The sequence below is a fragment of the Aethalodelphis obliquidens genome, unplaced genomic scaffold, assembly GCF_003676395.1.
Source record: "Aethalodelphis obliquidens isolate GAN/ISIS:26980383/991018 unplaced genomic scaffold, ASM367639v1 scaffold1, whole genome shotgun sequence".
NCBI lineage: Eukaryota > Metazoa > Chordata > Mammalia > Artiodactyla > Delphinidae > Aethalodelphis > Aethalodelphis obliquidens.
In genome coordinates this window covers 95,739,877-96,023,353 of record NW_020837945.1, presented here as the reverse complement: position 1 = coordinate 96,023,353, position 283,477 = coordinate 95,739,877, and the positions used below count along the sequence as shown (strand labels likewise).

Here is a 283,477-nt window from a genome sequence, read left to right as displayed (position 1 = left end):
TTGCCCTCTTGGACCATCAGGTAGTGTGAAAAGTGCTATGGTAGGGATTTGCCAAATGTGCTGGATATCTCTGCCTTTCCAGTTCCACTCTGCTCTCTGCCCTCAAGAGACTTATGAGTGGACCACAGCAGTGGGCTGCCTCGCCTCCTGGCTTCTGGGTGGGTGTGGCTAAGGAGTGTCCTAGCTGGAGATCTGAGGATGGTCAGGGTAACCTCTTCTCTCTGCTCTCCCACTATGGGCTCCCTCAATAGTCAAAGGTTACCACTTCCTCTAAACTTCTCTTCACTCCTTTCCTTCAAGTTGCCACTTCCTGTTCTCTTCCCTTCTGGCCAAGGGGTGATGTCAGCTCTGCTGATACTGGCCTGGAGTTGTTGAAGCTATTGTGCCTCCTCTTGTGGCTCCCCTACACCCCACATCTTTGTTAGTATCTCCTCAAAGTATCTTAATTTAAGAATCATCTGCTTCCTATTGGGAACCAAGACCAAGTAAACCAGAGAAATTCCTAGAGAACAATTCTGATGAAGAGTTTACCTCTTTGACGGGTCCTTGTCCCCAAACATTATTAGAAAGTATCTCACAACCTTACAGAGCATGCCCTAAGAGTTTCGTTTTGTTTTTATTTTTGTTTTCTGGGGAGGTTTTTTTGAATTTTATTTATTTCTTATACAACAGGTTCTCATTAGTTATCTATTTTATACATATTAGTATATATATGTCAATCCCAATCTCCCAATTCATCCCACTCCCCCTTTCCCCCCCTTGGTGTCCATGTGTTTGTTCTCTACATCTGTATCTCTATTTCTGCCTTGCAAACAGGTTCATCTGTACCATTTTTCTAGATTCCACATATATGCATTAACATGTGATATTTGTTTTTCTCTTTCTGACTTACTTCACTCTGTATGACAGTCTCTAGGTCCATCCACGTCTCTACAAATGACCCAATTTCGTTCCTTTTTATGGCTGAGTAATATTCCATTGTATATATGTGCCACATCTTCTTTATCCATTCATCTGTCGATGGGCATTTAGGTTGCTTCCATGACCTGGCTATTGTAAACAGTGCTGCAATGAACATTGGGGTGCATGTGTCTTTTTGAATTATTGTTTTCTCTGGGTAAATGCCCAGGAGTGGGATTGCTGGGTCATATGGTAATTCTATTTTTAGTTTTTTAAGGAACCTCCATACTGTTCTCCATAGTGGCTGTATCAATTTACATTCCCACCAACAGTGCAAGAGGGTTCCCTTTTCTCCACACGCTTTCCAGCATTTGTTGTTTGTAGATTTTCTGCCCGAAGAGTTTTGATAACCAAAATCCTATTCTGGTAGATACCTATGCAAATAACCACACAAAGAAACAAATTTGTCTTCTTTAGCAAACTCCTAAGCCAATGTTTGCAGCATTTAGTTATAAGTTTTTGAGTAGGTCCAAATGCATTTACTCCACTCTTCTAACCTAGCCCAGAGACCCTCTGAAACTAAAGTAAATCACACATAGATAGGTCTGTAGTTTTTGGATTGTCCAAAGGCTCGTCATCTCTATTTCAGCATGGCATTAGAAAGAGTAGAGTGGGCTAAGGTTCTCTGGAGTCAAATCATCACACTTTGGTCTCATCTTGTTTTAAGTGAATACCTAGATCACTTCAGCGTTTTGTGCCATGGATCCTTTCTCAGAATAATGTTTTTAAATGCAGAAAATAAAATGCATAGCGTTACAAAACCAATTATGTTGAAGTGTAAGTTATCAAAATATGTACGTATGTGATACAGTAATATATGTTCATTTAATAACCAGATCTAGCAGAGAGTTTAATAACTGCTATGACATTGAAGTAGCATGAACAATATATTGAGATCTCTGCAACTGTAATGTGATATGAAAAGACCTGATTTCTGTTAGTGACGAAGTCACGTTACTGCCTAAAACGGCTCTGCATTGTTGTATGCATTTATAATCAAAGGAAATACTAAATTTCCGTTACAGTCTATTGAAAAAAAAGTAATTTTTTTCCCATCCAAGTTCACATATCCTCTGAATTCTATCAAATCCCTTAGAGGTCTGTGGACTCCAAGGTAAGACCCCTTTACCTAGCTAATCAGATACACCAATATCAAGTGAAACTATAACATTATATTCAAAGGCTAGTGATACTTAATTTAGCATAATTTAGTATTTAATGTGATTCACAGCTCATGTCTACTTCATTAACACATATTTAGCAAGTTCCATGGTGGGACAGCCTACGGGACCAGCCAGATGCTGTGCTGTTGCCATGATCATACCTGTGCACTGCTTCACGTGTAGCAAGATCGCCAGCAACAAGTGGGAGGGGTGCCTGGGGCTACTGCAAGCTGAGTACACCTAGAAGGACTCCCTGCAGCACTGCATGCCGCTGGCCCACATGGACCTGACCGAGAAGCTGCTCAATTATGCACCCCTGCAGAAGTGATGCTTCTGGAGCCCAGTCATGGTTTGCCTAAAATATCTTCCTTTGGGGAACATTCCTTCCTCTTCTGTAGTCTCCTCATTCCATTCTAGGGTGACTGGCCCTATGGAAGAGCACATGACCCAACCCAGACCAATCCAAGTCCTCTCTTCAGGATCTAGAGTTCTAAGGACCAAGTGGGCCTGGAGACACCAATGGCTGTGTTTCCTTCAGGTGGACCAAGCCTGCCTAGAAATAAAACCAACGTGAAAAAAGCAGAACCAGGAAAGACAAGAAATAATGCCATCTTGGAACTCCTAGATCTAGCCCTGCCTGGATTTTTCAGTTACATGAGTGAACGGATTCCTTATTTTTGCTTAAGCTATTTTGTGAGGCTTCTGTCCCTTGGAACTGAAAGGTGACCGACTTACACGGGATAATGATGAACAGTGACACTGAAGTACCTTTGGAGGGAATTAACTCAAAGTGGGGAAGTGCCACAATCAAATTTGCGTCTTAGACTATACTAACCACATGGAAATGGGCTCATGAGGGGCAAGTCTAGAGGGAAGGAGAAGATGTGGCTCTTGGAGCGACCATCAGATTCTCTGAATATTTCTAACAGTTCTTAAATTTACGTGTTCTAACCAAAACTTCCCTCTTGTTTTAAAATAGAGATTATTTTCTTATTACAGAAAATACTAAGAAAATACTTAAAAGCAAAAATAAGGAAACAGAAAACCCCCAAATCTACCCTGCAGGGACAACCACTGTTAAAACTTAATGTTTATACTTCTAAACACTTAGCTGTGTAACTGTGTTCACTGAGGTGGGAAAATGTATTAAATAAGTGCAAGTACCTTGCACTTAGAATATGCAAAAATTGCTGATCTGGAAAAAGAACATGTGCGAAACTACAGACTTAACATTTTTTCCAGAAGAACAAATCATTGACCAGCTTATGATTTTAAATTGTATTTCTGTTCATCAACTTCAAGCTTCAAATTGTGAACTTAATGTTAACCTGAGACAAAGTATATGCCAAATGCATGTTACAAAGATTTCACATTAGGATGTGTTTGATGATCAACATAAGAGGGATTTAGATAAGGAAGATTTAATGGTTAACTTACCCATATCTTTACCTCTTACAATTTTAGCAGTTTGTACTGCAAAGAAAAAGTAAAGATTATTAACAAATTAGTCTACAACTGAAGAAAGTAGCAATGAGTATGTAGAAACTGGTCTGCATTTATTGAATATATAGTCTATACGATATGTCAGACTTCACGACTAGAAAGAGCTGTTAGATGCTACACAAGTAAGAGATCACATCTCCATCCCTGCTCTCTAGTTGCATATACTCTGCAAGGTTTACAAGATTGAAACTCTTATTCTTAATAACTTTGTTCTCACTGTTTAATAGAACCCTCAGAGTTCTCCACTTCTCAAACTCCTATACATTTGCTTCTACCTCACCTTCCAGCCTGCCTCCAATTCAGTCTCTTTCCTAAGGACAGATTGTAAATTTTATTTCTTAAAAACAGCATATGCAAGGACTCTGAAGATGTCTAGTGATTCCCTCAGGCTCCAACCAAAGTGACTTATTAAATAACAGTACTGGAAGGCAGCATGGAATGTTTGTTTTAAAGTTTCCATCAATGCCAAGGCACAATTATAAACAGTTTCCCTATAGCAAGGGGACCAATTCCTGGGAAATAAGCTCAAATTTTCAGCCCCATTGCCTACTCACATTGTTTTTTTTTTTTTTCTGGCCATGCCGCATGGCTTGCGAGATCTTAGTTCCCCTACCAGGCAATGAAAGTGCTGAGTCCTAACCACTGGACCGCCAGGGAATTCCCCCAACTCACAGTCTTTATTCCACCCTATACAGATTAAGAGGAGTGTGGTGACCAGTAGGGACAGAAGGAATGCCATTCAGACTCCCAATATAGACCATAGACTGCTTTTCCACGAGGCAATTACAGTTTTCTGCAGCACTCAGGAAGTTGGTCATCTGGAGAATCTTGAAACTGGGAGACCCGATCCACCTTCCCTTCTTTCCTTCGTTCGGCCAACTGAGCCCCTACTATGTACCAAACAAGGAAGATACAACAGGAGGAACCTGTAGTCCCTGCCCCCAAGCAGCTCACAGTCCAGGGAAGGAGCATGCAGCAAGCCTCTGCCCATACAAGAGCAAACACGGTGCAGAAGGAGATCCATCCTCTACCCTAAGAGCACAGTCTCTGCCACCTGAAAGTTTCCAGCCTTGTAGGGGAAGATAATGCAAATGCAGAGTCAAACCCTATGTGCCATAGAGACAAAACATTGGTGCTGCGGGGCTTAGATCATGAAGGAAAGACTGGGGAGGCAAAAAAGGAAGATGGTTGGGGTAGCGCTTCTGTGACAAACAAGGGTTTTACCGCTGCAATCACTCATTCCCCGTGCTTCCTTTTTACCATCAACAGATGTTTTCCAGAATTGGGAATATTGCCCTCCAGGAGTTTACAAATCCAAGTGAAAAATAACCGCGAACTGTTGGAGTAGAAAGGAAAGGAACAAAAGAATAACTCCTTGGGCCTCTGTGATGGGGGCTTCCAGTACACAGCCTTAACATCTGGGACAATGTCAAACAAGCATTCCACTTACTTCTTAAGTATCTTGTGCTTATCATAGTTAAACCTGCTTAAAATAAAATCCACCAGGATGCTCATTTTGTTTACCTTATGCTGCACTACAAAGAGGAAGCAACCCAAGACATTGTTCTGTGCTGCTGAGAACAATTCCATTTCCTTCCTGATGGCTGATTTTATTTTTCTTGATACAACATGTAATTATGGGAATTCTTTTCAAACAGATTTGTACTATAAAATTCAGTCTCTTGGGCGTCCCTGGTGGCGCAGTGGTTGAGAGTCCGCCTGCTGATGCAGGGGACACGGGTTTGTGCCCCGGTCCGGGAAGATCCCACATGCCGCGGAGCGGCTGGGCCCGTGAGCCATGGCCGCTGAGCCTGCGTGTCCGGAGCCTGTGCTCCGCAACGGGAGAGGCCACAGCAGTGAGAGGCCCGCGTACCGCAAAAAAAAAAAAAAAAAAAAAATCTCTCTCTTAACTTTGCATCTGTCCAGTTTCTCCTCCCACTCCACCCCCTCCCCTATAAATATCCTTCCAGAGTTTCTTTATGCATATATAATAAAGTATGAATAAAAGTTCTTATTTTCACTCCCTCCCACCCTTTGTTTCTACCCTAAAGGCACATACTATATCCTTTCTTCTGTATCTTACTTTTTGCCACTTAACAAACATGTGCTGGTAAAACTTTGCATATCATTGGTTAGTAAAGAGCTGCCTTATATTTTTAATTTTTATTTTATGTAGGAGTATAGTTGATTTACAACGTTATATTAGCTTCAGGTATACAGCAAAGTGATTCAGTTATACATGTATCTATTCTTTTTCAGATTCTTTTCCCATATAGGTTATTACAGAGTATTGAGCAGAGTTCCCTGTGCTATACTGTAGGTCCTGGTTGGTCTTTTACATACAGTAGTGTGTATGTGTGAATCCCAATCTCCCATTTTATCCCTCCCCCAACCTTTCCCCTTTGGTAACCGTAAGCTTGTTTTCTAAGTCTGTGAGTCTGTTTCTGTTTTGTAAATAAGTTTGTTTGTATCAATTTTTTAGATTCCCCATATAAGTGATATCATATATTTATCTTTCTCTGTCTGAATTACTTCACTTAGTATGATAATCTCCAGGTCCATCCATGTTGCTACAAATTGCATTATTTCATTCTTTTTAATGGCTAATATTCCATTGTATATACATACCACATCTTTATCCATTCATCTGTCAGTGGACATTTAGGTTGTTTCCATGTCTTGGCTATTGTAAACAGTGCTGCAGTGAACATTGGGGTGCATGTATCTTTAATGAATTTATTTATTTATTTATGGCTGTGTTGGGTCTTCGTTGCTGCAGGTGGGCTTTCTCTAGTTGTGGTGAGCAGGGGCTACTCTTCGTTGTGGTGCGCAGGCTTCTCATTGCGGTGGCTTCTCGTGGAGCACGGGATCTAGGCACGCGGGCTTCAGTTGTTGCAGCATGTGGGCTCAGTAGTTGTGGCTCGTGGGCTCTAGAGCTCAGGCTCAGGAGTTGTGGCACACAGGCTTAGTTGCTCCGCGGCATGTGGGATCTTCCCAGACCAGGGCTCGAGCCCATGCCCCCTGCACTGGGAGACGTATTCTTAACCACTGCGCCACCAGGGAAGTCCCATGCATGTATCTTTTTGAATTATGGTTTTCTCCGGATATATGCCCAGGAGTGGGATTGCTGGATCATATGGTAAGAGAGTTGCCTTATTTTAAGAGTATTTTCCTAACGTGCTGGTGTCATAAATGCCTGAAAAGTTTATTATATGTGTCTTTTCATTCAGTCTGGTTGAATTGCCCATCAACCATAATATTTAGGCACTACATTTTTTTAATTGAAGTACAGTTGATTTACAATGTTGTGTTAATTTCTGCTCTACAGCAAAGTGATTCAGTTATTTATATATATATATTTATTTATATATACACATTCTTTCTTATATTCTTTTCCATTATGCTTTATCACAGGATATTGAATATAGTTTCCTGTACTATACAGTAGGACCTTGTTGTTTATCCATTCTATATATAATAGTTTGCATCTGCTAACCCCAAATTCCCAGTCCATCCCTCCCCCACCCCCCCTTCCCCTTGGCAACCACAAGTCTGTTCTCTGTCTGTGAGTCTGTTTCTGTTTTGTAGATAAGTTCATTTGTGAGTACTTCAGATTCCACATACAGGTGATATCATATGGTATTTGTCTTTGTCTGACTTACTTCACTTAGTATGACAGTCTCTAGGTCCATCCATGTTGCTGCAGAGGGCATCATTTCATTTTTTTTATGGCTGAGTAATGTTTCATTGTATAATATATATGTGCCACATCTTCTTTATCCATTCATCTGTCAATGGACATTTAGGTTGTTTCCATGTCTTGGCTATTGTGAATAGTGCTGCTATGAACATAGGGGTTCATGTATCTTTTTGAATTATAGCTTTGTCCAGGTATATGCACAGGAGTGGGACCACTGGATCATATTGGCAACTCTATTTTTAGTTTTTTGAGGAACCTCTATACTGTCTTCCATAGTGCCTGTACCAATTTACATTCCCACCAACAAGTAGGAGGGTTACTTTTTCTCCACACCCTCTCCAGCATTTGTTATTTGTAGACTTTTTAATGATGGCCATTCTGACTGGTGTGAGGTGATACCTCGTTGTAATTTTGATTTGCATTTCTCTAATAATTAGTGATATTGAGCATCTTTTCATGTGCCTGTTGTCCATCTGTATGTCATCTTTGGGGAAATGTTTATTTAGGTCTTCTGCCCATTTTCCTATTGGTTGTTTGTTTTTTTATTGTTGAGTTGTATGAGCTATTTGTATATTTTGGAAATTAAGCCCTTGTCGGTTGCATCCTTTGCAAATATTTTCTCCCATTCTGTAAGTTGTCTTTTCATTTTGTTTATGGTTTCCTTTGCTGTATAAAAGCTTGTAAGTTTGATTAGGTCCCATTTGTTTATTTTTGCTTTTATTTCTATTGCCTTTGGAGACTGACCTAAGAAAACATTGGTATGATTTATGTCAGAGAATGTTTTGCCTATGTTCTCTTCTAGGAGTTTTATGGTGTCATGTCTTACGTTTAAGTCTTTAAGCCATTTTGAGTTTATTTTTGCACATGGTGTGAGGGTGTGTTCTAACCTCATTGATTTACTGCAGCTGTCCAACTTTCCCAGCACCTCTTGCTGAAGAGATGTCTTTTCTCCATTGTATATTCTTTAGGTGCTTCGTTTTTTGAGTACAGCAGGTTTGAGAGCAATTTGCTAGAAATATTAACCAGTTCTCACCTTTTCTCTATTCTAAATCAGCTATAAGAATAACTGAAATTTAAACACACATCAAAGATTATTACTCCACATGAGAAAACAGGATGCTGCCACTTTTCAGAATAAATGCCTGCTGGGGGTAGAGTGGCAAAAGTGTAGAAAAATCTGTTTGGGGGTTAACAGCAGGAAATCAGCAGACCTACAGAACTGATAGTGGTCAGAAACTTGGGAGTTTGGAGGACTGGGATGGAATGGCTGATTCAGGTGTAGCAAAAGGAAAATGTCACCATTGGCTAAAGGCAAATGCAAAGGTGGATCTGGTGTCCTCCAGAAGTGCAGAGCTGAGCTCTAGACATTAACTCTCACTTCCTAGACTGATGATTTGAAGTGATTGACTTGAAATATAATAAGCAAACTACAAATAGAAGAAAAATTTCTACATCTGATAAAGAGTACCTACAAAAATCTATTACAAACATCACATTTAAAGATGAATTACTGAAAACTTTGCCACTAAGACTGGGAATGAAACAAGAGGGCCTCCTATTCAATATCATACTAGAAGTACCAGCTGATGCAATAAGGAAAGAAAAAGGAATAAAGGGCATAAGAATTGGAAATAAAGAAATTGTATGACATGATTATATACAAAGAAAATACAAAAGAATTTATAGACAAGCCACTGGAACTAGGAAAGCTACTGGATAAAGGTTAACATAGATGAAAAACTCAATGGAATTTCTATATACAAACAACAAACAAGTAGAAATTGATTTAAATGATACCATTTACAATAGCATCAAAAAATGTAAATTACCTAGAATTAAATCTAACAAAATGTGCACAGAATGTTATTGTGCTGAAGTAACACTTCTCTACCCTGAAAACTGAAAATATTAAGATGAACTAAGACATATTAAGAAGACACAAATAAATGGATTAATATATAACATGTTCCTGAATTATGACAATACTATAAAGATTTCAGTTCTCCTCAAATTGATTTATGTGTTAAATTAAGTTCTAATCAGTATCCCAACAGGGATTTTTTAAATAGAAATTGATAGGCTGATTCTAAAATGTAGATGGAAATATAAGGGCCAAAAATAGCCAAGACATCCTTGAAAAAGATTAATACTCACATGTTTATATTCACTTGATTTCCAATAAAGATGATACTTCAGTCTGGTGGGGAGTGAATGTGAGTCAACTGGATATCTATATAGAAAAAAATATATTGACCCCCTACATCATGTCATACACAAAAATGAATTCCAGATGACTAAAGGTCTAAATATGAAAAGTAGAATAATAAAGGTTTATGAAGAAAGGAGAGGAGTATATCTTCATGACCTTGGGTATGTAAAAATTTCTTAAACAGGTCACCAAAAGCATACAGACCATAAAGGGAAAAAAATAAATAAATTTAACTACAGTAAAAGTAAAAACTTCTATTTATCAAAAAATACTATTAAGAAGGTGAAAAAATAAGACACAGAGTAAGTGAAGATATATATAGTACTTATATCTGACTTGTATCCAGAAGATATAAGGAACTCTTATGAATCAGTAAGAAAAAAGCAGATAACCCAAATAAAAAGTAAGCAAAAGATTTGAGCAAGCATTTCTCAAGTAAGCACCTGAAATGTTTCTCAAATAAACATGTGCAAACATCCTCAATATCAGTAGTCATCAAATTAAAACCACAGTGTGACACCACTACATAGCCACTAGAATGGCTAAAATAAAAGATAGAAAATTCGAGTGTTGGTGAAGATGTGAAGCAAATGGAATTTTCATGCCTTGTCAGCAGGAGAATAAATAGATACAATAATTTCAGAAAGCTGTTTGGCAATATCTTCTAAAGCTGAACACATGCCAACTCTATGACCTAACCATTCCAGTCCTGGGAATATACCAAACAGAAATGCATCAAAAGATGTTTACAAATTCTTTTTTAAGATGAATCCAAGCAACATTATTTGTGATAGCTAAAAACTGGAACCAATACAAATGCCCATCAACAGTGGATTGGATATACATATTGTGAGATATTCACACAATGGAATACTGTGCAGCAGTGAGAATGAATGAACTAAAAGTACAGGCAACAATATGGATAAATCTCATGAACATAATGGTTGAGCAAAAGAAACCAGACACAAAAGGATACATATTATACAATTCCATTCATAAGTATCCAAAACCAGCAACACTAAGGTACACTGTTAGAGGTCAGAATAGTGGTACCCTTGATGAGGGGACAGTGACTGAAAGGGCGGGGGGCTCAAGGAGGTCTTCGTTGGTGCTGATGGTGTTCTGTTTTTCAATCTGTGTGCTGGTTACCCTAGTGTAATCAGTTTCTGAAAATTCATTGAGCTGTACATTTATGATATGTGCACTTTTCTATATGCAGATTATACTTCAATAAAAAGTAAAGCAAAAACACAAATTGTGGAGTGTTAGAGAATATGAGAAAAGAAGTCTTTTTTTTAATTGAAGTGTAGTTGATTTACAATGTTATGTTAGTTTATGCTGTACAGCAAAGTGATTGAGTTTTATATATATATATATATATATATATATATATATATACATATAAATTCTTTTTTATATTCTTTTCCATTATGGTTTATCATAGGATACTAAATATGTTTCTCTGTGTTATGCAGTAGGATCTTGTTGTTTATCCATCTCTAGCTGCATCCATGTTGCTACAAATGGCATTATTTTGTTCTTTTTTATGTCTGAGTAGTATTCCATTGTATATATGTACCACATCTTCTTTATCCATTCATCTGTTGATGGACATTTAGGTTTTTTTCACGTCTTGGCTATTGTGAATAGTGCTGCAGTGAACATAGGGGTGCATGTATCTGAGAAAAGAAGTCTTTAGTCAAAGGTACTATGGGCTATTTACTTTGATATCTTTTATGTACTTTGAGATAATTGAGAAAAGAATGGACTGTTCCTTCCTTGAAGGTACTGGGCTCTAGACCATGCATCAGGCACTGGTAGAAGAAGACATATTCCTCCTTATCCTTAAAGATACTCTTGCCTATGGCTTAGACCAGTGTGCTACTCAAAGTGTGGTCTGAGGAGTGGTGCTGGGCTGTGACGGTTTTATTACTAGACCACAAAAACAAAGAAAGCTTGTGTAAGAATGTAGTCAACATACTGCTTATTTCATCAAGAAAGTCTTGATCTGAAAAAAAGTCAGGTACTAAACAATGTGCTTAGTGATACAGTTGATTTATATTCTGTTGCAAACCTCATCTGATTGCAGACCAATAGCAGCAAGAACAAAAAAGCCATAATATTATTTGAAAGTACACTGTGTTAAGATCTATAAGATCTATATTGTAAACTTTAGGGCATCCACCAAAAAAAATTTTTAATGCATGATTAGTAAGTCTAGTGAAGATTAAATAAAAACATAATAAATACTCAATTGATCAAATTAAAAGGCAGGGAAAGAAGGGGAAATGAATTAAGAACAGATCAGATGAACAGAAAGCAACTAGAAAGACGGTAGGTTTAAGGCTAACACTAAGAGTAAGTGGTCTAAGTACCCCCACCAAGTAAAAGGCAGAGGTTGCCAGCTTGGATAAAAATAAAGGTATAGATAGGCTAAAAAGAAAAGGATGGAAAAAGATATACCATGCGAATGAAAATCAAAAGAAAGCTGTAGTGGCTTTATTATAACAGTGGACAACAAGAAAGAGGGACATTACATGATGATAAAGGCATTAATTCATCAAGAAAACGTAATCCCAAATAGGTATGCACCTAAGAACACCGTTTCAAAATACAAGAAGCAAAAACTATTAGAACTGATAGGAGAATTGTGTTCTACACAATTGTGTTCTACAAACACAATTAGAGACTTTAACACTATTGTCTCAGGACAAGTAGACAGAAAAATCAAAAAGGATATAAAACTGAATTACACTATCAACATTTTTGACCTAATTTCCATTTATAGAACGTGCTACCCAATCACATCAGAGTACATATTCTTTTCAAGTGCACATGAAACATTCATCAAGATACACCATATCCCAGGCCATAAAAAATGTTTTAAAGTATTGAAATTGTACAAAATTTTCTTATCACAACAATTAAAACATAAATATAAAATAGAAGGTATCTGATAAATCCCCAAATGTTTGGAAATTAAACAACATGCTTCTAAATAACCCATGGGCCTAAGAGGATGTCAAATAGACAATCAGAAAATATTTTGAATCAAATGAAAATAAAGACAAAACATATGGGAATTTTGGGCATATAGCCAAAGCAGTGCTTAGAGAGAAATTTATAGCCCTAAATGTTTACATTAGAAAAAGAGAAGGTTTTCAAATTAAGAACCTAAGCTTCTACCTTAAGAAACTAGAAACAAATAAACTAAGTCCAAATCAAGCAGAAAGAAACCATAAATAGAAAAAGTGATATCAATGAAAAGGACAGAGCAAAATCAATGAAACCAAAGTTCTCTGAAAATATTTTAAAAGGGTATACTTCTAGCCAGACTCATCAAGAAACAGAAAAAAGACACAAATTACAAATATGAGAGCCTACAGACATTAAACAAATAGTAATTTTTTAATTGTTTTATATAATAAATTGGATAAATTAGATGAAATGGACAGATTCCTTGAAAGAATCAAATGATCAAAGCCCACTCAAAAAGAAATAGATAGGGAGGAGTCAAGAAGGTGGTGTGGGAAGACGTGGAGTTAGCATCTCCCCACAGCTAGGGTACCTGCCGCCTGCTGGTGGGGAACTCTGACCACCAAGGATCAGTGCCCCTGAGGGAGGAGAGATCAGGAGAGCAGGTGGGAGCGACTCTCTGGGAAGAGCAGGAAAGGAGTGGAGGGTGATCGCCTGGCCCACTTGGGCCGGGGAGCCTGCTGAGCTCCCAAGCTGGTCCCCTGCCCTCCAAGGTGCCCCCTCCCACCCCACCCCACCCCCGGGGGCATAGGAGGGAGGCCAGGGAGATCAGGAGAGGGAGAAGGGAGGGACCCTCCCAGACCCCAGGCCCGAGGAGCAGGAGAGGAGGGTGTTTGCCCCACCCACTCAAGCCCAGGAAGCCTGCTGGGCTCCCAGGTGAGGTCCCCTGCCCTCTGAAACCAGGGGTGGGGGGCACGCCTGGGCTCCTTCTGTTCCTTGAGCCTAAGCCCCAGCCCCCACAGCCCCCAGGGCCTTTTCCACCCTGTGGGTCCTGAGCACTGGCCCAGCCCGCCGCCCAAACCTTGCCCTTGCTTAGGCCCCGCTCTCCACAGCCAAGGCCTTCCCTCCCACCCCATTTGTTTTTCCTTCCTCTTTTTTACTACTGTGGCACCAATGTAACTTCCAGTTGTTGATTCACCTATATTTTTATATTTACATTCTTTCTAACATATCTGTTAGTTTCCTAGTCTAATTTTATTTTTTATTTTGTTTTTTTTTGCCACCTCATGTGGCTTGTGGGATCTTGATTTGCAATCTCAGGGTCACGTGGAAGCTCCTGCAGTGGGAGCTCTGAATCTGAACAACTGGACTAACAGAGAACCTCAGACCCCAGGGAATATTCATCAGAGTGAGGTCTCACAGAGTTCCTCATCTCAGCACCAAGATCCAGCTCTACCCAATAGTCTACAAACTCCAGTGTTGGAAGCCTCAGGCGAAACAAGCAGTAAAACAGGAACACATTCCCATTCATAAAAAAAAAAAAATGAGACAGCAAAAAATATGTCACAGATGAAGGAGCAAGGTAAAAACCTACAAGACCAAATAAATGAAGAGGAAATAGGCAATCTTCCTGAAAAAGAATTCAGAGTAATGATAGCAAAGATGATCCAGAATCTCACAAATAGAATGGAGGCACAGGCTGAGGAAATAAAAGAAATGTTTAACAAAGATCTAGAAGAACTAAAGAACAAACAAACAGAAGTGAACAACTTAATAACTGAAATGAAAAATACACTAGAAGGAATCAATAATAGAATAATGGAGGCAGAAGAACGAATAAGTGAGCTGGAAGACAAAATGGCGGAAATAACTGCCGAGAAGCAGAATAAAAAAAAAAGAATGAAAAGAAGACAATCTCAGAGACCTCTGGGACAACACTAAATGCACCAACATTCAAATTATAGGGGTCCCAGAAGAAGAAGAGAACAAGAAAGGGTCTGAGAAAATATTTGAAGAGATTATGGTGGCAAACTTCCCTAACATGGAAAAGGAAATTGTCACCCACGTCCAGGAAGCACAGAGTCCCATACAGGATAAACCCTAGGAAAAATACACCAAGACACATATTAATCAAACTAACAAAAATTAAAATCAAAGAAAAAATATTAAAAGCAGCAAGGGAAAAACAAAAAATAACATACAAAGGAATCCCCATAAGGTTATCAGCTGATTTTTCAGTGGAAACTCTGCAGGCCAGAAGGCAGTGGCAGTATATACTTAAAGTGATGAAAGAGAAAAACCTACAACCAAGATTACCCAGCAAGGATCTCATTCAGATTCAATGGAGAAGACAAAAGCTTTTCAGACAAACAAAAGCTAAGAGAATTCAGCACCACCAAACCAGCTTTAAAACAGATGCTAAAGAAACTTCTCTAAGCGGGGAAACACAAGAGAAGAAAAAGACACACAATCACAAACCCAAAACAATTAAGACGATGGTAATAGGAACATACATATCGATAATAACCTTGAATGTAAATGGATTAAATGCCCCAACCAAAAGGCACAGACTGGCTAAATGGATACAAAAACAAGGCCCATATATATGCTGTCTACAAGAGACCCACTTCAGACCTAGGGACACATACAGACTGAAAGGGAAGGGATGGAAAAAGATATTCCATGCAAATGGAAATCAAAAGAAAGCTGGAGTAGCAATACTCATATCAGATAAAATAGACTTTAAAATAAGGACTGTTTCAAGAGATAAGGAGGGACACTACATAATGATCAAAGAATCAATCCAAGAAGAAGATATAACAATTATAAATGTTTATGCACCCAGCATAGGAGCACCTCAATACATAAGGCAAATACTAACAACCATGAAAGGTGAAATCGACAGTAACACAATAATAGTAGGGGACTTTAAAACACCCCTCTTACACCAATGGGCAGATCATCCAAACAGAAAATAAATAAGGAAACACAAGCTTTAAATGACACAATAGGTCAGATAGATCTAATTGATATTTATAGAACATTCCACCCAAAAGTGGCAGAATACACTTTCTTCTCAAGTGCACATGGAACATTCTCCAGGATAGATCACATCTTGGGTCACAAATCAAGCCTCTGAAAACTTAAGAAAATTGAAATAATATCAAGCATCTTTTCTGACCACAACGCTATGAGGTTGGAAATCAATTACAGGAAAAAAACTGTAAAACCCAAAAATGTATGGAGGCTAAACAGTGCACTACTAAATAACCAAGAGATCACTGAAGAAATCAAAAGAGAAATTTAAAAATGCATAGAAACAAATGACAATGAAAATATGATGACCCAAAACCTATGGGATGCAGCAAAAGCAGTTCTAAGAGGGAAGTTTATAACAATTCAATCTCACCTCAAGAAACAAGAAAAATCTCAAATAAACAATCTAACCCAACACTTAAAACAACTAGAAAAGAAGAACAAAACCCAAAGTCAGTAGAAGGAAAGAAATCATAAAGATCAGAGCAGAAATAAATGAAATAGAAACAAAGAAAACAATAGCAAAGATCAATAAAACTAAAAGGTGGTTCTTTGAGAAGATAAACAAAATTGATAAACACTTAGCCAGACTCATCAAGAAAAAAGGAGAGGATGCAAATCAATAAAATTAGAAATGAAAAAGGAGAAATAACAACTGACCCTGCAGAAATACAAAGGATTATAAGAGACTAGTACAAACAACTATATGACAATAAAATGGACAACCACGAAGAAATGAACAAATTCTTGGAAAGGTACAATTTTCCGAGACTGAACCAGGAAGAAGTAGAAAATATAAACAGACCTATCACAAGTAATGAAATTGACACCATATTTTAAAATCTTCCAATAATCAAAAGTCTAGGACTAGACAGCTTCACAGGCGAATTCTATCAAACATTTAGAGAAGAGCTAACACCGATCCTTCTCAAACTCTTCCAAAAAATTGCAGAGGGAGAAACACTCCCAAATTCATTCTACATAGCAACCATCACCCTGATACCAAAACCAGAAAAAGATATCACAAAAAAATTTATAGACCAGTATCACTGATGAACATAGATGCAAAAATCCTCAACAAAATACTAGCAAACAGGGCTTCCCTGGTGGCTCAGTGGTTGAGAGTCCACCTGCCAATGCAGGGGACACAGGTTCATGCCCCAGTCTGGGAAGATCCCACATGCCACGGAGTGGCTGGGCCCATGAGCCATGGCCGCTGAGCCTGCGTGTCCGGAGCCTGTGCTCCGCAATGGGAGAGGCCACAACAGTGAGAGGCCCACGTACTGCAAAAAAAAAAGCAAAAAACTAGCAAACAGAATCCAACAGCACATTAAAAGGATCATACACCATGATCAAGTGGGATTTATCCCAGGGATGCGAACATTCTTCAGTATACACAAATCAATAAATGTGATACACCACATTAACAAATCAAGGAATAAAAACCATACGATCATCTCAATAGATGCAGAAAAAGCTTTTGACAAAATTCAACACAAATTTATGATAAAAACTCTACAGAAAATGGGCATAGAGGGAACCTACCTCAACATAATAAAGGCCATATATGACAAACCCACAGCAAGCATCATACTCAATGGTGAAAAACTGAAATCATTTCCACTAGGATCAGGAACAAGACAAGGATGTCCACCCTCACCATTCTTATTCAACATAGTTTTGGAAGTTTAAGCCACAGCAATCAGAGAAGAAAAAGGAATGAAAGGAATACAAATTGGAAAAGAAGTAAAGCTGTCACTATTTGCCAATGACATGATACTATACATAGAAAATCCTAAAGATGCCACCATAAAACTACTAGAAGTAATCAATGAATTTCGTTAGGTTGCAGGATTCAAAATTAATGCACAGAAATCTCTGGCATGCCTATACACCAACAACGAAAAATCAGAAAAAGAAATTAAGGAAACACTCCCATTTACCATTGCAACAAAAAGAATAAAATACTTAGGAATTAACCTGCCTAAGGAGGCGAAAGACTTGTACTCAGAGAACTATAAAACACTGATGAAAGAAATCAAAGATGACATAAACAGATGGAGAAATATACCATGTTCTTGGATTGGAAATATCAATATTGTGAAAAATGACTACACTACAATAGCCAGGACATGGAAACAACCTAAGTGTCCATCAACAGATGAATGGATAAAGAAGATGTGGCACATATATACAATGGAATATTATTCAGCCATAAAAAGAAATGAAATTAAGTTATTTGTAGTGAGGTGGATGGACCTAGAATCTGTCATACAAAGTGAAGTAAGTCAGAAAGAGAAAAACAAATACCGTATGCTAACGTATATATATGGAATGTAACAACAACAAAAAAATGGTATTGATGAACCTAGTTGCAGGGCAGGAATAAAGAGGTAGGCACAGAGAATGGACATGATGACATGGGGTGGGAGGGCAAAGCTGGGGCGAAGTGAGAGTAGCATTGACATATATACACTACCCAATGTGAAATAGTTGGCTGGTGGGAAGCAGCAGCACAGCACAGGGAGATCGGCTCGGTGCTTTGCGATGACCTAGAGGGATGGGATAGGGAGGATGGGAGGGAGGCTCAAGAAGGAGGGGTATGGGGACATGTGTATGCATATGGCTGATTCACTTTGTTGTGCAGCAGAAACTAAATGGTATTTTGAAGCAATTATACTGCAATAAAGATCTATTTTTAAAAAAAGAAGAAATAGATAACCTGAGTACTGTTATATCCATTTTTAAAAACTAAATTTGTATTTTAAAACCTTCTCACAAAGAAAATTCCAGGTTCAGATGGTTTCGCTGGTAAATTTGAAAATGTTATCTACATAATGATTCCATTTATGTGATATTCTCAAAATGCAAAACTACAGAAATGGAGAATGGTTTAATGGTTACCAGGAGACAGGGATGGTGGTTGAATATAAAAGGGTAGCACAAGGGAGTTCTTTTGTGGTGATGAAACAGTTTTACATCTTTATTGTGGTGGTGGTTACATGAATCTATGCATAAGATAAAATACATAGAACTATACACACAAACACAAATGATTGTATGTTAAAAATGGTGAAAACGGGGCTTCCCTGGTGGCGCAGTGGTCGAGAGTCCGCCTGCCGATGCAGGGGACACGGGTTCGTGCCCTGGTCCAGGAAGATCCCACATTCCGCGGAGCGGCTGGGCCCGTGAGCCGTGGCCGCTGAGCCTGCGCGCCCGGAGCCTGTGCTCCACAACGGGAGAGGCCACAACAGTGAGAGGCCCGCGTACCGCAAAAAAAAAAAAAAAAAAAAAAAAGGTGAAAACGAAACCTTATCTGTATTTTAACAGATACAGATAATTGGTAAATTAACAGAATTGTACCAATGTTACTTTCTGGGATTTGATACTGCTCTACAGTTATACCAGTGGGAGAAACTGGAAGAAGAGTACAAGGAACTCTATGTATGTTTTTGCAACTTCCCATGAGACTATACTTATTTTAAAATAATTTTTTAAAAAAGAACTGAGCACTAGCAAGCTGTGGAACAACCTCAACTTTTAAGATGCTAAGTGAGTAGATCTTAAAAGTTCTTATCACAAGAAAAAAAGTGTGGCTATGTATGATGATGGACATTAACTAGACTTATTTTAGTGATCATTTCACAATATATACAAATATCAAATCATTATTTTGTACACCTGAAACTAATGTAATGATACGTGTCAAATATACCTTAATTAAAAAAAAGAGGGGCTTCCCTGGTGGCGCAGTGGTTGAGAGTCCGCCTGCCGATGCAGGGGACACGGGTTTGTGCCCAGGTGTGGGAAGATCCCACATGCCACAGAACGGCTTGGTCCGTGAGCCATGGCCGCTGAGCCTGCGTGTCCAGAGCCTGTGCTCCGCAATGGGAGAGGCCACAACGGTGAGAGGCCCGCGTTACCAAAAAAAAAAAAAAAAGAAACAATGCTAATGAAAAGACAGTAGGGCAACATCTTTAAAATACTGAATTAAAACACTGTCAACTTAGAATTGTACTACCCCAGTGAAAATATTTTTCAAAAACTAAGACAAAGTACACTTTTTCAAATATACAAAAAGTTGAAAGGATTCATGACCAATAAACCCACATTGCAAGAAATGTAAAAGGAAGTTATTATTCACATGGGATGAAAAGATGCCAGGTGGAAGTATGGATCTACACAAAGGAATGATGAGCTCCAAAAATGGCAGCGGTTCTCAACGTATGGTCCAGGGGAGCTCCTGGTTGTCCCCTTCCAGGAGATCTGCAAAGTCAAATTATTTTCATAATAATGCTAAGTAAGAAGTTATTGCCTTTTCATGCCCGTTCTCTCACAGTGTATAGTGGAGTTTTCCAGTGTGATATGGCAACAGAATAAATGCAGAGGCAGATATAAGATCCAAGCTTTCTTCTATTAACCCAGACATTCAAGAGGTTTGTTTAAAATGTAAAATAGTCACTCCTCACAAGTTTTTTGAAAAATATATTTTTCATGATAACATTTTATTGTAATCTGTAATCTCTTTACTGTAATCTCTTTCATCGTTATTTTTAAATTAATAACTATTTTAAAAATTTTTGTTTTTTAAATTTATAATGCAGTAAAATATCGACAGAAATAATCCACAAAAAAAGCTTTTTAGCATCCTCAATATTGTGAAAAGAGTATTTAAGGACTCTAGAGACCAATAGGTATGAGAGCTGCTGTTCCAGTGCAGCTTAGCCTTTAAAGGCCTTGGAGAAACATGACTGAAAACAAAGAGGGTTTGATGACACACAGCATCATGTGGGTTTAAAAAAAAAAAAAGGATGAAGGAAGGGCTTTAGAAATGGAGGCAGACAGAATAGGACTAGAAAATCCAAGCTGGAGGTTTACACCAAATGGAGGAGGGTCAAAAGCCCTGAGGACATTGTCTCTGGGGTGTAAATCATTTACCTGCTCAGGATGGACCAGTTGCAGCCAGCAAACAAAGGCACCTTCAGCAATTAGTTGTTTGAGACACATGTATGAGTGCAGATTGTGGCTGCATTTAATAACAATGCCATTTAAATTGCATCTGGCACATAGGGACACTGCCCAAGTCCCGGTGGCATCATTATTCACGGCTACCTTTCTGCCATCATCAGTCCTTTTACTGATGAAGAAATTGCAAACTTGCAGAAGGAAGAATGAGGGACTTTGGATCCAGGGAGCCCTGGACTCAAAATCCTGTCTAATCCCGCCTTCATCTAGAAATTGCTGTGTGATCTTAACCATTTCAAGCTTGACCTGCTGAAAGTGTGCGCCTTGGAAACAAAGCAAAATTCCGTGACTCTGGCCCTGGCTCTGACGCGTGGCTTCTCTGGCTGCAGCTCGGTGCTTGAGCCTTGTCCTCCAGCTTTTCCAGTAAGTCTCACAGCCACTCAGACTTTAACAATCACTTCATCTTCTTTTGTAAATGAGGGTTCCAACCTTCCATGACCTCCTTAACACTTGTTGCTGTCCATCTGTTGTTACTGCTGTATAGCCATCCTAGCCTGGGTTGGTTTCCATTGTTTGCAGCTAAAACGACTGTGGATAATCTCAAAATGAATTAAATCGTAAATACTTCATGGAAAGCCCTCACTACATAACACTTCATCTTCCAAGTTGAGGGACTACTTTTGACTTGTGTGAGGACAGAGCAGGAAGAAGTCAGGACTGTATAACCCTGGAAGGCAAGTAGCATTGGCCCATGAGCCCATAGGGAACTCTCCACACTTTCGGAATGGATAGTTCCTAAAAATATTTAGGCCCAACTTCCATAGTGGCAACTCTTGCACCGGCTCTCTCTGGCTCCTGGAGTCCACATATGAATCAGGCCACAAGTTCCAAGGAGTTAAATACATCCCAGGAGCAGACTTCAACCAATGACTGCTGGGAGCGGGTAGATAAATATTCCAGCTCCCTCCTCCCTCAGGCAGGACAGTATTTTTAAAGATCTTATCTCTCATTTTTTTTAATCAAGATATAAATTACACATCATAAAACTAATACTTCTTTTAAATATTTATTTATTTATTTATTTTTGCCTGCGTTGGGTCTTTGTTGCTGAGCGCGGGCTTTTCTCTAGTTGTGGCGAGCGGGGGCTACTCTTTGTTGCGATGCGCAGGCTTCTCATTGCGGTGGCTTCTCTTATTGCGGAGCTCGGGCTCTAGGCGCACGGGTTTCAGTATTGTGGCGCGCAGGCTCAGTAGTTGTGGCTCGCCGTCTTAGTTGCTCTGTGGCATGTGGGATTTTCAGGGACCAGGGCTCTAACCTGTGTCTCCTGCATTGGCAGGCAGATTCTTAACCACTGTGCCACCAGGGAAGTCCCAAAACTCATATTTTAAAGTGTACAATTTAGTAGTTTTTAGTATAATCATACAGTTGTGCAACCATTACTCCTATTTAATTCCAGAACATTTTCATCACTCCAAAAAGAAACTCAGTACCCGGTAGCACTCACTCCTAATCCCATCCTCTCTCCAGCCCCTAGCAATCACTAATCTACTTTTGGTCTCTATGGATTTGTCTTTTGGGGAATTTCATATAAATGGAATCATACAGTACGAAGCCTTTTGCGCCTGGCTTCTTTCACTTAACGTTTTTTCAAGATTCATTCATGTTGAGCACATACTAGTATTTCATTCTTTTTATTGCTCAATAATATTCCATTTTATGAATAAACCACATTTTGTTTATCCATTTATCAATTGATGGACATTTGGGTTGTTTTCACTTTGGCTATTATGAATAATGCTGCTATAAGCATTCGTGCTTTTGTGTGGACATATATTTTTGATTCTCTTGGGTAAATACCTAGGAGTGGAATGGCTGGGTCATATGATAACTCTGTTTAACTTTTTGAGAAACTGGTAAACTGTTTTCCAAAGCAGCTGCACTAAAATTTTCACCAGCAATGTATGAGGATTCCAATTTCTCTATATCCTAACACTTGTTATTGCCATATTTTTTTTTTAAGAATAAATTTTTGGGGCTTCCCTGGTGGCGCAGTGGTTGAGAGTCCACCTGCCGATGCAGGGGACACGGGTTCGTGCCCCGGTCCGGGAGGATCCCACATGCAGTGGAACGGCTGGGCCTGTGAGCCATGGTCGCTGAGCCTGCACGTCCGGAGCCTATGCTCCGCAACGGGAGAGGGCACAACAGTGAAAGGCCTGCATACCAAAAAAAAAAAAAAGAATAAACTTTTTAAAAAATAAATTTTATTTATGGCTGTGTTGGGTCTTCGTTGCTGCGTGCAGGCTTTCTCTAGTTGCGGCGAGCAGGGACTACTCTTCATTGTGATGCACAGGCTTCTCATTGTGGTGGCTTCTCTTGTTGCAGAGCACGAGCTCTATCTAGGCGCGCGGGCTTCAGTAGTTGTGGCACGCAGGCTCAGTAGTTGTGGCTCATGGGCTCTAAAGCACAGGCTCAGTAGTTGTGGCACACGGGTTTAGTTGCTCCATGGCATGTGGGATCTTCCCGGACTAGGGCTTGAACCTGTGTCCCCTGCATTGGCAGGCAGATTCTTTTTTTTTTTTTTTAATTTTTATTTATTTATTTATTTATTGCTGCATTGGGTCTTGGTTGCTGCATGCGGGCTTTCTCTAGTTGTGGTGAGCGGGGGTTACTCTTCGTTGCGATGCACGGACTCCTCATTGCGGTGGCTTCTCTTGTTGAAGAGCACAGGCTCTAGGCGCACGGGCTTCAGTAGTTGTGGTTCGCGGGCCCTAGAGCACAGAGCTCAGTAGTTGTGGCTCATGGGCTTAGTTGCTCCGAGGCATGTGAGATCTTCCCGGACCAGGGATCGAACCTGTGTCCCCTGCATTGGCAGGCAGATTCTTATCCACTGCGCCACCAGGGAAGCCCTGGCAGGCGAATTCTTAACCACTGTGCCACCAGGGAAGTCCTTGCCATGTTTTTTATCATTAGCCATCCTAGTGGGTGTGAAGTGGTATCTCGTTGCTGTTTTGATTTGCATTTCCTTAATGACTAATGATGTTGCTATGGACTGAATGTTTGTGTTCCCCAGAATCCATATATTGAAGCCTTAATATGATCGTATTTGGAGGTGGGGACTTTGGGAGGTAATTAGCTCATGAAGGTGGGGTCCCATGATGGGATTAATGTCCTTATTAGAAGAGGAAGAGAGCTAACCCCCTCTCTCTCCTCCATATGAGATACAAGAAGACAGTCATCTGTAAACCAGGAAGAGGGTCCTCTCCAAGAACCTGATCATGCTGGTACCCTGATCTTGGGCTTCTAGCCTCTAGACCTGTGAAAAATAAATATCTGTTATTTAAGCCACCCAGTCTATAGTATTCTGTCATAGCAGCTGGAACAGACTAAGACAGATGTTAAACATCTTTTCTTGTACTTTACTGGCCATCTGCATGTATTTTTTGGAGAAATATCTATCCTTGCCCATTTTTAAATTGGGTTGTCCTTTTATTGTTGAGTTGTATCTGGCAGGATAATTTTGAATTCTACACTGTCTGCAGAGTCCTTTCTCCATTTGGTCACACTGGTAACTTGCCTGATAACACATCCTTTATTGACACCTTCCCTTTTGTATTAGTCTGCTAGGACTGCCATAATAAAGTTCCACAGACTGGGTGGATTAAACAACAGAAATGTATTGTCTCACAGTCTGGAGGCTAGAAGTCCAAGATCAAAATGTCAGCAGTGTTGGTTCCTTCTGAAGGCTGTAAGAAAAAAAAAAATCAGTTCCATCCCTTTAACCTATTATCTGGTGGTTTGCATGAAATCTTTGGTGTTCCCTGGCTTGTAGAAGCATCAGCCCAGTCTCTGCTTTCATGTTCACATGGTGTTCTACCTGTGTGCCTGTCTACGTCCAAATTTCGCCTTTTGATAACGACATCAGTTATATTGGATCAGGGTCCACTCTACCTCATATGACCTCATCCTAACTTAACTAATTACATGTACAATATCCTATTTCCAAATAAGGTCGCATTTTGAGGTATGGGGGTGGGGTTTAGGACTTCAACATACGAATTTTGGGGAAATACAATTCAACTCATAGCACCTTCCTTGTCTTTCCTACTCCCCAGCTGGTGTTTCCTGAGATCACTGCCCAATGAACTACATACACTCAAGTCCTTATCTCAAGGCCTGCTTCCAGGGGAACCAAAGCCAAGACAGAAAACCAATCAGGGCTTTAGTAGGTTTAAAGGCAAATATCACTCCCAGGTCCAACAGCGTGGAAACTTCCAATGACACTCTCCCTTTCAAAAAGGACCAAGGGTTTGGACTGGAAATGTGAATTCATTGCCTACTTTTCCTAAAAACTTAATATAACTTGTTAACCCTGGGGGTGGCAGTCTTTTTCAGTCAAGCTTCTGTAGTTTATTTGGTGACATTTTCAACTCATAAAAATAATTCAAGTGATGTAGGTAGATTAGAAGGAAAGGAATGGGGTACGGATGCTGCCTAAAATTCTGGGTAAAACTTGGGCACGTCACTGTTCACTTCCCCTAAGGCCCACCACACATGCTTCTGACGAACTGGAGTTTTGGATTTCCCTAAACACACCAAGCTTTCATACAGTCTTCTGCCTTTGCCTGGACTGTTTCCTCTGTCCCACCAATGACTCATAAGTTCTCACAGTTCATTTAAGTTCCAGCTCAAATGTCACTTCTTATTTTAAGTCATTCCCAACTTAGTCTAACCAGAGTGAATTCCAGGACCTGTGTGGCAGCTATTAGTGCAGATCGGCTGAGGCTGGAGCTCCTGGCACCATCTTGCCAACATATGGAGCCTGAAAATGATGCCAGCATGGAGAGGAGCAGACAAGAGAGATAGAGAGAAGCCAAGTCCTGGGGACATCACTGAATTCCTGGATCAAAGTATGCCAGACCCTGCCAATCCTTTGACATTTCAGTGTCATGTGCCAAAGTTTTTCACCTTCTTGCTTAACTCAAATTGAGTTGGTTATTGATTTTTTTTTTTTTTTTTTGCGTTACGCAGGCCTCTCACTGTTGTGGCTTCTCCCGTTGCGGAGCACAGGCTCCGGACGCGCAGACTCAGCGGCCATGGCTCACGGGCCTAGCCTAGCTGCTCTGCGGCATGTGGGATCTTCCCGGACCAGGGCACGAACCTGTGTCCCCTGCATCGGCAGGCAGACTCTCAACCACTGCGCCACCAGGGAAGCCCAGATTTGTTGTTTTCAAGTCACCCTCTCCTCCAAGCAATAGGAGATCACAACCCCCCTGCTTAAACAGTCCTAGCTCACAAAACTACAGGGACCACCCACGCTCTATACCCATCCCTTCCTTGCTATGCAGCTGTCACCCTTCCTGCCATAGTTCCTGCCCCTGTCGTCACCCTCCTGATGTCACGTTGTCTTGCCCTGGCTGCCCTTCTGCTTGGCTCCAGCTGTCACTGCACCACCCCTTGGAGCCTCCTCCGCTCCGGTTCAGTCAACTGTCACCAACAGACTCTGTTTCATAAGCCCTCTCCTTCTTTTTACAGGAAGGGGACACCAGGCACCTGGTCGGTTGGACTGGAAGGTGAGGTGAGCGGCACTGGCAGGGACGCATCCAACACTCTACCAGTGTCCACCCAGGTACTGTGTGCATGATGAATTCCTTGCTCATCAGGTACCCTCAAAAGGCTACCCAGTCACATGAGGATCTTAATCTCTGGTCCACCTTCAGCCCTACTAGCCAATCATCTATCCATCCATCCATCCATCCATCCATCTGTCCATTGTTCAGTAAATATAGATCGCTGATAAATACAAATGAGACAGGCAATTCCAAGAACTGTGGGTACAGCGAGTATAAGACAGACAAGGCTCCCAGGCCCTTAGAAGCCTATTTTTCGATGAGGTGAAATAGACAGTAAACAAGCATACAAACAATAATTTTAGAGAGCAATGTGTGCTTGAAGAAATTAAGAGAGCAGGAGGAGGGTGAGGCCAGAACTTCAGATCAGGCTTCCGGAAGGTCCCTTGGAGGAAGTGACATTTAAATAGACACCTGATCGGGTCCAGTCATGCAAAGATCCTGGGAAATGGCTCCAGACAGGGGACCAGCGGTGCCAAGGCCTGCAGGCAGGAAGGAACCCTGCTCAGAATGCGGCACTGTGAGGGAGGTGAGCATGGTATGGGTGAGGCCAGGTGCAGACGAGTCTGTGCGCTGGTGGCAAGCCCTCATCCTCACCCCAGCAGCTCTGTGGACAGTGGACTGCCGTCAGGAGGCTGTAGCACAGGAGAGGAGGGTGGTGTGCGTTAGGGGGCAGCGTGGGGACGGGAAACGGGGCAGATTCAGAATATGTTTTTAATGTAAAGACAACAGGATTGCCTTAGGAACATATTCTAAACAGGTCAGAGTTCTGGAGGTCGGAAGTCTGACATGGGGGCTAAAATCAAGGGGTCAGCAGGGCTGTTTTCTGGAGGTTCTGGGGGAGCATCTGTTTCCTTGTCTTTTCCAGCTTCCAGAGGCTGCCTGTCTCCTCCATCTTCAAAGCCAGTACTCACCTCACTCCAACTTCTGCTTCCGTTGTCACGTCTCCTCTGACCCTCTTGCCTTCTTCTTTCCTTTTAAGGACCCTGGTGATTACATGGGGCCCACCCAGATAATCCAAGATAATCTCCCCACCTTGAGATCCTTAACCTTTCACGTCTACACAGTCCCTCTTGCTGAATAAGGCAACGTATTCCCAGGTTCTGGGGATTGGAATGTGGACACCTTTGAGGGGGCCGTGATTCTGCCTACCACACTCTCCATAGATTTTCTTTCTTTTTCCTTGCTGCTTGGTTTATTGTCACCTTTAGCCACTTCTAAAACTTCGGCATTCTTTCAGTTAGTTGTTCAGGCCTTCCTTCCTCCCTTCCTTTATTGGACAACCATTTTCTGCGCATTTACTATGTGCTAAACAGTCTGCCAGGTATTATGCGGAGAAAACTGTGTATCCAGACTCTACCCTCAGGGAGTTTACAGTCGGCTTTCCTGGAGAGCCTTATTACTGGTCCCATTAAAGCGAGCTGGCCATACTGCAAGGACAATGCAGATGAGACAGGTACTTCAAAAGGCAGTCACTGAATTGCCACCTCTGCTGAGTTTCTCCCATGGGGGTCATTAAAACACTAACTAAGACTCAGGAAGAAACATCAGTAAATTCACCAAACATGGAGAGAGCTAACAATGAAGAGTGGAGGCCGAGAGCTGAAGAACTGACTCTCCCTGAGTGGGCCCTGGTGCTTCCCTGGCTGCTCCCACATTCACCCAAAGCCTCCCTGCCCACCAGCCATCTCCTCTGACCTCGCTCCCCACCTCTCCCAGTGCAGCTTTCTGGAAAACATCTGAGCCCGTTCTTGGCAAATGTTCCCACAAACCAGTCTCAGGAAATGCTCGACAAAACAGTCAGCCCCCAAAGAGTTCTTATCTCTTAAAGGTACATACTGAATCATCTACAGATGAAATGATACCAAGTCAGGGATTTGCTTCTGAACAAGCATGTGGGAGGAAGTGGGTGGGTACAGATGAAACAAGCGTGGCTGTGAGTTAATCATTGTTGAAGCTGGGTGCCGGGAACATGGGGGTTCATTATAATCTTCTATTTTTTGGCCTGCTTAAAACTTTCCATAATAAAAAAAGTTAAGAGGAAAAAAGCCCCCACATTTTGCCTTATGTCACTGAAACAAACTTAACTTTTGCATATATTTTACTGCCTAAATAATTGCCTAGACTTAAAAAATAAATAAGTGCAGGCATAGGAACATTTGACAAACATTTTGTACAGTCTCTGAAGTCACAGCAGGGAAGAGAAAGTACTAGATATCTTGCCTGCTGCTCATCTTGAAACAATAATGGTCCCGTCCCCCAGGGAAGAAACACATAAAACTCTGGAACATTATTCCAGGAATTGGATTCAAAGGGCTAAAGATATCATCTGGGAAAAGATAGTTGAACTTGATTAAGAGATCACTGTGGATTCTTTATGATGGAGGTGATGAACTGGTTTGATCTATCTCAGAATTTTCACACACTAATTTCCAGACAGCATATTAGCATTCTAATCCCTTTGAATCATGAAACTGTACAAGTCTGAGAAAAACAACTGTGATGTGGATAGAATTGTCTTTGGAACGTCTCCACCTGCCTTTTCAACACTCCCATGAGGCAGTGTTATGTAGTGGAAAGACCGCAGACTTTGGAGCCAAAAAAGTTGACTTAACTTCCATCTCACTCCTGCTGCGAACTTGGGCAAGTTATATAAGCTCTCCAGACCTCAGTTTCCTCATCTGTACAATGGGCCTAATAATATCTGCTTTGCAGGGATGCTGTGAGGATTATGGGATACGTGTGTAAAATGCCTCTCTCATCACAGATACTCAGTTAATGGTAGCTTATTGTTTTTATAATTGCATATTCCTCTTTGCCCCACTCCACACCCCCCAGTATAGTGCCTAACACGTGGAATGCAGCAAATATTTGTTGAATTACATTAAACCTTGAGGAGGTAGACGGAGTTAATGGGAGGAAATATTAAGACTCTACCAGAATCTGCCCTTCGCAGGCCACTCATCCTCAGGAGAGCTTCTCTACCTAATTGCTCAGAGCAGAAAACAAGGACCCATTCATGATAGCTCCCACTCTCCCTCCCTCACATCTAATCAATTACCAAACTCCATCTATTACAGTTCTCGATTATCACTAGGATCTATTCACTTCCCTCAAATCCTACTGCTACCACCTTAGTTCAAGACTGTCTTCTTTTTCACCTGGTCTATAGCAAAGTCAGGTCTCCTCACATCTGTTCTTTTTTTTTTTTTTTTTTACATCTTTATTAGAGTATAATTGCTTTACAATGGTGTGTTAGTTTCTGCTTTATAACAAAGTGAGTCAGTTATACATATACATATGTTCCCATACCTCTTCCCTCTTGTGTCTCCCTCCCTCTTACCCTCCCTATCCCACCCCTCTAGGGGGTCACAAAGCACTGAGCTGATCTGCCTGTGCTATGCGGCTGCTTCCCACTAGCTATCTATTTTACGTTTGGTAGTGTATATATGTCCATGCCACTCTCTCACTTAGTCACAGCTTACCCTTCCCCCTACCCATATCCTCAAGTCCATTCTCTAGTAGGTCTGTGTCTTTATTCCTATCTTACCCCTAGGTTCTTCATGACATTTTTTTCTTAAATTGCATATATATATGTTAGCATACGGTATTTGTCTTTCTCCTTCTGACTTACTTCACTCTGTATGACAGACTCTAGGTCTATCCACCTCATTACAAATAGCTCAATTTTGTTTCTTTTTATGGCTGAGTAATATTCCATTGTATATATGTGCCACATCTTCTTTATCCATTCATCCAATGATGGACACTTAGGTTGTTTCCATCTCCTGGCTATTGTAAATAGAGCTGCAATGAACATTTTGGTACATGACTCTTTTTGAATTATGGTTTTCTCAGGGTATATGCCCAGGAGTGGGACTGCTGGGTCATATGGTAGTCCTATTTGTAGTTTTTTAAGGAACCTCCATACTGTCCTCCATAGTGGCTGTACCAATTCACATTCCCACCAGCAGTGCAAGAGTGTTCCCTTTTCTGCACACCCTCTCCAGCATTTATTGTTTCTAGATTTTTTGATGATGTCCATTCTGACTGGTGTGAGATGATATCTCATTGTAGTTTTGATTTGCATTTCTCTAATGATTAATGATGTTGAGCATTCTTTCATGTGTTTGTTGGCAGTCTGTATATCTTCTTTGGAGAAATGTCTATGTAGGTCTTCTGCCCATTTTTGGATTGGGTTCTTTGTTTTTTTGTAATTGAGCTGCATGAGATACTTGTTAATTTTGGAGATTAATCCTTTGTCAGTTGCTTCATTTGCAAATATTTTCTCCCATTCTGAGGGTTGTCTTTTGGTCTTGTTTATGGTTTCCTTTGCTGTGCAAAAGCTTTGAAGTTTCATTAGGTCCCATTTGTTTATTTTTGTTTTTATTTCCATTTCTCTAGGAGGTGAGTCAAAAAGGATCTTGCTGTGATTTATGTCATAGAGTGTTCTGCCTATGTTTTCCTCTAAGAGTTTGATAGTTTCTGGCCTTACATTTAGATCTTTAATCCATTTTGAGCTTATTTTTGTGTATGGTGTTAGGGACTGATCTAATCTCATACTTTTACATGTACCTGTCCAGTTTTCACAGCACCAATTACTGAAGAAGCTGTCCTTTCTCCACTGTACACTCCTGCCTCCTTTATCAAAGATAAGGTGACCATATGTGTGTGGGTTTATCTCTGGGCTTTCTATCCTGTTCCATTGATCTATATTTCTGTTTTTGTGCCAGTACCATACTGTCTTGATTACTGTAGCTTTGTAGTATAGTCTGAATTCAGGAAGCCTGATTCCTCCAGCTCTGTTTTTTGTTCTCAAGATTGCTTTTGCTATTCGGGATCTTTTGTGTTTCCATACAAATTGTGAAATTTTTTGTTCTAGTTCTGTGAAAAATTACAGTGGTAGTTTGATAGGGATTGCATTGAAGCTGTAGATTGCTTTGGGCAGTAGAGTCATTTTCACAATGTTGATTCTTCCAATCCAAGAACATGGTATATCTCTCCATCTATTTGTATCATCTTTCATTTCTTTCATCAGTGTCTTATAATTTTCTGCATACAGGTCTTTTGTCTCCTTAGGTAGGTTTATTCCTAGATATTTTATTCTTTTTGTTGCAATGGTAAATGGGAGTGTTTTCTTGTTTTCACTTTCAGATTTTTCATCATTAGTGTATAGGAATGCCAGAGATTTCTGAGCATTAATTTTGTATCCTGCTACTTTACCATTGATTAGCTCTAGTTGTTTTCTGGTAGCATCTTTAGGATTCTCTATGTATAGTATCATGTCATCTGCAAAGAGTGACAGCTTTACTTCTTCTTTTCCGATTTGGATTCCTTTTATTTCCTTTTCTTCTCTGATTGCTGTGGCTAAAACTTCCAAAACTATGTTGAATAAGAGTGGTGAGAGTGGGCAACCTTGTCTTGTTCCTGATCTTAGTGGAAATGCTTTCAGTTTTTCACCATTGAGGATGATGTTGGCTGTGGGTTTGTCATATATGGTCTTTATTACGTTGAGGAAATTCCCTTTATGTCTACTTTCTGCAGGGTTTTTATCATAAATGGGTGTTGAATTTTGTCGAAAGCTTTCTCTGCATCTATTGAGATGACCATATGGTTTTTCTCCTTCAACTTGTTAATATGGTGTATCACATTGATTGATTTGCATATATTGAAGAATGCTTGCATTCCTGGAATAAACCCCACTTGATCATGGTGTATGATCCTTTTAATGTGCTGTTGGATTCTGTTTGCTAGTATTTTGTTGAGGATTTTTGCATCTATGTTCATCAGTGATATTGACCTGTAATTTTCTTTCTTTGTGACATCCTTGTCTGGTTTTGGTATCAGGATGATGGTGGCCTCGTAGAATGAATTTGGGAGTGTTCCTTCCTCTGCTATATTTTGGAAGAGTTTGAGAAGGGTATGTGTTAGCTCTTCTCTAAATTGATAGAATTCGCCGGTGAAGCCATCTGGTCCTGGGCTTTTGTTTGTTGGAAGATTTTTAATCACAGTTTCAATTTCAGTGCTTGTGATTGGTCTGTTCATATTTTCTATTTCTTCCTGATTCAGTCTTGGCAGGTTGTGCCTTTCTAAGAATTTGTCCATTTCTTCCAGGTTGTCCATTTTATTGGCATAGAGTTGCTTGTAGTAATCTCTCATGATCTTTTGTATTTCTGCAGTGTCAGTTGTTACTTCTCCTTTTTCATTTCTAATTCTATTGATTTGAGTCCTCTCCCTCTTTTTCTTGATGAGTCTGGCTAATGGTTTATCAATTTTGTTTATCTTCTCAAAGAACCAACTTTTAGTTTTATTGATCTTTGTTATTTTTTCCTTCATTTCTTTTTCATTTATTTCTGATCTGATTTTTAAGATTTCTTTCCTTCTGCTAACTTTGGGGTGTTTTTGTTCTTGTTTCTCTAATTGCTTTAGGTGCAAGGTTAGGTTGTTTATTTGAGATGTTTCCTGTTTCTTAAGGTAGGATTGTATTGCTATAACCTTCCCTCTTAGAACTGCTTTTGCTGCATCCCATAGGTTTTGGGTCGTCGTGTCTCCATTGTCATTTGTTTCTAGGTATTTTTAATTTCCTCTTTGATTTCTTCAATGATCACCTCGTTATTAAGTATTGTATTGTTTAGCCTCCATGTATTTTATTTTTTACCTATCTTTTCCTGTAATTGATATCTAGTCTCATAGCATGTGGTCAGAAAAGATACTTGATACAGTTTCAGTTTTCTTAAATTTACCAAGGCTTGATTTGTGACCCAAGATATGATCTATCCCGGAGAATGTTCCATGAGCACTTGAGAAAAATGTGTATTCTGTTGTTTTTGGATGGAATGTCCTATAAATATCAATTAAGTCCATCTTGTTTAATGTATCATTTAAAGCTTGTGTTTCCTTATTTATTTTCATTTTGGATGATCTGTCCATTGGTGAAAGTGGGGTGTTAAAGTCCCCTACTATGAATGTGTTACTGTCGATTTCCCCTTTTATGGCTGTTAGTATTTGCCTTATGTATTGAGGTGCTCCTATGTTGGGTGCATAAATATTTACAATTGTTATATCTTCTTCTTGGATCGATCCCTTGATCATTATGTAGTGTCCTTCTTTGTCTCTTCTAATAGTCTTTATTTTAAAGTCTATTTTGTCTGATATGAGAATTGCTACTCTAGCTTTCTTTTGGTTTCCATTTGCATGGAATATCTTTTTCCATCCCCTCACTTTCAGTCTGTATGTGTCTCTAGGTCTGAAGTGGGTCTCTTGTAGACAGCATATATATGGGTCTTGTTTTGGTATCCATTCAGCCAGTCTGTGTCTTTTGGTGGGAGCATTTAATCCATTTACATTTAAGGTAGTTATCGATATGTATGTTCCTATTCCCATTTTCTTAATTGTTTTGTGTTTGTTATTATAGGTCTTTTCCTTCTCTTGTGTTTCTTGCCTAGAGAAGATCCTTTAGCATTTGTTGTAAAGCTGGTTTGGTGGTGCTGAACTCTCTCAGCTTTTGCTTGTCTGTAAAGGTTTTAATTTCTCCAACAAATCTGAATGAGATCCTTGCTGGGTAGAGTAATCTTGGTTGTAGGTTTTTCTCCTTCATCACTTTAAATATGTCCTGCCAGTCCCTTCTGGCTTGCAGAGTTTCTGTTGAAAGATCAGCTGTTAACCTTATGGGGATTCCCTTGTGTGTTATTTTTCCCTTGCTGCTTTTAATATGTTTTCGTTGTAATTAATTTTTGACAGTTTGATTAATATGTGTCTTGGCATGTTTCTCCTTGGATTTATCCTGTATGGGACTCTCTGTGCTTCCTGGACTTGATTAACTATTTCATTTCCCATATTAGGGAAGTTTTCAACTATAATCTCTTTAAATCTTTTCTCAGTCCCTTTCTTTTTCTCTTCTTCTTCTGGAACCCCTATAATTTGAACGTTGGTGCATTTAATGTTGTCCGACAGGTCTCTGAGACTTTCCTCAGTTCTTGTCATTCTTTTTTCTTTATCCACTCTGCAGTAGTTATTTCCACTATTTTATCTTCCAGGTCACTTATCCGTTCTTCTGCCTCAGTTATTCTGCTATTGATCCCTTCTAGAGTATTTTTAATTTCATTTATTGTGTTGTTCATCATTGCTTGTTTCATCTTTAGTTCTTCTAGGTCCTTGTTAAATGTTTCTTGCATTTTCTCTATTCTATTTCCAAGATTTTGGATCATGTTTACTATCATTATCTGAATTCTTTTTCAGGTAGACTGCCTATTTCTTCTTCATTCGTTAGGTCTGGTGGTTTTTATCTTGTTCCTTCATCTGCTGTGTGTTTTTCTGTCTTCTCATTTTGCTTATCTTACTGTGTTTCGGGTCTCCTTTTTGCAGGCTGCAGGTTCGTAGTTCCCGTTGTTTTTGGTGTCTGTCCCCAGTGGCTAAAGTTGGTTCAGTGGGTTGTGTAGGCTTCCTGGTGGAGGGGACTAGTGTGTTCTGGTGGATGAAGCTGGATCTTGTGTTTCTGGTGGGCAGGTCCACGCCTGGTGGTGTGTTTTGGTGTGTCTGTGGACTTATTATGATTTTAGGCAGCCTCTCTGCTAATGGGTGGGGTTGTGTTCCTGTCTGCTAGTTGTTTGGCATAAGGTGTCCAGCACTGTAGCTTGCTGGTCGTTGAGTGAAGTTGAGTGTTGGTGTTGAGATGGAGATCTCTGGGAGATTTTCGCCGTTTGATATTACGTGGAGCTGGGAGGTCTCTTGTGGACCAGTGTCCTGAAGTTGGCTCTCCCACCTCAGAGGCACAGCACTGACTCCTGACTGCAGCACCAAGAGCCTTTCATCCACACGGCTCAGAATAAAAGGAGAAAAAGTAGAAAGAAAGAAAGAGCATAAAAGAAAAGAATGTAAAGTAAGGTAAAATAAAATAAAGTTATTAAAATAAAAAAATAATTATTAAGAAAAGAAAATTTTTTTAAAGTAAACAAAAACAAACTAAAAAAAAAAAAAACGGACGGGTAGAACCCTAGGACAAATGGTGAAAGCAAAGCTATACAGACAAAATCTCACACAGAAGCATACACATACACACTCACAAAAAGAGGAAAAGGGGAAAAAAATAATAAATCTTGGTCTCAAAGTCCACCCCTCACTTTGGGATGATTCGTTGTCTATTCAGGTATTCCACAGATGCAGGGTACATCAAGTTGATTGTGGAGATTTAATCCGCTGCTCCAGATTCTGCTGTGAGAAATTTCCCTTTCTCTTCTTTGTTCGCACAGCTCCTGGGACTCAGCTTTGGATTTGGCCCCGCCTGTGCGTGTAGGTGGCCAGAGGGCGTCTGTTCTTCGCTAAGACAGGACGAGGTTAAAGGAGCCGCTGATTAGGGGGCTCTGGCTCACTCAGGCCCGGGGGGAGGGAGGGGCACGGGAGTGTGGGGCGGGCCTGCGGCGGCAGAGGCCAGCGTGACGTTGCACCAGCCTGAGGCGTGCCGTGCGTTCTCCCGGGGAAGTTGTCCCTGGATCCCGGGACCCTGGCAGTAGCGGGCTGCACAGGCTCCCCGGAAGGGTGGTGTGGATAGTAACCTGTGCTCACACACAGGCTTCTTGGTGGCGGCAGCAGCAGCCTTAGCGTCTCATGCCCGTCTCTGGGGTCCGCGCTTTTAGCCGCGGCTCGCGCCCGTCTCTGGAGCTCCTTTAAGCAGCGCTCTTAATCCCCTCTCCTTGCGCACCAGGAAACAAAGAGGCAAGAAAAAGTCTCTTGCCTCTTCGGCAGCTCCAGACTTTTTCCCGGACTCCGTCCCGGCTAGCCGTGGTGCACCAACCCCCTGAAGGCTGTGTTCGCGCCGCCATCCCCAGTCTGCTCCCTGGGATCCGACCGAAGCCCAAGCCTCAGCTCCCAGCCCCGCCCGCCCCAGCAGGTGAGCAGACAAGCCCCTCGGGCTGGTGAGTGCCGGTCAGCACCGATCCTCTGTGTGGGAATCTCTCTGCTTTGCCCTCCGCACCCCTGTTGCTGCGCTCTCCTCCGCAGCTCCGAAGCTTCCCCCCTCCGCCACCGCAGTCTCCGCCCGCGAAGGGGCTTCTAGTGTGTGGGACCCTTTCCTCCTTCACGGCTCCCTCCCACTGGTGCAGGTCCCGTCCCTCTCCTTTTGTCTCTGTTTATTCTTTTTTCTTTTGCCCTCCCCAGGTACGTGGGGAGTTTCTTGCCTTTTGGGAGGTCTGAGGCCTTCTGCCAGCGTTCAGTGGATGTTCTATAGGAGTTGTTACACGTGTAGATGTATTTCTGATGTATATGTGGGGAGGAAGGTGATCTCTGCATCTTACTCTTCTGCCATCTTTCCTCCCTCCCCACATCTGTTCTTAATCCTTTCTCTATTGTAGCTGGAGGGATTTCTGTTTTTTTTAATTATAGAAAAATTTAAATATTCACAAAAATAGAGTATAATAAGCTTCCATATACTCATCACACAGTTTCAACAAATCAATGAATGGCCAATTTCATTTCATATATACCCCCACCTACTTTCTCCAATGTTCTTGGGTTATTTGAAGCGAATTCCAGAAGTCATAGCTTTTAGGGAGGATGTTTTCATGCATTCAGAATGAAATTCTAAATCTTCCAGTGAACTGCCATGTCCTGATCCCTGCTGACTCCTCCAAATACAGATCACAATTTGCTATTCCCCCTCCCCAGACCCAGTCATACCAGCCTCTCTCAGTTCCTCTAGCATTTTATGTTGTCTCCTTACGACCCTGAGGCCTTCAGGCTGGACTGTATTCAGGGCCCAGAAAGCCCATTCTTTATCCTCTTTCACCCTCTTTGCTCAGGTTCAGCTACTCCTGCTCTGCCATCACCCTGCACATCACTTCTCAAGAGGTCCCCACGCTAAGGCTCAGTGCCCCATCATCTGCTCTCTCAGTCCCCTGTGCTTCTCCTCCAATTATATATATGTAATTTTGTAAGTGGTCATGCAAAGGTGTCTCTCCTGTTAAAAATAAATTCCGGGCATAAGAGTTGTGTCTGCCTTCTTCCTTAATGAGGCACCCGGCACACGATCCCTTCCTTACAGGAGGCACTTAATAAATATTTGTTGAATGAGGTCCCCAAGAAAGGTAAACACAAAAGCCACATCCACTTCATGTTATAAATTGCTTATAAACCAGTGTCCTAAACATTTTATAACCGTAAGAGCAATGCTTAGACCTTAAATTGTAAGTGTATTTTGTTATATTCAAGGTGATGTCTTTCAAAGATTATGAGCTCCATTATGCTAGACACCGAGGGTTCAAACTGAATAATACATGGATCCTACCCTCAGAGAGCCGAGTCTAGTGGAAAAGACAGTCGTTTAACTATTTAAAAATTGGTAATTTCTCATGTTTTATATATAGGAAGCAGAATATTTAATTAGTTAGACAATTTGTAAAGTGTCAAACAGCTAAGAATAAACAGGAAGTTTGCTGTAAAAACAACAGCTACCATTTGCTGGGTCCTTCCTTTGGGCCATGTATGGTATAAAGCATATTTCACACATGATTTCATTTAATCCTTACAACACCCTTTGAGATATGCCTTATTATTCCCATTTTACAGATTTACCTTAAAAACCACCAAGGCGTTAAAAACGCAGGCAACTCTCAGTCACCCAGGATTTGAAACCGGGGAGTCTAACTTCAGAGGGAGCACCCCTACACTCTATGCTGGGGCTGAGTGGTACTGCAGGAAACATACAATAAAGAACACTTTCCAATTCATCAGTGCTTTCCACTTGACGTCCTGGTTTCAGAAGAGATGTGGGCACACTTTCATGGGAAAACAGCAGCTGTTGAAAAGCCTGTTACTGATAAGGCCAGGTTCCTGTGGACCCAAGGCACTAGCCACTGAATTTGGACTTTGTACCAAAGCTTTCCTATAAAAAATATAAACAGGAAACTTTCAAGTTGTGAAGCTACTGCCTGCCATGAACTTAGCCTGTCTTCTCAGCCAAATTGAAAGCTCTGCATTGTTTCCTTCATGGTACACTGTATCTTGTCTGCTTACCTCTTGCAGATGGGTTCTGACCAAAAGGAAATTTATTACATTTTAAAAGGGAGAAATTGTTAGGGTAAATTACATGTGTGGACCCTGAACCATGAAAAGAGATTTTGTATTAATTATGCATATTTGCGAATTTGTTTTAAATTTTTTCTTAAGGAAAATTTCAGTCATATACCAAAGTAGACCAAATAGTGTAACAAACCCCCATGTACCCATCTCCTTGCTTCCAGAATGATCAGCTCATAGCCAATCTGTTTCATTTATATTGCCATCGACTTCTACCCCCTCCTCTCCCCCACCCCGGTTTTATTTTGAAGCTAACATGTTTGGGAATATTTTGAATGTTGTGTTCTGTTGGTAAAGAATATATGGAATCAATAGAATAAATAAATGACTTGATCAGCAAGATCCCTGGGGACACAGGAACCAGAAAGAAGAAAAGGCTGTGTGGTTTGACCACAGAAAAGACAGGAGGACTGGCATGGACTATAGGTGGCATTTGCACAGGCAAGAAATAATGCCCACGTGAGGAAAGTTTGGACAAGGGAATGTGGTGGTTCTGTCCTGCGTCTTGAGCATACTACCTCTGCCTTTTGTTTCCCTCTCAGCAAGTTCTCCGCCAGTATAATTACATCACTTTTTTGTGCGTATATATTGCCCTCCCCCCGCTTGCCTAAACCATAGCTGCAGGAAAGGAAACCCTAGAGCAGCACTGCCCAATCGAAATACAATGTGAGCCACATGTATTAATTTTACATTTTTTTAGTAGCCACATTGTAAAAAGAAGAAACAAATGAGATTAATTTTAATACTATATTTCATTTAACCTAGTATGTATAAAATATTATCATTCCAACACGATTATCAATATAAACAATTCTTATCCAGATATTTTACATTCTTTCTTTTGTGCTAAGTCTTTGAGATACAATGTGTATTTTATAGTTCCAGCATATATCAATTTGGACTACTAATATTTTCAGGACTTAATTCATAGTCATAAGTGACTAGTGGTTACTGAATTGGACAGGGCCCAGGGTAGGGGAGTCAGTAGCTACTTTGCAATTTTCTTGCAAATAATGCAACTAAAGATTTCTGGTAAAGTTGAAGTACAGTGTATAATGCTGGGCTTCTCCAGGAAATATACTGAAATGAACGAGAGAAAACAACAATAAAAAGCTTAGACAAGTTCATCTATATAAGCAAGGAAATAACTACAACCTCCAAAACCCAGGATATGAAGAAACGTGGCTCTTCAGGTCTTGAGCAAGATTCTTGAGCAGAAAGGATGTTAGCAGTTCCTGAGAGGTTCTCCGTTTACTACAAGTGTGGTAAAGTGTAGTGGCTTTGAATACTCAAATCCTAGTTCTGTTCTTTACAAGCTGTGAGTCTTGGACAAATTCTTTCATCTCTCTGTGCCTCAAGTTCCTCATCTATAAAATGGGGATCATAAAATTTAGGGTGGTTGTAATGATTAAATGAAGTAATACATGTAAAACACTTAGGACCAGATGCCTCGCTATGTTAACCTCTCCATAATTGCTAACTATTAAAAACAAAAATAAGTAAAGACTTGAAAAAGGTGAAGGATTAAGTCATGTGTTATTTGGAAGAAGAGAGTTCCCAAAAGAGATAGCAAGTGTAAAGGCCCTGAGGCAGAAGTCTACCTGGCATATTAAAACAGAAAAACAAACAAACCACCGAGGAAGCTCCTCATCTGGCTGTAGCAGAGAGGGGAGTATGGAAGGGGATGGTACAGAGAGGTAACGGCAATGGGGGCCGACAGTGTAGCTCTATAGGCCATTGTAAGGACTTTGTTTTTTGGGTTTTTTTTAACATCTTTATTGGAGTATAATTGCTTTACAATGGTGTGTTAGATCCTGCTTTATAACAAAGTGAATCAGTTATAAATACATATGTCCCCATATCTCTTGTGTCTCCTTCCCTCTCACCCTCCCTATCCCAGCCCTCTAGGTGGTCACAAAGCACCGAGCTGATCTCCCTGTGCTATGCGGCTGCTTCCCACTAGCTATCTACCTTACGTTTGGTAGTGTATATATGTCCATGCCACTGTCTCACTTTGTCACAGCTCACCCTTCCCCCTCCCTGTATCCTCAAGTCCATTCTCTAGTAGGTCTGCATCTTTATTCCCGTCTAGCCCCTAGGTTCTTCTGACCATTTTTTTTTCTTTCTTTTTTTTTTAGATTCCATATATATGTGTTAGCATACGGTGTTTGTTTGTCTCCTTCTGACTTACTTCACTCTGTATGACAGACTCTAGGTCCATCCACCTCACTACAGATAACTCAGTTTTGTTCCTTTTTATGGCTGAGTAATATTCCATTGTATATCTATGCCACATCTTCTTTATCCATTCATCTATTGATGCACACTTAGGTTGCTTCTGTCCTGGCTATTGTAAATAGAGCTGCAATGAACATTTTGCTACATGACTTTTTGAATTATGGTTTTCTCAGGGTATATGAAGGACTTTGACTTTGAATGAGAGGGAAGCCACTGGAAAGTTTTGACCAGAGAGGGACAATATCTGACTTACATTCTAAAATGACTATTCCAGGGAATTCCCTGGCGGCCCTGTGGTTAGGACTCCACGCTTTCACTGCTGTGGGTCAATCCCTGGTCGGGGAACTAAGATCCCGCAAGTTGTGCAGCGCAGCCAAAAAAAAAAAAAAAAAAGACTATTCCAGCTGCTGCATTGCAGATGGGTTGAAGGAGGACAAGGACAAAAACAGGAACCATTCAGAAGGCTATTCCAACAATCCAGTCAAGAGATAGATGGGGGCTTGGACCTGGGGAGCAAGCTGTGAAGTGGGGAGATGTGGTCAGATTACACAAATGGGCAAAAGTGTAGGGTCAAAGATGTTCAAGGCAATGTCATTTGTAACTGAGATTAACTAGAGATAACCTAAATGTCCATTAATAGAAGGCAGGTTAAATAAATTACGATCTTTTTTTTCTTAACTTAAAAACTTCTGTAGTGATTGAAAGAATGTATTATTTTTAAAATTAAAAGCCAAGGGCTTCCCTGGTGGCGCAGTGGTTAGAAGTCAACCTGCCAATGCAGGGGACACGGGTTCGATCCCTGGTCCTGGAGGATCCCACATGCCGCGGAGCAACTGGGCCCGTGCACCACAACTACTGAGCCTGAGCTCTGGAGCCCACGAGCCACAACTGCTGAAGCCCGGGCTCCTGGAGCCCGTGCTCCGCAACAAGAGAAGCCACCAAATGAGAAGCCCAAGCACGGCAACGAAGAGTAGCCCCCACTCGCTGCAACTAGAGAAAGCCCACGCGCAGCAACAAAAGACTCAACGCGGCCAAAAATAAATAAATTTTTTAAAAAATTAAAAGCCAAAGTGAATGATAGTAATTTTTAACGTTATTCAATTTCAGCATAAAGGGATATGTTGTAGTTTCAACAAAAGCATATTTTTTGGACCATTAAAACATCTTGCTTGGTAATTAAAAATACAAACCTCAAAGCATTGAAATTAGAGTTTCTTATTTAAAAAAAGAGAGTCAAACAGAAATATGCATATGTACCTGCTGAACTAGTGTACCAGTAATTCATGGCTGGTCACTACAAAGTCTGTGCTTCTATTCTTTTCCTTTTAAAAATGTTTGGTAGAGTGTATATTGTCTAGGAGATGAGGAAACAAGACGCTTGGCAAGGGCTGGTTTTTACTGAAACTTTAAGATTGACTTTGCTATTACAAAGCATCTAAGAGCGGAATAGACAAAAGATTTGTCTAAGGGGTGAAACTGGTAAGTGGATATATGATTCTGAATCTACATATTGGCCAGACATCCATTTGGTGGAGGCTCTAAACTGATCATTTATTAATCACTCACCATATGCCAGGAAGCACTATGCCTTGTATTTTGATGATAATTTCTAATTTTACAATACGTAATCTAATTTTACAAAATTGCCCAAGGTCATTAGCTAAATAAATGGAAGAGCTGAAACTCATAGATTGTCTCATGCCAATCCCACCCTCTTTCTGCTATCACACTGTATTAGGTAGAGTTGGTGGATTGATTTTTGAGGCTTTTCTTGGGAAAGAATAGTGTATCCATTAGGATTGCGTTCAATTGCTTGCAACAAACCTTAACCAAGAGTGCTTTAAACAAGTAAGGGGGGGACTTCCCTGGTGGCACAGTGGTTAAGAATCCACCTGCCAATGCAGGGGTAAAGGGTTCGATCCCTGGTCCGGGAAGATCGCACGTGCTGCGAAGCAATAAGCCTGTGCACCACAGCTACTGAGCCTGCGCTCTAGAGCCCGCATGCCACAACTACCGAAGCCCAGACCACACGACTACTGAAGCCCATGAGCCTAGAGCCCGTGCTCCGCAACAAGAGAAGCCACCACAATGAGAAGGCCGTGCACCACAACGAAGAGTAGCCCCTGCTCACCACAACTAGAGAAAGCCCGCGTGCAGCAACGAAGACCCAATGCAGCCAAAAATAAATAAATTTATATTAAAAAAAAAGTAAGGGGATTATTTTTCTCATGTAATAAAAAGTCTGGAGCTCAGCAGTCTGCAGTAGGTGCTTTTCCTCCTTTTCTCTTGTGTGCTGTCCTGTGGTCATAAAATGGTTGCTCACCCTCCAAGCTCACAGCAACCTCACAGCCAGAATAAAACAGAAGGAGAAAAGCGGTGGTGTCTGCTTCAGGAAAGCAAAAACCTTCTCAGGACTCTCTAGGCAACTTCCCCCTCCACCTCAGCCGTCGAGCCATGTGACTGCCCCGCAAGGACTTCTGGGAAGGTGAGCATTTCAGCCCGGCTCATCGCCTCCTGGAACAAAATCTGAGTTCTCTTCGAAGGGAAGAAGGGGGATTGGTTATTGAGGAGACAGTAAGCAGTGTCTGCCCCATGAAAAATATCTGACAGATCAAAGATGTTGGGGAGGAAACAGCTGCCTCAGAAGTACTGCTGGATCAAATGGATTCTAGGGGCTCTGGGCACCACTGTTGATGTGTTGATATTTTGCTGCAAGAGAGGAAGGGAAATGTAGTCTTTGTTCTAAGCAGGCTTGGGCTCAGCTTCAATTCTATTATTATGGAAGAAGGAGAGAATGGCTATTAGGGAACAAGAAAGGGCTCTTCCACAGTCCCTCCACCAGGCCCTGAAACCGAGTACCCCTTGGGAAAGAGTCCGGTGTGCACAGCCGTATACTCTGTCATCTGTTCTAGGCAGGTGCGGGTCTGAGGGCAGTTGCTGACACAGGCTTTGGAATGGAGAGACGGCAGTGGGCACCTGGGGATACTTGAGGATGCTGAGAACATTTGCAGATAATTCAGCCTCCTGGATTGGCCTGGAAGGAGCCATGAAAAGTGCAGGCTAGCTCTTGAGAGTCACCTCCCCCCAGCCCTGTCAGTAGCAAGACACCTCACCTTCCTATTCCTCATTTTCCTCTTCTTTAAAGGGGAGTAATAACCCGACCACATAGTTTGACGTGATGCATGTCCAGTTCCTGTTTTATGCTATACACTCCATAGACGGCCGCTGTTATTATTTTTTATACAGCAGGTTCTTATTAGTCATCCATTTTATACACATCAGTGTATACATGTCAGCAGCTGTTAGTTGTGATAGGAGCATGATCTGGTCCCCACACCCCCTGCTCTAACTCAGTTCACATCCTCTTCTTCTCAGCTCTACTGACTCACTTGCTATTCCTCTGTCAGAACATGCACTCTCTGGCCAGGTCTGGCTTCTGGCTTTGCTCACAGTGGAATCTTGGCTGAAACACTTCACATCCTGGTGAATCCTGTAGTCCTTCAGGACTCAGCACACATGCCCCCTTCTCCAGAAATTCCTCTCTGACCTCCCCAGGTTGGGTCAAGCCGCTTCTCAGGCCCTCTAGCAGCCCACACTTACTTCTATCACGGTTCAGTTCTTACTGCACCTTTGGGCGGGCCGTTGCTAAGTTCCTTGCAAGACCACTCAAGCTTTCTGGGAGATTAAGAAAGGGCCAGCCCACTCCCCTTATTGAAGGCTCTTCAGGAAAAGGAGGACGAGGAAACTGTGCTGGGTTTTTCTTTTCTTGTTTCTTGTTTTTGGCCACGCCGCTGGGCATGCGGCACTTATTTACCCAACCAGGGATCGAACCTGTGGCCCTTGCAGTAGAAGCGCAGTGTCCTAACCACTGGACTTCCAGGGAATTCCCTGCGCTATATTTTAAATGTTTAAATGATTGGCAAGTCGTAGGTGCTCAAAAAATATTTGTTGAATATAACAAATTAGTAATGTTGACACAAAGAAAGGCAATGCAGTATAAGTGTGCTATTTCCAAATATGCAATTTGCGGATTTTTATTTTAAATGTGAATTCATAGTGCATTACAGGTGGTTGTTTATATCAGGTTCTGTCACCCTATGTATATCCTCATCTGGAGGAAACTGCAATGGCCCCGTGCCGACCCTGCTGAGGAGATGGGAGATCCTTGGGCAGGGCTGGAGGTGGGAGTATCTGAAGGCCCGGCACGCAAAAGGGGGGGTTTCATCTTCCACCCTACACCCTCGGGGAATCCCCTGTGCCAGCCTCGACCCAGGCCCCTCTCCCGCGCGCCTGGGTGGCGGCCTGGACGCCTCTCGCCGCCCCGCCCGCAGGCGGCGCCCTCCGGCCAGTCTCCCGCTGGGGTCGCGACGGGGCGTGCGCGCTCAAAGGATTGCATCCGCACTTCCTGGTAGCAGCGCGCGGGGCCGTTGCGGGGTTGCTGCGGGGTCCCCGGGGCCGTGCTCTCAGCCCCGGCCTGTCCCCGGTCACCTGGGGCCGGGCGCGGCAGGTGCCCGGCGGCGACCTCGCTGCGGGTCTGGTCGGGCGCCCAGCGCCGCGGACGCGGAGCGCGAGCCGGGAGCCGGGAGCCGCCGCGCCTCGGGTGAGTTGCGGGGACTCGCGCCTGGCGTCTCGCAGCTGCTTCCCTCCTCACCCGGGGCTCCGGGGTGGGGAGGCCGACGGCACCGCGCCGCTCCCCGCTTCCCTGGCTGTGCTCTGCGCGTCGGGGAGGGAGAGGAATTTCACTCCCGGGGATTCAGGGGCTGGGGTTCTTTATTACTTAAGAGATCCTGGAGTGGGTGGTGGCCCTGGACTGAAAGCCGAGGACGCCGCGCTCCGGCTGGGGGGTGATCGTAGCCTTCGCGCCACGGGTCCGCCCCGGGTTTGGACCCGGGGGTGGGGTGCAGGGATGGAACCGGTGGCCTAGGTTGGGTGTATACTCACATCCAGCTCGTACCCCCTTTCCCGGGGAGAGAGCTATTAAACATTGTAAAACATCAGTGTGTGCAACTTTCCTTCCTGGAACACACAGGTGGGCATATAGTCACGGGCACACATGCTCGTGTATTCGTTGGGGCGGACTTTGCGTCCCCTCTCTTGGCCCTCGGGCGTTGGGGACGGTGCCCCCGCGAACGCCGGGCATTGGGATTAAGCCCTGGGGCTTTTCAGGTTGGTTGTTCTCTGAGACCGTGGCGTTCTGGGTGGTTCCTCTGTCCCCAGCCTGGATGGCTCAAAATTCTCTCTAAATAACTTGGGACCGCCCTCCGGAATTTGTTGGCTCAGTGAAACTCCTCTTCTCACCTGGGCAGGTGGTCTCGGGAGGTGGCAGCGGGGTCCCCCGCCCCCCGCATTCCGGAAGCGACCGCGAGGACCCGGCTTGCGGAGGAAGGTCCAGCTGGGAGGAAACGTACTTGCTTCGCACCATTGCTTTGCTTGTGCAAATAACTCGGGTAAGGGCCGGGGCGGGGGGTCGTTCAAACCCGGGAGACAAATCCACCACAGACCAGAATTGCAAAGGACGCTTGAGTGAGTGTTTGGATCTCAGCATTGTTCATGGCTTCAGGTCAGATCAATTTCGTTTGTGCTTTTCAGGTTACTTTTAAACTTCTTTAACTATGAAACGACTAATTAACATACACGTTTTTTCTTGACAGCCCCTAAGACTGGAGTTTCTTTGTGGTATCTTTAGAATAGAATTGCTGGGAATTGCAGGTGAGGATCAGCCTGGCTGCTATGAGAATCATAGGGATGGAAGGAACCTGTGGTTTAAAGACTAAGAGACAGAAGGTGGCAATGCTATGTGTAAACCTTGGTTGGGTCCTGATTTGATGAAAATAGTTTTTTTAAAAATCGTGCCAATAGAGGAAATTTGTACTGGCTGTGTTTTAGTATTAAGAATATTAGTTTTGTTTAGTTACTTTGGGTAACGGTATCATGATTAGGGTTGTTTTTAAACCCTTATCTGTTAGAAATACATTCTAAACTTGAAATATAGGTTGAGGATTTGCTTCAAAATAAGCCAGTTTTGGGGAGGGCTGCTAGCGGAGAAGTGAGGGGGAACAAGGTGAAGGGAGATTGGCCATGAATTGTTAATAGTTGAAGATGGATGAATGGTGGGGGTACGGACTGCCTTGTAATCTTGACTCTGCTTTTGTATGTTTGGCATTTTCCTTTCAACGTAACACCACTTGTGGAGGTTTTTTGCAGAAGGTAGATTTGGAAGGTAACACTAGTGGTTCTAGATTCACAGCCTTCCACAGATCCTCACTCTTTGTTAGCTGGGTATAAAGGCTGCCTCTGCAGACTCATAACAAGTCTTTTCCTCCCTCCCAGGGGTGCCGCTTTATTTTGTTGCGAAGGCATAGAGTATTTGCTGAGTGTGACAAAGCTGAGAGGATCAAGTTGATGCAGGTGGATGCTGGGTCAGCTTTTTTTTTATACAAAGGGTATTAGCGAGCATAAGGGTTGAGTTGTCTCCAAATGGACAGGTTGTATAAAATGTGTTAGCAATTTTTCTGAACTGCCCCAATCCTTTCTAAGTTATGCTCATCAAAAAACAGAGCTCAGAGTAGTGAACACTCCCGTACACACTTAGGTTTTGTGTACACTTTTGGAAGCACTGTATACATCAGTACAAAGTCAACATTATGAAAACGAATCACAAGGTGAGTGGAGCTCTACTTATTACCCGAGAGAGATCTTATCTGTGTGTGTGGCCTGTTTCCTGTCCTTACCTTGTTTGCTTCAGGTATCATGCAGTGTAAATATTTAGCAAAGAACTGGCTCCTGAAATTTCTGTGTATTCTTTTCCAAGAACCTTGCTTTCAAGAGGAGGGACATGGGAAGTTGTATCTATGTATTCATCCAACTTGCTTATTTTTGCCCCCTCTGGATTTATCATATAATTCCTACTCATTCTATCATGCCTGATTAATAATGTGGAAAAGTGATGATCTTATGAGGGAGCTATTAAAGTTCAATAGAGGGAGGAAAGGGAGGCATATAGTCCCGCAAGATAAACCCACATTTCTTAGTAGATATCGTGGAACTGATTTTAATGCCTCCTTGCTTTTAAGAGAAAACAACGCACGTAAATGATATCAGTGATAGCTGAAAGTTGAAGTGTTAGATGAATCCCCTCAGCCTAGACCTTGCCCGTGTAGATTCACTAGAATAAAAGAGGTTGTAAAGATGCTTTAAGTCAGATTCAGTTGAGGAAATGCCAGAGCATGTCCCAGTTTCCTCGTAGTGCATGGGAAAATGAGAGAACCAACCAAAATCCCCTTACTGTTGGGAAATATCCTAGTGAATTCATGATGGTACTTAAGTGAAATTGTTTGGCTTGTGACAGTTTTCTTTGTGTGAATCAAAGAAATACGCAACTGTTAAGTGACTTTATTTTCGACGTCAGTTCTCTGAGACAAGAACATGGAGAGAGAAAAGAAACTTGCCAGGTTCTTAAGTGAACAGGCAGTGACCTCATGTATGCTCTCCTCTGTGAGAGGATGGTAGATTTGGGCGGACTCTGGAGAGTTGATTGTTAATCGCCATTTTAAGGAATTACCACAAATGTGACACCATCTTCTCCCACATCATGTTATGGAAGGGTATAAACGCATTAGAAAAGCAAATTACATACTGCTTTGTTGGCCTAGAAACGAGAGGAAAGGGTGTTGGCAATCCACTCAATAATCCTCTTCTAATTTGTAAGCACTCAGCTCTCATCTACATCACTTCATCCCATCCTGTGAAGTTCAGCAGCGGTGCTGGAGGATTATTTTAGTTTTTAGCAGATGAGAAATTTGAAAATCTAGAAAAGCGAAGGCTTGCCAGGTGGTTTCTTTGGAGATATGGGGGAAGGAAATTTAACATTCATTAAGAGTTCAAGTCATCTTCACACACGTTTTTAATTCTCACAAAGCTCTCTAAATTGGGTATTTTCAACCCATTTTGTGGATGAAATTGTAGCTAAGAGAGGTTCGTAGTTCACTTGAGGTCTGGCAGATGGTAAAAATAGAGCCAGGATTCAAATTCAGATCTGTTGGACCTTAGAGTTTACGTTATTTCCAGCCTCTGTGCTGGTCCAAACTCTAGCAGACAGCAGAGCTACCATACCCAAGAGTTCTTTTTTTTTTTTTTTTTTTTTTCTGGTACGCGGGCCTCTCACTGTTCTGGCCTCTCCCGTTGCGGAGCACAGGCTCCGGACGCGCAGGCTCAGCGGCCATGGCTCACGGGCCCAGCTGCTCCGCGGCATGTGGGATCTTCCCGGGCCCGGGCACGAACCCGCGTCCCCTGCATCAGCAGGCAGACTCTCAACCACTGCGCCACCAGGGAAGCCCAAGGCAAGCTATCTTTTTTGCCACACTCAACTGCCCTGGTTACAAACTGGGGCCGTGTGCCACATCCAGCCGACAAGGATGTTTTATCAGGCCAGCGCAGAGTTTGGGAAAATCAAAAACAAAGCTGAGCCAATGTTGACAATTGGGAGGTTTCAAATATTCTGCCCCCAAGAATTCCTGAAGGCGGTACTGGAGCAGCCTTCTCTCTAGAGAAGGGTAGTGTACTCCGTTTCCCCCTGGTCTCCACCACTCCCTATCGTGGTCCCCATCCTTGAGCCCAGGGACCATCGCACTTGCACTGTTGTTTCTTACAGTAAGAGTTCTTCCTACGTGTGCATCTATCCAATATGGAATAACCCAAGAGAGCTTGAGGGCTCTTGTCCCAAGAAAAAGGGAAAGAGCATATTCCTTTGAGAGAATGAACACTCTTGTGTTTACTCTGCAGTGATTCTGTGACAGAAAATACAAGGTATGTCATCATTTTTCTCACACCCTGTCTGTGTTACTCATTTACATAGAACTTTAGAGCTTACTACCCCTGCAATACAATAAAAATGGAGTACATGTGTGGGCACGCTGCAGCAGAGAAAAGGAGGGCCTCCCAAACCCCAAACTACTGACTCTTTGTGAGCAGGAAGATGGGTCTTGTGCACCTGGGGGGGGTTCCCCGGCGTGTCCTGTAGGGGTGGGCCACCAAGAAGCCCTCTGTCTTTAAGCAGCCTGACTTTGGGATCCTGAGATTGTGCCCTGGCTCTCTGCTCTGAGGGCCCCAGAAAGTAATCCCCTCCCCCTCCTCTGCCCACCCCTCTCGAGCTGGTGACAGATCTGTCCTGCACACCACTGAGGCATGGCCCCATCGGAAAGCTCCGCAGGCAGGAGGAACTGAGGCGCCCTAGTCCAGCCTTTGAGAGGTTTCTGGGGTGCAAGTCCAAGGGTGGCCTGATTCCTCATCTTGAAACTTTCGCTCAAGGGTCGTGGGACAGATGTTCCCGCCTCTGTCTGTATGTGGAGTTTCGTTGCAGGGGAGGCTGCTGTTTAGATCTTTGTTTCCTCTCCCTGAGTTCCGAGTACTCGTGGCTGCTGCGTGGAGGTGTGGGCATGGTGAGGCAGAGGTGCTGAGAAGGAAGTACAGATGGAACCTTGCCGTGCGGTTTTGAGGAAACGTCAGGTGTTGTTTTATGACCTTTGTCACTAGAGCTGTGAGTCTAGGTGTGTGCGTACCCCAGTGTGAGAAGAAACGTGGGACGGGGGGCGCTGCAGGCGGGCTGCCTTGTGTGGTTGGAAGAAGGACATTAGAGGCTGAGGGCTTTCCTAAGTGCCAGGCCGGCGGGTTGATCGGAACCTTTCTGGGGAGCTCTGGGCGTGTTCTCAGGTAGGTGATTACTACTCCCTGGTCAAACACACGGCCTGCAAGGAGACTAGGTTGATGACCGGCCTCAGCAAACACAGGTGAAGCGTGGCGCCCCCGAGTGTGGACTCTCGCCAGGTGGCTGATGTCTCCCTGGTTCTCCCACCACCTCGCTGTGTGACCTTGACCTTGACCTATTTTTCTAACCACTCTGCCCTTCGGTTTTCTCCTGTGTAAAATGGAAGTACTGAGCACACCTACCACACAGGGCTGCGAGGATGAAGCGGCGCGTGGAGGGCCCGGCGTGGAGTAGGGGTTCCCTGAGCGCTGGCTGTCGCTGGAGCCCCGCCTTCCTTCGCTTTGGCCTTTATTCGGGGGATTTCCCCCCGAGAATTTTAGAAGGCAGGCTGCAGGGTGGACACGCTTTCCAGCTCTGACCTCCCTGTTTTCAGAGGCCGCCTGGCCTGCCTCGTGGCCTGAGGAAATGTCCTCCGTGACAGGTGTCAGCAGGGGGTTTGGCGGGGCAGCTTTGGGACTGATGACGAGAACGGGGCCGGGAACTGGGGCTGTGGCCCTGTGGTCTGGGGATTGAAATGCGCTGTGCCTCTGGAAAGGAGATGGGTCCCCCCGCCGGCCCCTGGTGGGGGAGGAGCGGACTGCGTAGATGGGGCAGATGCCTCTGCCGCGGCGGCGGGGCTCCGGCCACCTGAGTCCCCTCCGGCGCCTCTTCCGTCAGCTGGGGACGTGCCCTCCTCCCGGGAATGCTGGGAGCAGCTAACAAATACGAAGTCCTGACCCAGGCCCCGTGAAGTACTGGGTCCGACCTGCCCTTTGGTGGCGAAGTCAAAGACCGGGTACCCCGGGGGTTTACTTTTAACTTGGAGAAATAATAGAGGTGCTGTTAACCTGTACTGGCAGAGCATTTTGTAGTTTTCAAAGGGCTATCCAATTTGATCTTTGACCAGTGCTGCGGGCTTATTTGTTTGCATTTGTTTCTCTTGCCTGTTGCTCTCTGTCAGGAGAGGTACAGAAGTGAACTGAGGTTCAGGCCAGAGGGGAGCCCAGAAGTGGGAACGGAGGAGTGGGCTGTGCGTTCTACTTTATCAGAGAAGGTAACCCGTGTTCGTATTCCTTATGCCCTTAAGGAGTCATAGGGAGTGATGACGTCTGGGGAGGGGAAGGGGGAGATTTAGAGCTGAGGTGTTCTCAGGAAGCTGAAAGCATCCCTTGTGTCCAGGGAGGCTGAACGGAGGGGTAGCCCGTCCCCCCCAGAGTCCCCTGCCAGCAGCCAAGGCAGAGGTCGCCCGGTTGACAGCTCCTGCCCAGACCCATTCACGGAGGTACCAGTGGGGCTCAGGGGGAGGCGGGGCTCTGGGCTGCTGGGCTGCCTCCTCCTCCTGCCCAGGTCCGGACCTTCATGGAACTGTTGCCTTTCTCCTCCTTTTTTTCTCCTCCGCCGCTCCCAGCCAGGTGTTCCAGTGAGATGCTGCACAGCCTCCACAGCCCTCCCCACCCCAGCTAACAGCCCACAGAGCTGCTCCCTTCTGACCGTTCTGCAGGGGTTTCCCTCCACAGCCCCTGCCATTTCCCATTGGTATCCTTGCCCCTGCTGCCTGCTGATTCTGTGTGTCCTGCAGACCAGCAGCAACGGGAGCTTGTTAGAAGTGCAGAGTCTCAGGCCCACCCCAGACACAGTGAATCAGAATCCAGCTTTTACCAAGATCCACATTCAAGCTTGAAAAGTATTGGTCTACAAGGCCATGACCTTACCAATCACAGGTGGCCTGGCATTAATTACCTCTGATCTGTGTATATTAGTACATTTTTCAGGTTTACCCAATATGGGAATAATGCTGTATGTACCACTGGTTTTCAGCCTCCCATCCCCTACCATTAGACTGTCTGAGGATAACAGCTCACGCCTCTCGGTTACGCTGATTCTCAGGGATCAGCAGAACCTCTGGAAGGCATGAGGAGTTCCATTACAGTATTGCCCCCCACCGTGAGAAACCCTGGTATATACAGCTTTTATCTCAGTTCTGTCATCTTACATTGTATTGTCAGCATTTTCTCGTACTTAATCTTTCTGAAGAGCTTGTCTTTCATGGCTACAGATAGTAGTCCATCTCATGACTGTCATAAATCATTTGACTACTTCCTTATTGTGAGGCATTTAAATTGCTCTGATCCTTTTGGGGTGGGAGAGTGTTCTGTAGGCTATTATAAGTATGCTGAAGTGAGCTGCTCAGGCCGTAATTACTTCCGTCAGCTCTGATTATTCCCTTATGGTGAATTCCGGAGTGGAGATACTGAATCAAGAGGCATGAACATTCTAAACACTCTTTAAAATGCAGGAGGAGTATAGGAAGTACCCTGACAGATATCCTCCCGGGCACTGGGTAGTGTGGTCTGTAGACAGATTCTCTGGGGAGCAGCAATCACTCCTTGTTCATCATCACACACGTCAAGGCCCAGCTTACAGCAGATTCTGAGGTGTGACTCCCAAGGGGGTTGGCGAGTGGGAGGGAAGTTACCTGAAGGGTGGGGGTGGGTAGCTGCCTGTGATGGTGGCATTTCTTCCTCCTGGCCTGAATCCTGAGTCCACTCACCAGGCAGCAGCTTCCTTCAGGGTGTGTCTGCACGTTTTAGCTTGCCTTCCAGTGGCAGGCGCAGGCAGGACGGGGAGTTTGTGGAGGCCTGAAATGACAGCCTCACTTACTAGTCCTGAATCTGCAGTTCCCGACTGGCACCAAACTTGTTTTTGCTTCATAAGTCTGTGACCGTTAGGTTTGTAACACTTTTTCCTCCCGGGAGCAGACCAGGAAACTCATGTTAAGTAAACTGTATTCTGAAAGGTACACTCAGATTCTGTCATGAAGAAGAAGTGATATATCAACATTGTATTTGTGATTGAGTCATGGTTTGAACTTGGTTGCCAGGAATATATTTTTGGCCCTCTATAAATATGTTTGGAGTAAATGAGCGAATGAATATGCACAGAATGAATGAGTTCGATTATGTTAAATAACATACATATATTAGATATATTTGTGTGTATCACATGACATAATTAAAACATTTTAAACTGAATATTAAATCATTAGCCATTCATTTATATTAACTATTTGACATGTTATGACTTCCAAATAGACACACACACACACACACACTATACTTTCTGGAAATAAGTGTGGTTGATTCAGAGGTTGTCTATAGCAAACAACAGACTTTTATGAATGCAATACAGTGTACAATAGGAAAACAAAAGTGGCTTCTTTTGTCAACATGTTTTTGAGATTCATGCATGTTGTGTATTTCAGTAGTTTGTTCTTTTTTATTAATAGCTAATATTCCACTCTTTGATTATACAACCATTCATTTGTCCATTCTGCCTGGAAGACCATTTGGGTTGTTTTCAGTTTGGGGCTTTTATGAAGGAAACTGCTGTGAACATTCTTTTACAAGTCCTTTTTTAAAAACACAGTTTTCTTGAGGTGCAATTTACATGCCATAAAATCCACCCATTGTAAGTGTACGATTCTATGATTTTTATAGATTTGTACAGCCATCACCACAATCTAATTTTTGAACATTTCTATCACCCCCAAAGTTCCCTCATGCCAGCTTAAGTCCCCACTCCTAAGCCCAGGCAGCCACTGACCTACTTCCTGTCTCTTGCCTTTTCTGGATATTTCCTATAAATGGAATCCTAGAATATGTAGGATTTTTGTGTCTAGCTTCTTGCACTTGGCATAATATTTTTGAAGTTCATCCATTTGCAGCATGTGTCAGTAGCTTGTTCCTTTGTATTGTGGAATAGTTCAGTTTTACAGATGTAACCACATTTCATTTATTTCTTCGCTAGTTGATGGACATTTGAATTGTTTCTGGGTTTTGGCTGTTATAAATAATGTTTCTGTGCACATTCATGTACAGGTGTGTGTGGGCCTATATTTTTATTTCTCTTGGGTAGATTCTTAGGAGTGTAATTACCAGATTATATAGTAAGTTTATCTTTTTAAGAAACTGGTAAACTGTTTTCCAAAAGTGGCTGTAGTGTCCCACCAACAATGTATGATGGTTTTGATTTCTCCACATTCTTGCCAACACTCAATATTGTTAGTTTTTTAAATTATAGCCATCCTAATGGCTGTATGAGTGTATCTTATTACAGTTTATGTGTTTTTTTGTTTGTTTTTTTTTTTTGGCCACGCCACTTTCGGGATTAGTTCCCTGACCGGGGATTGAACCCCTGCCCCCTGCAGTGGAAGTTCGGAGTCCTAACCACTGGACCACCAGGGAATTCCCTTATAACAGTTTAAATTTACATTTCCCTAATGACTAATGATGATTAGCACCTTTCCACGTGCTTATTATTATTAGTCATTTGTATATCTGCTTTGCTGAAATATCTAGTTAAATCTTTTGCCCTTTTTTTTTTTTGGTATGCGGGCCTCTCACTGTTGTGGCCTCTCCCGTTGCAGAGCACAGGCTCTGGACGCGCAGGCTCAGCGGCCATGGCTCACGGGCCTAGCCGCTTCGCAGCATGTGGGATCTTCCCGGACCGGGGCACAAACCCGTGTCCCTTGCATCAGAAGGCGAACTCCCAACCACTGCGCCACCAGGGAAGCCCTGCCCATTTTTTTAATTGGGTTGTCACCATCGTCATATGGAGTTTCAAAAAAATTTTAATATTCTATAAAATATTCAAATAAAAATAATTGAAGTAAAATATTCAAATATTTTTTAAATTCTAGAGGCAAGGGCTTTATCAGATATATGACATGCAAATATTTTCTATGAATCTTTGACTTATATTTTTATTTTCTTAATGGCACCTTTTAAAGAAAAAAGTTTTAAATTTTGATGAAGTCTAAGATATCAATTTCTTTTCTTTTATGGTTTGCACTTCTAATTACATATCTAAGAAATATTTCCTAACTGTGTACAAGCCTTTTTTTAATAGATGTTATCTTTTAGAGCAATTTTAGATCGCAACAAAATTGAGCAGAAGGTACAGTTTCCCGAAGAGATTTCTCATATATTTCCTGTGTCCACGTATGCATAGCCTCCCCTATTATCAGCATCCCCAATCAGTGACACATTTGTTATAGTCGTTGACCTTACATTGACGCATTGTAATCACCCAAAGTCCAAAGTTTACATTACAGTTCTCTCTTGGTGGTGTACATTCTGTGGGATTGGACAAATGTATAGTGACATGTATTCACCATTACAGTAGCATACAGAGTAATACTAAAAATCCTCTGTGCTCTGCCTGTTCATCCCTTCCTCCCCTCTAACCCTTGGCAACTACTCATCTTTTTACTGTTTCCATAGTTTTGCCTTTTCCAGAGTGTCATATAGTTGGATCACACAGTATATAGCTTTTTCAGATTGGCTTCTTTCACCTAGTAAATGCATTTTTTAGGGTTCCTCCATGTCTTTTCATGGCTTGATAGCTTTTTTTTTTCTTTAATGCTAAGTAATCACAGTTTATCCAGTCACTTTCTGAAGGACATCTTGGTTGCTTCCAACTTTTGGCAATTATCAATAAAGCTGTTATAAAGACTTGTGTATAGGTTTTTGTGTGGATATAAGTTTTAAACTCCTATGGGGTAAATACCAAGGAGGGTGATTGCTGGATCGTATGATAAGAATATGTTTAATTTTGTAAGAAACCGCCAATCTAAACTGTCTTCCCAAGTGGCTGTACCATTTTGTATTTCCACTAGCAGTGAGAGTTCCTGTTGTTCCACAAGCTCACTAGCATTTGGTGTTATCATACAGGTCTTTTTGTGGACATGTATTTTAATTTCTCCTGCATAAATACCTAGGAGTGGAAGTACTGGATCATAGGATAGATGTATGTTTAATGCCAGACTTTTCCAAGGGGTTGTACCATTTTATACTCCTACGTCTTTCCCAATACTTAGTATTGGTCTTTTTACTTGTAGCCATCCTGATGGATGTGAAACTGTATGGCTATGTGCTTTTAATTAGCTTTTTCCTGATGACTAATGATGTTGAGCACCTTTTCACATGCTGTTGACCATATGTTCATTTTCCTTTTGAACTGTCTTTTCAAGTATATTGCCCATTTTTGTTTTGTCTTTTTTTTTTTTTTTTGTGGTACACGGGCCTCTCACTGTTGTGGCCTCTCCCGTTGCGGAGCACAGGCTCCGGACGCGCAGGCTCAGCAGGCTCAGGGGCCATGGCTCACGGGCCCAGCTACTCCGCGGCATGTGGGATTTTCCCGGACCGAGGCACGAACCCGTGTCCCCTGCATCGGCAGGCGGACTCTCAACCACTGCGCCACCAGGCAAGCCCTGAGTTGTTTGTCCTTTTACTGTTGATCTGTAGGCATTATAGATAGATAGGTAGGAAGGTAGTTAAGTAGGTAGACATATAGATAGATAGATAGATAGATAGTCTGGTAGTCTGAGCACAAATCATTTGTTAGATACATGTGTACTGAATATTTTCCCCCAGTATATCTCTTGCTTTTTCATTTTCTTATAAGCAAAAGATTTTAATTTTAATGAGTCTACTTTATAATTTTTTCTTTTATGTTTGGTGCTTTTGTGTGTTGCTTAATAATTCTCTACCTACCCCCAGGGCTGCAAGATTTTCTTCTTTGTTATCCTTCTAAATGCTTTAGTCTTAGCTTTTACATTTAGGCCTGTGATCAATCCTGAATTTGTGAGTATGGTGTGAGATGGGATTGAGCTCCTTCTTTTTCATACAGTTATCCATTTAGTGCAGCACCATTTATTGAAAAGACTTTCCTTTCCTCCATTGAATTGCCTTGGTACTTTCTTGTAAATCAAGTGGACTGTTGGAACTCTCTACTCTGTTCTATCTGTTTGTCTGTTCTTAAGCTAGTACCACACTATCTTCAGTTCGGTAGTTTATCAGTCTTGAAATCAGGTAGTGTAAGCCCTTCAACTTTGTTCTTTTTCAAAAATTTTCAACTATTCTGGCCCTTTGCATTTTCTTTCTTTTTTTTAAATTAACTTTTATTGGAGTATAGTTGCTTTACAATGTTGTTTTAGTTTCTCCTGTACAGCAAAGTGAATCTTTTGCATTTTTCATGTACACTTTAGAATCAACTTGTCAGTTTCTACCAAAAAGCCTGGTTGGATTTTGATCAGGACCTCACTGAATCTACCAATCTAGAGAGCATTGTCATCTTAACAATATTAATCTTCCATAGACATGGTATATCTTGCCATTTATTTAGGTCTTTAGTTTCTCTCAGCAGCGTTGTTGTTGTCTTCTCAGCAGTGTTTTATAGCTTTTAGCATTGATGATTTGTACATTTTTTTAAAAAAATTATTTACTTACTTATTTTGGCTGCTCCAGGTCTTAGTTGTGGCGTGCGGACTCTTAGTTGCAGCATGCGGACTCTTAGTTGCGGCATGCAGGCTTCTTAGCTGCAGCATGAATGTGGGATCTAGTTCCCTGACCAGAGATTGAACCCGGGCCCCCTGCATTGGAAGTGCAGAGTCTTACCCACTGGACCACCAGGGAAGTCCCTGATGATTTGTACACATTTTAAAAGATTTATTCCTATGTATTTTACATTTTAAAGTATACTGTAAATGGCAATTTTTACATTTTCAAATTTTGTTTTATATATATGCTATATATATATATATATATACACACACACATACATATATGTGTGTGTGTGTGTGTGTGTGTGTGTGTGTGTGTGTATATATATATATATATATAATTTTAAAAATTGATCTGCAACCTTAGTAAAGTAACTTAGTAACTCCAGTAAGTTTTGGGTAGATGCCTTAGCATTTTCTGTATGTATAAACATCATCTGCAGAGTTTTACTTTATTCTTTCTAATCTCTATGCCTTTTTTTTTCCTTGCCTTGTTCCTTTAAGGGAAAAGTGGTCAGTTTTTCACAGTTAAGTATGATGATAGCTGTAGATTTTTTTATAGATGTCCTTTATCAGGTTGAGGAAATTGCCCTCGATTCCTACTTTGCTGAGAGGTTTTTATCATGAATGGATGTTGAATTTTGTCAAAAACTTTTTTCTGCATTTCTCAAGATGATCATATCGTTTGTTTTCCTTTATTCTGTTCATGTGAATGTGTCTCTTTTTCATCTTTTGGAACTTTTTCATTATGTCAAATTAGGGAAAAGACCACTGTTTCTACTTCTGACACTCGAACATCTTGGCATTATTCATTGAATGTAGGTTCAGGAGCATGATTTAGACAGTTTGAATCTGATCATCTCCATAAAATACTTTATAAACTAAAAAGCACCATATATATTTAGGTAGAATTATTTGACTTAAGGGGCCTACCTGTCCCCCAAAACTTCTCTTAATCTCTGAAACTTCTGCTGTTCATCTCATGCCTAAAAAAATCAGTATGAAAATAACGGAACTGTACACAATGAGATTTTGACCTTAAAAGGTCTTACTTCCTACTTTCTGAGCTTGGGAGACCTAACTTATGGATATGACAAAATCCTTCCATTTAAGTGTCCAGTAATATTTCTCAAAAAAGAAATTCTCAAAAAAATCTGTATACTTGTTGCCTATGTCCCATTCTTCATTGACCTGAAAATCCTGGGGGACTAAGAAGTCTATGGTCCTTGGTCTAAACACTGGAGAAATCAATGACTTAAAAGGAATTTCAGATGATTTGGGGTGGAGCTATCACCCTCCCAGACTTCAGACTATACTACAAAGTTACAGTAATCAAAACAGCATGGTACTGGTACAAAAACAGACACATAGATTAGTGGAACAGAATAGAAAGCCCAGAAATAAACCCACACACCTATGGTCAATTAATCTATGACAATGTAGGCAAGAATATACAATGGAGAAAAGACAGTCTCTTCAATAAGTGGTGCTGGGAAAACTGGACAGCTACATGTAAAACAATGAGATTAGAATATTTCCTCTCACCATATACAAAAGTAAACTTAAAATGGATTAAAGACCTAAATGTAAGACCTGAAACCGTAAAACTCCTAGAAGAGAACATTGGCAGAACATTCTTTGATATAAACTGTAGAAATACTTTTTTTGGACCTGTCTCCTAAGGCAAAGGAATAAAAGCAGAAATAAACAAATGGGGGCTAATTAAACCTAAAAACTTTTGCACAGCAAAGGAAACCATCCACAAAACAAAAAGACAACTTACTGAATGGGAGAAAGTATTTGCAAATGATATGGCTGACAAGGGGTTAATATCCAAAATAAAGAGCTCATACAACTCAATATCCAAAAACAATCAAACCCAATCAAAAATGGGCAGAACACTTGAATAGAAATTTTTCCAAAGAAGACATACAGATGGCTCAACATCACGAATTTTTACAGAAATGCAAATCAAAACCACAATGAGATATCACCTCACACCTGGCAGAATGGCTATCGTCAAAAAGAACACAAATAACAAATGTTGGCAAGGGTGTGGAGAAAAGGGAACCCTTGTACACTTTTGGTGGGAATGTAAATTGGTGCCACCACTATGGAGAAAAGTATGGAGGTTCCTCAAAAAACTAAAAGTAGAACTACCATATGATCCAGCAGTTCCACTCCTGGGTTTATATCTGAAAAAAAACAAAACATGAATTCAAAAAGATACATGCAACCCAGTGTTCATAGCAGCACTATTTACAATAGCCAAGATATGGAAGCAACCCAAGTATCCATCAGCAGATGAACGGATAAAGAAGATATGGTCTATGTATACAATGGAATATTACTCAGCCATAAAAAAGAATGAAATTCTGCCATTTGTAGCAATGTGGATGGACCTAGTGAAATAAGGTGCTTAGTGAAATAAGTCAGAGAAAGACAAATACTATATGATATGATGTATATGTGGAATCTAAAAAATAAAACAAACAAATGTATACACCAAAACAGAAACATATTCACAGATTAAAAAAACAAACTAGTGGTTACCAGTAGGGAGAGGGAAGGAGGGAGGGGCAAGATAGGGGTATGGGATTAAGAGACACAAACTACTATGTATAAAATAGATAAGCAACAAGGATATATTGATAGCACTGGGAATTATAGCCATTGTCTTGTAATAACTTTTAATGGAGAATAATCTAAAAATACTGAATCACTGTGCCATACACCTGAAACCAATATAATATTGTAAATCAACTATAATAAAAATAATGAAATTAATCAATATAAGGAGATGTGTATGTTATATTTTCTGAATCCTGAGAGAATGGAAAAAACAGGTGGGTGTTTATGGTAGTAGTGTTAAGCTGGCATAGGTCTGGGATGCTGTTGTCAATGACTTATAGGACAGCTTGACCCTGGTTGATTGGGGAGGCTATCCCAGGTTGTGTGAAGTTGAAAAAAGGATCTCCCTTAGGTGATTGGCCTGGTTCACTTTCTCAGCAATGACCGACAGACCCGTAGTTTTAGAAACTATGGACAACTGAACTTGAGCAGTGTCATCATCTCTCTGATTGTTGAGTCATCCCAGGAGCCATGTTCAGTAGCTTGGGACTGCCAGTGAGGTCTCATTGAGCAGGGGTTTCTGATTGGTACTTTCCAGATCACTGTATGCTTAAACCCCTTCCTTTGCTTGAGAGCAGGACTAAAGTTGATGATAATCATTGAGAACTAGGAAGCAGTCTCTAGTTCAAATGTCCTTTGAGGACTAAACCTCTATAAACATGTTTACTAAGCAGTTGTCCCATATGTATTTGGACATTTCTGGTGGTGGTGCAAACACTAGCTCCCAAACTAACATGTCCTCCTTTTGAAGAATTCCCAATCTGGTAACCCTTTAACTATTACTCTTGTGAATCCGTTTCCCCTATGTGTTGACTTCTTTAGGTATATTCCTATTTATTGCTATCTTTCTTAAAATTTGGTGGCAAAAGCAATTAATACAAGGTATGCAACTCCCTTCTCCTTAATTCTGAACACTGTACTTGTATTAATCTGTGTGTTCACACCAAAATGATGAAGAGATGAATATATATGTGTGGAATTTGCAATAAATAAGACACAGTCACACTGTGAGGGAGGGATATGTGAAAATACACATCACCAGAATATTAATTTATAAGTGAACCTAGGGCATTGGGTAAAAATTAATGATAGCTGTATGGAAAACCAAATCTCATCAATGTAACCTAATTTTTTCAAGAACATAGTAAGGATCTGGAGGAAACAGGGCACATATGTCTTGACTTTCTCATGCTGTTGATTTAATTATGAATAACATAATCAGCAACAACCCAGGGAAACATGGTTTAGCTTATATGATACCAGTCAGATGGTGGGAAGGTCAGAGACATCAAGGATATGGTGCTGGTGCAGGATAGCGCTTGCCAGTTAACCCTTCAGAGGTCAGTCTGGGGCCCAGTCCCATTAAATAAACTTTATGACTACTGATGTATTGTGTATATATTGGTGTGCCAGAATACTGGAAACAGAAGTCAAAATAACCTGGATAAATTAGGTACTTAACAAACTGGACAATGTCAAATGAAGGCTAATTTTGTAAGCAGGAAGTTCAGATTGGAGAATGATTGGCTCTGTGCCTAGTCTGGCAGAACAAGCCCCTGGGCCGTGATGAATCACAAGGTAGTGGAGCCATCAATGACTATTATACGAGTATGTGCACAGTACCACATCTCGTAAGTCAGTGCTCTGGCTAAGGATACTTTTAGGAGGCTGAGAAGTAGGCAAAACATACAGTGAAGGCTTACAGTGGATAAAAATTTTGAAATAGAAGCAGAAACATAAATGCAGCAAGATGGGAGGGATATGAAAAAGAAGCAATTAGAAGTATTTTGTATTAAGTAGGATAGGCTAAAATGCTGTAAAAATAGGTAAAAAATACAGTGGCTCAAATTCAGTACAAGTTTATTGCTGTCATATAACAGTCCTGGGCGGATATTTCAGGTCATTGGGGGTCCCTCTATATTCAGGGACCCGGCTGATGGTAGCCCGGCTGCCTTCACCATGTGTCCTGCAGAGTTGCTCTGGTTGCCCGTAGGAAGGCGGAATGAGCTTTGCCCAGAAAGGGCTACTATCATGTCTGCTCACATCCCATTGGCTAGAAGTCAGTCATGTGACCATACCTCACTGCAAGGGAGACTGGGAAATATAGGTCCCCTGTGGGCTTCAGGAAGAGAAGAGAGCACAGGTTTTGAAAACCACTAACCGTTTCTGCCATACCTCTAAGAAACAGCAGTTGACAACAGATTTCTCATTAACAATAACATTTAGAATACAAAAGAGTACATACCTTCAACTTAGAATTTAATACTAGTTAAACCATCATTCAAGAATGGTCAGCAGTCCCTATGGAGGAGAAATTTGGCAATATATGGCTATGTAAAGATGGAGGCAGAGATAGGTGTTATGCTGTCACAAGCCAAGGAATGCCAGGAGCCTCCAGAAGCTGGAAAAAGCAAGGAAGGATGCTCCTCTAGAGCCTTCAAAGGGAGCATGGCTCTGTTGAGACCTTGATTTCAGATTTCTGGGCTCCAGAACTGTGAGAAAATTAATTTCTTTTCTTTTGACTACCTGGTGGTAATTTGTTATGGCAGCCCTAGGGAACTAATACATCTACCTAGGACCACAACGATTTTCTCCTGTTTTCTTCTAAAAATTTCAGTTTCACTTTTACATTTAGCCTTATGATCCATTTTGAGTTTACTTTGTGTATGATGTGAGGTAAGGGTTAAGGTTAATTTTTCCCATATGGATATATGGTTTCCAGCACCATTTTTAGAAAAGACTATCCTTTCCCCCATTAATTACCTTGTACTTTTGTTGAGAATCAATTGACCATAAATATGTGGGTCTACTTCTGGATTCTCTTCTGTTTGATTTATAGGACTATCCTTATGCTAATACCCTCTCTTTATTTCTATACCTTTATAGCAAGTCTTAAAATCAGGTAGTGTAAGTTCACCAACTTTGTTGCTCTTAAAAATTATTTTGGCTCTGCTGGGTTCTTTACATTTCCATATAAATTGTACAATCAGCTTGCCAATTTCAACAAAAAAACTGGCCGAGTCTTAACAATCCATCATATATGTCTCCATGGATTTAGATCTTCTTTAATTTCTGTTTTATTCAATATTTTATTTATTTATTTGTAAGTGTAAAGGATTTTTTTTTAATTGTATAAAACAGGCAAAATTATTTAGGTCAATACATTCTGAAGGAATTTCACATGTTCTGATTCCTTCCACTGCCAGTCACTTAGTTCCTCCAAGGTTTGAGTCATAATCTTCAAGATAAGATAGCCCTTTCAAAAAGAACTTTTGCTCAGTCCACAGTTGTCATGTCAGTCAGTCCACAATTCTTCTAGGTCACCTTCTTTGATCTCCCATAGAATATGGACACACTTTAAAAATTCCCCATCTGTAATTTTTGGGATCCAATTTCCTCAAGCAATTTACTTTAGGACCATGTTTAGGGTCAGAGGAGACGGCTCTGACTGGTTCTGAATTTTAGACACCCTCTAAACATGCATTAAGTTGAAATCAGATTACTCCTAAGCTATCACACCCTAGAACAGTACATATCATTGGGCTATGCCACTACCTTTTTTTTTTTTTAACATCTTTATTGGAGTATAATTGCTTTACAATGGTGTGTTAGTTTCTGCTGTATAACAAAGTGAATCAGCTATACATATACGTATATCCCCATTTCTCTTGCCTCTCCCTCCCACCCTCCCTATCCCACCCCTCTAGGTGGACACAAAGCACCAAGCTGATCTCCCTGTGCCATGCGGCTGCTTCCCACTAGCTATCTTACATTTAGTAGTGTATATATGTCCATGCCACTCTCACTTTGTCCCAGCTTACCTTTCTGCCTCTCCGTGTCCTCAAGTCCATTCTCTACATCTGCGTGTTTATTCCTGTCCTGCCCCTAGTTCTTCAGAACCTTTTTTTTTTCCCTTTTAGATTCCATATATATGTGTTAACATATGGTATTTGTTTTTCTCTTTCTGACTTACCTCACTCTGTATGACAGACTCTGGGTCCATCTACCTCACTACAAATAACTCAATTTTGTTTCTCTTTATGGCTGAGTAATATTCCATTGTATATATGTGCCACATCTTCCTTATCCATTCATCTGTTGATGGGACACTTAGGTTGCTTCCATGTCCTGGCTATTGTAAATAGTACTGCAATGAACATTGTGGTACATGACTTTTTCTGAATTATGGTTTTCTCAGGGTATATGCCTGGTAGTGGGATTGCTGGGTCGTATGGTAGTTCTATTTTTAGTTTTTTAAGGAACCTCCATACTGTTCTCCACAGTGGCTGTATCAATTTACATTCCCACCAACAGTGTAGGAGGATTCCCTTTTCTCCACACCCTCTCCAGCATTTATTGTTTGTAGATTTTTTGACGATGGCCATTGTGACCGGTGTGAGGTGATACCTCATTGTAGTTTTGATTTGTATTTCTCTAATGATTAGTGATATTGAGCATCCTTTCATGTGTTTGTTAGCACTCTGTGTATCTTCTTTGGAGAAATGTCTATTTAGGTCTTCTGCCCAGTTTTGGATTGGGTTGTTTGCTTTTTTGATATTGAGCTGCATGAGCTGCTTGTATATTTTGGAGATTAATCCTTTCTCAGTTGCTTCGTTTGCAAATATTTTCTCCCATTCTGAGGGTTGTCTTTTCATCTTGTTTATGGTTTCCTTTGCTGTGCAAAAGCTTTTAGGTTTCATTAGGTCCCATTTGTTTATTTTTGTTTTTATTTCCACTTCTCTAGGAGGTGGGTCAAAAAGGATCTTGCTGTGATTTATGTCATAGAGTGTTCTGCCTGTTTTCCTCTAAGAGTTTTATAGTGTATGGCCTTACATTTAGGTCTTTAATCCATTTTGAGTTTATTTTTGTGCATGGTGTTAGGGAGTTTTCCAATTTCATTCTTTTACATGTAGCTGTCCAGTTTTCCCAGCACCATTTATCGAAGAGGCTATCTTTTCTCCATTGTATATTCTTGCCTCCTTTATCAAAGATAAGGTGACCATAGGTGCATGGGTTTATCTCTGGGCTTTCTAGCCTGTTCCATTGATCTATATTTCTGTTTTTGTGCCAGTACCATACTGTCTTGATTACTGTAGCTTTGTAGTATAGTCTGAAGTCAGGGAGCCTGATTCCTCCAGGTTTGTTTTTCTTTCTTAAGATTGCTTTGGCTATTCAGCGTCTTTTGTGTTTCCATACAAATTGTGAAATTTTTTGTTCTAGTTCTGTGAAAAATGCCATCGGTAGTTTGATAGGGATTGCATTGAATCTGTAGATTCCTCTGGGTAGTATAGTCTTTTTCACAATGTTGATTCTTCCCATCCAAGAACATGGTATATCTCTCTATCTGTTTGTATCATCTTTAATTTCTTTCATCAGTGTCTTATAGTTTTCTACATACAGGTCTTTTGTCTCCTTAGGTAGGTTTACTCCTAGGTATTTTATTCTTTTTGTTGCAATGGTAAATGGGAGTCTTTCCTTTATGCCAGTACCTTTTTCAAGTCCAGACACTGTGTTCTCAAGATACAAGCCTTAAAAAAGAAGCCATCTTTGTTTCATGTCAACATTAAAATTAGAGTACTAAATCAGTATAGCTGATAATTTCCCTTATATCTTATGCTTTTAAATTATCAATTTTATAGTCCTGGAAGCAACCTTTATGTTTGTAAATACCCCCATCACTTGAACCTGTTTTAAGTATCATGTTCCTTCTTCTGTATCAAAACTCATACTGAAGAATGAGCTCTGGGTTACAAAGGAGGATTTATTTTTGCATCTGTCTGTAAGTCTTTGTCCACGAATTACACAAAAGCAAACACAAGTACCATTTCTGCAATGTTTAAAATATTCAGAATACTGTGCTTGCCTGTGCTTTGGCAAATTTATCCCTAAATGTTCCATAGTTTTGATGCTATGGCAAATGTTATTTCATTTTCCAATTATTTATCACTGGTATATAGAAATACAATTTTTAAAAAATTAACCCGCAACCTTGCTAAATTCACTTGTTACCTTTTGTAGCTCTTGTTTCAGACTTTCTAAGTACATGATCATGTCACCCATGATTAAAGACAGCTTTACTTCTTTCTTTACAGACTACATGCCTTTTATTTCTTGTTAATGACTTACCGCACTGGCTAGGACCTCTAATAAAATGTTGAGGAGGGTTGTAGGGTGGACATCCTTGCATTGTTCCTGATTTTAGGAGGAAAAAGCCCACTCTTTCATCATTTGAACTTAGATGTGGGTTTTTCATAGATGCTTTTTATCTGGTTGGGAAGTTCCCTTCTATTATTTGTTTTCATGAGAGTTTTTATCATGTTGGATTTTGTTAAATGCTTTTTCTACATCTGTTCAGATGATCATATAGTTTTTCTCCTTTATTCTGTTAACACGATGAAGTACATCGATTTTCTAATGTTAAACCAAGATTGCATAAACTGTGGTGTATTAGATTATATTATTATTTTCATATATTAATGAATTTAATTTTTTCGTTAAGGATTTTTGCCTCTATATTCTTAAGGAATGATGCTTTGTAATTTAGTTTTCTTGAAATGTCTTTGGTTTTGTTATAAGGGTAATTCTGGTCTTGTAAAATGAGTTGGAATGTGTTTCTCTCTTCTGTTCTCTTTAAGCTTGGAATTTCTTCCTTAAATGTTGGGCAGAATACATCAGTGAAGACATCTGAGCCTAGAATTTTCTTTGTGGGAAGGTTTTTAAGTACAAAATCAGTTTCTTTAATAGGGATCTTTTTGTTTGCGTTTTGGTAGTCCATGTCTTTCCAGAAATGTGTGTGTCATCACAGTTGTCTCATTTATTGGAATAAAATTATTCTTTTAAAAAAATATTTATTTTTGGCTGCATTGGGTCTTTGTTGCTGTGGGCGGGCTTTCTCTAGGTGGAGCGAGCAGGGGCTTCTCATTGCAGTGGCTTCTCTTGTTGCAGAGCACGGGCTGTAACAGGCGCACGGGCTTCAGTAGTTGTGGCATGGGGGCTCAGTAGTTGTGGCATGGGGGCTCAGTAGTTGTGGCTCGTGGGCTCTAGAGTGCAGGCTCAGTAGTTGTGGTGCACGGGCTTAGTTGCTCCACGGCATGTGGGATCTTCCCAGACCAGGGCTCGAACCCATGTCCCCTGCATTGGCAGGCGGATTCTTAACCACTGCACCACCAGGGAAGTCCCGGAATAAAATTATTCTTAATAGTCCCCTATTATCTTTTTAATGTTTATAGGATCTGTGCTGAGGTCCTCTCTCTCCTAATTTTGGTAAGTTCTTTCTCAGTTTGGTTGGAGGTTTACAATTTTATTGGTTTTTAGAAAGAAGCAGCTTTTGGTTCATTGTGTTTTTTTGTTATTTTTGTTTGTTTTTAAAATTCCATTGTCTTCTGTTCTTTAGCTTACTTCCTTTAGCTTACTTTAGGGTTTAATTTACTCTTCTTTTTCTTTTTCTTTTTGGCCGCACCACGCAGCTGTGGGATCTTAGTTCCCTGACAGGTATTGAACCCGGGCCCTCAGCAGTGAAAGCGTGGAGTCATAACCACTGGACTATGAGGGAATTCCCTTACTCTTCTTTTTCTTAAGGCGGAAATTCAGGTCACTGAATCAAGACCTTATTTTCCAATACAGGCAAATATAAGAATCTCAGAACGATACAGTCAAGAGCAATTAATGTAGTGGAAATTAAAACTGAATTTTGCTTTTGCTGGTTTTCTTATATTTGCTTTGCTGCTTTTCAAAGTTCTTTTTTCTACTGTAGATTTATAAATTCTGATAATATAAATAATACATGCTAATTCTTAAAGAAATGTTCAGGGTACAGAGAATTATAAGGAATTTTATGCATCAGGATAGGCCGTAACATATAATCACAAAACCCTTCCAGCTTGATACAACAAACTTTATTTCTTGCTTACACTGTACATCCATTCTGAATCACCTGGGGCTTTGCTCCACTGCTCCACACAGTCACTCAAGGACCCAGATTGACAGAGGTCCCACTGTCTTTGAGCTGTACTGTCTGGAACACATCCTGTTTATTCCGTGTGGCAGGGGAAGAGAACACTGAAGGGGCTCTCATGGGATCCTTTGGGTGCCAGTAAGCTACACAGTCACTCTTATTTGGAAAGCTCTTTCATATACATAAATTGGATCCCTTTCTACATTTCCAGTTGTGAGTTGAGCCATAATTGTGTCTTACTGAAGAGCTTTGAAATGAAACCTGAGGTTGAACTTCAAGCTTCAACGCTTAGCAGTCACACATCCTAGGGAAATGAGCTTGTTAACCCCCGAGCAGTTCCTCATGCAAAAAAATAATATCTACCCTTCATGATTGTTGTAAGGATTGGATAAAAGGTACATAAAATCCCTGGACAAGGCTCAATACATTATTTCTCCCAGAGGCTTTCTTCACTTGTGAGGCTCAGCAAATCCAGCTACAGTGCTAATCCCGTTTTCTGTGTAATAGTAGACCAGAACGTTAACTCTGCTCATCTTCCCGTCCTATTGTTCAATGCAGATGGTTTTGTTAGGAAACTTTTCTATGATTGCATAACACAACTATTTGATTGTAATTATGCTATGAAGTTATATACCTCTTTTTTACTCTCAAACTCTCATGAATGTACAGTGGATTTTCCAAAAGCTACATGTGTGATATCACAGCTGATTTTATAGATGAGAATCCAGCTGTCTGCCGTTGAGCCAGATACTAAAGTAATTTGGGAAATGTCAAAGTGCCACTCCGCTCACTCAATTTTTTTGTTTGGGAAAACAGAGTAATTTTTCACTTTAAAAAATGTTACTCACGTTAACATGCACCAAGTGTCAAAAGGTCCTGAAATGAAAGTTTGAGAGCTGCTAGTTTAGACTCTGAACCTGTGGGTGAAAACTGCAATGTAGGCAGTATTTCTATAAACAGATACCATGTTATCTGCACCCATATCTCAGGGTCTTCGGTGACTTTTAATCTAAGTATCCCTTTCCTTCCTTTTGATGGAAAAAAGAAGTTACTTGCCGTAATCCTACAAATAGTTACAGTTTCTCTAAGCAGAGATCTGGAGGCAGTTACAGTGAATTCCAGTTATTTAGGTGGCTATTAATGACGGTTATTTTATTTTCTATCTTTCACACAGAGCTTATTCACATGGCATTTTGGTATGCCAGGAACCAGAAGTGAGATACTTAAAGGCAGTAAAACTGAAGTAAAATAGGAAGATCAGCTAAGAAAGACCTACTGGAGAAAGCAAAGTAAGTGTGGTGTGTTGTTAAGAATTAATTGGGTTATAAGTGGAAAAGCAGAGACTGGGTCAGTGAAAAGAAGTCGTCGTTTGTGTCCCTCAGGCCCTGCTAATACTTCTAAACTGACCAGATCACACAGCAAGCCCAAAGATGCCCTGAAAAGGACCTGCACATTAACTTCTTGAATTGTGTATGAAGCATGACTTGATTCATAAGTAGTTTAAAACATCATGCAGGAAAAGGATCATATCTTCATAAATCTTTGCATCCCAGTAGGTTAATGTGAACATTTTTCAAGGGAAAATTGGAGGACGGGTAGCCCATCAAAGGCTTTTTGTCTTCTACAGGGAGGTTTTTTTAAAGAACAAAATAGTGGAATTTTGAATACTTTCAGTGGTTTATGGAGTAAGTAGGGTTTAACATTTTCATCTAAGAAAGTTTTCATTGGTTTCCATGATTATGGTGTTCAGGAACCATTGTAAAATGACCAAAACCTCATTTTCCAACATACATTTTTCCATACAGTCCCTTTGACTGCTTTTTATTGCCTCAAGTTGCATATCTTCCCTAGGCCTTGTCTCTGAAGTTTCTTCCAGCTTTATGTTTCTCTTGCATATTCCATTTCAGATTTGTTGTCTTCTTTCTCCCCATCTTCTTCTGAAGAGGTTCTTGGTTAGTGCCTCGGTGGCTGTGGCTGACCCTCTGCCCCCGACCCGCTTCCTTGGCCCCTGGGAGACACTCAGGGTTGCTTCCCTCCTGCAGGGACAGGCCTGCTGTCCTGGCCTTCCAATCAGCTCCCCTGGGAGAGTCAGTGGTGAAATGGAAACTGAGGAAACATCCCTTGGATGTTGCTTACTTAAGTACGATTCCTTAGCTTTAATTTTGGATAGGACTGTAAAGGGTACAGTCATTTTATACTGATAATCCTTTCTTTTATCCTAAACATGCTTTTTTTGTTTTGTTTTGTTTTGTTTTTCCGGTATGCGGGCCTCTCACTGCTGTGGCCTCTCCCGTTGCAGAGCGCAGGCTCCAGACGCGCAGGCTCAGCGGCCATGGCCCACGGGCCCAGCCGCTCCACGGCATGTGGGATCTTCCCGGACCGGGGCACAAACCCATGTCCCCTGCATCGGCAGGCGGACTCTCAACCACTGCGCCACCAAGGAAGCCCTAAACATGCTTTTTTAATAAGTGGGTCTTTATAAATATGAACCCACATCGTTTCCCTTCCCCACCCCCATTCTGAACCAACATTTGCTATTTAAAACTAAGCCTGTTTTTTTTCTTGGCACAAGGATTTCATATGGTCTTAACCATTCCACCCAGGTTTCCTTATCCAAGGCCAGTAGTGTTTGTCAAGGTGGCAGCCATGATTCTGTGCCCCTGTATATCAAATCTGGAATGGAACTTTTTCTGAGAGGGAAAAGTTAAACTATATAGTATATTTGAGTATAGGAAAAAAATTGAGCATACAAAAGAACTTGTTTCATTTGTTCTTTTATAACCTATAGTTATGAAAATAGGTATTGGATGATTTTTTATAACTCTTTACATATACATGTGTGTGTAAATAGATACATTATTTGTGTGTCTTAATAACTTAGCTAATGACAAGGTACATTGATGGCCATGAGAATATGTTAAAGAAAAAAATATTTATGATCCTTGTTAAAGAACAATGAGGCAGACTTTATTCAAGATGACTGCAGTAGGTGTGGGGACCACAATAATGGGATTTTGCAGTTGGGGTTGGGGGGGTATAGAGACTGGACTCAACTCCAAGTACAACAAGGAAAAGGGGGAATTTATACCCAAGGAGGAAGGTGGGGGTCAGGTCAGTGAATGGACTGTTACCAAGGAAACATCAGGGGTTAAGAGGGGATTCTGGTGAAACTGACCTACCAGAATTCTTGCTGAAGGCAGGTCAAGGTGATTAGACATCACCTAGACTAAAGGATGATGGGGATGAGGAACCTGGTCAGATATTGAGAGATCAGATATTGAGAGTGAGAGATCCTGCCTAAACCGACTTAGCAATATTTTTGCTAAAACTGGACAATGAAAAGACAAATACAGAAGCTCAAAAGTTGGCCTAGCTGAAGAGAGTTGAATTCTCTTCTCAACTAGGAGAGACTCTTTGTCAACTTAGGGTTCATTCTGTCAACAGAACTGGTGGCCCTCTCCCTCTCTTTTCTTTACCCTCAGACAGTATCCTCACTACTTCCTTGAAATTAATCATGTTACCTGTAGGCGAATTGTTTTTTTTACTTTTCAGACTTGATACTCCCTTACTTTTTTTCTGTAAAGTTTGAGAAAATCAGAAAAACCTATAATACTACCATATTAATAACCTGATATGTATCTTTTCAGTCTCTTTCTATACATGTATAATATCTGTAAAAAATTAGATGACATGTTGCTGCATAATTTTTTATCCTGCATTTCACTTAAGTAAACATACTGTGGAAATTTATCATGGTATTTTTTTTTTAACATGTAACAAAACCACAAGGCATAACAACATTTAACAAGTATAGAAAAGGTAGAGTGAAAACTAAGTCTTCCTATCCCGAGAAACTTTTTTTTTTTTTTTAATATATTTATTTATTTTTGGCTGTGTTGGGTCTTCGTTTCTGTGCGAGGGCTTTCTCTAGTTGTGGCAAGCGGGGGCCACTCTTCATCGCGGTGCGCGGGCCTCTCACTGTCGCGGCCTCTCTTGTTGCGGAGCACACGCTCCAGACGCGCAGGCTCAGTAGTTGTGGCTCACAGGCCCAGTTGCTCCGCGGCATGTGGGACCCTCCCAGACCAGGGCTCGAACCCGTATCCCCTGCATTGGCAGGCAGATTCTCAACCACTGTGCCACCAGGGAAGCCCCCGAGAAACATTTTTAATGGCTGCATAATAGTACATCGTAAGGATGTATCACTTTATTTTTATTTTAATTTTTTAAATTTTTGGCTGTGTTGGGTCTTTGTTGTTGTGTGCGGGCTCCTCACTGTGGTGGGTTCTCTTGTTGCGGAGCATCAGCTTCAGTAGTTGTGGCACACGGGCTCAGTAGTTGTGGCTCACGGGCTCTAGAGCGCAGGCTCAGTAGCTGTGGCCCACGGGCTTAGTTGCTCCGCGGCATGTGGGATCTTCCCGGACCAGGGCTCAAACCCGTGTCTCCTGCATTGGCAGGCGGATTCTTAACCACTGCGCCACCAGGGAAGCCCCAAGGATGTATCACTTTTTTTTTTTTTTTTTTTTTTTTTTTGCGGTACACGGGCCTCTCACTGTTGTGGCCTCCCCCGTTGCGGAGCACAGGCTCCGGACGCGCAGGCTCAACGGCCATGGCTCACGGGCCCAGCCGCTCCGCGGCATGTGGGATCTTCCCGGACCGGGGCACGAACCCGTGTCCCCTGCATCAGCAGGTGGACTCTCAACCACTGCACCACCAGGGAAGCCCAGGATGTATCACTTTTAATGCATTCCTAATTGTTGACATTCATGGGTAGGTTTTTTGTTATTGTTTGGGTTTTGTTTTGCTGTTATAAACACTGGTTGAACAGTCTTGCAGAAACAATTTTGGGTCAACTGTGTTTTGTTTTTTTTTTTAAGGCTAAATTTGTGTGGGTTTTTCTTTTTTTTTAGACTAAATTTCTTGAATTTCCTTCCTTTTCTTCCATCCTTTCCTGATTTCTTCCTCTTTGAACTTTCCCTTTCATCATCTTTTTCCTGCTTTGAATGCATTTATCACTCAAGCTCAGCTCCTGTTCCTTTGCCCTTACCTAGCAATTCTTAACGTTCTCAGGTATCCCTACTGCTTCCCTGTATTCTTTCATCTCTCCAGGTGCTACACCTGATGAATCTTTTTCCTCAACCAATATTTTCATGATTTTCAGCTGAACCGTCTGTTTTATATCTTTGAGCTTCAGATTTATTTGAATGATGATCCTGCAGCTAAAAAGATTTGAAACCAGCTATACTAAAGGGGCCTCATAAGCATTATCTAAATTTCACGGACAGAAAGACAAAAACGGGTAATGTCTGGTGTCAGAGTGGGACTGAGTCAACAGCTATCAGTGGATTGTTCTGAGTATTCCTATCAGGCTGCTATTTGAAGCCTATGTGTGTGTATATATATATATATATAATATTATACATATTATATATTATCTATAATATATATTATCTATAATATGTATATATTATATATATTATATATATATTTTTTGTATTTTCTTGGAATGTATTTTATTTTTAGAAGTCAAACTTGCTAAATGTTTTTTTCCCAAAGGAGAAAATTCAAACCATCAATGTGATCTCTTATTCACAACATAGTTAATAGTAGAATGATCTCATGATTATGTCATGACTTAATGCAGGAACCTTCCAGTTTTTTGGAAAGAAGGATCTCAGTTTTTATTTCCAAGGAACTATTCTCTTTCTAGGAGAGTAAGGGAGTGAAAATCAGGTATCCTAGATCCTCCTTCTAGAGCTACACGGAGTTTCTATGCCTTTTTTCTGAATTATTCCCAGCTCTTCAGTTATAAAATTGGATGACATAAAACATGGCTTGTTTTTACAGTAGATGTATTTCTAAGAGTGTTTCTGTCATTTTTTTAAATTAATTTTTATTGGAGTATAGTTGCTTTATAATGTTGTGTTAGTTTCTGCTGTACAGCAAAGTGAATCAGCTATATGAAGCCTATATTTTGGCTCTGGTAGATAAAAGTGTTTTTCTACCTTTTTTCAACAAGTTATTAAAACCTGTGCTTCTGTAGAAGTTAGTAATTTATATAAAACAGTTTGGTTATAGATCTGAGAGCTCTGGACCATCTGGGTCTCAAAAAATGACGAGAGTATACACATTAATTATTCTTGATCATATTCTGTATTCTAAGTATAAGAAATATGTTTATTTGGGGAAATGATTGGATTAAAATAGATTTTTGAGATGAGGTGCTTGCTTTGTAAAGTTTTAAAACAGTGATAGCATCAAGATAACATCAAGGTTTTCTTTTCACTTTTCTTTGCAGGGATGGAAAATAAAGTGAAGCACTGTTTTATTGTAGCAGCAGGCCTTTGAAATTGAACTGAAAAAAAAAAATGACTGCTCTTACTTCAGAGAACTGCTCTTTTCAGTACCAGCTACATCAAACAAATCAGCCCCTAGATGGTAACTGTCTGTTATTCTTGATTACACTTGGGAAAATATTATTAAATATCCTCACACTAGGAATGAGAAGAAAAAACACCCATCAAAATTTTATGGAATATTTTTGCATTTCACTAGCATTTACTGATCTTCTACTTTTGGTGAATATTTCCATTATATCCTATTTCAGGGATTTTGTACTTTTAGGCATTAGGTTTACTAAATACCACATCTGCCTATTTACTCAAATTATTTCTTTTACTTACGGCTTTTTGCATTATCCAGTTTTTCTGACAGCTTGTATAGATTATTACCTGAATTTCTGTAAAGCCACCAAGCTTCCATTTAAGTGTCAAAAAGTATTTTATTTCTTTGCAGTTATTTTAATTTGGATTTCAGTCCTTACTTATGTTTTGGGAGATTCAGCTATCTACCAAAGCCTGAAGGTACAGAATGTTTATTCTTATCAGTGTCCTTTCTACATCAGCATTCAGAGTTACTGGCTGTCATTTTCCATGGTGATGATTTTATTTATGGCTTTTATAACCTCTTGGTCAGAAGTTATTACCTTGGTACAGGCTGTTAGGATAACTTCCTATATGAATGAGACTGTCCTATATTTTCCCTTTTCATCCCACTGTAGTTATACTGTGAGCTCTAAAAAAACACTCTTGCCCAAGTTGATTATCTGTTTTCTTGGTACCTGGTTACCATTTGTACTACTTCAAATAATTATCCTTTTACTTAAAGTACAGATTCCAGCGTACATCGAGATGAACATTCCGTGGTTGTACTTTGTCAATAGTTTTCTCATTGCTACAGTTTTTTGGTTTAATTGTCACAAACTTAATTTTAGAAACATGGCATTACCTGTGGATCCATTTGTCAACTGGAAATGCTGCTTCATTCCACTTACAATTCATAATCTTGAGCAGATTGAAAAGCCTATATCAGTAATAATTTGTTGACATGTTGCCATGTTAAAACTAAAACTAACAGCTACAAGAATTATAATTTTACAAATGGGAAAGAATGATGACTTGGGACATATAAAGAATGAACTGAACTGAAAGCTCTCCCCCACATCCCAAACTTTCATACCTTTTCAGAATATGTCTTTTTGGGATTGTGATATTATTGTTTTTTTTTTTTTTTAACAAAATACTTCCAATAAGAAATATTTATACCTGTTGACCATACTGATATTTGTGTTACCCAGAAAACTACTGGATACAAACTGTTAGGTAAATCTGCGATTCACTGCCAACTTTTCAAATTTAAATAAACATTTTTATTACACTTAGAGCAAGAAAATCAAGATTGTTTTCTTTAAATAATTTGGTGTAAATATTCTTTAACATAAGGGGAAAGATTAGTGCAATTTAAATTTAGCTAATTTTAGGACTTCCCTGGTGGCGCAGTGGTTAAGAATCCGCCTGCCAATGCAGGGGACACGGGTTCGAGCCCTGGTCCGGCAAGATCCTACATGCCGCGGAGCAACTAAGCCAGTGCGCCACAACTACCGAGCCTGCGCTCAAGAGCCTGCGAGCCACAACTACCGAAGCCTGCGCACCCTAGAGCCCGTGGGCTGCAACTACTGCAGCCTGTGCACTCTAGGGCCCGCGTGCCTCAACTACTGAGCCCATGTGAGGCAGCTACTTAAGCCCGCGCGCCTAGAGCCCGTGCTCCGCAGCAGAGAAGCCAGCGCGATGAGAAGCCCGCACACCGCAATGAAGAGTAGCCCCCGCTTGCCGCAGCTAGAGAGAAAGCCCACGTGCAGCAATGAAGACCCAATGCAGCCAATAAATAAATAAATTCTTTTTAAAAAATAAAGTGGTTAAAATGGTAAATGAAAAAAAATAATAAATTCATCTAACTTAAAAAAATATATCTCTGTTCTTTGTGCAAATATTCCTAAAAGAAAAGTTTTGGTTGCTCACCTTACAGAACTGGGAGTGGTGACTAGGTCTCTTCCCTGACATAACAGATCCATCTTCAGTTGTAACTTATCATCTGTCATATATTTGCATGACAACCCGTAATCACATGGGCGACGTACCATGGTGTGAAGGTAGGGTTTCTCACCCTCAGCACTACTGACGTTTTCTGTTGGATAACCCTTCGTTGGGGGAGCTGTGCTGTGTGCTGCAGCACGTCTGGCAGCATCTCTGCCTTCTATCCACTAGGTGCCAGTAGAACCTCCTTTCCCAGTCACTACAATCACAACGTCTCCGGAGACTGCCGTACTCCCTTCAGTGGGCAAAACTGTTCCCGGTTGAGAACTACTGGAGTGAAGCAATCTAAACGGCAGAAAAATCTGAAATCACTCTGTGAGTTAAGCTACACAGATACCGTCTAATTTGTCAATGTACAAACCTACTCTACTTCTCTGTGTTACTTTCCTTCTGAATGTAGTGGCTTTCTAATTGGCCATCTGTGGAACTGAGATACTTAAGAATATATTTTACTTAATAAGTAAAGACTTACCCTCTCTGCAGATTTTAAACCTGGATGATGTATAACTATTTCAAGCCCCACTAAGGTGTTTGTTTACTTAGAAGATGCCCCGTGCCTCACAAGCTTAAAAAAAAAAAAAAAAGAAATTATTCAGTTTACCAGCCAAATGGAAGAGGCTTTTATTTGTAAAGAAATGAACTTACAACTGGTCTACAATATATTATTGTAATATAAACAATATAAATAAATGATCCTGTAGGCCCACTAACCTTCCATCCAGACCCACATGAAGCAATGTTACAACAATATTCTATGTGAAAATGTGCAGGTAACAAAGGTGCAATTACAAGCAAGTTTAAGCAGCAGAGTATAAGGTGCTTTAATTTAACAGTTAATGTTGCCATCAACAAACATTTGAAATGTTCAATTTTACTTCACTGAATACAGACACAACAAATATGAAAATCTAAAATTCATACACATGCTACTGTTAATATGAAAGTGCTTTCTCTTTTTTAAAAAAATACACCAAATGGACAATCTTTTTACATAGATCATGGTGTGCTCTCATAATGCAAAATTAACTTCATTGTCAGGTTATACATTTTAAAACTGCAGCTATAGACACCAATCTAGGACCGCTAATGCTAAGAGTGCTAAAACTATTTCATTCCCTGCAAGGAGGACTCTAGTACAATATCCAACATAAAGAATACATCTATATATAATCTTAACATTTGTTTTTTGTAAAGATAAAAAAATGTTTTCTTTCCCCTTGGTGATTCTTTGTTCATCCTGGTTGGGTCAGTGTTTGAGGTTTTAATAATATGAAAGTCCTATTTAATTAGAACAATGGGAGGAAGCAAAAGGAGGAATTAAAAAATCAGTTAACATGTGCATAAGGCATCAAAAATAAAAATTTTTAAAAGTTTATCACAATTTGCCTTTGTTAAGTCAACAGCAAAAAATGTTTTCAACAAGCAAGCAGACAAAAAGCACTAATTCAACAAAGAGGCTTGAAATGCCTGACACCAGTGTCGGTATCCATCCTGCACACTGCTGTCTACAACTCCAACCTACACCACAAGCTCACCCCTTACTTTGAGGAGTTTTTTGGAGCTTACTTTGACTTTTTTTTTTCCTATGGAAAAAACAGAAAGACCAAGCTTTTGAATGAGGTGATTGGGAATCTAGTTAAATGTCTTAGAAATTAGATGTCCAAAATTATACCATCTTTGCACACTCCCACTGATTTTTTAAAAATTTAGAATACACATACAAAAAGTATTTATGTAATAGATATTTTAACAGCAAAAATATTTGAAAAATTACGTAAGTTAAAATATTTTAAAAGTTTTAACCAGTACCATGGAAAAATTTTTTTAAATCCAGACTATCTGGTCACTACGATACATAAAAGATCTTTTTAATATATTTTCATTTTGTATCTTTATGGAGAAGGTTAGTATCAAGTGATATTAATATGTAAAGTTGTGTCAACAGAAAATCACAATGTAATTCACAGAATCCTCGGGTGGTAAGGGACCTTCTTCCCAGTTAATCAATTCTCCCATTCTATATTTACTCCCCAAATACTTGTAAATTCAAGCTCCAAGCACAAAACTGTTTTACTGCTTACCGGTTCTGCATTTTAAAGGAAACCCTTTTACTATGCAATATATGAGTGCTTTCTAAAAAGTAGATATTTGTGATAACAGTAAAATTTTATGTAATCTTTCTTGCTTTAAAAAGACAAAAACAAAATAAAAACCAAACCTGTTCAGCAAGCTCTTCTGAGATTTTTCAGTTTTCAAAAGTTACTGCACTGTCAATACTGGGTGTAGTTCAAAACGTATAGTAAATCAGCACCAGCTTCTTTGTATTGTTCTGTCACACACCCTGCATATAGCAACACCTCTGGAATAGATTCAAGTGTCAAAATAATTCTGAGAAATATGGGCTGTCACAACAGTTTCAAAATATAAATCCTAATATTAGGTACCTTTAATTTTGTAACCTAATCAGATATATGGATTAGTATGCAAAATGTTTTACAGGAATTATGATGTGATTCACTCAGCTCCCTTAGATATCACATAGCCTAATCCTTTACCCAATGCATAAAAATTCCCTCTCAGTTCCAACTTTACATTCAGTACATTAAGTAATAATAATTACATCCATGTTTGTTCAAGCCACAATCAAAAATGGGGGGAAGAGAGGATTTTGTTTACTTATTACTAGTTCCTTAAGTATACCACACACTGCACAGTAAATGTTCAAATGGTTTGCTAAATGAATGGATAAATGAATGAATGACAATGTTCTGATGTATTCATATGTTCAGTGGTTTAGCAAGAGGTGTTTAGAAAAACGTCCTCATTTGCTCATCTGTGTGAATTTTCTACCTTAATCCTTAGGAGAACAAAGACTGTGGGTGACCCAGGAAACGGATGCTTAATAAATAATTATCTTTTAGCAAAGGCTCTTAAGTGTGAAATGAACCATTAAGAAAGGAAATTAAGAGAATTAAGATAAAAGAGAATTAAGTAGGAGCAACTTTAAAAAATACCCCATTATGTGGCCTAGAATCGTAGTTTTATATAGCTTAAAGATGATTTTAAACAAAATCAACATTTTGAGTAGTACAGGCTCCATGCTGTATACTCAGAAGAGGAAACAGGTTAAAAGCTAAGTAATGGCCTAAGGTGTCACACAGCTAATTCACCAACTAGAAGTAAAACCCCAGTCTCCCAGCCAGTGTTTTATCTTCATTTATCATGTTAATTTAATGATTATGTGCATCTCTTATTTACTATTGAAGTAATTATTTAGTACTACCTAAAACAAAATTATGGCTTTAACATAAGCATTCTAAAAGATTTTAAGCAATGGATACATCTGGTTTGCTTGAGGCAAGACTAAAGAAGTTCCTTTTTCTAAAATATGTTGATGTTCATTTCACTACCATTCCCCACCGCTCTTATAAACCCCAAATTTTTCACCTCCATCAATTAAAGCTCCACAAAATCAAGGATTTAACACTGATAATAGTCCCTAAAGTATAACTTTCAAGTCAATAAGACGGCTACTATCCATCCTTAAGATTAATGGAGTGAATTTAAATAGGTGGTCTAAAAGGACTTACTTTTTTTACTCTTACATTTAAAACTATACCATGTTAGCATAATAGTACTTTAAATTTATATAGATTTTTTTCCAAATTAAAATTCATGTGTTACTTCTTTTAAACAATACATTTTAAGACCTTTACACACAGGTTTTCTTTTTCTATGGATTCATACTGACGCCACCAATATCACTGAGAGCAACTGTACTTTTCAAAGGCAGTAGAAAAAAATACTTTTTAAATGTACCTCTTCTCTAATGTCGGAGGTTGAAATTGTCACCTTTAAGTAAAATTAAATGTTCACCTGCTATACAAAGGGAAAAAAATGAAACATTTGTGGAAAACATTTCCCAAAGCTCCCATGAACATGGCACTTCAGAGGTGTGTGTTCATGTGGTAGAGCAGAATGGGAGAGTTTTCATTAGAGAAGCTGAGCTTCGGATCTGAGAAGGAGGGCAGGTCTCCCTTCTCATGTACGTGTACTAAAGTGAAAGTTCAGGAAAAGCCAGACGTTTTGCTCTGGAATATGATGGTAAAAATTATATTTGTGTTAGTGCTTTACAACTTCCAAAAAAACACCTTTACCATAGTATTATTTTAAAGTAGATTAAATAAGCTCTGAAAAATAATATGTAAAACTTTATAATTTTTAAAAATTTAGGAAACTTTTTCCAAAGAAGATAATATAATTTTCAACATTTTTTATTGAAGAAATGGCTTATATTAGTGCTATGAGGGAAACTATATAATGATACATTTTATGAACTTCTAACAAAAGAGGAATATCTTCCCAAAGAATTTTTTTAAGATGTACAGCTTATAATAGGTTGAAATTAAATTTTAATAAGATTGCATATTTACTTTCCCTAATATTGTATTTGTGCTTATTTAATTGAATCACAATTGTTAAGATGAAATCAAATGCTCTAAACAGATTCAGAAAATACCAATATTGATGAATGTAGATTAAACAGTTCATTTCATGATCCACACTATTGTGCATCAAAGAAATAGAGGTAGGCTTGTGTTTACTGAAATCCACGCTAATAAACAGAACCCTATAGCTCTTAGTCATCCAACTCTTAGACTGAGACACAACCTAACAAAACACTATCTTAAAAATCTTAAAAATGCCTTTGTAACAATCCACAAGGTTGATTCAACTGTAGTATCTGACAATGGATACTCTCTCCTCCATATAATTCTGATAACTCAATTATAACAATTAACCTTTGAGTTCTTGACAAATATTCTCCAACTATAATAATTGTCACCTTTTTCAGAAGTCAAAAATCACCAATTTATGTATCATTGGAACTATTAATATGCTCCTAAGGGCAGAATCTCTTGATAAAGAGAGTAAAAGAATGAGTTTGATCACAGGTAAATCTTGACATAAAAAAAACTATACTGTTTATTGCTATAACTGGGACCCAACCATTACAATTTATTATTCTGAACTACTGATGGCCATATCTATACTACACAACCTCACTCAGTTAACCATATTATCCTCTTGGGTCTGGAACGCTTTTCCCCCCGTTTGTCTCCTCCTCCACTTCCCTGTCCTTTCCCCTAGAAAACCTTCCCCAAGGCCCCGTTATAGTTACATGTCCTGCAAAGGAAACAGACTGAGCAAACATTGTACATAAATGGCCAGTTTCCACTGCCCAGAGGGTTTACGAAGACACGACTGTTAGGTATTAGAAATTCCTGCCCCAGTTACCTCCCTAAAATTAACCCTACTACAAAGTCCTCTGTAGGGATTTTCAGGCAAAGGCCTCTCTAAGAAGAAAGTTTTCACACTGTTTCCTTGGGGCTTGAGGAGGTAAGGGGAGTGAGGCTCTTTCATCCTATTAGGCAGTAATACTCAACGCCCATTGCCCAGAGGCAGCATGAGTTCCTGCCATTCACTAAGGGTGAGGATCTTCAAACCACAAAATATAACCAGGCTGGTCTGGTGGAAAATATATCTTTGAAATGTTTTAACAGTGTGTCCAGCCAGGGATTTCTTCCACTCCATATGGCTATGAGGATAGCATCATTCCCATATATGTGCAATAGTTTATTCTTTCCAAGACTGTTTACACACATGCAAACATAGCCTAAGACTATACTCAATCTGTATATTGCCTCCTTACCATACTTGTGCTATGGTGGTACCAAAACCCTGCAAATGCAAATAATGGGACTTCATAACATTTAATTGAACAAGCCAGTGATATGGGGCACTCGGACAGATTTCAATCCAAGACTGGTATTTGAATAAATGTCTGACTATAATATTACACTGGATATGGGAAGATAAACTATGTCAAAAATTAAAATAAAGTCGGCTACCTACAAAAAATAATTTCTATTTGGAACTAGGTAAAACATGACTATTAACTTCAAAAGTGCAGAAGTTTGTTCAGCGCTGAAGTGGGATAAACAAAGTGCCAGTTCTCTTGTCTGCTTCTCCACCATTCTCAAGCTCCTTCACTAATATTTCCTTCCTTCTATTCCACATTCTCTATTCTGAGGGGATGGCCCTTAAACTGGGACTTTAAAAAATGTCTGTTTAGAGGATGTGCCAGCAAATTAAAAGTACCGTCATGGAAAAATTACCAGCCACTTAAAAAGTGACAGCTTGTGGGACAGCACTCTTATACTGATTATATATCAAAGCTGCACAACTGTGTCAGACACATGCCTACACAAGGCTTGATGAAAATGCACATCATGTAAGAAACAACTTTTATAAACCAGCTCTCTGTGTACTTTCTTAGGAACACATGGCTTAAAGCAAATAAAATTTCAAACTTGTAGGGATTTTCTTCCTCAATGGGAAAAGTGCATCAGTATAAAGAAGTCAGAAAATGCAAACTTAGGTAGCAAAAGTAGGAAGAACTTCCCATGTACCCTTTCTGCTTGTCATTCCTTCTCCTCAATCAAAATCCTAAAACAACTAGTAATATGAAGGAAAGCGAAAATGACAGCACTCTCCCCACCTATTTCATACTAAAACTGTGCTTTAAGCTCAGGAGAGAAGTGGACACCCAGTGTTATCGTCTATATCCATTATACATAGCTGAAATTCAGATAGTTAAATCACCCGGAAAGAAACAGCTGCATCAATGGGAAAACTACTAGTTAAAAGCCAGTGAGCCATTTCTAAATAAAATAACTTGAAAAAAGCAAGTATATTTTCTGGGTATGTTTTGAGTAGGGACAACAGAAGATCTGGTCTGTTCTTAAGATTATTATAAGATTTAGGATTATAAGGTGCTCTCCATGGAAATCCCTCTTGTAAGCTTTCTCGGATACTGAACACAGTGCTACGCACAGGGGCTTTCAGTAAGTACATAATGACTGATATCAGAAGAGGGACCACAGTTCCAAGTTAATACCTTAAAGGCTATATATAGGTAATATAGTTATGGGAGGTAATCATTATTGCCAGGGGAGTCTATCCCCAAAGAATCAATTCTGTATGAATTGTTTGTGGATCATCTGTGACAAAGCTTTAATTCCAGGGGAGACTTTCCATTGTGCCCTTCAGCCCTCATACAGTGGACCATCTCCTACTAATGCTTAACCTATACGTGTGTTCTGAAATTACAAGATGAGGGGAAAAGTCAAAGCATATGACAACTCTGTCATAATGATTAACTGCTAATAAATGAAAATTAACTGTAGAGTACCTACCTTTCCTTGAAACTGTAATCCAATAATTAAAAATGTGATATACAGAAATATGTGACATAGACTACAAGCTATTGTAGGTCTGGAACATGAGCCTTACACTATATTACATATTCTAATCCTACACATAACTATCAGTAAATGTCTTTTCTTTAAAACATTACTACACAAAAGAATCCCACAAAGCATACATTCAAACAAGAGGCATCTAAAGGTTAAAAAAATTACCCGCTGTATTTTTGTATAAAAATAATCAACATTCTCTAATGTACACAAAGCCAAAAGATAAATATCTGTGATGTCTTTAATGACATCTTTAGTCTTCTACTAGCGTAACACAATCTTTTTTAAAAGATCAGTGACAATGACTGAAACCCATGGACTCTTCCTCACTTACTGAACTTCTGCCAAATATCTGTGTATGTTCCTTCAATTATTAAAACATTTCCATTGTATGGTAAAGATAAGATAAAAAAAAGATTAAAACATTTTTGATGTCCAGGACTATAAAGTTCACAGGCCTGCCACAATTTTTAGTGCCATAATTCTAACAGAACACTAACTGTTCAATGAAAGGTTTTGCTTTAAAATCTTTTTTCCCTAAAACGTGTACATACAAAATTAGATCCAATTATCCAAGAGAGATCAGTTGGATAAGTGCTTTGCAGGAAGCATACAAAGATTTAGTCAAGGAAAAAGGAATGTGCATTCTAGCTAGATCCAGCTTGTTCAACACTAGAAAAATCCAAACACCAACCACATAGCCACTACAAAGTATCGCCCTGCCAGCAAAGGCTGTGCACTGGTTCATAAGGCATAATCATATTATGCCTTCATCAGTGCAGAGAGATATGAAAGAGAATTGTTATTATGACTTAATACTGAGAGGCAAAATTCTAAGTATGCTAGTTCTCATTTTACAGGCAGATTTCCCCCCTTTTTCTAGAATGCATAAAACTGGGAAAAATACTCTAGCAGAACATTAATGCTATCTGAAATACTTCCGTTGTACAATGTATTCCTTATTACATCCCTTTTTAAATTTTTTTTCTCAAAATATCCCTCTGGGTGAAAAAGAGCAACATTTATCCATCCTATGTTACGGTTTCTCAACCTTGGCACTACTGACATTTTGGACCAGATAACTCTGTTGTAGAGGGCTGTCCTGTGCATTGTAGGATATTTAGCGACATCCCTGTCCACGCTTCAGATACCAACAGCAACCCCCTGCCCAACCCCTAAGCTATGACAACCAAAATGTCCCTTGACATTTTCAAATGTCCCCTGGGGAACAAAACTGACCTCTGTTGAGAACCACTGCTCTAAAAGAACAAAAACTAAGAGGAAAACTAACTTCCTCAGTCACACCAAATTCTTGGTCAAGTTTGGAAAAGAAACCAAATCTTCTAACTTCCAGATCAGTATTTTTCATGCTAGAATGCAATCCTTTTTATAGACAAAGCAACTGTCTAAAAGACATGTTTTTTAAAACATACAGTGATATCTCACTGCATACAATTCCAGTCACTGGACTCCAAAATTATTCCTAAATCACTCCTAAATTATATCTCTCACGACAACCCATAGAAAAATTATAGGGTAGAAAAATGTATAAGAAAACCGAATCAAAAGAGGAGAAATGTAAATCATTAAATTACTTTCAAAAGGATTTTTTATATTAATGATAAACATCACCTTTAAAAAAATTATCTAGTAAAACACTTTGAAAAATATCATGGCCCTCTATAACAAGTCTTTCAATGTTGTGTGTAACCTGTAAAATTAATTCACCAATGTTAGCTAATTATGAAAATGTATCAATATAATGAATTATTTTATCTGTAGAAGAAATGTCAGCTTTAATGCAGAGATCCCAATGTGCTTGGCTATCCATCACAGTAAGTGATAATATTGTAGGCCAATTTGAGCCTTTACCTTACAAGTTTGTTTAAGAATAAAACTGCTGTTATCTCAGAGCCTCATGATCCCGTTAAGATTCCTTCAGAGAGTTGATGCGTGCACAGATCTTTAGGGCCGGGCCTAGCTTGATATTCATTGCACTCATAAGATGGTCTTCTTTTAGCAAGAGAAGAGCCTGTCCATCAATCTCCTGTGCTCTGAACTCATCTGCAATATCCTGGCAGCCTAGAATTTGATCAGAGGAAGGATGTTAGAATTAATACACAACAATCAGAGGTTACTCCTAACAGTCACAATTATGCTCTCACTGGGTCTGAGTATCTGAAATACAGGGTGAGAAACAAATGAAATTTATTGATGGTCGTCTTGGGTTCACTCTTGAAGAAGAGAGTATCTCCTGACATTCTAAAAAGTAAGAATTCGAAATCCAGGTAAAGCAATTTACTTGGAATTCTTGTTCTAAAAATAATATTGCAGAAATAATTATAAGTCAGGTAAAATGTACAGATTGTTCAGTCCAGATATAACATACCTTCATGAAAAGGGCAATGCTGTCACCTGAAAGCATGCCACACATACAGCAAGTTTGGATTAACTAGTCATTATACCTCAAAAACTTTACTTTGTGTAACATATCCTTCACATACAGGCACAAAAGAATAAAATGTAATGTTCTGCCATTTAAATAATAATTTAGAAATATTTTCTCAAGTACCACTTTCATTATCATTTGTATCTTTATTCTGATTTACAACCTTCAATGTGCCAGGCATATCCAAAACATTTTTATTATTCACTCAGGACAGAACCAATCCATCAAAATTATAGTATCAATCTATTGCTGAAATGTATTACAACGATCAACTTGTAATTTCAACTTCAAATCTTAATATCACTGGACTAATCTCCACTTCTGATAAGAAAACATAAATTCTCATTGAAATTTTGAGCTTGCTGGCTAATCTCTTGACAAATAACCAATATTTTACCTCTCTGTGTAAACCAAGTGCTTTAAAGCAAGTAACAACGTGAGCACTCTCCTTGAACCTCAAACGTTTCTATTATCTACCAAATTTTGCACAGCCAGGCTAATAAACTTCCCCACTAAGGGTAAAGAAACCAGCAGGGAAGGTAATGAATTAACGAACCATGAGAGGAGACAAAGCAAAAATGTGGAAGCTTCCTTATAAAAGACAAAATTATAAAAGTGAATTTAAGAATAAAAACTAACAGCTTAAAGTCTTTCTTTTCTATTCAAATCAGCATTCTAAGGGAGAACACAAAGAAAAAGATAATGGAAATGGTTACATTATACCTTTGGATACAACTTTGCTGGAATGATTATTCTTTCTACTGCAAATGTATCATCCTCTTGTTTATATAAGAGGATGTCATCCTCTTATATAATGTCATCCCTATAACCCCAGCACCAAGCACAAAACATTGTAGGTGCTAAATACATATATTTTTGGATAAGGGAAGGACTGAATGAATGAATAATGAACAAAAACAGAATCTTCTAAAAAGGAGCCATCTGTAAGAGTAACACAAACTTTTTTTTCTGTATTCAGCTGTGTGGCCAGCTTTTCTCTTGGTTATTTCTTTTCCATCTTCTCTGTTGGTTGTATCCTTCCTATTTCCTATATAGCAATCAGCTTTTCAATTTCTCTATTTTAATAATTTCTCAGATTTTTAAAAACTGACATTTCAAAAGTACCCTATGCAAAATTTTTATGCTTTTGGCCACTTACCATATAAAAGAAACTATATAGTTAAAATGGGATTACTCACCATAGAAAAGCCCCTTTTCTTTTCCCAGAGGTAGCTCTCAAAACTGGGCAGACAAAACTGACTAATCTTGCATCTAGTTGTGACTTCATCCTTCTTTTTATGAAAGAACTAAATGTTCTTCTCTCTTCAGTCTTACAAGAACACAGGAAAGAAAAGAAGAGAGAGAAAGATAGCGTAGGACTTACTTAGATTCAGAAAACAGAAGCAATGAGAAGTAATGAGGACCATAAGAGCTACATTTGGGAATAGAAACAAGGAGTTCTCCATGAAGAAATTCATAGCATGTGCTTGTTCCTCGGGATTATCAGAGCGCTCTTCAAATGTCTTCTTGTAGACAGACAGTAAATGTATCAGCAAAATAATACAGAACAAAAGGTTGGGAAACAGCATGATCAAACAGGAATGAATTATCTTCAGAATTTTAGATCACAACTTTCTTAAGCAAACCACAAAAAGTGTATTTATACCATACATTAGTATAGAAATGAAAAAATAAAGTGACTTAAAAAAGAAAAATGGAAAAAAAAAGGCAGAAGCAAATACGCTTTCCTGAAACATATTAGAGAAAGATGAATTTTTTAAAAAAACCTAGATGCTCAAGGTATACTGAGCTATAGTTCTATGAATTTCTGACATATTTAGAATCTACTTCTGTAAACAGCTGGCGCCCCAGGAACATTACAGAACATATCCCAACTGCAGCAACCAGTCAGCGCAGCTGGCTTTACATCACCACAAGCAGACATCAGAATGGGCATGGACCTCTGCACATGGACATGGGTCTCAAATGAACCTTACAAATGTCCAGTCACTTTTCCAGCTAAACCTAAAACAAAACACCCCACCCCAAAACTAACATCAGTAAGGATGATGAAAAGATATTACCTGCACTCAATACTACAGAATTAAAAAGTCCCAATATCAGTATTATGAAAACCAGTAAACCGTCATATGTTTTTAGACAATACCTACTTTATATGCCTACAGGGAAACCAAATCTACTGCAGATTCACAGATCAACAAATACAGACTAAAGTGATCTTTGCAAAAGGCAGTTCACTGTATCAAGGAAGAGTTAAGGAAGATAACTGCAGTAAACTGAGAATAAAAAGAACCGTTCCTATAGAGAACTTTTTAATGTACAAAAATTTTGAAGAAAATAATTTTTCACTCTGGTAACAGCTCTGAGACTGGTCTGCATACCAGCTCTAACATGGTCCCACCAAGATGGTTCACAAGATGACATTATACGATGAAAAGAGAAAACTTTAGGAATAAATATAGGTGCCCTGATGAAAGAGGGAAACCTAGCCTCAACTGGAAAGAAACAAAATACAAGAGATTACAAAATTTACAAGTTTGTTCACTCCATGAGAAAAGCTCAGGGAAAAAAAAAAAAATCCAGCCCTGAATGAGCTGAAAGCGGCTCAAAAGGAAGTTTACAAAGGCCAGAGGAACAGAGAGAAATAAAGATAATGGCTTTCTGGCTGAGATTTACCTTAAGCTACAGGCATTATTCAGAGAAAAACTTTGAGAAAGAAGATGTTAACTGATCACACAAATAAGCTTGTTATTTAGCCTGTCAAAGCAGTTTAGAAATACTCCCATTTAATCAGGTAAAAGAAAAGCAGAGTTATATTCAGCAAACTCTTAAACAGTACCAAGCAATCCTAAATTATAAAGCAGTCTGCTTTATATATAATGTTCTCTAAACAATTAGCAACAAAATTAAGTGTCTTGATGAACTCAGTAAGACAAGCATCTCAAGTTATAAGAAATAATTTTTTTCAATTCAAATGAAGCAAGAGTAAGACAAAGGAGTTAGCCTTTGTTCTAATAAAGCAGCCAAGAGTAGTCTCATGGCAAATGGATGCTGGGGAAAATTAGAACACTAGTCCTAAAAAAAAAAAAGCACATGAAGTCATAGAAGAATCAGCAGTATCTATTATTTGTTAATTATTTGGCCAACTACTTTCCTCCTCCCCAAAGGAAAAGAAATATTTTCTCCCTAATGAGAAATCAGGCTGACAGCTCATGTACTCCATTTGGAAGACTATGTCTGAAGATGACAGAATCAAAGTCCAGCCTCAGGGATTAGTGTCAATTCCAATGTTAATTCTCAAGATATCTAGACTGGTATAAAACTTAAAATTTTTTGCACTGAGTATTAAAACCACACCCAGTGAAGACTCACCATTCTCTAATATGTCAGCTTTTTAAAGCAGATTCTAAACCCACATGGTCAGCACTTAAATCACACCTAAGTTTTCCTAGATGCATGCTTAAAACTCTTCCCATGAAAAATGTATCCCTTCTTTAAACAATTTCATCTTTCTTTAAAAGTGACCATACCTTGTTTAAAAAAAAAAGAAAAACTTATTTAACATTTCTAAAACAAGCTATTGAAACAATAATTTAATAAAATTTCAGAGTTCTGTACATATATCTTCCTCAACTTACATCCTGACAAACCCATCGTAAGTTGAAAACATCAAGTCGAAAATGCATTTAATACACCTAACCTTCTGAACATCATAGTTTAGCCTAGCCTACCTTAAACGTCCTCAGAACACTTACATTAGCCTACTGTAAGTTGGGCAAAATTTTCTAACACAAAGCCTATTTTATAATAAAGTGTTAAATGTCTCAAGTAATTTATTGAATACTGTGCTGAAAGTGAAAACCAGAGTTGCGTGGGTACAGAATGGTTCTATCAGCTATTTACCCTCGTGACAGCGTGGCTGACTGGGAGCTGCCCTACCCAACCTGAGGAGAGAGTACTGTGCTTCATATCACCAGCAAAAGATCAAAATTCAAAACTAAAGCACAGTTTCTATTGAATGTGTATCGTTTTTGTACCACCATAAAATCGGAAGTTCATTAAGTCAACCCATCACAAGCCAGGAATTTTTTAAAAAGCAGAATACTTCTGAATATACTTTCTTCACTCATACAACACTTTATTTAATTAATTTAATTTTTATTATTATTATTTTTTTGTATTTTGGCCGCACCACACGGCATGTGGGATGATTCCCCAACCAGGGATTGAACCCGGGCCACTGCAGTGAAAGCGATGAATCCTAACGTCTAGGTCACCAGGGAACTCCCAACACTTTAGCTGTAAGTTTGCTTCTGAGACAGTGGTCACCTTCATAGAAAGATTAATTAGCAAAAATAGCTGGATTAATTTTAATAAGTCTGTAGACAAGTTCAAAGGGGATGTATTTTTCTGGAAAGCTTGTGTCAAGAGATATGATAGATTCACTGAAAAACCAAAATGGAACAAATATTTTTAAAACCTTATTTTCTATATTCATAAGGTCAAAGTGAATGATAAAGGTTTGCTGATTAAAAAAATATATATTGTCTTAACATATATAGCAGTGTGGGTCGCATGATAAGCAAAGGTGCAGCTGTCTTCAGTAGCCAGCCCCTTAGAGAAAGTGGAAATAAAAGATTATTGTTGTAGTAAAGAAAAAAGATAAAGAACATAATGACTTAAGCTGATGGAAAGAGTACCAAATGAGAGAGCAGAAAACATAAATAAGAAAGTAACCCTACTGGAATGGAATATCATAACTGAATTTCAGTTGTCTACTTAATTTCAGAAGTATTCTTGATGTCTATTTACTGCAAAGAATCAAAGAATGCAGCCTCCTTTAAAAGAAACAGCTTGTTTTTCTTTTTTTAAAGAAGCCAAACTTTTATATTATAAAAGGTGCTGATTAGCTTTCCAAAAAGTAAAAAAAAAAAATTATAGTCTCTCTTACTTCATTTAAAAAAAGTTAAATTAGGAAATAAGGAGGAAATAGAATAGAAAACTGGAAGAGCAGAAGGGAAGAAGTGTCTGACTCAATCTCTCTACTGACCTCTCGAGAGAAATCAGACTGAAGAGAAGAGAGCACCTTTAATCTCTTCACCGGCTGAGGTGTCACAGCAGAAGCAGGACTAGTCAGTTTTTATCGACTTGGGGGGTATGAGAAAATACCCAGTTGTGCTGAGGGAATAAGCAAGAGGAGACAGATCACATTTCAATACCAAATGCCATTTAATGAGTACATATACATAGAACTTCTCTAACCCTTTTGTGCAATAGGTGTGGATGGATCTAATGTCATTCCTCTGTGTGTGCACAAGACAAATATGAAGGCCAAAGTGGTGAATCACATACCAGGCAAAGAATGGATGAAGGCCCAGACGTCATCAACTGTCCATACAGATGGCTCCGTTTGTGCAACTGGTAGCAAGTCACTGTTCTCAGGCATTTTCCTCATTCTCACATCCCGAAGCTCACGCTCTCTTTCCCGTTCACTCTGCCTGCGCAGGCGTGTTGTCATAGCAGATGGCACAGAATCTTCATGAGAAGCCAAGTCTTCTTCTGCAGATGGATAAGTAATTGGAAGCTGGAAAATGTAGTACAGGTAAAATACAGCATTGCACTTTCCTTGTATTTCTGAAAAGGGTATTGTACATTGAATCAAAGTTTCTACAGACCTGCCTAAGGATATGTTCTCTTGCTGCCCCATCAGGGCCACTTGGACGACGGCCACGATGCCCAAGACTTTGATTATCAGGCTTACGATTCCAACGACTAAGTGCAAATTTTTTAGAACAGCTAACATTGTACCTAAGAAATTCAAGTAAGAAAAAAATTAAATGATGTATGGGACACTCCATTTAGTAACTAATTATGACCTTAAAGTGCAGTTGTGAATCAGTAAGTGCCATTTATTTCATTATGGTCTGTAATACCTCAGAAAGTAAACCATAGTGTTCAATAGATTTACTTATGCTAACAGTAAAAAAAAAAAAAAAAGTGGCCTCGTTTTACATCATAATATAGCTTTCAATATAATACTGGACACCTATAACAAGGTATTGATATTTTCTCCTAATAACAGCGTGACAGAAACTCTCTGCAAAATACAGAGGATAACTCATTTTTCTAGCTGCAAAATAATTCAAGATTCCAGGAGAAAATAAATTATGAATTAATTATTTAAACGTTCAAATTGTTATTTTTCCAGGTAATCATTTCTGAAGAGATTACTAAAAAGAGGTTAATATAGTAGAGAGGGGGAAATCTCAAATGGCTAGTAAAATATTTTTCAAATATAACTAAAATCAAGGAATGAAAAGGTAAAGTTGAGATTTCAAAGTTCCACAAGGAATTCATGGGTCTCAGGAATTCAGGAAATTCAAATATATATAATTCTTTAAAATTGGCTGAAAGATTACTGTCTAATATTTTTAAATATACATTTTTAACATATATATATTTAATATATGGAACACTTTATGTATTTGCCTATCATCTTTGTGCAGGGGCCATGCTAATCTTCTCTGTAGCATTCCAATTTTAGAATATGTGCTGTCGAAGTGAGCACTCTAAAATTTTTTAATGTAGACCTTTGTAAAGCATGATGACAGCTTAAAAGAGTCCTATGCCATTTACTTAGTTCCAACACCCTAGAACAGGTGCTGGCAAACTTCTTCTATAAAGGGCCAGATATTAAATATTTTAGGCTTTGTAAGCCACACAAGTTTCTGGCACAACTACTCAACTCTGCAACTGTAACATGAAAGCAGCCAAAGACAATAATGAATGAGCATGGGGACTTCCCTGGTGGCACAGTGGTTGAGAATCCGCCTGCCAATGCAAGGGACACGGGTTCAAGCCCTGGTCTGGGAAGATCCCACATGCCACGGAGCAACTAGGCCCATGCGCCACAACTGCTGAGCCTGCGCTCTAGAGCCCACGAGCCACAATTACTGAGCCTGCACGCCACAACTACTGAAACCTGCACGCCTAGAGTCTGTGCTCTGCAACAAAGAGAAGCCACCGCAATGAGAAGCCCACGCACCGCAATGAAAAGCAGCCCCCGCTCTCGCAACTAGAGGAAGCCTGTGAGCAGCAACAAAGACCCAATGCAGCCAAAAATAAATAAATAAATATATTTAAAAAAAAAAATGAATGAGCATGGATGTGTTCCAATAAAACTTTATTTAATAACATTTAAATTTGAATTTTATGTAATTTTCAGGTGTCACAAAACGTTATTCTTTTGATTCTTTTTCAACCACCTAAAAATTTAAATACTATCCTTAGTTCAGGAACCATATAAAAATAGGCTCCAAAAAGGACTCAGCCTGGGCATAGTTTGCCAACCCCTTCCCTAGAAAGAAGAGTGAAAAGAGATGATCTAAGATACAAATTTCTGAAAAGCTACACAAAGGCTAAGAAAAATATACACAGTTCCTCTTTTTTTACACATAAAACTGCCATTGTAATTTCTTATTTTCAAAACTCTTTTGCTCTAAGATGATTTTTCAGGGAAATGACAAGAATTTCCTCACCTATGTTTTATGAAAATATCAGGAGGTAGAAGGACTACTATGAGAGTGAATAGGCTATTTTTCCACTAAAAATATAAAAAAGAAAAGTGTCCTGATGGTCACTTCATTTTGGTCACTCTAAAACAATTCAACAAGCTCCTCCTGTGTTCATTATGCCTATCTGTGGACTCAGCTCTAAAGGTTTCTGATTTCCATTCACATCAACTGACAAAACTTCTTTCCTAGCTGACTACAGAACAGAGAAGAGAGACTAACTTTACACTTGCTATTTAGTCCCTAAATATTTAGATATCTTAGACAGATAGCTAGGCAGACATGTAAACTGCAGTTCTCAGGTGAGACCTAATTTATCCTCTCCTCCTTGCTCTTCTCTCGTCTGCATTTTCAGGACCCCTAAACCTCTAAAGAGCTTCGCCTAAAGGTATAATAACAGGACAACTGAGCAATCACCTCTGGGAGAAGAGTGATCGTAGTGTGTTAAATGTCCTGAAATATTTCTAAATAGTCAAGAAGTTTAAGATATTCTGAAAGGCAATCCTTCTCCCTCAGTTTTTAATCCCTTAGAATCAGAGAGCCACTATTCTTTCTTGTAGTACATGCAAACTGGAAAAACTCCTAAGTTAAAATAGGAGTTACATAATTTGATTAGGACTATCAATAACATGAAAGAATATCTGAATAACAGATTGACAATTGAAAAACCAATAACTCATTTTTAGAGGAAAATACTTCTACTAGTTATTTAACTTAAGTTTTACTAAGTATATTTTTGGGGCACCATACTAAATAATGTATTCAAGCAAGAAATTCCCTGGATGAATCTTTAAGTTCTTAAATTCTTTGAGAGAATAATAACTTTTGGAATAGAAAACAAATTTCAAAATAATCAATCTGTGCATACACTTCACCTTTGGTGGGAAATACCTATAATTAGGATTTATAATCAGAATTAGAGGGGTGTTCTTTAATGTAAACTAAACTTGTGACTAGATCAATGAAGATACTAAAAATTTTGATAGTAATACTATTCACCTATAACATTACTATTGAAAATGCAGGTTTAGAAGACAGGCCATTTTGTTGTCAGATAATATAACAATGTGGAGAACTTATGCTATAGCTGTCCCACTTAGAAACCTAAAATAAACAGGATATGGTTAAAAGAAATGAAACATTTAAAAATATAACAAAGTAAATCCAGGTATTTCAATATTGATAAAACAAATATTGTTTTGACACCTTAAGGACTAGTAGTCTATTCACAGGAGGGTTCTCCTAAGCATATTCTTACCACCAGAAGATTGCCACTTCAATATTAGATTATGCTGTATGTGTTATGAATATGCAGTTTTCACGGAGCAAAAGTTAACAACTAAATAGCAAAGTAGCTCCAAATAATGCCTATTTGATATCATTCCTCTATAATATCTAGTTTTGACTAATGGTAAACTCTACAAGTTTTTTGGTTTTGTTACAGCAGTTGTTGGCTTGTGCTCTAGGAAATTCAAGAGAACAGAAATACCTTTTGGCACACGACATAGTGCAGAATCGTTTTGACCGCAGAAATTCATTAGCATACCCCATCTTTCCACAGAATTCACACTTGAGCAACTCACTGTCCATTTCTTCTAATGCCTCTAAAAAGAAGAAAACAAAGAAAAAACTTCCAAAACTTTAATCGTGGCAAATTTTCTTTTAGCTTCTACATTGGTTGGATGCTGCTAGAGTTCAGACCCTCCAGGAAACTTAAAAGGAATGGTCTTTTAACTTTTCAATCCATAGCCACTTTGGCAAGGCAAAGCCCCCCAAAACAACCACTTCCACCAATTCCCTCTTGCTCCTGCATAAAAATATTTTATGGAGTTTTCTCTATATAAATAAGCAATACATTTTTAAAGGTTCATTTTGCTAAGAATCCAACCTACCTAAAATGTGCAAAATAAAACAACGTCACTACCTTTCAAAAAGCATCAGGTAGTATATGAATTTTGATACATTGTGCTATGTACAATATATATAGCAAAGAACACACTTCTAACTGGAAAAAATGAGGATGAATCCAAAAAGAAGGTAAAATTTTGATGTCTGATTTCAGAGGAGCATTTAAAACAGTTAACACTCTCAAAGATCTGCAATGTACAACAGAATATATAAAGATGTATTTATGTAATTATAAAACAGTCCCTTTTAGTTTTATCATATTAAAACAAAGTAATTTACATTTACCTTCAAAATCACCATTGGTTTTGTAACTTCTAACCTCTGCTCCTTTTTGTCAGGGTGCTTCTCTGTTAAATGAGAATGTCCTTCCCTCCACCTCTATATCCATAACTTTCAAGTCATACCACAGGACCCAAAGAAACTTCCCACCTAAATCCTCAAGTATTCAGCAGCAGCAGTCACCTGTAAGTAAGCAACTTAATCTTCAGGACCCACAGTTCTCTCATCTGTAAACTGGAGTTTAAAATACCCTTCCCGAAGAATTGCAGTGAAGATTACATGAATGCCCAATAGGTAGCAGGCATAAAAAAGTGACAGTTCCATTTCCTATTTTCCACATAAGAACTAAGAGTACTAAGACCTGTAATAAGTGCTTAAGAAATACTTCAATGAAAACTGTTAAATTCTTAAATCCACCATATTTTGCCATTTTCATGCATCATCATGATTCCTATGCTGAGTCACATAAAATATACAAAAAAAGAACTCTACTAACTAAAGCTTTTAGCTATGAGCTCCATATGTGCTTTTGTATGTTATTCATTTAAGCAAGACTTGTTAAGATGAAGAAAGGGACTCTGAAATGTAGACATGGATGACATGTACTCAGTACATTCAAGCATCACATTATCCCAGTGTTACTGGAGAAGCAAACAGCAAAGTGCTAAATTAAGTGAAGGCAGCAAGAACTAAAAAACACACTGTGAAATATTTGAAGTTCCAAGGGACATCCAAATACACTGTCATGACCAATCAAATCATAAACTAGCAAGTGATCATCTCAAGGAAATTCTCAAGACTGTCTTCATAAACAAAACTCATCTATTTAGTAGCAATGAGGAACAAAAGAGTCTCAAAGCAAGTAAAGTAAAAACTGCTCCTTCCAATGACCTAGAGATGGCTTTCACACAGTTGTGCCCCTCACCACATCCCTGGGACCTAGTGTCATACTTCCAGGAGTATTGCTTTTACGCTGTCATGCTTGTAACCAGATCTGACCTTGATAAGCCTGTACCGGAGAGAGAACCTCTCATTCGACCACCACTGCCACCAATCCAGCCCCAAAGAGCCCATTTGTCAACTAGTTCCATTTTGACTTATACTGAAAGCTTTATTTCAAAAGTTTGTATTAATTAACATAATAATATGCAACACTTGATTAACAGGTTAGAATACCTTATGAAGGAGAAGGAAATGTTTTTGCTGGTGAGAGAGGGGAGATCCCAAACAGGTATAGTCTAAGGGTTAACAACCTGACAAAAATAGAACATCAGTTTTACTTCTCATAAAGAAGAGAGGAATATTAACAGATTCAAAAAAGTCCAGTTCTAATATTTGGTCAAAACTTCAACAAATCTGGTAATGTTACCAAGGCTACTTTTTCACATTTGTAAATAAAAAATTACAGAGCCAAGTAAGTTTAAAAAACTATTGCTTTAGCTAATAAAGATGGGATTCTATGGCAGAGACAGCTGGCACTTCCCTACTATCCAGTCTTCACTGTTCTCCCACAGTAACAAAATCCTAGTATTTAGCTAGGAATATGGCCACTGAGAATAAAAAGTACAGTTTCTGCCCCATGTGTGGCCAGTTTCTGACCAAATTCCAGGTAGTGCCCTTTCTCCCATCTTACAATTAGAATGGGATCATGAAGATTAGCTATCTTGGAAATGTGAGCAATGTTCTAGGGATGGCAGAGCCACTGACAGCTTAGCTGCCCAACACAATGGAGCCCTGCACTGCTTACCTTTAGACTATGTCAGAGAATATTAAACTTTATTTCATCAGGTATTATTCTGGGTCTCTAATGGAGTGGCCAAACACATATCCTAACTAACAGAGATCCCCAATTTTTCTGTGCAAGGAGGAGTTACTTTTCAATTTTCCTGAAGACTTGAGATCATGTGATGATCAGCAGCAAAGAGAGGCAATGAGATAGAAACCATGATCAGTGTAATGATTTACCAGGGAAGACATAAGATATTTTGGTAAATCACATTTTGGTTGGAGATTCTGGTTATAGAACCAGTCCAAATAGAGACATAGTTTATCCTTTAAAAAAAGAATAATCCTTACATTGTTTTTCATACTGAATTAAACTGTATATACTACTACAACCAAAGCCACTAAACAAGTGACCTCACCATTTCACCCTGTAATACTTCCCATAAACACCGAAGTATACAGTAACAGAAACACTTTATAAAATTACCTTGGGAAATCATGAAGTATTTTAAAATTTGACACATTTTCAGTAAATATATCTCTACTATGAAATAGATTAATCTTTCTTTAACTGAATATAGTTAACATAAAACAGTGTGTAAATTTAAGGTGTAAAATACATTAACTTGATACATTTATATATTATAATATGACTGCCTTTGTAGCAATATTGAGCACTTCTATCACATTACATTTTTATCCTATCATTTTAGTCACTGGGATAATTAAGTTTAAGTCTCTTAGCAAGGTTGATGATTATAGTATAATATTGTTGTCTATACTCATTATACCATGCATTAGATCTCTACGGCTTATTTATTATTCATTGCATAGATTAATCATCTTTAAATCTCCCTTTTCCTTACTCTGGTATCTTGTTCTTTAAAACTACCCTTTGCCTTGTCTTCCTCTTCCCACCATGACTACAGGTATCAATTACATGCCAAACCTCTACACTGCTCCTACCTGTGACCAGCAGAGTTTCCAAAAACACTCTTTTTTGTGTCATCCGCCTAAAAAATCTTCAGTAACCATCCTCTTGACAGCAAGATAACTCCTAACTCCATAGTCGAATATCAAAGTATGCTAGAATCTGACTGCCTTACTACCCACTACTTCTCTAATCCAACTGTCTACTCTTCACTGCCCCCTCCTGAAGTTACCTAGCACTTGCACATCTTTTGTGCATTTATTCATGGTATGCTAACCTGAAAGGTTATTCCTGTTATCTTAAATCTATGCTTTACCAGCCAAGACCCAGGTCAAATCCCATCTCTACAGAAAACTCACCAAACTGGCAATAATCTCACCCAGTTTTAACGTGCCAAGTTCTTACTGTCTATAATAATTCATTTAATACCTACCATATGTTGCTCCTTAGTTATCTTTCTGTTGTGGAGATTGCTACTTCCTACTAGATCAAAAGCTCCTCTAGGTTCCAGCATAGTCCAGCATATGTTTTAATTGTATTATAAACCATGAGCATCACAAAATATGCTATGAAGCTTCCTAAGCAGTTTTCCATTTTTCTCCAATATGTGCACACAAGAGAGCACATTACATATGCTTATTAGCCTAGTAAACTTTTGTTTATACACTTATTCTATAGACAAGAAAAAAAAAAAAACCCTGCACATTCATCTTTACTACTCTTTATCTCAAATGAAAAATTTTCTCAAATAAATAGTATGCATAACTAAAAGCAAGTATTTAGGAATTAAATGAAATTAAATTCATAACAACAAAGGGCAAAATGTAGACATTGTTTGGATCCTGACTTGAACAAAATAACTATAAAAGAACATTTATACAATTTAAGCAATTATACAACTGAGGAAATCTGAATATGGACCAGGTACTAGATGACACCAAACAGTTATTAATGTTGTTTTGTGTGACACAGCATTAAAATGTACACTTTTTATAGATGCACACTGAAGCATGTACTAGCAAAATACAATAAGAACCATGATCTTTTTTTAAACAGAGGAATAAAGGGAGAAAAGGGAAAGAGAAAAAGCAACAGAGAAAGAGATAAGGGGGGAACATAGGGAGAAAAAACCAAAAGGGATGGATGAAGCTGGTGTGGCAAAATAATGTTTAAAATTGGGTAATGTTGCATCTGGGTGAGTTGGGATTCATTATACAGTTCTCTCTAATTGTATGTATGTTTGAAAATTTTCATGTTTAACATTCTTTTAAATGAAAAAAAAATCAAATTGAACTCAACGTAAGTTAGCAGTAAAAAAATTTTATACTACTATCATACTCTTCGCTATTCAAATAAGAAGTAAAACAGTGATAAATACTTTGCAACAGTTCATAAATTACCACAATGACAGAGGTGCCTTCCTCTTAAGAATTAGGAAAACTGTGAGCCAAGTCAGTATCTATTTTGCTTACCAGCATGCTCTTTTACTTAATTTTAGCAAAGTACAGGCACATAATATATGCTAAATAAATATTTACAAAATGAATAAATTAATTTTAGATGAAATATATTAATATATTGAGGATAATTACTTAGACACAGATATTAATTAATTCACTATTACAGAGCTCTGACTATATTAAATGCTATTTAATTAAACTGAATGGTATCAACTGCAGAGCCATGATCAGAATCAATAAAAAGTAAAATATATCATTTTTGCATTTATTTGTGTTTGTTTTCCTGAAGTCACTTTGCATTACCACTTGACTTTTATGGAATATTCACTATTAGAATAAGGTCTATAAAAAAAATTCTTTGACACTGAGAAGATTTAGTGATATTTTCCTCTATGAACAAACTTAATCGCCTTTTGATTGAAGACTACGTCCTTAACACAACTGTAATAGCCACCTGATATCAAACATCTGAATACATAAAGTCTAAAACCAAACAACCCAGAAGCTCTAAATTTTTAAGCAAACTCAGTAAAACAGTCATTTACTTAAGTCTGCTTAAGAGAGAGAATTGGTTGTTTTGATCCTAAAATTCTGAATTAGTTTCATATATAATGGAGCTTTTCCCAACCACACTCCTTCAAATGTCCAACTGATAGTATACAAATTAACACCAATCTTGCTATTTTAATTATATGACCATTAAGAGTCTGATTAGCTTTCCCACTATTTTAGTCAAATAATACATTATATGAGAAAAAAAGTAAATACTTCCAAGTGAAAATCTGTGTGGAATAAACACCCATGTCTTATTTCAAACAATCAAAGTCAAAGTTAAAGGGCATCTTAAAGAAAAATCCACAAACCTTCAGCAATCATGTCTTCCATCTCTGTGTCAGATGAATTATCTGCATGCTTTGCATTATTCTGTAGCTCTGGCTGAACACACACGGAATTTATCACCTGATTATCCAAAATAGGCCTTTTCTTCACAGGCTGTTCAATCAGCAGAGATGAACGACTCACCTTTAAAAGACAGAACAAAATAAAATAATCTTTTAAAAGATTTTCAAAAACAACTTAGTTTAAAAATCTCTTGAAACGAATGGTATCTGTGATAATTTACTTGTACGACTGATCAGATCCATTCATTAAGGGCTTTATTCCTTGAGAAAAGGTTAGGCAACCTGAACATAAATGCTTTATACTGCAGTCCATGAGCAGTACGGATGCTTCAAAGTCTCAGTCAAATGGAACCAAGGGTCCTAGTTTAGGCAGGTAGGTTAAAAAGTTTTTTAAAAAATCAGTAATAAATTTTGATGAGCCAGTACCTTTAATACATTTTTTTCCTGCAATAACTTTTAAGATTTATTTTTCATGCACAAAGCTTTTTATTTGTAGGATTATCTCCTCAGGATAGATCATTATCATATGCATTTTAAAGATAAGGGAACTCGACTCCCCTGGTGGCACAGTGGTTAAGAATCCGCCTGCCAATGCAGGGGACATGGGTTCAAGCCCTGGTCCCGGAAGATCCCACATGCCACAGAGCAACTAAGCCCACGTACCACAATTACAGAGCCTGTGCTCTAGAGCTTGCAAGCCACAACTACTGAGCCTATGTGCCACAACTACTGAAGCCTGTGCGCCGAGAGCCTGGGCTCTGCAACAAGAGAAGCCACCGCAATGAGAAGCCCACGCACCACAAAGAAGAGTAGCCCCTGCTCGCCGCAACCAGAGAAAGCCCGCACGCAGCAATGAACATCCAATGTAGCCAAAAATAAATACATACATACATACATAAAAAAAAAATAAAGGGAACTAATGTTAAAAGTATGCAGGTGGAGGAGGAGACCTTCAAGATGGCGGAAGAGTAAGACGCACAGATCACCTTCCTCCCCACAGATACACCAGAAATACATCTACACGTGGAACAACTCCTACAGAACACCTGCTGAACACTGGCAGAAGACCTCAGACCTCCCAAAAGGCAAGAAACTCCCCACATACCTGGGTAGGGCAAAAAAAAAAAAAAAAGAATAAACAGAGACAAAAGAATAGGGACGGGAACTGCACCTCCAGAAGGGAGCTGTGAAGGAGGAAAAGTTTCCACACACTAACACAGAATTAGGGGCAAAGGGCAAAGCGGAGAGATTTCCGCACAGAGGATCAGTGCCGACCAGCACTCACCAGCCCAACAGGCTTGTCTGCTCACCCACCGGGGCAGGTAGGGGCTGGGAGCTGAGGCACTGGCTTCGGAGGCCAGATCCCAGGGAGAGGACTGGGGTTGGCTGAGTGAACACAGCCTGAAGGGAGTTAGTGCACCACAGCTAGCCAGGAGGGAGTCCGGGAAAAACTCTAAACGTGCCTAAGAGGCAAGAGACCATTGTTTCAGGGTGCACGAAGAGAGGGGATTCAGAGCACCACCTAAACAAGCTCCGGAGACTGGTGCGAGCTGCAGCTATAAGGATGGACCCCACAGTCGGGCATGAGACGCTAAGGCTGTTGCTGCCGCCACCAAGAAGCCTGTGTGCGAGCACAGGTCACTATCCACACCTCCCCTCCCAGCAGCCTGTGCAGCCCGCCACTGCCAGGGTCCTGTGATCCAGGGACAACTTCCCAGGGAGAACACACGGCACGCCTCAAGCTGGTGCAACGTCACACTGGCCTCTGCCGCCACAGGCTCACCCGCACTCCGTGCCCCTCCTCCCCCCGGCCTGAGTGAGCCAGAGCCCCCTAATCAGCGGCTCCTTTAACCCCGTCCTGTCTGAGCGGGAACAGACGCCCTCTGGCGACCTACACGCAGAGGCGGGGCCAAATCCAAAGCTGAGCCCCGGGAGCTGTGCGAACAAAGAAGAGAAAGGGAAATTTCTCCCAGCAGCCTCAGAAGCAGCAGATTAAAGCTCCACAATCAACTTGATGTACCCTGCATCTGTGGAATACCTGAATAGACAACGAATCATTCCAAAATTGAGGTGGCAGACTTTGGGAGCAGCTGTAGACTTGGGGTTTGCTTTCTGCATCTAATTTGTTTCTGATTTTATGTTTACCTTAGTTTACTATTTAGAGTTTATTATCATTGGTAGATTTGTTTATTGATTTGGCTGCTCGCTTACTTTTTTTTTAAATACATATTTTTTTTCCCTTTTTCTCTTTTTGTGAGTGTGTATGTGTATGCTTCTTTGTGTGATTTTGTCTGTATAGCTTTGCTTTTAACATGTGTCCTAGGGTTCTGTCTGTCCATTCTCTCTTTCTTTTTTCTTTAGTATAGTTTTTAGTGCTTGTTATCATTGGTGGATTTGTTTTTTGGTTTTGTTGCTCTCTTCTTTCTTTCTTTCTATTACTTTTCAGTTTTTCATTTTTAATAATTTTTTAAAGATTTTTATTTTAATACCTTTATTTTATTTTATTTTTTCCTCCCTCCCTCCCTCCCTCCCTTTCTTTCTTTCTCTTTCTTTCTTTCTTTCTCCATTTTCTCCTGAGCCATGCGGCTGACAGGGTCTTGGTGCTCCAGCTGGGGGTCAGGCCTGTGCCTCTGAGGTGGGAGAGCTGAGTTCAGGACACTGGTCCACCAGAGACCTCCCGGCTCCACGTAATATCACACAGTGAAAGTTCTCCCAGAGATCTCCATCTCAACGCTAAGACCCAGCTCAACTCAATAACCAGCAAGCTACACTGCTTGACACCCTATGCCAAACAACTAGCAAGACAGGAATACAGCCCCACCCATTAGCAGAGAGGCTGCCTAAAATCATAATAAGGTCACAGACACCCCAAAACACATCACCAGATGCAGTGCTGCCCAACAGAAAGACAATATCCAGCCTCATCCACGAGAACACAGGCACCAGTCCTCTCCATCAGGAAGCCTACACAACCCACTAAACCAATCTTAGCCACTGAGGGCAGACACCAAAAACAATGGGAACTATGAACATGTAGTCTGTGAAAAGGAGACCCCAAACACAGTAAGTTAAGCAAAATGAGAAGACAGAGAAACACACAGCAGATGGAGGAGCAAGGAAAAAACCCACCAGACCAAAAAGATGAAGAGGAAATAGGCAGTCTATCTGGAAGAGAATTCAGAGTAATGATAGTAAAGGTGATCCAAAATCTTGGAAATAGAATGGAGAAAATACAAGAAACGTTTAACAAGGACTTACAAGAACTAAAGAGCAAAGAAACAATGATGAACAACACAATAAATGAAATTAAAAATTCTCTAGAAGGAAATCAATGGCAGAATAAATGAGGCAAAAGAACGGATAAGTAACCTGGAAGATAAAACAGTGGAAATAACTACTGCAGAGCAGAATAAAGAAAAAAGAATGAAAAGAATTGAGGACAGTCTTAAGAGACCTCTACGACAACAATAAATGCACCAACATTCAAATTATAGGGGGGCCCAGAAGAAGAAGAGAAAAAGAAAGGGACTGAGAAAATATTTGATGAGATTATAGTTGAAAACTTCCCTATTATGGGGAAGGAAATAGCCAATCAAGTCCAGGAAGCGCAGAGAGTCCCATACAGGATAAACCCAAGGAGAAACACGCCAAGACACATATTAATCAAAAATTAATTATAAAGAAAAAATATTAAAAGCAGCAAGGGAAAAACAACAAATAACATACAAGGGAATCCCCATAAGGTTAACAGCTGATCTTTCAGCAGAAACTCTGACAGCCAGAAGGGAGTGGCAGGACACATTTAAAGTGATGAAAGGGAAAAACCTACAACCAAGAATACTCTATCCACCAAGGACCTTATTCAGATTCAAAGGAGAAATTAAAACCTGTACAGAGAAGCAAAAGCTAAGAGAATTCAGCACCACCAAACCAGCTTTAAAACAAATGCTAAAGGAACTTCTCTAGGCAGGAAACACAAGAGAAGGAAAAGACCTATAATAACAAACCCAAAACAATTAAGAAAATGGTAATAGGAACATACATATCGATAACTGCCTTAAATGTAAATGGATTAAATGCTCCAACCAAAAGACACAGACTGGCTGAATGGATACCAAAACAAGACCCATATATATGCTGTCTACAAAAGAGCCACATCAGACCTAGGGACACATACAGACTGAAAGTAAGGGGATGGAAAAAGATATACCATGCAAATGGAAATCAAAAGAAAGCTGGAGTAGCAATTCTCGTATCAGATAAAATAGACGTTAATTGTTTTAACGTCTCTAGACTACTACAAGAGACAAAGAAGGACACTACATAATGATCAAGGGATCGATCCAAGAAGAAGATATAACAATTGTAAATATTTATGCACCCAACATAAGAGCACCTCAATACATAAGGCAAATGCTAACAGCCATAAAAGGGGAAATCGACAGTAACACAATCATAGTAGGGGACTTTAACACCCCACTTTCACCAATGGACAGATCATCCAAAATGAAAATGAATGTAAGGATACACAAGCTTTAAATGATACATTAAACAAGATGGACTTAATTGATATTTATAGGACATTCCATCAAAAACAACAGAATACATTTTCTTCTCAAGTACTCATGGAACATTCTCCAGGATAGACCATATCCTGGGACACAAACCAAGCTGTGGTAAATTTAAGAAAACTGAAATTGTATCAAGTATCTTTTCTGACCACAACAGTATGAGACTAGATATCAATTACAGGAAAAAATCTGTAAAAAATACAAACACATGGAGGCTAAACCATACACTACTAAATACACTACTAAATCTCTTGGTTAAGAGATCACTGAAGAAATCAAAGAGGAAATCAAAAAATACCTAGAAACAAATGACAATGAAAACACGACAACCCAAAACTTATGGGATCCAGCAAAAGCAGTTCTAAGAGGGAAGTTAGTAGCAATACAATCCTACCTCAGGAAACATCTCAAATAAACAACCTAACCGTACATATAAAGCAATTAGAGAAAGAAGAACAAAAAAAACCCCCAAAATTAGCAGAAGGAAAGAAATCATAAAGATCAGATCAGAAATAAATGAAAAAGAAATGAAGGAAACAATAGCAAAGGTCAATAAAACTTAAAGCTGGTTCTTGAGAAGATAAACGAAAGTGATAAACCATTAGCCAGACTCATCAAGGAAAAAAGGGAGAAGACTCAAATCAATATAATTGAAATGAAATGAAAAAGAAGTAACAACTGATACTGCAGAAATACAAAGGATCATGAGAGATTACTACAAGCAACTATATGCTAAGAAAATGGACAACGTGCAAGAAATGGACAAATTCTTAAAAAGCACAACCTTCCGAGACTGAACCAGGAAGAAATAGAAAATATAAACAGACCAATCACAAGCAATGAAATTGAGACTGTGATTAAAAATCTTCCAACAAACAAAAGCCTAGGACCAGATGGCTTCACAGGTGAATTCTAACAAACATTTAGGGAAGAGCTAACACCTATCCTTCTCAAACTCTTCCAATATATAGCAGAGGGAGGAACACCCCCAAACTCATTCTATGAGGCCACCATCAATCACCCTGATATCGAAACCAGGCAAGGATGTCACAAAGAAAGAAAACTACAGGCCAATATCACTGATGAACATAGATGCAAAAATCCTCAACAAAATACTAGCAAACAGAATCCAACAGCACATTAAAAGGAACATACACCATGATCAAGTGGGGTTTATCCCAGGAATGCAAGGATTCTTCAATATACACAAATCAATCAATGTGATACACCATATTAACAAATTGAAGGAGAAAAACCGTATGACTATCTCAATAGATACAGAAAAAGCTTTCTACAAAATTCAACACCTGTTTATGATAAAAGCCATCCAGAAAGTAGGCACAGAGGGAACTTACCTCAACATAATAAAGGCCATATATGACAAACCCACAGCCAACATTGCTCTCAATGGGGAAAAACTGAAACCATTTCCTCTAAGATCAGGAACAAGACAAGGTTGTCCACTCTAACCACTATTATTCAACACAGTTTTGGAAGTTTTAGCCAAAGCAATCAGAGAAGAAAAAGAAATAAAAGGAATCCAAATCGGAAAAGAAGTAAAGCTGTCACTGTTTGCAGATGACATGATACTATACACAGAGAATCGAAAAGATGCTACCAGGAAACTACCAGAGCTAATCAATGAATTTGGTAAAGTAGCAGGATACAAAATTAACGCACAGAAATCTCTTGCATTCCCAAACTCGAATGATGAAAAATGTGAAAGAGAAATTAAGGAAACACTCTCATTTACCACTGCAACAAAAAGAATAAAATACCCAGGAATAAGCCTACCTAAAGAGACAAAAGACCTGTATGCAGAAAACTATAAGACATTGATGAAAGAAATTAAAGATGATACAAACAGATGGAGAGATATACCACGTTCTTGGATGGGAAGAATCAACACTGTGAAAATGTCTATACTACCCAAAGCAATCTACAGATTCAGTGCAATCCCTATGAAACTACCGATGGCATTTTTCCCAGAACTAGAACAAAAAATTTCACAATTTGTATGGAAACACAAAAGACCCCGAATAGCCAAAGCAATCTTGAGAAACAAAAACGGAGCTGGAGGAATCAGGCTCCTGGACTTCAGACTATACCACAAAGCTACAATAATCAAGACAGTATGGTCGTGTCACAAAAACAGAAATATAGATCAATGGAACAGGATAGAAAGCCCAGAGATAAACCCACACACATATGTTCACCTTATTTTTGATAAAGGAGGCAAGAATATACAATGAAGAAAAGACAGCCTCTTCAGTAAGTGGTGCTGGGAAAACTGGACAGCTACATGTAAAAGAAAGAAATTAGAACACTCCCTAACACCATGCACAAAAATAAACTCAAAATAGATTAAAGACCTAAATGTAAGGTCAGACCCTATAAAACTCTTAGAGGAAAACATAGGCAGAACACTCTATGACATAAAGTACCAAAAGTTCCTTTTTCACCCACCTCCTTGAGAAATGGAAATAAAAACAAAAATAAACAAACGGGACCTAATGAAACTTAAAAGCTTTTGTACAGCAAAGGAAACCACATCAAGATGGAAGACAACCCTCAGAATCGGAGAAAATATATGCAAATGAAGCAACTCACAAAGGATTAATCTCCAAAATTTATAAGCAGCTCATGCAGCTCAATATCCAAAAAACAAACAACCCAATCCAAAAATGGGCAGCAGACCTAAATAGACATTTCTCCAAAGAAGAGATACAGATGGCCAACAAACACATGAAAGGATGCTCAACATCATTAATCATTAGAGAAATGCAAATCAAAACTACAATGAGGTATCACCTCACACCAGTTAGGATGGCCATCATCAAAAAATCTACAAACAGGGCTTCCCTGGGTGGCGCAGTGGTTGAGAGTCCTCCTGCCGATGCAGGGGACACGGGTTTGTGCCCTGGTCCGGGAAGATCCCACATGCCGCAGAGCAGCTAGGCCCATGGGCCATGGCCGCTGAGCCTGCGCGTCCGGAGCCTGTGCTCCGCAACGGGAGAGGCCACAGCAGTGAGAGGCCCGCGTACCGAAAAAAAAAAAAAAATCTACAAACAATAAATGCTGGACAGGGTGTGGAGAAAAGGGAATCCTCTTGCACTGTTGGTAGGAATGTAAATTGATACAGCCACTATGGAGAACAGTATGGAGGATCCTTAAGAAACTAAAAATAGAACTACCATACAACCCAGCAATCCCACTACTAGGCATATACCCTGAGAAAACCATAATTCAAAAAGAGTCATGTACCACAATGTTCATTGCAGCACTCTTTACAATAGCCAGGATATGGAAGCACCTCAGTGTCCATCGACAGTTGAATGGATAAAGAAGATGTGCCACATATATACAATGGAATATTACTCAGCCATAAAAAGAAACGAAGCTGAGTTATTTGTAGAGAGGTGGATGGACCTAGAGTCTGTCATACAGAGTGAAGTAAGTCAGAAAGAGAAAAATACCATATGCTAACACATATATTTAGAATCTCAAAAAAAAAAGGTTCTGAAGAACCTAGGGGCAGGACAGGAATAAAGACACAGATGTAGAGAATGCACTTGAGGACACGGAGAGGGGGAAAGGTAAGTTGGGACGAAGTGAGAGAGTGGCATGGACTTATATACACTACCAACGTAAAATAGATAGCTAGTGGGAAGCAGCCACATAGCACAGGGAGGTCAGCTCGGTGCCTTGCGACCACCTAGAGGGGTGGGATAGGGAGGGTGGGAGTGAGATGCAAGAGGGAGGAGATATGGGGATATATGTATATGTATAGCTGATTCACTTTGTTATAAAGCAGAAACTAACACACCACTGTAAAGCAATTATACTCCAATAAAGGTGTTAAAAAAATAAAACAAAGGCATGCCTATCCAAAAAAAAAAAAAAAACAAAAATATGCAGGTGATTTCTTTACAAAAGCAGAATCAGGAACTCAAGTCTCCTGACTCCCTAGTTCAGCAACCTATTATAATCAAAAAAAGAAAAAATGGAAAACTCATTGCTGGAAAAACTGTAATATTCAGTGCTGCTAAGAGTATACACTTCTGGTATATGAATAAATTTAAATAATCTTCCAGAAAATAATTTGGCAATATATATCAGGAGTCTTATGAATACATACGTTGAATACATATGTAATGTGATCCAATACCTATACTTCTAGGAATTTATGCTAAAGAAATTATTTAAAATGTGGATTTCAAATGTGGATAATTTACATACAAAGATATTCCTTTCAGGGCTATCTGAACAGCAAAAAAATGGAAACCTGAATGTCCAACAACATAGTTGTCCCTCAGTACTTGCAGGGGACTGGTTCCAAGACTCCAGAGGATACAAATTCCGCAGATGCTCAAGTCCCTTATGTAAAATGGAGTATTATTTGCATATAACCTATGCACATTCTCCCATGTACTTTTTTTTTTTTTTTTGGCCACACCACATGGCATAGGGGATCTTAGTTCCCTGACCAGGGATTGAACCCAATGCATTGGGAGCCCAGAGTCTTAACCACTGGACCGCCAGGGAAGTCCCATCCCATATACTTTAAATCATCTCTAGATTACTTATAATACTGAATACAATGTAAATGCAAAGTAAATAGTTGCCCGTGCATGGCAAATTCAAGTTTTGCTTTCTGGAACTTTGTAGACTGTTTTTTGTTTTAATTCTTGATCTATGATTGGGTTGACTCCCTGATGTGAAACCTGTGGATATGGGGGGCCAACTGTAATGGAAGGATTATATAAATTACAGTTGTCCAGAAAGTGAAATATTATGTAACCTTTCAAAATGTTTCCTAAGTACTATTAATCAAACTAGAAAATAAATGCTCAAGATATACTAAGTGAAAGAAGCTGAACTGTATATATAATAATAACCTTGATCATATGAAAAAATATATATATTAAAATATACTCTGTGGTATTGCTGAGGATTATTTGTTCTCTTTATTTTCCAAATTTTCCATTAAAAAAATACATATTACTTTTGTAATCTGAAAAAAGAAGTTGTAACTGTCACTAGTAATAATTGATAATCATAGCTATGGCCATTAAGTGCCAGGCACTACACAGCAATTTATGCACATTTATTCCTCACAATAACCCTAAGAGCAAAGTATCACCTCCATTTGCTGGATGAACAAATGAATTTCAAAAAGGCTGAATGACTTGACAAAGGTTACACAGTCTATATGTGGCAGAGCCAGATCCAATCACCGAGGAATAGGGAGAAAAAAACCTGTTCCTCCACTCACTATATATCAGAGATTCTTAGATCCAAGCTTAATATACACACAGTAAACTGAAAGCAAAGGCAACTGATTAGACAGTCAACTATCACAGTGCAATCACAATGCACTACCTGTGAATCTGAAAAATCAGATAGTTCAAAGTCCTCCAAAATACATAATTTTGTTTTCTTGTCTTTGATTTGGGCTTTGATTTTGGCCACTTGTCTTGGTATATTTTCTAAGGGAAAATGTTCATCTCTGGATATTAGTATGTAATGTATCTAGTATAGCTGTAATGTACAGCTAGTCTCAAATCACAATACTCTTAGTGACAGATATAGCACCTCAATTTTGAGGTGAACATTTTGAAGCATTTTTGAAATCTGACTGAAGGCTGAGATTTAAGAATAATGAAAAGATCTATTTGCTAATTTTAAAGCATCAACTGGGTAACATCAGAAGTATGAGATCACTGGGAAGTCATTATTTTCTGTATTCAAGTTAAAGTTCACAAAGTATCATATTATACAAGAAACACCATTAAAAAGAAACTAATGAACTTTAGGTATCATTTCAAGCCCCTTAAAAAAAATAGAAAGTTTATTTCATTGGAGTAAACATATAATTGCCTTCTCTAAAAATTATAAAACTGATATCCTTATATCCTGAAAGTTTTCTTCTTAGTTTATACATTTAAATAGCTAGCGTAAAATTCTAGAAGTATATCTGGAAATATATAAAAGACATAAAGAAATTCTAGATAAAAGATGAACAACTTTTGAGATAAAATTACAAGCTTTTTATTAGATAACAACAGATTATACATTTTAAGATAATGCTACATGAATAATTGTAAAAATACAAATTTGCTTGCTACTTACAGGAAATGGCTCCAATCCCTCCTGAATTACAAAGCCTTCAATAACATGGGTCAAGATCTGTGGCTTAACAATAGCCTGTGGAGGTTTGTTTTCTACACTGGGTATGCTACTAGGCATAGATGTACTATTACTCCTTGTGGTAGCAGCTGGAAGTAAGAGTGGAGGTGGAGGAACAGACACATGTGAAGGATCTGATGGAGATTTAATTACTGAAGCACTGACTGATGCCACAACAGGTAATTCTACTTGCTCTGTGGAACAAAAAAAAAAAAAGTCATTTTTTTAATCTTTAGCATTCTGCCCAGGCAAATATGAAAGAAAATTCAAGAATAAATATTAGTAACAATAACAGCTAATATCTGGTGCTTTAAAGAAAATTCTAAGACCTTTATATTTATTATCTCATTTAATCTCCACAATAACCTTATGAGATACATACTACTATTCCCACTTACAGAGGAAGGGGGTGACTTGCTCAAAGTTGTCATTCCAACTTTGGTTACAAAGAACTGTCCCATAAGACATGAAAATGTTTTAGAATGTCAATTTAAGAATAATTACTAAAAAAACTTTAAAATTTTAAGCTATACAGATATTAAATTCCCTATGTTTCTGTTTATATATTCCAAATGATATGGGGGGAAAAAAGTACTTTGAAAACACGCTTAAGAAAAAAAGAATCATGAAATCCACAGAATAAGTAGAAATTTTAATGAATTATACAGGGCATTACCTTTATTTCAAGCTAATTCACATCCATGCACAAATGTTCTTTGTTGTTATCTTTAACAACTCTTCATTGACACCGTACATGTCAATTTGGGGGAACACTGTATACCAGGCAATTGCAAAATGTTGGGCTGGATCACTGTGACTCCTCCCCTTCAAACTCTGAGGACCACAATAAGACAGACCCACAGCCTACAATGGAGACTTTACCTCCCCATTCGGTAGCAATAAACCTTTACTAAGCTGTACCAAAGTGGAGAGGCGGAACCAGCTGATAGCTAGGAATACCAGTGAGTACAAGATGTCTGAGAAAAATAACAAAAAAAGAACATGTGGTAAAGATAATATTACTACTTACTGAGCACTTTTGTGCCAGGTACTGTATAAATGTCTTACATGTTATAACACATTTAGCCCTCAAAACTAGCCTATGGGTAGGTACTGTTATTATCTCCATTTTATAGATGTGGAAACCAAAACACAGAAAGATAAAGCAACCTGCCTAGAGGCACACAGCTAATAAGCAGTGGAGCTGGGATACTAACCCAGGCAGTCAGGTTCTGGGTTCCGGAGACAATGCTTTTTTCATTGCTACAGTAACTCCTCTCCACCATCAGTATGAAAAGGATTGATATCACTATCAAAAATGCTCAAAATATAGCTCAGTTAGGTAGAGAAGAAAGAAAAGAAATCCCTATCGAATAAAAATTTCAGCTAACAAAATAGTGTAGTGATTATCAGTGTAGTGTCAGAAATGGAAAAGCTAACAGTTCAGACATAGTAACTCTGACGTAATTAATAACACTATGTAGCTTATCACAGCAAGATTACAGCCATAACTTAACCTAGTTCCACCAAATAATCCACCAGGATAAACTGTACTGGAAAAGCTATTTAAAGTCACACAATCCCTCATTAAGAACTACAAAAGAAAGTCAGCAGAGGACTTCCCTGGTGGCTCAGTGGTTAAGAATCTGCCTGCCAATTCAGGGACATGGGTTCGATCCCTAGTCCGGGAAGATCCCACAAGCCGCAGAGCATGTGCGCCACAACTACTGAGCCTGCGTGCCACAACTACTGAAGCCTGCACGCCTAGAGCCCATGCTCCGCAACAAGAGAAGCCACTGCAATGAGAAGCCCGTGCACAGCACAAAGAGTAGCCCCCACTCGCCGCAACTAGAGAAAGCCCATGCAGCAATGAAGACCCAACGCAGCCACCCCCCCAAAAAAAAAGAAAAAAAAAGAGAAGAAAAAGTCAGCAGGAAATACTGGTTTGCTTATTTCCAGGAACAAATACACAATTGTACACATGCATTACCAGACTGAAGAACTCCATAAAAATCCTACCCCACATACCCAATTTTCACACATACTCCTAGAAGAAAAGGATAAAAGATATAATCCTGAACTGGGACTAAAAAGCAATTTTTCTGTTGGAAGGAAAATATAAATCTATGGAGAAGTGAAAACTAAGATAAATTTTAATATCCCTTATAGATTTATAAATATTTGGTTACTTTAGAAATATAAAGCTGCATTAAGTATATTGTGGCTTATTCAGAAAATACTGCTTAGTATATGTTCTAACTAATTTTTGGATCATACATACAAATAGATCTAAATTTTGTTGAAAACAAAGTTGTAAGTTACTGACTTCTTTAAAAAGTTATTAATAGCTATGACTTGCCAGTTTATAATCAGCTGTTAAAATCAAAAACACAAGAAACATTGACATATTATAGCAGAACAAAAACACAATTATTGGGGACTTCCCTGGTGGCGCAGCGGTTAAGAATCCGCCTGCCAGTGCAGGGGACATGGATTATCTGGGAAGATCCCACATGCCGCTGAGCAACTAAGCCCATGCGCCACAACTACTGAGCCTGCACTCTAGAGCCCGTGAGCCACAACTACTGAGCCTGTGTGCCACAACTACTGAAGCCCACGTGCCTAGAGCCCGTGCTCCGCAACAAGAGAAGCCACCGCAATGGGAAGCCCACGCACCTCAACAAAGAGCAGCCCCCACTTGCCACAACTAGAGAAAGCCCGCGAGCAGCAATGAAGACCCAACGCAGGCAAAATTTAATTAATTAGTTTTTTAAAAAACAAAAAAACCACAATTACTACACTCTCTAGATTTAAGACAACTGTGAGAGAGAAACCCCAAGTTAACTGATAAGACTTTGCCACAGGTTACTCTGCCTATTCACAGTCTTGTTTTCTGAGCAAGATCTATGAGCTTTTTCTACTCTTTTTTATGGATGCTTTTTTAAGAATTCTTATAGATTTATGAAGACCGAATCCTGGGTGGAAACAAGTCCCTCTATTTTTACAGGTTAGTTTATTACATGATTTGATGAGCAACCTGTGCTTGCTTTTCCCCCTTCATATACTACAGAAACTAGTTAAGTATGAAGTAAATTAAAGGAAGATTCAAAAATCTACATTGTACTTAGACAATTTAGCCAGAGGGATGGATATGCCTGCCAGGATCTCAGACTACATTCCTGAGGAAATAATGTGAAGATATTCTTGAGTTTCAATATATGAAAAATGTTTAAATTTTCTTGAGTATCATTAGTAATGCTTATTAGGCAATTAAATCACAGTCACAATGCAAGGTTAGTATCCAATTAAACACATATTTCTGCCTTTAAATCAAAATTCCAAGAAACCTGCAGCAACATAAATCCATTTTCAGTGTATACAAACTACAAAGATTTAATACTATAGTTAGATTTTCTTAAATCTATCTTTTGAGGTATTATTTTGAATAAGCAAAGGCAATAATATTGAACTTGTCTTAAATATTTTATATAATTTTATTGACTAAATGTTTTCTATTTTTCAGGAAAAAGTTGGGGAAAAAGTTGGAGGAAAATTGGTTTTCCCCCTCCATGCTTTCCAGAGATTCATATTGGTAGTAAGGGATAAAAGCTAGAAAGAAGAGAAGGGATAGAAATGTGGCATGCTGAAGAAAAGAGAGGACAAGGGCTGCTTTGGTAGCAAAGTCAGTGCCCTGTTACAGTCTGTTTCCATGCCTGTTACAGTGGTTAGTCTTAACTGAAAGTGATCATGAAGGCCATGAGATATTCAATAGAATAAAATACTTACAACAAAGCCTGAACCAAGATTAGTATTATCTGGATAAGTGGTCAGTAAACTTTCTATAAAGGACATATGGTCTCTGCAATGACTCATCTTTGCTGCAGTAATGCAAAAGTAGCCATAGATAATATTTGAACAAATGAATGTGGCTGTGTTGCATAGAACTCTATTCATGGACAATGAAATTTGAATTTCACATAATCTTCACATGACATGAAACATTACTCTTCTTTTGATTTTTTTTTCAAACATTTAAAAATTTTAAAACCATACTTAGCTCATTGGCCATACAAAAACATGCAGCAGGAAGGATCTGAAGCGTGAGCTATCATTTGCCAACCCCTGATCTAAATAAAATACTAAAAAAAAAAAAAAAAAACCCTAACACAGAATATATCTTTTTTAGGACTTAGATACCGGGCTATAGATTATAATGTTTTAGTAAAATACCTAGGATTCACAGTCACTTTGATATTATCAGGAGGAGTATAGAGAAGATTTACTTGAACTTGTAAGTAGTTCTGAAGTAGTGAATAAGAATTTGAATGCTTAAACTCAAGAATTTTTTAATCCACATCCCTAGTAAGAATTAGTGAGGCTTAATTTAAGTACTGTCTGGGAAAGAACACTTTTAAAAGCATTTACTCAGTCTGGGTCACACGCAATTATGACAAATGTCAGATATGACTTCAAATGCTTTGTGATTTTTTTTTTTTTTTTTTTTTTTGGTCACGGGCCTCTCACTGTTGTGGCCTCTCCCGTTGTGGAGCACAGGCTCCGGACGCACAGGCTCAGTGGCCACGGCTCACAGGCCCAGCCGCTCCGCGGCATGTGGGATCCTCCTGGACCGGGGCACGAACCCGTATCCCCTGCATCGGCAGGCAGACTCTCAACCACTGTGCCACCAGGGAAGCCCATGTTTTGTGATTTTTGGAAAGTATAATTGAAATCTTCTGATAGAACTTTGATTTATTCTAGTTTTTAAGCTAGAAATAGCTTGACACATAAATCTGAATGGTCATATGAAACACATCTGTACAAACTGCTAGAAATTCAAAGGCTGAAATACGTTTTTGATTTGGGTAGCTCCTCAACAACTGTTCTAATTATTCCTCATCAAAAAAAAAAAAAATCTTGGGACTTCCCTGGTGGCGCAGTGGTTAAGAATCTGCCTGCCAATGCAGGGGACACGGGTTCGAGCCCTGGTCCAGGAAGATCCCACATGCCGCGGAGCAACTAAGCCTGTGCGCCACAACTACTGAGCCTGTGCTGTAGAGCCTGCGAGCCACAACTACTGAGCCTGCGTGCCACAACTACTGAAGCTTAAGTGCCTAGAGCCCATGCTCTGCAGCAAGAGAAGCCACCGCAATGAGAAGCTCGCGCACCACAAAGAAGAGTAGCCCCCACTCATTGCAACTAGAGGAAGCCCGCGCACTGCAATGAAGACCCAATGCGGCCATAAATTAATTAATTTTTAAAAAGTCTTGAATTCTAATCTATGTTTTGCAGCAATTAATTACACAGCAAATTAGTTTAATACGACCTCTATTGAAAAAAACCTTTTTCCGTTACTAACATTTCTCTAATAGAAAATTACCCCAAATTCAGGCATTTTCTCACCTAACAAAGGATGCTCAGAAGTCAAATCTTCTCCTCTCCCCACAGTTATAGCTGCTGGAGACAATGTGGGTGGTGGTGGAGTTCTATCCATTCGGACACATTCTTCTGACTCCTCTGGCATTTCTTCTTCACATACATCTTCTACTTGATAAACCTGCAACGACAAACCATGCTGCCTAAAAATGTTTCTAAAGTACATTTGATAAGGTGTTCTTAATTTAATGAACAAAATAAATTCCGAGTGTTTTAAAAATTAAAAGGCAAAATGACTATTTGACAGATTGAAAGGAAAACTTTAAAATCATTCAAATGAAGTTTTTCATACTCCTTGACGATTCATGATACTTGATGATATTTCACTGAAAGCAAGCTGTGGATCAGTACCTAGGCTATAAATCACTAAGGTTTCCCAAAGGTGATAGTCAAGTCAGGACATATTTTTAATTTTGTTAATTTTTTAAAATGTTTTGATTTTATACACTCAAACAACTATTTGGGGAATTTACTATAGTTTCTGTTAACTTCCACTGTAATAAATCAAAATAGATACTAATATTTTTCACAAGCATGTTAAGTAAATCTCCAAAATGACACATATTATATAAGGAAATGCACTGTTTAAAGGACTACATCCCAGGTTTTTCTTTATTATATTTATGTGAATTAAAGATTAAATTTTGAAAAGTAATGTCTGAGTACCCACAAAAAAGGTATGTGATTACATGTTTAATCTTCTGATCTACTCAAGAATCTAATGAATTTTTATAAGCTAGTATCAGTTAAACAGAAAACATCTGTCCTTGAAATAACACACACACACCCCCATCCTAAACCATTTGACATATTACTTTTAGTTCTTTAATATTGTTCCATACTTATAGAAGAAAGTTACATCTTTAACTACCTTGTTATCCAATGGTAAAGATAATACTTAAGAAGAAAACATGGACTCAAAAGTACTCTGAGAAGGAACTTTAAAAACGTCTAACCTATTATTGATTTTTTATTAAACTTAAGGCTGAATTTTCAAAGTCCACTTGTAGAGACTGACATAGGTATTTATTTTGTCATTTTTTTTAATTTAATCATTATTTTTGAAAGATGACAGGTCACCAAAAACAAAGCCACAAAGCAATTTACCCCCTTCTTATATGTACAAAGTTTATTACTTACATTTATAAAAGTTGTGAGTTTTTAAGATAACCTACCCAAACTGATTAATATTTCTAATAAATATCAAAACAAAAAATGTTTCTTCAACATTCACAAAAAACTTTTAAATGATCTAATATTGTATATATTTTTAATCAAACTATTGAAAAAGTTTGATTTGAAATTAAATATAAAAACAATCAATATTTCTGAAACCAGCATAAACAACGTGTGATAAAAAGGACTTGAAGTTTTACCTACAAAGGCATATCTAACAACAGCAATAGAATTTAAAAACCAAAACAAACAAAAAACCCCCCTAATTTTTCAAGATAATCTATTAAGAAAAAAATAGCTTTCTTTTTTTTTAAATTAAAAAATCCCTTTGTTACTGATAATTTTATATCAAATATAATATCCAGAGCTGTGATTCGAATCAGCTACTAAGTAGGCAACATTTTTAAAAGTTATTTGCTCACAACCCTGAATCTGGAAACCTGTTTCACTAAGAGAGAGTCCTTGCCTCATGTCTGGATCCTCAGGAGTGAAAGCAGTCGTTCATTACTGTACAGCGCAACAATGATAGCTGCTAGTATCTGTTCATGATAATTTTTTTTAAATGATGATAATGTCCAATACAGGGAAAGTCATCCAAAAAAATGTCCTGGGGGTTAAAGGAAAAACAAAAAACAAAAAACTTCTAGTGAGGGGCACCTGCTGTAGTAGAGATTACCTTAATTTGGCAGAGTGGTGGGGATGTTGATTCAGAGGTAATTAGGCAAGTAATGGTTGTATCAACCAGCTCAACTGTATCTATGTAGCATTCCTTTATTAGATATTACTTTTCTTCCAAAGATCATCTTTTCATAAAATGCTGAAACTCTCTCTTTAATATTAATGCTGTCACAAGTTTTTCAAACACCTACTACAGTACCTTTTAAGGAATCAAAGATCATGCATGAGCATGCATAGTATTCTGATTTTTAAAATATAATGAAAGAGTTTTAAAGGATTAAAAGAGGCAAACACAAATAACATATTCTGAAATAATCCAACAAAGAATACTGTAAAATATTTTTCGTTCTTTACAGGTAAGCCTAACTGTACATACTTTCTTCCACATCCCCCATGTAAAGGCAAAGTAAGTTAAAGAATAAAAGAAGTAGGCAAAAGCAAATCTGTCACAGACATCTGGCACCATCAGCATAAAAAAAATCTAAGTGCGACAACTAAAAGACTGAATAAAGCAAAGAAGTGAAGGTTTTGCTCACAAGATCATTTGGAAACTGTACATCACAATTTCTCTTTAGTTCATAACTATGACTATTCTAAAACTAACACTGGCTGCCAAACTTACCTCAATAAAGTACATTAGTCCCATCTGTCTCCTTTCCCTAAATAAACTGTGGAAAACATTTATTAGTTCTAAATTATCTACACTTACCATATCTTACTTATCATACCTAAATGTCAATGAAAAATCTTTTAAAAAACATACTGATGTTACTTTGAAAATTCACTTATCTTTGAAAATTTCACATCTCTTAGAAGTATCTCTCTACCTTTGAATATTTGAAACAACCAGGAAATTGTGAACGAATGTGTAATTCATGAAGAAATGGGATGGTTAAAAAAATTGATTTGATAAAGGTAATAACAGAAAAATACAGCAATTTAATAAATAGGCTATGGTACTCAAAGAAAGGTAAAAGATAAGAACGATAACATGGAAACATCTGTAGCAAATATGACCATACCAGTGATAGCAGAGAAAGTTATTCTTCTCATGAAAAAAAACCATTCCAAAAATGAGGTAACATAAATTTAAAAAAAAACAAAATTAATAGAGGGCAGAAAATAATAAGATCCTAGATATTTTTAACTTTAATCCAAGTGTTGTTATGTTTTTGATATTTCTATCCCAAACATGTTCCTCCAAGGTCTGCCCTAACAAAAATAATTAGAAAAATATAAGGCATATAGAGAAATTTTATTTTTTTTCTTGTTAAAAACCAATTCATTGAACTAGAAAGTGAGAATATAAATTCAAATTAAATTTGATTTCTTTGAAGGTACTGTACACTTTTAAGCCTGTGTTTTTATATTATAATATCCATTGTAAACTCTTCAAAAATACATTAAAAGAAAATATAGAGACATAATAATTGAAATACAAACTTATTTCTAGATGCCCATTGTTGTCTTTGTCAAATTCTGTTCTTAATAAAAGTGAGTAGGAAGTGGAATTCAATCTCTTCATGCCTATTAAGATCAGTCAGAATGACAAGAATAAAGAATCTATAAATTTGCATCCTGAGCACCAAAATGTTTCCCATTAAGGAACAGACTTTGAAACCCCTTTCCTTTCTGAGTTTATGGTTACTAGCCTTTAAGTGATAAAATCTCTTTAGTGAGGTTTGATATAAAACCTCCTTTGGGGGGTGGTGGTGGTGGTGGGATGAACTGGGAGATTGAGATTGACATGTATACACTAATATGTATAAAATAGATAACTAATAAGAACCTGCTGTATAAAAATAAATAAAATAAAATTCAAAAAAGTAAAAATAAAAAAATAAAACCTCTTGAGAATATTGTTTTCCTCAGTTATAAATTAATTATGAATTTGATCATTCTAACATTTAGAGACCTTATTTCAATTTTTATTATAAATTATTTTATAAATTTAAAAGTCCTTTATAGAATGTTTAAAAGAAAAACATTTTTCAGGATAATTTTCCTCTGTAGGCAGTATGTACCATTTCTAGAGGTTTATTTTGATAAATTTCACCACAATCTCAGTTACTCAAAACTTTTACTCCTCCCAGTGGATTTTTTCATCCTCAGTATTCAACTCATCCGCTGAGATTTTCTTAGCTTTTTAAATGAGAAATATTTTAAGTATATATTCTCCCTTAGTAGAAATTTAAAAATCAGTTTAATAATTCTGAAAGATGGCCTACAGTTAATGTTGTTTTTGCAAAGTTGGATTCTTTCCTAGAATAACTGGTTTTTACAAAGTTTTAATTACAAAATACAAGTTTACCAAAAAATTACATCATACAAGCATACCTCCACCTTGAAGCAAAAGCCCCATAAAGGCCTAATACTTCAGAATGCATACAACCAAAAAGGTTAGCTAGATAAACCATACGTTTAAGAACATACAAGCCAACAGAAGGGATCTATGAAGGATAATCACCTTAAGAGAAAAAACTTTGTGCAGATGACACTGGTTCAAATGCATTCCCTTGGGGAAAAAAAATCAACTCTGTAAAGATAGCAGATGGATTTGTTTAAATAGTAATAAAATTAACGAGGGACTTTAATAACCATTACAAATTATCAAGCATGCAACCATACTACAACAAAAGTTTTTTTTTTTTTTTTTTTGCCCATACAGCATGTATGTCAGATACTGACAGATGGAAATTTCAAGCTTTTTAAATTCATTGGCATTTAGATCTAATGATATAACATAGCGTGGGAGAAAACTGTTTTTACTTTCAGGTCGGCAAGAAAGTCAAAGAGCTTCCAAGGGCTTACCACTGGTGGATCAACGGATGCTGGTGGTTGTACTTGTAGGTTTACCGCAACAGTCTGTGGAGGAGGAAGAGTCTGAAATGGCAACTGGACCAAAGCTTCTGCAGCTGGAAGCTCCTCTTCTGACACCAAAGCATTCTGCACCAAAACCTGGCCCTGGGACAGAATTTCAGGCTGCACTTGTAAAGATTGCATAGACTGCAAGGGCAGTGGTGGAATCTGAGCTGGAGGAGATGTCGACATCTGCGGAGGGGTTGCAATTGGGATTGGAGAGGACTGCAGGGTTGAATATTGCTGGTGTGATGCTGGAGACACAATCTGCTGACCTGGGGACACCAAGGTGGACTGCTGAACTGGGCCAATGTGTACAACAGGGGAAGCTGGAAGTGGAAGATGGGATGGAAGATTCAGCTGTGCTGTAGGTTGCACCTGATTAGCAGTGGACTGCTGCAAGTTTGACCCTGGCTGGAGAGCTGATGACACAAGTGGGTGTGGCTGAATAAGTGCTTGTGGATGAATAATTATAGTAGGAGACTGACTTGGTGAATGAGGTGGTGGAGGAGACACCACTACAGACTGCTGTGCTGACTGTGACTGGCTAGGAGACACTGGTAAAGGAGGGGGATGACTCTGAATTGGGGAACAATGCTGTGACTGGGCACTACTGGGAGCTGGAGGCAGGCCGTGGTTTTGGAGTGGTAAACAGTGCTGGGATGGTGGTGGGTCTTGAGTTGGACTTTGAAGTGTGATTGGCTGAATTTGCTGTTGCTGCTGCTGTAGCATCAGCTGATGGTGGGAAACTTTGGGAGGTGGTGAATGAAGAGGAATCTGCTGATGTTTTATTAGAGGATGAGGCTGAATTGGAGGATATGAAGCTGTGAGAGAAAAAAATGACAATTAGTATTTATTTCAAAAGTAATCACATAAATTTTAAAATAAATCTAAATGAGGAACGTTTTCGCATCAGAAGGTCATAATCATCAGAAATCTATTACAAGTCTTCCCAACAAGAGTGGCTCAAAAATGTAATGACAAACAACTTTTCCTTGGAAAACTACATAATTTCATAAAACAAACTGTACTGTGATAAGTTCCAAAAGAAAACTGCCTAAAACAATTGATTCATAAATCTGAATCTACATGATTTATTCTTATTAAATTTTATATGTCACCAGAATATTTCCATTAACTTTTAACAAAGTTTATCCACTTGAATTCCTTCTCTGGGAAGAAGAGGAGTGTAACTGAACAAGTGTAATATAAATAAAGATAACTTCAAAATCATAAAATAAAGGTCTCATCCTTTCTAATCCATGTCTAAACATTCTTCCAACTAACAGTCAACGTAATTACCTATAAAGCTTCCCAAATAAGTTCCCCAATTTGAACCGAGATGAATAGTTGGTACTATTTGACCCAGGAAAATATTTTGTATAAAAAGTTAATTCACTTAAGCAAAACACACGTGTGAATCCTACAGCATGGTTAAATAATCACAGTAACTAAGAAATGAAATTTCAGGGGCCATTCCAAATCCAGGAGACCAATAGTTTTGCTTGCAGAAAAAATGACGCAATCAGCCATGCTGTCTAGACAAATGATCTTGTTTTACTTCTCTCTCCCACATACACTAAAAGAAACCTACAGTAATCTATAAGTGATAATACCAGTTTTCTCCACAAGGGAGCCACTCATAACAGGAAATATATATGTAAGAATTAGCAAAATCAAGTAGAAAATAGTTTCCACATCATTATGCCTCCTCTGCATACTGACTGGTGCATATGTTCACACAGAGAGAGATGCTGGTGAAATCCTCTCTATCTAAATAAGAATGGAAACTGGGTTCACCAGAAGATAAACTGAAGATTACTTAATATTAATACCATGTAACATTATCACATTTAAAATATACCTAAAGACAGGCAAAACTTTTTTCTTAATCTCAGACTGTAATGCCTTTTATCTATTTTTACATTCAACCATTATTTGTGACAAAGACCTTATAAAAAATTCTAACAAATTTTTTTCAACCTTTCTGTATTTGGTTCATTATTATTTGAAATTCTGGAGATTCTTTAAGGAAATTAACATCTGATTAACATCTCAAGAAAGAAGCATTTAGAAGGTTCAACAAATACCCACGAATTGTTAAAAACAAAATGGAAATTAGATCTAAAATTTCATCTAACAAAGTAATTTTCATATAACTAGACTAGCATTTCAAACTAAGACTGAAAATTTTATGTCAGCACTTTATAAATGTGTTGATAAAGACTCTCTATTATAGAGTATTCAAAAAAATCTTGGACTTTTATAGAGCACCTTTCCACCAAGGGGCTTAAGATGCTTTCACATCTCTCTCCTTTGTACTCACAAAATGCCTGTTGAGTAGGTACCCTTTTACAGATAAGGAAATAGAGGTTTAGCAAAGGCCCACTTTAATTCAATTTTTAAGTTATAATTAAAATTTACCATATTCTTGAAGTACAATGGAGATTATATTCATGGGAATAAAAAGTCTTTCTTTGCTCTAGCAAGTAAGCAATCTTTGCCTTCTAGAGCTGGTAATTCAATACAGTAATAGTTATCCTTTCACCTAAATAAAAATTTTTCTTTGATTAGAAATCAAAATGAGTCTATATATTTTATATTAGCCCATTAAGTCCAACTGACAAGCACATATACTACAGAATAACTGAGGATATCTTAAACAATACTTCCATATAAGAAAAGTCCTAGTGTTCTGGAGAATCATGACGTGTGTTAATTTCTCTGATTTTAATAAACACTTTAGTATTGTCAGGGTGGCCTTATAACTGGAGAATTAATGATTGGCATCATCTCTCACATATGCAGCAGAACCTTTTATTATTGCAAATAATTAAATATATTATTGTAAATTATTAAATATATTACTTCATTCAGTAGTTACTACAACCCCATGAAGTACATAGGGTACTATACTAATCCAGTATATTTCAAGTGAAGAAACTTTCAGTAGTGAAGTGACTTGCCTAAAATCACCTGGCTATTAAGAGGCAGCGCTGGGTATAAAAGAATCCACAGTCTTAGCTGAGTCTAGGTTCCTCTTATGGTCTGAATGTATGTGTCCCCCAAAATTCATGTTGAAGCCCTAACCCTTAATGTGACTGTGTTTGGTAAGGGGGCCTCTAAGGAAGTAATTATGGTTAAATGAGGTCAAAAGGGTGAGGCCCTGACCCAACAGGATGAGACAGAAGAGAACTCGATATCCTCTCTTCTTGCACTCAGATGAAAGACTGTATGAGGACACACTAGAAGGCAGCCATCTGCAAGCCTGAAAGAGAGCGCTCACCAAAAACCAAACACTGCCAGTTCTTGATCTTGAGCTTCCCAGCCTCCAGAACTGTGAGAAGATAAATTTCTGTTGCTTAAGCCAGTGGTACCCAACCATTCTGGCACCAGGGACCACTTTCATGGAAGACAATTTTTCCAGGGACGGGGAGGGGGGCAGATATGGTGGTTCAGGCCGTAATGTGAGCAATGAGGAATGGGGAGCGGGAGATGAAGCTTCACTACTCACTCGCCTGCCGCTCACCTCCTGCTGTGTGGCCTGATTTCTAACAGGTCGAGGACTGCTACTGGTCCGTGGACTGGGGGTTGGGAACCCCTGGTTTAAGCTATCTAGGCCATGGTATTTTTTTATGATAGCCTAAGCAGACTAATTAGTCTTTTCACTACATACTGGATTAATGTCTGCAAAAAAAGATGCATATTTTTTCTAACTTATTTCATAAAAGCTCTAAAGACTGAGCTCTAATATAGTTCATGATAATTTCCAGACATTTGGTTAAAGTTTGCCTTTATTTTATATATTAAAAATAGGATTAATAAATATCAAGTGGGAATTCCACCCTCAAGAAGAAATGATGAAGAAAACTAAATGATGTTAGCACCCTAGAAATACATGTAAGGAAATAATAACCATGCCTGTTATATGTCTATTATAATAATTACTAGACTATAGTATGTTAGAATACAAGCAGATTTTTTAATACTTGAAAGTGACCTGCAGGAGCAAGCATTTTTCTAATTGAAGAAAAGGACAAATTACCAATTCAAGAACCTCAAAAAAAAAAAAAAAAAAAATCTTAGCTTCAGATTAACTCCATACCAACAAGAGCAGAAAAACTAAAAGAGTAGAAAAATTATAACTGCTGCCTTGCCAGAAGATACAAATTGCTTTGAATAACTGCATTTTTAAGTTAAAATTGAATTTTTAAGTTTGGAAGCTGCAAAGGTTTATGTGGCTTAGGGTGTTCCATTTGGTTTTATTTCTAAAAAGTAACACCACAGAAAACTGGAGTTTGGTTAATACACATAAGCTCTAAATCTGGAATTGCAATTGTCCTGAAGTCTCAGGATGGTGTAAGGCCCTCTTACTCTTAGATGGTTTTAGCTTACTGGTCTCCTCCATACTTACATAAAATATTGGCCATCAGAGGAAGGCAACTAGAAAGATATTATCACACTATCAATGAAAAGGGGAAGAATAAGTGTTAACTTAGAACCAGATATTGTGAGTTCAGGGGGAATGAAAATCCAAAAGCAGATCTCTTTGCTTGAACTAACCCTGAAAGAGTTCCTACCTTTCTCTTTGAAAGGATATTAACCTACCCTCCATTATAATCTATCAAAACTATATAAATCAATATAAATTGTCCCCTGAGCAGTCATTCCAAGCACAGTGGGTCACTGCCTCTCCACACTAACTCCTTCCATCAACACTGGCCAGGGAATTCCCTGGCGTTCCAATGGTTAGGACTCTGCGCTTTCACTGCCGAGGGCATGGGTTCAACCTCTGGTTGGGTAACTAAAATCCCACAAGCCATGGAGCGCAGCCAAACAGAAAACAAAACAAAGAAAAACAGTGGCCAGAGGCTGGTTTGAGGCTAAGAATACTCTGGACAATACAGTACAAAAATCCTGTTATCATGCCATATAGATAGCAGGACCTTGCACACAGATGTTTATAAAAAAGAATTCACATCTAACCATACTATGAGTGGATTTATTATTTATACATTCTAACAAACCCTTCACTTATCTAAGATTCAGATTGAAGAATTCTAACCAGTGATACCTAGTTAGTACAAATGGAAAAAACTGTGCTATAACTTCCAAAATCCAAATGGAAAAAAAAAATCAACTATTAATCCAACAAATATTTACTATTGTCCACCTATTATAGATATAAGTACATATAAGGCATAACTTGGTGCTGTCAAGATAAAAGAATGAAAAGGTTAATCTGAAAAAGGATTAAAAGACTTAATAAATGTAAAGTACCTGACACTACCCTCAAAGAGCTTACTTACTGTCTAGTAGAAAAGCTAAGATCAATAAGTATATAAATAACTATAAAAGAAAAAGTACCACAAAGAAATATAAAAATGCTATACAAGGGACTTCCCTGGTGGTCCAGTTAAGACTCCGCACTCCCAATGCAGGGGGCCCAGGTTCGATCCCTGGTCAGGGAACTAGATCCCACATGACACAACCAAGAGTTCACATGCCGCACCTAAAGATCCCACATGCTGCAACTAAAAGATCCCCGCATGCTGCAACTAAGACCCAGTGCAGACAATTAAATAAATAAATATTTTTTAAATGCTATACAAGTTCAGAAGGAGAGATTTCTAACTAGGGGAATCAAACAATTCCAAGATCTTGAGATTGCGTGATACAGAGAATGTTGGCAATATCAGCACAGAAGAAACATAAAAAGAGAAAAGGCAACCTTCAGCAGTGTAAAATGAATCTTTAAAAAGTAATGCGAAAAAAAGAAAAAAAGTAATGCATAATTATAAAAGGATAGAAAGAAGATGCTTACCTGATGAGGCTGGATCAAAGGAAGATTTTTTTTTTTAATGTAACATATGTGAGGTATCTAGCCCAGTGCGTCACACACACAACACACACACACACACACACACACACACTTTCAATAAACAATAGTTAAACTGGTATAAAAACATATGTAGAGGGCTTCCCTGGTGGCGCAGTGGTTGAGCGTCCACCTGCCGATGCAGGGGACACGGGTTCATACCCCGGTCTGGGAGGATCCCACATGCCGCAGAGCGGCTGGGCCCATGAGCCATGGCCGCTGAGCCTGCGCGTCCGGAGCCTGTGCTCCGCAATGGGAGAGGTCACGACAGTGAGAGGCCCGCGTACCAAAAAAAACAAAAACAAAACAAACAAACAAACAAAAACCATATGTAGATATATTAAGAATAGGAGAGATCTAAGTATGCTTAAGAAGCAAAAGAAAGGATCCAGCATGAGGGAGACAAAAGATGCTATAATAACTATGAAAGAAGGTCAGGAGTCAGTAAAAAAGATGCAATCAATGACACAAGGAAATAGTGCTAACTTTAAAGAAGAAAGCAGATAATTCCTTATCCTATTAGAAGTGAAGAAAGCTCAACACTGAGAAATTCTGAGATGAACAGAAGACACGGTAAGGAAACTCAGTCTGCACGGCCCCAGAATTTCCAGCATGAGAACCATGAAGCAACATTATCTGTAGATGGCAGAGGGAGCACACATGGGATTCAAAGGCTGATGAAAATGAAAACGACTTAGTTGATTCCCGGACATTTGCCTCTCAGAGATGAAATCAAAGATGGAAAAATAGCAACATGGTGAGGAAAATAATTATGCATAATCCTTATTTTTGGAAACTGATAAATTCCTTCCACTAATGACAATGTTAAAGAAAAATACATACTTGCTTTTTTTAAAAAGCTTTTAATTTTGTTCCACTAAAGCACATTAAACAAACCACAGGCAAATTATTTTAAAGCTAAAAGGTTTTATCGACATAACAGCAGACCAGCACATGATGAAGATGTTAATCAAATGTCAACTGATCCAAAAAATCTATTTTATTATTATAATTTGTTTTAGCTGTTGGGCTCTTTTGATTTCTCTTTTTTCAAGCTACACTACTGTTCTTTTGTTAACTTATAAAATTCACATTTTAAAATGTTTTAAAAGTATTCTCGTTCAAGTAATGGACATCTTTTGTTTTGCTCTGCCTGCTAAGAAAATGAATAATGCAACTGTTTTCAACAAAAGCTTTATCCCACCTGGTGCTATTAACTGGTGAATACTTGATGTCCGGGTGACAGCTGTGCTTCGTGATTCCAGACTTGGACTTTCTCCTTTCTTATTACTTTCTGGAGAAGGATCTCGTTGGCTGATTTTAGAACTGGTCACTGTTGTTTTGTTATGACAAATTGTCAATGACTGAGTTTGACTAGTACTTTTTGGCGGACCATTTTGTGAGCTAGATAATACACCCAACTTCTGGCTGCGTAATGTTAAATTCTGAACCTAAGAACCACATAACAAAAAATAAGGATGAAACAGATGGTATTAATTGATGTGGTAATCACTACCATTATAACAACAATGACAACACATTTATATTATGCTTTTTATATTATGCATAAAGCTACAAGCACTTGAAACAACTAATTAACCCTGAAGGAAAGGGGAGCTATTATTCTAAGTAATCATATCTTAAACATTAAGTGGCAATTTTTTTAAAAAGACATTAAGGAAAAGAATCGTTAAGAACTAAATGAAAATAGAATATATATATATATACACACACATATATATATTGCAAATGAACTATCAATATGAGGAAATTACTCTGCAACATACTGCATTTTAAAGTTACCAGGTCAGAGACAGTCAAAAGGAAGGAGAACGAGGAAGAGCATTCCAGGCAAAAAGGAAAACTTGAGCAAAGCTGCAGAGGTGGGAGAGCCCAGGGTGTGGAGGGAAGAATGAGCAATTCCTTCTACTTCACTGAGTTCTCCATGACAGGATTGTGAAACATTTTAAGGCTACAAGTCCCTCATAAACTTGTGAGAAATTACTACGCACAATTAGGATAGTGTGGATATAATATTGCTATCTTAATAAAGATCAGAAAGATAACAAAAAAAGCAAGTTAATAGGTCTATAGAGATTATAAGGGAACATTAATCTTCTAAGTAAGAAGACAAATTCATGAAATCACCTACCCCATTGTGATAATTATGAAAAGCATTTCCTATTAACTAACTTTAAAGAGTTAGTGAGATTTTGTTGTGGTGGTTATGAAACACTCATTTGCCTTTGAGAACTAGATCCCATGAACTAAAGACATCGTGCATGGCCTTGAAATGGTTTACATGATGACTCCTATCTATATCGGGGCTATGCTAAACACACTGCCAGTCTGGATGGTGGCAAGGATTATCCCAATTACTCTCACCTGAGGTCTATAACATTTTCAAACAGCAAGGCAAAAATGCCTCTCCAATAGCTTCCTAACCTTTTGCCTCAGAAATGAATGCACCTAAAACATTTATGCTAGCACTGACCCTGGGAGGGAAACTGAAGTAAGAGAGATTCTAAAGTAACAAATATATTGCTGCTTTATGGATGTTCTTCAGTTTCATGTCTGTTCTGTCTCTACAGCTGTATCATTAACTGATGCTCTATACCTTCTCTTTCCAAGTACCAATGCAGTGTTCAGCCAACAGCAGATGCTGAATAAATGTTTACTTCAGGGCAGCTGAAGTTTTAATCAGTTCTATTCTAAGCTACTGAAAGAATTTTCTAAGTGAGATCATATGGAGCAACTTCTCTGATTTTTGTCAAATATTTCACAGCATTGTAAATGGACTAATTACTGCTGTATTACTGAAATTTAATGCAAAGATAAAATATGCTAAAATCCAGATTTCTCAGCTTGCCACTCAAAGCCCTCCACAGTCTGGGCCCAAACTGCTTTGAGTCCCTTTTTCCACTATTTATTTCACAATCCTCATACTCTAGCCAAACTGTTCTGCTCACCCTTCTCCAAACATACCTTGCACTGTCTTCATTTAGAGCCCTTGCTCAAATTCCTCTTTCCTCAACGCTGTCTCTTGAAGCCCAACACAGTGCTCAAGACCATTAAAATTCCTACCCATTCTCCCAAAGAAACCTCTCGAAGTCCCTGGTTAGAAATAATTTCTCCTCCCCTCTATGCTTTTCCCATAGAATTTGGATCATAGTGGCCTATACCAATGACAAACATCTAGCTTGGTTTAGAATTACTAATGTCTGTGTCTGTGAAATACTGAGACTCTGACTGGCAGGCTCTCATCTCTGACATTCATTTTTGTACTCCCCGCAATTCCGGCTGCAGACATAACAGAAACTACACAAGTCTGAGGTATTCTCCTATATCTGATTCTGAAAAATGTATTGCATGGATTTTGTTGCTCTTGTTGTTGTTAAGTATCTTGTTTTATTTATGGTTTTCTTAAGCTAACATTAAAATCTGTTCATGTTTTACCAAAAGAAATCTCAACAAATGTCTAGCAGAGGAATATTAAAATCTCTCAGGAAGCAAGGGAAAAACAGCAAGAAATTTAACATCTGCCATAAATAATGTATAAGGTGGACCACAGAATGATGGTAATCAAGGTCTGAACTATAACCTGAAAAACAAAAGCTTTCCTTCAAAGGAAAAGCATATTCAAAGTAAATGAAGATCTGACACAGTGAACCCTTAAGCTGTAGCAGTCCATTTCTATAGAATAATATATTTTTCTTCTAATTTTCCTTTCGTTTTCTGGAATTCTGAAAGAAAACGTATGCATGTGCGTATTATATACCATATGTTATTTATATGAATAGATAAATTTTAGTATATGGCTTTACTATCTATGGTCATCTTGGCTTAAATATTTACAATAAATTTCAAACATGTAAACTATACTCCTAAAGCATATACAGAGCTAACTGAGCTGTTAATAGATCACATATTCAGATTTCCTTGACAGAGCTTCACTTTTAAAAAGAACCCACCCTTTCTAAGATAAAGAATATCATGGCATCTAATGCCCAACTTTAATTTCATCTGAACTTTTCCTGTGATCAGTTTGGGGAAACTTTCTGACTTTTGAAAAAGTCTAGATTTCCCACAAAGTATCTTTGCTAATTTCACACCTTACATTTTTATAGTGGATTATCCAAATACCCTCACTTCAGTTTTTTAATTTGGATCTAACAAATAATGTGTGAATTATCATAGGATCTCTTCTTTGTACATAAGGAAATTAAGAGTTCATGTCACACTGCCAGCAGTAGAACTGTTTCTAGCTTTTAAATTTAAAAGGCTGTTTTCTCCTCAATTCTTACAGAATTGCCCAGAGAGCCTTGGTAAGATTTCTTACTTTTCTATAACATACTTTTAGTCTTATGATATCTTTCTGAAAGTCGCATTTTTTTTTCATGATAAGGAGAAGAGATGGAGCATTTAAAATGGTAAGATATTCCAAATTTCTCATTTTTTTACAGTATGCTATAAATTTTAATACTGAGGAAAAATTAACTGTTATACTGACTTTTGTCAGTTAAAGAGTACTAAAATAAAACTTCAAATTTGGTATTTCTCAATTACAAACAAATTAAATGTTTTAAAAACTGCAAATATATGTTTAAAAATTAACAAAGTAGAGCACAAATTTTTCAAAACTAACAGCCCTGAACTTGAGGAAAGTTACCACTGGAATATTCAAAATATTAGCATCACCTACCACTGTCAGCCTCATTCACTGCCACTTCTAAAGCACAGCAAAGAAAAACATTAGTAGAGAAGTTCCTAAAGGTCAATCCATCCCTCTAGTTCCTCAGTCTATCCTTGAATTGAGTCAGATTATTAGAAAGCCACATACCTATACACATCAAACTGGACCCCAAAGAGCTAATTCTACAAATTACTTTGACTATGAGAACCCACAAAACAGACTGTGCTCTAGAGAGTTTGTTAGTTGTATTTTCCTAATAACTGGTTTATTTTACCTTGGAAACTGCAAATCCTTTAAATGGTTGAGCTTCTCTCTTCACTACTAGCTACATGAAAGCTAAGAACCAAATTCATGACTCATCTTTAGACAGTGCATAACAAAAACAGTAATTAGTAGCATGTGATATCTTATGTGCCAGGCACTATGCTGAGTGCTTTATTTATGATTACTGTCTCATTTATTCCTTATAACAACTCTGAGCTATTACTTCCAGTTCACAGTGAAGAAACTGAGGCTTAGCATAAGTAATAACAGCTAACATTTAGTGAGTGCTCACTAGGTAACAGACACTGTTCTGTTTAATCCTCATTACAACCCTACGAAGCAATACATTTATTTTATTTTATATTGTTGAAACTGAGATTTAAGGACATACAATGAGAAGGTGGTAGAACATGTATTTGAATCCAGAGAATCTGGCTCCAGAGTCCAAACTTATAAACACCATGCTATACTATGACCTACCCAAAATCAATCAACTGGCAAGTGACAAAGCAACTGTTGCTGAAGTCAGAATATAAACCCAGGTCTTCCTATTCTCCCCTTTGCAGAAAAAGTACTAATGAGTACCTACAATATTCTAGACACTAAACATATATTACTCACTCTTCAACTTACCCTGCAAGTATGTATGACTATTAGAGATGTTTGGTAACTTATCTCAAGTCATACAACTAATAAATGACTGCAGTGGGAGTTGAACTTAAGCCCATGCAGGACTTCATGCATGTAATTTCAATGGCAACCACACGCCTAGCTCCATGCCACTTTATCATTCTGGAAGTTGACAGGTTTTATAAAACCAAACCAAACCAAACCAAAACAAAACAAACAGGAAGATAATATCTTCAACAAATTCATTCCACAAAGAGACATTTAAAGTTTAGAGCTGAAAAAACCTTAAAGTTAACAAAAGTCTCATTTTGTAAATATGGAAACTGAAGTCCAAATAAGTTAAGGAACTATAGAGGGTCACAGAGCACATTATGAGAAACCGGAGTTTAAATGATCACCATCTTTATATGCTGATATATGAAAATTGGACTTTGTTATTAAATAAAATAGAGATTCTATGAAAAATACCAAAGAATATTATTGCTATCTCATTTTTTACTTTTTACCAGATGACTGAGATTATTAAATTAAAAATTCGAAGCCAAGGATGACCTTGAGATATACCAATTTCTGCCATATGCAATCCAAAACATTATCTATGGAAAAATATCAAAATGGTATCATACAATATAAAAGTCTACTCAACTGTTTTAATTTAAAATGTACTCAATTTCATTCATTTTTATTAACTTTACTGAGGTGTGACTTACCTACAATAAAATGAATGAACCAGTTCAATAAGTTTTGACGTTATGTATATACCATGTTACCACCACCCCAATCAAGATATAGAACATTTCCATCACTCATACCCCTTCCCAGTCAATCGCCCCCACCTTCTGCCTCAGGTAGCACAAATCCATTTTTTCACTATAGATTAGTTCTGCCTGTTCAGAAATTTCATATAAATAGAGTCGCAGAGTATTGCACTCTGTGATGTCTGGCATCATTTACTAATTATAATGTTTCTGAGATGTACCAGTAGTTTCTTCCTTTTTATTTCTGAGTAATATTCCACAATACGTTTATCCATTCACCAGTTAAAAGACAGTGGTTACTTCCAGTTTGGGGCTATTCTGAATAGAGCTGCTACGAACATTCATTTAAACATCTTCATGTGGATATATGTTTTCAAATCTCTCAGGGTAAACATCTAGAAGTGGAATTGCTGGGTAACATGTTAAGCATATGTTTAACTTTATAAGAAAACTTTTTCAAAGTGGTTGTACTCTTTTACACTTTCACCAGCCACATATGATAGTATGGTTCCTCCACATTCTCGCCAAAATGTGGCATTTTCAGTCTCCTTCATTTCAGACATTCTAGTGAGTGTGTAGTGATATTCACTGTGGTTTTGATTTATATTTCTAGGAATATTAATCATGTCGAGCATTTTTTCATGTGCTTCTTGGCCTTTCGCATATCTTCTGTGAAGTGTTCAAATTTCTGCCCATTTTTAACTGAACTGTTCATGATCTTATTACTGAGTTGTAAACCCACTTTATATATTCTGAATACAAGTCCTTTGTCAGATATATGTATTGTGAACACTTTCCCTCAGTCTGTGGCTTTGCCTCTTTGTTTTTGTAGCAATGCCTTTTGAAGAACAGTTTTTAAATTTTGATAAAGTCCAATTTATCATTCTTTTCTTTTACAGTTAATGCTTTTTGTGTCCTATCTGAGAAAGCTTTGCCTACCCTGGAGTTGTAGAGATATCCCCTATGTTTTCTTCTAGAGGTTTTATAGTTTTGTCTTTTGTCTTTAGGTCTACATTACTTCTGGTTTATTTTTGTGAATGGTGTAAGGAGAAAATTAAAGTTCATTTTTTCCATAGTACCAAACAAAGTATAAACAAAAAACTGAGTAACATTCTGCTCAATTTTTTAAGTTTAAAGTTTACCCAGCTCATTTTTAAATTTAAAAGCCATCGTGACAAGGTTATTACCTAACTGCTTACAAAGGAATCTAAAGAATACATCTCACATAATAAATCTGCTTTACAATAAAACTAAACATACAATGTCACAGCAAAACGTATTAACTTTCACTAATGTCAAATAACCTAAATATCCCTGTTTAATGGCATTATAATTTCTATAAAACCAAAAAATTTTCTTGAAGTTCTCACTGGATTAAATGTTGATCTGAAATGTGTGACAAAGAGCACTGAAACTATCAGTAACTTAAACACAAATGTATGTTTACCTTTAGCCTGAAGACCCAGACCTTAAGTACCACATTATGAAGCTAGACAAGCTCACCTGAGTAGCTGCAGACTGACAGGAAGATGACGATGACGACGAGACAACAGGAATGTCAGACTGTACAGCAGCCACAGTGGTAGCGGGTGTGAAAATCAGCTGTACAGACAGAAAAACCAAAAAAATACCCTAAGACAAAAGAACATGTCCCACACACAATGTATAGCAGGCAAGAGAGACTGAAATTTGTGACAGAAAGACAATGCAGTTTAGGATTGTCTCCTAAGCAAAAGGTCTTACATGACAAGGAGAACTTTTTGATAATAGAGAACTCAAAAGGAAAAAAAAAAACCAGAAACATTTTTGAAACAGCTCATGATTCTGATGAGTAGAAAATAAATCAGTGCTCAAAAATGTATTTTGGCAATATGAAATCCTCATACCAAATTTTTCCCCAAATAAGCTATTATACTTAAACTTTTCCCAGCTCAAAACTATTGTGGCAGGATTCCTAAAATGGAAGTTAGAATAGGCAACCATAGTCACTGCTCTTGAATGCAAACTAAATTTCAGTGAGAAACATGAAAAGAAACACCAAAAAGTCTTTTCAGTCCTCTTTACCCCAAAGGATAACTATGCCACATGCTACGTTACAATATTTCACTCAGCTACACAGGATCTGTGTAGTACAAACCTAGGTTGCTCTTGATTTTAAAACTATTTGTAAAGAAATATTCATTCTAAATGTAAATGCCACAACATGTTAAAAGTCAACAACAAAGCAGCCTGCAAAAAAAAACTTCACATCAAAAAAAAAAGAAAAAGAAAGGAAAGACATACTTGATTTATTTAATTATCACCATCTCTTTTCAAATACTTTTTTTTTCAATACTGAAACAGAATGCCATTAATTAAAAAAGGCAATACAATCCACTCAGAGATTATCCAATCCAATTTAGTAAATTATGACAGTTGTTTCAAAGAACCTGTGAATACTCTATCTCAAAATTGCATCAAGTTATACAGTTCCTCAAAAGCCATTTCTGTTTAAATTAAAATTACCAATTAAAGGATCATTTAAACTTCAGTTCTTTACATACTAAATTTAAGTGAATTAAATAACAAGTATAACTTTCACAAGAAAGTAATTTCCAGTACAAACAGCTAAAAGCACTATACCTAAAAAGATGTTCTATCTAGCGTGAACCATATGAAACTGACAGTTTTAGAAGTCAAAAACGGTCCAGTAGCAACCATTTCAAATGGTTCTCCCTAATTCTGAAGTATATTACTGATTAAATAAGATCTCATGGGGAAAAAACCCAGAAATATGGTAATGTCTATTGAATAGTCTGTAAATAAAAAGAGGGTCATATCATTGTTTCCTGTTAGAAATATGATGGAAACCTTCTTTGCAATTTTAGTGTAGAACTGGGGATCCAGATATATATTCAGTTCACTGGATAAAAAAGAATATAAATAAATACATATCAGGGACAAAGTTCTTCTCTAGCTACCTGTAAAGACATCAAATAAAGTAAATGTCAACCAATTTTTACATTCCTTAAAGAAGGCTCAACAAGTAAATTAGGAAATCAGTAGATAACACAATAGCCAAATTAACATTCCTGTATTAACAAAAGATCAAAGTGAGCACAGGAACACAAATCACCTTGCAGATTTTAAGACGGGAATAACCAAAGCTAAGACTCATCTGGTAAATTATCACGAACTCCAATCCAGATTTCAGAAGATCCCACAATATAAATTCTAATTTATAGTTAACAACCAAGTTTTTTATGTTTCTAACAATTTCATCAAATCTAAGATGTCAAAGATATACGGTGATTTTATGTATCACTACAAGCACCAACTACAACCGTAAGATGCCATCAATTATAAAATGCATCTCAGTTTCAGAGATGTTAAAATATGAAAAAGGGTTTGAAATCAAAGAAATTTGATATTAAAAATTAATCACTCCTATGTTACAGAATCTGTTAGCTCCCTAATGCTGCTAATTACTATTTGATACACCAAGAAGGCCTACCAATTAAAGGTAGAATTTTTCATGACATAAATGTATAAGAAATAGGCACATACACAAAAATTTTGTTAAACATTTCTTAAATATTAAAAATGCCTCCTATTGCATCAAATCAAGAAACATTTTGATCTCTCTCAAGTCTTTAAACACTGAAAAAATCTGGTAGCTCATATCTTACCATTTGAGCTCGGAGATACATTTGAGCTTGGCTTGCCGTTAGGGTAGGGGAGGTACTCCCTAGTAACATAGTCTGTTGGGTAATACTGCCACTGGTAGAACTGGAAGCCTGGGAACGGCTTATTAACTGTGCAGGTGTAGGAGAAGTAGAGAGGTTGATCTAAGGAAGAAAACATATCAGGTCATAGGCTTCCATTTCTTGCTTCCATGTCACTGAATTTCACCAAGCTGCAGTTAGGCAATCAATGGTATATATCGTGGCCGAGGAACCTAAGAGAGGGCTTCATCTTTGACAGACCCATCATTTCTATAGGCGATTATTTGCGCATATGCAAACAATAGCATGTACTGGTTAGTAATTAGGACAATTTTTAAGGATATCCTCATTGTGTTTCATAAGATTCCAACATCTTAAAATATCATTTCTACTATCTCCCAAAAATTAGGGCTATTGTTCCATTATTTTAATATTCCATGTAGTGACTTAAAACATTTGAATCAACAGTCTACATTATTTTGTCATTTTCTGTCACATTTCGAGGGATTTCTGAAATGAACAAAAGTTAAAACACAGATAATCCATGCACATGTACATAAACATACACGTAACATATAACTAGTATAAAATTCTCCTTCAAAAGCTCTCAGAAAAGAAGAAAATAGAATTGTTATTGGTCAAACAGACGGAAAACTCCTGAATATTGGTTACAAGATTAAATTATAAACACTAAAGCTGCTGTTAAAGAATAAACTAGTGCATGGTCTATCTCTAGGATATATAAGAGACTGGTAACTGGTTGTACCTGTGAAGGCAAACTGGGTGGGAACAGGACAAAGGGACACATGTAGACTACCACATGCATACATGCATGCATGTATTATCCATTTTAAAAATAAATAATATTTTTAACGAGAATAACATAATGCAACCTCAAATCCTTTTTATGGACAATGTAGAGAATAAAATTAAGAAATAAGAAATAGTTTATTAGACTTCTGATTCAAGGAACAAGGCAGATTGAACTAATACATCCACGTGCCCAAATGCACTCACTGAAATGCAAGATCAACATGAAAAATTATAAAAATATATAACTGAACTCAAAAAAGGGGAAGGGAGGGGGAATTCTCAGGTGCCGGAAAGGAAGAAACTCAAAGATGTAAGCTCCAGCTGACACCAAGGCAATCTAGGGAGATATTGGCCCACAGAGATAGAAGACCTGATTTTGAGCCTATTTCAGGGGGGACCTAGAAGTAAAACCTGTTTTGAGCCAAGATCCTCAAAAGGGCTCCTCAATATGTGAAAAGGAGCTAGAAAAGCTCCACCTATGCGTCCTGAGAAGCAGCAAGAAAGGTTGCTATCTGCCCTGCCCCAGGTGGAAGGAGAGAGGCTCTTATGAGAATCAAAACTCCAGGTTTGCACCACATAGGGGTACAGAATCCATATTCACACTACCTGCACAGTTCCATAATATATCCCAAAACATTAGCATTTGTACCAGTCCAGGACATTTGTTAAACTGAACAAGTGACTGGAGGAGGCTGAGTGAAGGCTATACAGAAGGACCTCTCTATACCGTTTTCATAACTTCCTGAGTTGATAACTATTTAAAAATAAAAAGTTAAATGAACTGCATAGTGGGTACACAAGTTGGTTAACTAATTATATTTATCTGTATCTTTTAAGTATTTCTTAATTTTAATAAAATACTTAAATCTGTATTTGGGTGCGTTGGGTCTTCATTGCTGCACACAGGCTTTCTCTAGTTGCAGCAAGTGGGGGCTACTCTTCGTTGCAGTGCACCGGCTTCTCAATGCAGTGGCTTCTCTTGTTGCGGAGCATGGGCTAGGCACGTGGGCTTCATTGGTTGTGGCGCGTGGGCTCAGTCGTTGTGGCACGCAGGCTCTAGAGCGCAGGCTCAGCAGTTGTGGTGCACGGGCTTAGTTGCTCCACGGCATGTGGGATCTTCCCGGACCAGGGCTCAAACCCATGTCCCCTGCATTGGCAGGCGGATTCTTAACCACTGCACCACCAGGGAAGCCCTATCATTCCTTCTTAAACCAGCTTCTCCTCAAATGGCCACTGGCATCTTCTAAAAATCCCCCAAGACAGACTAATCTGGAAATCATCCTAACTCCTCCCTCTCATATAACTCACACACAAAATCAGTCACATGTCTTACTGTTTCTACACCTTTATCTTCCTCAATTTCATTTTAATTTTGAATCACATAGTTTGAGATTCTAAGCCCATAGCACTTCCATCTACATTGCTTTAACAGCTGTAAACTGATCTCTCTGCTTGGAATATTGTCTCCTCTGACTTGCCAGACAATCTTTCCCTAATTTTAATTAATAAATATTAATTAGCCATTTAAAAATCTTCTAGATAACATTCAAACTCCCCTAACTACCTCTGCAGTGTCATCTCCTTCCACTCCTCCATACATACCCTTCATATTAGCCATATGAAGCTATTTGCAGTGTCATCATGTCTCAGGCCTCTACGGCTCTGGTAACAACTCTGGACTGAACTGAGCATCACCTACCCCCATACCCCACCTCTTCCCCCTCTATGTAGTGTACAACTCTCTCTCAAAAATCACCTGCTAAGCTTTTTCAGGCATCCCAACCCCGTAGTAGAACTGACTACTCCTCTTTTGCCTGTTATCTTCCATAATTTCCATATTCTTCTAGCATAAACTTCTGTCTCACTCGTCTAAACAATAATTTCTTTAAGGGTGGGGACCATGTGTTATTTATCTTCATATAACCAATATCTATGAGAGTGCCTTCATTCAATACGTTTATTAACTTAATGAATGCCATGTTATTTTAAGGCATACTTCATACTTTAAATGTAGTATATAAGCCTATCACAAAGACTGAGCGTGTGTGTGTGTGTACAACAGCGAGAAGAGAAAACAATTCTGGTCTAGCCCCTAACAAAGCAGAGCAAAAATGCAGATCGTGTGGTGATACTAGTTCAACTCTACTTTTGATGTGCTATACGATAAATTATTAATAAGCACCCCCCAAACATATTCTTTTTCTACACCACTCCACAAACGGGTATCTTGGATAAAGCCTTGCTCCAAAGGTTAAATCACTTAGCAGGGTAAAATTGGACCAGGTTTTCTGACTCATATATTGGCATGCAGGGTGCTTTCCTATACTGTGAGAGCTTGTTAATTTGGGTCACTCTACAGTAATAATGCCTTGGCAGTTTTTCCAGTCAGTGATTCTTAAAAATAAAGGGGGGAAGAAAGAAAGAACGATACTCTAGTAAAGGATAGACCACACACTCTTTAAACAAAAACATACAAGTTTTTTAAAAAACTGACTGGCTGATAGCCAAGTGCCTGAGAGTGCTCTGTAAGGAATAAGGAAGTAGAACAAAAATTACAAATAGAATGCTTTTTTTTTCTTAAAAAGGAAGTAAGAAAACTAAATAGTAGCCTCCTAGCCACCTGCATTTCACTTCGTCTAAGTTGTGAGATCAAAGAACAAACATCATGTTTATTTTTAAGTTCCAAATGGCAAGTGCCATTCTAGACTGCGTCTACTAATGAATGCCAAACCCACGAGGGCAAGGCCATCAGTAGCCAACTCTGCAAGAAGTCCCTTCCTTTCCACAACTGATATGTCTCTCCTCTATTTTCTCCTTTGCTCTGCTGACCTGAACCAGATGCCCTCAACTGTTTCCATTATCTTCTCTGTCAATCCCATCTCAACATGCGTAATTCCCTTTCATTTTAAAGCCTCGGCCAATCCTGTCGTCTCACACCTCAAGCCCCACACTCCATAAAGGAACTTACTCCTTTAGCCCTATTGTTGGAAGCTCTCTCCTTACTGACACTAAGAGCCACCAAAGAAAACCACATCTGCCAAGAAAAGCCATTTAACCCTCAACCACTCCTTAGTGCCCCCACTAGGAGGCTACACAGGGCCTCTGGCCCAGAGTACTCCCTAGAACCAAAGCCCATTTGAGACCCACTGCTGCCATGTAACTGATCAGAATCAATCAGGTATATCTACAGAGAGACATGGTACACAGACATTAAAAGGCTGATTATATCTGTATTCAATGGCATGAAAATATCTTTATGACCCACTGCTGAGTGAAAAAACTGTAGAATAACATGTAGAACATAATCCACATATACAATTACATACAAATATCTGCATGTATGTATATATACATTCCACACATGTGAAAAACATGTTGAGAGAAAGATGCCTGCACTGTATACACACACAATAATGCATACTCATAAATTTGTATCTGATTAGATTTGGTATAGAAATATACACATACACACACACACGTGGAAGAGCAGTCACCAAAATGCTAAAGGTGAATAATGCCTACTAGGGGTAAAACTTGGGAATGATTTATATTTTCTTTTCCAAAGTTTTTGTCATTTCTATGTAGGTATTAACTTTAGAATCAGAGAGGAAATGATATTTTCCTTTTTTTATATTTACTTCCGTATATTGTTTTGTTTTTATCACATTAAAGCAGCATATAAATTTTCTTGCCTCATTATTCAGTGGGAATTTATGCAATTCAAATATCTAGAAGTGTTAAATATTATATAGAAATTTCAAATAATAATATCTACCCATGAAGGATATCCTTTTTAAGAGACCACATATTTTTAACAATGAAATGAAATAAAATGCCTACCTATTTATTACAGAAAATCATTATTTCTACTTTCTGCAATACAAGCTGTAAAAACAACAGCAAAACAAACAAAAAACAACTTCACAACCTCCCAATTGTGTTCAGATTTTGACACCCTAAAAAGAAAAGTTGCAATGCAGAAACAATTAAAATATTGGAAATAACTGTCCAGCAACAAAGATATTATATAAGACAAACTGCAGCCATGCTGTGCACAGTAGCTCAAGCGAGTGAGACAGAAAGCTCTGAAGACACACTGTTAAGTGTAAAAACAAAATGCAGAATACCTACATGTGTTTACAGTGTATTAAAAAAAACTGTGTACTAAACACATAGGCACACATTTCTTTATACTATATATGTCCTTAATGCATAGGTGAAGATCTGACGGGATATCCAGCAAACTGAGAAGACAGAAGGACTGAAGGGGAAAGGAGGCTGAAGGTGATGACACTTTTTTACTTTACCTGTACTATGGGAATATTTTATAAGAATGCAGTAAAACTGCTCATGACCGGACAAATACGCAGGCTACAGTGTTATTTTAAACTGCTATTAAGCTTTGAAATAGGTTTCTAACAATCCTTGAAAACAATGAGTTTTAAAACTTAAAATACCTCCTAATATTAATAATAGAGGATAAGTACCTTGGTTTTAAGCAAGTAATTTTCCCCCAGCTAAATTCATAATGAATCCATTTGATATGTAGTTGATCTGATTTAGACATTTTTAGAGAAAACTGATCATTTATAAGGCTCTTGATCTAAAAACAATCTCATTGACCTAATATACTAATATTCCTAATATTCCTAAGAGTATACTCTTAGGAAATTTTTTTTAAAGAGAATTACTAGATATAAAGATACATAACATTCAATGCAGGTTTACTTATAATAGCAAAAAAAGGGAAAAACTAAAACTGCCAGCAAGAGGAAATTAGGTTTTTTTTAAAAAGGTAGAATATTATGTAGCCATTAAAAATCATGTTTATAAAACAATAAACACTGAAGATAATGGTCTGAGCACACCCATTTGCTTCTCCCTCCTACTAAAACCCACTGAAATAGCAGTTACTACAATAACAAAAAAGACTGGGGGGAAAAAAAGCAATTATACTCCAATAAAGATGTTTAAAAAACAAAAAAAAAAGACTGGGGGTAACAAACATACAAATTTAGACTGTGGGACATTCCGTAAGATAAGTGACCTGAGCTCTTTAAAAAAAAAAGGTGGGGGAGGAGATTTTCTTCCCCCCCCCCCCGTAAGCGGGCCTCTCACTGTTGTGACCTCTCCCGTTGCAGAGCACAGGGTCCGGAGGCGCAGGCTCAGCGGCCATGGCTCACGGGCCCAGCCGCTCCATGGCATGTGGGATCCTCCCGGACCGGGTCACGAACCCGTGTCCCCTGCATCGGCAGGCGGACTCTCAACCACTGTACCACCAGGGAGGCCCAGATCTTTTTATATTAAAGGAAAATCGGGCATCCACATGCATGTGTGACCCTTAATTAAATCCTGGGAAAAGGTATTTTGGAGACTACTGAGGGAATCCAAATATGGGGCACATAGGTCAGAAAAACCGTGTGAATAGAGAGGAACTTAACAACTGTTATGGATAGCTACATGAAGGGTACACAAGGGTCAATGCTTACTCTTTCCATTTTTCTGTGGGTTTAAATGTTTTTTCCAAAAAAACTTGGGGGATTAAAAGAACAACATTAAACAAAAAGAAAACACACATACAGCAAAGCGAGAGAGATAAGGGTACCATCTGTATTTCTGTAAGACTTAAAGATGAGATCATACTGAAGGAGAAAACAGAGAGAAGGAAGCTCTCTGTAGTCCAGAATACAGGAAGAAACAGACCAGAGTGGATTTAGTTAGACTCAGAATTTAGAGGTATGAAAGCAGAAGTAAGAAGTGGGGCTAAAAATTGAAGGATTATCTACAGGTCTGTCTAGAAAACAGTCTCACCAGTCACAACCCCACCCCTCTCCCATACAGAAGGGGTATCGAGACCTAGAAAGAAAGGACACTTCTCTTTAAAAGTCTAAAAACTGCCACGGAAAAGCTAGGCTTCTAGAGTGGGTACTGGTACCTTGAAGTAAAACCCTCCTTATTCCGAAACTGCTGGCTCACCAGTCTAATGGCCAGCTTCTAACCTGCACACCTTCAATTCTAAACCTGCCAAAGATATATCCTTACCACTGTCATCACCACTGCTATTCCCACATGCAAATACAGGAATCTTAATCGGCCTTTCCACTAAGGAAAGAGGTCTGCTAAGGAACAACCTATCTTCAAAGCAGTGGAAGAAACCCATGTTGATTAATTTATATAATCATTTACTCTTAAATATAAGCAGAAAACCAAGCATTTTAAGGGAAAACTTCTTTTTCTTATAAGAGAAAAACCAGCAGCATGAATAAAAAGACAAAGATAATTTCTAAGGAACATAAATTATTTAGGAAACAACAAAAAAGAGTTTTAAAATCTGATAAGTATCACAACAGAGATCTAAAATATTTCAGCCATAACAGAGAAATAGGATTCCAAGGGAAAAGAATAAGAAAATTCTCTTAGAAATTGGAAATACAAAGGCTGAACTAAAATTTTCTTTTAAATGTGAAACGAAAGGATTAAAAAAAAGGGTAAGGAAATATGTCACAACAGAATAAAAAGATAAAGACAGAAAATGAGTAAAAAGTTAAAAGAAGTAAAGGATCAATCCAGAAAGACCAATATCCAACTAAGGAGCTCCAAAAAAGAGAACAGAGAAAAATAGAAGGAAATAAATTTTTGTTAAAACTTTTTTAGTTTCATACACATGAACATTAAGTGTCACACTAAGAGAGTCCAAAAAGTGTCTGAACTCAATGACATCTCGAGAGCCTCATGAAACTCCAGAAAAGCTAAAGAAAACAGGCAAACCCAAAAGACTGAAGAGAAAAAGTACCAATTAGTGATAATAAGACAAAATCAGCCTTTTCTTTGGTAATACTAAAAATTTGAAAACAATGGTTTCAAGTTTCCTAAGAAAAATCATTTTCAATATAGAATTTACATACAAATAATCATTAAAAAGATATGGGGAGGGAATTTTTAGGACTACAAAGATTCCAAATTTATTTTCCACATACCCTTTACAAGCAAGTTATTAGAAGATAACTCCAGTAAAACAAAACTCCTATCACAGTGTCCTTTGACTATTTACATGTCTGTAGACTATATCCACTGTACTCTAAGACGTTTGTTCACTTTGGATTCTTGACACCTAACACCACGCCTGGCACCAAGTAGGCATTCAATAAAGAAATATTGGCACAGATTATCCTCAGGAGTGTGGGAGACTAGCAAAGAATCCCATTCAGGAATGAATCCATGAAACTAAGCTCTGCTATTTCAGGAACATGAGCTCAGGATGAGTCCTCTTCTCTGCAAACTCTACGTATTTTTTAAAGCTCAGCTTAAGTCCCATACAAAAAGCCTTCTTCAACTACTCCAATCCCCAAAGATCTCTTTTCTGTTAACTCCCATGGAATTTATCACTTGATTATATACCGTTATGTTGGTTACTGTTTGATATGTCTAGGCACAGTTCTTCAAATGTCTATTACTGTCTCTGAGGGAAGGGACTTTGACTCATGTGTACCCCCAGGGCCACTAGCACAGTGTGGGACAATAGGTAAACCTGATTAACTGGCTGCCTGCTCATAACTAACAACAAAAGAATCTCATCACTGAGGTCAGGACTTAGACTCTCTTCCATAATGCAATTTCAGGCAATCAGAATATATCCTAAAATGATTCTTTGCACTGAAGATAAACCACTTGCGGTACCAAGATAACCAAGAATTAAAATTAATACGATGTATTACATGTTCTAGTTGATGATTATAATTAAACTTCATCTTTTAACAAATATTTATTACACACCTACTATGTGATAGGCTAAGTCCCTACAGAATCTTAGATTAATATCTAAACCACTGGTTCTCAAATTTTTTTTTTTAATAGAACCCTTTCTTCACACACCATCTTATTCAGAACTCCCAGATTCAAACAGATCACAGAACTGTTCTGTCTAAAGTTTAAGGTAAGGGGGCTTCCCTGGTGGCGCAGTGGTTAAGAATCCACCTGCCAATGCAGGGGACACGGGTTCCATCCCTGGTCCGGGAGAATGCCACATGCCGTGGAGCAGCTAAGTCCATGCACCACAACTACTGAAGCCCCTGCGCCTAAAGCCCATGCTCCACAACAAGAGAAACCACCGCAATGAGAAGCCCAAGCACCGCAACGAAGAGAAGCCCCCACTCGCCGCAACTAGAGAAAGCCCAAGCGCAGCAACGAAGACCCAATGCAGCCAATAATAAAAATTTTTTAAATAAATAAATAAAGTTTAAGGTAAGGCTCAGAGCCCTATCTATCTTAGTCTGCTCAAGCTGCCATAACAAGGTGCCACAGACTGGGTAGCTCAAACAACAGAAATTTATTTCCCACAGTTCTAGAGGCTAGGAAGTCCAGGACCAAGGTGCCAGCGAATTCAGTTTCTGGTGCAAGCTCTATGCTGGCTTGCAGATGGCCACCTTCTTACCTCTCAGCAGATAGAGGGGAGATCTCTGATGTCTCTCCTCTGATAAAGCCACCAGGTCTACTGGATCAGAGCTCCACACTTAGGACCTCTTTTAACCTTAACCACCTCCTTAAAGGCCCTGTTTCTAATATAGTCACATGCGAGTTTAAGGCTTCAACATACGAATTTGGGAGGGATGCAATTTAGTGCATAGCACCATCTACTGAACCTTCTCCTTGATCTAGGCCCAGGGACACATGGATGAAAAGACTAAAAACCATCTAATTAGACAACTTAATTTTACATAAAACAGGGGTGTAAGGAGGTTAAATGACTTGCCCTAAGTCACACCACCAGTCAGTCACAGAATTAAGACCAGAAGCCAGGTCCCTTATGTCCTCAAACTTTCTCTCATAATATTCTACAATTGGTAGTAAAGTCACCATGTACTCTTCTGACTTGAATTGTCAATGAGATGCACAAGACATCACTAATCACCAGACCTGCCACATGAACTCCAAACTCATATATCCAACACCTACTCAACATCTATAGGTGGGTGTCTAACATACATCGTGTTGAAAACCAAACTCCTTATTTTCTTCTCCAACACCTGCTTTAGCAGATTCTTCCAGGTGTTCAGGCCAAAATACTACAGTTATCGGTGACTCTACCTTTCCTCACATCTCTTATTCAATCCCTCAGCACATACTGTTAGGTCTATTTTCAAAACATCCAAATTTCTTTTTTTGGCCACACCATGAGGCATGTGGGAATCTTAGTTTCCCAACCAGCGATCGAACCCACGCCCCCTGCATTGGGAGCGCAGGGTCTTAACCACTGGACCGCCAGGGAAGTCCCAAAACATCCAAATTTCTATAATAAAATATTGGAGAAAAAAAATTCAGAATCTGGCTAACCACTTTTTACCACATCTACTGTCACCATCACGGTCCAAGCCCCCAATATCTCTCTCTCTTGGATTATTACAGGAACCACTTAACCGGTCTCCCTGCTTCTATCACTGGCCCCTAGAACTTACTCTCAAAATTGTACCTAAGTTAAAGCCTGTGTGAGATCATGTCACATCCCTACTAAAACAGCTTTCCAGTAGCTTCCCAACTCACGCAGAGTAAAACCCAAGGGTTTAATAATCTCCTCGTGATTACATTACAATTACCTCTCTAAAGTCATCTCTAAACATACTCCCACTCTCTCATTCCACTCCAGCCACACTACCCTCCTTTCTGTTCCTTAAGCATGTTTGCCTCCCTCACCCTCCTTCAAATGCCATTTTTATTAGCAATGCTTTCCCTTACCACCCTAATTAAAAGAGCAAATTCCCTCATCCCATTCCCCTTCCTTGCTTCATCTTTCTCTATAGAACTTACCACCATCTGACATATTATATACTAGTTTACCTGTTATCTATCTATCCCTAGCTCCATAAAGACAAGAGATTTTATCTGCTGTGTTGCTGTATTCCCTGCACCTAGAACGGTGTTTAAATGCTCAATAAATATTTGTTGAATAAATGAGTTAATATATGAATGAATAAAGTCATAAAACTAACTGGGCTTCAAAAGCTCATCTTGGGACTTTCCTGGTGGTCCAGTGTTTAAGACTCTGCACTCCCAAGCAGCGGGAACGGGTTCAACCCCTGGTGGGGGAACTAAGTTCCCACATGCCGTGGCACACCCCCCCCCCCAAAAAAAAGAAAGAAAGCTCATTTTGTCTGACACCAGAGCCAGAAAGCTATCAAAAATAAGGTTTTTCCTTCTTGACAGAATAGTACAGTGAATTAAAGTCAAAACATCTGGGATTAATGTAGATTCTAGGGCCAAAAAACAGCAAAGAAAGGGAAAGGGAATGAGATACAAACAGCCTTTGAGTCATTTATAGACCTATGACTGCAATTTCTAGCCACATAATCCTTTCCAGCTGAAAATGCCCAAAGACTTAGAAAAGAAAGATACAGAATGATCGCTTACAATAAAACAAACAAATAAAATTAACCATAGCCTATCTATTTACATTTATGTATAGAAATGTACAGGAATAAGATAGGAAAGCTTCACATAAAACTTTGTCAGGGCAAAAGGGACTACTGAAATGGGATGTCACTTTTACTCTGTATTGTCTGTACTGTCAGTATCTTAGACAACAAGAGTATATTCATGTTTTATTTAGACAAAATGAAGTTCTTCAACCTACTTCCTCAAAGATAACCACTGATTAAATTTGTTGTGTATTACAGATTTTCTTCCTACATAACCAGACAGACATATAGATATAAATTTTAAAAAATAAGTTAAATGATAGGAATTCTGTTTCCAGGAAAGTGGAATAGACATGCTTCTCCCTACTCCTCCCCCTAAGTATAACTAAAAATCCCGAATGTTACATATAAAATAAATGTAAGAGGATCCTAAAAGGTGGAGAAAAGCAGACTCCAGGATCCAGTGAATGATGTGCTTGCAAGCTCCCTGGGTTTCCTTTTTAAATCTCATATAACCCAAACATAAAGGTGAACAAGTCAGTAACCCAGAAACAGCAGTGGGTACAGACCAAAAAAAAAAAAAAAAAAAAAAGCTCCAATGGGCTGCTCTTTCTAGCCAAGGATCAGAAAAGGGACAGCCTAGCAACACAGAAAACTTTTAGGCAATAATTGCTCTACTCCAGCCAAACGCCACAGAAAACACTATGGCCCCATCCACATCCACATTAGCAAAGACCTAGGCTTCTACCCTCGTCAGGCTGTAATGAGGCACCCGGATTCCACAAATCCTTCCAACAGGTTAGTGCCAGAGAAGGCCAGGTAGAGAGCCAAGACTTTCATACCAGCCAAGCAGTAAAAGATCACGAACAACAAACCAGCCCATCCCTGTAGTATCAGTGGAGACCACGTGGGGAGCAGTAACGCAGCATTCCTATCCCTCCTAGCCAGAGATACCTCAGTAGAGGCCTAGTGAGCCAGAATTCATGCTCACTTAGCAATTACAAGGAGCATCCCTCAGGTATCAATGGAAACCAAATGGGGAACCTGGACTTCTACCCCCAAATGGCAGTAAGGATGTGGCAAACGCTCTTTCAGAAGCCAGCCAAAACAGAAAATTTAAATAAGATTCACAATCTCATAACATAATACTCAATATGTCCAGGTTTCAATCAAAAATCACTCATTGTACCAAGAACCAGAAAGACCTCAAGCTGAATGAAAAAGACAATCAATAAACAGATGCCAACACCAAGATGAAAGATTTTAATTATCTGACAAAGATTTTAAAGCAGTAGTCATAAAAATGCTTTGAACAAGCAATTATGAGCCCACTTGAAACAAATGAAAACATAAACTCTCAGCAAAAGAAACAGAAGATACAAAGAAAAAGCAAATGGCAATTTCAGAACTGAAAAATAGAATAACCTATTAAATAAGTTAAATGAGATGATATATTCTTGCTTTTTTCACCTAATAACTAATGAAAACCTAAGTCTCTTTATATACACACACATAACATTTTTAAGCAGCTATAGTATTCCACTGTATGAATTAACTATCTTTTAACTAATCCTCAATTACTGAACATTTGTATTGTTTATAATTTTCCACCATTACAAACCATGCATATTTGCATAATTATGTATGTCATAATTATCTCTCATATTTAGTCAATGACATCACTAAAAATCAGACTGCTATGTGAAAAGGCACGCATAGTTTAAATTTTCATACACACTGCCAAATAACCCTCCAGAAAAGTTGTACCAATTATTATACATTCCTACCAATAGTGTATGAGTGTACCATACTTGCCAACAACTGTTACTGTCTCAATGTTTTTCCCTGTTTTCTAATTTGACAAGTGAAAATAGAACATTATTGCTATTTTTACATACATTTCTTTATTACTAATATGGTTAATATATTTTCATGTGTTTAAAACCCAAAAGTAGTCTTTCTTTTGAAAATTACCAATGCAGGTCTTTTGTGTATTCTCATTGTTTATCTTACTAATATAACAGAGCCCTTGGTATTTTACAAATATAAGCTGGGTGACATATATGGTGCAAATACATTTTCAACCATTTTGCTGGTTTTTAACTTTGTTGATTTTTTTTTTGCATAAGAGTTTTTAACTGGCTTAGATTTCATTTTAGCAAATCAAATTTAAAGACTAAATCTTAGTCCCACTAAATTGAAGTACAGACATCAACCTAAAGACTTGGTCCCAACTAGTTTTAGAGACAATCAATCATACACACACACACACACACACACACACACCAAAAACAAAAAAAACCACCACTCTCACTACTGGTAAGAGTCTAGAATTAGCCTTTCTGTTCTCATGACAGTAAAGAAGAGGATGCTGGCACCACTAAATACCTATACATTCAATTAACAATGGTCTCCTCCACATACACAGTTTCCCCAGGTGTATGATTGGACTTCTTACTTCGTTTTTTAAAATACAATATTCCATTTCCCCATTGGCATTCCACTCCTACTCTGAACCCCAACCTACCTGGCTGGTGACTTGACAACCTACCTTGTAGCCCTCGTATCTACTGGAGGCTGGACCCTTCCCTCATGTCATTCACTGTTATCGGAAACCTATTTCAAAATAACCAAAACTCTGAAAACCAGCAGACTGCCACCTGACGGCTCATTATTATCACTACCTAGAGATTTCTGCTACCATGCTCTGCCCCTCTTTTGGAGACTGAGCTAAATTTACTAAGCTACCTTGAGTATCATAATTTGGACTGCAAGTCCACTCACTTGATCTACTGCTCAGCTGGGACAGAAAACAGAACAAATGCTATGTATTATTCCCGTGTTTTTTCTAGACATCTATTCTCCCTACTTCTTTTCCCCCACCAGCCAGGCACAGGTTCTGGCATTCTTCATCATACAAGGCTACCTGGTTTATGACAAGTAGCACTAGCAATTTCATAAAAAATAAGCACAATCACTGAAACTGTGATTGTAAAAGTCACATACATAAAATCATAATGAAACAAAAATGGTTTAAAAGGATACCTTTTAATAATGTGAAGGGAAAAAAATTCAGACCACATATCTCTATACATATATACCCTAATGCCATTCCAGTACTTCACAGAATAAAGAATTTAGCTATAATTTTTTTAGCCAGTTTACCAGTCCTTTCCATAACTACCAATGTATTACTTAACGATATTATCTGACATCAATATCCGTAACTATAGCATTAATGCTTAGGGCTAAATTACATTACTTAAAATTTTCATTTTCTTCAGTCTAACATTTTCAAGTCGTTAAGTAATTTCTTTCTTAACTAATTTTATTCACATTCCAGGATACTTCCATGCTAAAATGTAATTTTTTAATTAAAAATATCAGCTCAATAGCCCAAAAATAACTGTATGCTCATCATACACGTACTTGGTAAAGATCACAACCTTAACTAAAGAAATACAGCACAAGTTCATCTTCCTCAGCAATCTATAAACCATACTCCATTGGATTCAATTTTACAAAGCTTCAAAGTATTACCATCCTGGATCAGGAAAAAACAGCTAAAGAGGATGTTATTAGGTTAACTCAATGGTTCTCAACAAGGGGCAATTTGGCCCCTCAGGAAACATCTGGCAGTGCCTGCAGACATTTTTGGCTGTCACACTAGGGAAAAGAGGAGGGCATAGCCTACTGGTATCTAAGCTAGGCATGCTGCTTAATGTCCTATAACGCACAGGATAGCCCCCTACAAGAATTATCTGGTCCATAATGTCTATAGTGATGAGGCTGAGAAATACGGGACAACTGATGAAATCTGTATATGAACGGCACTGTATCAATGCTAAACTTCCTGAATTGAATCCACTTCATGTGGCTCATAAAAGAATGACTTTGTCACTAGGAAGTACATATCAAAGTTATTTAGGAGTAAAGGAACATGTCTCAACTTACCCACAAATGGTTCAGAAAAAGGTAACTGTATATATGTAGATAGAAAGAATGCATGATAAAGCTATGAGCCAAAATGCTAACAACTGGTGAATCTGAGTAAAGGGTATACAGAAATTTATTTTATTATTCTTGCAACTTGAAATTATATCAAAATAAAAAGTTAAACAAGTATTACCACACCTGTAAATTTCTTTTAACTGGGATACTCTGCACAATTTCCCAGTATATATGTGCAATATAACAAATCACCTTTCTTTTACTCCTTTCTCAAAATAAATAACACTATCTTGAATGGATACTTGTAAATTTGACCCACATAACTCAAGTTAGCATAAACTGAAAAGTAAAATTTCTAAAACGTGAATTGCACAGAAAGAGCTAGAAACATTTAGATGTCTACCAAGGACATGACATTCTTTAGTATATCACAGTAAAAGTATGACTTAATTCCCTGAATTATATGTTTCATGCTTTCAATGCACACTGAAAACTGCAATCATTCAGAATCACAGAAGATGTGAACACAGTCAGTGGGAAAACATACGTAAGAAATAATACAAAAACTTTTTTAAGACTCAGATTTTCAGAAGTTTGACATTATTTCCAAATTCTTGAAATGTATCATTCTTGTTTCTAGACACGTTATTTCAATAATATTAAACAGATAAACAATAACAGTTTTGTAAATATTAACAGTTCACTTCTGGAAAGCAATAATTTAAAATTTTAAAACCAGGAAAAAATTTCGGGCACTTACAGATGTCTGGGACATACTTGACTGCTGTGTGACACTTCCTGTGGGGGATGTAGGTGGTCTTCCACTGGACAAACTTGCCTAAAATAATAAAATCTTTATAATATGTCTATAAAAGCCTGAAGTTAAAAACTTTCTGGTACCAGGATACCATAAAACCACAATAAAAGTCAAAACATCTATTTTACAGTTATTTTACAGTCAACATGGATTAAGCTTTAGCCAAACAGATTAAGAAAAAAAGAAAACACTGAACAGTGAAAACAGAAGACCCAAAGGCTAATCTTATTTTAATAGCCGCAGTCATTGTCAGTTTTACTCTACAGGTCTCAGTCTTCTTTGAAGTGAAATCACTACTCTAATGTTATGAAAAAGAAATTGGAGCTATATCAAGTACCAGTGGGTTTCGGTTTCCTTACTCATATCATGTACACGACGTTATTTAAAATTACACTACCGAGAAGAAGTAACAGCTGGGGATGTGTTTATAACAGAAACAAACCTTTTTTCAGGTTCAGTCAACTGAGATTCTCCTCTGGTGAGGACATTTAAGATTAAATCTCACATACAGTTTAATTTAAATAAACAGTGCAATAATAATGAAGATCTTTTTAAAAACATAAGCATTTAATCATAAAATCATCCTGTTAGCAGTAGGAATCATATGAGTGGATTTTAGAAAAGTGTACATACATATTTTTATACAGAACATTCCTGGAGGGATACATATTAAACTTTTAGTGGCCACCTCTGAAGAGTGGAAAATAGCAGGGGATATGGAAAAGGAATACCTCTATACTTTACCTCTTATGGTCAATTTTATACTGTTTGTTTTTTTTTAATGAGTGTAAATTACTTATGTAATTTAAAAAACCTTTTTTGTTAAAATGTAGATAAGATTCATGTAACCCTAACTATTCACTGTTGTACCTAAAATTTTACACACAAAACCATGACATTAGTATAGCATTTCTGCAATGTAGATTAAAAAGCAGAGGGACAAAAGTTAGCAATAGAGTAACACATAAAACACATTCATTTGTTTTTAAACTAACCTCAATCTGGCAGCCTATTATATTTCCTTAAGAAAAAATAATCACAGGACACCTGAAAACTCTAAAATAATACCAACATATTTATTTTCAGGAATTATCTGCAGGTCATGTCAACTTTGGCCTCATAAGTTCTTAATTCAGTTCCGTCTCACCTGAACAGCAGCAAGGCTCTGAAGCTGGGAGCTGCTTAAGTGCTGCTGCTGGAGAGCTGCTGTGTGCAGCATTAAGTGCTGTTGCTGAGCGGCATACATTTGCTGTAGATACTGAGCAGCTGAGCTGGGAGGGCGGTGCAATGCCTGCTGAATTACCTGTGATAAGTCAATTGAACCAATGTCAAACCATAATCTTAACCATAAAATAAAGTATTAAAAAAGCAGCAGTTTAAAATTTCACTACTTTAAGAGAATGGACTTGAGGATGCGGGGAGGGGGAAGGGTAAGCTGGGACGAAGTGAGAGAGTGGCAAGGACATATATACACTACCAAATGTAAAACAGATAGCTAGTGGGAAGCAGCCGCATAGCACAGGGAGATCAGCTCGATGCTTTGTGACCACCTAGAAGGGTGGGATAGGGAGGGTGGGAGGGAGACGCAAGAGGGAGGGGATATGGGGATATATGTATACATATAGCCAATTCACTTTGTTACACAGCAGAAACTAACACAACATTGTGAAGCAATTATACTCCAATAAAGATGTTAAAAAGGGCTTTCCTGGTGGCGCAGTGGTTGAGAATCTGCCTGCCAATGCAGGGGACACGGATTCGAGCCCTGGTCTGGGAAGATCCCACATGCCATGGAGCAACTAGGCCCGTGAGCCGCAACTACTGAGTCTGCGCATCTGGAGCCTGTGTCCCGCAACAAGAGAGGCCACGACAGTGAAAGGCCCTTGCACCGCGATGAAGAGTGGCCCCCGCTCGCCGCAACTAGGGAAAGCCCTCGCACAGAAACGAAGACCCAACACAGCCAAATATAAAAATAAGTAAAAAAAAAAAAGAAAAAAAAAAAGTATAGCATTGTCTAGAGTCTGTGCATGTACTTTTTAAAAAAATGTTAAAAAATAAACTAAAATAAAATTTCACTACTTTAATGTTCAATGTCATCAAACTTATTAACATAGTTCTCTCCTAGTTACATATCACTAGGATTCACTAATCTGTACAAATTAAAGTTACCCAGTAGAGGCAATTCACAAAAGGAAAAAGTGCTAAGTAAGCATGTGAAAAGATCTTCAATCTCACTAGTAGTCAAAAGTTACAAATTAAGACACTATTTTCCAACTTTCCAATGGATAAAGATTTAAAAGAATATTACTACTACTGGAGAAACAGATACTCTCATACACTGTTAGTAAGAATGTAAATTGGTATAACCATTTTGGATAAAACTTGGTAGGATTTGCAGCTTGTGTAGCGAGGATATGTATACCCTGCAAGCATTACGAATATCAATGTAGATCAGTGCCATCCAATACAGCAGCCACGAATCTACTGAGCACTTACAAGGTGGCTAGTGCAACTAAGGAACTAAGTTTTTAATTTTACTGAATTTTAATTATAATTTAAATATAAAATAGCCACATGCAGCTAGTAGCTACTATATTGAACAGAGCAGATATATCTATTAACAAAAAATTCCCAAATATATCATTAGGTGAAAAAGCAGGTTACTAAATAGTGTATAGAGTAAGATACGATTTATATTAAAATATTTTAAAGAATATTCAGGAAAACATTAAAAGACTACTGACGGGTAGCTAGATTAGAAGTGATTTTTACCTTCTCATTTGTATTTTTCTTTAAATGTCTGAAAATACTTAGCTTCATTATATTAATAACCACTTAAAATTATAAAGCTATTTTTTTAGGAAATTACTAATCACTTTTTTAAATGTTTTTAAATGTTTTTTAAATGTCAGATTCAACTGTTTCAAAACAGAATAAAACTGTTCTTACTAAAAAAAAAATTCCTGGTAAAGTGTTAATGACTGTGACTATTGAAAACTATGAACCTGAACTTCATAAATCGATAAGTATAGAAAAGCAAGTATTCTAATGAGAGGAAAATCCTTTATCTGTCCAAATGGTAAGTCAGACTTACCAGTACTCTGCAAACACATCCTAAAGTCACATCATGCCCATGATGACTCTGAAACAGCACCCTAAATCTCAGCATCAAACCAGAGTTTTCAAAGAGCTAAGGGAGTAATAGAGCCATAATCCTACAGCTTGAGCTTCTGAGTCAGGACACCTTTACCACAAACCTATGAATCTCTTTATCCAAATTCCAAGAAAGTGTATTTCCTTGTGTTTTTTTACCTTCGTGTTTTCATATCTCAATTCCCCAACAAAAGACTGCTATACCGGGCTTCCCTGGTGGCGCAGTGGTTAAGAGTCTGCCTGCCAACGCAGGGGACGTGGGTTCGTGTCCCGGACACATGCCGCGGAGCGGCTGGGCCCGTGAGCCATGGCTGCTGAGCCTGCGCATCCGGAGCCTGTGCTCCGCAACGGGAGAGGCCACAACAGTGAGAGGCCCGCGTACCGCAAAAAAAAAAAAAAAAAAGACTGCTATACCTACTGCAGACTCCTGTCACAAAACCAATGTAGGCTTTTGACACCTAGTTGCAGGGGACTATAGATCTGCATTGTGATTTAGAATCACAACAATATGTCTTTTTCGTCAGGTAAATCTATATATGTTCTTCTAATTCCATAACAAAATTCTAAAATCAAACTGAAATAAAAAATGAATAACCTATTGGCACATATTTCTGTCAGAGTATAGTAATTTTTTTCTATTGTCAGCACAGTCTTTCATTACGATTCAACACTATACTCATGGGAGAGAGACTCTTTAAATGCAAGTTAAAGATATTAAAGATACAGCATATTGTTCTTATTTTGTTCCTATGAAGGAGCAAAGAAGGGGAAGAGGATTCTCAGGACTGAAAAAGAAAGCTGAAAGGTATTAAAGAACTACTTAGGTAGTTCAGTAAATATTGATTTGATTACATTTAAAGGGAAGCAATTCTATGATCTCATAAGAATTAGAGTTAGTGCTATTTGTGAGATATATCTGTATCTACACACCTTCAATAACTTTTTTTTATTAACACATCCAGCTTAGGTAAAGCTAGAGAACAAAATGGCATTTAAAATGTCACATCATCTGTATGCTCAAGCTCTAGATACTCTTCTCTATATCCCTTGCCTCAGAGAAAAGTGAAAAACATTAAAAACACACTCTCCATTTCAGTTTGAATTCTTACTGAACTGACTAGGTCTCCAACAATTCTGATTCTACTCCACAGTAGCTTCAGAATCCTAAGCCACAGAACAGCTAAATAGCCAGTATACTGGGATCTCCACTCTAGAAAAATGTATCAGGGAGATGACTACATCACAAACAAGTAAGTTAGCCATGGCATGCAGGATCTTCACTGCAGCATGCGGACCTCTTAGTCGCGGCACGCATGTGGGATCTAGTTCCCCGACCAGGGGTCGAATCTGGGCCCCCTGCATTGGGAGCTCGGAGTCTTACCCACTGGACACCAGCGAAGTCCCAAGGGCACAACTCTAAAGCTACAGTACCAACTAGTTATGTGGGTTTAGGAAAGTTATTTAGCCAATTTACAACATCAGTTTTCCCATTTGTTAAATGGAGAAAATCCATATTAAGAACTTATCAAATGCTTGGCACATAGCAAGTATTCAATATATATTAACTATTACTGTTTACTGAGTATATATAATGTGCCCCACACAATTCTAGATGCTTCCTTTAATCCTCATAACTAACTAAGCAGGTGGTCTCATCCTCATTTTTCAGTTTCCTGAGGCTCAAGGAGATTATGCCTCTCACCCAAGGCTACATATCTAATGATGAAGAAAATGGAATTCAAAGAGCACATCAGATTGCAATGCCCATGCCCTTTTCATGCTATACCATATTGCCTCAACCTCCATTATTATAAAGGTTAACGACGTAAACTTTATTTTCCCAACTAAGTGAAGAGCCTAAGACTTTTCCTAATTAAATATCCCCTTCCTCCTCTGCCCCTTAGAGCTCTTGAATGGATCCTCCTGTTTAGGGTTCTTAGGCCACTTGGGTTTAAAATGAACCTCTTAACGTATCTACAGAGCTGAACAGATCTGAATAGATCCTAAGTCCATATTTTGGGTTCAAATGTAAAATAATCAGAAAAACCTAGAGCCATTCTTCATGTTGGGGCTCTTGGTTGAGTTTGTCAACGTTGTAGCAGTACCTAGAGACCTTCCAATAATAATTTTCCCAACATATTGTTTTATAAGCTACACGCTGACAAATGTAGGCCCTCTCAATAGAATGATTATTCCATAACTCTGTTGCTTGTTCCAAACATGAACAATTCTAACTGTACTCATTTAGAGGGTATCATGTAACTCATCTGAGGACATGAAACAATAGATTCATCTGGCTTAAGCAAAAAGTAATGACATCCTCAGTCTTAGCCTACGCATCATGGTAACTGAAATACCTGTACAGCATGTCGGTCTGAGCCACTATAGACAGAGATCTGTGGTTGCTGCATTCGAGAGGAGGAAGTGGTGATGGTGGTCGTGGTAGTGCTACTGGTTGTTGTCGATACCGAAGATGTTCCAGGGTTTGGTTCACTATCCATAGCTGTACTGTGGTCCTTAAACCTAGCAGATAACACAAAGGATTTATATTGGCAAAAGCATTATCTTATGGTGTTTAAAGAATAATTATTCCAAGAAATAATCAGCAACAGTCTAAATTTCTAAGAAGGCCCTCATTAAATACAGAGAGCACACAGTCACCATAAATACGTGCCAGGGAAAAATACTTCACAAATATATAGCATATTTAATGGTTCATACCTACTAAATTTGAATTCAAATGACTCAGGATATGTAATTCAGATAAAGCCTGGCCTAAAGTTTACCTTTTTATTGTTGAAGGAAGATGAGTGTTTTGAAACCTAAACAGGTGATGACGGAATACTTAACTACCTAGGAAAATTAAAACTGAAGCAATGTCAGAGTATTAAAATATTTCTTTATATTCTTGTGACCATACTAATTACAAATTAAAGTCATTCTTATCTAGACATTAAAATAGGATGCCTATGGACTTGTGTTAGCTTAGTTTAGTAGTTTACCTTAGTTTAGTCAATTAGCTTAGTTTTTGGTTACCATATATACTTTATTTAAAAATAAGTTCTCTTAGAAAATAATTTAAAAAATAATTTATTAACTCACACTGCTTTCCCTCTAATTCTACAACATTGTCCTCACTACATGTAATAACTGAGTAACACTCGTAAGCACATTACTCTGACTGGGTAAATAAGAGAAGCAGCTGAAAACAATTTCTCCACTTCCTTACAAAAATCTCTTTTTCACAAGTAATAGCTCCAAATTTTGAAAACAGCATAATTATGTCACTTTCCTCATGTACAGACAGTAAAGTGCAGTTTTGTACCACACTGATTCTTTTCCCTACAATATTACAAACTCATTTCACTGCTGTGGTACAAAATTCCACTAAATACAGAATCTGTATTTTAACAAGTTCAAACAACATATTAAGTCAATTCTGAGGGGCTTAATATTGTTAGTAAACGAGAACTACAGTATTTTTTTGAAGGGTCAGAAATGCACCACAATGGTGAAAAGCACACTTGAGAATATACTGGCTTTATCTGCTTTTCTTATCAGTCTTTTCTTCTGAGAGACAAAACCTGACCCACCTCATAGAAGCAGCATTGACAAGAATGTAACAAGAACACTTTCTACTTCATGAAAAGACAAAGGAATTTGGCACTAACTGTGTATGCACGCACTATTCCCATACGGTGTCCTTTTATGTACAAATTTTCTTTGTTCTTTCATATATCATGTATGTAAATAGTATTTATGTGTTCTTTCAGGAATCAAATGGTTAAAAAAAATCCCGATTTAATAAGAGGAAAAGTGAAAGGAAAAAGTGGGGGGGGGGGGGAAGCTGACTCTTACTAATTATTTTGATTAGTAAATAACACATCTTTATGCTTCGCTGGGTTTATTTTGGGGGGGAAGGGCGGTTTGTAGTTTTGCAAACTGCCTTCCAATCATCAAATCACAGCATCATATGGTAACTATTCAACAGCATACACACATAGCGGTAGATAAACTTTTTACCAAATTACTACCTGTCATAGCACTTCTGAACCACGTACCAAGATATGCAAAAAGCCAGCTTAAATTCTGGTCCTTTTACAGTGCTATTCTGCTCAGCCATGTGCCCAACCTCAAACCCTACGGTAAGCAGTTCAGTAACTAACTAAATATGGTCACAGAGAATCCAAATGCGAGACACAGGTCTAAACATCGGTGGGTAGAACTGGCCAAACCAGTGCACTGCATTTGGAGACCTGGCACAAAAGAACAATTTTGGTAACTCCGCCGTCTACGCACAGTTTTGCCTGCAAAATACAAACGGCAGTTCTGCTGCACCAGCGGCCTACCCAGGAAACACTAAGTTTGAGTCGCTAACTAAGCATACCATCACACCGCCACACAGGAATGTGGCCCTCTAGGGCGGCATCAACACTGCAGTCAGAGACCCGAAGGAAAGGAAGATCTTTCCTTGCAGGGTGTTTTCAGCCTCGTCAGACTCGCAACAGACCCCGCCGCTGCAAGGCCGGCGCTGCGACACCTCCTCCAAGCCTCCCGGGGGAGGGCGGTGAGCAGCCCCACGTCTCGCGTTCTCCCACTGAGAAGCAGTGGGGTGGCGCTGGGCGGGGTGGGGGGGGGGGTTAGGAGGCGAGCGCGAAGGAGGCCTGGCAGTGCCCGCCCAGCCCTACCCAGCCTCCGCGGGCCCCCGGCTCGGCAGCCGTCACAAGGCTGCCCGCGGGGCCCACTTGCAGGGATGACAGCGCCTGAGGGGTCCAGTCGGGCTCATCTTCCGGAAGATTCCTACGGTCGGGGTCCGAGGGACAACCCTGCGCACAGGGCCCCGCAAATCCGGGGACACACGGCGGAAGGGGCGCTCCCGCCTGGAGGTAACTGGACCCTTACAGTTCTCCTCCGTCTCCCCACAAGGGCCAAGCGGGGTCCTCCACGATAAGAAAGCTCTCACGTCCCCCTTTCCCCGCACTGCCCGCGAAAGAGCCCTGAGCTCAAGGGGACGTGTCGCTGCCCCCCACTCGCCCCCCGGTTACGACATTAGTCACCAGCAAGTAACTCACTCCGCTTCCGCCATCTTCTCTCCTCCATCACTACCATGGGCTGCGCATGCGCCCCCCGGCGGCCACGGCGGCGGCGAGGGAGGGGGCGGGGTCGGCTAGCCTCGGGCCCCCGAGGTCACGTGGGGTCCTCGTCTTCCAATCCCCCCTCCCAGTACAAGCCTTGCTTGCTGTGGAAAAGTGACCAGGTTTCCAGTTTAGATACCAGTGTCTCACCTTCCCCAGTGCTCGCTTTCTTTTGCTTAGGGTCTTCTTCCTCTTGGGGAGGGTGTCTGTAACTAAGATATGAAAAGTTCTGATTAGGCTGTTAAAAATTTTAAGAACATCTAAAATATATCAAAGCCTATGTGAACTGCAAAGAGTGAGATGGAAGAGAATACCACGAGGATTGGATGATGAGGTGTCAGTGAAAGGAAATGCCATGGTAGCTGCAGGGTTTGTTACCTGGGGCGCATGGCAGTTTGGGGATGGAACCGGCAATTCCTCTCTTGGGCTCAAAGACAGTGTTCTAGATCCCCATAAGGTGGACGGTTAAGGAATCGTCATGATTACCCTATGAATATCATTCATGTGTTTGACATGAATTTACAGAGTGTTCAGTGGAGATTGCAAACTTGCATACCGCAGGGAACAAGCAGGAACGGCCACCAGTTTGCTAATGTAATTTACTATATTCTACGCATATGGCAACTAATCTGAAGCAGGATGAGACAAACATGCAAATTTGTGTGAATCAAGTCCCTGTCTTCCAACAAATCTTAATCTGGAGAGTGAAGTGGGTTTTACAGAGATAGCCACACATTCTAAGTGATCTGACACATCCATCGAGCGCTTTGGCAACCTTAAGTTCAAGGAATAATAAATCTTTACTGTCCTTCACCAAAAAACAGCATACTGATCACAAACAGTGCCTTCTTTTTCCAAGTTTTAAGATGGTGGAGTCTCATTTCAAGAACTGAGAAATGAATTAGTGATATAAATTCATCGCAAAGTGTAATATGGTCTAATGAAAAGTATACTTAATCTTATAAATCCTGTGATCAGGATGTCCCTAGGGAAGGTAAGAGACCACTGCCTATGTAAGGTAAATTGTCCTTTACCACTTCTCCCTGTAGGTTAACATTGTTTCTTTACCTTATTTTCTTATCTAAAGCAGTGACCTTCCTCCTACTCCTAGGAGAACTCACTGAGAAAGTCCCCTTTGAAAAGTCCCTGTAGATGCTTAAAAATAAGATATTACTACTTTTTCTTTCTTTTCTGAGCTGCTCATATGATGCCATTGCCATTTAACTCTCAAGAATCAACTGTTGGGACTTCCTTGGTGGTCCAGTGGTTAAGAGTCCACTCTTCCAATGCAAGGCGTGTGGGTTTGATCCCCGGTTGGGGAACTAAGATCCTGCATGCTGCGTGGCCAAAAAAAAAAAAAAATCAACTGTCTATTGGTATTGCTGACATTTTTGTTTAGTAAAACAAAACTGAAGAAAGCAGTCTTAGACCTAAACATGAAAAATGCATAATCCAAAGGAATGTTTGGAATAAATGGGGCAAAATTATGCCTTTTCATCCCTCTTTCCTTTGAACATCTAAGGTCTATATCTATATTGTCATCTCATGCAGATTGGCTTTAAAAGTCAGAACATATATTAGGTAAAATCAGGCCAGTACTTCTTTTTATTTATTTTATTCTATTTTATTTTTTATTTTTTATTTTTTTTGGCAGTGGCTTGCAGGAGCTTAGTTCCCGGACCAGGGATGGAACCCGGTGCCGGCAGTGAGAGTGCCAAGTCCTAACCGCTGGACCTCCAGAGAATCCCCAGTACTGCTTTTTAGAGACATTTCAAAACCCAATATTTATTATAACAACAACTAGCATTTGTATAGCCTTTTACTAAAAGCAGAGGATTTCCACAAACTCATTTGATCATCACAACAATCCTAGTTATCATTTTCATTTAGCACAGAAATATAATGAGGCTCGGGCTTCCCTGGTGGTGCAGTGGTTGAGAATCTGCCTGCCAATGCAGGGGACGTGGGTTCAAGCCCTGGTCTGGGAAGATCCCACATGCCTCAGAGCAACTAAGCCCATGCACCACAACTACTGAGCCTGTGCTCTAGAGCCCGCAAGCCACAACTACTGAGCCCGCATGCTGCAACTACTGAAGCCCGCGTGCCTAGAGCCCAGGTTCCGCAACAAGAAAAGCCACCACAATGAGAAGCCCGTGCACCACAATGAAGAGTAACCCCCGCTCGCTGCAGTTAGAGAAAGCCCGTGCACAGCAACGAAGACCCAACACAGACAAAAATAAATAAATAAAATAAATAAATTTATTTTTAAAAAAAGAAATATAATGAGGCTCAAGGTGATTAAATGCCTGTGGTGACTCTGCTAGACTGTACCAGAAATGGGTTTCTAACTTAAGCTTTCCATGGGCAAAATCAAGTTTTCGTTCCTGCATCATTCAGCAAGCCACTGTGTAAAATGTTAGTGGAGGCAAAGTATGATAAAGGACTACCCTCAAGAAATTTATCATCACTTATCTGATGAAACAGAGGAAGGTGTATTACCTCTTTGTGATTTCCTAATGAAGAGATTTATGTGTCATGCTAACAGGCTGAACTTCTTTCTGAAGTTTCCAGGAAACGTTGCTTTGGAGAAGTGCCAGCATCGTATATTTTAGAAAAGTCCCTCTAGCAAGGATGGATTGGAGGAAAGTAAAACTGGAGACAGGGAAACTGGTTGGGAAACTGTATTAATCCTTAAAGAAATGGTAAAAGGCTCCAGGAATGAAAAAGAAGGATAAAAATTTTTGCTCCTTTGTTGCACCCGTCACACTTCAAGCGCTCAATAGCCATATGTGGCTAGTGGCAACTATATTGTACAGTGTAGATATAGAACATTTCCATTATTACAGAAAGTTCTATTGGACAGTGCTCATCTGAATGCTAGATTAGGGATTGGCAAACTACTATTTCTGTCTTAGTCAGTTTGGGCAGCTATGACAGAGGCCATGGACTGGGCAGCTTAAGCAAACATTTATTTCTCACAGTTCTGGAGGCTGGGAAGTCCAGGGTCACAGTGCAGGCAGATTCAGTGTCCAGTAAGGGCCCTCTTCCTGATTTGCAGACAGCCACCTTCTCACTGAATCCTCACATGGTGGAGAGAGAAGACAGTATAGCAGAAATGGGGACCATGGGCATTTGGGCCACTTCTTCATGTAACTCACTTGTGCCTCAAGGCCTGCTCAGCCCTATCATGTATAGTCCACTTCCATTTGATGGTGGAACGCTGCTATGCACACCCAACTTTATGGTCTGGTGGACCAGATGACACTCAGTTCACAATGAGCAGCTTGCGTGGTAACTTGGTGACCCATAGTTAAGCATTCAGTCTCTACTAAGGTCCAGTAGCAGGCCAAGAGCTGTTTCTCAAAAGGAGAGTAGTTATCTGCAGACGGTGATAGGGCTTTGTTCCAAAATCCTGAGGACCTGTGCTGTGATTTCCCTATAGGGCCCTGCCGAAGGCTCCAAACAGCATTCCTATCTGCCGCTACCACTTGGGATGGAGTAACACACCCAAATGAGGAGTATGTTGCCTCCAAAATCCAAATGGGCCCTCTAGGTATTAGACTTCTTTTTTTGTTTGTAGGAGGGGCCAGATGCAACAATTTATCCCTCACCTTAGAAGGGATATTTCAACATGCCCTGCACCTCTGGACCTCCTAGAAATTTCACTGACATGGAAGAAGAAATGTCGTTGAATTTTTCTCAGATTTATTTCCCACCTTCTGACACACAAATGTCTTACCAATAAGTTGAGTAGTTGCTACTTTTTGCACACTACGTCCGATCAGCATAATGTCTTCAATGTAATGGACCAGTGGACCAGTGTGATATGATGTGAAAGAAAAAGGTGATCAAAATTCTTGCAAACTAATTATGACATAGGGTTGCAGGGTTGATTTAGCCCTGATGTAGGATTGTGAAGGTGTATTGCTGGCCTTTCCAGCTGAAAACAAACTGTTTCTGGTGGTCTTTACTAACAGGTATCAAGAAAAAAGCATTTGTCAGATCAATAGTTGCATACTAGGTACCAGAGGATATATTAATTTGCTCAACCAATAAAAACCACATCTGGTACAGCAGCTGCAACTGAAGTCACCAACTGGTCAAGCTTAGAGTAATCCACTGTCATTCTCCAAAATCTGTCTGCCTTCTGCACAGGCCAACAGGCAAGTTGAGCGGGGATGTGGTGGCGGTGATCTCTGCAATCCCTCCAGGAATACGGTATTGCTTTTGGTTTACTATTTTCCTAGGTAGAGGCAGTTCTACTGGCTTCCACTTGACCTTTACCACCATACTAGTCCTCACTCCACAGGTCAAGGAACCAATGTGGTGATTCTGCCAGGTGCTCAGTGTATCTATTTTTTATTTTTCGGGGGGGCTGTGTTGGGTCTTAGTTGCGGCATGTGGGATCTTTCGTTGAGGCGTGTGAGTTTCTCTCTAGTTGTGGTGCGTGGGCTCCAGGACACACGGGTTCTGTGTTTGCGGCACGTGGGCTTAGTTGCCCTGCGGCATGTGGGATCTTAGTTCCCCCACCGGGGATCGAACCCGTGTCCCCTGCATTGGAAGCGGATTCTTTACCACTGGACCACCAGGGAAATCCCTCAGTGTATCTATTCTAATTCCTCATTCCAGGACTAAGGAAATAACCATAGGATGGGTTTGAGGACCCACTGGGCCCACTGTGAGACAAACTTGAGATAAAACTCCTTCAATCACCTGACTTCCATAAGCCCCTACTGTAACTGGTAGACCACAGTGATGTTTGATCTCCTGGAATTAATGTCAGTTCAGAGCCAGCATCCACTAGTCCCCAAATGGTTTGATTATTTCTTTTTCCCCAGTGCACAGTTACCCTGCTAAAAGGTTGTAGGTCCCTTTGGTGAAGTCTGGAGAAAGATTAACTGTATAAACTTTGGCTGGTGTGCCAGTGTCCTTTCTGTCGGGGATGTAGCCTCTTCTTTATTTAAGGGGTACTGAGGTCTGTAAACCAGCTCAAGTCTGGGAATTGATTGAAGGGATATGACTCTCTTTCTATGATTCAGGTTAGACTTTTGTTTACTTGACCTAGAACTTTTTCTACTGATACTGTTCAAGTAAGAATTTAGGGCTTCCCTGGTGGCGCAGTGGTTGAGAGTCCGCCTGCTGATGCAGGGGACGCGGGTTTGTGCCCCAGTCCGGGAGGATCCCACATACCGCGGAGCGGCTGGGCCCGTGAGCCATGGCCGCTGAGCCTGCGCATCCGGAGCCTGTGCTCTGCAATGGGAGAGGCCACAGCAGGGAGAGGCCTGCATACCGAAAAAAAAAAAAAAAGAATTTCATAGGTTTCCTATCTGTTTCACTTCTAGGAATACCATGATCAACTAGCCAATGACATAGGTCTGCACAAGTCAGACTATCCGGATTGCTGCTCTGACTCTGCTGTCCACCAGTGCCGCCACTTGGTCCCTGCAACCCTAGGATCCAATTACTCCTGTTGCATTTAGGTTCCCCAATTCCGTGGCTACAGTTCCCACTGTAAGGTCTGGCCTACAGAGAAGAGCGATCACAGAGCCTTTCACGGCTGCTGGAGCTCCCCTCACAAACTGCTATGGAGTGAGTATTTGTGTCCCCCCCAAATGTTGAAGCCCTAATCCCCAATGTGATGGTATTTGGAAACTTTGGGAGGTAATTAGGTCATCAGAGTTGAACCTTTATAAATGGGATTAGTGCTCTTAGGAGAAGAAAGATGAGAGAGATGATCTCTCTCCACCATGTGAGGATACAGCAACAAGGTGGCCATTGTCTGCAAACTGGGAAGAAGTTTCTCACTAAACACCACATTTGCCAGCACCTTGATCCTGGACTTCCCACTCTCTAGAACTGTGAGAAATAATTGTTTGTTGTTTAAACCACCCAGTCTGTGGTATTTATTATAGCAGCCCAAACTGACTAACACAAGCCCACAGGCCAAATCCAGCCTGTGCTTGTTTTTATACAGCCCTCAAGCTAAGAATGGTTTCTACATTTTCTAATGATTGAAAAAAATATCCAAGGAAGAATATTTTGTGACAAGTGAGAATTATGTGAAATTTATATTTCAGTGTCCATAAATTAGGTCTTATTGGAACATAGCAATACTCACTCATTTATTTATTGTCTACAGCTACTTTTGTGCTTCAGGGGCAGAGTTGAGTAGTTGCAACAGACACTGTAATGGTCCACTTGACAGAAAAAGTATGCTGACCTGTGTTCTAAATACTGATCACCTCGTGCTGGACACTTGCAGGGTAGTTAATATAGTACATACACTGTCCTACACCCCATCTAGACTTGATTGCTATCCTAATATCCTATATGGTGAGACAGAAGGTCAAGTGACCCAGATTTGAATTCTGGTAAAGTACTGACCCTCCTTGGGAAACTGCTTCACGTTTTAGTTTTTTTTGTTGTTTTGTTTTGTTTTTTATTTATTTATTTGTTTGTGCTGGGTCTTAGTTGCTTTTTTTTTTTTTTTGAGGTCTTAGTTTTATAATGTGACAAAAAGAGGGACAACACCTTACAAGATTGTCGTACAGCCTTAAAAAACCAAATGTAAAGTCTAAAAAAGTTCTCTTTTTTCTTCTTTTAACTTTTTATCAAAGTCTTCCTTCACCTGAATTTGTTCAATAAATGTTACTGAGTATGCCTAATACTCAATAGGTTTTAAATGCTTGTCGAGGGAATGAATGCTTGAATATTTGGATGAATGAGGACTAAAATTCTAGTATATCCCGTAGGTTGGAATGACGCAGTATATGGACTTGCTTCCTCTTTTCCTTGAAAGTAATACAGTATACTAAAACCAAATACTTTTACTAAAGCAAATAGTACTGAAACTGAAAAGACAGTCTAGTCCTGCCACCTCTCATCTACTCTTACAATAATCAGTATGTTAATCATATGCTTATCAATCTTATCTTCCCTTGTATACCTGTGGTTGGCACTGTTACTAGTTGGCTATGTTTCCCCAGGGGCTGAATAGCACAAACTGGGAGCTTTAAAGCTTAAAGGGACATTAGACGTCATGTGACCCATGCTGAGGAAGAATCCATGGCAAAAGCAGAATCTGAACTCTGATCTCCTAACCTCCTATCCATCCAGTCCGGAGTTTTTTGCCTTGTGCCACGAAGCCTTCCTTCAAGCATGTAGGTACTTGATAAACACTTGAAGCTGCTATGGACTTTCATTTCCATTCTGCTTTTTGCTTAATGTTTACTTAGCATTGTGGCAGCCTGGAAGAGTTGTGCTACGTAGAGCTGTAGAAACAGACAAACTTAGATTTCAATCCTGACTTTGCCATTCTCTAGCTGTGTGACCTCTTGCAATGCTATCAGCTCCACCTTCAAAATATAACCTCATCATAACTGAATCACTTTGCTGTACACCTGAAACTAACACAACACTGTAAGTCAACTGTTTTCAAGAAAAATTTAGATATATATACAAATAAAACCTCATCTGTGGCCACACTATCATGAACACGCATGAAATTATCAAAATACAAACCAAGTCAATCTGACGCTTCTCACCACCTCCACAGTTATCAGCCCAAGCCAGGCCACCATCATCTCTCCCCTGGACCACTGCCATCGGCTCCTGACAGGTCACCGGCTTCTCTTCTTGCTCCTCTGTAATTTACTCTCTGCAGAGCAGTCTAAGTAAGCTTTATAGCTGTAAATCAGATCACATCACTGTCCTGCTCAAATCATCCAGTGCCCATCACACTCAGCAGAGAGTTTTCTCTTGTTCACTCTGCTCCAGCCACTCTGGCGTCCTTGCTTTTCCTTCTCACACTTGCTACTTCCCAGTTGGGAAAGGCTTTTACACAGGTCTCGCTTCCTCACTTCATCCAGGACTCTGCTCAAATATCTCCTCAGAGCTCACTCCCCACCACCTAACCCAACGTGGGCTTCTCGTCACTTTCCTTCCCTTATCTCACTTTACTTTTCTTCATGACACTTCAATGCTCCACACATTATGTTATGTACATATTTGTTTGTTTATTTACTACTCCCATCAACCTCCAGGCTATAAACTACACATTTTGTTTACTTCTACATTCCTAGTTCTTTAAACATTAAGTGCTCAATAATTATGCATTGAATAAATGAAGTTTACTTAACTGCTCTAATCCCCAGTTTGCTAATCTGAAAAATGGGGACAGTATTTACCACACTTATTGTACAAGTTGAAAAAAGATGAAATAATGTATCTAAACAGTAGAGCATAATAAACGCTCACTAAGCATAGCTGTAATTATTTTAAAATTTTGCCACAAATTATTATGCTTAAAGTAAAGGAAAATAATCCTCCTATTGTATTTCCAAAAGTTATGCAGTTTTTATGAGGCCATCCTTACTTTTTTCTTTTTAAGATTTATTTATTTTATTTATTTTTGGCTGCTTTGGGTCTTAGTTGCAGCACACGGGATCTTCTTTGTGGTGCACGGGCTTCTCTCTAGTTGTGGTGTACGGGTTTTTCTCTTTTCTAGTTGTGGTACGCGGGCTTCAGGGCGCATGGGCTCTGTAGTTGTGGCATGAGGGTTCCAGAGTGCGTAGGCTCTGTAGTTTCTGGCACAGTGGGCTCTCTAGTTGAGGTGCATGAGCTCAGTAGTTGTGGCACAGGGGCTTAGTTGCTCTGAGGCATGTGGGATCTTAGTTCCCTGACCAGGGATCAAACCTGTGTCCCCTGCATTGTAAGGCAGATTCTTTACCACTGGACCACCAGGGAAGTCCCCCTTACTTTTAAAAGTTAGTTAGCAGATACATTTTTTAATATGCATATGCTGTAATTTAAAATATTTAGTGTCAGTATCTGAGAATAGATTTTTGCCTGTGTGCTCCTAATGTATTAAAATAAACAGTGTCATATCAGTTTCATATTAAATCTTAATTGTAATGTTCTATTTATGGTAGATAAGTCTCTCTTAATTACGTAAAATGCCAGAGACAACAGGAGGCAGAACAAAATACATTATAGGGAACAAGCAAAGCTAGTGAACAGGAATGAAAAGTTAGCAAAGTTGGGGAAAAGTTATGTGACAGAAGCATACAATGATATAGAACTTAATTTTAATATTTACCTCTAGCAAATCCTGAATACAAAATTGTCCAAAAATCTAAATAATGCAGAAATATATATGAAATAGGAAGTGAAAGTCCACTACAATCCACGTCCAAAAATAATCATTAACGGCTTATTTTATATTCTTTTTGATTTTCTATATACTAACATACATATAAGTATATGTATCTCTTTATCAAAAATGGTATTGGACTATATACACTCTTTTGCAACCATTTTCACTTAATAGTATATCCTTCCATGTCAGTGTATGTGGTTTTCTTCCAGTTCCTCAAAGATGCCACTTTGCTTACCTCATGGCCTTCCATACAATCCTGGAATATTCTCTCCCATACTTTGCAAATCTAGTTCCTTGTTTCCCTTTAATTCTCTGCATAAACGTCATTTCTTTAGAGAGGTTTTTCCAGATCAATTTATAGAGTTCTCCCCACCATTATTCTCTGTCACTGCACAATATTTATTTCCCTTGGAGCAGGTACCACAGTTTGTAATTGTGGGTTTGTTCACTTATTTTCTTGCCTATTTTTTCTCTCTAAACTGTGAATCTCACAAGGACAGGGAATAAACCTGTTTTCTTCATGACTGTATATTTAGTGCCTTACACAGTGCCAGGTACCCTAGTAAGCTCTAAATAAATGTGTTGAAATAAATAAGTGTGTAAGTAACACACTGAAAAAAGGGTGTTTGTTCTTTCACTCCCTGTCTGTGATGGATAGAGCATTGCTTTCTTTTTTCTTCAGTTCTTTACTTATTCTTAGTTAAGAAACAATACTGTACAGTTGACCTTTGAACATCATGTGTTTGAACTGTGCAGGTCCACTTTTACATGGATTTTTTTTCAGTAAATGCATACTACAGTACTTACATGATATGTGATTGGTTGAATCTGTGGTTGTGGAACTGTGGATACAGAAGGTCAACCGTAAAGTTACACACAAAGTTTTGACAGCACAGAAGTTAGTGCCCCTAACTTCCTACATTGTTCAACTGTACTTATCTTGATTCACACCTGGGATGTGTTTTAATCAGGTATGGTAAGGTGACAGACACAAGGACAACTGCTTTTGAAATAAGAGTTTATTATTTACAGTTCCCAAAGAAAGGGAGCATGCCACACCATGCAGGGCCACGTGGGGAAGAACCAGGGTCAGTCTGGAGGCAGAAGGAGTGAAAGAGAAAGCATGGCCCAGAGCTTTATTGTAGTTTCTGCAGAAAGGAATGGAAGAGGCAGCATATGAAAGTTTAAGTAAATTTGGGATTGGATAGTTTGAATATTTTTAGCAGGCTCTGGTCTATAGCGATGGTGGTCTCTAGTTGTCCAGTACCTGGCCCTGGGTGGGGAGGGGTGATTTAGAACAGGGGAAATACTGGCTTGGTGTATGAGAATTAAATAAAGGAGGAAGTCGAGGATATGGGCTTTGGATTGGTTGGTTTGCATATGAAAGCCACATTCACAGAGGAGAAGTCATTTGCTATCTCTAGGATAATTTTTAGAGATAAAAGCACTGGGAGGGGCAGCCCCTCCTCTGTCAGTAAGGCCACCAAGCTATCAAAGCATCATAAAATATACAAAATAAAAAGCATGATTAATACATTTCCAACCTAATTTAGGTATCATGAATGCTCATTCCCCAGTTAAATTTTTCAGATGAAAGATAGAAACCACATCTGTGTATATAAATCTTTGTCTCGTTAAATGCAGGAAGATGGGCAGGACCTGAAATTTGGAGTTAAGAACCTGACTTTAAGCACTGATCCTTCCCATTTCCAGCTGGGTGCTCTTAGCCAATCCAATTAACCTCTCTGAACACCAAGTTCATCATAAGTAAAGCAGGGATAACAGTAATATTTACCAGAAATGTGATTGTATTTGTCAAAATGTTTTGTAGCTACAATGCACCATGTACACGTTTAAAGTTTTACTGCAGTATACTGCAGGGACTTTTTCTCAGAATAAGAATTTAGAAGGTGTTTTTGTTGTTGTTGTAATTGTAGAAATGTTCAAGGGCAAGACTGGAGGGGGAACACTAAAAATTTATTCAGGAAAAGAATAAGATTTCACTGTCTAGTTACATAGTGCAATTTTGGATTAAAGGGTACTTTCCATCAATGGACTTCAAAGATCTTTGAAACATTTATTTATTTTCATAATATTTTGAAGTCAGTTAGGTTAAAGTTGTCGTCATTTACTCTCTGAAAGGGAAATAAATACACAGCAAGTTACATAACCTGCTTGAGTCAAAATTAGAACCAAGGCTTTCAGTTTTGCCACATAGTGCTCAGACTGGAGCTGCACTGCTCCCCAGAATAAGCAAGCACCTTCTTTTGCTGGAATCATCTAAGGTTTGGTTTTATCACAATGTTTGCTGGATCAAGCAATTTAAGAAAAATTAGAAAATCTGTCATCAAATAATCATTAGCAATTCATTACCAGCAAATAAGCCTCATCAAGTGCTTCTAAGATGTAGGCATTGGTTTTACTTAATGAAGTTAAGAATCTGTGTCCTCTCCTGAGGTCCTAGAATTTTTGTCTCTTCTGGGTCATTCTTCCCTCTGCTCTCATCTAAAGAACCAATGTTTTTACATTCTTCTTCTCCCTAAAATTTCAGGTGATTTAGGACTAAATCCAAAGCTCCTTCTGTGGCTTACAGAGTCTTTATTTTCTGACTCTAAAACACCTTCTTCCTCTGCTTCCAACTGCCTTTATACTTAATCCTCATTAAATTTCTCATCAGGCAGACAAAAGCTAGGCCTTTTCACTGCCCTGCCTTTACACCCAACTTTAATTCACCTAAAATGGCAATAAGGGGAGGCTGAGAGGAGAAAGAGAAGGCTACACTTGTTAAATACAGTTGTCACTCGGTAGCCACCATGAATTGGTTCCAGGACCCCCTCGGATACCAAAATCCATGGGTTCTCACTTTTTCTCTATAAAATGGCGTAGTATTTCCACAGAACCTATGTGCATTCTTCTGTATACTTTAAATCATCTCCAGATTACTTATAATACCCAATGCAATGTAAATGCTATGTAAATATTTGTAAATACAGTGTAAATGCTATGAAATAGTTGCCAGAGCATGGCAAACTCAAATTTTGCTTTTTGAAACTTTCTGAAATTTTTTTTTTTTTAAATATTTTCGATCTACAGTTGGTTGAATCTGTGGATGCAGAACCCGAGGATATGGAGGGCCAACTGTCCTTGCTGAGTGCTCTACATACAGTATCCTATCTGATTTGCACAGCAAACCCATGAAGCAGGTATCATTATCCTCCATTTTGCTGATGAGGGTACTCATTTTAGTGGGATTAAGTAACCTGTCCAAGGTCATACTGCTAGTAAGTGGCAGGATTAGCTTTGGAACCGAAGTCCACCTGCAAAATGCATGCCCTGGCCTCTTCCATATGCTGACCCTCTCCACCCACTATTGTCATCTGGCATTATTCTTCAGATTCTGCTCAACCTTTTCATCCTTTGGGCTTCACAGCCTCACCCAGATGGAGTTAGCGCTCTCATAGTACTCTGTTTATACTCCTCTAATAATACTTACCAGGTATTTACTTTTAATTGAGATATAATTCACATAAAATTCATCTGTTTAAAGCATATAACTCAGTGTATATTCACAATGTCATGTAACCATCACTATTATCTAATTCCAGAATATTTTCATCGCCCCAGAAGAAACTCCAAGACCTTTAAGCAATCACTCCCCGTTCCCCCTTTCCTGAAACCTCTGGCAACCACTAATCTGCTTTCTGTCTCTATAGATTTGTCTGTTATGGACATTTAATATGAATGGAATTATACAATATGTAGCCTTTTGTGCCTGTCTTCTTTTGCTTAGTGTTTTCAAGGTTTATCCACATTGTCATGTGTTTCAGGACTTCATTCCTTTTTACAGATGAATACTATTTCATTTTAGGGATATACCACATTTTGTTTATCCATTCTGCAATTAATGGACATTTGGTTTGATCTCACTTTTTAGTTACTGTGAATAATGCTTACATGAACATTTGTGTACTGCTTTTTGTGCAGACATATGTTTTTAATTCTCTTGGTTATATAACTAGGAAAGGAATTGCTGAGTCATATGGTAACTCAATATTTAACATCTTGAGAAACTGTCAAACTGTTTTCCAAAGTAGCTGCACTTCTTCACATTCCCGCCTGCAATGTATGAGGGTTCCAATTTCTGCACACCCTTGCCAACGCTTGTTATCATCCATCTTTTGATTATAGTCAACCTAGTAGGTATAAAGTGATTGAGTTGCATTTCCCTAATGACTAATAATGAATATTTTCCATGCTTTTATGGCCATTTGTATGTCTTCTTTGGAGAAATGTCTATTCAAATTCTTTGCCCACAAAGAGAAATTAAGTTGTCTTTTGTAAGAGTTACTTGTATATCTGAATACTAGTCCCTTATCAGACATATGATTTGCAAATGTTTTCTCCCATTCTGAGGGAAGACTTTTCTCTTTCTTGATTGTGTCCTTTGAAATACCAACATTTTAAATTTTGATGAAGTTCAATTTATGTTTTTCTTTTGTTACTTGTGCTTTTGGTGGCAATCTAAGGTCACAAAGATTTCCTGCTGTGTTTTTTCTAAGAGTTTTATAATTTTAGCTCTTATACTTAAATCTTTGATCCATCTTGAGCTAAATTTTGTAAATGGTTTAGGTAGAAGTCCAACTTCATTCTTCTGTATATGGATATTCAATTGTTCCAGCATCATTTGTTAAAACAAATTAACCCCACCCCCAAGAAAAAGACCTATTTTTTCCCCCACTGAATTGTCTTGGCCCTTTACATTGACACATGTCTGCTAGTGTGAGCTCCTTGAGGGCAAGGTTTTTTATATTACTACCTGCGTGTCTAGCATGGGACTATGATGTAGTAAACCCTCAAAACACGTGTTCAATAAATGAAAAGCTGATTTGAAAATCCTAGTGTCAACCTACACGTAGCAAGTGCCATAGACTTTGCTAGATGCTGGGGAAGTTTTATACATGAACTCACAGTCTAGTAAAGTTTTCAAACCAAAAGTTTCCAAGGGGTCCGAGAATCTTACAATCCTACACTGGAATGGGTCTTGGAGGTCGGGATTCCAGTAAGGAAAAGCAGACCTGACAAGGCTAAATAGCAGCCTGTGGCCTTATCTCATGTTAATTTGCCAGAGATCCCAGGTCTCTTTGAAATTACATTATGACTTTACAACTTAACAAAGGATTTTTTTTCAGTTAGGCCTCCATAAAGCATTTTTTCAGTTAGGTAGGCCTTGAGAAAGTCCTCTCCAGATGAAAGACAGCTGCTTCTGTTTCATATCACTCTTATCTTCTGAGATAACTGCTATCAGAGATTAAAAAAATCTTTTTCTCCACCCTAGCTGGACATAATCACTCCTTTCTCTGAACTTCTATAGCTCTTACTTGCTCTTCCAGAAAATCAGCAATTTGTTTTTACTGCCCTAGTGCTTCAGATTTTTATGTAATCTTGAATTATTTATCACCAGTTTATGTGTGAACTTCCTAAGTAGACTGCCCCAACTAGACTCAGGGGCAAAAGTTGCATTTTACATTTATTGTATGAAATATAGGGCTTTGTACCTAGTGGACATGCAACAGGTATTTCTTGACATTATTTGTGTTTCTATAGAATTTATTTTTAAAATAAGAAGCTATTAGGCTTAAGTTTCATTCTGTTTTTCCCTAGAGGCTAAGGGTGTGAGGCTCAAAGGGAGAAGCACCTTCTCTCCTTTGGACAATTACTAGTCACCCTCTACTTGCTTTCCTAGAGGAATGGAGACACCAGAGAACTAATAATTAGTACATGTACATATTTAAATATTTCTTAATATTACTATTAAAGGTTTTAAAATTCTATGAAAAGGATAACAGAGATCGGCAGAATTCCCCCCAGAACCCAGTAAATTAAACTAACTCTCAAGGAAACTCTGAGTTGTAGTTTTTAAATTACCGAGTCAGAAAGTAGAGAAACAGGGACTTCCCTGGTGGTCCAGTGGTTAAGACTCCATGCTTCCACTGCAGGGGGCACGGGTTCGATCCTTGGTCGGTGGAACTAAGGTCCTACATGGCTTGTGGCGTGGCCAAAAAAAAAAAGTAGAGAAAAGACATCCTGTTTCTCTTCTTTTTTGTGGTACGCGGGCCTCTCACTGTTGTGGCCTCTCCCGTTGCGGAGCACAGGCTCCGGACGCGCAGGCTCAGCGGCCATGGCTCACGGGCCCACCCGCTCCGCGGCTTGTGGAATCTTCCCGGACCGGGGCACGAACCCGTGTCCTCTGCACCGGGGCACGAACCCGTGTCCTCTGCATCGGCAGGCGGACTCTTAACCACGGCGCCACCAGGGAAGCCCCTGTTTCTTTTCTTATCTCAAGCTTGCTTTCTAGTTATGAGGTGGAAGAAGGAGATGGAATAATCTAGCCTCATATTGAACAGTGTCCTGCAGAACATAACCAGAATCTTTGGAACTGTTTAACTAAGGTAAAATAGAAAAGGTGGCTGAATGGAAGAGTGAGTATATCATGACATGATACTCAGTACACTGTCATGCACCTATAGGAACACAGTGAGCCTGTTAATGGATTATGATAAGAACAGGTTATGTATGGATTAAAATGATTCTCTAATAGCAATGAATCTCCACAGCATTTTAGCATGTGGTTAGATCATGGAAAACAAAAAGCAAATCAAAACTAAGAATTTTGTGAAGTTAATATTTTTTCCTCATCTGCCAGAAATCACTCAGTCCTTGTTTCAAATTCATGGTATTTTAAAATTAGGCTAAATAGTGGAAAACATTGGAATAATGATAAAGTCACTGTCATTTCAGTCCTTTGGACTTCATTTGTAAAATGAGGCGTAGATTTTTTGTTCTTCAAACTGTCATTGGGGGACCAGCAGCATCAGACCTTTTAAATCAGAATATGCATTTGAACAAAATCCCTGCCTAATTTGTATGGTTATCAAAGTTTGAGAAGACTGACCTGGATGACACAAAGTAACTTCCAGCTAGTAAATTCAACCATTCCGTGATTCTAGTTGGAAGAGTCCACCTTAGGTAAAAGGAGAGTCACTTTCTTAGGAGTTGTGTTTGACTTGAGTAAACAGATTGCTCAGCGAGTTGAACTAATTTTTCAGGTCATAGCTTTAACAAAGCAAACAGAAAATGAAGACTTGTTCTGCTTATATGGTGCTGTCAGCTTCCTTCCTATGACAGTAAGATTAATTTTAGTATTTAAGTGGACATAAACCAACAGGAAATTATTTCAATATTAAATTAAATAATTTAATATTTGTCGAATACCAACAATTTTCTAAGTGCCAAAAAGAACTTAGAAGGTAAGATTCCTGCTCTTGAGGCACCTAATAATGCTTTGCTTTAAAAGTCTCAGTGACTGGAGTCCTTATTAATTTAATTATAGTCTGATTCATAATTTGTTAGTTTCCAGAATGGGAAGCCATACCAATTCAGTAGACTATCTCATGCCTAAGTCGCAGGGTGATAAGCACGGTATACAGGTAAACTAACAGGCAGCTTTATCTCTGGAATGCTGTTCCCCTTGATATTGTACGTGTGATTAAGCAGCCAAAAAATCATTACAGACTATAAGCTCTGCTTTTCCCCCTTGATTTTTCTGTGGCCCAAAACAGGATGTGGTTTAATTCAAGGTCAGCAGAAATTCAATATGAAAAGATTTGGGTCCAGTAGGAAGTAGGTGGAGGTGGTAGAGAAAATGAGCTAGTCCTCTGTGAGAGGGGTGAAGACGGGTTGACGACCTTGTGTGGGAGAGGAGTGTACGCCAGAGGCTGTGAGAGAGAACTAGGTTATTATTTTCTTTTAATATTTATTTATTTATCTTGGCTGCGCTGGGTCTTAGTTGCGGGCTAAGAAGCACGGCATGTGGGCTTCCGAGTTGCAGCGTGTGAACTGTAAGTTGCGGCATGCGTGTGGGATGTAGTTCCCCCACAAGGGATCGAAACCGCGCCCCCTGCATCGGGAGCGTGGAGTCTCACACACTGGACACCAGGGAAGTCCCCGAGAACTAGGGTATTAAAGGAGGCCAATGCTGGGGTGGGTGAGCTGCTGGAGTGGGGAGAATTTATTAGATAAGGTTTACATTTTCAATTGGATACGCCATCCTCAAGAACAGGTTTGCCTCTTCAACTTGGAGGGTAGCTTACATTTAATGGTTGACTGCTGTTAGGGACAGCATACTTGGTGTGCCAACATCATTAAACAAATGATACTTCTAAAAGAAGTTTGTGTGTTTTAATGGAGGCTTTTTCAACCTGACATTTTACTAGTCAACTCTGTGCCTTTCAGTTAAGCCAGACACAAGTGGGTTCTTCTGGTTCCTAAAGAAGATGAGGTAGCACTCGGGAGCTGTTGCGATTATTCTTTGTCACTTACTGGCGCACAGTTTCCCATTTTGCATTTTTTCTCTTTATTGGTACATGTCCTGACATCCTATCTGGATTGTAACTTTCTTGAAAAGAAGGGGAGAGCGTAATGCCTGCACCAACTAACCCCATAGGAGTGAATTATGCTGAGGTTTCTCAGACATCTTTTTTTTTTTTTGCGGTACGCGGGCCTCTCACTGCTGTGGCCTCTCCCGTTGTGGAGCACAGGCTCCAGACGCGCTGGCTCAGCGGCCATGGCTCACGGGCCCGGCCGCTCCGCGGCATGTGGGATCTTCCCGGACCGGGGCACGAACCCGTGTCCCCTGCATCGGCAGGCGGACGCTCAACCACTGCGCCACCAGGGAAGTCCACTCAGACATCTTTGGCTATTCAGTGACTTTCATTAAGTAAATGTTTTATATTATTTTATTTATTCATTTTGCTGTCTCTTCAGCTTAATGGAACTCTCCACTGACAGTTCATTAAAACAAAGACATTTTATTTCAAAAGCAAAATAAGTTAAGGCTCAAACTGCCGTATGTCATTATCTGTACTGTGGGAGTGAGATTGGGGAACTGCAATGGAAATGAGTGTATGTGGCTGGAGTGAAGGGAGTACCCAGATAAAGCTGGTGGTATCAATGGGGCAGTGAGAGGGCACAGGAGAAAGAAGGGGGAAAGGGAGTCATGGGGGTATTGTTTGCTATCTATGCTAGCTCAGTAAGGTTAATTAACAGAATAAAAACTAAACTCTTACTAACAGCTGTCAGGATTCCAATCAGGAGTTTGGGTCACAGCTTTTGCTCTTGAAGGCTAAGTAAAACAATTAATGTAATACTATTAGGACATGATTACACAGGACATATGTCTACTATTTATTATCTCATTCCATTCACCAAGCAGTTTATTTCTTTGACGCACATTGGGACAAGCACTCTGATAATGAAAAAATGAGAGAATGTTGGCCAAAAATATTTTAAATCCCTTAAGCTGGTGGATTTGAGCATTAATTAATTTTTTTTCTATTCAAGTCATCACAGTGAGCCAAAAGTAAGTATAATTTAGCTCAGAGCCCAATATTTATCTCTACAGGTCACAGAGTCCCTCCAAATGATCAGGACTTGCAGTTGAAACACTTTTCTCTCTTTTTAGTGACATGATCAAATGCTTAATGAAACCACAGAAGAATGCTAGGTGAAGGGAGGCAGGCTTACCCAAAGTTGAAGGTACTAGTAAGCACCATTTTAAGTACAACAGAAAGAAAATGGGCTGTGGGAGGCTTTTTCACAATGTTTACCAATGACTTCCCATTTTGTATCATGTGATTCTCAGTTGAGAAACAGGCATCAAAGATCCAGCAGCAGGATTTATTAGATGGCATAAAGAACATGAAAATCAAATTTTCATATTTGATCTATGTACAGCAGGACACACTGGTGAGGCTAGTTAATATTGAATATAAAGGCCTACCTATTCTGAGTAGACATTTTCTTGTTAGAGCAGCTCAATCTGTAGAAAGGAAGCCATATTTTCCTAAAGATATGATTAATATGATGCCAGGTTCCTTTTAAACCCTTTAACAGAGTCCTGTTTTCTTTAAACTAAAGAGATGGCTCAATAGTTTCTCATATTTTGTTACTAAAAATGACATAATTTCTGTGCCCTGATTATCCTATATGCTTAACTGTCTGTGCCTTGTATCTATTTTATTTATTTATATTTTTTATTTTAAAATTTTATTTATTTTATTTTTTGCTATGTTGGGTCTTTGTTGCTGCACGCACGCTTTTCTCTAGTTGCGGCGAGTGGGGACTACTCTTCATTGCGGTGCGCGGGCTTCTCATTGCAGTGGTTTCTCTTGTTGCAGAGCACGGACTCTAGGCGCGTGGGCTTCAGTAGTTGTGGCACGTGGGCTCAGTAGTTGTGGCTCGCGGGCTCTAGAGTGCATGCTCAGTAGTTGTGGTGCACGGGCTTAGTTGCTCTGCGGCATGTGGGATCTTCCCCGACCAGGGCTCGAACCCGTGTCCCCCGCATTGGCAGGCGGATTCTTAACCACTGCGCCACCAGGGAAGCCCCTGTATCTATTTTAATTGCATCACACTGACTTTAAAAATTAATGTCAGAGCACTTCCAGAACGGAAACATGAGGAGCTCCCTGTATACTCGCCCCAATGAAACCACCATAACTGGTGAAAATTATAAATAAAAAAGGACCATTGGATCAGACTGTGGAACAATTTTATGCCCCAGGGCACTGTCAAAAACACTGGAGCAATCAGTTGCCAATTAGTGGACGCTAACAGCTGGGAGCTATATCCATAAAGGCAAACCAGCTAAAAGCTTGATAGGGAGATGAGGAAAAGAGACAGTCAAAGAGAACCTGACTAAAACCACTGTCATCCCCCAGGGCAGGGACAAGGAGTCAGGGTGACGGTGTGCATGCCAAAGTTGCACCTTCTGAGGAGAGATATTAGAGGCTGCACACTGTGGAGGAAACAAGAGTCTATTGACCAAGTCTGGCCAACTCACAAATAAACAAGCAAACAACGGCAATGACAACCAGACCTAGAGCCAGTCTGGATAGGTCTTCAGAGTTGCTACCATGGAAGTGTACAGTTTGCAACAAAAAAACTTATGAGACATACAAAGAAACAGGCAATGGGACCCATACACACAGAAACTGTCTTTGAGAGGACCCATATGTTGGACTTAGCACACAAAGACTTCAAAGCAGCTGTTATAAACATGTCTAAAGAACTAAAGGAAACCATGCTTATGAGTGTAGATTCAAAATTCCTCAACAAAATATTAACAAACCAAATTTAGCAACGTATAAAAACGATTATATGTCATAACCAAGAGGGATTTTTCCCAGGAATGCAAGACTGGCTTACATCTAAAAGTTAATGTAACAGGGCTTCCCTGGTGGCGCAGTGGTTGAGAGTCCGCCTGCCGATGCAGGGGACTGCGGGTTCGTGCCCCAATCCGGGAAGATCCCACATGCCGCGGAGCGGCTGGGCCCCGTGAGCCATGGCCGCTGAGCCTGCGCGTCCGGAGCCTGTGCTCCGCAACGGGAGAGGCCACAGCAGTGAGAGGCCCGCGTACCGCAAAAAAAAAAAAAAAGTTAATGTAACATATCACACCAATAGAATAAAGCACAAAACCACATGATAATCTCAATAGACACAGAAAAGGCACTAAACAAAACCCAACACCCTACATAATAAAAATAGGCAACAAACTAGGAATAGAATGGAACTTCCTCAACCTGATAAAGGGCATCTACAAAAAAACTAAAGCAATAATCACATTTAATGGTGAAAGACTGAAAACTATCCACATAAGACTGAGAACAATACAAGAATGTTAACATACTTCTCTTTATTCAACGTAATACTAGAAGTTCTATCTAATGCAATCAGGCAAGAAAAATAAAAGACATCGAGATTGGAAAGGAAGATGTAAATCAATCTGTATTCTAAAATGGCATAATCTTGCACACAGGAAATTCTAAGGAATCCACCGAGACACTATTAGAACTAATGAGTTCAGCAAGCTTGTAGGATTCAAGATATATACAAAATCATTTTATTTCTATACACCAGCAATGAATAATAAAAAATGAAATTAGGATGGGAATGTAAATCGGCACAGCCACTATGGAAAACAGTCGATGTTAACAATGTTTTAACGATGTTAAAAAATGCCAATGCATGGATAGTTGGATGGGTTGACTGATTGGCTAAATATTCATTGTGCACCTGTTCCATGCAATGGCAATCTACAAGGCCAAGATATGGGGGGCAGCGAAGGAAGAAAAGTCAATCTTCCATCATACCTTCCAGTTGAGTTTCTTCCTTTATTACATTCATTATTACATTTGTTACATATATTACACTAAATTCTTTTCATAAAAGAGGCTATGCTGGGCAGTAACCAAATTCTTCTTTCCAGAAAAGGTACTGTATGATTGAGATGATTTATGCAATTGGAAGAATTCACCAGAGAACAAAGTCTAGATTGTGAGGAACCCCAATCATTTCCAGTGTCCTCAGGTGCCCACGGTGGATTCAGGACTTCCACGCCGACGGGTCCCGGGGCACGAGCTGAAGACAGACGGTCAGCGAGAAGGCGGGACGCTCTACACGTAAAGAACCTCAAGTCCCAGAATCCCATGGGGACTCCAAGTCCCAGAAACCCGCCCGGCAAATCTACTCCGAGTCCCTAGCCGTCTGGCCGCGGACGCGACCAAGACAGGAAACTGGGGTGAGATGCCGCAGAATTTGTCCCCCACCATTTTCCTTGTAGGGAGGGGCTTTTTACAGAACTATAGGTACCTCAGTCGTCACATTCTCTCAGTTACAGCCCATGAAAGGCCCCCTGCCGGCAAGTTTTTTGTGATGTTCAGCATCCCCCCCTCCTCTCTCCCCTTTTCCTTGCCCCCGTAAGAATGGTTCAGCCGGGCATCTTGAGTTGGATCGATGGTTGCACCCGCCCTCCCCCGGAATGTGGGCCTTTGGAGCGTGTGAGGTGGGAGGGGCGGAGGTGGGAGGCGTGCTGGGCCCCGGCTGCAGCAGAGGCAGTGTCTGCCGCTGGCGGTGGGGGGAGCCGTGCGGGTTCCGGCTGCCCCGGCGAGGCGACCTCTGGGCCCGCGCCGCGGGCGTGGAGGACAGGTAGGCGAGCGGGCAGCCGCGGCTCCGGGAGAAACTCGGGCCTCGGAGTCCCCTACGGCGCCCGCTGCGCCCGTCGGCCTCCAGCGTTGAGGCGGGGGAGGAAGGAGATGCCGACCCAGAGAGACAGCAGTACCATGTCTCACCCGATCGCAGGCGGCGGCGGCAGCGGGGACCATTCTCACCAGGTCCGGGTGAAAGCCTACTACCGCGGGTGAGTGTGTGGGGTGGGGGTGGGGGTGAGAGGGAAGGGGAGAGGCCAGCTGGACTTGGCCTGGAGGGGGGGCGGGTGTGGGGCTGGAGATGTGGAAGGGATGGGCTGGGCGGGCAAGTCGGGACTCGGGATGGGTGACCGAGTGGTCGGGGGAGGAGCACGGGGCACTGGATTGCGGCACCCCCAAGGTGTGGCGCAGGGCGCCCTGGAATCGCGCGGCTGAGGGTCCTGAGCAGGGTCCGAGGGAGGAGCCTTGGAGTAAGTAGGTCCACCTGGTGGGTCCGAGAGACTCGTCTACCAAGAGATTTACAAGGGCTTTACGTCTTTAAGTCTGGATGTATTAGGGGTTGAGAGTTGATTCTGAGTGATGCCTTAGTTAACTAAGTTTACCATGGGTTTAAAAGACAGGATTGCTTCAGTTTGTTGACCCTTTTGATTACCAGCAGGCCTAAAGCCTCTGGTTCTCTAAGTCAGGTTTGTCTTTATCACATAGAAGAGATCGCGACGTGTACCTGGACTGTGGTCAGGCTGCCAGTATATTAGACATAGGAGTTATTATTTGAGTAAAGTTGATGCGTTTTCAGGGATATGCATTAGGTACTTATGTCTCGCCAAGATTAGGTTGTATATGTGTAAATTAAAATTTGTGAACGCTTCTTTGTCAGTGTTGCTTCAAGGACTGTCCGATAGGGTGAGATATTGCAAGAAGAGGATGAGCATAGGCACAGTTTTAAAATCTGTGATCTTTACTCATATTATTACCTAAGTTATAACTATTGTGGTTACCAGAAATGATCCAGTCCTAAAATCAGTGTATTAAATCATATTCCGTAGAATGCCCGTGGTTTGAAATTTCTTAGAGATAACTATATTTGGGAGCATTAGAAAGTTGAACTGTTAGTGTGAGCATAAAGGTTTGAAACTAAGTGTTAAAAGAACACCCGACCGCTGTGGCCTGTCTTACTGCTTGTTCAAGCAGAAGTAAATTGCTTTAAAAAACTCAAGCACTAGGAGGTTTGAAACTGCAGTACATACTTTTACATTCCTTAGAGGATCAGTGAAGATAGCAAACTTTCAAAATGCCTCTCTTGTTTTGATTTCAAAGAAAATATAAGCCCCTAAATGTCTTACTGATTTGATGTAAGGACTTCTAGTTTGTTTGCTGCCGTGAAGCCTCTGACCTCTCTCTGTTCATTAGCTTGACTGTATTTAGTAGTAGTTTAGAGGAGTTATTTTGGACAGTAACAGTGTTTTTGCTTAAATTGATCAGGGAAGTCTTGATTTTCAAACAATAGCTACGCACTTTGCACTGTGGGAAAAAAAAGCTTTGCTTCCTTTACCTTACCTTTAATTTGACAGATGAGATATTTCGCTTTAGAATGTGTTCCATTTTATAGTTGACGGTCTGTGAGTTGTTAGGTACAGAGAATGAAATATAGTACATTTTCTTTTTTTTAAATAGTGTCTGGTTATTGACAGTTTAAAAAACGAGGTTAAAAAATAAATACACGCACATGGTAGGAAAGTGCAAATTGTTCAGAAGTATAAAATACAAAGTGTTCCCCATTCAGTCCTCCCAACCTTCAGAGGTAATTACTATTGATAGTTTATTTCTTGTTCTTCTGGAGGTTGCCTTTATTACTTTAAAAGTTATACTTCCGTTTCGTGATTTATCAACTTTACATGGTATCTATTGATTCCTTCCTCTGAAGATGCGAAATTGGATGCACACTACATTTTGTTTCCTCGCTCCCTGATACCTCTCAAGTTTTGATTGTTACAGTATAATTTTTAGTTCTCCGGTTTATCTTTCTGACTTTAAATAATACAAATTTTTGACTTATTCATTTCAGGTAGTTTCCAATGATTCCAATTATGAAACACAAAGAAACTAGTGCTTCTTCCTTTTTTCCTATTTTTATTAGTTTGACAAGTGTAAATAGGCCTAGTTAGTAAATTAAAATCATTGTAAGCTTCTCTTTTGGAAAGAAATCAAAGTCTTTAGAATGTAGGTATCATATAATATTTTCTTGGTTTATTGCTCCAATTATTTTTTTTTTTAAAGAGGATAAGGACGGCTTCCCTGGTGGCGCAGTGGTTAAGAATCCGCCTGCCAATGCAGGGGACACGGGTTCCAGCCCTGGTCCGGGAAGATCCCACATGCCGCGGAGCAACTAAGCCCGTGCACCACAACTACTGAGTCTGCGCTCTAGAGCCTGCGAGCCACAACTACTGAGCCCGCGTGCCACAACTACTGAGCCTGCATGCCACAACTACTGAAGCCTGCACGCCTAGAGCCTGTGCTCCGCAGCAAGAGAAGCCACTGCAATGAGAAGCCCGCGCACCGCAACGAAGAGTAGCCCCCGCTCGTGGCAACTAGAGAAAGCCCATGCGCAGCAACGAAGACCCAATGCAGCCAAACATAAATAAATAAAATAAATAAAAAGTTCCCTTTAAAAAATAAATAAATTTAAAAAAATAAATAAAAGAGCATAAGGACTTATAACCCTTTTACTGCTTGACTAAAACGTCTCCAAGACATTCAAGTTAACATTTTCTTTGCTTGTTTTTAAAAACCTATGAATTTTGCTAAGTAATGAATCAACCCCTTGCCCTTTAGTGCTTTTATTCAATGAAAACTTTCTAATAGTGCCTTCATTCCAAGCCTCATTTAAAGACAACATCAGCACTCTAAATTGTACCAATTTCTGTCCTCTGAAATTAGATCTGTTAAGATTATATGTTTATTAACAATAGTCTAAACTGATGGTTATGATATTACTTAGTCAGCTGCCCATTACTACGAATGAAAGTAAAATGAGTCACCAATGAGGATAGTTAATAAACGGGTTGGCTAAGTAGAACACCTGCCTGATTTTAAAGTAGAAAATTCTTCCCTTACTATCAAGAAATGTAAGGACAATCTGCATTTGAAAAAGTTTCTTTTCCTTCAGATCATCTGAACGGCCGTTATCGATTTTCCCCCATCTCCTTCTAACAATATTTCTTTCCAGTGAATATTGAAATCTCAGAATAGACAGAATATTTTAGTGAATGAATTGCCGTCTCCTTTCAATGATGTGTTTAGTGTTCTCATGCTGTTTAATTTGTTCTTAGTGCAACTGTGTTGTCTCCCTAGATATAGCAGATATTTAATTAGCCTTTTTCTAATTTTTATTCAGGAGATTAATAGCACTGAGAATCTGATTTTATTGGAGGCCACCTAAGAGTGCCTGTCTCCTGGCCTGTACTCCTCTTTCCTCACCACAGGAGCTTGTCAATGAGTGGCCTGCCTTCCTTCAATCATTACCTTGTGGTGTTAGCTTGGAGGAGGAGAAACAGGTTTTGTGGGTTAGTTGTAGATTGCCATTGTGTGTGCTATCGTTCTATAAAGTTACTTGATATTACAGGGTAAAATTTAACAAGGAAATGTCTGAATTACTCGTTTCTTTACGTTATAAATGTAAGAGAAATTTTGCAAAGAGCTTGTAAAAAAGCTTTTTAAACCAGTGCTGTTGAGCAGTTATGAATCCAGAGGATTCTTTCTGTGAACATCTACAAATAAAAAGGATGAACTCCTTGCATATTTGGAAAGTATAGCTGGTTTAGTGACGAAGTATGCAGGATTTTTCTCACTGTGAACAAGTCTTGGCAAGACTTGTTTTTAAAAGTATTGCAAAATAATTTTAGTGATATACTTTAGCAATGGTTCTAAGGAAATAAAAATGATATATTAAGTTGAAAGTTGGGGGAATGTGAGTCATTGGTCATGCAGCTTCTGGCATGTCACCTAACCATAGGGCAGCAGATCCGTAGCTTCACCAGAGAGAAAGAAGGGACATGGTGGCCTGGTGCCAAAACCAAAACAACCGTCTCAGAAATTTGGATTAGATAATGTGGAGATAAATTGCTTGTTAGCAGTGAGGACTGAAGCTGAAGAGTTACGGGAGAGGCTGGTGAGGCCGGGATCACCCGTGTGCAAACTGAAGGGCTGAGGAAACAGAGGAGAAAAAAGCAGCTCTCTACAGAGAATAATTTCCTGGATAGCTTTCTAATACAGCTCCCAAACCTCTTATTAAAGTAACTTGAGTGTTTGTTTTCTTTATGGTTGAAATGAGCCTAATTAAAACACTCCAGTCCTGTTTAGGATTTCACATTTTACCAAAGTGTGTTTAAATTCAGTTTAATAAATATTGTTGAACAACTACTATAAGCCAGGCACATGGTACTGGGTTGGGCACAGAGGATGTAGAGTCGATAATACAAGGCTCTGCCCTTGAGGAACCAAGAGACTTGTGGGAGGAAAGACTTTAAAAAGTTAATAAAGGGATGTGTGTGTGTGTGTGTGTGTGTGTGTGTGTGTATGTAAGGTACGTGCTAGGATGGCTATTGGGGAGAAGTTTGGGGTGAGGGAAGCCCTCCAAGAGGATGAAATGTTTGATGCTTTTAAAGGATAAGTAGGTTTGCCTGGTGGATTATGATGTTGGGTGGGAGGTCATTCCAGGCATTGCACAGCTGCATGATACGTTTGGAGAATTAAGATCAATTTAGTCGTTAGTCCCATAGTCATTCCTCATTAGGACATAAAGTGTGAAGTGGACACTGATGAGAAGTGAGCTAATAAGAAGGTTCACAAGCACTAGATCATGAAGACTCTCGAATATCATACTTTGGGCTTCAGACTTTTTCTTGTTGGTGAAGGTTTTAAGTAAGAGGGATGCACGGTTTAGATTTTTATTTTAGAAAGATCACTCTTGGAACCAGTATAGTAGACGAATTAGCAACGGATGAGACTAATCTGGAGGCTTTGGAAGTAGTCCAAGTGAGAGATTCTGAGGAGTTGGAAAAGAGGATATGGATTCAATGGCGATTTTAGGGGGTAGAGTCAATATAAATTAGAGAATGATTGCCTGTGGAGAAGAGAGAGGGTCTGAGTCAGACATGGATTTCTCATTTGGAGAGACTAGGGAATAGAAAAGAAAGAGATTTATTAGAGTAATTAATTACCTGGAACAAGTAATCAAATTTTGAACTCAGGGTGCTTTGGGAGCATCCAGGCGGAAATGTCCAGAATTAACTGACCAACTGTTTTTTGTGTGCCTGCTCTGTGTCCCCAGCACTCTGCATGACAGCTAACCTATGTAGGAGTATGGCTGAGAATGATGATAGGAACAAAAATGCCACCAATGGCCAAATACAGATCACAAAGACAAGGCACTAAAGCTAAATTTTAAAAATACAGAGATATATAAAGTAGGCTCTCACCCCTTCTTCATAGGGATAGCCATTGTTAACAGTTGGGGATATTCTACATCATATCAATATATCTGTAAGTGTAGGTGTGTGTATACATACAGACACACCCTTTTATTTTTCCAATAAATGGGTTCATATTTCTATACATGTTTCTTTAACTTGAGTTTTTACATTCATGGTCATTTTTCCATGTCAGGATAGACAGATAAATAGGTAGATACATACAGATAGAGCAATCCACCTCTTTCATTATAATTGGTACATAGTGTTCCATAGTATTGTTATACCACAGTTCATTTCATCTTTTTTTCTGATTGATGAACTTTCGTTAAATCGCTTTGTCAAATCATGTTGAAGGAACATCCTTATAGTTAATATGTATTCTTGCAAACATGGTCAAAGATATGCCTGCTTTAAAACTTGATATTATCTTCCAAAAATGTATCAATTGACATTCCCAGCAAGTATACAAATGAAGCATTTTCCTTATGCTCCCATTGCATGTTATTGGTCTTTAAAATTTTTGCAAATACAATTGGCAAAAAATGCTAACTTTTTTTTAAACAATATTGAGAGGTAGATATCATTATCTCCATTTTATGGATGATAACTTCGAGGCTTAGTAAAGCATAATACAAAGCTGAGTCTTACCCTTCAGAGAAATTTCCCTTTACCCTTTTACTGTATTGATGGGGTTTTTAAGATTACTTTTTTTCTTTATTGTCAAATTCATATTTCACAGTTATTCTTTTCAAGTCAATTTTCTATCTCCTTGATTTTTAAAAATGGAAGTTTCATTATGGTTTTCTTATAATTAACAATTAATTTGAGGGGGTTATGAATATTTCCTTAAAACCTTTGACCCAGTAATTTTACCATCCATGGATAATCCTGCCTACAAAACTTTTTTTTTTCTGATTGTACTATATTTAATTTAGGAGAGAAGCTTATGTTGAGAAAGCAGAAGGACTGAATATGGTTCTTTTTCAGGTTTATTTTTAAAAGCAATTAGTCCTAAGGAAAAACTTTAGTTTCTATATTTTAGAACATAGGAACATAATGAATGCTTAAAACTGTTTGACCGCTGAAGCAAAAATGCTTTTTTTTTTTAAATTCAGCTAAAACTATATCTGAATTTGCCATTTTGGGCATCTTTGTGGTGAAGCAGACTGTATTCTGTTGAAGTCCAGTGGTAAGCTAATTTATGCCAACACTGAAGTTAAAACCAGGAAAAATAAGAATCTTCCATGCATGATTTGTTTTGTACCTTTAGAAGTAATATCTTTATTTTGCAGCTTACTTTTAGCTTTGGTACTATAATAAGGATTTGGTGATTGTGGGGTATATGAACATGGTGCTTTCCAATTACTTGGAGAGTTATTTATAAGAAACTCCCTTAAATGTTTTAGTTCCTGGAACTTAAGGAGTGGCAGTTGGTAAATCATGACTCCTTCATTGAGTCCCTTTAGGATGTATGTACTTATTACTTTTAAAGGATTACACATGTTTTAAAAATATTTGTATTTTCTGGGCTTCCCTGGTGGCGCAGTGGTTGAGAGTCCGCCTGCCGATGCAGGGGACACGGGTTCGTGCCCTGGTCCGGGAAGATCCCACATGTCACGGAGCGGCTGGGCCCCATGAGCCATGGCTGCTGAGCCTGCGCGTCCGGAGCCTGTGCTCCGCAACGGGAGAGGCCACAGCAGTGAGAGGCCCGCGTACTGCAAAAAAAAAAAAAAAAAATTTGTATTTTCTGATAAATATTTTACAGCTCTTGAAAAATAAGGTTTCTGAAAATTCCCTATTGTTTGGAGATGTGCTTACGTATTTGTTAATTTTAACTACGTGTGGACCTTAATAAGGAAGTCTTATTTTGATGACATCTGATCATACTAACTTTTTCTCCTTGCATTCAAGAAAGATAATGTCACGCTTGTTCTTTGCCAGGGAAATTCAGTGGGAGCCTTTTCTTCTCTTCTGATTTAATTCTAAAATATACTCTCTGAATCCTCACCCCCTCATACTAGTAACCTTGAGGATATTTTGAAAGAAAAATTGCTTTAAGGTAAGCAGGTTTCCTTTTCTAAAAATAATTAACTTATGTATTTATTTTTGGCCGTGCTGGGTCTTCATTTCTGTGCGAGGGCTTTCTCTAGTTGTGGCAAGCGGGGGCCACTCTTCATCGCGGTGCGCGGGCCTCCCACTGTTGTGGCCTCTCTTGTTGCGGAGCACAGGCTCCAGACGCGCAGGCTCAGTAGTTGTGGCTCACAGGCCCAGTTGCTCCGCGGCATGTGGGATCTTCCCAGACCAGGGCTCGAACCCATGTCCCCTGCATTGGCAGGCAGATTCTCAACCACTGCGCCACCAGGGAAGCCCCAGCAAGTTCCCTTTTAATGTCACTAGAAGAAGGAGCTATTTTAAAATATATTTAAATATATACTATATATACTATTAAAATATACTGTTTAAAATATAAATTTTAAAAATAATTAAAACAGGGACTTCCCTGGTGGTCCAGTGGTTAAGACTTTGCCTTCCATTGCAGGGGGTGTGGGTTCGATCCCTGGTCAGGGAGCTAAGATCCCACATGCCTCGCAGCCAAAAAACCAAAACATAAAACAGAAGCAAGGACTTCCCTGGTGGTGCAGTGGTTAAGAATCCTCCTGCCAATGCAGGGGACACGGGTTCGAGCCCTGGTCCAGGAAGATCACACATGCCGTGGAGCAACTAAGCCTGTGCACCACAACTACTGAGCCTGCTCTCTAGAGCCCGTGAGCCACAACTACTGAGCCCGTGTGCCACGACTACTGAAGCCCGCATGCCTAGAGCCTGTGGTCCGCAACAAGAGAAGCCACCTCAGTGAGAAGCCCACACACCACGACGAAGAGTAGCCCCCACTTGCTGCAACTAAGGATAGCCTGCCCCCAACATCAAAGACCCAACACAGCCAAAAATAAATTAAAAAAAAAAAAAAAGAAACCAGAAGCAATATTGTAACAAATTCAACAAAGACTTTAAAAATGATCCACATCAAAAAAAATCTTAAAAAAAAATTAAAACAATTTTTAAAATTTATAACAGTCATTTAAATTTGTTTTATATCTTATTTATAATTATCATAAAATCATACCTTTACATGGTAGAAAAAATAATAATATTCTATGCCGTTCAGAAAGGTCTAAGTATTTGTTTGGCCAAAAAGGTCGTTCAGGTTTTTCCCTAACATCTTAAAAACCCAAATGAACTTTTTGGCCAACCCAATACAAAGTACATCTTCTTTCCATCTCTAGTCTCTCCTTAATCCCCTGTTCCACCACCTAGAGTTAACTACTATTAAAATTCTGCTTTCTTTTATTATATCTGTTGATCAGTATGGAAGATGAGGAATTTAGCACTTCTTCATTGCCTCCTCTCCTGACTATTTTTAGTTTTTCTTGTGGTTACATTTATAACTTAAATAATATACCTCCTCACGCTTTTCTTTTTTATTTATAATTGTGGTAAAAAAATTTTAATTGACCATCTTAACCATTTTTAAGTGTACAGTTGAGCAGTGTTAACTATATTCACGTTGTTATGTGACCAATCTCCAGAACTTTTTCATTTTGCAAAACTGAAACTACATACTAACAACTCTCCCATTCTTCTCCAACCCCCAACCCCTGGCAACTACTCTTCTGTTGTCTGTTTCTATGAATTTGACTACTCTAGATACTTCATATAAATGGAGTCATACAGTGTTTGTCTTTTTGTGGCTGGCTTATTTCATTTAACATAACGTCTTCAAGCTTCATTCATATTGTAGCATGTGTCAGAATTTCCTTTCTCTTTAATGCTGAGTAATATTTCTTTGTATTTATATATCACATTTAGTTTACGTATTCATCCGTCAGTGGACACTTGGGTTGCCTCCACCTTTTGGCTATTGTGAATAATGCTGCTATGAATGTGGATGTACAAATATCTTTTGGATTCCCTGTTTTCAGTTCTTTTGGATATATGTACCCAGAAGTGGAATTGCTGGATCATATGGAAATACTATTTTTAATTTTTTTGAGGAGCATCCATACTGTTTTCTATAGCTGCTGCACCATTTTTCATTCCCACCAACAGAGCACAAGGTGCTAATTTCTCCACATCTTCGATTATACTCGTTCTGTTTTTTTCATAGTAGCCATCCTAATGGATGTAAGGTGACCTTTCATTATGTTTTTCTCTTATTGGCGTATAGTTCATTTACAATGTTGTGTTAATTTCTGCTGTATCATTATAGTTTTGATTTACATTTCTCTAATAATTAGTGACGATAAACATCTTTTTTTTTTTTAACGTCTTTATTGGAGTATAATTGCTTGACAATGGTGTGTTAGTTTCTGCTTTACAACAAAGTGAATCAGTTATACATATACATCTATCCCCATATCTCTTCCCTCTTGCATTTCCCTGAACATCTTTTTGCTAAGCTTGTTGGCCATTTGTATATCCTCTTTGGAGAAGTGTCTGTTCAAGTCCTTTGACTGTTTTTAAGTTTCAAGTTATTTGTTTTTTTCTTGTCCCCTGCTTTTACATTTAATTATTAGTTGTAAATATATTGACTCTCCACTAAGAAAGAGACATTTTTGAATTTACACTTCCTTTTGCTTTCTCTACATCTTGATTTTTCTTGGTAATTTTTATATTGTAAAGGTTTATAACATTATTTCTGTTTTTTAACTCCTATTTTTTTTAAGTAATTTTAAAAAGCATTTATAATGAATTCTTATGTAAGTGTGATGCACTTGAAATGCCAAGAAGTGTGTTTAGATGCTTAGAGAAGGAAAAGTAATCTTGTGTCAGTAAAACTTCTTTTAAGGGTTCCTGTTAACTTTAGTTTTGGGGGCTGGTATGTTTTCTCCGTAAATTTTATCCCATCTGTTTTCAATCATCTAGGATTTTCTCATACTTTTTGGTCTGCTGCTGCTGCCGTTTTCGTGTTCTAAGACTTTGATAAACTTGTCATTTCAGTTTTGTCATTTCATTAGGCCCTTAGGATGAAAGATTATAGATGTTTGTTCCCTCCACCATTTTAAACCAGAAGCATCTATTTTTGTTTTGTTTTGTTTTGTTTTTCTGTGTATTTTTTAGAAGGTTGGATTATTTTTATCTAATAAGGGTGCACTTCTATTTAAAGTGTTATATGAATTAATAATGTTTTAAAATTTATTGAACAGATTTAGAGTATGCTATATGCTAGGTACTATTATAAGTATTTTAAACATGAATTCACTTAATCCATTAAATCCTTATAATATCATAGGAGATAATATTATTCTCATTTTATAGATGAGGAAATTGAACCAACAGAGAAGTTAAATAAATCACCTAAGGTTATACAGCTGGTAAGTGATGGAACCTGGATTCAAACCCAAGCATACTGGCTTTAGCTCTCATGGTCTTAACCATTATACTATGGCTGCCTCGTATATGTCACTCATCCATTGTGGAATGCTTTTTTTTTTTTTTTTTTTTCATGGTACGCGGGCCTCTCACTGCTGTGGCTGCTCCCGTTGCGGAGCACAGGCTCTGGACGCGCAGGCTCAGCGGCCATGGCTCACGGGCCTAGCCGCTCCGCAGCATGTGGGATCTTCCCAGACCGGGGCACGAACCCGTGTCCCCTGCATCGGCAGGCGGACTCTCAACCACTGCGCCACCAGGGAAGCCCTGGAATGCTTTTTATTTTACATTTCCTCATGCTTTTTTTAGAGACCAACATATGACACCTCCATGCACTCAACATATATTAATTGAACATCCTTTCTGAGCCAGACGCTGCTTCAGATATTGGTGATGCAGCAGTGAGCAAAACAAAATGCCCGCTCGCATGTTTACTTGGGGGAGACAGACTGTAAAATATGTATAATTTATATATGCTGGCAACGTATTTTCTCTGAAGAATAAAAAACAATTAACTAGCTTCATACACTAAAGTAGACCCATTTAATCTCGGAAACAAGGGTTACAGTTTTTATTAGCCAAACTTTTTTTTTTTAATTTATTTATTTTTATTTTTTGTCTGCATTGGGTCTTTGTTGCTGTGCACGGGCTTTCTCTAGTTGTGGCGAGCAGGGGCTACCCTTTGTTGTGGTGGCTTCTCTTTTTGCGGAGCCTGGGTTCTAGGCACGTGGGCTTCAGTAGTTGTGGCTAGCGGGCTTCAGTAGTTGTGGCTCATGGGCTCAGTAGCTGTGGCACATGGGCTCAGTTGCTCCGTGGCACGTAGGATCTTCGCGGACCAAGGATCGAACTTGTGTCCCCTGCATTGGTAGGCGGATTCTTATCCACTGCACCACCAGGGAAGTCCCTAGCCAAACTCTTAAAAGTGAAATTGACTGACTGTATCCATTATGCTTTTGTCACAAAATAACATCTAATGATAGCTGTGCGTTGGGTGGATGCTGCTGTGGGAGGTGGTGTTGCAGATTAGCATGCAGGTGGCTTTTCAGGAGTGCTTTTGGGGTTGACAGCTATGGAAGAGAAGGGGAGAAGCAAGCTTAGGTAGGAAAAAATCAAGATGCCCTGAAGTCCCTACAGAAGTCTTAGTTGACCCTCCAGGGAGTTCTGAAGATGAGTTGACACTTCAGAGCTTTCCCGAGTCACGTCTGGGACCTTTATACCCCCATATTGAATTGGCTGTTGGTTGTGGGCTGACCAGGAAGGGGATTTGACCATAGGCGAGCAGTCACATCTCTGAAGGAGGCTGAAGACTGGGGATGTCTACCGGTAGCACTCCCGGTAGCTGGGATGACAAATGCTCCATTGCTAATGGGGGATTCTGGAGGTGGGGTGGAGAGCCGGCAGGTCAGATCACAGCATCCACCACGAGTGTCATTAGGAGATGTGGATTTGAATTTGCATTCTGTTTTCTAACTGTGAGACTCCGGCAAATATTCCCCTGTGCTAAGCTTTTTAAATCTGTAAAACAGGATTAGTAGGTCTAGTTTGACAGTTATTATGAAGATCATATAAGATGTTTGTTCAAACATCTGAAACATGCTAAATATTCTGCACATGTTTATAGGCTAAGGAAACATAAACAGTGATATTTCCTTGTCAAGAGTGCACTTTTTAGAAGTTGGGTTTCTCCTGGAAAATACTACTTCTACATTCAGTTAAGAAATATTTGAGTCCCTATTATATAAATAGTTATGTGAATATATTAAAAAGTCAAGAATTTTTATCTTCCAGCTGTTTATAATCTAGCTAAGGATGTGTATATATAATTAGTTGAATAACAAAGATTGGAACATAAGATACATGTTGGACAGGTTTAGAAGTATAGACCATCAGGCTTATGTGGTTGAAAAAGCTTTAATGGAAGTTGATATTGAAGAAAAAAGTTGATGTTGAAGAAAGAAGGTTGATGTTAAAGAAAGATCCCCACCTCCCTCCTTAAACTGAGGACAGGTCAGGATTAAAACTTAGATCATCAAGGTCTTATGTGTGGTGGTTTGAGTAAACAGATGTCTGTAATAAAGAGTTTGTATCGGGAATGGTGCGATCACGTTGAGAATAGAAATTGGAACAAGCTTGGAACAAGCTTATCAAGAGTCTTAAATACCACAGAGAGAGTTGGAATTACAGATTTAGGAGACCCTTACATAGAGATAATAGTTAAAACATTGAATGTGAATTAGGTTTCAGAAAGAGAGAGACAATGAATGAGAGAGGTTGTGAAGAATGTCTTGTGATTGGAGATAGAGGAGACTTAATAAGTGTTCAGAATAGTAGAAAGGGAGCCAGGGAAGCAGACTGTTATGAAAGCTAAGGCAAGAGGGTTCCAAGAGGCAGGGGTAGGAAACCATGAGATGCTTAGAGAGAATGATTATCAAGAAAAGGCCATTCAGTTTCTATGTGTGGCTTTCTGCTTAAAGCCCCTAAAGACTGCAGTTTTAACTTTTTTGCACATGTCTAAAATTTTTAATACCTTATTTCTTACTCTGTGTTCTGCGTTCCAACTACACATGTGTGCTTGCACAGTCCCTAACACAGTGTCATTTCCTTCCTTTCTTCAACAAATATTTATTGAATACCCATTCTGTGCTAGACACCGCATTGGCCACTAAGAATATAATGAACAAAATTCCTATTTTAATCAAGCTTACATTCTAGCCGGGGTAGATGGTAGACTATAAACATCGATTTATCTGTCCAGTGATAGAAGAGGTAGGTCAGAGGGGCAGCTAGGGCCATTCACACAGGGCCTTGTAGACCCTGCTAGAGACTTTGGATTTCCCTTTACTTTGGGGAAAGACATTTGGAGACAAAGGAAAGACATGAACTACATTAATTTTGTAAAACCCTTATGACAGAGGTCACTATATGTGTGTTAAATTAAGAGTCATTCGGTCTGTTTGACTTACCTTTGAAAGGATGACTGTGGCTGGCTACGACATGGAGATTAGATCACAGGGAGCCTTCTTATGGGTCCCTGGAGGAAAACCCAGGCTTCTGTTCTAAAACATTTTGTTATGTTTTTAAGTCTCATTGTGAATAGCTGCTAGGTGGATTTATTTAAGTACTATGACTTATCCAACAGTAATATAAAAATAAACACATGTTTATGTCAATTCCTTCATTTTTTTTTGGTGTCTACCTTAAAATATGAATCCTATTTTAAAACGAATTTTGGCAAATGAGTTGTTAATCTGGGTGATTAATCCATGGAAGTCAGGGCTGAGGAAGAGGACATGACAGACCTTTGTCAAATTTTTGAAGGGCCATCTCTTGGATGAAGGTAAACTTTTGGGGGAGGGGAGATCTAGGACTAGAGATTGAAAGAGATTTCAGTTAAGTATAATGCAGAGTTTGTCAGTAATAGAGCTGTTTGCGGAGTGAAATGCCTCACAAAAGAGTGAGCTTCTGATAACTAACATTAAAGCAAAAGTGGAACTACTATCTGTTAGAGCAGTTAGGGTGGGCTTCCTGAATGAGGAGGGGATTTTGAATTAAGGTTTCTCACAAAATCACTATTTTAATCTTTAAGCATTATTCAATGTTGGTATTTTATTTTTTACAGAGATAGTTTACTGGAAGCGGCACAGGCTGGTGCACACACAAAATAACTGAAGTCCATCAAATGGTCAGGCATTCAGTAATATGTAGAGCATTATTAGTCATAGTCATTGTCTAACTTAAAACTTCTTTTCTTTTTCAGGGATATCATGATAACACATTTTGAACCTTCAATCTCCTTTGAGGGCCTTTGTAATGAGGTTCGAGACATGTGTTCTTTTGACACCGAACAGCTTTTCACCATGAAATGGATAGATGAAGAAGGTGAGTGAATAAAGAGACGGCTGTCTGTGTGAGCATTTGATTTAAGATACCATTTTGTAATTTTTTTAAACAATAAAGCTATATTTAATTTCAACCAATCAAAATTTTGTAGCTTTGGGCTTCCCTGGTGGCGCAATGGTTGAGAGTCCGCCTGCCGATGCAGGGGACACGGGTTCGTGCCCTGGTCCGGGAAGATCCCACATGCCGCTGAGCGGCTGGGCCCATGAGCCATGGCTGCTGAGCCCGCGCGTCCGGAGCCTGTGCTCCGCACCGGGAGAGGTCACAACAGTGAGAGTCCCGCGTACCACCAAAAAAAAAAAAAAAAAAAAAATTTGTAGCTTTTAGAATCTATTGCTCAAGACTGCACGTAAGCAACTTAAATGCAAAGTATACTGGTAGTGCTTAAGGGAAGCAGACTGTGCACTTTTTTGTTTTTTGCTCTCCTTCTATTTGATATTTTTTTATTAGTTATCTATTTTATACATATTAGTGTATATATATCAATCCCAGTCTCCCATTTCATCCCCCCCCAACCCGCTTTCCCCCCTTGGTGTCCATATGTTTGTTCTCTACATCTGTGTCTCTATTTCTGCCCTGCAAACCAGTTCATCTGTACCATTTTTCTAGATTCCACATATATGCGTTAATATACGATATTTGTTTTTCTCTTTCTGACTTACTTCACTCTGTATGACAGTCTCTAGGTCCATCCACGTCTCTACAAATGACCCAATTTCATTCCATTTTATGGCTGAGTAATATTCCATTGTATATATGTACCACATCTTCTTTATCCATTCGTCTGTCGATGGGCATTTAGGTTGCTTCCATGACCTGGCTATTGTAAATAGTGCTGCAATGAACATTGTGGTACATGTGTCTTCTTGAATTATGTTTTTTTATGAGTATATGCCCAGTAGTGGGATTGCTGGGTGATATGGTAACTCTATTTTTAGTTTTTTAAGGACCCTCCGTACTGTTCTCCATAGTGGCTGTATCAATTTACATTCCCACCAAAAGTGCAAGAGGATTCCTTTTTCTCCACATCCTCTCCAGCTTTTGTTGTTTGTAGATTTTCTGATGATGCCCATTCTAACTGGTGTGAGGTGATACCTCATTGTAGTTTTTATCTGCATTTCTCTAATAATTAGTGATGTTGAGCAGCTTTTCATGTGCCTCTTGGCCATCTGTATGTCTTCTTTGGAGAAATGTCTATTTAGGTCTTCTGCCCATTTTTGGATTGGGTTGCTTGTTTTTTTAATATTGAGCTGTATGAGCTGTATATATATTTTGGAGATTAATCCATTGTCCATTGATTCATTTGCAAATATTTTCTCCCATTCTGAGAGTTGTCTTTTCGTCTTGTTTATAGTTTCCTTTGCTGTGCAAAGCTTTTAAGTTTCATTAGGTCCCATTTGTTTATTTTTGTTTTTATTTCCATTACTCTAGGAGGTGGATCAAAAAAGATCTTGCTGTGATTTATGTCAAAGAGTGTTCTTCCTATGTTTTCCTCTAAGAGTTTTATACTGTCCGGTCTTACATTTAGGTCTTTAAACTATTTGAGTTCATTTTAGTGTATGCTGTTAGGGAGTGTTCTAATTTCATTCTTTTACATGTAGCTGCCCAGTGTTCCCAACACCACTTATTGAAGAGGCTGTCTTTTCTCCATTGCATATCCTTGCCTTCTTTGTCATAGATTAGTTGACCATAAGTGCATGGGTTTATTTCTGGGTTTTCTATTCTGTTCCTTTGATCTATATTTCTGTTTTTGTGCCAGTACCATATTGTCTTGATTACTGTAGCTTTGTAGTATAGTCTGAAGTCAGGGAGTCTGATTCCTCCAGCTCTGTTTTTTTCCCTCAAGATTACATTGGGTATTCGGGGTCTTTTGTGTCTTCATACAAATTTTAAGATTTTTTGTTCTATGTCTGTAAAAAAATGCCACTAGGGATTGCATTGAATCTGTAGATTTCTTTGGGTAGTATAGTCATTTTCACAATGTTGATTCTTCCAATCCAAGAACATGGTATATCTCTCCATCAGTTTGTGTCATCTTTGATTTCTTTCATCAGTGTCTTATAGTTTTCTGAGTACAAGTCTTTTACCTCCTTAGGTAGGTTTATTCCTAGGCATTTTATTCTTTTTGTTGCAATGGTGAATGGGATTGTTTCCTTAATTTCTCTTTCTGATCTTTCATTGTTAGTGTATAGGAATGCAAGAGATTTCTGTGCATTAATTTTATGTTATGCAACTTTACCAAATTCATTGATTAGCTCTAGTAGTTTTCTGGTGGCATCTTTAGGATTCTCTATGTATAGTATCATGTCATCTGCAAGCAGTGACAGTTTTACTTCTTTTCCAGTTTGGATTCCTTTTATTTCTTTTTCTCCTCTGATTGCCATGGCTAGGACTTCCAAAACTATGTTGAATAATAGTGGCAAGAGTGGATATCCTTGTCTTGTTCCTGATCTTAGAGGAAACACTTTCAGTTTTTCACTATTGTCAATGATGTTTCCTGTGGGTTTGTCATATATGGCCTTTATTATGTTGAGGCAGGTTCCCTCTGTGCCCACTTTCTGGAGGGCTTTTATCATAAATGGGTGTTGAATTTTGTCAAAAGCTTTTGATTTAAGGTACCATTTTGTCTTTTTTTTTAAATTAATTAATTAATTTATTTTTGGCTGCATTGGGCCTTTGTTGCTGCACGCAGGCTTTCTCTAGTTGAGGTGAGCGGGGGCTACGCTTTGTTGTGGTGCGCAGGCTTCTCATTGCAGTGGCTTCTCTCGTTGCAGAGCACAGGCTCTAGGCATGCGGGCTTCAGTAGTTCTGGTACGTGGGCTCAGTAGTTGTGGCTCGCGGGCTCTAGAGTGCAGGCTCAGTAGTTGTGGCACAGGTTGCTCCATGGCATGTGGGATCTTCCTGGACTAGGGCTCGAACCTGTGCCCCCTGCATTGGCAGGCGGATTCTCCACCACTGTGCCACCAGGGAAGCCCTGTTTTTAAAACGTAATAAAAGTCCTAATTAACTTAAGGAGGGAATGGTATATTAGAAATTTGATGCCATTCTTATTTTCCTTCAGGTATTTGAGTATCAAAGAGTACAACTTTGTTTTGCCCTTTTTACCCTTAAATATAGTGCAATTAATGTGACTTTTTTCCAGCAATAAGGTAAACATCTCATTAAATAGTGTTACATTTTAGTTTAATTTTGAATATATGTTGCCTTATATTTTAAGAGATTACTTTCAATAATTTGACAGTACTTTACAGCAAATATCTTTAAAGAAAATGTTTCAGAGAAAGTGTAAAAGTGATTGTGACAACCATTACTTCAAAGGTGGTGGCAAAAACTTGATTCAGAAAACATTTATTGAATATGTGTGTGTTGAGGATAGATACTTTTTATCCTCAAACTCCACAGGGAGATGGACATGTGAAGAACAAATGTGACAGTTGAACCTAAATGCATAGGGGCCTCAGAATACAAAAGAAGGAGGAGCATCCGCATATGCCTGAAATATTTGCAAAGTTTGAACTAACCGTATAACAGAGTAAAAGTTTTTGAAGTGGAGTAGGTGAGGGGAGAACCAGAAAGAAAGAATAATATATAAAAAGGCACAGAGGTATGAAGAACATGGTGTGTGGGGAAGAGCAGTAATTCACTAAATTGAAAGTATGGGGAGGCCTCGTTCTGGCGGTCCCATACTGAACTGGAGTTGGTAGAGGTGAGCCTGGTCTCAAAATGGAGGTAAACCCACCCCCAGGTCACTCCCAGCCTGCTGCCACCAGGAGGAGGGCCATGATCCAAAGGAACCAGCGCTGTTGAGAAAACTGTTTATTGGAGGTCTGAACTTTGAAACTACAGATTACAGTTTAAGAGAACATTTTGAGAAATGGGGCACACTTATGGATTGTGCAGTGATGAGAGACCGCCAAACAAAACTTCCCAGGACCTCTAGTTTTGTGACTTACTCTAGCGTTGAAGAGGTGGATGCAGCAGTGAGTGCAGGACCACCGAGGTTGATGGGTGTTTGGTGGAACCAAAGAGAGCTGTTTCTAGAGAGGATTCTGTAAAGCCTGCTGCCCTTCCGAAAGTGAAGGAACTTTTTGTTGGTGGTATTAAAGAAGATACAGAAGAATATGAGAGACTACTTTGAAAAGTATGGCAGGATTGAAACCATAGAAGTTGGTCTTTCAACCATGGAAGACAGGCAGAGTGGAGAAAAGAGGATTTGCTTTTGTAGCTTTTGATGATCATGATACAGTTGATAAAATTGTTGTTCAGAAATACCACACAATTAACGGGCATAACTGTGAAGTGAAAAAGGTGTAACTCATAGTTCTTTCTCTCTAAATAGCTATTAAGTGTCCTGATTTTCTGGGGAAACTATAAAACTGTAGCCTTTGCCTCATTCAAGTAAAGGTTAAACTTTTCATTAAGGTCTGTTGATTCCCATGTGATCCTTTTTACAATGGTGAATTCTGATACCAGTCTTTTCTTAATTTTAGGCTTACAGAGCCAGTAGTAATTATTTTTGAGTTCCTTGCAATTATTTTTCAGTTGTAATTTTTCATCTTTATTTTTAGCCATGTAGGCATTGGGGCATGCTTACATGGAGAAGAAATTTTCTCTAGGATCAGTGGAAGACAGGACTATAATTTGATTTCTCTGGTTTATGAGAAACATTGTTCTAGAAGCTAAACATTTAATTGTGGGATTTTATATCAGAGCAAATAAAGATCATACTTCATTTCTTTACACAGATTTATGACAACCATTCTTCTTTGTGTTCAAAACTAGTTTTACTGATTTGTTTTGATGTGCATGTGGAAAAACTGGTTTGCTTAATCTAACTAAACATTTTAGAATGAATAGTGTTTTGTAACAATCATATGCTGGTTCTCATATGCAGTGAGAGTGTGGGGCAGGGCATGATAAATGTGAGTTTTTAGTTCCCTATATAAGAGTGATTGTTTTTCCTTAAGGATGTGCTTTAAAAATATTACATCTAATATTGAGTATTTTCTAAATTTCTAATTCTATAAATTCTAATTTATTCAGGGTCTGAATACCCGGTTTAAATTTAACTGTGTCGCTTCTCTTTTACTAGACACTAGTAATTTCTGTCACTAGCCTTTGGGTATTTTGTTTCTTGTTAAAGTTTTTCTTGAGAATAATGCATGCTTTTTAACAAAAATATTGATTTTTTTGAAGGAAAAAGTGTCTCTGGAGATCTTCAGACCCCCAGAAATAGCTGCTATGAATGAATTTATGGTATCTCTTTCTGTGAATATACAACTAGAAGGGATAGGGTAACAATTTTTTTCTGTCTTACAAATAGACTAATATTATACAAGCTGTTATTTAACCTGTTTTTTCCCTTACCATCTTGTAGATAGCTTGTCATATCCGTGGTGTTTTTTTTTTTTTTGGCCACGCCATGTGGCTTGTGGGATCTTAGTTCCCTGACCAGGGATTGAACCCAGGCCCTCAGCAGTGAGAGCGCGGAGTCCTAACCACTGGACCACCAGGATATTCCCCATATCAGTGCATGTAGATTTATCTCTTTCCTCTTAAAGGCTATGTAATATTATATAACAATGTTGTACCATAACTTATTTAATTAATCCCCTTTTGATAGATATTTGGATAGTTTGCAGTTTGTCAAAAATACTGGTGCAGGGAATATCTTTGTGCATGTATTTTGGGGACACTTGTACTATATTATTTGCAAATTCCCTGCAATGGAATGTGTCCTTGTTGATAGGTGGTACCAAATAGACCTCCAAAAATATTGTACCCCTTGTTATACTTTTACCAATAGCATTTGTGAATTCCTTTTTTTTTTTACACCCTGTAAAGGACTATGTGAGGGAAACAGTTGAAAATGTAGGTGACTTGCAGAGTGGGAGAGGGTATTATTTGGATATAGTACTTTAATTCATGTCTTGTTGACTCTAGTAGGTGAGTTTCATGGAAATTTCAAATGAGTATAAACTTCCTTTGACATAAAGAGCATGGAGTGTTTCTGGATTCTGGGAGGTTAAGCTTCTTCCTGACTTGCATTATAAATCTGATTTGATCATGGGGGGAAACATAGAGTGCCAAGATGCAACAAAACCATACTTAGGATGGCAAGAAACATATTTCTCTGATGTGATGTTTTCCAAACATCTTCAGTCTGGTGTAATTTTAGCTGGTATGTTAAGAACTAAAATAGTAAATCATTCTTCATACTTTTTTTTAATCCCCAGCACTATGCACTGATAGCGGTAATCGTGTCAGAAAAAACAGTGAGTGAAAACTTTTGGACTGAATGTATATTCAGTGTAACTTCAGTTATTTAGATAGCAGTGTTGTGGCTCCAAACCTGAAAATTCAAAAATGAAAATCAACATCAATAAGAAAGAAAATCCGAGTACCTCTGAGCAGATCTTGTTTTGTAACTGGTATTTTCCTTCTGCTTGGAGAACTTCCTTTAACATTTCTGTAGTGGAGGTTTGCTGGTAATGAATTGTTTTAGCTTTTCCGTATCTTTACTTCTCCTCTAAAAATAGCTTTACTGAGGTATAATTAACATACAATAAACTGTGCATATTGTAAGTATACTATTTGATGAAGTTTGACACCCAGGAAACCATCACCACAAGCAAGGTAGAGAACATATCTATTACCCCTTAATGTTTCCGTCTGCTTTGCAATTCCTCACTCCTGCTCCTCTATTCCAGGCAACTACTGATCTGCTTTCTGTCCCTATAGGTTAGTTTGCATTTTTGGTCTGGCTTCTTTCACTCAGCATAATTATTGATACATGTTTTGTGTGTATCAGTAGTTCTTTTTTTTTTTTTTTTTTTTTTTTTTGCTGAGTGGTATTCCATCATGTGGATGTACCACAATTTGTTTATCTGTTCATCTGTTGATGGACATTGAGTTTGTTTCTAGTTTGGGGCTATTATAAATAAAGGTGCTGTGGCAATCGCATACAAGTCTTTGTATCAATATATATTTCCTTTTGTCTTGGGTAAATACTTAGAGGTGGAATGGCTGGATCATATGGTAGGTATATATGCTTTTTTTTTTTTAGTGAAACAGGAAAAGAAAAATTTGAGGAGGTGAGATGGGGTACTGCACTCCAGGCATGTTCTCAGGCAGATGGTTTTTAGAAAGGAGTTTATATGGAAGTTGAGAAAATGGATACCTTTAAAAAACTATGCCTGGTAGTCCCTGGAAAGTCTTCCTGTACTCCCAGCGGGTAGAGGACCCCACGAGAAGATAGCTAACTTTAAGAAGTCCCCAAGCACTTCTCTTAGCTCTGGCCTCTGCCCCAGCACCATGCCCCAGACATTCTACCTAGTAAATTCTGGCTGCTACCATTTATATATCAGGCTGTGGTGATGCCTGAAATGCAAAAGGATCAGACTGGGGCCCACCTGGGAGAAACGCCTTGCAGTGGTGAGGTGGGGATTTGTTGAGAGGTGAAGCAAGAGAGACCATAGGAGTCCAGCAGGGCACCAGGGCTCTCAGACATGCTGTCAAACATGCTCTGGTCTCTGCGAAGTTCTGTCCTTCTTGTTGGCAACCCCGTCTCCAATTGCATTGTCTTCCTTCCCTCTGTAAGAGCCAACTACTACCATAGAATAAGTTTATAGTCTAAACTGTCTTCGCACTCCTATCCCTCAACCCCTAAGCAACCACTAATCTGTCACTTTTTATATGTATACATGACAAAGTATAGTGTTTTTATGTGCTTTTATTTATTTTATTTTAGTTTTTTGGCCATGCTATGTGGGTTGAGGGATTTTAGTTCCCTGACCAGGGATTGAACCCTGGGCCCACTGCAGTGAAAGCACTGAGTCCTAACCACTGGACTGCTAGGGAATTCCCTTTATGTGCTTTTAAATTTATATCAGTGGCATTATTCAGCACATATTTTGAAACTTCCCATTTCTTTTTTTTTTTTTTTTTTACTGGGCCTTATGTAGATGGAGAACTAGTATATTCCTTTTTTAAAATTCTTTTTTAAAAAAATTGTCATAAACCATACATAACACAAAATTTTACCATTTTAACCTTTTTTTAAAAAAAATATTTATTTATTTGCTGTGTGCAGTCTTAGTTGCGGCAGGCAGGCTCCATAGTTGTGGCTCATGGGCTCCTTAGTTATGGCTTGTGGGCTGCTTAGTTGTGGCACGTGGGCTTCTTAGTTGCAGCATGCGAACTCTTAGTTGTGGCATGCATGCGGGATCTGGTTCCCCAACAAGGGATCAAACCCAGGCCCCCTGCATTGGGAATGCAGAATCTTATCCACTGTGCCACCAGGGAAGTCCCCATTTTAACTTTTTTAAAGTGTACAATTCAGTGACATTTAAGCACATTCAGAACGTCATGCAACCATCCTCACTACTTTTTATCATCTCAAACAAAAACTTTTTGTTTTTTATCATCTCAAACAAAAACTCTATACCCATCAAACAATAACTCCCCTCCTCCAGCTCCTCCAGCTCCATTCCCACTCCTCCAGCTCCTCGTGACCTCACTTACACTTTCTCTCTCTATGAATTTGCCTTTCTGTCTCTATGAATTTGCCTCTAGGTCACCTTTGTTTTTTTGCTTTTTTTTTTTTTTGGTTTGTTTTTGGTTTTGGTTTTTTTTGGCCACACGGCATGGCTTGTGGGATCTTAGTTCCCCAACCGGGGATTGAAATCAGGCCCAGGGCAATGAGAGCATGGAGTTCTAACCACTGGACTGCCAGGGAATTCCTGAGGTCATCTTTGTTTTTGAAAGATAATTTTGCTGGGTAAATAATTATAGGTTGATAATTTTTTTTCATTCAGTACACTGTTTTGTACTGCATTGTTTCTGATGCAGAATCTGCTGTCATCTTTACCTTTGTTTCTCTTATGTAGTGTGTCTCTTTGGCTGCTTTTAAGATTTTTCTCTTTATCACTGGATGAAGCAATTTGATAATGATGGACCTTATTTCAGTTTTCTTCATGTTTCTTGTCTTGAGATTTGTTGGTCTACTTGGATCCGTGCGTTCATAGTTTTCATCAAATTTGGAAAAATTTTGGCCATTATCTCTTCAAATATTGTTTTCTGTCACCAGATTCCTCTTTCAGGGATTCCAGTTACATGTATATTAGGCTTCTCAAACTTGTCATAAAGCTCACTAACTCTCTGTTCTTTTATTTTTTTCCTTTTTCAGTCTTTTCCTCTGCATTTCATTTTGTATAGTTTTATAGCTATGTTTTCAAGTTCACTAATCTTTTCTCCTGCAATGTCTAATCTGCCATGAATTCCCTCTAGAGCATTTTTCACTTCAGAAATTGTAGCATTATTTCTAGACATTAAATCTGGGTCTTTTAAAATATCTTCCATGTTTACTTAACATGCTCAATACCCATAGCTTCTGCACATATTGGATATAATTATAACTCTTTTAATGTCCATGTTTACAAGTTCTTATATTGGTGTCAGTTTGGGGTCAATTTCAATTGATTGATCTTTCTCCTGTTATGGGTCATATTTTCCTGCTTCTTCACGTGCCTGCTTATAGTTGATTGGATTCTGGACATTTTGACGTTTGCCTTATTGGATGTTGAATATATTTGTATTTGTGTAGATATTTTTGAGCTTTGTTCTGGGATGCTCAAAAATAGTAACTTAAATAGCCATTTAAGTTACTTGGAAACAGTTGATCCTTCATTGCTTGATTTCCAATATCTTGAACCATTTTTTTTTCATTTATTTTGTCTAGTTTTTCTGTTGTTTTAGGAGGAGGGTTAAATCCAGTTTCTGTTAGTTTATCTTCTCCAAAAGTGGAAGTTGAGGATGAGCAGCTTGATAGGATAGCACATGCTTCTGTAACCACTGATTTCCACCTCCCAGAAAAAGGAAGCAAGAAGCCAGAAATCTATTACTATCTGTTATGGGGCCTAATATTGAAAGGATGACCACCTAAATACCATATTATTCTTGGAAAATTTTTGCAAATCTGCATTTTAAGCAATGCAACCCTTTAGGGAGTGGCTGTGACTTTCAGAAGTCTTGAACCCAGTATTCAGAGGCAGGGTGGCAGTAGGAAGGTCTTGGTGGGAGCACAGAGTGAATCTATAAATCTGTGGCAGGCTCAAAGATCAGGAAGATCTATCATCTATCTATCATCTATCAGGCAAATATTAAACATTGACAACTTTGGTTTCAGGCTGTGTTGATTCTTTCAAATGTGGGGCACTGAATTCAGCCATATGCTAAAGTACCTAATATAACTAGTGTTATATATGTGTGTCATGTTCAGCACCTTGTGAAGTTATCTCATAAATAATTGGATCTTGCATATTTACCAAATGCCTTGAGGTCCACCGCTCTAATTTCTTTGTTTTTATAGGTGAAAAGAAAATGCAAATGCATTGAAAAAAGAGCAGGCCTGCTGGTTAATATACAGATTTCATTACCTTTAAATTCGTTGAACTGAGCAGATCTCACTCTGGGTGTATGCCTTTTTTAGGATATGAATTTGGACTTTAGTAATTGAGTGGGCTTTGAAACATAGCTTTCTGTCTCATTTTTGTTTCATGATGACTCTACATGGAATGTTCTGCTTCTGAGTTATGTGTCCTGCTTTATCAGGCATTAAGCAGTTGGCCTGAAAAGGTAATACCTGAACCAAAGACATTCAGTCCAATGAAAACAAAACAGATGTGAGTATACGCAATGTCAGTGATTAACTTGACTTTCACACTTCCTTGTAGTTTTTCAAAAGCATCAATCTCTAGGTACATATTGAAAGCAGATACTTGACCTAACTTAGGTTTCAACCAAGAGCAAGCAGATGCTGGCCTGGCAAAAGGACAATATCTAGCAAAAGAGAAAAATTGATTTTTTAAAATATGGTTATTACAATACTTTTAACACTGGTTAATTCCACTCATGGCTTTCAACCAAAGTGCAATATTAAAAGCCACACCTATAATGAACTAAGCATACTATGAGTGACTTTAAATATATGCTCTTTAGCTTTGCCATTATCTTTGCAATGTAGGTAATATAGCCCTTGTTTTAACATAGGAGAAAATTGTAATGGGATCTGGAGCCTGGGAGAGAACCTGTATGTAAAGTACTGCAGGACACCTCTTTGGGAGATTTTTGATGCTCCTTTTTAAAGTCCTGACTCAGGCATTTCCTAAGAATGTAATTTATTTTATATGACATTTATCTAGGTGATATACAGCTTGTAATGTCTGGCTGTTTTTCCCTTTGCTCCAGGAGCATGTACTATCTAATTAGGTTGACATGAGTTGAGAATACAACATTTTTCTCCAGCACACAACTCCTTAAAGGCTTTTCTAGACCTTTGATATCTTGTATATGCCAGTTAAGAATTTAATATTAAGTCAATTTTTTTTTTTTTTTGCGGTACGCGGGCCTCTCACTGTTGTGGCCTCTCCTGTTGCGGAGCATAGGCTCCGGACGCGCAGGCCCAGCAGCCATGGCCCACGGGCCCAGCCGCTCCGCAGCATGTGGGATCCTCCCGGGCCGGGACATGAACCCGCGTCCCCTGCATCAGCAGGCGGACTCCCAACCACTGCGCCACCAGGGAAGTCCTAAGTCAATGTTTAAAGTTATAAAGAAAACTTCAAAAACTGCATCCATAATCCTATCATCCTGATGCAGAATTGTGTTTATTTTTCATAGAGACTTGTAATCTTTTTAATGATCTTTTCTTAATTTAGTTGTTCATTTTATATGTACTTTGAATGTTTCCTTTGTGTTGTTTTGTGTTTATTTCTGAAGTTCCTTTTTCGTTTTCCTGTTTTATTTATTTATTTATTTAGGCTGTGCCGGGTCTTAGTTGCGGCATGAGGGATCTTTAGTTGTGGCATGCAGACTTTTTTTCTTAAAGATTTATTTATTATTTATTTTTGGCTGCGTCAGGTCTTAGTTGCGGCATACGGGATCTTCTGTTGTGGTGCACAGGCTCTTCATGGTGGTGCATGGGCTTCTCTCTAGTTGTGGCATGCAGGTTTTCTCTCTCTAGTTGTGGTGCATGAGCTCCAGGGTGCGTGGGCTCTGTAGTTTGTGGCACACGGGCTCTAGTTGAGGCGTGTGAGCTCAGTAGTTGTGGCATGCAGGCTCAGTTGCCCCGCGGCATGTGGGATCTTAGTTCCCTGACCAGGGATCGAACCCGCGTCCCCTGCATTGTAAGGCAGATTCTTTACCAGTGGACCACCAGGGAAGTCCCATGCGGACTTCTTAGTTGTGGCATGTGGACTTCTTAGTTGCAGCATATGGACTCTTAGTTATGGCATGTGGGCTTCTTAGTTGCGGCATGCATGCGGGATCTAGCTCCCTGACCAGGAATTGAACCCGGACCCCCTGCACTGGGAGTACTGAGTCTTACCACTGGACCACAAGGAAAGTCCCTGAAGTTCCTTTTTGTTAAGATACTCCCAGTCCTTTACAGATAGCATTTACTCAATTTTTGTCTCATCTCTTCTTTTTTCTGCAAATAAGGAAATCAGGGGTCATCTTAAAGAAGTGGTTTACGTGAGGTTGCTCAGAAAGTGAGGTGGTTAAGGTTTGGGATTTTTTAATTCATACTACTGCAGTAAAATCATCCTAACTGCAGAAGCCACTTGAACTGTGGAAGGCATAATTGCTGGGTGTTGAATTTGGTTCAATCTTGTAAGTTTTTTTGGAAATTTTTGTAGAAATAGGCCATTAGGACATTGCAAGCAGCTAGTGAGTCTAGAGAAAATTGGATTTAGTGTTTAAATTTTTTAAAAATCAAGATGCTTATAAGGCATTCATTGGTATCATTCATGTGTGAGATATATATATAGAGAGAGAGAGAGAGAAAGAGAGAGAGAGAGAATGATATAATATTTCTCATTGTTTAGAAAACAATCTGAGGTGAGCTTAAATGTATTTGCCAGCTTGGACTCAGGTCCCTCACCTGGAAAATTAGAAATGAAGCATTCATTATATTTCAGATTCATTCTGTTCCTAGAATTCTTTGACTGTTTCAGTCTTTGGAATTAATTTAGTCAACTGGCTTGTTTTTCTTTTTTTTTAAGCTGGCTTATTTTTCTAACTGGAAGAGTAATTTGCACACTTATTGAAATGTGAAATTTTCATTATTCTTTTTTATGTTGCTTTTCTGTTTTTAAACTTTGGCCTGCACTTAAATATACTTCTATAGAAGCGAAAGTTATTTTTTAAAACCTACGTCAAAAAATAGAGTGTGGGCTTCCCTGGTGGCGCAGTGGTTGAGAGTCCACCTGCCAATGCAGGGGACATGGGTTCGTGCCCCGGTCCAGGAAGATCCCACATGCTGCGGAGCGGCTAGGCCCGTGAACCATGGCCGCTGAGCCTGCACGTCTGGAGCCTGTGCTCCGCAATGGAAGAGGCCTCAACAGTGAGAGGCCCGCGTACCGCAAAAAAAAAAAAAAAAAAAAATAGAGTGTAATTATGTGACTTACACTTTCATGTGTGTGGCAAATTGGGAGAAATTTGCATAAGTGAGAAAGTGAGTCTGTATAAAAGAATTGCTTTATTTCTTTGAGGCAAGTTAAGACAGACTTTGCTTTTGGACTGGAATATTACTTTGTTATCGAACTCACTTTTATAAAAATGCTGCACTAAATATTTTTAAATAGCTTTATTGAGATATAATTTATCATTTAAAGTGTACAATTCAGTGGTTTTTAGTATATTTGTGCAGAGAGTGTGCAGCCGTCACCACAATCAATTTTACAACATTTTCATTGCTCAAAAAAGAAACCCCATGCTCATTAGCAGTTACTCTCTATTTCCCCCAAGTTCCTTCCCCCACTGTCCCCAGACCTAGGTAACCACGTATCTAGCTCTTGTTTCTATAGATTTACCTAATCTAGACATGATATATAAAGTATTAATACTTAATCCTTTTTTAATCGTTAATAGTCCATTGTATGCATACCACATTTTATTTATCCATTCATCAATTGATAGATATTTCGGTTATTTCCACTTTGTGACTATTATGAGTAATGTTTCTATGAACATTTCGTTACAACTTTTTGTGTGGACATATGTTTTCATATCTCTTGGATATATATCTAGGAGTGGAATTGCTGGGTCATATGGTAACAAATGTTCAACTTTTTGAGGAACTACCAGACTGTTTTTCAAAGCAGCAACACCATTTTACATTCCCACTAGCAGTGTATGAGGATTCCAGTTTCTCTGCATCCTCACCAACACCTGTTATTATCAGTGTACTGAGTATTGATCTAAAAATGGTATATCTGGGACTTCCCCGGTGGCACAGTGGATAAGACTCCGCGTTCCCAATGCAGGGGGCCTGGGTTTGATCCCTGGTCAGAGAACTAGATCCCACATGCATGCCTCAACTAAGAGTTCGCGTGCCGCAACTAAGAGTTCGCATGCTGCAACTAAGGAGCCCATATGCCACAACTAAGGAGCCCTGGAGCCGCAACTAAGGAGCCTGCCTGCCACAACTAAGACCCAGTGCAACCAAATAAATATTAAATAAATAAATAAATAAAAATGCTCTATCTATGCAATCTGGTTGAATCATGTTGACCTATTTTTCAACTAGTCTCTTAAGATATCAACAACACTAAGACAAATATAAAGTCAGTATATGAGAGAACAAATAGCTTTCCTTTATAAAGGTAATACTCAGTCAGAAAGTATATTGGAAGAAAAGATTTCATCCATGTAATAACATAATTTTTTTTTAATCTAGGAATAAACTTTAAAGAAATGCATAGAAACCATATAAACAAAACTTTAAAAAAACCCCACATAAGTATACATATAGCTGATTCACTTTGTTGTACAGCAGAAACTAACACAATGTTGTAAAGCAATTATAATCCAAAAAAGATGTTTAAAAAACCAAAAAAACAATTGGGTGCCATAAATAAAACCTGAATAATGGGTTAGGGAGAGGGAACATAGAAAAAGTAAACTCCCTATAGATCAATCTGTAAAGAGCACAGTTCCCCCCCCCCCAAATTCTAATAGGATCTTTTAGAAACTGGCAATTTCATCTGGAAAAATAAATGCTCAAGAGTAAATGGGGGGACTTCCCTGGTGGTGCAGTGGTTAAAGAGTCCACCTACCAATGCAGGGGACTCAGGTTCAATCCCTGGTCCGGGAAGATCCCACATGTTGCGGAGCAACTAAGCAATCTGCCACAACTACTGAGCCTGCGCTGTACAGCCCGCGACCCACATCTACTGAGCCTGCATGCCACAACTACTGAAGCCCGCACGCCTAGAGCCCGTGATCCGCAACAAGAGAAGCCACCGCAATGAGAAGCCCACGCACCACAACGAAGAGTAGCCCCCGCTCGCTGCAACTAGTGAAAGCCTGCACAGCAATGAAGACCCAATGAGGCCAAAAATAAATAAATAAAATTTTTAAAAAAGAATAAATGGGAAAATTCTGAAAAAGGAAATGTAAAGACGGAAGACTTTTCCTAATTCTTTATATTGAAAAACATCATAATCACAGATATAGAAGTAATAACAACTGAGAAAAAATATTTGCAACATTTACAAAGGATTGCTTATCTCTAATATAAGATGATTAAGTCAAAAAGAAATAGATGAAGCATCTACTGAAAAAGGTGCAAATAGCTAATTCATAAATGACAAAAAAAGCTCAAGGATCACTAATAAAGAAACAAAGATTTTAAAATAAGATATCAGTTTTCATCTATCAGATTAGAAAATAGTTAAAATTTAATCATTACCTGTAAGGGTTAGGAAAAACACACTTGGTTGAGTGTATATGTCATAACCTTTTTGGAGTTACTATCATTCCAAATTTTGAAATAATTGTCAAAATTTTAAATGGGCACACTTTGAGCCAATCATTTCTATTTCTAGGAAATTATCATGAGAAATTACTCAAGCACAAATATTTCAGTTCAAGAATATTTACTATATTATTCACTAATAAATAAGGACTGAAGTACTGATACATGCTACAACTTAGATGAACTTGAAAACACTCTAAGCAAAAAAAATCTAGACATAAAAGACCACATATTGTGTGATTCCATTTATATGAAATGTCCAGAAAAGGCAAATCTGTAGAGACTGAAAATAATCAGTGGTTGCCTAGGTCTGACAGTGGAAGGAGAGGTTGGGGGGAAATGGGGAGTGACTGCTAATTGGAAGGGTTTTTTTTGAGGAGGGGTTATGAAAATGTTCTAAAACTGATTATGGTGGTAGTTGCACAGCTCTGTGAATATACTAACGACCACTGAACTGTACACTTCAAATGGGTAAATTGAATGCTGTGTGAATTGTATCTCAATAAAGCTGTTATTAAAAATGAGTAGATTATATCTAGCATTTTTTTAAAAATGTGAAACATTACCCCCTCAGGTAAAGCTTTTCAGAAGAGGTGGCATTTGTCCTGGGTCTTGTAAGATACACAGAATTTCAAGATTCACCTTGAAAGGTGGCAGGAAGGTGTTTGTAACATAACAAATCACCTCAAAGCCTAGTGGCTTTAAAAAAACCCACCCTTTTACTTTATAGTCTTTTTACACTTCTGTGAGTTGATTGGCTCTGCTGGTCTCACTTGAGGTCTCTCATGCAGTAGCAATTGGATGACATCCGGGTCTGGAGTCACGTGGAGGCTCACCTGGGATGCTAGCATAGTAGGTTCTCTTTCTCTCTCTCTGTAGTCTCAGGGCTTCTACTCTCAGAGGCAGCTGAACTTCTTACATGGTGACTTAGGGCTCCCAAAAGCAAAAGATGCCAGATGTTTATAAGATGGAAGCCTAGAACTGGCACAGCGCCACTCTGTGGCTTTTTCTTAGTTAATATAGTGCTAGAGCCAGTCCAACCATCCGCACCATCCATCTCCAGAACTTTCTCATCTTCCCAACTGAAACTCTTTACCCATTAATTTTACCCTATAAAGTTATTCTTTACCCAATAAATCCTCATTCTCCTCTCTCCCCCAGCAAATGGCAACCACCATTCTACCTTGTTTCTGCGAATTTTACTACTCTAGGTACCTTACTGAAGTAGAATCATACAATATTTGTCCTTTAGTAACTGACTTGTTTCACTTACCATAGTGTCTTCAAGGTTCATTCATGTTGTAGCATGTGTCAAAATTTGCTTCCTCTTTTTTTTTCTATTTTATATATACTAGTGTGTATCTGTGAATCCCACACTCCTAATGTATCCCTCACCCATCCCTTCCCCTTTGGTAACCATAAGATTGTTTTCTTTTTTTTTTTTGGCTTCGTTGGGTGTTCATTGCCACAAGCACTTTCCTTAGTTGTGGCGAACGGGGGCTGCTCATCGTTGCCGTGTGGGGGCTTCTCATTTTGGTGGCTTCTCGTTGCAGAACATGGGCTCCAGGCATGCGGGCTTCAGTAGTTGTGGCGCACAGGCTTGGTTGCTCTGCGGCATGTGGCATCCTCCCGGACCAGGGGTCGAACCCGTGTCCCCTGCATTGGCAGGTGGATTCTTAACCACTGCGCCACCAGGAAAGCCCCGTAAGATTGTTTTCTATGTCTGTGAGTCTGTCTCTGTTTTGTAAATAAATTCATTTGTATCATTTTTTTAGATTCCATAAATAAGTGATATCATATATTTGTCTTTCTCTGTCTGACTTCACTTAGTGTGATAACGTCTACGTCCATCTATGTTGCTGCAAATGACATTATTTCATTCCTTTTTGTGGCTGAGTAATATTCCTTTGTATATACATATACCACATCTTCTTTATCCATTCTTCTGTTGATGGACACATAGGTTGCTTCCATATCTTGGCTGTTGTGAATAGTGCTGCAGTGAGCACTGGGGTGCATACATCTTTTTGAATTAGAGTTTTCATCTTTTCTAGATATATGCCCAAGAGTGGGATTGCTAGATCATATGATGACGCTATTTTTAGTTTTTTGAGGAACCTCCATACTGTTTTCCATAGTGGCTGCACCAATTTACATTCCTACCAACAGTGTAGGAGGGTTCCCCTTTCTCCACACCCTCTCCAACATTTATTGTTTGTAGACTTTTTTTTTTTTTGCGGTACGCGGGCCTCTCACTGTTGTGGCCTCTCCCGTTGTGGAGCACAGGCTCCGGACGCTCAGGCCCAGCGGCCATGGCTCACGGGCTCAGCCGCTCCGCGGCATGTGGGATCCTCCTGGACCGGGGCACGAACCCATGTCCCCTGCATCGGCAGGCGGGCTCTCAACCACTGTGCCACCAGGGAAGCCCCCTACTTTTTTTTAATATATAAATTTATTTATTTATTTACTTTTGGCTGCATTGGGTCTTCATTGCTGTGTGCAGGCTTTCTCTAGTTGCAGCGAGTGGAGCCTACTTTTTGTGGTGCACGGGCTTCTCATTGGGGTGGCTTCTCTTGTTGTGGATTGTGGACTCTAGGCGTGTGGGCTTCAGTAGGTGTGGCACGCGGGCTCAGTAGTTGTGGCCCATGGGGTCTAGAGAGCTGGCTCAGTAGTTGTGGCACACAGGCTTAGTTGCTCCGCCGCATGTGGGATCTTCCCAGACCAGGGCTCAAACCCGTGTCCCCTGCATTGGCAGGTGGATTCTTAACACTGCCACCAGGGGAGTCCCTTCTGCCCATTTTTTTATTGGGTTATTTGTTTTTTTGATATTGAGTTGTATGAGCTGTTTATATACAACTTCCTTTTTAAGACTAAATAATACTTCTTTTGTATGTACAGTCATCCCTTGGTGTCCACAGTAGATTGGTACTAGAGCCTTCCAGGGATACCAAAATTTGGTTATGCTCAAATCCCTTAAATAAAATGGTGTAGTATTTGCATGTAACCTACGCATATTCTTCCATATCCTTTAAATCATCTATAGATTACCTATAATACCTAATACATTGTAAATGCTATGCAAATAGTTGCCAGTGCATGGCAAATTCTAGTTTTAGTTTTTTATGAACTTTCTGGAATTTTTTTTTCAAATATTTTTGATCCGAGGTTGATTGAATCCACAGATTCAGAACCTATAGATATGGAAGGCCAACTGTATATACCATGTTTTGTTTATCCATTCATCTGTTGTTGGACACTTGGGTTGCTTCTACCTTTTGGCTGTTGTGAATAGTGCTGCTGTGAACATGGGTGTACAAATATCTGTTGGAGTCTCTGCTTTTAGTTCTTTGGAAGTATACCCAGAAGTGGAATTACTGGATAATATGGTAATTATATGTTTTATTTTTTGAGGTTGCTGCATCGTTGTACATTCCCACCATCAATGCACAAGGGTTCCAGTTTCTCCACATCCTTGCCAACACTTGTTATTGTCTGTGAATGTTTGTGTTTTACAGAACCTTATGGGTTTGAAGTGGTATCTCATTGATTTGCATTTTCCTAATGATTAGTGGTGTTGAACCTCTTTTCATGTGCTTGTTGGCTATTTGTATATCTTCTTTGGAGAAATAGCCTTTGCTCATTTATTTATTTTCGTCGTTGTAGAGTTGTAGGAATTCTTTACATATTTCGAGTGTCAATCCCTTATCAGATGTACCATTTGCAAATATTTCCTCCAATAGGTTGTCTTTTCACTGTGCTGATAGTGTCCTTTTACACACAAAAGTTTTTGATTTTGTTGTAGACCAATGTATTATTTTTTTTCTTACGTGTGCTTTTGGTGTCACATCCAAGAAATTGTTGCCAAACCCAATGTCGTGAAGCTTTCTCCCTGTGTTTTCCCCCAAGAGTTTTGTAGTTTTAGCTCTTGCATTTAGGTCTGTGATCCATTTTGATTTCATTTTTATTTATTATATAAGATAAAGGTTCAACTTTATTCTTTTGTATATGGTTATGTTTGGATATTTCATAGTGAATTTTTGTTAGTTTATATAGGTTTATAATGGTATTATGATTATGTTAAGGAATTTTTATCTAGCGTTACAGGGATTTGCTCAGAATGACATGGTGGAGGAGGATAAGTGAGTGAGTCCACAGGTGAAACAGGATTTTGTAATATGTTTGAAAATTTCCAAAATAAAAAGTTAAAAGAAGAGTTGGGGACTTCCCTGGCGGCACAGTGGATAAGCTTCCACCTGCTAATGCAGGGGCCACAAGTTCGACGCCTGGTCCAGGAGATCCCACATGCCGCAGAGCAACTAAGCCTATGCTCCACAACTACTGAGCCTACACACTCTAGAGCCCGCGTGCCATAACTACTGATCCCGCGCTCCACGACTACTGAAGCCTGTGCGCCTAGAGCCCATGCTCCGCAGCAAGAGAAGCCACCGCAAGCAAAAGCCCATACACCACAACGAAGAGAAGTCCCTGTTTACCACAACTAGAGAAAGCCCGCGCAGCAACTGAAGACCCAATGCAGCCAAAAATAAATAAAATGAAAAAAAAAAAAAGAGTTGGTAGACCAGGAGAATGGTGTTTAGAAACCCAGACACAAAATTTCTGTAAATAGTCAGTGGATAACTTTGTTCGATGGTATAGCGAGGTCAACCAGAGTAAAGACAAAACATGCCATTGATTTCAGCAGCTGCTTCCATGACATTAGATACGGCAGTTTTAGAAGTGTTTGGACTAAAACCTGATAGCAAAATTTTGAGAAATGCTTGGAAGATAGGAACATGGAGAAAGCAATGTGTGTTCACTCTTGATAGGAAGAAAAGCTATTTCTATTAAGTCTAAAAGATTATAAATCTATGAATTAAAAAATGCAAAAGAAAAGTATGAAGTCAAAATTCAAAGGCCCTGTCCCTTTTTCTTCCGTTTCTTCTCGCTCACCCCCTCGTTTCAGTCTGTAGTTTACTCTTGAGACTTGTGGCTACAGAATGAATGGCACCCTGGGCAGGAGAGAGGTTTTGGAGAGGGAGACTCAAACATGCCTTTGCCTGAGAAGAGCTAGTGGAAGGAAAGAAAAAATGAAGATAGAACTGGGGAGGACTAGTGGAATAATGCCCAGAGAAGATAAAGGAAAGGAGGGACTCAGTGGCCAAGTTGGAGAAAAGAACAGAGGCACTCATCTCTTTGAGTCAACAGGAAAGGAAATGACCTCACTTTTCTCTCTCAAGTCGTAGACTGAGTTCCCTGCTGAGAGTGATTGAAGTTTGGACAGGGTTGATGGCATCTCTTGGTGTAACCAGTAACCGCAAGAATGAGTAAAAGAATGGCAGCGTTGAGGACCCAGCTCAGGCCCAACTATGTTCGAAATGACTTTTTCATTGAGGAATGCCATCGTACAGGGGGACTTGCCATCCCATTGATTTCCAGGGATGACTCAGTTCACTGGCTGGTGGACTAAGGGAGATGTTTCTTCCTTGTCCTCTCTGTGTGTAAGTTTACTAAACTAGGCATTTACACTTAAAAGCAATCAAGTAGGACTGCTCTTCAGTCCAGAGTACTTTAGTAGCTATGCTTGTTTTCTGTGAGCCTCTTAAGCAGGCTCTCTGGTGAAGGAGAAATTTGACAAAATGATTAAATAGAGACCTCCTCTGATCATATTGTGGTGATGAAACCACTTTCACTTCCTCTTTTGAAGAAACAGGTAACAGAAAACTTACCCCTGGCCATTAATCATGTTGCAGTGACAATCAAAAAAAAGAAAGAAAGAAAAAGAAATCCAGACACAGAGTTTCTATAAATAGTCAGTGGATAGCTTTGTTATAACTTTTTTTGCACTGACAGTCTAAAATGTGGTCAGGGTAGATTCTGTTTGCTATATTTTGAATGTAAACATCATCAAGAATTAAATGGTTGTATACATTTAAAGTTTGGTATCTGTGAACCTCATGTAATATTTTGTAGAAATAGGAGTGGGAGTTATGTTACCTACTTCAGAGAATAGAATTGTCTAAATAAATATCTCAAGTTTAGTCCTTGTCAAATATTTTCTGTAAGTATGAAATTGTTTTTCCTCAAGATTTTATGTAGTAGAAATTGTTTACTGGTCATATGTAGAGGATTTTAAAAGTGAGCTTTACGTTTCCTTTTTATATTTTTTAGGAGACCCGTGTACAGTATCGTCTCAGTTGGAGTTAGAAGAAGCCTTTAGGCTTTATGAGCTAAACAAGGATTCTGAACTCTTGATTCATGGTAAAGGAATAGTCATTTCCTACTCTTCTAGAACTATACTTCTTTAAAAACATAACCCTGTATCCTTAACCATTTAAAAACATGGTCCTGATGTCATTTTCTTAATCTGTATCCCTCCTTTCTATGTAATTGTCCTTGTTCAGTAGTATCTCAAATGCTAGAGAAGACAAAATCGATCAGCTTCTTATAATCTTAGGAAATTTCTTATTTGTGTATACCTTCTTGGGTATTAAACTGTGATCATCTCAGTGTTTTACAGCAAAGTTTTAGCATAGAATTTAAGAATTGAGAGCCCAGTAGAACCTAAGTCATCCCCTTGCAGTTTTGTAATGTATGCAAATGATGGTTTCCAAAGGTAAGATATCTTAAATGCCCTTTCTTTTGTTTAAGGGTTAACTGTGAAACTATTTATGTAGTAATCATAGACATTAGTGTGTTAAAGGTCAGCAAGCCTGAGAGGTGGGTAGTTGTATAGAAGGAGAGACCTAAACTCAACCATCATGTAACTGGTACATTGTAAACCTGGGTTGTAAATCTAGGTATTCTCTTTCCAAATCTGTGTTCTTTTCATTCTGCCATGCTACCCCTCAAAGTTTTTAGGTCATGTAGAATCCACTTAATATGCTTAATATAATTGCAATACATTGGCAGTATTTCACATAGCATTTTTGGGAGTCTTAGGAGACTAGACCTAGGGAACTCTTTACAACTTGAAACAAATATAAATCTCCCCTCAATATAATGACTTATTTCAATATCTTGTTATTATTCCTTTGTACTTTCCTTTACAGTGTGATTTTTTTTTAAAAAAATAGCTTGATTTTTGTCTCCCTTCAGAATTTGACATAGTGACTCCCATGGGATTCATACTCTAATTTGTTGCGATCCTGGAAGAATGTTAGAAGTCTTCCTTTGGTCATCTCTGTCTAGAATAAAGCTACAGTGAATGTTTAAAGAAATTATTTGTTTTAAGCTTTATTGCTTTTTATGCTATATCAGAGATCTGTTTTCAGAAGTTAGCTTATATTTCAACTTTTAAAAATATTCCAGGAACTGTGTTTCCCATACTCTGTGCTCAAAACCATGTCCTTTTTTGTACATCACAGACTACAAAGAGTTGACTAGATGTTTATAAATGTACGATTTCATTATATTCTATCTCTTTATAAAAATGTTTTGAATTAGCATTTTTATAAATCTGTAGCTCCTAAGGCAAAACTTACATTTTTGGATTTGGATACTGTTTTTAATGTTAATTTGTTCCTAAGTTTAGAAAAACTGTAGTGGCTTATGTTTATATTTGTATACACTTTGTAATTTTAATTCTTCATCCTAGCAAATTTGTCACTACAATGAGGATTTAAGGAAATAGTTAATGATTTCTCTAATGACCAAAAAAAAAAAATCAATTAGTGATGTAATAGGGATTGGAATGAGTAATTTGAGCTTCTAATGCATTGTTTATGGATGTTCGCTTTCATAAGAATTTCTTTTATTATAGCCTTGGTAAAATGTGTCCCTTCAAAAAATAGTACTGACCATATGTTAAGTATCTTGTGTCAAGAGAAGGTCAGGTTTAAATTTAGATCAATTTATGTGATATTTGAATTTAAAATTCTGTGTAATTTGTATGTTTTAAATATGCTGTATTAATTTTAGTTTGTTGTTTTTCAGTATTCCCTTGTGTACCAGAACGTCCTGGAATGCCTTGTCCAGGAGAAGATAGTGAGTGTTTATATACTTCATACCTTTGAATAGAGTTATTTATGATACAGTGGCACAAGAGAAATCAGAAATAGAACTTTTAATTCATTTGATTTCTTTTCCATTCTTCAGTCTAATTTAGAGTATATTAGTAAACTGCCTAAAGTCTCTACTTTTCCCAAATCGAAATGAGGCAGTTTTTTTTTTTAATTAAAAAAAACATATATTTATTTATTTGGTTGTGCTGGGTCTTAGTTGCAGCAGGCAGGCTCCTTAGTTGCATCTCACGGGCTACTTAGTTGTGGCCTGCAAACTCTTAGTTGCGGCATGCATGAGCGATCTGGTTCCCTGACCAGGGATTGAACCCGAGTCCCCTGCATCGGGAATGCAGAGTCTTAACCACTGTGCCACCAGGGAAGTCCCAAAATGAGGCAGTTTTTAATTACAACTTACTGACATAATTGTCTATTGTGCATTTGAAAGGAAAATTAAGTTGATTTTAAGTCCTTTCCTGTTTTTTTTTTAAATTAATTAATTTATTTTTGGCTGCGTTGGGTCTTTGTTGCTGTGCTCAGGCTTTTCTCTAGTTGCAGCGAGCAGGGGCTACTCTTCGTTGCGGTGCGTGGGCTTCTCATTGCGGTGGCTTCTCTTGTTGCAGAACACGGGCTCTAGGCGCATGGGCTTCAGTAGTTGTGGCACGTGGACTCAGTAGTTGTGGCTCACGGGCTCTAGAGCACAGGCTCAGTAGTTGTGGTGCACGGGCTTTGTTGCTCCGTGGCATGTGGAATCTTCCTGGACCAGGGATCAAACCCATGTCCTCTGCATTGGCAGGCGGATTCTTAACCACTGTGCCACCAGGGAAGTCCCCATTTCCTGTTTTTTAATCTTGGAAAATTTCAAACCTATGGAGAAGTTGAAAAAACATAGAAACATTGAAAACAAAGATACCCATATATCTTTACCAAGATTTACCAATTATTAACATTTTCTATGTTTGCTTTATCTCTGTATCTGTGCACACACATGCATACACGTATATACATAACAAACACTTGTTTTATTATTTTTTTTATTTTTATTTTTTTTAAAGAAGATGTTGGGGGTAGGAGTTTCATAATTTATTTATTTATTTTTGCTGTGTTGTGTCTTCGTTTCTGTACGAGGGCTTTCTCTAGTTGTGGCAAGTGGGGGCCACTCTTCATCGCGGTGCGCGGGCCTCTCACTATCGCGGCCTCTCTTGTTGCAGAGCACAGGCTCCAGATGCGCAGGCTCAGTAGTTGTGGCTCATGGGCCTAGTTGCTCCGCGGCATGTGGGATCCTCCCAGACCAGGGCACGAACCCGTGTCCCCTGCATTAGCAGGCAGATTCTCAACCACTGCGCCACCAGGGAAGCCCTTGTTTTATTTTTATTTATTTTTTTGTGTACCCTTTGAGAGTAAGCTGACATGACACTTTACCTCTAAATACTTTAGCGTGCATCCTTAAGAATTGTTATGAAACTTTCTTTTGAATGTCTAAGCTAGTGGTTAGCATTAATGAGATGAATTGAAAGAGGCAACTATTTGGTCTGATGGAATATGTTTATATGTATATATTCATATATATATATATACATATGTGTATATGTATATATATTTGATATATACATATATATACCAAATTTGAATTTAATTTATGGTATAATTTATAGATTGTAGATATTAGGCAACTCATTTTTATTTGTGGTTTCTGTACATATCCATGACTTTAGAAGGAATAGTAGTAAATGTTTTGCTTTGTATTAAGTGAAATAGCTCTAAAGTTTTAATTCTGTAACTCTTCATGCAACTTGGTGAAAAGGAAAAATTAAAGAACTGGGTGTTTGTATATAGAGTTGAATGAGGGCTATGTACTTTATAGGAAGATGGGGAAATATAAGGAGTAGGTAGGCCTCTGAAGCAATAGTGAAAAATTTAGGTTTGGATTCAGCTAGGAGTATTTCATTGGGTTTCCAGTGGCAGATGGATTACAGCCAGTGTGGGCTGCCTTCACAGAGGTGTTGGAGAAGTAGCTCTCCTTTGTCCAGGCCAGTGTTTTGAAAGACTTGCCATTATAGCAAATCTTGGTTGCAGAGTCCCATCTGCAAATCTATTATGGGTCTGTAGCACACTTGCCAGATAAAATGTCTTTTCCTACCTTTTCACTGTATTTCATGCTCACTTTCCCACTTTAAAATTTGCTGGTGGGGATTTTTACACAGTCCTCTCCAGTATAATTAATATTACTAAACTAGAGCATGGAGGAAAATTGATAACCATTAAAGTGATCCCTTGGCTCTTTTAATTCCTAGGCAACATTAACATGTTTAAATTTAAGATATATCAAGTTGTAGTTCATGAAAGTTTCTGAAATAAGATGTTCTTTTAGGTTAAGATATTAACAAACTTTCTGCTTTGGTTACTCCTAACAGAATAAATAATTAAAAATGAAAGCATATATATTTTAGGTTCTATATTATGCTGTCTCAGAATTTCTAATTCAGAGTATTTCACCCATTTCTTTCTATCTTAATTTTAAATAGTAGACCCAGTGCTACATTTGCTTTAAAATGAGTTTTGAGGGAATTTGCTGGTGGTCCAGTGGTTAGGACTCCGCGCTTCCACTGCAGGGGGCATGGGTTCAATCCCTGGTCGGGAACTAAGATCCTGCAAGCCACGCGATTCAGCCAAAAAAATAAAATGAGTTTAGAAACCTAATGGAATTTCCACAGTGATTACTATTACTGTGGGATGACTAATAGACAATATATTTAATAGTGATTGACTTACCCAAAATTACACCAGTGGACTTGATTTGATCTCATGGAACCTCTTTGTTTAGGGAATGTATTTAGAATAGTTAAAGGTATAAAAAAATATAAAAACCATTGCATAAAAGGTTGTTGCGAAGAGAATATTCTTGTGGTTACAAAATGCCCCTTATACGTTATTTACAAAAACGTACCTTTACAAAGAAGAAAACTAGCCATCACTGCCTTTAACAGAGTGATTGAACACGTAGTGGGAGTCAACAATCTCACATTTGTACATTTCTTGATGAGATGCAGTAAGAAATATACATCACCTGTGTATTATTTTTGCCAAAAGTATTTAATACTTTTTATCTGGGAATCCTTTTTTTATCTGGGAAGTGTGTTACAAATCCATAATATATTTGAGTCTAATGAGGAAACAGACAAATCCAGAATGTAGGTCATGATATAAGACATCTGCCTAGACTCTTTCAACATCATGAAAAGCAAACAACAACAAATAAGATAGTGAATGTTTTAGCATACATTAAAGAGACAAAAAAGGTATAGTAATGAAATTCAGTGCCTGAATCTTGATTGGATCCTGGAGAGAAAAAGAAAACTATGAAAGACACTTTTCAAGCAAATAGGGAAATTAGCAGATGAAGTGTATATTAGGTGATATTTAATTAATGTTAATTTTCTAAGACACAATAATGGTATTGGGGTTAAATAGAATTAGGGGGAGTGTCCATAATCTCAGGCAATGGATACTTAGGTATTTAAGGATGAAGTGTTATGATGTCTGCAATTTATTTTTAAATGATTCAGAAAAAAAAGTGTATGTGTAAATAGAGAAGAAAGCAAATGTGGTAAAATTATAGTAATAGATAAATGTAGGTGAAGGATGGAGATGTTTATTCTTTCAACTTTTCTGTGGGCTTAACATTTTTTCAAAATTAAAAGTTAGGGGACAATTAAAAAACAGAGAAGCCTGGTCTCTTGATGACTTTTATTTTTTCACTTTCAGATTTTTATCAATATTTTTTTTCCTGCAATGAATATCATGAAAAAAATCACAGACGATTATAAAATGACTTTATATTCACACTTGCTCTTTTTGTTTCTTCCTTTTTTTTTTTTAACTTTTAATCTCTCTTCAGAATCCATCTACCGCCGAGGTGCACGCCGCTGGAGAAAGCTTTATTGTGCAAATGGCCACACTTTTCAAGCCAAGCGTTTCAACAGGGTAAACCTTAGTTTGCTGAATATTGATAATTTGAGAAATCTGGGTTTTTCCTCTCTACTGTTATTCCTTTCTAAAGGAGTAAGTAGGGTGACCTAAAATTCCCAGTTTGCCAGGGGTAGTACATCTGTTATCTTGAGGTAATTTTTAATAGCATCTCCTTTGACTCATAAAAATGTTCCAGCTTGGATGATTAGTTATATGGTTACCCTAGCTGTAAGAAAGTTGGATTTTTTTTTAATATAATTCAAGACAGCCAGAAAATAAGCAAGGTTTATTTTGCAAACCATTTACTGTTGTAAATATTTTTTAGTTTTCCCTGTTTTAGAAAATGAGAATTGCAGTCATTTATCTAGCTTTTAGTATGTACCAGGCACTTTTCTGAATGCTTGCCATATAGTGACTCATTTAATCCCTGCAACAACGTTGTGAGAGAGGTACTATATATTTCCATTTTATAGATGAAGAAACTGAGGTGCAGGATGGTTAGATAACTTGCCCAAGATGACACGGCTAGTAAGTGGCAGAGCCAAGGTTGGAGATCAGTCTGTCTCCAGAAGTCCATGTTTTTAACTACTGTTGTTAACTACAGTTATCCGTTTCCATTCTAGAACTCGCGCCGTGTTCTCAATTCTTAATGTAATAGAAGCTACCACCCAAGGTTCCCAAATTCCTGTTCCCAGTAGCACTGATATTTAAAAAGCTTTGAAGTGAGAAGTCACTTTAGGTGTTGCTCTTTAAGAGAGCAGTGGTGTGGCTTCCCTGGTGGCGCAGTGGTTGAGAGTCTGCCTGCCGATGCAGGGGACTGCGGGTTCGTATCCCGGTCCGTGAAGATCCCACATGCCGCGGAGCGGCTGGGCCCGTGAGTCATGGCCGCTGAGCCTGCGCGTCCGGAGCCTGTGCTCCGCAACGGGAGAGGCCACAACAGTGAGAGGCCCGTGTAACGCAAAAAAAAAAGAAAAAAATCCAAAAAAAAAAAGGGGAGAGCAGTGGTGACCTAAATGGGAAGGAAATCCAAAAAAGAGGGGAAGAATGTATATGCATAGCTGATTCATTTTGCTGTACAGTAGAAACTAACACAACATTGTAAAGCAACTATACTCCAATAAAAATTAATTTAAAAAAAAGAGAGCAGGGCTTCGGTTTGACCTCTGAACAGACTGATAGGTTTATGTTTGCTTGGGAGTCCTTGCACAGCTTTTTCTGCTATGTGTTTTTCAAGTTTAATTCACTTTTCCTATTGTCATTACTCTGAACTTAATTAGGTGAAGACTGAAAATTCGTGGACTTAGGAAACAACATGGTTGCAAATTTCAGTCTCTTTAAAACAAGCTCTCCTTTCTGTTTATTTTCCCATGACCATCATAGCTTTGGAAAAGTTATGTATGATGAAGGGAATTGAGTTAGAGAAGAAAGCCACTTACTTTCACTATTTTATGAGCAAACTGTTGGGAAATGATTATGACCTTTTTTTTGTTAATAAAATACTGTTGAATTACTTTCTCCAGCGTGCTCATTGTGCCATCTGCACTGACCGAATATGGGGGCTTGGACGTCAGGGATATAAGTGCATCAACTGCAAACTCCTGGTTCATAAGAAGTGCCACAAACTTGTAACAATTGAATGTGGGAGGCATTCTTTGCCACCGGTAAGACACTGTTGTCTAATTTTTTTTTATAGAGCATTTTTGATAACACTGCTAGAACAGAAGGCTAAAATAGGGGGGTGTTAAGGAATCACAGCTCAACAGTGTTGTTACAGAATGTGGGTAGGAATACTTTAGGAGTCCAGTTATCATGTGAATTTTGGAATTGTTATTACAAATTTGTTTGTAGGATATGGTTAACTGCTTTGTTTGACCTGCTACAAAATGATTTGGTCTAAATTAGGAAAATGTAAGGAGAACCATTTAAAAGATATTTTTCTCTTCTTTAAGCTAAACTCTTTAGTTTATAGCTCCCATTATTCTAGCATCTGTACTAAACAGATCAGGTGAGAAGAGTCAGAGTCTTCATGTTTGCTCTGTAAAGTGTGAGATTACTGGTGAGTTTTTGCATTTAAAATTTTTATTTTTCACTTTCTATTTTAAATATGAAATTAAAACAAGTTCATTATAGAAAAAATAGAGAATAAAAATGAATAAAGAAAAATTAAACAAAAACCCCCATGAAATCTACCATCTAAATGTAATTGTCATTTAGTGTATATTCTTCCAGAAGTATGCAAATTTATATGCATAGACATTTAAAATTTTTCTATAGAGTATGATGAACTTCCAAATACCAGTCATCCAGCTCCAACAGTTATCACCTCACGACCAATCTCGTTTCATCTATACCCCACCCATTTAACCTGCCCTCATCCTATATTGTTTTGAAACAAATCCCAGATGTATTTCAGTATGTACCTCTAAAAGATAAGGACTGTTTTTTAAAAGTAGCTAAAAAATAAGTTCCTTATATCAAATATCCATCAAGGCAATGTTCAAAATTTCAGTTGTCACATAAATGTTATAATTTTGTTTTCATAATTTTCATTGTGATGAGTCAGGATTTAAATCAAGTTCATATTTGCAATTGATTGACCATATTTACAGTTGATTGATATGTCTTAGATATTTTTTAATTTACTGATTCTTCATCTCTCTCTCTTTTTTCCCTTACAATTTCATTATAGAAGAAACTGTGTTGTCATTTAAAGTGATCCAGAATTTTCTCTTTGCTTCTCCATGGTTATGTTTAAAATGTTCCCCTGTCCTCTGTATTTTCTGTATATTATAGTTGAATGTAGAGGTTTGATTAGATTCTGGTTTTTGTTTTTTTGTGGGTTGTTTTGAGACTATTTCATAGAAGGTGGTGTGTTTATCCATCAGAAGGCATACAATGTTTGGTTATGTCTCGTTCTTTTACATACTTTTTAACAAAAGTGAGGTCATATTTGTACTATTTTCTAACCCATTTTTCTCACTGAACAATAGATTTTGGTCATCTTTCTATATCTATCTATATCTTCATCATTTTTAGCAAAGTATTTTATGTGTCTATACCGTAATTTATTTAATCTGTTCCCCATGATTGAACATTTGAGTTGTTTTCTAAATTTTCCTATGAGGAAAATCATAATGAACTTCCTGGTAAATAAATCTTATTATTTCCTTAAGGATTCAGAAGTAGAATTACTGGTTTAAAGGATATGTGTTTTTAAAAAGATCTGGGTTCGTCTAAGTTATCTTTTAGAATGATTGTACCATGTTTATTCGTAGTACCTTCTTTGGACATTGTGGAAGTAGGTTATTACTGGTGGCTTGTTGGTAGTAGAATCATTTAGCCAGTTCATGTAAGTTTACAAATGGGTTTATAGTTAGGGAGGTAAAAAGCCAATTTTAAGGAACAGCAGAAGGCCAAAAATTGTGAACATAATTTATCCAGGTTACTGTTGATATTCTTGAGTATTCTTAGGCAATGGAATGACTTGTGTGAGTTCATAAATGTAGAAGGAAGGAGGGCCGTGTTAGTGATTATATTGATATTTTAGGGTGGTGCTAAACACATTGAAAAACCCATGAGCTTATTTTTAAGGCAGCCTTAAAAGTATAACTTTATAACTAATGCTGCTTCTCAGATTTACTCTTTCTTGCGGGTATTCATTAAACTTTGGTCCAAAATTAACGAATAAGTAAGATTTTGGTTTGAATTAGCATTGTTCCTGAGGTTATTGGCAGTTTCTTGGAGGTATTTCTTTTCCATTTTTGGGTCACTGACCCCTTTGAGAATCTTCAGAAAAATGGGAAACCCATAAAATTTTACATATAATTTCAAGAAGTTTATAGACATCTTGAAGTCTATTTCTGGACATCAGCTAAGTACCTCTATACTAAGACTCCTTTTGCCAAAGACTTAAAGTGAGTATGTGGAACTCAAAGGAAGAATAGGTGGTATAGAGGAGAAATAAATCAGAGTATGTAGGAGTTCAATTTCATTTCTAATTGATAGTCTGAAATTCGTTTTGTGTTTTTTCTGTGATCTGTAAAATGTGATAACATTACGTCATTCATAGGAATGTTGTATGGTTTCACATATAATAAAATTTAAAATAAATTATATATAGTAATGTAATTCTCACTAATTAAGTTATATTCTTTCAAATTTAAATTTTAATATGCTGTGTGTCATTGAAATGATGTTGTTTCTGGATTTATAGAGGTATTGGGATTTAAAAAGAATGCACTAAGTTACTGTATCTTTGGAAATGATTTGTAGGAACCAATGATGCCCATGGACCAGTCATCCATGCACTCAGACCATGCACAGACAGGTAAGAATGACACTGGCACAAACCATTGCTCACTAACAAAGTGTCATTTAAAGACTTCTTTATGTGAATCTTATACCTAAATTTAAAGACATTTATATTCTTCCCAAATAAAAGCTAGGTAACCATATTTTGTGGTGGTAACATCAGTCACAGTAGTTAACATGTGTTTGGCATTTTAAAAAGACAACTATGTAAACTACAACAAATGGCTATTTTCTTTTATTCAGATAAATTTCTTTTGAGACCCCTTTATATTCAGCAAACCTACTTTTTTTCCATAATGAAAACATATACTGATTTTGTGGACCGTATTGACTATATTCAAGTGACCTGTTTTTATTAAAAACTCTATCATGAGATGAAGAAATGATGTAAAATATACAGAGATGCTGTATAGACAATTCAGAAAAGATCGTGTGAGTTCAAATGTCTAAAAAAAACCCAAATGTCTAGTAGATACAAAACCTTAAATATGTCTCTGGGAAATTTGGAGAGCAATTAAATGGGACAGAGCAGCCTGATCTGGGAAGAATCAAGAAAAAGAAAACAAGGGAGTTTTTCTGGAAGGACAGAATGTAGTACCTTGTTCCTGGAAGAAGCTGGTTGTATGAAATGTAGGCTTTTTTTTTTTTTTTTTTTTACCCAGGTAGCTTTAAGGAATAGAAGCCTGGAGTCCAACTGAGTCCACACTAGAGACCCTCTATCACTATGCCTCAATCATACTAATATAATTAAGTAGGGTTTATAGAGTCACCCTTTTGGAAGGAATTGATTAATTTGTAAAGAAGAGAAATATTTTTTTAAATAGCAAAAGTATTTGTTAAAATCAGTACTGGGCTATTGATTGGTTCCTCCTCTCTTTACCCTCATTAAAGATTAGAATTTAACTGGTATTTATGTATAATTTGTTATTAGTAGGACAGATACTCAATTTTAAATGATGAACACTTATTCAGAAATAAACATTAAGAAATATCAAATCAAGAGAAAATTTTAAGTGTAACTCAGTTAATGTATACTATGTTTTTCTCTCTCTTTTTTTTTTAATGTTTGGGATTGGTTTTTTAGTAATTCCATATAATCCTTCAAGTCATGAGAGTTTGGACCAAGTTGGTGAAGAAAAGGAGGTAAGATAATTAATTAGTCTTATGGTACATTATGTCATCAGCTTTTTAATGTGACAGTTTAAAAATATGACAAATTGACTTGCTTAAATTTTAGATCATAATTTTGTAGGGATGATTTTTAGTGATTCTAGAGTTTTATTCTGAGTTAATTCAATAAGTAAATTGGTAAAATCATTTAAATTAAGAAAGAATCTGGTGAGATAACATATTCATTTTAAGATAGCATAATCTAAAAATTATAATGCATTTAAGAATGGCATTTAGAATACTTGGTAGTATTGTTTAAAATATAGATCCTTCCATTTTATGGGCTAATTGTTTATTTAAAATATAAATGATTAAGCATCTTAACTGCCCATCTTTTTTGACTATTAAACATTTTATCAGCTTTTAAAACAGTTTAAAACGATAACCAATTTTTTGAAAAAAGCTTATAGTAAAAAAGATTTATCATGCCTCACACCTTCCACTCCCACTTTGACTTCTGAGAGGCAACCCCTTTTAATCATTTCTAGTTGTGTCCACTTTGTTTATACCTCTCTTTTTCAATTTTTCAACTTTATATATTTCTAACCATGAAAGGTTTAAACTAGTACACTACCCCGCCCCCTCCCCCGGCTCCCCCGCTTTTCTCTTCTCTTTCCAATGTTTGATAGGTGTATCATGTTTTACTCTGGGTAACCTTTTTATTACAGAAATTTTCAAACATCAATAAAAGTAAACAATACTATTCCAAGCTCCTGTGTCCATTACCCAGTTAAAACAATTGTCCGTACGTGTTTTGTCTACCAGCTTGCCTCACTCCTGTACTGTTTTGAAGCACATCTGTTGGTTACCTATTTAATCTCCTATCTCAGTTTCTTATTCCATCAATTTAGTCAATACCTTGACTCTCCTTTAGCGATCCTTTCTCTTTCTTCCAGCTTTCCTCTTTTAGCTACATATTTACTTTTATGCTGCCAAGGTTATTAACATTCATAATCTGTCCTGCAAGTGTAACCACATCTTCCATATTTTGTTCATTGGTTGACAATGAGTCATCCAAAGGAGGAAATTCTTAATAATAAGGAACAAATTCTCTGTTCTTCTGGCACGATGAGTTACTAAAGTTTCCTTTTGTTTGATCCTTGATGTTATTTTATAGCTTTTTGTTCTTTTGGGAATTTCTCATTGCCTTAAATATTATTTATTGGTTTGGTTGTTTACCAAAGACTCATTTGGTTTTATTTTCAAGACTTTTAATACATTTAAAAATTGAAGAATAGTATAGAGCAAAGTGCACAAGTCATGAGTACATAATCATGAGTATATAGAGCAAAGTGCACAAATCATGAGTATCTCTCTGGGTCAATTTTCACAGAGTGGACACTACATAATGACCACACAGATGAATAAATAGGACCTACTGCACATCCCAGGGGCCCGTCTTGTACCTTCTCCAAGTCACTGACATTCCCTCCTCCCTTCAAGTAACCGCAGTCTTAACACCACAGATTAGTTCTGCTCTTTTCCCCAAGCTTTTTATAAATGGAGTCACACAGTATCTTTTGTGTCTGGCTTCTTTTGTTCAATATTGTGTTTGTGAGGTTCAGCCATGTTTTATATAGCAGTATATCATTTATTTTCACTGTTGTTTCAATTCATCTATTCTGTTGACTTCCCCCCTGGATTGGGATTATTATGATATGCTGCTATGAACATTCTTGTAAATGTAGTTTGGTGCACATATTTAAGCATTTCTGTTAGGTACATAACTAGGAGTGGAATTCCTGAGTCTTGTGTACATTAGTAATGCCAAGCAGTTTCCCAAAGTACTTGTATCAATTTATACTTTCACCAGCAATGTGTGAGAGTATGATTTGCTCCACATCCTTATCAACACGTTGTATAGTGTGTCTTTTAAATTTTAGCCAACCTGTTGAATGTTGTAGTTTTTATGTGCATTTCCCTGCTGTGTACCTTTTCATGTATTTATTGACCATTTGGATATAATTTTCAGTTAAGTGTCTGTTTATATCTCTTTAAAAAAAAGTGAGTGGTCTGCCTTTGTTGTAACGATTTGTAGGAGTTTTTGGTATATCCTCAACATTAAGCTTTTATCAGTTATATATTGCAAATAGATTCTGCCACTCAATAGCTTGTATTTTCACTCTGATAATGGTATCATTGATGAACAGATGTTCTTGATTTTTTTCTTTTTAACATCTTTATTGGAGTATAATTGCTTTACAGTGTTGTGTTAGTTTCTGCTGTGTAACAAAATGATTCAGCTATATGCATACATATATCCCCATATCCCCTCCCTCTTGCATCTCCTGCCCACCCTCCCTATCACATCCCTCTAGGTGGTCACAAAGCACCGGGCTGATCAGCTATCTATTTTACATTTGGTAGTGTCTATATGTCAATGCTACTCTCTCACTTCGTCCCAGCTTACCTTTCCCCCTCCCCGAGTCCTCAAGTCCATTCTCTACATCTGCGTCTTTATTCCTGTCCTGCCCCTAGGTTCATCAGAACCATTTTTTTTTAGATTCCATATATATGTGTTAGCATACGGTATTTGTTTTTCTCTTTCTGACTTACTTTACTCTGTATGACAGACTCTAGGTCCATCCAACTCACTACAAATAACTCCATTTCATTTCTTTTTATAGTTGAATAATATTCCATTGTATATATATGTGCCACATCTTCTTTATCCATTCATCTGTTGCTGGACACTTAGGTTGCTTCCATGTCCTGGCTATTATAAAGAGTACTGCAATGAACATTGTGGAACATGACTCTTTTTTTTTTTTTTTTTTGCTGTACGTGGGCCTCTCACTGTTGTGGCCTCTCCTGTTGCGGAGCACAGGCTCCGGACGCGCAGGCTCAGCGGCCACGGCTCGCGGGCCCAGCCCCTCCGCGGCATGTGGGATCTTCCCGGACCGGGGCACGAACCCACGTCCCCTGCATCGGCAGGCGGACTCTAAACAACTGCACCACCAGGGAAGCCCCCCATGACTCTTTTTGAATTATGGTTTTCTCAGGGTATATGCCCAGTAGTGGGATTGCTGGGTCATATGGTAATTCTATTTTTAGTTTTTTAAGGAACCTCCATACTGTTCTCCATAGTAGCTGTATCAATTTACATTCCCACCAACAGTGCAAGAGAGTTCCCTTTTCTCCACGCCCTCTCCAACATTTATTGTTTGCAGATTTTTTGATGATGGCCATTCTGACTGGTGTGAGGTGATACCTCATTGTAGTTTTGATTTGCATTTCTCTAATGATTAATGAAGTTGAGCATTCTTTCATGTGTTTGTTGGCAGTCTGTATATCTTCTTTGGAGAAATGTCTATTTAGGTCTTCTGCCCATTTTTGGATTGGGTTGTTTGTTTTATTGATACTGAGCTGCATGAGCTGCTTGTATATTTTGGAGATTAATCCTTTGTCAGTTGCTTCCTTTGCAAATATTTTCTCCCATTCTGAAGGCTGTCTACATCTGTCTGTTCTTTTTTGGATAGAGATTTTGGGGCCTGTTTAAGAAATCTCTGTCTTTTCCAAGATTATTGAAGACATTGAAAAGACTATACTTTCCTCCATTATTCTGCAGAGGTATCTTTTCATCAATTATATGCCCATTATTACACGGTCTATTTCTGGATTCCTTTTTATTTTCCATCATTTATTTATTCTTATGCTGATATACTGTCATTATTATTATAGGTTTATAATAAGTCTTTTATATCTAGTAAAGTTCTACTTTGTTCTGGGAATTTGTTCTTGGCTACTCTTACTAGCTTTTTGAATTTCCATGTAAATTTTAGAATTAGCTCACTAGTTTCCATAGAATCAAGGAAATAAACCAAACCTGTTGATCAATTTCAGGAACAGTGATATCTACAATATTAAGTCCTCGATCCATGAACATGACACAGTTCTTCCATTGACTTAGGTCTTCTTTCATTTCTGTCAGTGTTTTATAGTTTTCAAAGTTCTTGCACTAGAGATATTGGAGGTAAATGGTATTCTTTTAAACTTTAATTGTCTATTTAATATTGTTATATGGAAATAAGGTTTTTTTCCTAAATTGCCTTGTATCCTGAGACCTTGCTAAATTCACTTATTAATTCTAATAGCTATCTAAAGATACTCTTAGATTTTCTACATATATGATCATCTTATGAATAACAGTTTCATTTCTTCCTTTTCCAATCTTATAGATTTTTTTCAGTTTTCTTACCTTATTGAGTTAGCAAGGACCTCTATAAATGGCCAACATGATGTTGAAAAGAAGTAACAATCAGATATTATTGTCTTGTTCCACGTCTCAGACAGAAATCTTCCAATATCTTATCATTAAGTTTGATGTTTGCTCTAGGTTTTTATTCTATAGATACCCTTATCAGAATGAGGGAGTTTGTCTCTATTCCTAGTTGGCTAAGATTTTTGTTTTCATCTTGAAAAGATGTTGAATTTTATCAACAACATTTTATGGCATTTGTGGGGTTGATCATGTATAAATTTCAGTAAATTTCTTTCTTTTTTTAAATTTAAATTTATTTATTTATTTATTTATTTTGGCTGTGTTGGGTCTTTGTTGCTGCACACGGGCTTTCTCTGGTTGCGGCAGGTGGGGGCTACTCTTCGTTGCTGTGCGTGGGCTTCTCATTGCAGTGGCTTCTCTTATTGCGGAGCATGGGCTCTAGGTGCGCAGGCTTCAGTAGTTGTGGTGCATGGGCTTAGTTGCTCCGCGGCATGTGGGATCTTCCCCGACCAGGGCTCGAACCCGTATCTCCTGCGTTGGCAGGTGGATTCTTAACCACTGCACCACCAGGGAAGCCCAATTTCAGTAAATTTCAAATGTTAAGGCTGTTTTTCATTTCTGGAATAAACTCCCTGTGTCATGATGTATAATTCTCTTTGTATATTGGTAGATCTGATTCGCCAACATTTATTTTAGGTTTTTGAAAAAATTATTAACAAGAATCATTGACCTGTAATTTTCCCCTTTTGTATTGGATTGTGAAGTTTTGGTATCAAAATAATACTGGGCTCATAAAATGATTTTGGAATTTTTCCTATTCCCAAGGAGAATTCTTATAAGATTGACATTATTTCTTTCTTACATTTTTGGAAGAATTCACCAGAAAAGCACTCTGGGCCTGGAGGGTTTTTTTGGTTTGTTTTTTTTGTTTGTTTGTTTCATGGGAAGGATTTGATTCTAGGTTCTATTTCTGAATAGATCTAGGGCAATTTAGCTTCTCTGTTTCCTCTTGTGCTATTCCTTGGAATTTGTCTAACCTAAATTTTCAAATTTATTGACACAAAGTTGTTAATTGCTGAGAATACGAAATGATATCCTTTTTTACTCCTGATAAAAAGTTACTGTGCATTCCCTTTTTCTTCATCAGTTTTGCCAAGGGGATGTCAATTTATTAGTCTTTTCAAAGAACTAACTTTTGGCTCTTTGTTGAATGCTTATATCCTATTCTATTGCATTGATTTCTCTTCTCATTATTTCCTTATGCTTTTTTGTCATTCACTTTTTTTTAATACATTCTTTTTTTAATATTCTTTTCCATTATGGTTTATCACAGGATACTGAATATAGTTCCCTGTGCTATACATTAGGACCTTGTTGTTTATCCATTCTAAATGTAATAGTTTGCATCTGCTAATCCCAAATTCCTAGTCCATCCCTCCCCAACCCCCCCTCCTGCCCCTGGCAACCACAAATCTGTTCTCTATGTCTATGAGTCTGTTTCTGTTTTGTAGATAGGTTCATTTATGCCATATTTTAGATTCCACAATTAAGTGATATCATATGGAATTTGTCTTTCTCTTTCTGACTTAGTATGATAATCTCTAGTTGTATCCATGTTGCTGCAAATGGCATTATTTCATTCTCTTTTTTTTTATGGCTGGTAGTATTCCATGGTATATATGTACCACATCTTCTTTATTCATTCATCTGTTGATGGACACTTAGGTGGCTTCCATGTCCTGGTTATTGTAAATAGTGCTGCAATGAACGTTGTGGTACATGACTCTTTGAATTATGGTTCTCTCAGGGTATATGCCCAGTAGTGGGATTGCTGGATCATATGGTAGTTCTATTTTTACTTTTTAAGGAACCTCCATACTGTTTTCCATAGTGGCTGTACCAACTTACATTCCCACCAACAGTGTAGGACGGTTCCCTTTTCTCCACACCCTCTCCAGCATTTGTTATTTGTAGACTTTTTAGTGATGGCCATTCTGACTGGCGTGAGGTGGTATTTCATTGTGGTTTTGATTTGCATCTCTCTAATAATTAGTGATGTTGAGCATCTTTTCATTTGCCTACTGGCCATCTGTGTCATTCACTTTTAAATATATCTTAATCTGTATTATGATTTCTTCTTTGATCCATGTATTATTTAAAAGTATTGATATACTAATTCATTTTCAAATACGTGGGAATTTTTTTTATTATTGTATTGAGTAGCTTAATTCTGCTGCACGTCAGAGAATGTATTCTATTCTGTGTGATTTCAGTCTTTTGAACTTTTTTGAAACTTGATTGAAGACCAAGCACACAGGCATTGGTGAATGTTCCATATGTATTTTTGAATATAATATATTCTGTAGTTGTTGGGTGAAGTATTCTATACAGATCAATTAAGTCAAGAGTAGTAACAGTGTTATTCAGTCTTCTGTTACCTCACTGACTGCATGTTCTTTCCCTGCAAACAGTTTTCATTTAGAATTTACCCGTCCCTTTTAGTTTTGTTGGTTTTTGCTTTACATATTTTGAGGCTATGTTATTGAATGCATGTAGATTTAGAATCATAGTATCTTACATTGGATTAATGCTTTTTCATAAAGAAATACCCCTCTCTATTTGTAGTAATGCTTCCTTGCCTAAAGTCCTTATGTTAAGTAATTGCTGTGTAACAAATTACCTTAAAATATAGTGGCTTAAAACAACAAAATTTATTATGTCATAATTTCAGTGGGTCAGGAATCCAGGTTCTTGTCTCAGAGTCCCTTAGAGGCTGCAGTCAGTGTACTGGCAAAGACTGCTGTCGTCTCAAGGCTCAACTGAGGAAGAAACTGCTTCCATACTTACTCACCTCATTGTTGGCAGGATTCACTTCCTTGACATGTGGCCTCTCCATAGGGCAGCTCACAGCAAGGCAGTTTGCTTCATCAGAGCAAGCAAGCAATAAGATCCAGAGATTGAATGCCAGCAAAACAGACCTCACAGTCTTTTGTAACCTAGTCTCAGAAGTGCCGTCCCTTCATTTTTGCCATATTTTTTTCATCAGAAGCTAGTCATTAGGTCCAGCCTGTACTCGAGGGGATTACACAAGGGCATGAATACTAGGAGGTGGGGATCACTGGGGTCCTCGTAGAAGCCAGCCTACCACAGTTGGCTACAGCTACTTTGTCTCATGTTAATTTAGCTACAGCTCTCTTTTGATTAGTGATTACATGGTATATAGTTTCTTACCCTTTTACTTTGAACATTTCTGTACACATGTATATCTTATTAACATCATAGAATTGGACTTCCCCCTCTGGTTTGATAGTCCTTAGCTGTAGTATTTAGTGTGTTTTAATATTTATGTATTGTTACATTTAATGTAAGTATATTTAAACTAACAACTTATTTGTATTTAAATCTACCAATTTACTATGTTTTCTGTATCATCTGTTTATGTTACTTTTCTAGCCTTCTTTTGGGTTAATTTTTTTTTTTTTTCCCCTCACCTCTTTTAGCTTGTTTCGCATTCTTTTGCTTTTTTATTACTGGTTGTTCTAGAGATTGCATCTTATACCCTTAACTTATTTAAATTCAATACAAATTATTAATAATACTTTTTACCATTTTCCAAGATATGCAAGGACCTTAGAACACTTTAAATTCACTCATGCTCCCTTCCTGTCTTTATTGCTATTTTTGTCATATTTTAAAATTCTGTATGTGTGTGTTAGTGTTTTTAAACAGTCAATCCTTATTTAGGTTTATCCACATTTTATTCTTTTTGTTCTGCGTTTGTTCTGTGTGTCTGCCTTCCATATGAGATCATCTTTCTTCTTCTTGAAGAACTCAATATTTCCTTGAGTGAGAACCAACTAGTGACGGATTTCCTTAGTTTTTGTTTGTCTGAAAATGTATTTATTTCATTTTCATTTTGAAGGCTATTTTTACAGGCTGTAAGATTGTAGATAAGCAAGGGGGGGGAAGGGGTAAGCCATTTAAAAGGTGACATTCCACTGTTTTCTGGCTTCTGTCATTTCATTCAGCCTTATTATTGTTTATGTGAAGGAACTGTGCTTTCATTCCATTTGATTCTCTTTTATAGCTTCCAGTTAACCATATTTAAAGTCTATACATTGCTTTATCTTTTTACCATTTTCTGCTTTCTTAATCTGCCCTAATCTGGTTTCTTTCACTCCTTTTTATTTATTCTTATTACCAAGTCAAATTATCATCTCTAAATTTTGTTTTGGATAGTCATCCTCCTTCAATTTTCATAATACTTTTTTCTTTCCTGTTTTGTGCTTACTAGTTTATCTTTCTGAAAATTTGCTCCTTGCTTTTGCTGATACTCTTCACTTCAGAAAATTCGTACTTAATTCTCATGAGTATATCTGTTGGTTGTATGCTGGGAATTTTGCAGGCATCTAATAAAAGATTATCTTTAGTCTTCTTTATAAATTTCCAGAAGCCTAAGTTTCTACTTGTGAATGAATTACAGGGCTGACTTTGTCATTCCACAGGAGTCTTGGTATTGTATAGCAAAGAATGTTTTACATTAGCTGAACTGCCCCATGCTTGTTTTCTGCCTGTAGCTTAACTTAGATTTCATACATTAAGCTTCTGGCAGACTCTTTCATCTTGATGTCCCATTGTAACTTCTAATTTCAGTATGAAAAATCGAGCTCAATTATCTCATCAACTCTGTCAGTCTTACCATGTGCTCACACTTCATTTTTCTAGCAGTGGCACCTTCAGAGTCCCAGTCACCGAAGTTAGTGTCATTTTTTTATTCATGTGTCTCCACTGCCTCCATACCCAAAAGTTATCAGATTCCAAGACATCCTTCGATGTTTCTCAAATTTCAACTCCTTCTCCTTTCCTAACACCACCCCTCTGACCTCAACTCATGAATTCATCCTACCTCTTGAGTAGTTAGATTATATCATTTGGAATGATGTAAGAAACTAATTAACTTAAATCAGAAAATATTTAAAAATCTTACAGGTATAACTAGGTGTTAGAAGTATATTGTGTTATGCAAAATACTTCAGGTATAACTGTTTGGTATAAATGTTCTCAACAGGCAATGAACACCAGGGAGAGTGGCAAAACTTCATCCAGTTTAGGTCTTCAGGATTTTGATTTGCTCCGGGTAATAGGAAGAGGAAGTTATGCCAAAGTACTATTGGTGCGATTAAAAAAAACAGATCGTATTTATGCAATGAAAGTTGTGAAAAAGGAGCTTGTCAATGATGATGAGGTAAGCACTATGATGTTTTATTACCTCTGAACTGTTAAGTTGGCTTAAGTGTACTATTTCAGAAAAAAACCTCAATGTTTATGCCTTATTATTTCAGCCTACTTTTCTAAATACATGCTTCAAACAGATTATTTAAGGTATATTTAAAGTTATCTGATGGGGACTTCCCTGGTGGCTCAGTGGTTAAGAATCCGCCTGCCAGTGCAGGGGACATGGGTTCGATCCCTGGTCTGAGAGGATCCCATATCCTGCGGAGCAACTAAGCCCATGCACCACAACAACTGAGCCTGCACTCTAGAGCCTGTGAGCCACAACTACGTACAGATGTATCAGTTGTAAATAACCTCAAGAGCATAGATAACAGTTACATGTAATAAAATAATTAGTTTTGAGTATTTATCACATTTATTTTTAATATAACTAATTGTAAGTTTGTAGAATTTAAGTGTTAATAATGGTTGTTTCAGAGAGGAAAACATAGGAAGAACACTCTTTGACATAAATCACAGCAAGATCTTTTTTGACCCACCTTCTAGAGTAATGGAAATAAAAACAAAAATAAACAAATGGGACCTAATGAAACTTAAAAGCTTTTGCACAGCAAAGGAAACTATAAACAAGACGAAAAGACAACTCTCAGAATGGGAGAAAATATTTGCAAATTAATCAATGGACAAAGGATTAATCTCCAAAATATATATACAGCTCATGCAGCTCAATATTAAAAAAACAAGCAACTCAATCCAAAAATGGGCAGAAGACCTAAATAGACATTTCTCCAAAGAAGACATACAGATGGCCAAGAGGCACATGAAAAGCTGCTCAACATCACTAATTATTAGAGAAATGCAAATCAAAACTACAATAAAGTATGACCTCACACCAGTTAGAATGGGCATCATCAGAAAATCTACAAACAAATGCTGGAGAGGATGTGGAGAAAAGGGAATCCTCTTGCACTTTTGGTGGGAATGTAAATTGATACAGCCACTATGGAGAACAGTACGGAGGGTCCTTAAAAAACTAAAAATAGAATTGCCACATGACCCAGCAATCCCACTCCTGGCCATATAACCGGACTAAACTGTAATTCATAAAGATGCATGCACCCCTATGTTCATAGCAGCACTATTCACAATAGCCAAGACATGGAAACAGCCTAAATGTCCACCAGCAAATGAATGGATAAGGAAGATGTGGTACATATATACAATGGACTATTACTGAGCCACAACTACTGAGCCCACACGCCACAACTCCTGAAGCCTGCATGCCTAGAGCCTGTGCTCTGCAACAAGAGAATCCACAACAATGAGAAGCCCGTGCACCACAACGAAGAGTAGCCCCTGCTCACCACAACTCGAGAAAGGCTGCATGCAGCAATGAAGACCTAACACAGCCAGATAAATAAATAAATAAAGTTATCTGAGGATTATTAGATTTTTTAAAAATAAAAATCAAACCATATTATTATCAAGGGCAAGTACTTGAGCTTTGTAAAGTTTTCTAGAGTGTTGCGTAATATTGAAAGATTTACTGGTAGTATTTTCTCTTTGTATATAAATTACTATTTCATGATTATCAATGCTTTTGATATTTAGCCTAGTTAGTTAATAATTGCATTTATGGTAATAGAATTACTAAGAACAAATTTATCATAGTTTTGATGATATCATTTCAGTTTGACATAGATTTCTTTTGTATTTTAAAATAGGATATTGACTGGGTACAGACAGAGAAGCATGTTTTTGAGCAGGCATCTAATCACCCTTTTCTTGTTGGGCTGCATTCTTGCTTCCAGACAGAAAGCAGGTAAGATTGAAAGATAATGGAATGATACCTGGGTTTTACACATTTTGGTATATTACACAATAAGAACCCCTTTCTACAGTAATTCCTGAAGTGGAAGTCACATGGAGACAGACACAACAGTACTATGCTTGTAATTTCCTGCTACTCATACTCCAACCAGTGATATCAATTTGACATTGGATCAGCATTAGGAAATTACCTGCTTTAGGCAAAAAAAAAAAAAAAAAAAAAATAGCCAGGTCCTAATTATGGCAGTAGAAATCCAACCTTTTAAATATCACCAAGATTCTAGTTATAGGACTTAAATGTTCCTAGAGTTTAATTAAGGGGATAGATTCTAACTTCTTTTGCCTTAAGTGACAGTTGAAAATGACTTACACATTGCACATTCTAAAACTGGGGTGGGAGTGAGAGCTCTGGATTGCAAATGGTACTATTGGCTTGGCCACAAAGTTCATTTGGGCTTTTCGTTAAGATCTTATGGAAAAACCCAAATGAACTTTTTGGCCAACCCAATACTTTAGAATAGAAGTAGCAGGTTACAAATTATCTTTCTGATTTACTTTCTTGTATCTTCTGTGATTAAACAGCTTTCTGCTCCAATCACCCTTCGTTTCCACAAAATTCCTGGAATTTTTGTTAAGGGTGAATCATGTAGAATGCTCTCTATGCTGTGACTGGTCTCTATAGTTTTAAAATGCAAAGTTACACCACCTTATTTTGGATCTTGGTTTCATGTGTTCTCTTCTGTTTTTTAGATTGTTCTTTGTCATAGAGTATGTTAATGGAGGAGATCTAATGTTTCATATGCAGCGACAAAGAAAACTTCCTGAAGAACATGCCAGGTAAGTTTTTTGTTTATTGTTTGCTTGTGTTGAAGTTTGGTGGGAGGAGCTATGGGACTTTTTATATGCCAGTGGTTGAAAACAGTAGATAAATCATTTATTTTGATACGAGCTAATTCTTTATAAGTCATGTAAAGGCTAAGCTAACAGTTAAATTATATTATAATGTGATACATATTACATATATAATAATATAATTATAAGCAATTGAGAAGTATAAACAATGTTAAAGCGGAAACCTTTAGTCTACGAAACTCAATTATTTTCAAATATTTTCTCTATTCAGTATCAGCCACTAAGATAATTAATGAATTTATAGACACTTATTAATCTTATCAAGTTTGCAGTGATGGCTGACAGTTTTTCATTAGAAGATTATTATTCATATATACTTGAGAGTAATAAAACAATTCCTCTTAACCTATTATGTAATCGACTGTTCTTCCATAATTATAATTTCTGAATTGTTCTGGCTTTGGCTTCCCCCCCTCTGATCCCATACATGTTGATTAATAAGAGAAAAGAGTATTAAATATCATTTATTTGTTTAGTGCCCTTAATCTGATATTCTTATACAGGATTGTAAATTGTTGGAGGACTTAGGTGGGGAAGGATAAGAAGTTTAATCCATGAGTGCCATGTTTTATTTTGTTTTTTACTCATAATTAGCAGTAATTCTACCCTTTTGCACTTCACAAGAGTAATGCCAAAATGAAGCATGTGAGTTTGTATATGTATGTAACAAAGGTTAGAGATTCATTTTAAAAAATAACTTATTTAGTGGAAATCTCGCTATTCATTGATATTTCTTGTCAAAAAGAGATAATAGCTTTCAATTTTATAAGAAGGTATAAAGTGTATTAATCTGTCTCGGGGCCAAACTGCTGTTGTTGTTGTTTAATTTACTGTATGTTCATTATTTATGTAGGCTTTAGCAAATGGTCACCCTTCATGGCAAAGCCACAGATGATATTTTGAATTGTGAATATAGCCGGTATTTGTTCCTTGTTTGTTCAGCTGGACTTGGGGGAAATAGTCTTGTTTTTATTGTATTAAAGTGCCCGTTCTGGTTTTATATCATCTTTGCTTTTCTAGGAACCAGAGTATAGGATAAGAGCTCAAGTTCCCTATTCTTAGAATTAAGTAGCTGGAAGGTGTGTATTATGTACCTCCAGACATGATCATGATAACATTCACCAAAGCAGCCCAAAACCAGCTAGGGTGTTTCATTTTCATTATTCAGGTCAAAAATTCTGCTTACCACCAAATTCTGCTTGCGTCCAGTTGTAGGAGTGTGGACTTTCTGAAGTCCATCCAAGGGCCCAGATTAAGAATCCCTGCTTGAGACTTTCAAATTAAACCTTATGAAAAGTACGGGTTTAATTTAGATTGGAACTTTATAATTGTGTTTAGGGCTCAGCTATCTTAAAGTGGCGCTTCAATTTGTGTTTTGGTACTGTTCCTAAAAACATTGAGAGAAAAAAAATCTTTTGACATGATTTTGATGTTCTGGTTTGCAGATGAGAGTAGGATTTAAATACCTTTCTGTAGGCACTTACCACAATTTAAAAATTTGAATCAAATGAGTAATTTTTCATTTTATTTTAGATTTTACTCCGCAGAAATCAGTCTAGCATTAAATTATCTTCATGAACGGGGGATAATTTATAGAGATTTGAAATTGGACAACGTGTTGCTGGACTCTGAAGGACACATTAAACTCACTGACTATGGCATGTGTAAGGTGAGGGGAAATTTCTAGTTATTCAGAAGATCTCAGCAGCTCAGGAAATTGTTTCAGTCAAATAACTTTATATTTAATGATGGGGAAATAAGTGCTACTTTGTGCTAGAATTCCAAAAAGTATCCTAAACAAAGACAAATGCACTGATTTCCTAGCCATTTACAAAATTCCATATTTTCTGTGAGCGTTATATGTGCTATAAGAGTTATTTTTATTTTCTGTAATTTTTTATCTTCAAAGTTGTGACACTGTTGAAGAAAACTTGGAGGTAAAAACTGTCTACAAACCCACAACTGTAAAACTGCTTGCATATCACCTTCCAGTTTTTGCCATTTAATTGTGACTCTTAATGATGCACTCAAGATTTTCCTGGGAAATCTAACATTTTTTATAAATTTAAATTTAAATATCTGACATAAAATTCAATAAAGCAAAATAAGAATTTTAGTTACTCTCAGGACATGTCCTTTATTTCTTGGTGTTTTATTCTTTTTGTAACAATGTTTCATTTACGGGTCCAGCCTTTTTCCAGGAGATGTGTAGGGGGCTACTCTCCTTGTCAAAATAGCTGGGACCGAATTATCTTCACACAGTGAATTTGCCAACAAGCATGTGAATGTGTTATTTGCCTTTCCCCATTCACCTGAGGGAAGTGCCTCCAGAGCCTGGTTCTTTTTATTCAAAGAAATTTGGGCATCCTGTTTTGCCTGGAAGATATTATTAGAGAAAAATCACTTGATCTTTTTGTTACTCTTAATGAAAAATAATAATGGTTTGTTATATATTCCCATTCTTTCCAGAGATCCTCAATCAAATTAATCACGATCTTTGATAAATCTGAGAGATTTTATTCAGTAGTTCTTTAAGTTGGTTGTCTTGCTTACCTCCTTTTCTGCCTCCTTCTCCAGGAGCTATTTGGTGTTATTAGTAGGAAATAACACCAGGATTGGAACTTGTGTTCAGAGACTTAACCAACAGTACTTTGTTTCTTTTCCAACTAACATATTTACGCCCGATGTTAAACCTTATGGGAAATAAATCCGCTGGAAATTTGAATGTTTTTATCTTATGACTTAACATCAGTATTTAAAGTTAACTAATGTCTGACCTTGGGCATATATTGGATAAATTTTTTTTCCTTATAATTATTCTTTGGTAAATCTAAATCATTCAAGTTTTTTTCAGTTTCTCCAGGTTTAATTAATTTAATTTCTTCAGTTTCTCACTAGATACTTTTATATAAAGAATGCAGGGACTTCCCTGGTGGTCCAGCGGTTAAGACTCCACTCTCCCAGTGGAGGGCGTCCGGGTTTGATCCCTGGTCAGGGAACTAGATCCTGCATGCCACAACTAAAGATCACGTACTCGGCAATGAAGATCCTGCGTCGCCTAAATAAATAAATATTAAAAAAAAAAAAAAAGAGGGATTTCCCTGGCATTCCAGTGGTTAAGACTTCGCCTTCCAATGCAGGGGGTGCAGGTCTGATCCCTGATCGGGGAGCTAAGATCCCACATGCCTTGTGGCCAAAATACCAAAACATAAAACAGAAGCAATATTGTAACAAATTCAATAAAGACTTTATAAAATGTATTAAAAAAGTTTATAAAGCATGCAGAGAATAGTGATGACTGGAGGCATATGAAAACTGCAATTAACATCTTCAGAGTTATGTTTGGAATATTTTATGAACATTGATTTTTTTTAATTGACTGAAGAACCAGCTATTTTGTGAATTGATGTGCCTTTAACTATTTTTTATCAGCAGGGTGTGTTATAATAATATCTATGTTATGCTGTAAATAATTTAGCTGATGGGCCTATGTTCAGATATCCAGTCAAAAGGTGAATGATTTAGTATAGTTCTTTTACAAGTTAACAGACTGCATCCCTTGCCTCTGAGTCTTACCTTGAAAGTGCATGTCACTCACCATGAGACTGTATGTCAAGCCATTGCCCATAATACAAAACAACTTAAATCACATTCATATTTCTTTGTACAGGCATACTTCATTTTACTGTGCTTCACAGATATTGCGTTTTCTCCAAGTTGATGTTTTTTGGCAACCCTGTGTTGTCAGATGATGGTTAGCATTTTTTTTAATATTTATTTATTTATTATTTATTTATTTTTGGCTGCATTGGGTCTTAGTTGCAGCACACAGAATCTTTTGCTGCAGCGCGCAGGCTTCTCTCTAGTTGTGGTGCATGGGCTCCAGAGCATGTGGGCTCAGGAGTTGCAGCGTGCAGACTTAGTTGCCCTGCAGCATGTGGGATCTTAGTTCCCCGACCAGGGATTGAACCCTCATCCCCTGCATTGGAAGGCAGATTCTTAACCACTGGACCACCAGGGGAAGTTCTTGTTAGCATTTTTTAGCAATAAAGTTTTTTTTTTTATTTTTATTGAAATATAGTTGATTTACAATGTTGTGTTTAAAGTATTTTTTATTTAAGGTATTCACTTTGTTTTTTAGACATAATGCTTTTGCACACTTAATAGATTACAGTGTAGTGTAAACATAATTTTTATATGCACTGGGAAACCAAAAATATTCGTGTGACTCAATTTATTGTGATGTCATAAATGGGGGTCTGAAAGCAAACTGCAGTATCTCCATGTATGCCTGTATACAAAAATAACATATATATCCCTGTTAGAGATCTTTAAAAAATCCTTGGAGTCACAACATATATTACTAAATATTTCTTCTAGATGTTTGTGTTAGTGTTATATATAATAGTGTAAAATTTGAAGACAGATACATACATCACGCCCAGAATATCTCTGTAGGAACACATAAGAACCTCATGACAGTGACTGTCCCTAGGGAGCTGGAACTGGATGCGTCAGGGACAAGAATGGGAGGAAGGCTTGATTCTTAGTGTATATCTTCCCCACCAACCTTTTTGTTTGGAATTTTGTACCATGTAATTTAACAATAGGGAAATGGTTAGATTCTAGGTACATATGTTGAGTTGGATTTGTAGTTATTAGTAATACGAAGTCTGTAATTACATGGGAAATTACATAGCTATAAAGTAAAAAAAGCAGACGCTTAATTGTATATTTAGTATTATTCAGCTTGTATTTAGACTATCTTTTTATTATTTTTAGTTTTAATTGAGGTATGGTTGATTTATAGTATTATGTAAGTTTCAGATATACAACATAGTGATTTACGGTTTTTAAAGATTGTAGTCCATTTATAGTTATTATAAAATTGGACTATATTCCCTGTGCTGTACAATATACCCTTGTAGCTTATTTATTTTATACATAGTAGTTTGTGCCTCTTAATCTCCTACCTCTATTTTGTCCCTTCCTTCTCCCTCTCCCTCTCCCCACTGGTAGCCACTAGTTTATTCTCTATATCTGTGAGTCTGTTTTTGTTGTTGTTACTATATTCATTTGTTTGTTTTATTTTTTAAATTCCACGTATAAGTGATAGCATACAGTATTTGTCTTTCTCTGTCTGACTTATTTCAATAGCATAATAACCCTCCAAGTCTATCTATGTTGTTGTTAATGGCAAAATCTCATTCGTTTTTGTGGCTGAGTAGTATTCCAGTAGTATTTTGTCAGTGGTTTCCTTTGCTGTGCAAAAACTTTTAAGTTTAATTAGGTCCCATTTGTTTATTTTTGCTTTTGTTTCCTTTGCCTTAGAAGATAGATCAAAAAAATATATATATTGGTACAATATATGTCAAAGAGTATTCTGCCTATGTTTTCTTTCAGGAGTTTTGTGGTTTCTGGTCTTATATTTAGGTCTTCAATCCATTTTGAGTTTATTTTTGTATATGGTGTGCGAAAATATTCTAATTTCATTCTTTTACATGTAGATGTCCTGTTTTTCCAGCACCACTAATTGAAGAGACTGTCTTTTCTCCATTGTATACTTTTGCTTCCTTTTTCATAGACTAATTAACCACAAGTGAATGGGCTTATTTATGGACTCTCTCTTTCTGTTCCATTGATCTATGTGTCTGTTTTTGTGCCAGTAGCACACTGTTTTCATTACTGTAACTTTGTAGTATAGTCTGAAGTCAGGGAGCTTGATTCCTCCAACTCTTTTCTTTCTCAAGATTGTTTTGGCTCTTTCTCATTTAATTGCCTGTGGCGCAAGAATGGTCTGAATGATACTAGTCCTTTGAAATTTATTGAGGTTTCTTTTATGCCTTAGTATTTGGTCAGTATCCCAAATGTACTTTAAAAAGGGTATGTAATCTCTGTTTTGCATTCAAGGAGTCTCTCCCTCCTTTTCCGTTTCTCCACACATACACGTAGATATATATATTCTATATGTATGTAAACTATACATATTTTAAACTCTAGCGTTTGTCCAAATCTTTCTCTGCTTACTAATTTTTTTGTTGGTATGACCTACCATTTTTTGATATAAATGTGTTAAAATTACCTGTCATGATTGGGGATTGTACTATCAGTCCAGGCTGCTATAACAAGGTACTACAGATTAGGTGGCTTAAGCAACAAACACTTATTTCTCATGGTTCTGGAGACTAGGAAGTCCAAGATGAAGCTGCTGGCAGATTTGGTGTCTGAAGGCACCCCTCCTGGTTTGCAGAAGAGTAAAGGCATTCTTCGTGGTTTGCAGATGGCTGTCTTCCCGTTGTGTCCTCAAATGGTGGGGAGAGAGAAAGGGGCTAGCTCTCTTTCGCTTCTTATAAGAACATGAATCCCATCATGGGGCTCAAACCTTATGATCTAATTACCTCCCCAAAGCCTCCCCCCACAATGCTATCACATTAGGGCTTCAGCATAAGAATATTAGGGGCATGTAAACATTCAGGCCACAGCAGGGATTGTGAAGTCCTCTTAATAATTTTGTCCATTTTTACTAGTTGTATTTTGAGGCTGTGTTGTTAGCTGCATACAAGTTTGTTTTAACTTCTTGGTGATTGTTCCATTTGTTATTGTGTAGTTTCTCTATTTATACATATTAGTGTGTTTTACCTTAATTTCCTCCATCCTGTAGCTATTAAAATACAAAACCAAAAAACGTGTGCCTTAGGAGAAATGATCAGAAGGGAAACATCATAATGCCAGCAGTGGTTGTGTTAGGAGGTGGGATTTAAAGAGCTTCTTTTCTTCATAAAATATGATTCCTTTTACTCATGTAATTTAAGTTTTTCTATTATAATTTTACTTGAGTATAAATTATTTTAAGTGCAGTTTTTATCTTAATTGAACTGACTGTTTACCTACATCTAATGAGGACAGGTTTTTTTTAAGGTATTTAGTAGCAACCCATGATTTTAATAGTAAAGGCAACTGTGCTAGTGATATTTTATTTAAGCTCAATATATTACCTATAGATTCTGACCTTATATGATAGATGAAATAAAAGAGGTGAATTTAAAACAGATTTTGCATCTTATTATTTTTTTTCTTTTTTTTTAATAAAAGGAAGGATTACGGCCAGGAGATACAACCAGCACTTTCTGTGGTACTCCTAATTACATTGCTCCTGAAATTTTACGAGGAGAAGATTATGGTAATAAATTGGTGGTATTTTGGCTATGTGCTAGAAGGGTGGTTAAATATGGTACCAATTGCATTATAGTACACTATAGTATTTCAATACTGAGCTTATTAACATAAACTTTCTTGATCTTCTTAAAACCTACATAAATCCCCCAAATTCTGAAATCAGAGATGGTGGGACCTTGGCAGTATTTGGGGGTGCAAATTTGAATAATATTTTATTAGTAGCAAGCACTTAAGAGTACTAGGCACTATTCTAAGCAGTTTGCATATGTTAACTGTTAATCCTCTTAATAATCCTATGAGGTAAGCACTGTTAATTCACATTTTGCAAACAAGGAAACTGATGTACAGAAAGGTTAAATAACTTGCCCAAGGTCATGTAGCTGGAAAGTGGCAGAGTTGGGATTTAATCAGCCATGTGACTCCAGAGTCATAAAGCTCTGGAAGATTGTTCAGATTTCCTAGGGTATTTCCCCCAGGAATCTGAAAGATGGAGGAAAGATTGCCTGCTTGCCAGGAACCAGAAGATATGTTTATCTCAAGAAAACATTTGACCCTTTGGGTTCTGGCCCTTTGATTCCAGCAGCTGTAAAGGAGGATGGGTATTTCTGATAGCTGCTCATAATCCAGTTCCAAAGTCCTTCAAGGATCTTTAGTCAGCTAGCAGAAGATCACGTTTCAGATCAAGGAAGGTTATTCTCAAATACAATTTCTTTATATCCTCAAAACAAAATATTAGATACAGGCTATGAGTCTGAAATTACAGACATATTTGGGAAGCGAAACTTATGTTCCATTTTCCATATTTTATTTTTAAAGTTATCTTTTAGGTACCTCCCCTTTTTGTTAAGTGAAATATTCCTATAATCCTCCATGCCTACCATGATAGTTGTAATGCATTTCGAGTTTACTTTTTCATTATGTTTATTTTTTTTATTATGTAATAAAATGAATCTCAAATTCCTGACTTTTTAGAATGCAGAATGGATAATTTGTTGCTTTAAAATTTCTTTTTGAAGGTTTCAGCGTCGACTGGTGGGCTCTTGGAGTACTAATGTTTGAGATGATGGCAGGAAGGTCTCCATTTGATATTGTTGGGAGCTCTGATAACCCTGATCAAAACACAGAGGATTATCTTTTTCAAGGTAATTTGCAGTGTTTTACAGAGATTCACTGTGAATAATCTATTCTAGAGCATGAATGAGGATGGCTCAAGTTATTACTTTGAGTAAGAAAGAGGAGAATAATCTGGACAATATAGTCCTTAACACATGAGGCTTTGAGTTTGTTTTTGTTGTTGTTGTTGTTTTGATCTATCCTTCCTACCTCTTAGTCTGTTCACATTTGCCAGTTACCTTCTCATACTCAAAATCATAACAAAGAGGTTCCTTCAGATTGTACATCACAGAGATTGGAGGAAAGAATTGTGTAGCTAGAGAGGACAGTCTTTTCACCTGGACCACAAGGCTGAATGCATAAGTCCAACAGAAATATGGGGAAAAAGTAGAGTACCAAGAAGATAAGAGGGATCAAAAGGTGAAGAAAAAAGCCCCACAATTGGAAATACAAAGAATTGAACAGAACGGAAACGAGCAGACAAGCACAAGGACGCCTCCCCAACCAACACACAGTCCAAAGAAGTGCGAAGACTGCCATAAAATTCTACATTTCATAATTAAGGCCGTCACAGGAAATGAATGGATATTTCATGTCATAGGAAATCCAGCTGACTGTGGAATATATGGAAAGACGTTCAACCTCACTGCTAATTAGGGGTGTGCACATGAAAATATTAATGAGCTACCATTTTCTACCTACACATTTGGCAAAAACTTGAAAGTCTGATAATACTAGTGCTGGTGAGGATATGGAGCAACTGGAACTCTGGTGTGAAATGAAAATGGAGTGAAAATGGACAGAACAGCTTTGGAGAATAATTTGGCAACGTCTAATAAAATCGAATTTAGTAATATGTGCCACACATTTTACAGATACTAACTCATTTAAACCTCATAACACCCCAATGAATCAGGTATTATTTTTATTCCAATTTTACAGATGAGGAAACTAAGGTAAGGTAGTCAAAGAATAAAACATATGCATATAATGATAAAAACTGTTCAGAGTAGATAGAGGCTGTCTCTGAGAAGGAAGGAGAGGAATGGGACTGGGAAAGTACACAGGACGCTTAGGTAGTGTATGTAATGTTTTTGTTTTCTTCTGCTAGAATGCCTTAAATACCTCATAATAAAAATATAAAGATTAAAGCCCTGTAAAAGTTAAATATAACGCCGTAAATTTTATCTTTCTAGTTATTTTGGAAAAACAAATTCGCATACCACGTTCTTTGTCTGTAAAAGCTGCAAGTGTCCTGAAGAGCTTCCTCAACAAGGTATAAATTGTGTATAAAATCTTTAGTGATTTATCTCTATACAAATGAAGCTGGTAAGGAGAGGTTCAGGCAACGTAAAATTCCAAAACATCAGAGTATGTAATTTTTCAGTTAGATCTGGAACTTGTCTCTTCAGCAAAGAGTAGGTTGACAGAATTAGATCCTGAGGTGAGGTGTTCTTTCCATTTTGCCAATATAATTTACCCCCAGCTTTATATTACATATGGTGTTTTTAATGTAAATGAAAAATACCATGTACTCAGGGAAAAATTGCATCTCTGGGGATAGCCTCAATTGTACTTTCAGCTCTGTTTTTCAGTTTTCTTTAGATTATTATTCATAGAATGTCTTAACTTATTGAGCACTTAGTGCAGTAGTGTTCCCTGCAAATTCTCATATCACAACCCTATAATTAGATAATATTCAGAAGAAATGAAATGCTATCATTGGTGCTTTAAAAAATCTGAACATCTGAAAATTCTGTTGTTTGTTGCAGTTGGTAGGCTAGAAGAGTTTTAGGATCTATCTAAATTACGATTCCGAACTACCTTTACTCATAACACTTCTAACACCAAATGTGTAGGTTTTTTCCACACCAACCAATTTTCCAATTCTTACGTTAAAATCTTATTTTAAATAAATGGTAGGTAGAAAGTAGGCTAATATGCAGTTATTTATTTATTTATTTAAAGAGCCCTCTCTCTACCACCAATCTACTTCTTTTTTTTATATATAAATTTTATTTATTTTTTAATTTTTGGCTGTGTTGGGTCTTCATTGCTGCGTGGGCTTTTCCCTGGTTGCAGCGAATGGGGGCTACTCTTTGTTGCAGTGCGTGGGCTTCTCATTGCGGTGGCTTCTCTTGTTGCAGAGCACGGGCTCTAGGAGCACGGGCCTCAGTAGTTGTGGCACAAGGGCTTAGTTGCTCCATGTGGAATCTTCCCGGACCAGGGCTCAAACCCGTGTCCCCTGCATTGGCAGGCGGATTCTTAACCACTGCGCCAACCAGGGAAGCCCTGCATTTATTTTCTAAGATAAATAGATAAGATAATGATGAATTTTAATAAAATAAGAAATTCAAGCTTGTTTTAAATGAGTATTTTATGTGAGGAAAGATTTAAACTGGAAACCTAAGCTTTAACACAGTGAAAAGTGAAGGTGAGAAGTGTCAATATGCAAAACAAATGCCTTTTACTGCAAAGAAAAATGGGAACATATTCTCATTCATGATAATTTTATAAGTTGCAGGCCGCTTCTCAGTCCATTGATTCAAATAATGTTTGTATTGTTGCGCTATACACGGATTATGGTTGTTGTAATTGGGCATAGGGCTTTTAAATTGAGCTAAAAAACAAACTTGTAAGGTTTGGGGGTTTGCATATTTTGACTATCGCTCTAACCCGTGTGAAAGAAAGAGCTGGATGCTGCCCAGTTGATTCTGCTGTTCTTTTTCCTCCCATTTTTCATTAGCAGGGTGTGGCGACATCTCTCCACTTGAATTACAAGGATAGCTGGAGAGAGAGCCATGAAGAAATCTTACTTGTCACAAGCTTCAGATACTCATTTGAGTGTCTAGTGTTGCACTTTCTAGAAAAGAAAGGTAGACCATTCTGAGTTCAGACATAAAGGTATCATATAATAGACACAAAACACAGTTCACAAAGATGATTTATTCTAAAGCAGGATATTCACCCAGTTCTTGAAACATTTCTTTCCACCATAGGACCCAAAGGAACGATTGGGTTGTCATCCTCAAACAGGATTTGCTGATATTCAGGGACACCCATTCTTCCGAAATGTTGATTGGGATATGGTATGTAAATTGGACTGTTTAATATATTAGGTTTCATTATTTTCTTGGGCCAAAATTTATTAACTTAAAAGAATATTGAAAAACTAGTATATCACAGCTTAAATAATTTAAAACCACTGTCTTCAGTGCTTTTAAAAAAGCTTTTGAAACAGTAAAAGCTTAGAACATTAATTTAATGGAGCAGGTTGTAATATTATTGAGGCCTGCATCAATGTTCAGATTTGTAAATTATTTCCATCATTGTGAATATTGTAGAACAATGCCTAGGGACTCATTTTAATAAGACTGGGAAATATCTGAGGACAGAGGAGAAATGTAGAGGTGGAATATTTCTAAGAATGCAGGCTTGAGCTGTCATCCACTATGTCTTTTCTAGATGGAGCAAAAGCAGGTGGTACCTCCCTTTAAACCAAATATTTCTGGGGAATTTGGTTTGGACAACTTTGATTCTCAGTTTACTAATGAACCTGTCCAGCTCACTCCAGATGATGAGTAAGTAGTTCTATAGACTGAAAATATTTTTAAAGTTCTTTGGAAGTCCCATTTTTAACGGCTTCACAGTGTTTCATTATCAGATTATGCTGTATTTTATCTAATCATTCAGTTATGGGATGTTTGAATCACACAATTATAAAAACAGTGTTTGTCATTTTCTTCTTTGCTTTACGTGTATTATCTCTAATTCTCACAACAACCTTGTAAACCTAGTTGTCATCATCTTCGTTTTACAGATGAGGAAACCAAGGCTCAGAGAGGTTAAGCAAAGTTATGCAGCTATGAGGTAGCAGAGCCAGGATTCAAACCCAAGTCTGACTAAGGCCTGTGCTCTTTCCATTCCACTGCACTGTTTCCCGTTTTGATGATGACCATCTTTGAGTTCCTGAGTATTACCTTAAGATAGATTCCTAGACAGCGCATTAGGTCAAAGGGTGCAAAATTTTTAAAGCTCTTGATATGTATTGCCAAGTTACTTTTTTTTAAAAGATTACATCAACATATCAAGTCCAGGCAGCAGTGATCTGACATGCTTTTTGTGTTTATGTTGCATCTTTTAAAGTTTAGAATAACTTGGGGATATTTGATCCTTCACCTGTCATTACAGATTCATTCTCTCATCTCATAAAGCCCTTTCTGCTTGGCAGTCACTTTACTTTTACATCTTGTTAGTTCTTATCACGTTCCTCACCGCAGCTGTTCTAAACTATCTCTACATTTTAGAAGCCTTCAGTCCTACCCCTGCCTTCATCACTCTAACTGCATTAACCTTGCCTTGAGTTGACTGCCAGGATTGAGACCTCCCTGCTGTGAGCTTGCTCCCTTTCCAGCTGTCAGCAGACCACCTTGCATCTCAGAATTGCTCTCTAACTCTTCCCAAGCTTTTGCTTCTTCCCGGTTCTTGGAAGGCAAGGGGTACTCTCCCCTTTTCCTCCAGGATTCCTTTTTGTCAGTTATCTCCACTACTCTACCTTCCTTAACGTCTCTTTTCCAGCTTCTTTCCCTCTACTTATAAACATGTTCAAATATCCTAATTTTTTCCACTTCTTTGAACCACCACATTTTTTTCTCATTTTCCTTTCATCTTCGAGCTTTTTCAAAAATAGTTAATAGATGCTTATGGTAAAAGGAAAATAAATAAGCACCATCTCTATTAAATTCCTTCAGAGTAGTCAACATTGATTATCCTACACTTTCTTGCTGCCAACACTTTAACCTCTTACAATTTAACCTGCTTTTTCACCTGTTGAAGGTTGAATTGACTTCTTAATTTCTCAATTTTAAAGCTTTTTTTTTTTTAGCTTTTTAAATATTTATTTATTTGTTTTATTTTGGCCGTGTTGGGTCTTCGTTTGTGTGCGAGGGCTTTCTCTAGTTGCGGCGAGCGGGGGCCACTCTTCATCGCGGTGCACGGGCCTCTCACTGTTGTGGCCTCTCTTGTTGCAGAGCACAAGCTCCAGACGCGCAGGCTCAGTAGTTGTGGCCCACGGGCCTAGTTGCTCTGCGGCATGTGGGATCTTCCCAGACCAGGGCACGAATCCGTGTCCCTGCATTGGCAGACAGATTCTCAACCACTGCGCCAGCAGGGAAGCCCTAAAGCATTTTTTGACCTGCCCCCATCTCCTCCGATGTCAGTAAAGCGTCTGGCACTCATGGCCTGCTTTAGTTGGCACTGCCTACCCTCTTTCTGTGTCATCTCTTTAACCACTTGTCATCTGATTTTCCCTGTCCCCTTGAGACTAGGATGCTCCGTGGTTCTGTTCATGACTGCTTTCTCTTTGCTATATGCAGTTTATACCTTGGAGATTTCAGCCAACCCCGTAGCATGCATACCAGCTATTAAATGACTCCCAGCTAAATTGGCAAACAATTCTTGAGCAAAAGGCACTATGCTAAGTACTGCACATTCAAAGACGATCAAGGCATAGGCCAATCTCTCAGAAAGCTTACTGGCTACTAGAGGAGGGAGAGGTGTACCCAAATCATTATATCTGGCAGCATTGTGTATTAGAAAGAGCACTGGATTTAACCAAAAGATAGGAATTTGAATCCCAACGCCACCTCTTACCAGCTGGGTACCCTGGGTGTGAATTGCATAACTTCACTGAGCCTGTGTCTTCTCATATTGCCTACCTCCCAAGGTGCTGTGAAGAATAAATGAGCGGTGGTTTCTAAAGCTCCTAGCCCCTGCCCTGATATCTCTCCTGAGCTGCATTTCCCTCTACTAGTTTAAACATCTCTCCTAGTTTGTCAGATACGCACCTCAAACATACGAAGTCTAAATTGTTCTCACTCGGGTCCTTGTTTTTATTTACCCTTTTCTGCTTGTTGTACCACCGTGCAGTCCTGCATTCGGATCCAAGAGCTGAGTCAGTGGTTGTTGACTCTAACTTTTCCTTACCAAACTATATAATACCTTCAGCAGCCAAGTCCTCGTCTCTTTTTGCTTTACTTCATCACTTGTGTCGTTTCCATTCCCACTGCCATAAGCCCTGCCCGGCTCTCTCAGATCATACGTAGAATATCATGCCATCCTAAGTGACTCCTTCTTTACTTTGCAGCCTATTCGGTACACTCAGGAAGTACCACTCCAGTTCTTTAACTCCTTTCATCAGAAACCTTCAGTAACTCCTACATTGCCTAGCAGAAAAAGTCTATCCCCTTGGTTAGTAATTAAGGCCTCCCACCATCTACTTCAGCCTGACTTTCTAGCCATATCTCTCACTATACTCTAACAGAAACGCTGCGTTCTCATCAGGCTCAGTTACTCACCATTCCCTGATAGCATGCTGTTAACATTTCCTCTCTATTGCTCCTTCCTTTTCACCTATTGAAATCTTCCCCATCTTTCAGAGCTACCTCAGATGTAACCAGACCTTTGATGGATCAAGGTGGACCTACTTAGTGTAAACATCACTGGCGTCTTTGAGCTAGCCATTACCTTCCTTCCAACGTCCTCTGCCACTTAACACCCTTCTATTCCTGTGCTCTAATAAATTACTGGCATTCCCCAGACCTACCATAATCTTTCATAATTCCATTCAGTAAGTGTGGAATGATGCTGCCTTTCTTGATTTCTCCAAGTAGAAGTCACCTTTTTCTTTAGAACTGTGGTTAGAGTAGGACTTAGCTTGTCGTGTAGGAAACTTAGCAGGTACTGGTTTCTGTTATGTGAAGTACCTACCTTCCTTCTCTTCTTGAAGGAAGAGACTATGTCCTGTGTAACGTGGTGCTCTGCAGTATGGTACGAACATTTTTTTTTTTTTAAACATAATTCCTCCGTCATTTTGTTTATTTATTTATTTATGGCTGTGTTGGGTCTTTGTTTCTGTGCGAGGGCTTTCTCTAATTGCGGCGAGCGGGGGCCACTCTTCATCGTGGTGCGCGGGCCTCTCACTATCGCGGCCTCTCCCGTTGCGGAGCACAGGCTCCGGACGTGCAGGTTCAGTAGTTGTGGCTCACGGGCCCAGTTGCTCTGCGGCATGTGGGATCCTCCCAGACCAGGGCTCAAACCTGTGTCCCCTGCATTGGCAGGCAGACTCTCAACCACTGCGCCACCAGGGAAGCCCCGGTACGAACATTTAAGTAGTAAAATATTTGATTGAAATACTCTTGTGAATTACACTAGGAGCCCAGTGTAGCAGAATGCCAGCCTTTCTGCTCCCTGTGACCCACTGCCTCCCTGTGGTGACCCTTCCTCACTCCAGGTCCTTCAGTGTTCTTCTTCCTCTTGTCTTTTCATTTTGGTTAACTTCTTCTGGGCCGTCTCTTCACCATCTTCCATCTGGCTGTTGAGGTGACTACTAAATTGCCCACTAATACAGACCTGGATGTTAAATTATGAATGTCGTTCAGGTCAAAAGTTAAGATTACCTAGGATTATGACAATTTGTACCTTGTTTATTCCCAGGCTTCAGTTTTGGACTACTTTTTGGTTCTAAACTTGCTCGTGGGATTATTAGTCTTTTTTGATTTTCAACATTCCTGATTCTTCTAGAAAATGTTTTGGGGTTAATCTAAAAACTTGTAGATTTTCCCCCTATAACTTATATAAATTAGCCTTATTTTTAATTTTTTAATCTTATTTTTCCATTTAAGTAAAAAATCAAAGAAATCTTGATGATGAAAATTATTTTTCTTTCAACAGTGACATTGTGAGGAAGATCGATCAGTCTGAATTTGAAGGTTTTGAGTACATTAATCCTCTTTTGATGTCTGCAGAAGAATGTGTCTGATCCTCCTTTCTCAACTATGCATTTTGCTTGTGTTGCCATTTAGTGCATGGATAAACTTGTTACCAGCCTGGATGCAAAGAACCATTTTATATTTTTCACCTGCAAGAAAAGCACTCAGTATATTCTATTGTTGACTGTAAGAGTCAATTATTACATCTAAGTTTAACTATGGAAAAAAAATGAAACTACTTTGCAGACAATCATGTCAAAATTTAGTTACACTGGTAATCCAGCAACCTACTGATGAATAACAAAGTTGTCTTTTTTGTTTAAAGGAAGTACTGACTAAAAAGATTATCTGTTGCATTAAGGCACATGGTGGGATTACATCATAAGCCTCCCCTGATTTTTGTCATACTCATGAAGTCATTTAAGTGTTTAATTTTGGAATAAAAGAGTAATGCAAAATACAACTTGTTATATTACCTATTACTTTCTGAGTTCTATGTGTTTAAAAATTCAGCTGTAAATTTTATCATTGCTTTAGCAAATTAAATTATTGATTTTTAAGGCAACAATTATAAATTGGTAATAAAAGACGTTGCTTGCTTAGAATGAGGGAATACAGATTCTCCTTGAGGAGGAAAATAGGCACATTTTATTAAGAATCAGATTCCAAATCATTAGCTGTTTTTGAAAAACTGATTCAAGTGATTTCTTTAGTATGTTACGGGGTTAGTGTCTGAGCTTGTCCCTGTAGTGGGAACTTTAACTGGAGTGTTAATAAATGTAGTTCAAAGAACCCAGGATGCAGTTAAATGGAACACTTCTCAGTATATAAAAAGGAAAAAATAGAAACTTAAAATAGATACAGAAAAGTGCAATGGTAATATTTATTTCTTATTGGACAGTAAATCTCACAGTCGCTTTTTGTGATTTGACTTAAATAATAAGGAAGCACTCACTTGCTACCAAATGTAAAAGCATTCCATTATCCAGTGGACACAGACTGTATATTATTTTTTCCTTATAAGTCAGTATACAGGAAAATAATTTATCTTCCAAATAGTGTCTGAACCATGCTTGTTTCTTCCCCAAACCACATTATCCATACTTTCGGATCCTTTTTGTGGAGTCTTCAATGAAACTCAAGAAAAAATAATAAAGTAAACATGAATAAATCTTCAGGATATGCATGTACACTCACACTCATCACAGTTCCAGCTCCATAAGTGAGTTTTTGTTAAGTAGGTAACACATGTAATCAGAGTAGAATACATTTCAGGGGCAGAGTTCTTCAGATTATTTTTTATTAATATTAGTGTTTAACAATTTATTATTTAAAGGGATGCCAATGATAGCATCCTTCTGTTGTTTATTTTTAATTTTTTTTTATGAAAAGGGACTTAAAAAATAACCATGATCATTTAAATTACTTATAATTGTCCAATCTTAGTAAAATGTAACTTTTAGGAAAGCTATCTAGTCTTAAATTTAGAATGATTTAAAATATGTAGGCATTTATTAAATTACCTCTTTTTGGGGGGCACGGGGATGCTGCATTTCATTTGAAATGTAATTTTTCCAAAGTTTCTGGCCATGTACTCTCTTTTCTTTGAATAGCTATGTCTGAAAGCAATGAAAACCTCCAAGGAAATGTTTATATAATTTACATGTTTATTTAAGAGGTATGTATGTTTCTCTTAAGACCTGAAACTTGTTTGAAAACAAAAAGCAATATTCACTTCAAATCATAAATTTATAGAAATTTTTGACATATCAGAAATATGTTTATCATCTTGCTTTTAAGTGGTACTGTTTCCCTTAGGGCATTCGTTCTCAAGTTTTAGAATGTGGACTAATCACGTAGTAAGTGTGTTTAATATGCACATTACTGGGCCTGCCTTGGAATTCTGTTGGGTCTTTGGATCTCATTTTGAGAAACTTTTTTTTTTTTTTTTTTTTGCGGTACGCGGGCCTCTCACTGCTGTGGCCTCTCCCGTTGCGGAGCACAGGCTCCGGACGCGCAGGCTCAGCGGCCATGGCTCACCGGCCCAGCCACTCCGCGGCGGACAGGGGCACGAACCCGTGTCCCCTGCATCAGCAGGTGGACTCTCAACCGCTGCGCCACCAGGGAAGCCTGAGAAACATTTTTTTGAGTTTTTCTTTCAGTTTGTCCTTAGTTACATATTAGAGTATTCATGATAAAACATTTTGAGAAGGGGTGCACAGTTACTATCTTATCTACAATTTTAAATAAGTTTTGAGTAAATGACTTCTTCAAGTTAGATATCTTCTAAAAAAAAAAATCCATCAGTTTTCTATCAATGTTACAAATGATGAAACATTTTTCTGTGATGAGGTTTTAACCATTATTCAGGGTGGCCTTTTTTTAAATATTTTTTTTAAAAAAAACTAATAAGATTTACTGTGTATATTTTATACAGAACTGAATTACAAATATGTTTTAAATTGTATTCTGCTTTTTGTAGTCCTTATGTGCCATGCCAATTCTTTTTATATTACATAGAAGTTGTTTCAGATTACTCACCAGGGGACTAAGGCAGTTGACAGAATGGTTGGAATTTTGGTGTTCTAAGAAAAAATTTATTTTGTATAAGCATGTATGTGGTCAGATCATTCTATGTGTATGAAGCCTGAAATGCATATCAGGTATTATGCTTGTTTGGTACCTGTACATTTACTTTTAAAATTTTGTTTTGTTTTGATTTTTGTCATGTAGAATACTGCCTTGGTATAATGTGATCTGTATTTGTGTACCTTTTTTTTTTACTTTCAAATCTTTAAATAAAATGTTTAATACTCATCAAGATTGGAACATGTTTAATATGTAGCATACCAGAGTTTTGTGAAAGAACAAAGGCATATCAAAATTTGTTCAAGAAGAAAAATGAAAATATTAGAGTTTGGAATTTTGCTGTACTTAAAGCAACATTAGTAGTTCTGATGCCATATTGTAGACATCTACTCATAAAATATTGTTCAGTGTATTTTTTTTTTTTTTTGCGGTACGCGGGCCTCTCACTGTTGTGGCCTCTCCCGTTGCGGAGCACAGGCTCCGGACACGCAGGCTCAGCGGCCATGGCTCACGGACCCAGCCACTCCGCGGCATGTGGGATCTTCCCGGACCGGGGCACGAACCTGGGTCCCCTGCATCGGCAGGCGGACCCCCAACCACTGCACCACCAGGGAAGCCCTGTTCAGTGTATTTTTAAACTCACCCCTCTATATCTCTTATGTTGGAAAACAAATTAGTAAAAAATCAGCTGAAGAGAGAGCATTTTAACTAGTTTTAAAACTGAACCAAATTTAAACAGATGCAGAACAGTATGTTCTACAGTGATGTATTCTAGAGTTCCAGAACTTCTCCTTTCTCAATTGTAGCTAGTGTCCATATATAAACAGGCATGAGCCTGGTATCCCACACTTACAAACCTCTTTACCATTACTTAAGCCTTTCCTTTCCTTTCCAAGGAGAATGACATCTTAAGTGCTTTTACTTTTTTCTTAATTGCCTCGTCAGAGAGCTAGAGCCTGTATATTAAAACCACCAAAGACTGATCTCCTGTGTCTTCTCTATTATTTTATCCTAATATCCCCTGTACCAAATCATAAATTTGGTGGTTTTCTTTGTGTTAGTAAAATCCCAAAACAGAATCCAAAGAGGAGTTTGAAGCTTTAGGGAAATTTTGCATTCAATAGGGCAACCAGTTTCTCCCTGAGAGAGAAAGTCAATCTCCAGTCTTTAAAATCCAACAGGTTGGTTTCTGGATAACACCTAACAGCAAGTCATTTGGTATATATGATGGTCTTCCTTCATGGATTTACCCTCCTATCCACTAGGACTTAAGGAATCAGTTAAGACCCAGATAGTCTGAGTAGTTTGTATCCAAAGTTTATTGTCCCAGAATGTTCATGGTGCTAAATAAGGCTAATAAAAAGACAGAATCTCTGCCCTTGATATTCAAGATAGAGAACAGACATACTCAGAAAGATGATTGTCTCCACAGGAAATAGTCCAGTGATAAGAGCCAAATAAATGCAGAAAAATATACATTATGTGGCCATGTTAGGTTACAGGTTTACCAGTGAAACTTGTATGAATTTTACTTGATATTCATATATAATTGATCCATGCTATACGTTTTTTTAGATTTATGGTAGATTGCAAAAAGCTTTAAGAATTCATATATACATAATAAAATCTTAGATATTTCTATATATACACACACGCACACACACAGTATATACTATACTAGATATACTATATATAAGATTAATATATAAGATTGTTTTTGGCTTTTCTGCTCAGAAATATGAATTGGAATTTACATGGACATGGGAGAGAAAATTATCAGATGCTCCTGCTTAGATTAGATTTTGTACAATTCATCTCTGAAATTTATAATTAAGAGGAACCCAGCTCAGAATTTGAGAGTGATTTTTGGCTTGAAATGTGGCAGTGCAGTTCACCTTTATGTAGCAATTTGTGCCTTACTGGCATGAACACTGTATTTTTACTCCAATTACTATTTTTAACATTTTTACTGAAGAAAATGGAATTACAGTTCTTCTAAGGATTAAGTGGCTGTTTCATGTGATCTTTTACAGGCTATCGGAAAGTTCAACTCCATGCCAGATGTGTTCACTAGACTTGAGAGAGCTTTAGCTCAAGTTTTTATTGACAGTTAACAGGTCAGAAACAAATTCTCATTGTGTAAGAAAGGACCCTTTGCTGGTAGAGGCGGGGCTCTTTTACCAGGAAAATTTTTTTCAAGCAAAATTTTTTTCTAAGGTAAATTTCTAAGTAAAATTTTCTAGAAGTAGTGCCACGTAACCAGATTTAAACCTTCCATGATGTAAACTGTCTGCAACGTGGGTGGTTATACTTCGTGACTTTTTACGTTATTCATAGTATATTTATTATGAAGTAAGTGAAAATTTTTTTCTAAGGTAAATTTCTAAGTAAAATTTTTTTCTAGGCACTCTTGATTTTTATTTAAAAGTTAGATTTTTAAATTTAAAGATCATGAAAGTATGTGTACTTGTGCATCATTTGAAAGTTTACTCAATTTGAAACAATATTTTAATGAAGAAATTTGAATCTATGTTGATGAGGATACTTTGCTACATTATTCTTTAAGTTTAAATTTTTATTTCATACGTTTATTGAAGGCTATGTAATGTGTCCAGTACTATGCTGATCCTACAGGATTTGGAAAAGTTTTATTGTAAGGAATTTTTTTATGATACAAGGAATAAATTCATTCCAGAAAAGTTGGCTTAGGTTTAAAAGAAAAAAAGTCGGTGTGTGTGTTATCCTTTGAGGTCGGGGATATTTCCGATGATTAAAATAAAAATTAACATTCTCCCCCAAGTAGTGAGGTCTGAAAAATGTGGAAATGGGAGATAGCAGCGTATATGGTTCTGTCTCAGAATGGTGATTCCATCCACTTCATCACCACCAGGGGCCAGTCTCTTGCTGTAATGAAGGTCAGACTTACCAGCACTTTCGCCCTCTGGAGAAGGCAGTATATTCTCTACAAGCCGGTTACCAAGAGGTTCCAGGATTTCATCAGTGCCTATCATGTGTGTTTTGAATTTACAGTTATCTGGGAGTCTGGCAAATTGTCATAGAACTGCTTTGCCTTCTTTAACTCTTCAGGGTGTTAGACCTTCCATATTTATTCAAAACAAATTAGGACCTACTATGTGCCGGGCACTGGGGATATATGAAGCAAGCGTCTAGTCATGTCCTACTTCATGCAGTCTGGGCAGTTTTCCATCTGTGAAGGATACCTTTAGCTGAAAATAAAACCAGGGCTGATTTTAGTCATTTAACTATAGGAGAATTCAATTAAAACAAAATGCAGGAAATTGCCCACATGCTTTAGTTGTGGAACTTTCTATATCAATTATTGCATGGCATCACAGGTTTAACCCATGAATGTTTGTAGACCCTCAGAGTATCCATTAAAAACATGATTTCAGGAAAGTTTGGACTATGTTGTTATTTAACAAACACTAAACACTTTTGTACTGGAAGTAAATAGTTGAAAGCCTCGGTTTGCCAAGGAAAGACATTTTCCTGCTGATTCCATTGAACGTTAATTTCCAGCATGCTTCAGTTTCAGGCAGTCATTTACTTCATGGCCCAGAATAACTCTACAATGTGCTGTGAGTTGCACTAAACAACCTCACACCTTCTCCTTCACAGGCTTTTCATCAACAAATTTTTAGATTTGTTGTGTTACTGACACCATTTTATAATCTGCACATTGTAACTTGATAGAGCAACTAGGAAGTATGAAATCTGTCCACGTACAAAGTATTCTTAAAAGTATAAGAATTCCTTTTTGTGAGCCTGCTTCCTTTTTGTTATATTCACTAGATTCCAAATACAAGTGATATGCAGTATATCTTTTTAGATTCCAAATACAAGTGATATGCAGTATAACGTGAACAAACTAGTGGTTACCGGTGGGAAGAGGGAAAGGGGAAGGGGCAATATCAGGGTATTTGTATGAAGAGATACAAACTATTAGGTACAAAATAAGCTACAAGGATATATTGTACAACGTGGGGAATATAGCCAATATTTTATAATAACTATAAGTAGACTATAACCTTTAAAAATTGTGAATCACTATATTGTACATCTATAACTTATATTGTACATCTATAACTTATATTGTACAACTATACTTCAATAAAGATTTTAAAACATTTTACCAAAAAATGGGGAATAGGTAAATATATTTTTCCAAATTTATATAGTGATAGAAATAAAGGAAAGAGAAAAAAAATTCCTTTTTATATCTCAAAACAGAGGTGAAAGATTGAACTTACGATGAGGCCTCGTGATTTTTATTTCTATCTGATTTTCAGTGATGCCAAAGGAGGTTAAGTTTCCCAAAGAAAGTTGCTCCTCACTGTTGGGTCCACCCAAATAGAAATAGTATTTATGGATTTTAATAGCTGACATGGGCCAGGCATGTGCCAAACATTTCACAGACGTCTCATTTAATCCTAACAATCCCGTGGCTGTCTCCCATCCCAGAGCTACTGAACTGAAGTCTGTGTAGGCAAGACCTGAGACTAGCACCTCAGGTGGTCTCAAGTTAAATTCAGAGAACTTAATCCACTAGCCTTATTAATATGTACTATTACCATTCAACTGGTGGGGAAAAAATGGAGTTTTAGGGAGGTTAAGTAACCTTGCTCAATCAAGGTCCATATGATTCCAGTACCTATTGTCTCTCAAGACAGTTATATAACATTTGCTCCAAATGCTGTCTCCTGAGAAATTACACACAGCTAATTAATGCCCTGTTCTTCAAACTCTCTCTGGCTAACTCCTTGATGGCCATCTCTGTGGGTCTGGCCCCTTCTCTGCAACCCTCCATGTTGGCTCAACCCTGCCAGCCTTTTCCGGTGATGTTGTGCTCCATCTTTCCATGCTCTGAGCCTCCCACTTCATAGATATATGAAGTACACTTTCTTGACTGGCCCAGGACTCCTTTCTTTCAAGCACTCAGAACTGTGTGGTAGCCCATCAGAAACTGTTCCTATATCCAACATTTGGTGTGAGCCTGCCTGGTGAAGTAATCCTGTGGCTGGCCTCGCCCAACCACGACTTCCTCAGATCAAGACGTCCAGGACGCTGCTGATTTCTGGGAAACCAGGGTACCCCCTGAAACACACACACACCTCTAATCCACTAGGTGACTGCGAAGGTTTGTTCTTTTAGACACCTTGGAGTTAGTTATACCCATATGCTTGTTACTTGTGGTGATGCTTCAAGGTGTGACTCCAGCAGGATAGCCTGCCCTGTACTCTCATCCGCATTCTTCTCTGTTCTCGCCCTTCCCAAACTCAGCCTTCCTTCTTCCTTTCCCTCCTAACTGTTCTGTGTGCCCACTGGGACCCTCCTTCCTGGATACATTGACATCAAGGTTCTCAGCCCATTCGTTGCACTCTCCTTCCCCTTCTGAATGAGAACGTTGCTTTTCCTGCCGCCCTCTCCAGTGGAGGCTGCTCATTCTAATGGTTCCCGGGATTCAGCCTTCTCCTGCTCCCTTAAAGCTACAGCATACTATGACTCCTCCACCTTTGTGTAAAAACCCTGCTTCTTCAGGGTCTGTGCTATGTGGCTCAGCCTCTTTATCATACAACGTCCTCCTCCTCATTCCATTTCATTTGAGGAAGATGTGGTACCTGGCTCACTGCTCTACCCTACAGCCAGCCATCTGTAGCAACCAGTGTCTCAATGGACCAGGGATCCAACATCCAATCAAACACCAAATCCTATCTTTTCTTTTTCTTTTTTTAACTTTTTTTTTTGCTGTGTTGGATCTTTGTTGCTGCGTATGGGCTTTCTCTAGTTGCGGCGAGCGGGATCTACTCTTCGTTGTGGTGTGCGGGCTTCTCTTATTGCGGAGCACAGGCTCTAGGCGTGTGGGCTTCAGTAGTTGCGGCTCGCGGGCTCAGTAGTTGTGGCTCGTGGGCTCTAGAGTGCAGGCTCAGTAGTTGTGGCACACAGGCTTAGCTGCTCCACGGCATGTGGGATCTTCCCGGATCCGGGCTCGAACCCATGTCCCCTGCACTGGCAGGCGGATTCTTAACCACTGTGCCACCAGGGAAGCCCCATCCTTTCTTTCTTATCGGTCTTTTTCCTACCACACTTGTTTCCACCTAAGGATTTTAACACATGCTGTCCCAATGCCTCCTCTCCTTTTGCCCTTTCTCAGGTGGGCATCTTATATGCTTCAGGCATGTGTGTCTCTTCCCCTGAGAGGACAACCTAGGGCCACCTTACTTAGCCCCCTCCACTATTGTCTCTCATTGCACTTTGTTTTCTTGACAGCATCGCTCACAATGTGTAATTGTATGTTGCTGATTTATTTTACCATCATCTGTCACCTCCACCAATCTGTATGTTCCATGAGGGCAGGGACCACGTCAATTTCATTTACTGTTGCAGTCCCAGCACCTAGAACAATGCTTGGCACATAGGCCCTCCAGAAACATTTATTAAATGAATGAATAAATGAGTGAATGAACAAACGTTAGCCATGTACTTTGGAGAGAGCTCTCACTGGCTTGTGGTTTCACCATGAATAGAGGTTGGCAGGGAAACTTTCATTGATCCAGCAGAGTTGGGACTAAGGAACCAGTACTTTTTTTTTTTTTTTTTTTTTTGAGGTACGCGGGCCTCTCACTGCTGTGGCCTCTCCCGTTGTGGAGCACAGGCTCCAGACGCGCAGGCTCAGCGGCCATGGCTCATGGGCCCAGCCGCTCCGCGGCATGTGGGATCTTCCCGGACCGGGGCACGAACCTGTGTCCCCTGCATCGGCAGGCGGACTCTCAACCACTGCCCCACCAGGGAAGCCCAGGAACCAGTATTTTTTTATAGACCACGCAGATCATTTTTATGCTTTAATAAAGTCTGGAAAACAGAACCAAGGAAGGGCCTTCACCCACACACTAAATGCTGACCTAGGCTAGATAACTTCTTGCTGTAGTCGGGAAGGTGAGTCATTCTGGGCTTTTGTGGGATTCCCCAACACTGCTGTAAACAGAAGCATTTAGCGAAGGCCCTCACTTACTCAGGTAATAAATGGAAATCAAGGGAAAAGGGACTCCTGAAATATTGTAGAGACTGAAAGGTGTAGACTAATTTTAGTTTGTAATAGGTTTTCTGTTTTGTATGAGGAATTTTGGAGAGGAGAATTTCAGTTTATACATTTCCTTTGTTGCCTTAACCAGGTGAATAATCCTATTGAAACTCCTCAATGGCAGCATGTTTCATACTCTGAAGATGATTTCTAGAGGTAAACAGGACATATTATCCCTTCTCTTTGGCTACATCAGAACTTCAGTTCTTCTCAGGAGAGAAGAAATGATGACCCAGAGAAGTTTTTTTTCCTAGCGCAATGAATCCCCAAAGCTGTGGCTTTTGTCTCTTCGTTGAGCTCCCTGGTTGTATCTCAGGTGCTTGCCCTGGGCCAGGGGAGCAGAGGATCTAGTTCAGAAGCTCGTCCGAGTCAGTGTTCACAGACCCAGAATAATATTCAATTAGTTCTGTACTCCAGGCTCCTTGTGATGGGATTTCTTGGGGGATGAGGGCAGGATAAGGATGAAAAGAGAGACTGCACCTCTCGTTTAGAATCCTATCCCTAGAAGCTCACACAACTACAAGGGTCTCAACCACAGGCCGTGAGAGTCCTCATGTGGGTACCCTCTAAAGATAGCAGAGAATGTCCCACCTGGAATTCCCTTTCCTCTCCCCACCCTCCCCCATCCACCTCCTTTACCACAGAGCAGCCCACGCCCATCTCTGCTGCTAAGATGAGTAAGGGCAACACAGGGGTTGGAGGAGGGGAGGGAAGAACTGCAATTGCCTTGCTTCTGTTTTCTGTTTGTTTGTTGATTTGGCTTTAATTCGATCACTTCTAAATTTCTTTAAAAAAATCAGACATTTTGCATTGTGAGATTAATATCCTATGGCTACTTCTCCAGGTCTAGGTTTAAGATTCATACTCTCCCTGCCAGCACAATTCTTGGGCCTTTGGGGCTTAGAAGAGTATCTGTCTCCTTTTAAAACCTGGAGTAACCTTACAAAGTTCCCTTCTATTAATGCTGACTTGACAGAAAGCATGTCTGACTTCCCCTTCCCAATTTCCTATCTCTTTCACTCTCTGACATCAGGCAAAGAGATGTTATAAATGATGGTGGACTGTACTGAAATACTGCTTTTGGTATTGTAGGTTGGGCAGGGGTAGGAGTGAGGATCTAAGTGCCATTTCTGACACCGCCTATATGGGAAAAGATCTTCGATGTTCCAAACAAAGAACAGACAAACAAACTAGCGGACCTAGTATTACCATGGAAACAGTCCCTCCGTGTATGTATGGGTGGTCATACACGTAACACACATAAAGGCGGTGCCCTGGGGCATTCTCTCTATGACAGTCCTTTTGGGACCTTGGGGAATCCCCGGCCTCACTGAGTATTACTTAGGGTAAGCTACACTGCTCTAACAAATAGACCCATAAGGTGATGGAAGTTCGTTTCTTCCTCTCCTAACAGTCCAGGGCAGATGCTCTGCGTCTGGAGCTGGGAAGATGAGGCTGTTTCCCATTGACATTCAGGGCACCAGGTCTTAGGTGCCTTAGGGAAGGAAAGAGCTAGGAGGCACATTCGTGGAAGGTGTTACAGCTCTGGCTTGGAAGTGACTTGCCTCACGTAGGCTCACATGGCTTTGGCCAGAACTCAGTCCTATGGCCTTTCCTAAAGCAAGGGAGGCTGAGGAATGTCAGCCAGCTGTGCACCCAGGAAGAAGAGGTGGATAGCTTTAGAAGGCCTGCCAGCTGTCTTCTCTGTGCTGAGGCTGAGTTCCAGGCTGAACTGCATCAGATGAGAGACCCTGAATTGACCCTTGGAGGGGCATCAGCATATGATTCAGACTGAGAAGGAAGGGGTAGGAAGTCCTGCACTGATACTCAGAGGGTCACCAGCACAGCCCTGTTTCTGGTGGCTGCAGCTGCTGTGTCCCACTTTGACTTCCTGCTTCAATCCCGGCTCAGCTGGACTTCCACCTCCTTCCTTTGCTCTCCTCCTGGGCCTGCTCCCAGGCAGTGTGGCCTCAGGCTCCCAGTCTCTCCTTGCTACTGGGATCCACCAAGGAGTTTCCTGGTCCCTTATTCACTGGACTCCCTGGCTTTCAGCTCAAACGTCCTGTAAGTCCCCTACTGTTCCTCCTAAAGTGGACAACAGCACTGAGGCTCTTAGCTCTCGTACTGATGCCCCATCCCAGGCTATGCCCTTTATGGCCTCCCCTTGTCTTTGGCACGTTTGGTCTCCTCTTTTGTTTCCCTTACCTCCTCCAGAGCCCCCTCCTGGCAGACTGCTGGTTTGGAAAGCTGTGCCTTTCACACTTGAAGACACTCAGCTTTTTCTCCCCCCAAACTCCAGACTGCATCTGTGTTAGGTGCCTTCTCCTGCCTGGAGCTCCCTTGCTGGAAATCATCTGTGACCCAGGCAATTCAGAAGACGTATAGACATAAAAAAAACTCGGTAAGAATCCTTCACTTGTCACTTAGCAGATGTCAACATCTTTGCAATGGTGGAGTTTTTTATGTAGGTGATCTGCCACCTCCTTCCCCATCTAAGTTGGAAACCCTTGGTTTATATTTAATGAATTTCTTGTTATGTCCTAAGTATTGTGGCACATATATACTTTGTTTACTCCACAGCACTTAGCATATACTAAGCACTCACTAAATACTATTAATACTAGCTTTTCCTTCATCCATTTATTATTTTAAGGGAAATGCTTATTATAGTGCAGAGTTAGATGATTTAAAACATTGCTACTCAGCCCTCAAAATAAGTATTACAAATGAAGGAATCATAGACAAGGCTGAACATATAGCTCTACTGAGGAAGAGTATATTAAAAAACTAAAGAGAAAGGTCATTTAAAACTAGAAATAAGTAAAGCTGGATATTTACTATACCATTCTGAAGTGTGCTTTGTCACTGTACTTATAGTGTGGTCTAGCTGTGTTTTTAACAGCATTATAACAGCATTATAACTACATTTTTTTTTGTTTGTTTGTTTGTTTGTTTTTGCGGTATGCGGGCCTCTCACTGTTGTGGCCTCTCCCACTGTGGAGCACAGGCTCCGGACGAGCAGGCTCAGCGGCCATGGCTCACGGGCCCAGCCGCTCCGCCGCATGTGGGATCTTCCCGGACCGGGGCACGAACCCGTGTCCCCTGCATCGGCAGGCGGACTCTCAACCACTGCGCCACCAGGGAAGCCCTATAACTACATTTTGAAATGAGGATCTGTCTTGATAAAAATATGGAAGCTATAAAGACAAATATCATGTATGCAGCCTAAAAGTTGGCTTGACCAAGAAATTCTTAGAGATTCATTTATATTGTTTGGTTCAGCGGCCCTGGAGAAGGAGTTGTAAGTTATGGAATGGTAGTCCAGATTTGAAAAGGGAGGTCTGCTAGGTCAGAAACAAATTCTTCTTTATAGAATCCGACTCATTTGAAATGAGGGAGAAAACTGATGGATGGTTTAAAAGGAAATGCTTGACTGAAGCCTGCCTGCTGTACCCATAGCTACCTGCCCACCAGAACGTGACTCCCTGGTGACAGCTGCACTAATTATAGAAAACAAGTTGAGTGGAAGAAGATGAATTATGTAAATTTACAATCACTGAGGATCCTGTTGGAGCCTTTAGGAATTTTGATTAATAAAAATAAACCTAGGATTTTCTCACATTGAAAAGCAATTAAAAGATGAAGGATAATTTGCTATAGTCTTAGAATAGCAAGGAAACATTTATTAACATGTTTTTATTTCTTACTGCTTATTCATTGTATTACATATAATTACATGTCCTTGCATGTGTATCATTTATTACTGTAAATTACTTGCTGGTAACAGCCATTTTGTGGATTGGAGAGGAAGTATAATGTTTTAGGCTGCATGTTTATATTTTATTTTTTGTTTATGAAAAATAATGAAAGGTACCAAAAAAAAGTCATGTTTTTCATAAACCCATGCTATTAAAAGAGAAGACTGCAATTTTCTCTGCTCCATTTCAACCAGTTCTCTTATTCTAAAATATAAACCTAGCTTAAAAGCTGAGGATTAGAAAACAATCAGGAATGGTAAGCCACTCAATCTTCTAAAAGAAAACATTTTTGTTTGTGTTAATAGATGAGCCATTGAAACGAATACCTTAATAAAGATGCTTAACATGGTTCTTTACACATTTAGAAATTTGATAAACTCAGGCTTAGTGAATATGTTAACAAAAGTAAGTGAAACTGGTATTTAAAAATTTTTATTAGTGAAATATTACTCAACACAATTTAATATGCTGTAATTTTATTTTATTTTATTTGTTTATTTACTTTTGGCTGTGTTGGGTCTTCGTTGCTGTGTGCGGGGTCTTCGTTGCTGTGTGCAGGCTTCTCTAGTTGCGGTGAGCAGGGGCTTCTCTTGTTGCAGAGCACAGGCTCTCGGTACACGGGCTTCAGTAGTTGCAGCATGCGGCCTCAGTAGTTGCAGCACACGGGCCCTAGAGTATGTGGGCTTCAGTAGTTATGGCACACAGGCTCAGTAGTTGTGGCGCAGGCTCTAGAGCACAGGCTCAGTAGTTGTGGTGCATGGACTTAGTTGCTCCGTGGCATGTGGGATCTTCCCGGACCAGGGATCGAACCTGTGTCCCCTGCATTGGCAGGCGGATTCTTAACCACTGCACCACCAGGGAAGTCCCAGGATGCTGTAATTTTAAATGACTCTTTTTTCCTACTTAGACACATTGGAAATGCTGCTAAATTTTTTTTTTTTTTTTTTTTGCGGTACGCAGGCCTCTCACTGTTGTGGTCTCTCCCGTTGCGGACCACAGGCTCTGAACGCGCAGGCTCAGCGGCCATGCATGGCTCACGGGCCCAGCCGCTCCGCGGCATGTGGGATCCTCCCGGACCGGGGCACGAACCCGTGTCTCCTGCATCGGCAGGCAGACTCTCAACCACTGCGCCACCAGGGAAGCCCCAATGCTGCTAAATTGTTTCAGTCGCCAACTCACTGAAAAACAACAAAAAAAGACATTGGGCTTCCCTGGTAGCATTTTGACTAAGCGGGGAAAACACCATTACATCAGGATCAGAAAACCGTGCGAATGCAAAATGCTCTATGTTTATTGCCACTCTTAATTCCCAAGTATGTATATTTAATAATCTACAGTTCAGGGGAGAGTACCCAAGCCTTTTCCCAAAGGCAGATCTCTCACGATTTGTGCTACACTGAAAACCTCTGTACAGACAAAGCACAGCTCAAGGGTACCCGAGTGTTCATATTTAGCACTGACACAGAGCTTTCATCTGTAACATGCTTTACAAACATTGACTAATTAAGAGGAACAACACCCCTGCAAGGTATTTAGCAGGATGCAAAAATGAAAATTTACAAGAAAGACAGCCAGGATGCATAAATCATGAAGTGTTAAATCAGCATGACCTGGAAACCAGCAAGACTCCCTCCCCATTTCTTGCCATGACGGTCTTTTAGATTTTATGCCAGGTGATGGTGATGGGGGGGGTGATGTCTGGGTGGGAGGGCTGTGATAAAATTCGAAGTATCACATTTGCAAAGGGAATTGTTCTACTAGCTCAGAGAAGGGGCTTCAAGAATATAATCCATTTAGAAGTACCCGAGAGAATAGGAAATCAATACAGTATTTAATTAATCTACTGCAGATTGACTTCACATAAAGGAACCCCAACCAGGAAAGTATCAGGCTAGGAAATCTGACAGTGCACAGTTGGAGAGTCTAAGAGGGCAGGAAAATGGCCTGGGGTATAATCTGCATTTTTCATTCTTTCAGGAGGTGTGGGCGGGCGTCGTGACTGTCCTGGGGTCTGACTGCAGACTTCCCTCCCCTGTTCTATGAAAGCAGTCTCAACAGGTAACAGCATTACACAAATGGTGAGTGGAATAAGTTCAGTAGCTTTTAGAGGACAGAATGGACTGTCATTCAGTTTAGGGCTTTGGATGAAGAAGACTGGGATTCTAACTAGTGCTGTAACCCGAGTCTCTGTTTCTTATTTATTTATTTATTTGGCCGACCGGCATGTGGGATCTCAGTTCCCGGACCGGGGATCAAACCCGTGTCCCCTGCAGTGGAAGCGGGGAGTCTTAAACACTGAATTCCTCTTCATCTTTATATGGTTTAATAATCTCTCTCAAAGAGGTGCTGGAAAATGAAATGAAATGGACGTGAAAGTGCTTAAGAGCAAGAGTAGATGCTCAATGACCTGTAGTTCTCTTCTCCTTACTGTCTTTGGTGAACTGCAGCTATGAGGCAGGTACAGCTCTGTCTCAACCTCAGGAGTTCTGCCATCAGTGGAAGCAGTTATAGAGTCAGGACCCATCTCAGATGCCCTCTAGAACCCCCGAGGGCCCGTGTTTAACATGAACCACATGTGCTACCGAGCACCTGCAATGTGGCTGGTCCAAGAGATGAGCTCTCACTGTAGACTACAAGACAGATTTCAAAGACTTAGTAAAAGAAAAAGAATGTAAAATATTTTATTCATAATTTTAATATTTATTATATGTTGAAATGAGAATATTTTGGACATATTGGGTTAAACAAAATATATGAAAATTAACTCTACCTCTTTTCACTTTTAAAAATTGTGGCTGAGGGGGGCTTCCCTGGTGGCGCAGTGGTTGGGAGTCCCCCTGCCGATGCAGGGGACACGGGTTCGTGCCCCAGTGTGGGAGGATCCCACGTGCCGCGGAGCGGCTGGGCCCGTGAGCCATGGCCGCTGAGCCTGCGCGTCTGGAGCCTGTGCTCCGCAACGGGAGAGGCCACAACAGTGAGACGCCCGTGTACCGCAAAAAAAGAAAAAAAAAAAGAAAAAGAAAAAAAAAATTGTGGCTGAGGAAGACAGTTACAGGGATGGAACCCACACTTCCACTGCCAGGGAAGTGTGTCTTCACATTACGTTTCTATTAGGCAGTATTGTCTTGGACTTGGAACATAACTCTCAAATATCTTAGATCATGTACTTCATCAGTGAAAAAAAAATTTTTTAATGCATCCCCGAATATATAAATTTTAAATTTATAAGTATACTTTATAAACGTTGGAGACATACAAAAGCAGAAAGCAAACAGATGGATAGAAGTCTTGGTATCTTCTTCTCACACCCTGATGATCACAAGTATACCCCTAGGGTGTGCACAGGCCCTTTGGAAATTGCTACCTTAGAAAGGGTCCTTGATGAGGCAAAGGGCTCCCACACTCCTTTGGGGAGTAGGGGAAATGGGGGATTACAATTGGAGAGAAACAAAATTACAATAAAATTGTAACAATACACAGATTGCACAAGTACAACCAAAGTAAAATATTATAAATGTAACAACATGAGTAAGAAAAAAATGCAAACAGTAGGCCCCCCTCAGCCGCAGCTGCAGAATTGTTGAGTGGGGGGTGGCCAAGTGAGAGGCCATGAGATCTAGCCGGAAGCTCCCTCTTTGTAGATCTTTACAGAAGACTGGAAGATGTCAACTGTCTGAATCAAAGTTATGGAGGAGGGACTAAGGAATACCCTAGGTGTTGCTTGGTAGCTGCTTCTTTCACCACTCTCATACGGAAAAGAAGGGCAGATCCTGGGTTTTAAAAATTCACTAAGGGGCTTCCCTGGTGGTGCAGTGGTTGAGAGTCCGCCTGCCGATGCAGGGGACACGGGTTCGTGCCCCGGTCCGGGAAGATCCCACGTGCCATGGAGCGGCTGGGCCCGTGAGCCATGGCCGCTGAGCCTGCGCGTCCGGAGCCTGTGCTCCGCAACGGGAGAGGCCACAACAGTGAGAGGCCCGCGTACCGCAAAAAAAAAATTCACTAAGAAGAGAGGGAAAGGAAAGTGCCAGGGAGGAAGGGAGCGGAGAAAGAGCCGGTGCCTATGTTTTCAGGTCCTATGAGCAGAGGTGTGGAGGTGTGGAGCCCCATTCCGTGTAGGACCCCACAAAGTGGCAAGATCTTTCTGATGAGAAGCCTTGGGAGATACTAAGATTTGAGGACAGCAGAGGAAGACTCCTGTGCCCAAGTTTGGCCCAAGAACCAAAGAGATTATGGGCTTGGGTGAGGCATGAGGCCTTATGTGTGCTAGAGACCAGAGGACCTGCCCCATATATTCTACAATACATGAGACCGTCTGGGACTCCTGGATGACCTTAGGGATGGGAAGAAGCCCAAATCATGACTGAGATTAATTTCCTGGCAGCAGAATTATTTGAATTAGAGATACATAGAAATGTGACACGTTTTTAATGAAAAATATCATAATTATTAAATGTACATAGTTTAAAATGTGAAATAGAGTATATGTATACCTGATTCACTTTGCTGTACCCCTGAAACTAACACATTATAAATCAACTATACTCCAATAAAAAAATTTTTTTAAATGTGAAATAGAAATGAAATGAAAAGTCCCTTGTCCTACCTCCACACTCCAGATTCCCACTTCCTAGGAAGAGCCACCTTCAACTTTTTTAGCTGTTTCTTCTCACGCTTACCTCCATAATTCTAAATAAGGTATTCTTACTATTCCTGAAGTTTTTGAGTTTTATATATTGCCTAAGAACTTCTCACTATAGAAGATGAAAGTTCATACACACACACACACACACACACACACACTTTGCCTCCCCTCTGTCCTCTCAATATAGTTATATGACAATTTTGTAATTTTGGTTATTAATAGAGTATTTACATTACTATGACTGTGCCAATTTTACTCACAGCAGAGCCAGGTAACGTATTGTAATTTCCTTTCTTGAAAAATTTTTCTTTTTCCTAAAGTTAATAAGTACCTTAAAAATGTTGGGGGTTTTTTATGAACCTATGAACGACTCATTCGTTCTCGAATTTTCTCACTACACAGTGAGATGTGTTCAAACATTGATGAACACATCTCTCTTGATGTGTTCAAACATTAGGAAGTGTGTCATTTTTCTGTCATTTCTCACTATCTTGCATTAATCTGGACTGGAACATGCTTGTCATCCTGGGGCTTCCTTTCACCATCAGTCTCACATTTCCCTTTGCCCTCATTTCTTGAATTTTTTTTGTTGTTGTTGTTCTTGTGGGTTTATGCTTACTTTATTCATTTACTTCACTTAAAATTTTTTTTTTTCAATTTTTTGGCTGTGTTGGGTCTTTGTTGCTGTGCACGGGCTTTCTCTAGTTGTAGAGAGCAGGGACTACACTTTGTTGCGTGGGCTTCTCATTTGTGGTGGCTTCTCTTGTTGAGGAGCACAGGCTCTAGGCACGCGGGCTTCAGTAGTTGTGGCACTCGGGCTTAGTTGCTCTGCGGCATGTGGGATCTTTCCGGACTGGGGCTCGAACCCGTGTACCCTGCATTGGAGGGTGGATTCTTAACCACTGCACCACCAGGGAAGTCCCCATTTACTTTACTTTTAATGAGGGTTCAAGAAGATGCAGATGTTTTTTTTTTTTTCAGGAGTGCTGCTTATCAGGTAGTAGTAGGAATGTGACATTTCCCAGTCTCAGTCTTGTAAGCGTAAACATCATAGCAGCCTCACAGAAACAGCAGCATCTGAAAACGAAGTCCATGCACTGATGCAGCACCAGTGACACCCTGAAGAGAAGCTCCTTCTCCAGCTGGAGCTGACTCCAACCATCTGCATGACAGACTGCAGAGTCAAGTGTAGAGCCCTCTTAAACTCTACTAACTCACTAATTGGGGCTACAAAAACCACATTGTGTAACTCATAACATCATTCTGTAAGTTCTGGAAAGCAGCTCTTAGTCATATGGGAAAATAAATGCTTCAGTGACCGTGGGTCATTTATCTCTCAGAACCAAAGCAGCTCCTATGGCCAAAAGCGGGACACTTTGAGCAAAACTAAAGTGTAATGCATTGAGATACATCAAATGTGCTGAAATCCGTGAGTTCATAAGGGCACAAGAAATTAAAACCCAAAAGACTCCTTGGTCATCTTTGGAGGATGCTCATTATTCTGAGAACGGGTAAATAAAAGGAAAGAATCAAACATCCTGCCTTTCCTGAAAAAAAAAAAAAACCAAAAAACTGTACTTCAGGTTAACACATAGATGACAACGGAGAGCTCTTCTTTAAAAAAAACAACAAAAAACTCCAGCTAATAAATGAGGAAGGAGTAAATGAGTGCAACCCCTATTGAAATAATGGATCCAGGCAACGATCATCAATGGTTACTGAAACCATTTCCTGAACTGCTGGGGAACTTTATCTATCTATCTATCTATCTATCTATCTATCTATGCCACACTATGCGTCATGCAGGATCTTACTTCCCTGATCAGGGATCGAACCCGTGCCCCCTGCAGTGGAAGCACAGAGTCCTAACCACTGGACCTGCAGGGAATTCCCCAATGGAGAATTTTATAATAGATGGATCAGGCTGACAACATCTGGAAACACTGATCAATCTTAATATTACAAAAAAGAGAGACAAGGAGACAGTATGTGCCTCATGCGATGTAAACAGGAAGTACACAGCACTGCCAATAAAATATTCTTGCCAACAAATTACACACAATCTGATTGTCTCTAGATTTTACTACCCCTGTAACAGAAGACAGGGAGCGGGAAGGTGATAAATTGACATTTTAGGGAGGCAGTCAACAAAATCATCAAAAATCAGAATATAGGAAACTCCTATAGGACAAATGACACAGTTTCTTGCACAAATAAATGACAAGGAAAAAGGGGTACCTGTGGATTAAGAGACTCAAGGAACCCATACCAAGCACGGTATGTGGCTCTTGATTCAAACATGCCAACCGTAAAAACAGTCAAACAAGCAAACTTTATGAGACAACCAGGGACATGTGAATCCTGACTGCATATTTGATGATATTAAGTGATCATTGTTAGTCGTTTAAGGGATGACTCTGGGATTGTGATTATCTTTTAAAAACTTCTTGTCGTTTAGAGATACACACCAAAGTAAAGAGAGTCTCCTATTGCCTGCCTTCCTTGTCCCACAAACTCTTATCCCGTCGGGTTGGTTCTCTTTACAACAGTCAGAAAGGCTAGTGTAGATGCTCAGGCCCCCTCTGGCTTGTCACAGAGCCTGCTCTGTGGGAGCCTTTGGCGTCAGCCTAGGTCTTCAAGGAAGAGCCAAGGCAGCTGGCCACTGTGAGTGTTAGTAATTGCTGAGTAATTGTAATTGCTCAGTATTTGCTGAGAATGTGTGCCGGGACCAGCGATAAGGAGTGGTGAGGGCTGTGGTAAATTGGAGAGCACACTCTCTGTCTGAAGACATTCAAATGCAATGCTAGAGGGAGGGAGGGAGACAGAGAGAGAGAGAGAGGATGAACCAACACCGGAGGCCAAAGAGCATGGATCCAGGCTATAACCTTTAGCCAAATTGGTGATCCCTGCAGCAGACCTAAACCTATACTTGAGCTGAATGTAGACTTTTTTGGAAGTACAACTCTTGGCCATATCCATCTCTGTGATAGTCAGTACAGAACTCTAGTGCCTACTCACGGTGGATTAGAGAGTGTTATGCTTATCAAACTGACAAAGCGAGAACTGGTAGGAAATGTGCTACCAGGAAAAAGGCAGTCCCTTGAGGAGCCTGTCTGTGTTGATTTAATGATAAGAATCTGTACACCAAGGGTGTCAGCCAGACAGGAAATCCATCCTGGTGGAGAGTCAGAAGTGCCCCAGTTGGACTGACAGGCTGTGGCCACATTGATTGGCTCCAAAGGGCATCGTTATACACACAGGCAAAGGGCGTATCTAGACTTTGTGGTCACCGGAGACTTTCCTGGGGCACTGAAAGGGAGTATAGGGAAGGCGATTAAGGGCCCTAAGAGAGAGGCAGGAAATCTACTTCTTCTTTTCTCCCTGTGATCGATTGATTTTTATTCAATTTAAAGATAATTCTGAGATGCTTCCTAAATACTAGAGAAATATCAGAATGTGGTAGAAATTATTTATTAAAAAATGGAATTTTTTGGGTGTGTTTCAGGATCTTGCTGAAAGGATTGTTCATTTATTTGGTGGGTTAGCAGGAAGGCTGACTGTAGCAACTGCTGCACTGTCAAGAACAAACACTTCTTGAGAATATGATGAAAAGGAACCATACCAAACCCTGTGGTGGATATAGGCATGAGTAAGACACAGTTCCTGCCCTGCCAGAGCTTACACTACAGTTGAAAATCTGAGATCATAAAATTACACTATAAGACATAATGTGGTAAATGTAAATGACTATGAAATTAGGAAAGGCAGAGGTGGACATGCAAAGCTTCACAAAATATATGGGGACTGAAAGCTTTGAAGGGTGGCCTGAATTTCAGTACGTGTTAAAGGGAGAGAGAGCTTTAATCCCATGTAATTCTGTCATGGTATACTAGATGTTGCCAGGGCCTGAATGTCTGCATTCCCTCGAAGAAACTGCCTTGCCCAAAGGTTCTTGCAGGCAGTCATGCTTTAATGTCCACAGCCCACTATTCCAGCAGGTTAGGCAAGAGGTGGTTTCCTGACCCAGGACTGTCACTCCCAGGTGTGACCCGGCTAGTACAGCCTGGCTTAGAAGGACATTCTGAGCCCATGAGAGTCTTCTTTTTGATAATTTAAATGTAGAAACATGAAAGAGCTCAAGTGAAAGGATGCCATGTGTAAGTCAAAGTTATGAAGGAAAAAAGGTGGTACCAGGCTCCCTTGGAGCCGAGCGCTTTCTGGTTCCAATAACAGGTGTCCTTATGATCCTCCACCTCTAAGTGACTTGAAGTAAATGGAATGGAAAACTGTTCCTTAACCAAATTATCTGATTAAAATCTATGGGCAAGATGAATGGAAATAGTAACAGGGCTTTTTTTCCCCTCTCTTAGCTCTGAGACTCTCTTGGTAGAAACACCCTGAAAGTCATCTTAGTAATTATAAGGTGGATATTGACCTTACATTTGTATGCAAGAGGATGTGACAAATGGCATGTTACCCAGAACTTCCGGTTTCTCTTTGTTTTACCTCCAACTTCTTTCCCACCCTCCTTCATTTCTTGTCTCATGGATGAAAGGAGAGCAATGAGAAATTAAAGGGGGGAAATAAAATCAAACCAAGTGTAGAGTGAACACAGAACTGTAGCTGGATGCAGTCTAGAAATTTGCTTCTGAGCTTCTG

The 283,477-nt window shown here is 38.7% G+C and overlaps 3 protein-coding genes, 2 non-coding genes and 1 pseudogene across 19 annotated transcripts; 3 read left to right on the top strand and 3 right to left on the bottom strand.

Annotated features, from left to right (window-relative positions):
• The first annotated feature begins 1,270 nt into the window (after nt 1-1,270).
• On the top strand, nt 1,271-5,389 carry LOC113623422 (DNA-directed RNA polymerases I, II, and III subunit RPABC5-like; annotated as a pseudogene).
• Nucleotides 5,390-44,942: 39,553 nt separating this feature from the next.
• Nucleotides 44,943-75,834, top strand: GPR160 (G protein-coupled receptor 160). Of its 3 annotated transcripts, none has more exons than XM_027112064.1 (3): nt 44,943-45,046; nt 69,290-69,404; nt 74,411-75,834. In XM_027112064.1, exon 3 carries the CDS (start codon nt 74,481-74,483, stop codon nt 75,495-75,497), a length of 1,017 nt encoding a protein of 338 aa, XP_026967865.1. In that variant the 5' UTR covers nt 44,943-45,046; nt 69,290-69,404; nt 74,411-74,480; the 3' UTR covers nt 75,498-75,834. The 3 variants fall into 3 exon arrangements, with proteins under 3 accessions (XP_026967865.1, XP_026967874.1, XP_026967883.1); XM_027112073.1 differs by lacking the exon at nt 44,943-45,046 and adding an exon at nt 45,791-45,893; XM_027112082.1 differs by lacking the exon at nt 44,943-45,046 and adding an exon at nt 46,956-47,108.
• On the bottom strand, nt 65,860-65,984 carry LOC113623978 (small nucleolar RNA SNORA40). Its single transcript, XR_003434151.1, has one exon. It is a non-coding gene; the product is annotated as a small nucleolar RNA SNORA40 (small nucleolar RNA).
• A 1,304-nt stretch (nt 75,835-77,138) lies between the features above and the next one.
• PHC3 (polyhomeotic homolog 3) lies at nt 77,139-162,215 on the bottom strand. 10 transcript variants are annotated; one of them, XR_003433810.1, is made up of 17 exons: nt 162,158-162,213; nt 159,443-159,608; nt 155,080-155,235; nt 153,876-153,953; nt 137,907-138,065; nt 135,742-135,840; nt 129,098-129,344; nt 121,968-122,839; nt 121,624-121,671; nt 117,270-117,423; nt 111,813-112,063; nt 101,071-101,230; nt 95,394-95,508; nt 92,009-92,141; nt 91,686-91,917; nt 78,763-85,945; nt 77,139-77,822 (listed from the first exon to the last, which is right to left on the bottom strand). XR_003433810.1 is itself a non-coding variant. In XM_027111952.1 (16 exons), the coding sequence occupies exons 1-16, from the start codon at nt 162,169-162,171 to the stop codon at nt 85,791-85,793; spliced, it is 3,039 nt and encodes a 1,012-aa protein (XP_026967753.1). In that variant the 5' UTR covers nt 162,172-162,213; the 3' UTR covers nt 78,762-85,790. The 10 variants fall into 10 exon arrangements, 6 of the variants coding, with proteins under 6 accessions (XP_026967753.1, XP_026967770.1, XP_026967781.1 ...); XR_003433811.1 differs by lacking the exon at nt 77,139-77,822 and having other exon boundaries at nt 78,762-78,903; nt 85,736-85,945; XR_003433813.1 differs by lacking the exon at nt 77,139-77,822 and adding an exon at nt 91,384-91,511 and having other exon boundaries at nt 85,835-85,945; nt 162,158-162,214.
• On the bottom strand, nt 92,795-92,901 carry LOC113624099 (U6 spliceosomal RNA). Its single transcript, XR_003434216.1, has one exon. It is a non-coding gene; the product is annotated as a U6 spliceosomal RNA (small nuclear RNA).
• Nucleotides 162,216-184,300: 22,085 nt separating the features above from the next.
• On the top strand, nt 184,301-261,371 carry PRKCI (protein kinase C iota). Of its 4 annotated transcripts, XM_027112024.1 has the most exons (18): nt 184,302-184,629; nt 199,073-199,194; nt 221,195-221,284; nt 222,959-223,009; nt 226,922-227,007; nt 228,513-228,653; nt 231,265-231,319; nt 232,388-232,446; nt 241,764-241,940; nt 243,655-243,752; nt 244,511-244,597; nt 246,206-246,341; nt 251,765-251,852; nt 252,865-252,990; nt 254,158-254,237; nt 255,961-256,050; nt 256,427-256,542; nt 260,693-261,371. In XM_027112024.1, exons 1-18 carry the CDS (start codon nt 184,526-184,528, stop codon nt 260,778-260,780), a joined length of 1,794 nt encoding a protein of 597 aa, XP_026967825.1. In that variant the 5' UTR covers nt 184,302-184,525; the 3' UTR covers nt 260,781-261,371. The 4 variants fall into 4 exon arrangements, with proteins under 4 accessions (XP_026967834.1, XP_026967825.1, XP_026967844.1 ...); XM_027112033.1 differs by lacking the exon at nt 255,961-256,050 and having other exon boundaries at nt 184,301-184,629; nt 260,693-261,193; XM_027112043.1 differs by lacking the exon at nt 228,513-228,653 and having other exon boundaries at nt 260,693-261,193.
• The last annotated feature ends 22,106 nt before the right edge of the window (nt 261,372-283,477 follow it).

Bases quoted from the DNA above. Each gene is read 5' to 3' on its own strand.
- GPR160 (XM_027112064.1), top strand. From the start codon at position 74,481: ATGACTGCTCTTACTTCAGAGAACTGCTCTTTTCAGTACCAGCTACAT.
- PHC3 (XM_027111952.1), bottom strand. The intron at 117,424-121,623 runs GTGATTATCCTT...TTGTCGTTGCAG, and splicing joins ACAAAGTTTTTTCTCTTAAG to GTTTATCAAGTAGAAGATGT. The intron at 92,142-95,393 runs GTATTTCTGTTC...TGAATTTCTTAG, and splicing joins ACTATGTCGTGTGCCAAAAG to GTACAATGTTAGCTGTTCTA.
- PRKCI (XM_027112024.1), top strand. From the start codon at position 184,526: ATGCCGACCCAGAGAGACAGCAGTACCATGTCTCACCCGATCGCAGGC. The intron at 223,010-226,921 runs GTGAGTGTTTAT...ATCTCTCTTCAG, and splicing joins GCCTTGTCCAGGAGAAGATA to AATCCATCTACCGCCGAGGT. The intron at 256,543-260,692 runs GTAAGTAGTTCT...TTCTTTCAACAG, and splicing joins CAGCTCACTCCAGATGATGA to TGACATTGTGAGGAAGATCG.